At 46.0% G+C, this 260,977-nt stretch overlaps 3 protein-coding genes across 4 annotated transcripts; 1 reads left to right on the top strand and 2 right to left on the bottom strand.

The window, feature by feature from the left end:
• Nucleotides 1–41,473: 41,473 nt before the first annotated feature.
• Nucleotides 41,474–140,735, bottom strand: clu (clustered mitochondria protein homolog). Of its 2 annotated transcripts, none has more exons than XM_075686604.1 (34): nucleotides 140,562–140,735; nucleotides 121,200–121,438; nucleotides 116,718–116,889; nucleotides 112,260–112,403; nucleotides 111,347–111,459; nucleotides 108,966–109,035; nucleotides 108,700–108,784; nucleotides 105,309–105,387; nucleotides 104,140–104,290; nucleotides 101,570–101,798; nucleotides 100,868–100,985; nucleotides 97,848–98,045; nucleotides 97,686–97,726; nucleotides 97,511–97,565; nucleotides 96,536–96,614; nucleotides 92,999–93,104; nucleotides 91,490–91,583; nucleotides 89,991–90,135; nucleotides 84,616–84,678; nucleotides 82,300–82,358; nucleotides 79,459–79,536; nucleotides 76,571–76,641; nucleotides 75,084–75,156; nucleotides 71,208–71,372; nucleotides 70,346–70,406; nucleotides 68,473–68,735; nucleotides 67,697–67,921; nucleotides 63,240–63,320; nucleotides 58,552–58,677; nucleotides 57,541–57,626; nucleotides 54,733–54,862; nucleotides 53,963–54,097; nucleotides 52,754–52,827; nucleotides 41,474–47,308 (listed from the first exon to the last, which is right to left on the bottom strand). In XM_075686604.1, the coding sequence occupies exons 1-34, from the start codon at nucleotides 140,683–140,685 to the stop codon at nucleotides 47,053–47,055; spliced, it is 4,188 nt and encodes a 1,395-aa protein (XP_075542719.1). In that variant the 5' UTR covers nucleotides 140,686–140,735; the 3' UTR covers nucleotides 41,474–47,052. The 2 variants fall into 2 exon arrangements, with proteins under 2 accessions (XP_075542719.1, XP_075542720.1); XM_075686605.1 differs by lacking the exon at nucleotides 140,562–140,735 and adding an exon at nucleotides 126,371–126,610.
• Nucleotides 140,736–141,099: 364 nt separating this feature from the next.
• LOC142576467 (uncharacterized) lies at nucleotides 141,100–142,613 on the bottom strand. The gene has a single exon (XM_075686608.1). The coding sequence runs from the start codon at nucleotides 142,468–142,470 to the stop codon at nucleotides 141,823–141,825; it is 648 nt and encodes a 215-aa protein (XP_075542723.1). The 5' UTR covers nucleotides 142,471–142,613; the 3' UTR covers nucleotides 141,100–141,822.
• A 239-nt stretch (nucleotides 142,614–142,852) lies between these two features.
• Nucleotides 142,853–224,863, top strand: LOC142576466 (uncharacterized). The gene is made up of 17 exons (XM_075686607.1): nucleotides 142,853–142,989; nucleotides 152,623–152,914; nucleotides 158,708–158,883; nucleotides 162,367–162,556; nucleotides 163,821–164,812; nucleotides 165,801–166,097; nucleotides 172,135–172,572; nucleotides 173,053–173,301; nucleotides 177,268–177,506; nucleotides 181,004–181,320; nucleotides 186,814–187,028; nucleotides 193,976–194,254; nucleotides 196,379–196,495; nucleotides 200,665–200,790; nucleotides 201,830–201,957; nucleotides 209,240–209,337; nucleotides 213,691–224,863. Exons 2-17 carry the CDS (start codon nucleotides 152,755–152,757, stop codon nucleotides 213,702–213,704), a joined length of 4,035 nt encoding a protein of 1,344 aa, XP_075542722.1. The 5' UTR covers nucleotides 142,853–142,989; nucleotides 152,623–152,754; the 3' UTR covers nucleotides 213,705–224,863.
• The last annotated feature ends 36,114 nt before the right edge of the window (nucleotides 224,864–260,977 follow it).

Raw genomic sequence — 260,977 nt, 5'->3', positions numbered from 1 at the left:
AAGCCCTGGATGGATGGATGTTATGACGGGGCGGGGGTTGCGCTACCAAGCTCTTGCTATTATACTGCTTAATTTCCTACCAAGGTTAAACAAGGAAAAAAGAAAACCAAACACTATGAACTCCCACAACCAAATTTCTGATCCCCTATTGCGAAATTTGCTTTTGTACGTCTCCGTTTTTTGTCCTTTCCCTACTCTTCTTCCACCAATCTTCTAAGTTCGCCTCTTACTAATCTCTATTGCGGAAATGTTTACTTTTCCAATGCCCTCGCTGAACCCAAGGGCTTCAAGGAGGCCAGTGGTGCCTAAATCGACCGCTGGGCAGAAGTTGTCACATTCTAATAAAACATGCTCCATTGTTTCCCTAGCTTTACCGCAGCAAGCACATGCTTCTTCTTCCTTCTTATGTCTCGCTTTATAGGTGCGTCTTCTAAGGCATCCCGAACTCGCTTCGAAAAGTAATGAGCTTCCCTTTGAGTTATCATAAATTGTTTCTTTCCTGATTTCGTTTTTTCCTCTTAAAGGGACATTAAAGAAAAACAATAAATCAGTTTAGACTGATAAAGCATTCTATGTGAACTCCTCAGGCGGTCATTTCAGAATAATAGTTAGAATATTATATGAGAAAATGAAGGTCAAAGTATCAGTATTTGAATTTGGCGCCGAAACCCCGACGCCGGTACGTCAGTGTGACGTCAGGAATTCTAAAGTATGTTTTCGTATTTGGGCCGCGTTGGCTCAGTAAAGATTCCCCAAACTTCCCATGTTTAATATTTGATTCCTTTAGAACACAACACAGCCAATATGTACCGCTAAATAAGTAAATAGGCCCTATCGCTATCAACATCCATGACGTCACAGCGACCTGGTGCGGGAACTTCAAGGAGGCGTCGCCACGTGTATTTCGCTTTTGCGCTTTCTCATGCTTACAAAGTGTATTATCGCGGTAAGAGCGGTGTTTTTGGTGTTGTAAAAGGGTAATTTAAGGATGCAGAAGAAATCATTTCCCCCTTTAGTGTCCGTTTAAGTAGATACTCATGGCATGTTTCTTTTCCATTGCCGCCACCCATGAGATTATTTCAGCCTCTCTGACATTTCGCTTGACGTTCTTTGTTGCTGTGTTGTCCACCCTACAGGCTGCATACTTGTTGGTAAGCTTCCTAGTTCTTTTCCTCCACTGTGAATCAATGTTTTTCCTGTACAGATGCCTCAACACTCTCCCAGCCCATTTACTTTCTTCCATATTCCTCAGTCGTCCTTCATAATCAATTTTACTGCGAGCTTCCCTCAGTACAAAACTAGTCCCGCCCATATCACACTGCACAGCTCCATTTGTAGTGTTCTCGTGAACGCTCAATGCGAGGCGTCCAACTGACCTTTGGTTGCTATCGAGTCCTGATTGTGCCCCTGATTTCAATCAAACAACCGCATTTTCATATTAAGTCCTGGAACCATTACACCTTTCCACATACTCCGGGCACCTCGTATTCCCATTGCGCTCTGTGCTTCATTATGGCTGCATTTCTCTTCTCCTTCACTGTTATTGGTTCTTTTTCCTGCGTTTCGACGTGTGTCGCCGCCTGCCGGCAGCAGCAGGAAGGAGCTGCTTAGCAGACGAAACGGCATCTTGAAATCGGCCGCTTACGCGGCAGCAGTTCCTTTCTGCTGCGGCCGGCAGGCGGCGACACAAGTCTGTGCCAGGGCCGGCTTTTCAGACGCCATTTTTCCCATAGGCGAAAGCAGTTTCTCATTTTTGTTGTAAAAAAGCAGGCGACTAATCGTGCCAAGTGTTACACTAAACGAAGTCGACAACAAGATACGAGCTTTCTGCAAGATGCGAGCAAGAACAGTGTAGCGGCGAGTGCAAAATCTTTTTTTTTTTGAACACGCGCAGCCAAATATTCGGGACCCTGTATGTGACCGCATATGTGACCAACATGCGGTTCGTTCCCAAAATTCCTCGCAAAGGTAAAGGTGCGGGAATATTCCTGTAGCGCGCTAAAGCTAAAGCGACGAACGACAGTGCCGCCGAATCGAGAAAAAAAATAACCCAACCCATTATTCGATGGACGGATGTAGGCACGGATAATTAAGGCTGAAACCTTACATCAGGCGGCGGCACAGGCCACTTAGCCGTGGCTAGTAATATATTTTGTAATTAGTGGACGGTAAAATTGCACTCTTGCCTAGATGTTAACTACCAACAGATAACCTCCGTCTGGTTATTTCTACGTGCCCGCTTAAGCCTCTTTTGCTTTCACTGTCCCTAAACCCCAATGCTTTGAAAAAATAATCCTCGTTGCTTTGAAGTGTAGGACGACGCCTTTCACAGAAATATATCAGATGTTCAGCCGTTTCCTCCTCCTTTCCACAGGCACTGCATACGTGTCTACCTCTTGGCATAGATTTACTCTAGTCCGCAATGGTCCGCAGTTAGCGGATGATGATGATGATGATGATGATGATGATGATGATGATGACATGCTTTTTTTTTTGCATGGGGCGGACGAACAATTTATATCCTAGCAATAAAGAGAATGAAAAAAAGGAGGGGTAGAACAGCAGAAAAGAAGGGCACAAAAAGAGGACAGTAAGGAACATGAAATATCAAGGCGTGCGGGGGGAGAGAGAGAGAGAGATGGACCACTGTAAGTCTGTCATAGCATGTCACAGTAAAGAATCCGACGTACGCCTGTGGCGTCTGCTGACTGGTGGTTGTTTCTTGTCGTTTCGTTGCCACCGCTTTCCAGTGTTCGAGAGGTCGCTTCGTCCCTGCGATTGTTGTTGACTGTACCTGTCCTGAGGCCCCATCAAAGCTGAGTACTACCCGCAAGGAAGTCCCAGGAAGGTTCGTGGCGACGTGATCACATTTCAGAACTATGTTTTCAATTGTTTCTTGTGCGTTCCCGCACGCTCGGCACAACACATTACACCAGTGGCGTAGCAACAGGGGTGGCCGGGGGGCCGTGGGCCCCGGGTGCAAGGGGCCAGTGGGAGGGGGTGGGGGTGTCATATGCCTGAAGAGACCTCTTTTTCCGCCGACTTGACTGGGCGCAAATGGCAAAGAATGCTCCGGTATCCAGTAGCCCGAGCTCATGTACCCGATGCGTTGCGCCGCAGAATTGTCGGCTGCAGCTCTATCAACACCCCATGAAATAATTGCACGAATGTGCGGGCTAAGAAATTTAATTCCCAAACTATTCGCCTTAGCGGAATGTTTCATGTGGGGTGTGCCGTGCGTTCATGCTTGGGAGCAGGAGTCGCTAAACATACAGTAAGGCGTTGAGGCTCTTGGGTCCCTCTTCCGTCCACAACGCACAGCGAAGACGGACAAAGACAGCAATAAGAGGGCGTTCAACGAGCGCGCCCGGCGCTCTCGTTTACGGCGAAGCGTTCGTTGAGAGCGACGTTGAATAAGTGCGGCCGTCAAAAGTCGCGAACGCACTTCCTCCGTGCGCGAATGGGATTCTCTGGATCGTCTTCAGACTCGGTGCGGCCGAAGAGTTTGGCGGCGTATGACTCCACAGGCTGTATATAGTCGCGGGCGCCGCGACGTTCAGCTCGCTTTTACTTCCCCTTTCCCGCTCGCTCCGAGAAGCCGCTGCGAAACCTGCCGTTATGTTTCACGCTTTCCTTCTTACCCTCGAAAGTTTCAGAAAACTGTTGTTATTGTGTGACTTCATGTCAAGTACAGTGTCTGTGCCAGCTGCACAGAATTAAAAAAAAAACGTGAATTTTGTAAGGATATTTCCTGATATTCCATGAAGTTATGTGTCTGTGATTACTAGGAACTCGGTAGCGTGAGAAATATGGCAGGTAAATAATAACCATATCCTTAATATTCCCCTAATTAGTACTTATAGAGGAAGTACTTCAATTCCAGAATTGAGGATTCAAAGTCATATTATTAACTCAACAAAAATTTCTCAAACAAAATCGTTTTGGGTGCTACAACCTACAGTACTTTGGCACTGCGGGCGGCGCCTAGTATGGCAGTAGCGAAAGAAATATGAAATAGTGGACCAGTGAGGTTGAACACTCAACCCTCTCCATCGCGAGTGCAGACCAACAGGTTTCGCAGGCACGGGCTTCATCAAGGTCCTTTTTTTTTATGGTGACGCCAAGAATCGACGCGAAGCGTGCTCTATTCTGTTCCCAAACTTTTGGAGGTACCGCAGCTAGGATAATCACGTTTGTCCGTATAGCAGTAAATAAAAACAAGGCTTTATAGATCACAATAAAGAGAAGTCGTAATTGTCATAACATTGGCGCCCGCGCAGCAAGGAGGCAGGTGACGTTTTCCGTTTTTCTAATATGGTGGGGAGATCAGCGCCACTGAGACACAACTTAATTTTCGTTTTCGTTCAGGGCTGCCCACAGGCAAAATGCTGCGGGCCATAGAACCTACGACGATTTTCGTGAAGTTGTTATTGGGCAAGATATGAATGTTGGCCTTCAATTTTGCAAATGCAATGTTGCGGCTAAAATTGGTAATTAAAATTTTATAAATTTTTTGTTACTTGTGACGTGAGCCGTATTTGCCACGATCCCGCATTTGTATTGGTTGTCAAGCCTTACAGGCTGACAGAAGATGTGCACATGCGCTTATCACAAGTTATCAGTGCAACAAACTGTGTTATTTGGCGCAGAAAAAAACAGCGTGTATTAGCCTCGAGCTCCACTGTGGTATAGCTCCACCACTGGAAAAGCTAGCGCCACCATCGGCGTGACGTGCTATTAGGGATCACGTGGACATAGCGGGCGCGTCAGCAGCTTCGGGAGCGCCGAAGCGAGCTGAAAAGGAAAGTTTAAGTTCCCTCGTACGCTGCGGTCCTCATTTATTGGCGGGATTTTCCCGCTTCGAGTGTCTCCTTTACAACGATTGAAAGCACTAGAATAGGTAGTGGCTGCCTTTGAAGGTGCGCAACATGGTAGGCTACTGCTCGGTGCCGCAGTGCCGGACGTACGCAACGGAGCTCGGTGTCAGCCTTATTCATACGTAGCCGCAGGACAAGAAGCTGCGGGAAGCTTGGCTCGCGAAACAAAACCGGCAGTCATCGGCTACAACTCGGGTATGCAGCATGCACAGACGCGAGGAAGATTTCTGCTTCGGCCCCCGGTCTGCAATGTTCGAAAAACGCGCACTGAGACGCTCGCCCGAGTCCGCTGCCCGACTAATGTCATGACGGTTTGGTCTATGAACTTGTCAATGCTATATATACTGGCAAGTTCACTGGAGTGGATAGGGAGCGGTAAGAAGCACAAAAAAAACAGACGCATGGCATATGGTCATGTTTGTGTTATGAATTAATGCACTGGATTACCAAAAAAGAAGCAGCGGGAAATCGCACGCTGAGAACACGGATAAACATATAGTGCGACGCAACTCGAGAAATAATATTGAAACGTCGAAGAATTTAGAAAAAAAAATATTGAATCGTCGCGACGTCCGGCACATCAGTCCCCGTAGGCGTCGAAGTCTCTAAAATGAAATTATTTTTGAACAGCTCTGATAGCGCCCACGCAACATTGGTTGCTTGTGTACTGTCATATGCTCATATTCTACAGCCTAAAGCTCATGACACTGTGCGAAAACGCGCACGCGGCGAAAGCGAAGTGGTGCGCGGACAAGCATGCAGTGTTGTGGTCGCACCGCTGGCGCGAGTTGTTGGGAACTCGGCGCTGACGCCCGTGGTTGCACCTGGGTCGCAAGCCCCAAGGGTAGCGTTGGCCTGGCGGCCTGGGGTACAACTGGAAGCATCCGAAGGTCCCGGCAAAGCATGAGTCGACTGGTAACAACAAAACAACTTGTTTATTCTAACATCTCAAAGAGTTGGCGGTCAGGTCGACCGAAGTAGAGAGACGGGAGTGCACTTTACTCAACAGAAGAAATCGGAGCCCTCCCTTTGGCGTCCGGGGGCAGCTGTTTTTATACTCTCGCAGTTGAGGGCAAGAAGGAACCCCTCTATAGACGAGCACGTGACTGTACAATGGGATAAGGTGACGCATACTGTCGTGTCGCCGCCGGTCGGGCACAATGGGGAGGAGAAGGTGGCTCACACTGTCGTGTCGCCGCCGGTCGGGCACAATGGGGAGGAGAAGGTGACTCCTACTGTCGTGTCGCCGCCGGTCGGGCACAATGGGGAGGAGAAGGTGACTCCTACTGTCGTGTCGCCGCCGGTCGGGCACAATATGCACATACACTCACACACGCACATGAAGACACGTGGCATCGGAACATGCCTGGACGCGCTTGGCGGGGAGGCATAGCGGCGACGCCGAACGGGCCAAAATGTCTGCCGCTTTGTTGCAGTCGCGCCGGCTAAACCGCGCGTCGTAGGCGAAACGTAACAGACCGCCCCGCCGGGGGAAGGAGATCCCGATGGACAGGGGACTGCATCCGCTGTCCGGAGGGATGTCGCTCGATGATGCTCATAACCGAAGTCGGGCGTCCCTCGACGTTTCTTGAGCGCAGCGCACAGAGAAGGCCTCGTTCTCTCGTTCAGGTTCGCACGGGACACTGCAAAATGACTTCGGGAGAGTTCACATTTTTGTTCTCGTTCCCGGCAAGCGTTAGAACTACGCTGAAACTCAACCGCTCAGTCAGCAAGCACGGCACAACCCTCACTAAGCCCTGCCAGGCTCTTTCCCCTTTTTATACCACTGCCTAGTTCCTTACAGTAGTCTAGTATCACTCAGAACGCGTCCACAAATTGAAAAATTGCACTAGAAAGCATATCATCACTTTGAAACACTAAACAAAAGCAATATGTTAAAGAAAAATCCTGCCTCAGGAAGAAAAACATCAGTAACAAACAATTTTGAGGCTGATTCCTACGTTAGGGGCTTCGACTTAAGCCATCGGCGTTACCGTTGAGACTCCCCTTTTTGTAACGCACCTCAAAGGAATATTGTTGTAAAGCGAGGCTCCAGCGCAGGAGGCGGCCATTTTTGGGAGAGATGGTCTGCAGCCATTGGAGAGGGCAGTGATCCGTCTCAATGATAAACCTCGAGCCGGCTAGATAGCATGACAATTTCTGAACGGCCCACACGAGACATGCACACTCTTTCTCGGTGGCGCTATACGCCTGCTCACGACTGGTCAGCTTACGACTAGCATACAGGACGGGGTGTTCTACTTCTCCATTTTCCCGTTGGCACAGTACAACGCCCATGCCTCGCTCACTAGCATCGCACTGAACAACGAACCCTTTTGTATAGTCTGGCGATCGTAGCACAGGCTGGCTTGTTAGGGCACTCTTTAGGGCGCTAAAAGCTCTTTCCTTTGTCTCGTCCCAGACGACTGTTTGAGGCTCTGTTTTTCTTAGAGCATCCGTCAGGGGAGCCGCGATATCAGAGTACCTGGGGATGTACCTCTGATAGTAGCCGGCGACACCTAAGAACGACCGAATATCGGTCTTCGTGCGCGGTTGCGGGAAGTCTCGCACAGCGGCCACCTTTATTTCAGAGGGGCGGCGACGACCCTGACCAATCACGTGACCGAGGTAGACAACCTCGGCCTGTGCTAACTGGCACTTAGGAGCCTTTACTGTCAAGCCCGCTTCGCGCAGGCGGGTTAGCACTGCCCGCAAGTGTGCCATATGCTCAGACCAGGATGCGGAGAATATCGCTACGTCGTCTAGATACGGTAAAGCGAATTCTTGCTGTCCCCGCAACACTTTATCCATGAGGCTTGAAAAACAGTATGGCGCGTTCTTCAAACCAAAACTCAACACTTTAGGACGGAATGTTCCCATTGGTGAAATGAACGCCGCATACCTACTAGCCTCTTCTGTAAGTGGAACCTGCCAATAACCCCTGACAAGATCTAGGGTGGAAATAAACTGAGCGCTACTAACTTTCTCAAGGCGCTCCTCGATGTTAGGGATCGGATAAATTTGATCCTTAGTGATGGAATTAAGCCTGCGGTAGTCGACGCAAGGACGAGGTTCCTTGCCCGGTACCTCAACTAAAATCAAAGGGGAGGTATAATCACTCTCACCTGCCTCAATAACACCGAGCTGTAGCATTTTCTTTACCTCAGCCTCCATAATATCGCTCTGGCGGGGTGACACCCGATACGCCTTGGATCGTACTGGCTCTGGGGAGGTAAGTTCCATATCATGAGTAAGGACAGAAGTCCTACCAGGCCTCTCAGAGAACAGACCTTGAAACTCTTGTAAGAGCTGGTGTAGTTCGGTTTTCTGCTCACGCGACAGCGATGCTCCACTGACTAAGTCACTAATGACTTGACCGGTGTCTTCCCTGTTCGTCACTGAGCCTAGTCCCGGAAGCTCGACCGGAAGCTCTTCAGGAACGTTTACCATCATGCACACCACTGCTTCCCTTTGTCTATAAGGTTTGAGCAGATTACAGTGGTAAACTTGCTGTGCTTTCCGCTTTCCTGGCAGACTTACCACGTAGTTAACGTCCGACAGTTTCTGAACAATTCGTGCTGGGCCCTCCCACTGCACGTCTAGTTTGTTGTTTAGCGATGTGCGCAATATCATGACCTCATCGCCCACCTCAAAACGACGGGCCCTGGCTGTCCGATCATAATAAACCTTGGCCCTCTGCTGGGCCTTTGCCATTGCTTCACCTGACAACTCCTGTGCCCTTCTTAAGCGTTCGAGGAGCTTAAGCACGTACTCCACCACGACTGGGTCGTCGCCCCTGCCTTCCCACGATTCTCGAAGCATGCGAAGCGGAGACCGAAGCGAGCGACCGTACACCAGCTCAGCTGGCGAAAACCCCGTAGCTGCATGCGGCGCGGTCCTTAATGCAAACATCACCCCAGGCAGACACAGCTCCCAGTCAGTTCGATGTTCAAAACACAATGCTCTCAACACGCGCTTCATGACGGAGTGGAGCTTCTCAACGGAATTCGACTGTGGGTGGTACACTGAGCTGTGTAGCAGCTTTACCCCACACCTTTCGAGAAAAGTTGTCGTCAAAGCGCTAGTAAACACTGTGCCCTGATCTGATTGGATTTCCGCAGGAAAACCAACTCGCGCAAATATGGACAGTAGTGCACTGACTATCTCAACTGAGCTGAGTTCTTTAAGCGGCACTGCTTCAGGGAACTTTGTCGCTGGGCAGATCACAGTCAAAATGTGTCTGTACCCCGTGGCTGTTACCGGCAGAGGTCCCACTGTATCAATAACGAGCCGTCTAAAAGGCTCCGTAATGATAGGTACCAACTTCAACGGCGCCCTCGATTTGTCCCCTGGTTTGCCCACCCGCTGACAGGTGTCACATGTCCTCACGAAATGGTCTGCGTCCCGAAAACACCCTGGCCAATAGTACTCTTGCAAGAGACGGTCCTTAGTTTTCTTAACTCCAAGGTGTCCGGACCACGAACCCCCATGCGTCAAGCGCAACAGATCCTGACGATAGCATTGAGGAACGATCAGCTGATCGAACTCCACTCCTCTGCGGTCTAGATACTTCCGGTACAGGACTCCACCTCTTTCAACAAAACGCGCATTTTTCCTGGCGATACCTTCCTTGACATTGCAGCGTATGTTTTCTAGGCTACCATCCTTCTTTTGCTCGGCTATCAAAGCCGACCGGCTGACTTTTAGCAACCTATCAAGTCCGTCTGACGTAGGCGCGATGAGCAAATCTGAAGATAGCTTTTCTAACTTTCCCGCATCGGGATTTTCCTCTCCGGTATCTGGTGCCTTTAACCTTACAGACTCAAGTTTATTCAGTTCGGGCGTGCTCTGAATATCGGCTTGCTGCGCCTCTGACCCTTTCTCATTGTTTGATAACGTCGGCCCCGCAACTACCGCCTTTGCAGCGAGCTCCCGAACCTTCGATCTGGTTAAGGCCTGAACGCTAGCCTCACCAAACAAAAGCCCCTTCTCGCGCAGGAGGTGATCGGACCTGTTTGAAAATAGGTACGGGTACTGGGGGGGCAGCATAGATGACACTGCCGCCTCCGTCTCAAGCGCTCCGAAAGGTCCTTCAATAAGCACTTTTGCTACCGGCAGACACACGCTATGAGCTTCCACGGCTTGCTTGATCCATGCGCACTCGCCCGTGAACATATGGGGTTCTACGTAAGAGGGGTGAACTACATCCATCGTAGCTGCGGAATCGCGAAGCACTCGGCACTCTTTCCCGTTCACGAGGAGGTCTCGCATGTAATGCTCGAGAAGCTTCATGTTCTCGTCAGTGCTGCATATTGACAAAAACACAACTTTTGTCTTTGTTTCCGGACACTGCGCCGAAAAGTGACCCGGCTTCCGGCACGTATAACACACGCGCGCTTGCCTCATCTCGAACCGCTTTCTGTCCGGACACTGCGCCGAAAAGTGACCCGGCTTCTGGCACGTATAACACACGCGCGCTTGCCTCATCTCGAACCGCTTTCTGCGTTCGGCTTCGGCTGCCGCCGTCTCCTTACGTTTTGTCGGACTGCTTTCACTCGCATCCGCACTACGTGTGTTCCCCTTTGCTCTCATGGGTGTGAACTTCGGCCTCTCAAACTTCGAGCCAAATTCACCCTTTTGACCGTCCTTAGCTCCGCGAGCCCGACGCGTCACAAACTCCTCGGCTAGCTCAGCGGCTTTAGCCACCGTACAAACGTCTGGCCTATCCAAGACCCAGTACCGCACGTTCTCCGGTAACCGACTATAAAACTGTTCTAGCCCGAAACACTGCAGAACTTTCTCGTGGTCACCAAACGCTTTCTCTTCTTTGAGCCACTCCTGCATGTTTGACATAAGCCTGTACGCAAACTCTGTGTATGACTCACTTCTGCCTTTCTCATTTTCCCGAAACTTCCGACGGAACGCCTCCGCTGACAGCCTGTACTTTTTTAGCAGACTCGATTTCACTTTGTCGAAATCCTCTGCCTCCTCTCTATCCAAGCGAGCGACTACGTCGGCCGCCTCGCCGGGTAACAAAGTGAGCAAGCGCTGTGGCCACGTTTCCCGAGGGAACCCCTGCTTCTCGCACGTTCGCTCAAAGTTAACCAGGAACAAACCAATGTCCTCTCCAAGCTTAAACGGCCGCATCAGGTCAGTCATTTTGAACAATACTCGTTCTCCTGCACCGTGTGCCTGACTTCCATTACGAGCGCGTTCCATCTCTATCTCGAGACGCTTCATTTCCAAAGCGTGTTGACGGTCACGCTCTTCTTTTTTCTCTTGTTGCTCTCGCTCTTTCTGTTCTTTACGTTCACGCTCTTCTTTTTCTTTCTGTTCTTTAATTTCGCGCTCCTGTCTTTTTGCCGTCTCCCTTTCCTCAATGGTCTCAAGGCATTCCGACAGCTCGTCATCCTCAGCTTCTAACTCAAGAATAGCCCTTAGCAGTTCTGGTTTTCTGAGTTTGTCCGAGACATCCAGACCCAACTCTCTTGCAAGCTCCAGCAATTTCGGTTTGCGCAACGACTTCAAATCCATGGCTGCTCTGAATGCTGCTTTCTCTACTGCTTACTATTGTGTTGCCGCAAACTAACCCGGCAGCAACGACAACCACAATTACCAGCTCTGTTTCTGACACTAACAAAAGCCTGGCAAAGCTCAGAAGAAGAAAGTCCCGCACTCACCAAACCTCGCAGCCAAGAGTTCAGCGCAGTCGTTCCGCTGCAGGCAACCAGTCATCACACAGGGCTCGTTGCACTGCTCCCGGATCGTCGTTGAGCTGCTCAGCATACAGTCAACTGCATATCTTCGCTGCTGGCCTCCGTTGTCGCGATCTCACCGCTGGCAGACAGTTGTCGTGGTCGCACCGCTGGCGCGAGTTGTTGGGAACTCGGCGCTGACGCCCGTGGTTGCACCTGGGTCGCAAGCCCCAAGGGTAGCGTTGGCCTGGCGGCCTGGGGTACAACTGGAAGCATCCGAAGGTCCCGGCAAAGCATGAGTCGACTGGTAACAACAAAACAACTTGTTTATTCTAACATCGCAAAGAGTTGGCGGTCAGGTCGACCGAAGTAGAGAGACGGGAGTGCACTTTACTCAACAGAAGAAATCGGAGCCCTCCCTTTGGCGTCCGGGGGCAGCTGTTTTTATACTCTCGCAGTTGAGGGCAAGAAGGAACCCCTCTATAGACGAGCACGTGACTGTACAATGGGATAAGGTGACGCATACTGTCGTGTCGCCGCCGGTCGGGCACAATGGGGAGGAGAAGGTGGCTCACACTGTCGTGTCGCCGCCGGTCGGGCACAATGGGGAGGAGAAGGTGACTCCTACTGTCGTGTCGCCGCCGGTCGGGCACAATATGCACATACACTCACACACGCACATGAAGACACGTGGCATCGGAACATGCCTGGACGCGCTTGGCGGGGAGGCGTAGCGGCGACGCCGAACGGGCCAAAATGTCTGCCGCTTTGTTGCAGTCGCGCCGGCTAAACCGCGCGTCGTAGGCGAAACGTAACAGCAGACACGCAGTCGGTCGCTCCATTGTGGCTTCATTCTATTACGCTCTATTTAGATATACGAACACTATAAGACCATATTTCACATAGTTTGGTCTCGGCGTTTGCCTACCTTTCACGCAAGAAGCCGGTTCGGGAGACTAAATCGCGGCGAACACGCACAGTGGCGTTTAATGTACGTATTCGGTAAAGAGATAGCGTCTGTAAACGATTCTGTGCTTTCAGTTTGCCCAAGATTATTATTTAGACAGTAAAAAACTTTCTCTCGTTTCGAAAGTACTTACAGAAATTTCCGGGAGAGCTCCCGCGTGGTGTTTTCAGTGAGCGCTGACAGCAAAACCTATGAGGAGCGCGCCGCGTGATGCCTCATACTACGCCAGCGAGGCGCTTCCTATAGATGGCGACTCCGTAACTCCTCGCCGCCAATACCTGCTGCATTCGCGACCTCTGGGAAAGAAAGCGAAGGAGAGGGGGACCTGGGGGACGTGCGCGGTGTCCAAGGCGGCTGTACTGGTGCTGAAACCCGGAAATTGTCGATATCCTCGCCTTCCTCGACTACACCTGGGGGGGGGGGGGTGACAGAAGACCTGTGGGCCCCGGGTGCCAGACGACCTAGCTACGCCACTGCATTACACACACCCCTTCGTCGAACGCTTTTTGTCGTACCAGTGTGCGAAGAGCTCCTGCTCTCGCCTCGAAAAGCAGCGAACTTCCGGCGCTGTTGTCGTAGAGGTGGACCGGGCCGATTGAGTTCTTGTTGTTGCGGTAGATCACCAGGGTGTCCTTTTCGTTGAGCGCCTGTCGCCACATGTCGTTTTCTGCCTCATGCACTAAGCCGCGCACCTCCTCTACATGTGCTCTGGACGAATCCGCCTGAATTGGGCTCCGGAAAAGACCGTACTTCCGCTCTTGGAAGTGCAGGCGCCTGACCCACTTAGTGCGGAGGCATATTGCTGACAGCTAGGTATTCAAAAACGCGCCTTGCCCATCTGTCCCCTGTTATGCAGGCGACTACGGTATGACAGCTTGCTGGCCGCTTCTCTTGCTTCAAAGCTTGACCACCCTAAGTCACTCGGTACTGCTTCTTTGGCGACAGCTCCATGTCAACCCAAAGCATTAATGCTGCCTACTTCCCGTTGTCGGCGTTCTAAATTATCCCAATATTTCGCTGACATGCATACAACTGCATTCGCGAAGGTTAATGCAGGGACATGGACAATTTTCCACAGGACCATTACATAGCGGTGGCAGCCCCACAGGCATCTGCGTTGTAGTACGTTCTGTGATCGAAGGCCGGCTGTAGCTGTCCTCGTCTACTCTATACATTCAATAATCTCTCCGCTCCTTCAATAATCTCTGTGAACAAGCTATAGCCAGTTGTTCCCTCGAGTCTGGGCCAAGATTCTTCAGCATATATATGCGCAGGAAACTGGTCGGGGTCCGATGCTGACTAAGGTCGGATACAAGAAATCGCCCGGTCGGTCATTATATGGTTGAACTCCCATTTTGGTCCGCGCAGGTTGTTCTGATAGGTAGGTGACCCTGATGCGGGGGGATCTCCGTGTTAGTAATTTGGTCCGACGGTCCCTAGAGCGCCTCTAGGTGCTTAGTCACCGTCTCTTTGACGTCAGTGACGTTATGGCCTGTTGCACAATCCTTTAACTGCGGGAAGGACTGATCGTCTCTGTCTATATGAACGCGCGTAGCGCCTGAAGTTATGTGCCGTAGATTCCCCTTCTGCTCGTAAGTTCTGGAGCTGTTGCCATGTTCGCCTCTGCAAGTTTCATCTGTACTAATGCTTGCACTCTATGCTTGAGCTCCAGGTAGCGTTTCCACGTGGCTGCACAGGCCTGCGAGTTTGCTATTCTGACCGTACGCCTCTGTTCTATGTATGCCTGTCTCCTCGCTCACCATGCCTCCGCTACTTCTTTGTTCCACCACGATTTCCTATGATGGCGCGATTTGGTGCTGCGCACCATGTTTCGATGTATTATTTGTTCCAGTGTCGACACAAAACCAGAGTATGTTGTCGCCTGGCGCCGTTATTGCTCGCTTGCTTCAAATTCTGCAGCCACCGTTGCGATTGCTCGGTGTGACAAGGTACCTTTCACAGCTGGACTTTTGTCTGTCCCACCATGTCGACCGCTGTATGCGGGGGAAGTCCACAAGGAGAAGGCAGTGGTCGCTTCCGATGCTGTGCTTGCCCTCCTCATCTATGTCGAGGCATTCGAAGAATGTGGAGAGGCCTTCTGACGCCAAAGCGTAGTCAATACAGGTTACCCGTCCCCGTGCACACCATGTAAACTGCCCTTCGCACCGTAGGCCGAGGTTAGTAATTTCCACACCCAGGCGTTCCACTAGTTGTTGGAGGAGCTTGCCGTTGGCATCTGTGTAACCATCCAGTTCTGCGAGATGACCATTGAAGCCTCCGACTATTAGCAGCCCCTTACCCCTTGCCATCCGTACTACGTACGTCCTTGCATATGCACTGCACAAGCAGCTCGTTGGCGTCGTACTGAACGTTGCGCACTGAGAAGTATACTACACATATGGCCGTAGGTACACCTAATAAAACACTTGAGATCCAAAGATGCTCGGCGCACTCTGCGCTGTCATCTTCCCACCGTCGCCACAGAATACCGACACCGCCTCCTTTGCGCTCATTGCCGTTCCTGTTGCTGCCGGCCACCATTCTGGATGTATGAGCGGTTCTTCTAAATCTCCCTGATGCATCTCAGCCACCGCATATAGACAGGAATTTTTTCTGCATCCATGGCGCGATACAACTCTTCCCATTTCCGTGCATTACGGCCAGCTTTCATATTCAAGTATCCGACCCTGAAGACGTACAGCCCCTTTACTCTTCGGGCTTCGCCGGCGTCGCCAGTGTCTCCCTCTCCCTACTGTCTGGGGCTTCGGGAAGCCTTGTGGCTCTCCTGACCTTGCTTCCCCACAATGTGTAATGTAACGGTGTGAGCTGGCCCTTGCCTGCCAGGTCTGTACCATGTTCTTGAGCTCGCGTGCTGTTATGTCAGGACTGGCGTCTTCGCCTATGGCGTCATTAAGGCCAGCATGTAATACCACCATCGCCTCGGTTGCACCCCAAACTTCCGCCACTGTGTCCGCTTCTGCAGTCACTTCCAGAAGTGTGGATTACTTCTTTGTCCGATATTGCACAAGCTTGCTCCACTTCGAGGCGCATAGGGTAGCGAAGCACATTCTATGGGCATTCGCATCTCCGAAGACAAATGCACAGCGTCCTTTTTTTCGATGGTTCCTCATGTGTTTTCTGCACTTGGCTGGAGCCCATGGGATGGGAGGATTCAGTCAGCCGGTGGCCTCTCGCGTATCTGCTTCCGCTTCTGAATTCTTGCTCGTGTTCACCTGCCAGCCATCGAAACTCTGCTGACGGCCAGCTCCTCATGCTCCGTCCCGTGCTTCTCGGGTGTCCTGGCGTGACTACCCGGTGTTGTCTGGCTATCTTTCTGGTCGTGCGTGTCCAGCTCTTTGCAGTTCTTTGTGGGCAGCTCGGGCGTCCCCGACTTCATCTTCCGTGCTGTCCCGCTCTCCGCTCCAGTAGCATAAGCGTTTTCTTCCGCAAGGGGCCTGTCTGTCGTCTCCCGCTCTCTGGGTTGCGAACTATCGCCTCCATTCGGTTCACTCGTGTCTGCAGGTTGTCGCATTTGCGGGCGAGAATAAAACCGCTGAATAAAAAAAAGTAACGACTTTTTTTTTAAATTTTGCCGCTTTCGTTCTCGCCTGCCACACCTACGAAGAGTCGACCCTCCAATTGGTCGCAGCGCCATGGTCACGTGCTAGCGCGCGCTTTTTTTTTGAGACGCTGGCGCCATTCCCGGGTATCGAAATCGCGCTTCGGTTGGTGTCTGGCGGCGTAATTTTGGCGGGCAGTGTTTCGCTAGCGCTGGCGCCGTTTACGCATTGCGGCGTTGCCTAGCCTATGTTGTGCTTGTGGGTTCAGCAACCGAGGAGGCTAGGGGAAAATACTTTTCATTATTCCATCCGCAAGGAGCAACGTGGCTCGCCGAAAGATTTGGCTGCATGAAATCGGCCGGGCAAACGTTGAAAATGCGTGGGACCCGCGCCTTTGTGAGGAAAGTGGCCGTTCATCAGAAGTCGCTGGTATTTTTTCGGACGATTTGAACAGAAGCGTGAGCGTCTGCAGCCTTTCATCGCACTAAATAATGTTCGGCATGATTGTAGCTAAAAAGGTTCACTGGCGGCTACGAAAGCCGTGCTTCACGTTGTCTGAGCCTCGCCGTTCACGCTTCTGGTTCGGCAGGCTACGCTATGAGGTTGCGCACATTGCTTATTTTGGCGCACTCGTTTCGTTGTAGTTGAAACCGTTGCTAGGCTTAGACACGAAAGTTGCGCTCCATATGTTAGTTCGAACAGCCGTTCAGTGACGCGTATTGCATACTGAAGTGACGCGCATTGCTAGATGTTTTTTAAAATATTTTTAGTTCTCTTCGAAGACGAAACGGCATCTTGAAATCGGCAGCTCAAGCAGGAGACACACGGTATGATTCGGTATGTGCGACGCTGCATGCTCCGGCATGTGGCAAACGACGATTCGGGGCACACGGTGCGTGCATCCGAAAGATCGAGCGGCGCGTAAGCTCCAGCCCGCCAGCTTGACTTCATATCTATGTCGAGAAACGCAATATAAACTCTGCACAGCACAGCTTCGCTTTACGCGAACACTGTCGATAAAATTATGCCCCTGCGAGTGACAGAACACTTCACGACGGCGCGTTGTCCACTGACGACTCCGCTAAGAGCCAGCGATAGGACCGGTAGGCCTAGCTAGGCGGACGCCGCGGCCGACGGCGCTTACGATCCAACCCAAGCTCGTCGAAGAGCGCTTATGTTTGCCAAAACAATCAACACTGTACACTTGGGACGCCCGTAATTAAATACAATTGGTTTACTGGACGCAGTCGTTGCGAAGAGCCAACGTGCAAGCGACGCGAGCAGCCTCGCTCAGACGGTCGGTGTGTGATGTCTGCCCGCGAAATGCCCTCGCGTCGCCTCCCGATGTCGCCAGTAGCTTAGCGCTAGTGTACTAGGCGCTGCTTTGCATAACAGCTCAGCTTAGGCTGCCTTGAAAATGAAAATTCAAGCACCGGTACCGGGAAGCACGCAGCTATCTAGTAGACGTCTACCTCCCAGCTTGATCTATAGCCAAGGCCTCAGCTATAGCAGCCGTTTTTTTTTTTTTCGTAAGCTGTACTATAGACCTATAATGACAGCTGATAGACTTATACAAGCCAGCTGATAGCTCAGCTAATGCTTTCTCCACTTACCGCTAGTAGCCACTCGGGAAGCACTGTTGTAGCTGCGGTGTAGACATTCCATACTCAGGCTTGTTTCAGCTTCGCAGGTGCTATAGTAAGCTCTACTTACCATGTTTACGACTGTGAAAGGTTGAATTCTAATTTTACGACACTACAAAAGCGCAAGAATGGCAACGACCACAGTAACATTTTCACTTCGACTGTGGTCAGTGTTTTTTTTTTTCTTCAGGGTGTCTACCAACAGGGAAAACTGGGGAAATCAGCAAATTCTCAGGGAAAACTAACGGAACATGTGCTTCTATCATGGAAAATCAACTGTATTTGTATTGAAAGGATACGTAAGTCGTGGGAATGCTGGCTCGCTTAACAGAGAGGGATCGTAACGAATCCTCTTTGACGCCGTGTCGTCGGGTGGAGGAGTTGCCAGTGTCAATGGCCGACTTTCCGGACGACTGATAATTCGGACGGCTTCGCGGCACCATGCACCGCGTACCCCATAGAGTCAATGTATAAGAATGTCTGAAATTTCGGACACAAGAACCCTTCGCAGTCCGATTTTCCAGGCTTTTTTGCTGGGACCGCAGGCCGGAAACGACATTAATCAAAGCCACCACTGCCGCCGTTTTGATTGTATACTTCGCCGCCGCGGCAAACGCTAGGCCTAGCTGCTTCGACGTTCCCTGTTAAGTTTCTTGGCGTTCGGTGCCGTGTCTTTCGTTGAAAGAATTCGCCGCTGTATAAGCAATGACACCGACTCTGTCTTCGTGGTCCTCGCGATTGGCTTCGAAGCTCGAAAAACACGGCGCGTTACGTAATGTTGGTTCCCGAAAGTCAGCTTCGCCTCAATACAGAAATTTTACGCGGTGAACCACACGCAAAATTCTTGCGGTGAAGCATAACAAGCGCGGGAAGGGACAATTGTCACGGGACGCAGTTTCTATTCATTAATTATACACGCGTCCACCCGCCATCTGTCACCGTACGAGCGCCGATATGCCCAGCAAGTGTACTGGTACCCCTTTTCGGATGTGCCTGTGGCGATTTGAGCCCTTAAAGGGCCCCTCACCAGGTCTGGCCATTTTGAGCTGACAAGCCCAGAGCATACAATGCGCGCCAACGATCGCGTCTGCAAAGCATTACATCGCTACGCACCGCGAAAAGGTCTGAAATTTCAATCCGAACGCCGTTTTCCTTTCTCCTCGCGGCCGTTGCGCTCCAAGCCGGATGGTGACGTACTCGCGTCCCTGCGCCTACGTACTCGGGTCCGCAGTGTGACGTCGCTCGTGGTGACACGTGACTTTGAGAATTATTCAAGGCACCGTCTGTTATTTGTGTGATCTGTTGCTTGAATTGACGAATGAAATTTAGAGAAATAATAAAACATACAAACGAAATGTCTGCGTGTTTTTTTTTTACTTCGCACCGAAGCAAGAGAGATACACTCTAAAAAAAGTTTACACCTTTTGGGGTGTATATCTGCCACACAATAATAATCGTCATCTGCCTTGCTTGCATTTCCTTTCTTGAAAACGCCGCGCCCGCTGCTTTCTTGTCGGCAATGCTATGCCATGCTGATAACGCGCATGCCGTTCGTTACTGGGAGGTACCGGGCTCGCCGCCTTAAAGAAAGGAAATGCGGACAAGGCAGATGACGTTTATTGTTGTGTGGCAAGATACGACTCAAAACGTGTCAACTTCTTTTAGAGTGTACATCTCTCTTGCTTCGGTGCGAAGAACACGCAGACATTTCGTTTGTATGTTTTATTGTTTCTCTAAACTTCATTCGTCAATTCAAGCAACGGATCACACAAATAACAGACGGTGCCTTGAATAATTCTCGAAATCACGTGTCACCACGAGCAACGTCACAATGCGGACCCGAGTATCCGTACGCGCTGGGACGCGAGGAGAAAGGAGAACGGCGTTCGGATTGAAATTTCAGACCTTTCCGCAGTGCGTAGCGACGTAATTCTTTGCAGACACGATCGTTGGCGCGCATTGTATGCTCTGCGCTTGTCAGTTTAATATGGCCAGACCTGGTGAGGGGCCCTTTAAGGGCCCCTCACCACGTGCGCAGGTAGCGAAACTGTGCCATTTTCTACCGTGTTGCAGCGCGTGATCACGTTCTGCGATACGCTTGTTCTGCCTCAGTATTCGTGTAGCTCTGAATTATACCGTTAGTCATGTGTCCTTGTGCGCAGTGCGAAAAATCGTGCGCTGCGCGAATAAGACAACAGCTCGCGCGCGACGCTGTCAACGTAAGTGCCTAGCGCCGAAAGAGAAAGCGAGGTAAAAAAATGAAGGCGGGGTCTGTGACGTATGCGTCACACGATCCTCGAGGTCCGGTATGGGAAAACGCCGGGAAGGAATTTCGCTTTCGGAGGCTAGACGGGGCGAGCGGAGAGAGCGTCTTGCTTGGCAGTGGAGCCCGCCTGCTGAAATGATGGGTTCGCGGCAGTGAAATATTTCTGCAGAACGCTCCCTAGAGGTCATGTAACAACTTCCAGCGTATGACCAACATTTGCTACGGGGCCTGGGGAGGAACCCTTTAGCGGCAGTAAAAGACATGCATTCATTTGTTCTAACTGCCCAATTTTACGGACGTTTTCGTGGTCTCTAGGGAGTCCAAAAGATCGGACGTTGACTGTACAACTGACGAAGAGGTCCGTGGGGTGAACGAGCGGTGGAAGGAGGACGAGAAATTAAAGGACCTACGCATATTGAGGAATGGACGGGAAAGGAAGCGAGCCACTGCTTCTTTCAAGGAGCTTGAGCTCAAAACAACTAAGTGTTGGCTGACTCCAAGAAGCAAGTGTCCCTCATCCAAACCAAAAGAAATCTATGGGCACTTCGCTGAGCTAAACAGCGATAGGCGAAAGCCTATCTATGAGTGCCTCTGTTGCTGTTGTCTGAACTGTTCTGCGAACAGACGCCGCCATGGCCGCGAGCATGGGATGCAATCACAGCCATATGGTTGCAAGGTTTGTCGCCGCTGTGCGCGCACCCCCCCCCCCCCCCCCCGCATGTCCGCGCTCTCCCACGCGGCCACTTGCACAGCGCTACTGGCATGGCGGCTCCTCTCCTTGCTCCACCATGCCTTGCTCCCCTCGCCGGTGATCACCGCTTTCCTGCATCCACCACGGAGTGCGCCCGGACACTCATGAGCCACTAAAGGTTTACGCCTTAATAAACTCTTTCAAGCAATGAAACGCAACACTGGGGCTCTGTGCGCGGCCTGAGCGTATGTCAGGACATCTGAGGTTGACACGCCAGCTGTTGAGAGAGAGTGACAAAGTTGGGGCCTTCTACCAATGAGCCTGCTATCAATTGATAAAAATATCCCATATTCCCTTCAGTCACGGCGTCCACATTTGTGGACGCGATCTACTTTTGCCAGTTCTTTGCAATGGTACCAAGGAATAGAACACAAACAGTAAGCTTAGGGAAAAGTGACCACTCTGATAACCCTAAATTACCTCCATTTTGCATCTGAGTGATATGTATCGTTACAGACTACCGCTTTGGTGGAGGCACTACTATGTTTTACGTGACGCTTGACGTGGGGCATGTCGTTAGCAACCTTGAAATGCATATATTTATTTCTTGAAATGCTTGCGGCAATGAATAACTTGTGCATGTAATTCGATTGCGGGATTTAATCCTTTCTATAAAGAAATGTAGCATTTCTGACTTTACAATACTCAAATATTTAGTTACTCTGTAATTATAACGACTCATCATAAAATGCAAAAAAGTCATTCTTTTGCTTTCAGTGGAGTCTCAAGAACCACCTATGTTTCACACATCTATCGACAGTCGATCGAAATTCGTGACTAAAGGGGATATTCGAAAACATTTGTTTCTGCATGCATCTCCTTTTTATTCGTATTTGAGAATGTTCGACTCGATTTGCAATGAGTTTTACCATTTTTTGATACTCGTTACTATTCAAACAGGATTAAGTATTTTTTTTAAATTTTTAGCATGCTTACTAGAGAGTGACAGCATCGGGCGACATGGTGTCAGCCTGTCTTGATGTAAAACAAAGTTCTGTATCACTCAGGGAGCTTTACAAAGGCGCTCAGGGAAAACCTGGAATAATCGGGGAAATTGGAAATGTCTGGTAGACACCCTGTTCTTGTGCCAAGACATGACATGACAAGAACTTTATTTGAGTCCTGAGGGACTGAGATCTTGGGGAGCTAAAACAAAAGGCTCCCGAAGATCAAGTCGGTGGCCCCACCCACGATGGGACCGGGAGATGAAGTTCCGCCGCAATGTCGTGGGCCCTCTGGACAGCCTGGAGTTGTATGTGGAGATTGCTGCTCTTGAGAGATTCCTGCCATTGTTCTTTGGTGATGGGTGGAGAGGCGTTAAGGGTTGGGCACAGCCAGAGCATGTGTTCAAAAGAGCATGAGTCACGACCACATTTGGGGCACGACTGTGAGTGGGCAGGATCTATCATGTTAAGAGACCGAGGAGTGGGATACGAACGGGTTTGCAGAAGTCTGAGTGTGCTAGCCTGAGGTTTGTTCAATTTAGGGTGAGGGGGTGGAAATGTCCTCCTGCCCAGTCGATAATGGGAAACAATTTTGTGGAAAGTACATAATGGATCTTTGTGGATATTTACTTCGTTACAAGCCTGGCCACCCGCGACAGTGCGGTACGTGCAATCGCGCGCTCTCCGGTGGGCCTGCTCGTTAGGATTACATCCAAGCAGGTTAATTGAGTTATCTAGATGGGCTGGGAACCACGAGATGTGGTATCCTCCTTCGCTGCTCTCCCTAGTCCTTTGAAGTGCTTTAAGCAAAATACTGTTCGCCTGTTCAGATACGAGAGCGGACGAGAAGGATCTAACCGCCGTGCGCGAGACCGAGAAAATGATAGCGGGAACTTTTGAGCTGTGAAAAGCCAGAGCGATCGCCGCTTCCTCCGCCACATGGGCAAACTTCGTATAAACAGAGGCTGCATTGACCAGGTTGCCTGCCGCGTCTACCACCGAGACAGCGAACTTATCCCCACTGTCATATCTGGCAGCATCGACAAAGAGGGCATCTGCTTTCTGTTGATTTATCTTCTTTAGGATGGACATGGCTCTGGCTAATCTCCTACCCTCGTTATGCACTGGGTGGATGTTTCGCGGAACGGGCTCAACCATGATGCGAGTTCTCGTTTCCCGGGTCAAGCTAACTTTGGTCGCCGGTTCATGTCTTGGTTGGATTCCCGCTTCTTCTAAAATCTTGATCCCTCGCTTAGTGGTTGAAAGTCTCATTATTTGGCCCACTGTGTGAGCTTCTATTAGCTCATCGATGGTGTTATGGAGTCCTAGCTCCAGCAGCTTCTCAGTGCTTGTGGACTGCAGAAGGCCGAGCACGCGCTTGAGGCCGGTTCTGATTAGGGAGTCGAGCTTGGCCTTTTCCGCTTTACCCCAATTAAGGTACGGCGCGACGTAGATAACATGACCCAGGAAGAATGCTTGATAAGCTCTGAGCAAATTGTCCTCTTTGAGACCGCCTCTTTGATTTGAGACGCGGGCTACAAGTCTTAGGACATTACTAGCCTATCCAGTGAGCCCGTTGAGGGCCGTCGAGTTACACCCCTTGGCATCAATGAGGAGACCTAGAATTTTGACCGAGTCCATCCTCGGTATGGTATGGTATCGGCAGAGTTTCCAGAGGCGCAAGGTTTCTGACCCCCTGTCTGGACTGGCGGTATAACAATAGCTCTGATTTAGCGGGGGACAGTTCAAGGCCCATGTTTGAAAGAAAGTCTTCAGTAGCCTCCAACGCGCTTTGTAACGAGTGTTCGAGCATGGCTAACGATCCGCCCGGTGCCCAGATCGTGATATCATCGGCATAAATGGCGTGATCAACGTTTGGGATTGCAGCGAGGCAAGTGGAGAGCTTGTGCATGGCTATATTAAATAATTGAAGTAGTAAAGGCAAGGCGCAGAAGACCAGAACTCAGTAAGAACACAAACGACAGGACCGGCGTTCTTCTTCCTGAGTCCTGGTCTTCTGCGCCTTGCCTTTACTTCTTCAAGCATGAACCAACTAGCCCAAGCAAGAGTTTTACTTGAGCATATTAAATAAGAGTGGGGACAGGACCGAGCCCTGCGGGGTGCCGCAGGTGCCTAGTTCGTAGGGTCCTCCCGTGACCATGCCTAATCGGAGGTGTGCCTTGCGATTCGCGAGGAAAGATCTGGTATCTGGAAAGCAAGTATCAGGTGTTCAGCCGTTTCCTCCTCCTCTCCACACGCCTCGCACACCAAATCTATCTCCTGGTATCTGGCTCGGTACGTTTTAGTCCGCAGTACACCTGTCCTGGCTTCAAACAACAATGAGCTTCCCTTAGAGTTATCGTAAATATTTTCTTTGGCTATTTCTTGCTTAAACGTCCTGTATGTCTCCATGCCGATTTGGTTTGCATCTCTGTACTCCACATACCTCTCTCTGTCTCCTTAACCTTTTTCTTGACAGATGATTCCTTACTTGTCCCCCCGCTACTGCCCAAGTATTTGCTTGTCAATTTTCTAGTTCGCTTCCTCCACCTCGTGTCAACATTACTCGTGTATAAGTAACTGAAAACCTTCCTAGCCCACCGAATTTCCCCCGTTTTTCTCAATCGCTCCTCAAATGCTATCTTGCTACTAGCCTCTCTGCCCTCGAAAGAAGACCATCCCAGATCCCCCTGCACTCCAAGATTTGGTGTCTTGCCATGTGCTCCCAGAGCGAGCCTACCCACACCACGTTGCCTAATTTCCAACTGTTGCCGGGTCTCTGTTCTAATACATAGAACTGCATTGGCAAAAGTCAGGCCTGGTACCATTACCCCCTTCCATATCCCTCGTACTACCTCGTACCTATTGTAGTTCTACAGTGCCCTACTCTTCATAATCGCTGCACTTCTGTTACCTTTAGTCGTTAGATATTTTTCGTACTCTGTCAGATACTCAATGCCATTATTTATCCACACCCCAAGGTACTTGTATTTATCGACTATCTCCAGCGTGGCCTCCTGTATCTTATGCTCGCCGCAAATGTTATCATTAAAAATCATGACTGCTGATTTTTCTTTGCTAAACTTCAAGCCTAATCTGTCTCCTTCTGTACCACATATGTCCATTAATTCCTGCAGATCTTCTGCATTGTCAGCCATTAATACAATATCATCCGCGTACATCAGTCCTGGTAATGACTGTTCAATCAATTTTCCTTGTTTGAAAAATGATAGGTTGAAGCCGAGTCCGCTTTGCTGTATTTTGGCCTCTAAACCTTGTAGGTACAGCATAAACATCAGAGGTGACAATGGGCACCCCTGCCTAAGCCCCCGCCGAATCATTACAGGCTCCGAAACCTGCTTTTCCCATTGTATAATCACCCGGTTACCTTTATAGATATCTTTTAAGAAATTGGTTACTCCATCTTGCACTCCTAAAGTTTCCAGAATGCCCCACAAGCCCTCTTGAAGTACACTGTCATAGGCTCCCTTGATGTCCAAAAAAGCCAGCCATAGGGGTCTGTGTTCCTTTTCAGCTATTTCAATGCACTGTGTTAGCGAGAACAGATTGTCTTCTAGCCTCCTATGCTTCCGGAACCCATTTTGTAGCTCTCCAAGTACCCCCTCGTTCTCTACCCATGCCTGCAGTCTGTCCTTTATAATCTGCATAACCACCCTGTAAACCACTGACGTCACTGTTATAGGCCGGTAGTTATTTATGTCAGCTTTGTCCCCCTTTCCCTTATATATCATTCTCATCCTACTTAGCCTCCATTCGTCAGGTACTTTACCATCCACTAGCATTTTGCTCACCACCTCCCTCAATGCTTTCTTAGATTTCGGGCCCAATTTCTTTATTAACGTAATTGGAATACCATCGGGGCCTGCCGATGTGCTACTTGGTACCCTCTTCTCAGCCCTTTCCCACTCTTTTTGTCCAAGCGAAAGCAGAGGGTTGACCGGGCTGTCCCTCTCCGACGTACTGCATGTACAATTTCTCTGTTTTGTAAATTTTTCCCTCATCATGGTTCCTATATGCTCCATTGCCTCCTCTCCTTCTAACCGAGTACCTTGAGCTGTTACTATATACATCTGCTTCTAGGCTTGTCCTATTACCCAAGGAGTTCAGATGTTGCCAGAATTTTCTAGCTGCCTATTTATCTTTTTTATTGCTTATTTTTGACAGCCATTGGGACCCTTTTGTCTTGATTTTCTCGTTGATCAAATAGGATGCTTCCCTTTTGCATTTTATGTAATGGTTACTGCCGAGCCCCTCCTGGAGGTTGTCCCACGTGCCTTCGATACCTCGGAGGAAGGTGAGATCGGGGGTCGTATCTCGACTGACCGAATTACCGCATCTGGTGGGAAGCCTTGGGTCTGTGACGAGTATTAAGCCGAGCTCTGCAGCGTTGCAGGCCAAGTTCGTTCATTTTGCACTTTTGCAACCGTACCCCCATTCCGTATTGGGTGCGTTAAAGTCACCCGCGACAACGAGAGGCGCGCTTCTCGCAGCCCAAGACGTGGTGCCTAGTAATGTTTTGAAGGCTCTTTTCCTGTCCGATGGTGCGCTGTACACGTTGAGAATGAAAATGTTAGAATTTATTGTCCTGTTTGGTACGATCTCTATTAACTGGGCCTCGAGGCCCGCTTTGTACGCGCGGACCTCGTGCTCAACGAACGAGATGTTCTTTCTGATTAGGGTAGCGATACCTCTGCCCTTTTCTCTCCTGTATGCTATGGTGCGGTACCCCGAGAGTGAAATTTCTGCTGTACATAGCGTTTCCTGTAACAATATAGCTTACGGCTTGTCCGCAATAGACCTGATAAGCTGTCTCAATGGGGCCTTGTGCCTCTGGAAACTTGCGCAGTTCCACTGCCAGATTTTCAGATTGTTGCTATTTGTATTCGCCATTTTGTCTACTGAGAATGATCAATTACCCTTTACCCTACTTTAGGGGTTCGGGTTCGCCTGATTCTGCGCTGTCTACACCGTAAGCGCCTGCCTTTGGCTTGGACCTCGGGTCTCTCTAGTTGAGTTAATCTCGTCTCCATCCCGGAGAGCATTTCCATTATGCGTCGTAGGGTCTTTTCTATGACAGCTAGCTTGCCTCTGCTGTTTGTTTTGGCCGGAGGACCGGCGGCGGTAGCTGTGGCTTCGCTCGGCTCGGCCATCTCATCCTCCTCTTCTGTCTCGCTCACCGGTTCTGGGTTGGGAGCTTTACGCTTGGATTTGCCAGCAAGCGGGCCTAGAGCTTTAATTTTATCCCCGTCGCGGTTCGAGATTTGCCCTCTAATGCTAATTAAGGCCTCCTTAAGTTCTGCAAGTTCGCGCCTGAGCTGTTGATTTTGCGCCTCAAGTGATTGGATTCGGGGATCATTCACTTGCTCTGACTGTACCTCACCGCTTGCTCCTTTGGCCGTCGTAGTCTTCTTTCCCATCGACGGCGCTGTGCCGGAGCCCTTGACTTTGTCGGCTCACGTGGCCCGCTTCGCGGGCTGTGAGCGAGACCGGGACCGGGATCTCGATCTGGATGCGCTGGCTTTCCCGCCTTTCCCTGAGCTGGTTCGCTTCCTGGAGCGAGAGCGCCCCCTCGATTGTGAGCGGGCTCCCAGGGTGGAGCCACCATGTGCTGCCGCAGGTGTCGCCGAGCTCTGTGCGTAGGAGATCATGACGTCTTCGCCGCTGTCCATCTGTACTCTTCGCTCCATTTGTCGTCGCCTTCGACGCCGACGCCTAACGATATATGGGATCTGGCAGCGTTGTTTGCATGTCCTATCCCCGGTGATATGGGGGCCACCGCATGCTTCACATTTGGGTCTGCATTGGTGTTCCTCCTCTAGCGACTCTGAAGACTTCATTTTCCCCACAGCCACGGCACTTCTTCTTTTCCTCTTCGCTACTGGGGCACACGTCGGCTCTGTGACCTACGTGACCACACGCGTAGCATACATCCACCTGCCGTTTGTACAGAAAGCATGGAACGAGGGGCGCCAAGTGCCAAGTGAATTCCTAACCAGATGAGCTGTTGTCCGGCCTTTGATTTCATGCCACTGTAATATTGTACAAATATCAACTGGATAATCATTCAAAGAAGTAATAAATGCTGTGCAACAAAATAATTTTTGTCAATACATAACACAAGTACCGATACAGTTATTCCAATGTTCACAAAGCAATGTGTTTGTGCTCTATGTATTGTTCTCCCCCTCCTAAACTGCAAGATAACAGTTTTCACCTAAGCTCATGCAAGTATATACAGGTGTCCTACATAACTTGAGCCAAGAATTTAAAAATGAAGGGCGCGTCGGAAGCGAATTGAACCGAACGCATACTATTCGCAATAGCCTATAGTAACTCAGATAACTTAATTTTGTTTTCTGCATAACTCAGTAATTAATTATGTTTAATTACCCAACTGTCTAATTAGTGGCTGAGTACACCAAGTGTGATACGTAGATTTGTAGAGCACCTTCAGAAACCATCGATCGAGTTGTTTCGTTTACGATACGTCTCACGTAGTCCTTTCTTTCCGGGTTGCAAAGAAAGCCCGCGAGATATGAAAAATGCCACGTGACGGAGCGCTAGTGCAGTGGTATTGTGCTGCTCTCAAGCGTGCGTTCAGTCAACAAGATCGGCTGCATCGTGAGTGGCGACGAGGAAGCGGCAGGACGTTCTTTATGTCATCGGCAGCGCTCGACCAGCAGCATGCATTTTCGCCGTCATCCGACGCGAGCCAACGTTGTTCACCGAATGCACGCTTCATTGTGCAGAGTGCATTTTAAAGAAGATGAAACAGCATACAGAAAGGCTTTTTCCTGTCTCTACACAGACACAACCTTCCATAATGGCTCATAGATGCTTAAGGGAGCAGTGAAAAGTGGAGTTAATTTCATAAATACGAATGTGATTCAGTATGGTTGCCATGAATATTACTTCTACAGTGGGTCGTTAGTAAATGCAACTTCTTTAGAGAGAACTTAAAAATCTTAATTATAAATGCAAAAAAATAAAAATGTATTAGTTAAAATGGTTATTAAAATGTTTATAATATGCATACAAGGATTAAGTAGCTTTTTTTGAGAGCATCACTAAATGTAGTACACTTGATTTGCAAATAAAACAAACAGTGCAGAAAAATAACAGGATATGACTTCGACAGAATTATAAACTTAAAAGACAGGAAAGATGCATTCACAATGCTCTTTTGAACAGATCTTTACAGTAACCAATGTTCTAAGACTTATTTTGCCTAAATCATGACTCTAAAAAATATACCATTGTCACAACAAACACACACAATATTGATTTGTGGTGGTTTCAAAAGTTACCAATTGGAATTGCAACTGAACTTCGGCTGGTCTACCACAAAGAGTTCGTCGTGGGCCCTGGAGCCATGTTTTGATTAGGAGGTCCAACATTCCTACTAACCGGAAAAGCTTGATTTTCACGCTGGAATACTTTCTTGCAATCTTCTGCGGACAACTGGGGCTCCCATACAGGAAGTTAGTCGACGAGATCACAGCTTCGGAACTCCCTTCTTCGTGCTACTTCAGGGAAAGATGCAGCTGCTTACACAGGGATTGGTGGGCTCAATGGTTTCTAGTATTCTGCACGAGTTCAAACAAGACATCAACAGTGTAAAACAAATTGTGCATCAAAATTATTACTCTCTCTCTCTTAAAATCAATTATTGCACATAGGAGAAATTCATTAAGGGACTACTGACACAAAAACATTCTGCCCCACTTTTGTGCTTTCTTAGGTAGGTGGCGACCCCGCAATTATGACATGAGCCTCAATTCCTTGAGCAGCACAAATAATTATTACATCACATATTGTATTCAACTAGTTTAAAATGTACTTGAAGTGCAGCACTATTGTATATGGGAAGCAGGAGACTATTCGCATCAGCGAAACTACGGTTGGAATTCATGCAGTATCACAAAAAACTAAAGCACGAGATAGTTGGCTCAGTGCAGTAGTTGACAGTGATATGACCTTGTCAAATGGACCCTTCCAATTGCGTGCTTCTTTTTGAAATGCAGGAGGACTCTCTCGCCTGTTATCCTGTCGAGTGTTGAATGATCTCTGTTTTCGCAGCATGGTCATAGTGTATGTGTACACGTCAGTTGTATCTGACCACCACATCCACTTTTGGGGACATTAATAGAATTCTGAAGCAATAAAACGACGGACACCGACCAAAAGAAGTACTAAAACAGGAACAAATCTAAAAGACGTGAATAGAATTCTGTTTCATGTCTGAAGTCACACTACACTTGGTGCATGTTTTGAGCTGTCACAATAAAATGTAATATATTAATTAATATTTCTGTATTATTAAAACATGTCTGAGGCTCCATAGCATAATTACTGAGTTGACAGCTATCCGTTCTTGGTATGAAAACAACACAAATATCTTGTGGTATACTCCTAAAAAGCTAAGTACGCTCTCGTCAGCACAAACAATGACAAACAACCTTACCATCGTTGTTTTGATGTCAAATTCACATTGGATATGGTAAATTTCTAAAGGGAAAGGCCATTTTCCTTACTAACAAACAACACAACATAAAACCCCCTTTTCCTGATGCTGACAGCATTTAAACATAGCAATTTGGCAAGCTAGCGGCCAGACATATGTATAACTAAATTAAAAAGCTATCGAGGTTCCCCACCAATAAATGCAAGCATAGCTAACTTTCATATACCACAAAACACAATAAGAGCTATATTTAATTAAGGTTATAAAATGCATCACATTCACGTTTCAGGCACAGATAACGCTCAAGCCACAGTGTTGTCAGCCGGTCTGCCACTGTTTTGATAGAGTGTGACGCAGTGGCGTAGCTAGGTCGTGTGGCACCCGGGGCCCATAGGTCTTCTGTCACCCCCCCCCTCCCAGGGTGTAGCCACCGGAAAGAGGGGTGTCTTCAGACGTATATGACACCCCCCCCCATGGCCCCTTGCACCCGGGGCCCACGGCCCCCCTGCCCCCCCCCCCCTGTTGCTACGCCACTGGTGTGACGGCATATTAGCTCACGTTGGGTCGTTCCTAGCGGCCTCTGAAATTCAGAAAACATTGATCAGCTGATGCACGTAACAAAACGACTACTTAAATTAGAATATCAAAGTAATAACACCTTCGCTATAACACCTTTAAGCTGCACTGGCTTATGTAAAGGAAGCATGCAGTTTCAATGTGATAGCTCACTATTCAAACAGACAAAATGGGCATTGTTTTAGCCTTGTTTCTTGTTCACATTTATTGTGATCGCTTTCTTTCTGCTGCCAAATTAACCGTAATTTACTTGAAGCTCACATTCCATGACAAGTATGATTCGATTACTCCAAGGTTTTCCTCTTGCGTTGAGAAAGGTAGAATGTCATTGTGATAGCTTACAGTGATAGCTTACACAGAATTTCAAATGCGACCACCGAGTGAAGACAGGTGCTCCAGAAGAAGAAAAAAATCATATGCTCGGAACAACATAAATGGAAAAAGATGCAGACGGCCTATTGACTGCACACTGCCCTCTGACAAAACTGCAAGCGACACAGCTGTCTTGGTCGACAGTCACATGGGATGACACAGCGAAGAAACCATTCAGTAAAAACAGAATAAAGGACAACTTACGGTTAACGTGTGTTAACCGTAACCAGATTTAACCGTATGTTAAATATTTTTTTATGAAACAAAGTATACTCATTCAACCGAAGCAATACACGCAAAAGTAATTTAAAGTTCAGCAGATTTGCAAATAGGCTTTTCCCATTTCACACAGGAACACTGAAACGAGACATTCAGTACTAAATTTCTTAATCTTGAAATTGCAAGTTTCATTTAGCTAATATGCGAAGGTGATATATTTTCTGCACTCAAAATAGCATGCAGTGTCCATCAGATATTTTAACAAAATTAAAGTTCAATTTTCATGAAATGCTGCACATGTATGCTTATGAGCTGCTGATAATTTTGTTTTACTCCCTTGTGTCTTCATAAGTATCGCAAGCCTCTGCTCAATTTACTGTCATCATTGCACAAAAAAGGCCTCAGCTGCTGGCGTTCGTCACCTTCGGCGACCGCACTTGTTCGCTGCCTGCCGTTGGTATTATTTGCGTTGCCTTCATGCGTAATAGTGGAGTGGACACACCTCTATAAGCTAAATGTGCCGCCAATAGCATGCTTCTCTCTCTCTCTCTCTCTACATATATATATATATATATATATATATATATATATATATATATATTGTTGTAGCTCAATTGGTAGAGCATCGCACGCGAAATGCGAAGGTTGTGGTTTCGGTTCCCACCTGCGGCAAGTTGTTTTTTCATCCACTTTAATTTCCATTACTTTATCGTTTCTTTATTTCACTTACTAAGCACAACTAATTTCCCCTATGTTGTCCTTGGTGTCAGTGTTTGTTGGCTTCTTATACATATATATATATATATATATATATATATATATATATATATATATATATATATATATATATATATATATATATATATATATATATAAAATAGAGCAGTTCTGGGTCCGGGTAAATATTCACAGTGAAGGAGACGTGCGTAGGAAGCGGTGCCAGTACAGTTAATATACGTGTGCATATAAACCAAATGAAGATACTAGCATCATCATCTAAGACTGACTGCTCTGATGCCATCGGAAGCCACCCTTGTCGAGAACCGCGATGTAAAGTATGCCCCTACATGGTCACATCCCAAAAGGTTACTACTAGTACGTCTTCAAACTTTTGTTTAAAAATAAAAGGCGATTTTGACTGCGACACAAACAACGTAATATACATGCTTGAATGTACGCTCTGCAAAAAACGGTACATCGGACAAACAGAAGGGCCTTTCAGGTTCCGCTTTAACAATCATAAATCCCACGCTAACACGCTGCCCAACCTGCCCATCTCAAGACACGTGCATCTTCCTGACCACTCATTTGATAAACTGAGAGTCACGTTGCTTGAATCTGGATTTCGGTTCAAATTATGATAGAGAAGCCCGCGAATCCTTCCTTATCTACAAGTGTGATACCGTCGCGTGTGGTATGAATGAATGTGCAGGAAAATTGAGTTGCCTGTCTTTGTAGCCCGTCACTTGTCCCTTCTTCTACTAGTACGTCGCTATTCCCCCTTTTCTGTGTCTGTGTTTGCTTGATAACATAACACATATTGAGCACATATTGACGTTTTGTTGTCACGTGGCGATTGGTTTTTGCAATTCATATCGGCACGTTTATTATGCTTTGTATTTTAGATGATATGTTTGCAATCGCCATCGGTCTATACACGTATCAGCTGTCCTTTGAACGATTCAGATGCATTTTGTTCGCCCATGTTATTCGTTTTTCATGTAAACACATCTTCATTTGGTTGATATGCACTTGTACATTAACTGTACTGACACCATGCAATGTATTCTGATGAAGGCCGGACCCCGGCCGAAACGTCAATAAACCGCTTCATACGCGCGTCTACTTCACTGTATATATATATATATATATATATATATATATATATATATATATATATATATATATATATATATATATATATATATATATACAGTGAAGTAGACGCGCGTATGAAGCGGTTTATTGACGTTTCGGCCGGGGTCCGGCCTATATATATATATATATATATATATATATATATATATATATATATATATATATATATATATATATATATATATATATATATATATATATGCGTCGATTGAGGTAACACACACCACAGCTTCGCTGCCCGTCCTCGAACGGTGTTGAGGCGAATTTCACGCGATATATTTGTCGTTTCCCTTATTTTTCGTGTGTAGTCGCAGCCTGCGAGTGTTATTTACGCGGTCATGTTTTAATACAGTGCATGCATAACGATTAATATAGTGTCACGTAGTAGTGACGGTGAAAAAATAAAGCAGCAGCAGAACTGTCAATACCTTAACTAAATTTTCATCGGGCGAACATGTGCCCCACGAAAGCAAATTGCACTCAAAGCACAACGATAGCGGCGATTGTCGAAATCCGATCAACGCATATAGGTCAACGGGTCAAGCGCGTCTACTTTTACACGTCACTCGCCGTAGGTTCTGGTGTCATCGCTGGTGCCCGCGTGGTTTCCGGAAACTACTACATAATTCCTGCCACGCATACAGTCTGATAATAGGAGGTTCGGCGAGGACATAGACAACAGATAAAATGAGCGATAACATTCGCGCAAGTTCCAAATCACGCAGGCGCGTTTTGCGCTGAGCGATAACGTTTGACATGTATTGTTGCCGGTGAATAGCGGTCACCGGAGAAAGATGAACAAGCACGCGTGTCAATAGTATCGCAACCGCATATCGAGTGTGTACTATATATTCAAGTTGCAAAGAGGCAAAAAAAATAATAAATATGCTGCTAACAATTTAAGCCTCGAAAAACTTACAATCTGAAAATCTCCGTCAAGATAATAACTGCATGAACGCGACAATCCGAAACGTTAACTGACGTTTATGCCGTTCAAATAGTGCAGCACGATTCCCAGCAAAGTATAGGAACCCTTCAATCATATAAAATCACTTACCGAAACGAAATAAAGCGGTGTTGTTGCTGCCATACACTCTTAAGCAAAATTACACCCTTTGGGTCGTATCGTGCCACACAACAATAATCATCATCTGCCTTGTCCACATTTCTTTAACGCTGCGAGCCCGTTAGCTCCTGGTCAAAAACGGCATGCACGTTGTCAGCGTGACAGAGCATTCTCGACAAGAAAGTAGCGAGCGCAGCGTTTTCAAGAAAGGAAACACAAGCAAGACCGATGACGATTATCGTTGTGTGGCAAATGTGCAACCCAAAGAGTGTACATTTTTCATTTTTCCCGAGGGGGGGGGGGAGGTGCGATGCAGATTAGCCTTCCGAACTCCACATACATATAGGTAGATCACCTGTCGGAGAATGTGAGAATTTACAAGACCTCACAGTAGGAGGCCGTTCAGTTTCACAGCCCGAGTCCTCTCGCATCACCAAGAATCTGGCATCTCTCGGTGGTGTAATCTTCCTTCGTGTAATTGTCGTATACTTCGGTATCACTAATACCGCTTCGCCTTTCCGGCGAAACTACAGCCCCCCTCTCTCTCTATTTTTTTTCTCTGTGAGTCCGAGTATAAGCGCTGCTGCGCATACTGCTGTTGATTCTGATTTCGAGTGAATCCGGCTATAGGCTCATTTTGTTTACTGAGTGAGTTATACAGGGTGCTCCAACTATCATGCGCCAATACACTAAAAAAAAGATAGCAGTAGCGTTACTCCAGCCGCCAGTAATTTTTTTAACGCGAAGCTTTCTTTGCCTTTTCCTTCGACTTTCCCACTGCTGTGGCTGCTGCTGTCCGGCATACCGCGTCGGGGGGGGGGGAGGGGCTGGTTCAGAGCGTGTATATATATGGAAAGAGCGTGGCAGAGAAGAAAAGAGACGCGAGAAACTCGTTTGGACAGCACCGCGTCTAATGTGCACAATGCCCTCTGGAGTTCCCGGGTCGTCGGCACTTTACCCTCTTGAAAGCTGTAATTACCCGTGACCCCCCGCAAGTGCTTACCTTTCTACCAACGTGCAAGTCCAGAGGGAAGCTATATGGAAGAGAGGACGGGGGGGGGGGGGAGGGGGCAGAAAATGGGTAGAACTGACGCAGTCGCGAAACTAGTGAATAACTTTTACGTTTTTAGCGCACGAAAAGGGACGAGAGACAGAAGAACAACGCGGACACAGCGCTAACTTCCAAGAATTATTTTTTATTCTACGAAGCGATACACATATATAGAGGAACAGACAGCAGCGCACGCATGCGCATATGTACTGGTTTTGAACAAATAAGACAGCAACGAGACATGTGTAATGAAAAGTTAAGACGATATCGAAGATGAAAAAGGCGACCATGTATAGCCAAAAAAAAAAAATTGTAACTGCAAGATTAAAATGATGTGTCCATCAAGCCACCCTCTGACGTGTCACGTTTAAAAAATCGAATTCCTTTTTGAAAGATCGATTGAAGGCGTGCTAACACAAGCGCTCCCCAAACTAGCGATCTTCGCCGCTTCAATTAATCTAATAATCTAATCTAATAATAATCTAATTTAATATAATAATCTTACGTGTTGTTTGCGTTGTGCTTCTTCCTATCACAGTGCACTGGTTATAAATGGAACTGCACCCATGCTTTCTGCAGTGAAAACCCAGATGCCTCGCTCCTCCAGTTCGCACATTATTTGCGTGTTCACGCAGCCTATCATTTACGCACCTTCCCGTTTGGCCGATGTGTTTTTTGCCGCACGACAGGGGCAGTTCATACACGATATTGTTCTCACAAAGAACATAGCCTTCCTTGTGATTTGCCCGGCAACTGGGCTTCTCAGAACCACAGTAGCTGGCCTTGCACAAGTTGGACAGTTTGATTGGCGCTGATATTGTTCTCCCATTTATAATCAGTGCACTGCTATAGGAAGAATTAAGCCCAACGCAAACAACACGTAAGATTATGCACCCCGCGAAGGTCGCGTGACGTTTCTGCTGGATGGCAGTCGCAGCGGGATCCGCGTCTCAGGAAGCGGCCAAGATCGCTAGTTTAGGGAACGCACGTGTTAGCGCACTTTCAATCGATCTTTCAAAAAAAGAATTCGATTTTTTTAAACGTGACACAGACGGTGGCTTGACGGAGATAGCATTTTAATCTTGCAGTTACAAAAAAAACTTTTTTTTGGCTATACATGGGGACGTCGCGTTTTTCATCTTCGATATCATGTCCTCCGAGACTAGTATGCGTATACACAAGCCTGCCGACGCCGGCTCGACAGCCTCCGCTGGCTGTGCTTTCCGGAGCCATTGTCGCAAAAGGGAAACGGGCTGTATAGTAGCTGGCATTCGGTGACCGCGAAACGACGCAGGTTTGAATACCGCTAAAGAATCGATATTGTGCCGGTGCTTTCATTCTTGTTACACTCTAAAGAAAGGAAATGCGGGAAAGACAGATGACGATTATCGTTTGGGGACAAAATACAACCCAACTTGTGTAAACTTTTTTTTCTTACAGTGTAATGGAGAGTTTTAGAATAGGGGCCCCAAAGAGCTTTGCGGGTGTTAGCGTTGGGGCACGCAGGAGCGAAGAGTTTTAGAATGCGTCTTGCGTTGACAGCGCAACTACGGCGTCAAAGAAAAGCTATCAGAAATAATTAAACAAAATGTACTATTTTATGATAGGAATAGTAATTTTGACTTGCGTGTATTCGCGCTTAATTACAATTTAGAGGTTATTCTGTAAGCAGCAAATAAATAGTTGTACTTAGTTCTGAGCAAACCAACTTTACGTGCCTTCACCAGCCAAGCTTAGCCGTGTGCCTACGAGCCATAATATCCACAATCGAATTCGGAATCAGCGGCGTCTAATGAATCAATCTTCATAACACACGCTAGTTGAGAGAAAGCGATAACCGCAATCACTTCTCCTAGCTTGCGAACTTCACACGTTACCACGAATCGAACCCAGTTTGGTGCTAAGTTAGTGCCGTCGCTTCGATGGGTGCCGCCATGTTTGCTGATGCAAAGCTTTTGGGGCCGCTATTTGGGCTCTCGCTAAATCGGTGAAATAGCGTTCCCAACGCAAAACCGAACGCAGTATGTGTCTCGCGCATGCGCAGCGGCTTCGACGCTATTTCTTTGGGGCCCCTATTATAAAACTCTCTATTGTAAACAAAACAGTGGACATGGTACGTGTGCATGAGCCAAGTGCATGTAAATGAGATTTATGCGTAGAGGTAGGTTTAAGAGCGAATACGCTCCTGACACTGCCCAGGCGGCGCGTCCTAGCAGCGATCGTCAGCGCCTCTTGCGGCACCTTCCGTCAAAACTGACACTGACGGACCACGCTACTCACGCTGCCCACGCGGATCTGCCAACGTGATCGCTTGTTCATGCATGTTTTGAAACGAACAAATGGCGCGAGTTTTGCTGTGTGGTTTCAGACCAATCTTAACTTTAGACGGACGGATACGCCCTGCCATTCGTCGTAAAGGGGAAAAGCTCTACGCTGCCGGGCACGTTCACAGCGTGAAAGAAACCGCCGGTGTGACTGTGCTGGCGTAGTAAACGAGAAGAAAGGGGATTAACCGAGGGGCCCGATTTTTTTATTAGTCATATCATAAGAACTGAATCAAGAGATGTGTCACTTCCACCAAGGAAAACGCAACTGCAGCGTATCTCTAGCCTGAGTACACTGAACTTATATTATGCTTTGATCAAGAAGCTCAATTGAGTGTGCATGCATGGCTGAGCTTATTAAGCGTTAGGCGTAGGTAAAGAAGGGAAAATCAGGCATCCACCTGTTCGTAGTAATTACTACGAGGGAAACCAAAACGGGTTTCTCGAAAGAAAAGCCTCAAAGTTGAAGAAAAATTCGTCCTGGTCCGGGACTCGAATCCGGGACCACCGCCTTTCTGGGGCAGCCGCTCCACCATCTGAGCTAACCAGGCGGCTAGCAGATGGCAGGGCGAAGTCGAATTTGTCGACAACACGAAGCAAAGGCAAGAGTTTGACGTAATAGTTCCGCGGAAACCCGCAAGGTGGAGAGAAGTAATTAAAGAAGGGAAAATCAGACACCCACCCGTTCATAGCAATTGCTACAAACGAAACCGTAGGTGTTCTTATCCAACCATTTGAGTTACCGTAGACCCGTTCCGTAGACAAAACGTATCCTTCCGTGGTACTGTTTTAACACGCTTGCAAAGCCTCATTGGCCAGGGATGATAGGCGCCATATCTTTTAGAGTTACTAAAAGGCACTTTTAAACAACTTACACAAAAAATTTATTAGACTGCTATGTTCTGATAGGCAACCTCAGTATACTTTGTTTACAACTGCCGAGGCACCGGCACGACCAAGCATGGGCCGCTCCGGCCGCCAAGACTCGGGTGTCCGTATCCGGCAACCTGAACCCAAGCAGAGTCACACAGCGTGAAGTGCTGAGCGACTCATGCAAGCCAGAACACCTGCGGCCACCACGCAGTACGCCTCGTATACAGCAGAATAAATAGCTCTAAAGGATATGGAGAATTTGCAAAAATATGTAAGCCGGCTGCCCGGCAAGACTCTTTCTTGACCAAAAACTTCCAGTCTACTGACTACAGTACTTTCTAGTGCGATCATCCAGGAAGGACGTTAGGATGGATAGTTGGACGTGTTGGTTAAGCATGATCTGAAGTGAAGGCGCTAAAACGACGGTGGACGAAGAACGAACACACAGGAAGGAAGCGCGAGCACAAAACCACGGCCGGCCAGGAAATCTGTAGAGTCGGAGAGCAGGCAGCCCTGCACTAGGGTGGCTTTCTAGCCACCCTACCTGCACGGCCGTTACAGCCTTTGACGCTGCAGTACCGCCGTCCCTACGCTTTTCTTCCTGGGCTGTTTTCGATGTCTTGCACATTTGCCATCGTAAAAAAGCGGTATGAGAAAGTTTATCCGCAGGACGGTGGCGCATGTGGTTCAGAAGTTTCGAATCTCGCGCGGTCATAACAACAACACGTGCGCCACTACGCCGTCGACTGAAGTTTGATCAGCACCAGAGTTGCGTTTTCGACGCTGCAGGTGGCGCGGCCGTCGCCGGGAAACTCCACTGTCAGGAGCGTATACTACCGTTCTTGAACAACCTTCTTTATTGGCATAAATATTAGTAGACGGCTGCTTAATCGATGATACCGATGGTGCTAGTGCGGCCGTTGTTGGTGATGCTGACGATTACGATATGGCTGTAGATTCCGCGGTGCCAGGTTTCGCAAAACCCATTATTGCGCGAACAGAGACCACTTTTCGGCAGTTCAGTCAAAAATCGGGAGGGTTGGCAGGTATGCTTCTATCCCGGCAGTTGCTGTGCGTGACGCAGCACCGCGAACGTTAACTTGGCGGCAGGTGCAAACGCTAGGCGAGAGGAGATGGCTGGCGGCTTCATGTGCACTGTCTGTGCATTTAGTGTTGGAGCTAACCTAACCTCGCGTTTCTGAGATGCGTTGAAGCGAGATTCCACACGAAGCTGTTCGCTTGCTGCTGCTATTATTTATCACACCAGCGAGATCTCCATGTTTGCCTGTGCGCGTGTGAAACCGTGCCTGTTAATTACTGCACAAGTGTCTGCTTCAACTGAAACTACCGATAAAACTACGACCCTTACTTCATGTAGTTGTCCAAGACTGCTATCACTATCAATGTTTTTGTCTTTCGAGCAAAACTGCAAATTTTTTTTTTGATTAGGTGCACAGGGCAATTCCAAAGTCAGTGCGATGCACACTACTGACTAGCACCTCAACGCTACTAACAATGTCATGTATAGTCGTTCCACCAGTAATGGCACCTACGATTTCGGAACAGCACAGGACGCGTGTGTGTATAAAAGTGTGTGTGGTTGCAGTTAGGGTGGCGTTCGGGGCATGGAATCCACCAAGCCCATCGACTACTACGTTAGGTTGTAGAAAATGAAGGAAAAAGGGGTTTATTTAGCTTATTTACACAGCTCCAGTTACGGAAGCCCACTTCATGCAGCAGCAAGTTAAATGTCCAAGTTCACATCGGGACCCTCTGTCCTCACTCTCGAGAAGTCTGCTTTTCATACTGTCGTCTTTCCTAGGCGAGTCGACTAAGGAATCTGAAGACAGTCTAGCAGGAAATCGCCAATGTAGACTCCGTTGTGATACCACGCCCATGCTTGCAATAACCCGCAGTAACTCCGCCTCCAAAGAAACTGGTTAGGAATCTGTGGGAAATCAACCGCTGTCAACCCCTAGTTCGTTCATCATTGCCCCCACTACTTCGCTCAGGCTGCCAGGTAAAGGGCGGGGCGAGGGCCTTTCGTGGAACCCTGCAACAGCCGGTTTACATGCTGTCTTGACGGCTGGATAAGTGTTGAGGGATGGGTGGTTTGACTCGTCGCAAATGTCTAATTAACTGCGCCTCTCAATATGTTGTCGTGGTTCCCTCCTTTTCATCCTTTGCTCAGGTTTCCAGGTGATGGTAGGGCGAGCGCCCTTCAACCGTCAAATGTCCACGCTGCAGTGTCGTCTGGATAAGAGGTGCGGTAGTTTGACATGTGGCAAACGTTCAAGTAGCACCTTTGTGGTGTTGAGACGTAACAATGTGCAGGGTTGAGTGAATAGAAACTTTCGAAACGAAGTTGAGTACGGTTCAAATCGTACCAGAAAATAGGATACCTTTTAAAATAATGAGCAGCTGTTTTCATCGAAGGATATTGACATCCTAGATATGAACAATGTTGGCATGCTTGTCATGAGACTGCGTATTGTGAAGTGCTAATTAAAAGCGCAAATGAAGCATTAGGAGCAAATCAGTTTATTCATGTACTCGGAGCTCAGTGATGAGTACATGATGGCGGTTTAGCTAGAAAAGTCTGACTCTCTGAGCGACGTGGTGTGCTACATCGCACAACTTCCCATGTTTTATGTCCGATCTTGTGGTTGACTGTACGCAGTTGGAAAAATTGAAATATTCTAAAACAATTAGAAAAACATCAGGATTTACGAACATGCAGCAATTATTCAAGTTGAAGACTGAACCAATCAAATAGGGCAGTATTCAACTTGTTATTCGAAACTTCGGAATATCTGCACACACATGTGCGTGTGTTGTGCAGAACTGCACTCTATTTGCACACTGTAAATTAAGCAGACATATACTTAATTTTAGTGTCAACTGTTGTGGAACAGACAACGATGGGTTAGCACTGATGCAACATTTTATTTTTTTTTTAACAATGGCTACCTTACAAGCTGACTCATTTGTACAACAAAGTGGCTAGGTTGTTCTCTATGAAACACATGGAATGCTAGGATCTATTCAAACAAAAAAATATAGCCCAGCTCCTATGTAACTGCTAATACTCAACTACCTGTAAATAATATTGAAGAAAGGTCATAGCAACAGGAACAAGGAAAGTGCAGCTACATGCAAACATCTAAGGCATCAACCAAAATCATCAGCCAGCGTGTTCCGTGTCTGTATTAGTCTCTAACACTCTCCTTGCCTGTAAGTTGGCAGCATGTTGGGCTATGGATTGGGATATAAAAAGAGCCAATAATAGCTAAGCCTTTCTTTCTAAGAGTAATAATTTGCTGTGTACAAATGAGCTACCAGGATCACATTTCTGTATCCGAGTTAGCCTAACACGTCCTTCTGCATCTGCTGCACAACCCACGGCTCGCTTTCAGAAAGGAGTCGCAGCTTACATTTCAGCCAACAAACTTTCAACAGAAGACGGCGCATACTATCAAACTTTGTCTGCCTTTCCTTCTGTCATTGCCCACTGCGTGGGAAAAATGAAAAAAAATTTTCTCGTCAGGTATGGTACTGGTCTTCGACCATGGCAGTCAACTGCATGTTGTACTTGAATGTGCAAGCTAGAAGCAGCAAAGCAGTCTTCTGCAATGTCGGCCACAACCAGCTGGCAAGAGGGTGTTGCAGCCTTCACGCTGTACTTCTGTCGCCACCTGGCTGGTTTAAAACTGGCATTACCAATATTTTTTTAAATTATGGAACTGATTTTCAGTTTAACTTTCTGAATAGCATGCATTTGCTGGTTTTCATTGTCCCTGGATGAGTTGTTAGGAAACTTCTGCACAACAGCAACTGCTGCAATGCCTCCATTTGCTATTCACGATTTTTAAGCATCAGTTTTACACACTGTGCTGTTAAATAAGTGAAGTATAGGAGAAGAGTTGCATTTACTACCTTCATGGAACACAATTAGTCTTTGTCTTAACTGGATGCAACTGGTTTATATAGTATATTGAGACAAAGCAGTGGGACTTTTAAAACTTTTGTGCCGGAGTCTTTATAACAGCTGCTTTTCGCACAGCAACACTGACATATGTGCACTGCACATTAAACCAACAGGAAACTGTTGCGACTTTGTGTACTACACACTTCTGAATGTGAGTACGCTCTAAAAGTTCCAGTTGTCATAGTGAGACAGAGGCAGAGCTAGAGAGGCTAACAATTTTCTGAGCCATAGTACGGTGCATCACTATGGACAACCAGCAGGCGTCGCATCTCCAGGTGAATAGAAAAAAAAAGAAAGGAAGATGAGCAACAGCCCTGCAACATCACCAACCAGTTCAAACGCAATGGCGAGCATATCCTTCCACAAATGTTGCACACAGGTGCACGATTGGCTCATGTAAGTTAAACCGTACCATGTAATTTGCAAGTCTTCTCTCATGCAAGTGCTGTGGTACCAAGAATGGTTGTCGCCATGGTGATAATCTCGATATCATGCCGATCACTATCATGAGGAGAGGGTGCCCAAACACCGAGCACACACTAAACGTTCTTGCATAAAAGAAGACTTGCAAATGTGGGCGCAGATATTTATAAAATCTACAGCAAGCAAGTAAGAGCACACATGATGCGCAAGCGGCACGCAGCATTTGTGTAAAGCTGCATTCTGCATGTTGACTCCTACGGAAGCACATGACTGCAAGGGTGACGGCATGAGACCCATAGTTGTTCACAAGATGAACAGTTCAGCAAAACGAAGCAGAAGAGTTCTGGCCACCAACATGCTGTGGGGGGAGGGGGAGGGGGGGCAAACCTGAAAGAATTGGGGTTGTCATAAAACTGTTCACAATGGTTGAAGAGCAGAAGTGCCACTGTCTGCATAACTGCGAAGTTGAGAAAACTTGCCAAGCAACAAAGGGAAAAATAAGCCCATGCATTCGCTTCATCGTGTTGCCAAAGTCGCCAAAACTGCTTGTCAGAGCAACACCTTAACTCCAAGAAAGCTGTTTGCCTGCATCTCCAGAGCATCCCAGTTTCTACATACGTCAGGCTCTAGACCAGCACTCATTGGAGCCCCACCACAGTTCCTTGCAAAAGTGTGTGCTGCTAAGCGTTCTAACAACAACATACAAGTGCACGGTCAAGACAGGTAGTGCAGAGAAAGGAAGACAGCATATGCGAGTTTACACAACATAAGCAGAAGGCCCCTCATATAGCTCGCTCATAGACACTGAAAAGGCACACCGCTCTCTTGACTACAGTCAGCCACTGGTCACAAGCATCACACAGTTAGTTGACTAGCAGTATGCACAGACTATGTCAACAGTTAAGCGAGAGCGAGAAAGTAACATGTCAGAAGGGACAAAAAAGAAATGGTCGGTAGTTCGTCGGCAGCACTGTGAAACAAGTTCATGCACAAAGCAATCGGTGTAGATGCGACACATTAAAAGGCCGAGGAAGTTCTTGCCTACGCTGTCCTTGCCATCCTTTAAGAAATGACATCACCAGGAATTGTGGCACTTTGGTACAGTGACATCATCACTAGAAAAACAATGAAATGCTTGGTATGCAAGGACAGGTTGCATCGCAACCTGTTGCTGTCCTCAATGTCACAAATGGGGGGTCCACATGTAGCACAATGTTTCGAGTAATGCAGTGGTCTGCATACCAATTCATCGCCAGCATCAGCCGGGAACAATCCATCACCCCAACTGCCAAGGCCATGCATGGGCCTTGCTTCATGTCTGTTAAAAAGCTGGCCCAGCTCTCATGCACAACCTAGCTTCACATCTGTTAACATGTTGCCCTGTGGAATGGTTACGCATTTTTCAACGTTGGTGAACCTTTCGCAAGGCGAGCGCCACAGAGGAAATTTGTTCTCCTTTGGACAACAGTCAGCGCAATTTCTTGCAGGGTAGCAAGGAGAAAGGCATTAAAATATCCTCGACCATAGCTGTAGCCACCAGCAAGTCTCATGGGCATGATGCGCACTCAATACACACCCAACAGTTGTCTGCACGTTAACACTTTCAAGGCACTGAAACTTGGTTCCTTGGGCGCTGGAGCGTCTCGGCGCAGTCTAACACCTGCAGTGGCAAGGTTCCATTTGAACACGTGTACATAGAAACTGCCCCAAGGCATTCACATGCAGCGTTCCCCAGTTGCACACACTGCAGGAGCAAATTGTACTGCGCTAATACAAAAAAACGGGGAGCCAGTCGTACGGAGAATAAGATATATCGCACCTCACCCTTGTGCTAGGCCTGAACTGTTCCCCCAGTCAGTCTTGTATCTGAGGACATGACCACTTCCTGAAATGTGTGAAGTGACTGACAAGTAAAACATCATCACTGTGGACATACTTTTTTTTCTCTTTACCAAGAAGGAGTTCACACTCTCTGTCAAGGAGTTTTGCATAGTGACTTAGGCGAAGTTCAACCAGCAGTCTTCTCTATGTGCCAACATGAAAAAAAGCAATAAAAATCGAGCTTGACGTTTCTCAACAAAAGAATAACAAACGTACTTGGCTAGGTCATCTGCATAATTCAACTTCCGAAAAGGGCAGCAACGCACATTTTGTTGACAGCTGCACTGAAGTGACTTCTTGGTCACTACAGTTAAAAAAGCAGCCTCGCAAGAGAAGACTGCAATGTTGTCCACAAGAGTACACAAAAGAATCGTACTGAGAAACTAGCGAGATCTTTGAAACATGTCGACTATCTCGCTTTCCAGCCAGTTATGTACAAGCAATATTATGGGCATGCACAGCCTTCAACAGTAGCCACGCCTTCGTACGAGCTTTCTGCTCTAACACAACAGCAGGTGTTGCCGCCAGTTATAAAAAGGTTTTTCTTATACACACTAGATATGCACTTCTGTGTTCGCTTCACATCACGAGAACAAAGTTGAATGAAGTGTTGCCAAACAAAAAAAAAAATATATGTATGAAAAAAAAACTTGGCTTGGCTTGATACACAATACCCGTTTCCAACATTCCCCGTTTATCAAGAAAAAAAAAAAAAACATCTTGTCACTGAATACAAGATTGAGCGACTGGTTGCTGCGTGTATACAGTTATAACTGCCTCGTTATGCTGCTCCTGCTTGGAAATCACAGGGTAATACGGGACGCTCATGAAACGACCCCGATCGTGCCTACACAAAAAACAAAATCCCGCAGATTGCACTGGCCCTTCACACTTATGCAGAAGAGCACACTGTACAGAGTGCCCAATGAAGCTGTTTCGCAATTCTTTTTTTCTCTCCTACATGCTATGTGTTCCAGGCCTAACGACACCACTAGCCTAAACCGGAAATGACTGCACGAGCTTGAAAACCTGCAGCTCGCAAACAATCGCACTGCTTGCCTGCAAGCAAATGAAGTGTGCAGAAAGCGCCAGGGGGGACAGAAACAATGCAAAAAATTGCTCATTAAACAAGTTAACTTAATGTGCAAAAAAAAAAAAAAGAAAAACAAGCAGGCAATATTTTACTCATGTACACCTTGTCATTTTTAGACTCGATCATCGTCACCGTTACTTTCACTGCGACGAGGCAACGGAAGGTCTGAAAAATGGCAGCTTCACAATTGCAGACAGGAAGGTTCGTTGACTGTACAGCACAACTCGCTTGCAATATGTGCACAAAAGGACATGAGCTTGGACGCTTTCCAGCAACGACGGCCGACTGTTCGCTACGGTACATTCCCACAAATCGGGCAGAGTCTACTTTCACTTGCTCAGCGGTTGCTCTAGCACAGTATTGCCAAACAGTAGCATTTCAGAAAACAGATCTCGGGAAAAAAAATCCACCAGAGCTGCTTTGATCTGTTTGCGGCATTAAAAAAAAAAAAAAAATATGCACATGCTGTTTGAGAGACCACTATGCAAGGACAGCTCCAGAGTGTGACAACTCTGGCTTTACACACTACTTGGCGATGAGAGCTCCTGCTTTCCTATGCACAGTCATTTTCTGACGCGGTGTGTGTCAAGCGTTAAGAAAGTAGCGACTCCTTCAGCCTGTAGGCGAGAGAGAAAAAAAAACACGGTACGCTACCACGGTAAGTGCAACTTCCCTCAGAAAGGATGTCGTTGAGCCCGAAGACATATGCACAGCACACTTGTCCAAAAAAAAAAAAAGACTAAGCCTGAAGAGAGAGAGAAAAAAAAAAAGAGAATGTAACTCTCCCTCTCAAGCCAGGAAGAAGTCACACTCAATTTCGTGCACTTGCTATCTAAGTAATAAAACCGCAACAGCAAGAAGAAAAAGGTAAATCGAGGTGTGCAAAGAATGAGCGGGGAAATTTACAATGCTACATTGTGCAAGAAAGAAAAGGGGGAAAGAGCCTGGCTGGCGGGAAGGAGTAAATAAATGATGCGACGGGCACGGTTTAAAGAGTCCATCCGGCAAACCATGCAGGTGCTGGTATCGTTTCACGAGTCTTCCACACAAGCAAGTTGACGGAAAGGATGCATGCCTCTCAGATGGTAATGTCGGCGACGGTGATGTGATGCCGTCGTCCTCACCGGCTCGGTACTTCGGCTGCAACAGTGGCGGCATCCCCAGAGGAAGACGTCTCCGTCGTTGTCGTCGTCGCGTCGACGGGACTACTGCCATTTGTCAACGCACTACCAGACTGTGCCACGGCACCACCGTTACAAGAGTCCGACGGCTCCTTGGCGGCTGCTCCCTCATCGGGAGTGGCAGACTTCTTTTCGGCTGCAGCCAGCTGCTGTCGGCGTTCCAGCTCGGCCTTGAAGTTTTCAATGTCCTGCGGACTGTAGGAGGCAAGGATGGTGGGAAGGAAATATAATTTCACTAATGAGACACCCAAGAAGCTGCGGCTGTGTTGGCTGGAATGGTGATCACAGCTTGACAAGCCGAGATGAAAATACTCTTGAACACAGTCGAAACAGTGCGGCGATTGCAAAGTAGTTAGATATACCCAGAATTCGATATATAAAATAGCGTAAAAAACGCATCAAAAGCTTCTGCAAATTGATCAATGAACCAAGGGCGCGATCGGAGATCGCTGTTCAGAGAGTGAGTTCGGTTGCGGCGCAGGCAATTAAACTCGGCCACGCCGACTTTGTCAGCTGCGCGAAGTCAGCGCGGCCTAGGCCAATCGTGCGCTCCGCACAACGATCTCCAATCGAGCCCCAATCGTGGTGCAGTAAATACTCACTTGAAGCTCACACAAAGTATTTATTTATTTGGCTGAAAGTACTGCAGCAGTGTAGCCTGCTTATTGGCAGCCGCATGCTTAAACACGGAAACCTCAACATAGTCTAAACGGTTCAAAAGCGATAGGCCGGTGCTTCAGTAGCAGCATAGAAAGGCCAAAGCAGCTACCGCCTCAGTTGAAGTCGGGAGCAGGGCAACATCAGCGCTTGCAGGATCAACCTCAGAAGTGTCTTCGTTTGGCCGCTACTTTTGCTGCCATCTCCACGTTCGTCAAATGAAGCATTTTCAAACACTGTCAATAACAAAGTATTAAGGGGGGACACGGGTCTTTGGGACAGAAAATCGGCCCAAAATTAGAATTTTCAGTTCTTATTTTCCACGTTCCTGACGCGTTTTCATGCCCATCTCCAAAATTTGGTTACAAAATACTGTGTAGTTCTTTTGTTATCGTGATCTAAAGATGTGAATCCGGAAGCATTAAATTATATGGGGTTTTACGTGCCGAAACCACTTTTTGATTATGAGGCATGCCGTAGTAGAGGACTCCGGAAATTTCGACCACCTGGGGTTCTTTAACGTGCACCTAAGTTCATGGGTGTTTTCGCATTTCACCCCCGGTGAAATGCGGCCACTGTGGCCGGGATTCGATCCCGCGACCTCATGCTCAGCAGCCTAACACCATAGCCACTGAGCAACTATGGCGGGTAATCCGCAAGCATTGCCCTTTCAAATAGGGTCAAATCGCGCCCGATTTTCGTCATGCATAGTTCTATAACTACGCGCTCTACCAGCGCCATTTTGGTATCAATCGAAAGTTCACGTTTTTGGCTTTCTTTTTCTACTCGTTGGTCAGCAACATTACCGGCACTGTGGTCACGAAAAAAAACAAAAAAAAAAAAACAAAAAAAAAAAAAACAAAAAACAAAAACAAAAAAGAAACAGAGAAATAAATTCGCAGCGCACACTATTATTGGCCAGTTTGAGCATATGATCAAGATGGCGAGTCATGATTGGCTCCAAGGACCTCGAGCACTGAAACGACAAAAACAGCCACCATTCCGTCTTAGTCTCGTGACTGCGACGCTGGATATGCTGGAGGTCCAACAAAGTTTCGTTCCGTGAATCGTTATGGGCAGAAACGTACGAGACATAATAAACTCCCGAAAGCGATGCGTCGTCACAGTCGGCACGAATACCCGGCAGCTTGCCGCTGAAGTCATATGGTCAGCAAACGGTGTCGCCTATCACGTATATCCACACGCCGGTTACAATCGCATAAGAATTGAACACGGCTGCTGTTACAGAAGAGGAAGTGGATAAGATAAGAGCACATAAGAAAGCTACGCTCAACACGGTTGTATCTACGATGTCCACGGAGCGAAAGATTCAGCGTTTTGTTGAAGATCCGACCGCCGATCGTGCAACAGCCTCGGTGGCGAAGCCCGCTACTCTGCATGTTGTCGTCGGACTTGTAGCACTGAAAAATCTTCTCAGCATTTTCTTGTGCAATACTTGCGGTGGTTCTGCATAGCTTGTGCAGAGCGATCAGGATTACGGCCTTGCTACTAAACTGACTGTGGCTTGCAAGATCTGACTGGTTTGCTTGCAGGGAATTGAGGGCCCAAAAACGTGTAATCCTTTTGAAGTGAATGTACTCACAGTGCAAGCTATGTCGTCGACCGGCAATGGCCAATACCTAGTGCCCACTGATGGCCTTTGGTGTCGTTTTTTCAAACTTTCTTTCAATATATCAGTTGCGAAATGTTTTTTGTTGTTTTCTCAAAACCGCAATTTTGATGATGATGATGCACTGGAGGTGCATTATCTCTGCTTCTACTTGTGCTATCACTTTAATTCCTTTTTTCCCCTAGAAAGGTAAAGCTGTGTAGAGTGCAAACAAAGTAGAGTTGTTGCATTCACTAGAAAATTAAAACAAAAATGTTTCTTTTTTTAGCAGTTAGATGGATTTCTCTCACTGAAGTTTGCAATGTTCTCATTTGATATAAAGTTGAGTTAGAACACCATACTTATTTATTTGCACTGTTTGTTAGTTCCACATTATTTTTGTATGTCAATATTTATTATGGCATGTATAGTTTGGTAGCTAGCTCACCTCGAAGCAAATTGTGCAATAAAGCTGATTTTTTTTCAATTTCTGGAAAGTTATTTACTCTGCAAGAAAACTGGATGTACATTTAAAACTAGCATATTGAAATACATAAACTCGGCAAGTTTCATCAAAATCGACAAAGAATTAAAAAAATGTTTTGAGGTGCAGGGCCCCGTGGCATCTGCCAAGGCGTCTATGAGTGAGCACGCGTGGCAGGCGCAGAGTTGCGGCACCGAGGAGGAGTCGGTGCGACAAATGCAATGCCTCGTTGACGTTGTCGAACTAGCCAAGCCGCCGTGTGCATGCGGCGCTACGCTTGAATGGCGCCCTCGGCGCGATTGATGTGTGCAGCTATAGTGCGCAGCAGTCGGGAACGCCCATCGCACCAACGCTATCTTCGAGGGTGCTGCAGGAAAGCTCGCCGCCTGTCAACAGAGCGCACGTGGTCTGGGGTGGCGATACATCCATTTCACGTCCCGACCCCGTTCAAAAAAAAAAAAAAAAGAGCATGCAATTTTCCAGGCGATATAAAAGTGTTCGATATACGCAATAATTCGATATGTCCATGTTCGATATATCGAGGTCCGACTGTATATCCGTTACACGCTGATATAGGCATGAATCATTTTAGGTTTATTTCATTATATCTGTGTTCAATATATGAAGGTTCAACTGTGTCACAAGTAGTGAATTTCAACTGAATTAATACTGATCAAAAGATTTACTGAAATAAGCAGATGTCTTGCTGCACATGAAGCTGCTGCACTGTTGCGCATAGCAAGAAGCAATATAGTCAAACCCAGATAACCGAACTCGAAGAGGATCGCAAAATAGTTCGACAATATATAAACAGTTCAACGTATAAAGTATGTCTACCTGAAGCTTATCTGAAAACTGCACTTTCCGGATAGACGTCCGAGAACATGAAAAGTGGAAATTTGTAGATCCCCATGCATGGAGCCAGTCGGTCAAAAGATTGAGTGCCCTCCATTTCTCGTGGAGCGCGTGTAGCAGAGCGGGAGGCCTTTTGCGTTTTTGAACCGGCATGGCAATCCTCTTTCCAATAATGAACGGCCGCAGGTTAGTTTGCTTCACTGCTTGATGGTTATGCATTTCTGCTATTAGTATGCTTCACTGCACTACAGGGCCTTAGCGAGGTGAAGATTACTAAAGCCAACCCGGCACTGCGGAGCGAAAATAAGACCCTTGCTGCACGAGCCCTCAGTATTTTGATGCCCACACCTGGCAAATTTTTCCTCCATGCATTTCACTTGCAATGCCTTGACAGCATCTCCCAAAACAGTGCCGTTTCGTCAACATGATTATTTCAGATAACGCGAGAGACTATCACATTCTTGTTAGGAGAAGGCACACTTTGCAGGGGAACTGCGTTCAATATACAGTTAAACCTTGATATAACGAACTTCGATATAACGAAATTCTTGATATAGCGAAGTATTTAACTTTTTATAACCTCTTGTCCACAGAACACCATCTATTTAGAACCTCAATACAATGAAATTTCGCTTCCCCCACAAAGAGATGCCGAGACAATAAACGGAAACTTCCGCGGACGCAGCAGCTGCTTGCAAACGGACCTCTCAAATCACGCAGGGTGCGACAAGAGCGACTGCCGAAGTGGAGCCGCATCATGTTCCGTATAAAGTCCAAGTGCAATAAGATCCTATCGCGGCCCAAAGCACTTTGTGCTTTGGGTGAGAGTGAAAATGTGTGAGGGTGAGACAATACGCGTGTAAGGTATATGCGCATGAGATTTACAAGAGGACGTTACAACTGCTCAATGTAGACAATAATTCAATATATCTGGGTTCGAGTGTACCTTCAGTTAGGTATACCTTCCTGTAGGTATACCTTACACTGTACCTTCAGTGTAAGGTATACGTGCATGACATTTACAAGAGGACGTTACAACTGCTCAATGTAGACAATAATTCAATATATCCGGGTTCGAGTGTACCTTCAGTTGAAGCTCATTATAACAAAGTCACATCTGACATGAAAATACCTTGACTATATGCAACATTTTTAATAATCATACATGCTGTTGGTTAAACAAATTCGCAAATTTTAGATTTACTCTGTTATATGATAGCCTGTCACGTCTATGTATGTCACATTAAGGTTACACTCTACGGTATTTCAGATACGATATCCCTAACTTGCTAGAATAAGTGCATAGATATTTCAATGGCCTCTGTCAAGCTACTGTAGCTTGAAATATGATACTGAGCCCATATAGTGCAGCTACAGTACAGACAGATCCCGTTACAATGAATTCCATTTCAAGAAAACAAATTGCTTGCATGACACCCCGCAACGACACAAAGGGTTCACAGTTTCTTTAAGAGCCAAAGCAAGATGAAACATGTACTGATAACTGCACAGGATGATAACATTCTTAAGCCTAAAAACCAAGCATCATTCTTGTGTACCTTCATTTCTGGCCACAGGCAGTAAATTCGTACCAAAAGAAATACATTATTTGAGTTTGATTACTTAATGGTTTTCTGAACTACATGCCTCAAACTTTTGCTCCAGTGTATTACTAGGCTCCCTGCACTCAGATCGGAATCTTTTGTGTGTCAAACTGAGCATGTCAAAAATGAAACATTACGCTTTGAGAAAAATGACTACTGCCCCGCAAATGAATGTGCTCAGCACACATTCAACATCGTTCTCCTCATGCAATGCTCGTGGCACTCTCTGGCCCTTGCGTCATCAAACACTGCATATTATCAATGTCAAAAAAAAGAAAAAGTTAGGCATGCAGAAACTGACAATACAAAGTTGTTTGTGTCTCTCCGCGAATCCGGATCTGCAAGGCTAACTTTTTCCAACATGAATCCCTACCAAGTAGCTAAAGTTTGTTCTAACCGCCAATGTGCTCGGCAAAGCAGATGATCCTCACCTGATCTGTACAAAAAGGATGCCGTTGATTATGTTGAGCATCTCGAGGACATTGCTCTGGGAAGGTGCCTGGATCTGAGCATGGGAAAAGAAAGGCGATGCAAAGGTTAACGCACAGTGGAATTGGGCATAGGCAAAGGCATTAGTGTGTGTGGCATACCAACAGCTGCTTTCTGCAACAATCGATACTTTGACACCAATGAGACCTGGGAGTGAAGGGTTGAATTAACATAGCCATCAGATCCTAGTGTGCCTTTGAATCTAATGCATGGCTGATTTTTATGACAAGAAAAAGAGAGAAATGTGATGATTATATATATATATATATATATATATATATATATATATATATATTGGTGTGCACTCAATTTTTCATGGTTAGAGTCTTCCAATTCCAATGTGCCCTTTCCCTTGTGCAGTGAAATAAGTTTTTCTTACTGCTTTAAGAAAACACTCATAAAACATGAACCATGCATGTCCCTAGCACAATACCATATGAAAAAGAACATGTTTGATTCAACTTGCGGTCACCTTTATAATTAAATTTTGCTTTGAAAGAAAGAAGAAAAAAAGACTGCTTAATTGCCACACGGTGAGTATTTCAAAAGGAAACAACTGCGCAAAATAGTTAAGAGTGCCTCCTTAAAGGAACACTAAACAAAAGGACTAAATCAACCAACCAGTCCCTTTGAACACACTGTTGACTAAATCAGCTTAGACTGGCACAGTATCTTTCCAGAACTATGTTTCTTAATTTCATAAAAGGATGTTGATTACTAAATGAAAAATGGAGGCCAAACTTTCATTTCTGGAACTTCATGCTGAAACAATAGCGACTTTACATCAGGGTGATGTAACGAATTTTTCTCTCGTACATTTGGGCCCTTGTGGCTCGACAAAAGTTCTTGAAACTTGCCAAGTTCAGTGTTTACCTGCTTTAGAATACAATGTAGGCAATTGTGGCTGACCAAAAGGTAACTAGAACTAAGTCAAAATCTACAATGTCACTGTTCACTGATGTTTGAAGATCAAGGCGGCATCACCACCTGTCTCGTTGTTGCATTCTTTTCTGGTTAACCAAGTTTTCTGTCACGGTAAGTGGGTTTTTTGGAATTGCAGAAGGGCAATTTACTGATACAGCTCGAATTATTTTTCCCGTAATGTCCCTTCGAGAGTACTGTGCCACAACGCACATGACAAGCCAGCGCACCTGAATAGGAGGGAGAGCAGCTGTGGTGTTCTTCTTGTAGATGTCGTTGATCTTCTTCTGGAGCACCACCGCCTGCTGCGTTAGGTGGCGCAGGCACTCCGAGCTCTCACGAGTCTTGTCGTGCTCCTCGCCAAGCTGCGCACCATGACAGACATCTTAGGAAGGACGCGAGGTTTCGTAACCAACAGCACTGGGATCAAAATTCGAATACGCTGAGCTTTGGTATGATGAACTTAAACTGAAAAAAAACCCTCAATATAACAGGCCGTCATAGCGTTCCAGTAAGTTGATGCCCAAAGAACATGCATTTTTTTAGCCCAAATACGACAAAACTATCACATGTTCAGGGCTGCGCATGGCAGCAGGCAGTGCCCTGCAGACAGCCACACATGTATGTTGCTCAAACAAGTATGCACGGGGGTGCAGCATGACAGGACAAGCCGTGGTGCACCGGGATGCGATCACAGAACAGAAAAAAATATGGTTATTCAACATGCAAACACCAGCAAATGCTCCCCCCCCTTCTTTCCTCATTCTCCAGTGCCATCTCCCCATTCGCAACAACTGCGGCGTTTCACCACTAACTCTCCCAAACTTATCACACCAGCCAAACACTGGTGCAGGCAACAACGCTACATAACTAAGAGGATAACCTTATCACTCCCAGAGTGGGAGGCATTCACAAAAAACCATGCCACAAAACAAGGTAGGGCTGTCAGTCCCTGTACCCCGTCGTAATCAAACACTTTCAACAGCAGGCACACACACACCTGCGCCTTGTAGATGGTGTAGGTCTCCTTCTCGTTCTGCAGGGCCGATCGGAATTCGCCCAGACAGGATTGAGCACGAGCCACCAAGTGGTAGCTGACTGCCACCTTCAGGCTGCGGCTACCATAGAACCTGCATACAGGACAACCACGCATGACTACGAGCCCACCGGGGGGAAATTTCCAGAGGTGAACGAAAGTAAAGCAGCAGAGAAGACTGCATACAGAAATTAGCATGAGCAAAGCTGCCCTCAATGGAGCTGTTTATAGGGCATCCCTATTGAGGGCAGCTGTCATCATGATGATGATAACAGCTGCCCTCAACAGGGGTGCCCAATAAACAGCTCCATTCGTGTCATTAGTCTTTCTGGCTAGCATTTCTCGCAGTGCACAGTCATTATCTTATGACAGCATTAGAGTCAAACCTTCAATGTAAAGAGCATGAATACAAAGAATTATCAGATATAACAACGTAGATTCAAAGTTTACCACCAGTGTCAGCATGTAAAAAATATATGCTCATAACGAGCATCGGACATAATGAAGGTGTTTTTGTGCCTGATGCAACTTCGTCATAATGAGATTTGACTGCACTGCTAAGTTGCATGCTGCCTTGTCCACCCCTGCCTAGATAATGCTCAGTGATGCATTTGCGTTACTTTGTCATTGGCATTGATGTAACATCTTATCATTTAATGTTTCAAAGAACGAGCTTTTGCATTACCTGCTCACACCAATGCGACCAGAGAGTTCTCAAAACAGTGCTGCTATCGGAGTGCACCTCAAATCGAAGCTTCCAGCTCATTTATGAACACTCACCGTGCCGTGCGGGGGTGATTGACAAAGATCTAAAGCATGTATAAATAGCGGCCAAGTGCCAGCCAGTTCAGCTCCGATTCACAAACAGCTACTGTGTCTGTCGTGAACGTCGCTGTCAAATTAGTTCTGTTCTTTGCAGTCGCAAGTTAGTGCAATAAAGTATTTATTTTTTATTCAATAGGTTTCCTTGTCATTGGTTCATTCCTATGCAGCGGGACAATATCATAGATTTCACTGCTTAAATCAGTAGTGCATACAATGTTTGAAGAAAGGCCAAGAACCGGCACAATGCGACTATCGTGCCAGCTTGGTTTGCTTCTGATGCACCACTGCCTCAGTCCTCACCAATCTCCTGAGCACAAAAGTGTCGAGTGAAAATGCAAGCACGTCGCCTTCACCACATTATCAAGCTAGAGTACAGTGCAGTCCACTGTTGAAGGGAGCCCGAGTGCAGAGAATACGCAAACGTTTCCCTCTCGAAAGTGCATGCATTGTCCGGCTTTGGAGCAGATGACCTGCGATTGGTGGCGCCGACACTTTTCTACAAAACTGCGCAGTGCGTTGGCACAGGGTCTGTTCCATTCACCTGCACTTTCTAGACTAGTTCAGAAGGTGCTTCGCCTCAAGTAGTCATTTCACCAGTTAAAAATGCCGGCATCTGCATGTCACACTGTGCAGGCTTTGTGTAGGATGAATTCACAGCATTGCTTTCAGTTGTCGAAGAGGAAGCACAGGGCTGGTGCAGGTCATGCTGTGTCGGTTCTGCACAACCGTGTACTGGCACTGAACTTTGAAGTGCCGCTGATGCATCCTAATGTAGGTGCTAGATTTCTAGCTAGAAGCCGTTTCCATCCACCACTTCTTTCAAAACGTGGTCCGACGATGTTGACAACGAAAAACATGGTAACAACATCTTTACGAGGATGAGCCCACGAGTACAGACACGAACCACCCTTTGCTAACCACCACTAGCAAAAAAATCAGTCCTCCATTTTTGCAGCCCAATGCTGCGTGTGCTTCTTCCGGCCTATCTTTCTAACTTTCTCTTAGAGTGCAGCTCTTGGGCGTCGTTCCTGCAGCGAACGTTGGCACTGCGCCTTGTAACCTAGCGAACAATGAAATCGAACGTGGAATGCAGCGGGAGATGAATGGTAATAGCAAAGAGCACGAGGAGGAAAGTGGTAGAGGAGGGTATGGCAAAAGCACGAGAAGAAAAGTGTAGTGCTGCACAACAGGGGCTTTGCGGCGACAATAGCTACAAAATGGCGCCAGAGTAGCGCGTGTCGTCTCTATGGAAACAAAGCGTTGAATGTGCGCAGGTCTGTGTGCAGTGGCGGCTGCTGTGAATCGCACCCATGCATCACTCACGCGTTGCCTCACGCATTGCCTTTCGTGAGCCAATATATCGGGCAATAAGAACACATGTAGAGCTGTGCTCAAATTTCCGATTAGGAAGTATCGTAACAATCAAGGAATTTTTTGCTTTACATTATCTATTGCGATGTAGAAACAGCAGTGGACAAACCCAAGCCATGTACTCCACCACAAGAATGCAGTGGATGACACTGATTGCAACAGTGAGGAGGAAAATACCGCTACTTCACAAAAAAGAAGCAAGAATATTCAGGCACTTTAGGTAAAACCCTCTAGCCATTAGCTGCTGCAAAGCCATGCTGCTACTGCCACTCAGTACAGAGAGTTTCTGTTACACATATGCAAGCCCAAATATGAGTGGTGAGGTTGGGAGCAGGTTGACCATTATATCTAAACGTATTAAACAATGCAGCTAGCAACGAAAGTTTGAACCTTAGAGCTATACACAAGCTTTTCTTTTTTCACTGGTCTCTGCCAGCTTCTCATTTTTGTACTACTCTTATCCAGACTTTAAGGCAACCAATGACCATTGTGACAGCTCTCCCTAACACAAGTGTTTAAAAAGATAACCTAAGAAGAGGATGCCATGAGCACTACAGAATAAGGCATGCCACTCACGCAATGTTCAGCTTGAGGGCATTCTCGAGGAATCTTAATGACAAGTCGTACTCGCCGACAGCGTGCAGAATGAGGCCAATATTGCTCTGCAACCAGAAAAACAAAAAGACATTAAGGTCAAACGAAGCTTCAATATGACTATCAGGCAGTTTCAGGCAGGTAAAGTGAATTGCAGCAACATGGCCAACTTCTGCTCATCTGACCTCTATGAATTAGTTTAATTATTCAGTGCGCTGAATTCAGGGAGAGTAAGCATATCTCAGGAATTTCCACTGATTTGCTTGTCATGGTAGTCTGTGATAGCAGACTAATTGTTTGTCATTAATCAAAGAGTGCTAGAGCATGGCCTCCTGTATTGCCAGCCCAGTAATGCCAAAACTAGATGTCACGGAGAGGGTGCCCACTTTCCTTGTAGTTGGTCACAGTTTATTGGAGCATGGTTAGAGTCACGTCAACTATCTGTCGTCGCAGTCGCACGTCATGCAGAAGGCATGGAGCTGCAGCAATGCCCAGCTCAAGTTGTCCGTGCTCTCGCAACAACAGGATTAAAATGAATGAAACGTGGTGCTGCAGCGGTTGACCAATTGTTCTCATGCATTGTGGAGGAACTGAGCAGGCATTGAAAAATACAGGAGGCCATGATTGCAGGTAGTTTGACACACGACACAACAGTGTACCCTAGGAGATGCCCCCTTGGCACTGGTCTTGAGCTAGAGTGTGTTTGTGGCATTGAGTGTACTGCACAGCTGCGTCGCAGGATATTTCATAAGAAAGTTTTACGAGGAAGGTCTTTATACAGTTTACGTAACCCGACACTAGCTTGAAAACAAACCTCGCACAGAGCAGTTGCGACATTTCAGGCCTTTGAATATGCGAGCGTTACAAGTGTCAGTCAATCAAACCTGCAATCTCAAGTTTATCAGCTGCACTACCTACCATTGCACCACCACTACAAGGTGTTCTCGTGTCAGTTAACCGCATGGGTATGCCACAACGCCAAGGCACACTCACATCGAGCACGGGCATCTCGGGATGGTTCTCCCCGCATGCGAGCAGCATGAGGTACCTCGCCCGGTATAGTAGCTTCAACGTCGTCGTCACTTGTGAATTGGCGAAGCAGTACAGAGCGAGGTGGGTCTGCAAAAAGAAATGTCAATTCACTATCGAGACACAGGTTTGCTCCTCTGTAGTTCGTTCGTTGCAATTAATAGTTGGCACCACAATCTATACAAGGAAGCTCTATGTAGAGATTGTCACTTCTCTAGATTGTGAAGAAATTTCATTTGCCAATTGAAAAAACTTAATTGTGGGGTTTTATGTGCCAAAACCCTGATTTGATTATGAGGCGCACTGTAGTGAAGGGTTCCCCAGATTAATTTTTACCATCTGGGTTTCCTTAATATGTACATAAACATTTTTGCATTTCACCTCAATCGAAATACAGTCGTTGCCACAGCCGGGATTGAACCTGCAACCTCAATCTCCGCATAACAATGCCATAGCCACTATAATACCGCCGTGAGTAACTTGCCCAACAAGATCACCATGAAGAAATAAAGTGGGTCGCAAATCCAGCATTTCAACAGCCACGACATTCTCCTCTTGGTAAGCACTTCAATGAGCTAAAATAATGAGAACCGAGGGGCTAAACTTTTAGTAACAACCATAGGATAAATGATAAGCCACAAGAAAAACAAGGAAAAAAATCAAAGCCAAGAAACTGGTCTCATCTGTTGGCTCCTTGTGATTGTTATACAGTAAAACATTTCAATGTAGTTTGCAATGCCAGCAGGCGATATAGACCTTTTCATCGGGCGAGGAGGCTAGGGCGCATAGAAAGCCTTTTCTCCTATCTGGCTTGGGCGATCCGGCGCAGCGCTGCTTGAAAGTATTACCGTCGCTTGCTGCGGAATGATTTCAAGATGTTTTAGATCGTACTTTGTGAAATTTAGGTCATGTCCGTTCATATAAGGTCGTCAGGGAAGCCTTTCAGTGCATCGGTAACTACAGTAGGTGGAAATATGTCTTGGGGGCGCAAAATGCAACGCGATTTATCAGCCGCGGTGTATGCACATTATCACTCGCGGTGTATGTGTTGTGAACTATTTTGCTTATATCGGTTTTAATTCAACAAAGAAACCCGGTGTCTCTGTATTACCAGCATTAAATGATAAATTAGCTCACTGTCTGATTGCTTGGCTTGGGGAGTATGCTCGTGCACGGCCAAGCGGCAGGCGCTATCAAATATTTGTGATCACCGGCATCGTTCTTGCACGTTTCAAGTCTATTAGCCTTGAAATTACTATACGTCTATGCTAGCCTTCCTGCATGAGGCCGATGGCGCTGCTCAACACAGTGATCACTGCAGTTGGTGAACCAGCACGATACATATGTAAGCTGTGTGCTTCGGCATTGCCTTTTTTACCCATATACAGCCATAACATATGAGAGGGGTCGCATAAAAAGAATGCGATGCCTACTTTTGAGGACAAAATTTCCGTAATACGTGTGAGTGCGTCGAAGAGAACGGAACGAACACAACCGAAAAAAAAAAAATTCGGTTGTCATCCACTTTCTCGAAAAAGCAAGATAAAACGGGCTAACTCCGCAGTAGGACCTCGCATAGTCACGCCGCACAAAGTTTATAAATATGTAACCGCTGATACCGTATGCTGGGACCATGCGGTATATAGAACAAATATATATGTAATCCAGCACTTAAATACCACTGCTTAGGACGCTCGCGCAGTTCGTAAACAGTCCCTTTGCTAGACAAGCTTAATTCACACTGTAAGGTATGCTGCTATTACTTGCCAAAACTATTTTATTCAGGGGCGGAAACCTCATCCATCGAACCAAGTAGACACGCAATGTAACCTGCAGCGAACAGTTTGAACGTTTGTCAAAGTATAACATCACAGCTCCTATCGTAGCAGAACAGTACCCACGCTGTTACGATCGTCGCGTATGTTTCATGGCTCCTAAACCGCAGCTTAGAAATAGAGGATAGTACAGCAATAAGGTCACATTAGTGAATGGAACATTCAGAAATACACAATTGATCTCCGAGGCTGATTGTAGGCTCAAATATGTGCACACACATCGCGCTGCGTGTTCCGTCCACCTCAATGCCAGCTGAAACTCCAGCCATGACACCTTAAACCACTTCAGCATGTCTCACAGAACCGTTTCCCACGTAGAAGACGCACGTCACGCTAAACAGACCGCACGACCGCGAAAAATGCCAGAACCTACCGCCGAGCGTATACCTGCCATGCAAAACACCACTTTCACCCAAGCCAGTATGGCGCAGTTCATATGTGGCGCCACTACGCTCACAATGTGGCGGCGCCTACGAAAAAACGGTCTACAGGAGCCGACCAATCTTGCAGATGGCCGATTCTTCGGACCTGCTCGATAGTATTCGACCTTCCTTGTAGAAATAGCACCAACTCCACAGAACCAATGTATAACAGGAACTAACATTTTGGATGCCACATGGTGTGCTGCTCAATTTTTCAAACTGATTAAAGCGTGTGATGTCGCAAACATGGTCGCCGCACAAACAAAGCTGCAGCCATTCACGATGCCGCCCTGCCCTCGCTTTCATTGTTGAGGAGATTTCTTCGCTTTCCAAACGCTCCAAACCAATTTTGTGCAGCACGTGCCCTGTGCCTTCCAAACTGCATTCACAGAGGCTACGGCAAATGGTACTAGTTTAGTTTTGATTCAGTGAAACAGTTGCGTGCACAATGCCACAAACACAATGAAACCTTTCAAGAATGAATAGCGCTGGCCACATCACAATGGATGGATGTTTTGTTGGTGACTGGCTCACTGGCAAAAAAAAAAAAAGTATGAAGCTGCGAATATGTTACGAGGCCTTTGCCACTGCGAGTGTTAATGTCACGAGATGAGAAGTGCAGTTTCTGCACTGCTCTTGTACACGAAAGAAACAGGATTTGCCAATTCATTCAGAAAATAAATTCAGTAAGGGCATGTTGACGTAATAAGCATTTGTTTACTGTTTTCTTGATGCCCCCAATAATTTACGTTATGGTCAATTCAATCATTTTTAGGCGCCTTGAAATGCGAATTAATAGACAGTTTTAGTTTAGTGTACGCTATACGCTATTATATAGCGTACGCGCTAAGCAGCGCACGTTTTCTACAATTTTAGTTGGCCGGCGATATCTTCGGATCTCAGAGGCCATATGCCGTCGTTGCGGCTATTTCGCGCCTGTAGTGATAGGTGGCGCTGACATCTCGAACGTTTCTTTCGTTAGGCTTCGATTTGTTCGAAACGAGAAGCGATCTCGAGAACACCACGAGGTTATCCGTAATACTGTGTCGTCAAAGCGGCCTGAGACTAAGCGAAAGCCGTTTACACAGTCATTTGTTACGAACGAAGTGCATTTTACAAAAGCAACGGCAAATTCAATTCGAAGCGGGCAGCCGGGACCGCCGCCATGTTTCCCGCAAACTCCGCAAATCCCGCAAACCCCGCAAAAACGCTAACGCTAACTCGTTTGCGTTGCGTGCGCCCGCTATACCCGCTATTTCGTTTAGCGTTCAGCGCATGCGCAGTGACGACCCGCTATTTTTTAGTGTACGCAATGGTATAGCGTACGCTATACTAAAACTGTCTGATAATGTTTAACTGTACCTATCATTTTATCGAAGCACAACATAGAGCAAATTTCAGTAAACAAATTTTCCACTGTGCTGACCTTGTAAAAAGAAACAAAATAGATTTTACTGTCGAAATGAATGTTTTGAGACTGGCCAATTATTTGAACACCTTTGCGGCTCTATCCGTGTCCAATACATTGATCAGCGACTGTATTCAAAGTACCGCAAATGAGCTACACAACACAGCATAACACTGTAGAGGTGGCATCTTGCTAGCTTTACCAAAATTGAAACCGCCTCTAAGCTGAAGGCACTATGTGTAGAAATAAAGGCTTTGTATCAGAACTTTGAATGTCACGTGTTGGCTGCCTTGACCCCTGCTTAACCAATGTCATCATCATCATCATCCTAGCACCTGATGCAGGACAAAGGACTCTCCCCGAGAATTTACTACGCGTGTGCAAACTTCCTGATCTCATCATCAAGTCTAATCCTCTGCTGCTTCCGAATGTGTTTCCCTTCAGTTGGCAACCACTCAGACAGTCCGCTGGCTATCAGCTTTGTGCAAGACCTGCCCAACTCCAGCTGTTTCACTTTAATCTCCACTAAAATATCGGCTGGACCAGCATCCCCTCTAGCCCATACTGCCATCTTCCTGTCTCTTAATGTTATGTCTGAAATTTTTTCATCACTCTTTGCACAACCCTTAGCTGCTCTTCATATTTTGCTGTTATCTTCTCAGGCTGCATGTGAATTCACCATGACTAGCACAATACAATGATTAAGGTGCCACTCGAAACTCTGAATTGCCTGCTGAAAGCGCTCGCAGCAATTTTTCATCTTGCCCACTCATACATTATGACCCGGTTGCATTGAAACTAGTTGGCCTAGATAAATGCGCCCTTTCGTTGCTTAGCGATCGATTCTCAATTCCGATGCCAATTTCCCGTTAAACGGTGTTCCGCACCGGCTTCTTACAAAAAGCCCTAGCAGAGAACAAGTGCCTTGCTGGCTGGTGAAGCCAGTCAACAATGCTAGGCAGATGAAAAACCTCGCTGTGTACTTACGTATTCAGTGATGGTGTAAGGGTGGTCGATTCCATTCACTCGTTCACTCATGAGCACAGCCTTCTGCTGGTAGGCCATGGCCTGTTGAGAATAAGATAAAATAAAAAAAAAGGAATATCAGTGCATACAAATAAAGGGGCAGTGCAACAGTGTTCAATTTAGGTTGATCGTTTTGTACAGATGAGCATGTTTGTTCTTCATTAGCTATGCAACATAAGAATTTTCTTGTCGGAAAACTGCAAAACTTTCTTTTTCTGAGGCACATTCAATTTTACGTCATTTGGTTTTTCCATTTCCAGATCTTTAATAAAAAATACCGAGGTGTTATTTATTCCCACAACTCACCCTGTACCCGTACAATGCCCCCACTGGGCCTTTAGAATACTAAGCGACTGACTGATATAAGCAAAAGCCAAATTCTTTCTCTGGCCACACCAGCCAAAGCATGGCACCCATTTCGCTGGCCACAGCGATATGACAACAACGAAAAGCAAGCATTCTGACAAGTGGGGCTAATGTCTGCATCTAAACAGCAAAACCAAGATGACTGTGCAAACGGGAACAAAGTGTGTAGATTCAAGAGAAAAGCAAGCGGATCAAACATAATTTTGGAATCAAAATGACACAAAACCAGCTTGAGTTAGTGAGGAAGCAGCGGTAGCGGATGACACAGGCGACTGTTGGCCAGTGGATTCGCCAAGACTGGGCACATACGCAGTGGCCCAAGTTGGATGGATAACAAGTTCCCGAGGCACAACTGTTGTAGCCGTTGGACAGAAAATTTGCAACTTTGTGCATTTGTTCTTGACGCCACCCTTTTTTGAGTAGGTGAAGCACGATGCTGCTTACTTTCAGACTCCCAAGGTAATAGCTTCTAAATTTGTTCGGACCAAGACCTTTTTGCTTTCTAGGTCTGGTACCAGGCATCAGAAGAAATGTGGAGCCCACTGGCGTTGCTCCCAGAACAACCCAATTCCCTATCTATGCTTCCAGGAGAACTTCAAGCACCGAGCCAGGCATGGAAGAGCACGCACTGCACCATCTCCTGCTACGGTCAGGATTGTCAGATAGCGGATCAAGCAGAAATTGAGGAGATGATTGGAGAAATGGGCAATGGAATTAAGTGACAGTGAGGGTTTGGTTAGGAACATCACAAAATGGTACGTTGGCTTGCATTCGATCATACTCCACAACACATGCTCTGGATGACCTTACGATATCAAACTGCCCTCAGACATGCTGTACACTTGAGAGTGTGCTATCATATAGTGCTCTTCATTGATGAGAAACGATCTGCTACAAGACGAGTTTCAGCAAAAAAACAGAATTCTGGGTCCATTGGCCGAAGATGCGAATGGATGTGGTCGCTACGTTCATCGGAAGGGACACCTGGCCTCTGTCATTATAGGCACCAGAACGATGTGGCGTTTGACCATCCTGTTTTACGTCTACGAGGTAATGAAAGTGAAGAGTCAAAATTATTTGAACAACATTCTGGAGAAGATGGTATGGCCCTGGGGCCAGTCTCACATCAGAGGTGGGCGTTTCAGCATGATTCTGTGCCTTCCCACAGGGGCATAGGTTTAGCAATGGTGAAGTGCCTAGTTTTCCAGCTTCATCAGTTTGCAAGAGTGGTTCATGCACATATTCGACTTAAATAAACTTGACCTTTATGTGTTGTTACTGCTTGAGAGCAAGGTCTACACTACGCCCCGAGAAAATTCAAAAAGGCTGAGTCGTGCCTTTCTGAAGGCACGAAACAAAGTCGACAACCGATGCCTACATGTCAAGGTGGATGCCAACCTCCCCCCTCTGCTACGCCACCGCCCTCTCCCTCTTGCACCTGCCTGGTGGTGTGAAAGATTAAAAGATTCGTGTATTCACTTCTACTGTCCGACATGCTGTGCAACGCAGGCAGGCATCAACTGAACGTAGCTTCCAAGATCTCCTCAGCGCAATCTCGTGGGTTGCGTACAAGCCTGCGCAAGTCACGGTGGTGCAAGAAATTAGTGCGTTCACTTCTCTCTCTATGGCAGCCACAGATGGGCCTGGCCTTTGAGATCTCTCCGGTGCAATCTCGGAGGCCACAAGCCGGCCGAGCGACGCTGGCACGGCTAAGTTTGCTTGCTTCCTTGATCGCACAGCAGAGTGCTGTGTTGTGCGACGCGCACATGCTGCACGACCGCACCGAACCAAGTGGAAAGCGAACGCAAAAGGCCATCGCAATGGAACAGAAGACAGCTTTCCGTGTTTACAATTGTGCCCGCTATTGGGCATATATTGTAGTAAATGGCAATAATAGATATAACAAAGTAATCTTGGCTCCCCTGTCAACTTCGTTACATCGAGGCTTGAGTGTATATCAGGCTCTCGAAGAAAAAATGGTGGCAGTTGCACAGGTAGTTTCAAAAAGGCAGTTGACTGGAGCCTGCTGGGCTCCAGTCACCTGCCAGTGAGTTTCGCAAGAGCTGCGATGCTACATTTAATTCTTTAGATCATGTTTGTAACAGAAACTTGCAGCTAGATCCAGGAAAAAGCTTGGAACAAAAATGAAGATAATGAAAACCCTATTTTTGGAGCAAAGTGGTGTTGAATCGTAACTGCCGATACCAGCTTCTATGTCAATAATTTTTCTGCATTTTGAAGGGCGAGTTCACATATAACAAAATAATGATACAATCAGGGGCTTAGCTAGGGGGGGGGGGGGGGGGGCGGTGTAGGCTTACGGGGGTTGCCCCGAAATCCAGCCGGAGTTCACAATGTTCGCACTGAAATGTCTTTTGTATGGACGTTGGACGATATACCGGGAGTCACATAACGCAAGGAGCCCCATCCGAGCAAAAGTTTCACGGGCGTTTTGATGGTGAGCAGGCTTGTCGCGGCATCTCGCAGAGGCCACGTAATTTACGGAGCACATGGATTTCAATTCTGGAACTTTATAGGTATAAAGTTCTCATAAACTTCTCATGCGAAAGGTGCATTGGCTTTTCCAAAGTCGCGCTTTAGATTTTGAATGCTGGAACTTTGTGGGTTTAATGTTGTTACAAACATTTGACATCATAGGTGCATCGACTTTTCTAAACTTGTACATCGGACCATACAACAAGACAAACCAAATCAACGCACTATCAGACAAGTTGACAAAGCACGCAGCGAGGTCCGATGAGATGAAGCATTGTGGTGGTTCATTTTTGCCGTCATGTCACAGAAAATAATATCAACATTTTTTTTCACCTGCGCCAAAGCATCCATGTCAAGACACTAAAGCCAGGAAAGGTAACTATGTTCTTATTTTTCTACATCGACTTATTTGCAACGACACATTGAGCCTCTTCAATTTATTTTTGTTCTCGACACCCGCAGGCTGCCGGAGCCAGCCAGAGCGCATGCGCTTTTCTCGTGTTGCCTTGACCACTGTGCTGTGCACTTTGATGCGCGTTCATTTTTCTCTTGCCAAGTGGATTTTTGCCTGGCAGAGTTCTGGACGCTTTCTGGCTAGCAGACGAGAAAAAGAAACGATGCTTAGCTGTTTTCTGTCGTGACTATAATTTCCGTGCAATTACTCACAATACACGACCGGTGACAGCTGCTCCTGTGCAATAAATTCGACCGAAGGACAGCATCATTGATATTTTTCCCTGGCCGTTACATATGTACAAAAATGTGAACAAGGTTCTTGAATGACAAAGTTTCATTAAATTATTCATCCTCAACTTGTTCCTTTCATGGCCTTTACATTTTTCATATCAGCGGCATGCACTGCATTGCTGGTTTCAAACTGATATAGTTCTAAAGTTCATGTGATATTTTCTTTACTTATTAAATAGACAAAAAACATGTAAGCATTGACATCAGTTATGTTGGGCGAAATTTTTGATACATACATGTATATTATTTTATGAAAAAAAAAAAATACTTATTTTACTTGTCTTGACAGTGCGTAGCGTTCAAGAATTTGTTTGCAGCATCTCTGGCAATGGCAATGCAGTTATTATTCATGCATTTGATCCCTCTACAAATTCTATAAGGAAGAGGTCGAGCTGCAATGTGCCCCCCCCCCCCCCCCAACGAAATTTCTGGCTATGCCACTGAATACAATGACCCCCTTTTGTGGAATAACGAAGTTCATTATATATGAGTTCACCTGTATTTGAAATCACGTATACTCTCATTTCGTTATATTGAGGTCTAAATACATGGTGTTCTATGGACAAGAATTTAAGAAAAGTCAAATACTTTGTTATAGGTAGAATTTCATCACACTGAAGTTCGTTATATCGAGGTTCAGCTGTACTAAACTGGTCATGTCTCATGCCCACATCTCGCTTTTTGTCGCTTTGATGATGAAGACACCAGGCTCAAGGACATTTTAGCCAGATGGTATGTATATCAGCCAGGAAACGACAACGTTCCCTGGGGAAGAGATAATGAAGGCTTTGCTTTAAAATGCAGCCCACCTCGAGGTGGTCTCCCATAACGTAGCACAGGCGAGCCAGTAGACGCAGACACTGGGCGATCTCCGGGTGCAGCGCTCCGTAGACGTTATTCATCAGGTTCAGGGCCTCGCTGACCAGCTCGTAGCCCTCGCGGAGCAGGCCCTGCTGGATCTTGCTCTGGCCCGTCAGGTAGAAGTGGTATGCATCCGTTGCACGAGGATGCACGTGCTTGGCCACCGGGAACACCTGCGCGACAGGTAGATCACTGGGATGGTGTCGACACAATGCAAAACAAGCACACGGCCACTTCAAAAGTGTTGCCTTAAACTTGCCCCGACATGTGCTAGTGTCCCCAAACCAGTACGATTAAAACCGTAGCCTTCTAGCAGAGGAAGCACGCCCATTTTTTTGCTGTAGCGTTTATGCAGCCCCCATAGTTGCCATCACCTGAGCCTGTTTTTCAGGATCTCGATGATACAATGCATTGATAGGACAATAGGTAAGCCGTTTTACGAAGGCACTCAGTGGTGAAGTCTCAAATGGGCCACTTGGCTTCAAAGCAGCAACTTCCAGATTTGCCGTATTCCAACGCCGAGCTCTCTTCTCGAAATGCACAGCCTGAAGCGATGCCTCCAATAAATGCAGACCAAAAAGAATGTGTGCTGCGTATCGGGCGTTCAACAGTTGCTTGCAGGGTCGTTAGCAATTACAGCACAAGCTACTGTGCTGCTGTCATTTCACTGATTTGCTCGACCAATCGACCAGTCGAATGGAAGTGCCCATCTGGAGGCACCCACCTGGAGAATGTCGTCCTCGGTGAAAGGGGCCCGTGTCCGGTTATCCAGGGTGTACTCGCGGTGCAGCAGCTGCAGGCCCGTCTTGAGGCAGATGGAACGCAGGAGGGAGCACTTGAGCAGACGCAGGCTCCCGAGGTACTCGTCCGGACACCCACCGGCCGACGCGGCTGTCGAGGGCAGCTCCCAGCCGTAGTAAGACCGCAGCTCCCCACGCAGTTGCTCCCACAGGGAGCGTGGCGTCAGGCTTGCCCACTCGCTGGAGTCTACACGCACAAGTATCCAGCAAAAAATCATGCCCTCTTTCCAAAATGATGGACACGTGTGCAGCTACTCTCGTTCATGACAAACTTTACAGTCAAGCCACTGGACGTGCAAACTTCTGGGTGCACAGCATCTTAGCTCCCATTGTTAGTGACAAATCAATAATGTAGGACTTTGGCCCTCCCAATAAAAATGTATGATGCGCCTGCCCTTTCTCCGTTCGTGCTTGAAGATGCAGTTCCGTTACGAGCAACAATTCACACGCCGTGGCCATGCATAACATGCACAAACAGCCAAAATTGTAAACTGTGGGGACAAAGACAGCTCGAAACAAAAACTGACAGTTTAGGAAGGGATTAGGAGAGGGATATGGCTGACCCAGACCAATAAAGAGATAGCCCAGCAGGGTAAGAAGTTTCATTACAAAGAAGCACCTGAGTGGGAAACATGGACGCAGAGGATATGAAATGGGACTATAGAAAAAGATATACCATATTTATTCAAATCTAGGCCGATAGTTTTTTTTTTTTTTTCAAATGGTATACCAAACTCTAGGGTCGGCTTAGATTCAAGTTTTAAAAAAAATGCACCAGTTTTTAATTGAAATTGTAAACATGGTGCATAGCTAGCACCATGTAGAAAAGTAAGTGTTGCCGGTGCTACTAGCCGCGCCAGCAACCGATTGAAGTACACGAGCGACGTTGCCATCTTGATCTGTGTCTTATCGGCGCACGGTAAGGCATTATTGTAATGGCACCAAACAGGTGATGCCACTATAGTGCCGTTTTTGAATGAAAGGTTATGCTGGCCACAGAGGCATTGTCAAACGTTCAAGCCAGGTGTAACTTCAGCATTGATGAGGAAAAACGTCTGTCATTGGAGGGGGCAACGGAAGATTCTTTTTGTGTGCGCTACAACAAGGACGGCATGTTCATATTCAGTAAATGCTGTTTTCATTTCGTGAACACTGTCTTCACTTTCTTGTTCGTCCTACATTCGAAGCAAGTTTCTTTTTTCTCTCTCCTGGTGTCGGACTTTCGGGGGTTGGCTTAGAATCGGGGTCAGTCTAAATTCGAGTAAATACGGTATTGCTTCCCAGATCGGCACGGCAAACTGTCTATGGTTTATCAAAATCCACAAAGACCCTTTACTTGCCCATCAGAGGCATACCACTTGTGTTTCACTTACATGGATCTGATAATTATTTTTTTTTTTGCTGGTATTTTTGCATATGTCAATAACGAATATCAGATCTAACAGAGGTATTTTCATGTCCGACGTAACTCCGTTAAATAAGGTTCAACTGTAATAGTGGCATCAGCGATAGTTCAAGTGAAGATGCAGTGCGAAACAGGTTCGTATGTTGCATGTGGATAGCCATACACACCGATTGCAAAACTGATAATGCAGAGACTGGCTTGGAAAACCACCTTGCGGAAAAGCACAATATGAACCGTGAGCGATACATGCTATAATGAGACCTTTTTCAACAAAAGCAACAGGAATGCAGTTGGGGACAGAACTTTAACTACTAGCGGAGGTTTACCATCGAAAAGTTTACCGAACAGGGCTTCACTGTATGACAATGCGAAAGACAGCATCATGCCCATACCTTGTACAGAGAACAGGTTGTGCCTTCCTTTCCTCTTGCCCTTCTTCCGGTTACCCTTGAGCTGCGAGATGAACAAATTGTGCTGCAAACTTTGATACAATGGCCAATGTGGCCAATGTAAGCTCCAGTGCAAGACAACGAGTCGTGATCGACAGCGCCCTTAATGTAGCACGTAAAGCTGGTAGTGTGGGGGCTATATTCTTGGCACACAGACAAGTGCATGTGGAGAGATGATGCCTTGAAATCAGAAGCACTAATGAAAATAATTATGCACGAATGCTCTGCGTGCACCGACAGTTTCAAATGGAACTGTGCTTCAACATTTGTGTGTGCCAAATGCATTTATGAAAGAAGTTGCAAGATAGGCGCATGCACATTCGCTGTGGCAACAGTAAATCAACATGCTGTGGAAGCTGTTCTTTCATTGTTTACAACAGCAATGACTTCCAGTGGTACAATATCTGACGAGGCTCGCTGTTTTTCAAGAAATTTGTCCATGAAACCGTCAATATGGTTCACGCAGCTCAACTAGTTTTGTGTTTGGGGCGTGGAATCCAGAAATGCAGGAAAATTTGAGATTCCTAATTTGTATTCTTGCTCTATATATTTATTGATGCTCAAGATGCAATAATTATGTTGCCACACGATTTTCAACAGACAAAATTAACTGGCACTTGAAGGGGCACCAATTGCACACTAATACTATACATTACTTAACATACCACTATTACTGCTACAACAAACTAGAACACCCAACATCTAATCAAACCTAACCTAACAGCAGTGAAGAGCGATAGTGTCGAGGCCGACAGCAGCAGGTAAAAAAAGTTGGGAGTGGGATATGGTGAGAACACGCACGCACCTCATCGGAGGTCACGGGTGCCTGGACGTTGGCGGTAGGCGCAGCTAGGAAGCAGTTGAGAAAGTGGCTGATGGCAGCTGCCATGTTGGTGGGGTCGACTCCCTGTAGGTGGGTGGTCAGCAGGTGCTTGGCTGCACGGGTCAGCAGCTCACCCACCACCACCGCCTGCGATTACGAGCACAAGTAATGATGGGCACTGTCGGCACTAGGGTAGGGCCAACACAAGGCCACGGCACGCCACAAACGAAATATTTAAAGAAGCTGAAAAAAAAAGCAGATCTGCAGACAAATGGACTGACCGCTAAAATGTAGAGTATATAAAGTACCTATGCTGTGCAGTGGGCTATAACGGATGTATGTATAACAGGTGCCAAATTAAAATTGACCACATACAGTTCTTTAACATGCACCCAAAGCACGATACATGAGCATTTCTGCATTCCACCCTCATGGGAATGCGGCTGCCGTAGCTGGGAGTCAAACCCCCAACCTTGTGCTTAGCATAGCAACTGAGCCACTGCTACGCTGTAAATGAACTAAGTACCGGGTCGGTGGGTGGGTAACCGCGTGACCACATGGCCCATGCCAACCTATAAAGTCTTCTTGCCACTTTCTTTGTAACTTATGAAAAGGAAGTTTTGAAAGAATGCTTTACCAGTTTAAACTGAATTCATATAGCACGACTTTTTAATGCCCCTTTAACATCGTTGCTCGTTTACAACTACCTTGCACAGTGTGGTGCAGCGCAGTAAGGGATCTTAATGTCTGGTAAAGAAGGCGAGCGGTTTTCAGTGAGGGAGTGCAAATATTTGCAAATTTTGAATGTTGTATTTTTAATAGCCGTATTCGAAAACAAGGCATGCAAAAATTTGAATATTTGGTTGTATATGGATATTTGAAAGAAATACCTTTCTGGCTGTGCAGGAGCGAACACAGTCCTTAGTGCTTGCTTCTGTCTAATCTAAGAATATGTGTCTGATTTCATGCTGAATTTTGTGGTAATTTCATGCTGCTGACGAAAATTTTGTCTAAGGCATGCTTACCTACTGGACGTGGGTAAGCCAGCTTTTAACAGCAAGGGGCACAGGTTTAAGGACAAGGGCGCACTCTTTTGCAATGCCACCCACAGCCAGCGCATTGCTTGATAACAAATGTGATGAGTGACGGCTTGCAAAGGGTCAATTGCCACCGAGCTTAAAGGCATATTATGTTGTATAATAGAGAGTTTTAGCAGTGCCAAGTTACCGTATGGTAAGTGCGGTAATACCGTACCGGTAAAGGACTGCACATGCGTGAACTTTACCGTGCGGAATGACTTTCCGTACGGTGTACTAGACGGCAAGGAGTTGGCATGGCTCGGCTGGCGCCGTGTTTCGCGAGCTGAGCTGCACCGAGCCAAAAGAATGAGAAACTGGCGGCAGCCACAGAGTCCATGCCGTGCATGTTCAAGTCTCGTTTGCATTTTTCACGATGATAGGACTAAGGCACGAGTTAGCATTAATCCAGCTGCTGTGACACGACGAAGTACGCAGCAGCAAGACAGCCCTTCTAACTGGAAGGAAACTTCGGCTGAACTGAACTTGTGGCCGTACCCTTCTAACAAGTGTTTAGTATACTCTGGCCGAATGAGAAAAAAAGAATATTAAGAAAAGCGAAAAACCATCTTAAAGAAAAACAGAAAATAAAAAGTGCCATAAAAAAAAACACTTCAGGTTGGTGGCGCCATCTAGTGACAGATGGCTTACTTAGAGGGAACGCAGAGTATTAATTGCAGTAACTAACTATATTCTACTTGTCTGCTGGTGTAAAATGCCGGCAGCGATGCAACTGACAACAGACACTCCTATTTTTATATGTTGCTTAGACAAAAACACCTACGTAACAAAAATATGTTTCTTATGTTGCAGGACTAAGTGTCACAAGAGGTCGCTAACGGCTTTGTGACTGTCGCCTACGTTAGCCATAACCCAACACTTCCGTATAGAATAATGTGTGTGTGGACAAGCTAGAGCTTTCTAGTATTTGCCAAAATGAATATTTCGCGCTCAGCACATAGTTATGTTATTCTTCATGGCCCCAATGTTAGCCACTATCATCATTATCAGATTACCGTACGCATCGAGCGGCAAATGCAGCTAAAACGTCTTCGGCCATCACGGTAGATTGGTACAGAACGGTAATACCTTACCGTATACCGCACTTACCGTGCTGTAATATGGCACTGCTAAAACTCTCTAATAAGACACAGGTTGGTGAGAACAGTGGGGATTACTCAATTATCCATGTTTACATGAGCCAAATACACAATCTTTTAGCACTGGAACCTCGTTATAACGATACGGGATATAACTAAATAATGGATATAACGAAGTAAATGAAATTCCCGTTGAAATCCGTATAAATATCCACATACTATTTAAAACCGTGTTTTAACGAAGTGAAATTCTCTGGCCAATGGATTCTACGAACTAGATTAGCCTCCGAAACCAAAAAATAATTGACCTTTGTGGGCCGAGTGCTTTCCGCGGGGCTCGGCACTCGTTTGCCGCGGTAGTTCATAACTCCTGCGCACGAGTCGCGCCACTCTGCGCGGCTACCCTGGTGAAACCTTTAGGTCACATCCAGGCCACACATGCACTTCTCCCCCTCACCCGGTGGTGCGCCGGGCAGGCTGGCAGCTGGGCGTGACCTCAGAGATCATGTTGGCATCGTTGCGATCTCGGAGGCAATGAGCCCGCAGAGCCAAGCTGGCGAGGCGAAATTTGATTACCTCCTCTATCGCATAGGGGAGCGCTAGGTTGTCTGTCACGTGCTGCTCGACCACGACGAGCCAAGTGGAAAGTGCACGCGAAAGAACATCACAATGGAACAGAAGACAGGCATCGTCTAAAGGCTGTCGCATCAGGTGCTAAGAAGTCGCGTGACACGCCAAAGATTCTTTTGTTGTTTTATTCAAATTTCACCGCATGCGTGGCGATGTAGCTAGCGGCTCTGCGCGCCGCAAGGCAGTCTTATTAACAATTAAAATTATACACCCCACTGGGCGTATTTAGCAGTAAATGGCAACAATGCATTTAACAAAGTAATTTCTGATCCACCCTCGACTTCGTTATAACGAGGTTCCAGTGCATAATGGCTTTACTAGTCAAATTTTTTTACCATTGAAAACGTAATTGCAATGTTTCAACATGTTAAAATAACCACTATTAATAATAAATGCCTATGCATATAGCTATTTGGTATTCGATTCAATATTCGAAGCTAAGTATTCTTATTCGATTCATGTTCAAAAATTTTGATATACAGTCGAACCTCGACATATTGAACAGCGCAGTGATCATAAAATAGTTTGATATAGCCAGAATACGAATACACGTTAATTAATGAATCGTGGCGCAGTAAACACTCATTTGGAGCTTCACGCTAAGTATTTATTTCTTTGGCCGGAAGTGCTGCAGCAGTGTAGCCTGCTTCTTACTGGCAGCCGTGTGCTTAACCACGGCATCCTCAACATGGTCTAAACGATCCACAAGCGATAGGCTGGTGCCTTCTACTGTGCTGCAGCAGCGGCGAAGAAGTGCCAAAGCAGCTACAGCCTCAGTTGAAGTCTGGAGCGGGACAGCATCAGCGCTTGCGCAGTGGCGGAGTTTGATACATCCATTCTACGTCCGACCCCGTTCGAAAAAGAAAATTAAGAATGCATGCGATTTTCCAGGTGATACAGAAAGTGTTCGATATAAGCAATAATTCGATATATTGAGGTTTGACTGTATTCACGCACCTCTAGTTTTCATACATGTACAGAAAAGTGACAGTACCAGTGTTGAGTGCAGCAATGACAGCTAGCTTATTGATGCGAAACTGAAGGACACTCACATGCAAATACTTCAGCTGTTCCATGGGTGCCAGCATGTCTGCGAGCCGTCCCAAGTACCTCATGTTGATGCCCCTGCAAACAACCACAGAGATATGTACAAGCACAGCAAGTGCAAGAGACCCTGCGTTGGTTGCCAACATGTAATACTGAGGGTATCACAAATGACACGTTGCTATGGAAATAAAGATTCGGCCACCTGAAACGGGTTGTGCCGTCTTAAGTTCCGAGCCTGGGTTAAAAAAAACGTCGCTCGTACAAAAGTTTGGTCTGCAGTTAAACGCCTTAATATCTTCAATACCTTGATCGAATATGATAAAGCAGATTTGACATAAAATCTGCAAGGTGCCTGAAAAAAATATGCAAAGCTTTATACATAAACTTCTTGCTGCCACATTACAGTCTGCGCTCGTTACAACGGTCCCACATACAACAGACTCGGATATAATGGACCATATTTCAACCTTAGTTTGCTCTACCTATTAATGCAACGAAGTTCACTTTTAACGGACCACGCTACAACGGACTATCGGCTACAGCGGACAAAATTAGAGGCAATTTTTGTCAAAATCGGGCATATAAAATGGACTTTTGCGGTGTCAACATGGGCTGAAAACCGACTTGTGAGGGTCAGCCAACAATTGCGACTCAATATCGTGTGCGTGCGCCTGAGGAGGAAAGGTGGGGTGGAAGTGTACCGTTTTCTTTCATGCGCGAGGCAAGGAGGGAGGTGAGGGAGAGGGGGTTCTACTCCAGCGTCTGCTGCTCATGGCACGGCTGCGTGGGCACCATATCTTCAAGGCAATCTGCGATGTGGACAAAGTGCGCCCAGTGCTGGTAGCTTTGCATACACCATGCTTTTGCCGTTTAGTTTGCGTTGAAGCGAGAGACAGCACGAAGGTCAATTCACTCGCTGCTGCTACCGCGCTTCTCCCTCCAACGTTCTGACAGCAACTTTCCGCGGTCATAGAATGAGATGTATTCATGTTTACCTGCGTTTGCGTGACACCGTGCTTGTTAATTCAGTTAGTAAACGAATGTTTACAACTTTATACGACTGATAAAACTACTATCCTTACTTTGCATAGCTGTGTACTAATTTGCTGTTTTAATCGATGCTTCGCCTCTCTGATGAAACAGACTTTTTTGTTGTTTGTTTTTTAGTTTGGACGTTCGTCACACACTCTTTGCAATAACGTTGTTACACAGCGCAACCAAAGCCTTGGAAATGAGGCGTTTCGGATATTACAGACTTCAGGTAAAACGAACATTTTTTTGTCGGACAATCAGGGTCCGTTGTAACAAGAGTCGACTGTATATAGCCAAAGCCCAATGCCGAGTGCTTGAAAGGCCCGCCCTACCACACAAATTTGTTTAATACACAATGACAGCCATTTGAGACAAATATTTATTGGGTAGTTGTACAACAAGGTTGTTGTTGACCATTCAAATGCTCATGCTTAACATGCATTCACAGTTTGTAACTTACCGACTGTGCATGGCCTCGCTGAGTGTAATTCCATCGATGGGAGAGCAGGAGTGATCCGCGCAGTCTTTCACCTGTGCCGACACGAAATAAATGAAGTCGAAGGTAGATACTACAACAGTTACATAAAGCAATTAGATGTTGACACATCTTTTCCACTATACCAACTGCAGTGCACGTACTACAGGTTACTAACACAAATGTGTTCATTGTGTCAGGTCCAGCTGGCCTAGCAAGCTAACTACCAATTGCGCACACTGTTCACTGCATTGCAAAGTCGCATTAAATTTTTCCGTATCCATTAACAAAGCCCATACAGTAGAGTCTCGACAATACAAATCTCTCGGGACTGTGCAGAAATTCTTATCACTCGAAATTCATATCAACCAAAAATGTACAACTGTGAAAATTAGGGGGGCAACGAAACACTTGCTCAAAATTTTCTATTACTAAATTTATTTTCTTCCCACAATCCTAAGACCTTCATTATCTCGTGGTGAAGTATTTGAAAAAAATACATGGCAGAATTAGGGAAAATTACTTCTCTTTTAATGTGCTCTTTTCAAAATCAGGAAGAAAGTTGGGTTTCAGGAGGTGCTATCGCACCACCATCTTCATATGACTGTAAACACGACAGACCAAAGATCCGTATGGACAGAGCCTGTATTTATCTATTCAGAAAAAAAAATAAGCGACAAAAGTGAAGACAAAAAAAGGAAACTAGCCTCGAGATTCATTATTGCAGTCATATAGTGTGCAGGGAGTGCTATTAATGACTGACGAGAATTTAAATCACTGGGACGCTTGTTTCGCACACGTTTTTGCAGCACTGAGCAGCGCACTTTGCATGTTCTGAGGCCAACATTTTAAGGTCTGCCTGGTTATGTGGAGTTCCTTTGCTGTGTCTCAGCTGGTGCCCAAGAGTCGTAAGGACCTTGTTTACTTTTCTTTATGGCGGCAAAGCTATTTCGTACAGTCTGATCTGATGGGTGCAAAGGAGGAGGAGGAATAAACTTTATTTTAGGACAGCAGATTTGAGACCTAGGCCTCTCCACTGAGATGACGGCCTCGAGCACTTGGGCCCTGGCGGCATCTTTGGCCAGCTGGATTGCCTTGAGTTGGTCTTCCGGTGCACAGCTGAGCAACGCGGTCTCGCACTGCTCCCTGGTCTAGTGTATTTTATTCTGTGTGGGTGTCCGAGGACAAGCCCAAATTATACGTTGTAGGTCCGGCCTTTCTTGGCAGAATCTAAATCTATCCAAGTAAAGGTTCGGGCAGTAGCGGTGGTAGGACACCAGGTTCAGATATGTATCTGTAAGAGGCGCCATGCCGTCTACTTAGCAAGAAGGGTGCAAAAGTTGACATTTCTTTTAATTGTCATTGGGCACCGAAGACTATGGAAGGCGTGGAATACAGAGAAAAGCCTGCCCATGGAAGTGAAAGCCCTTGACCTTGCCGATGCGGCAACACTGGGTCGCGTGTGATTGCCGACTGCTGCTGAAGTTACAAGGTGCTTGAAAACAGCCAACAAAAGTTGCATAATACCGCACAAACCAAAAGCTCTTCTTTTTACTTTTTTTGGGGAGGGGAGGGGGAGAGAGGAATTAAGCCAAAATGACAAGGTCGCCCTAGCGAAAGGATTGCGACTGGCGCAGCTGCTCTGCCAGTTAGACAACAACCAAAGTCTGGCACTAGCGATCATGGTGCCAATTGAATAGCGATGGGTTGAAGCGCTGCCACCACTCTGCTTGCCTGTTGCCCAGCAGATAACGGACACAATGCTGCAGCTTGACATGTCGTAAATCGCCAGATTTGTAGCCCACAATGCAATATGACCCTCGCAAAATTAAAGCTCGAGACCAACACTGACTGCGCATCTTGCGTCGTCAGAGAGCCTGTTGTAACACAGGCACACAACACTTGCCGTGTGCCGGAAGTGCCTGAGTGTAGGGATAAATTGTCATAGCGTATTCTCATTCTGTTAATTTGTTTCTATTAAAACAAAAAGTAACTAACATTTCGACTATTACGAACAACATTTCTTTACCATAAAGTGGGGAATATTATTGATGACGCTACGTGGGTAGCCAATTGGATAGCTCGCCCGACTGATGTCACGCCCGCCTGCTATGTAGACAGTGACTGGGCAGCACTGCTGCAATCGACAATGATGCACATTTTTAAAACCTTATATTAAAATTACACGCCTTATGCGGAGAACTTAAATTTGTCACCTAATGATCAAAAGGACCTACCCTAACGACTCAGTATGTTTTTACAAGATAGTGAAAATCATTTCAGGGTCCCTTTAAAATCAAAGTAGCAACAATCATTGTGACCGACACTGTTTAGTGCATTCTTCCTACACCAGCTTGTCATTCAACTTTTACGGCAGAGCACAAACATGCCAACAATGCTGCACATGTTTCACCATGTTCTTTGCATTATGTTTGCATGTTCTTTGCCTTGCACAAGCACTATGCAGAACAACCTCCATGACCAATAAGATGAGTCAGGCTACAGCCATTGCAGCAAACACTTGTATTTGCCCTTTGCCTCAACTTGGGGCAAGAGCCATTGGTTGGGCTATTCCAACCTCTTTTGTGCTGCATTGTTGCTCAAGCTCCCTAAACAGGTATCGTCACTTTTCATTAAAAAGTGAAACAGACAAATGCATGCCCTGTATAAGTGCTGGATCTAGTGTCCCGTCAACCAGGAGGTCTCTCAATACTGCTGTTGCTAGACAGTCGTAGACACGAGACAATGTTAGAATGCAAGATTTGCAGGACAGAAAGAATTCCATGAGCACTCGGAAGAGCTAGAAGTTGGTCAGCGAACATTTACGCAATGTACGATGCCCGATGATGCGAAACATTTTCCCTGGCACTTACAAAAGCGGGTAGTTGGTCAGCGATCAAAAAGTCTGCTGCCTCAATGACTAGACGCCGCTGCCTTTTCAGCTGCTCTTCCTGCAAAGAAAGAAAAAGACAGAGAAAAACAATTTTATGGAGCTCAGCATCCCAAAGCTGTACAACAGGGTAAGAGGAATACTGCGGTGGAAAGCTTGGGATCCAATGCCAACATCCCCAATTCAGAACACAAAAAGTACCGCATTTACTTGAATGTAACACGCGCTTTTTGCCCGATAAAACAGGTCCGAAAATTGCGTGCATGTTAGAATTGAGTACGTTCCTAAACCTGCGTTACCATATCGCCATCTGCATTTCAAAATGGCCGCTTCGTACGCACTTCAAGTCCAGTTTCCTAGCTGCTGCAGGTTTCTCCATGTGCTGAAGTACGTGTGCTTAGGCACTGCTTCCTTTGGCTTAGGTTAGTGCACCGTCTGTCTTCCCGTTTTCTGCGTTTGCTATCGAGTAAATACGGTAAATCAATACAATTACATACGAATTTTCTTTTTTACTGGTCAGTACGTTCCCGGAAAACACCACCTTTCGGCACCAATGTTCAGGACATTGCCAAACTGCGATTATATGACGTTTTCCAATCGCTAGATCTCACGTAAACAAGGAAAGGCGTGAGGCGTGTGTGATCGAGAACAGTAGCTGTCTGACGCAGCAGCTTCTCTGCCATACTCGTGCATCCCCATCTTGCGCCGCAACGATTCGTGGTGAGTGGGCACGTCAAAACTTCCAGCCAAAATGCTCTGCTCGAAGAAGCTGCTGACCCAGGCCAAATTTGAGGAGTGCAAATGTAAGCATGCTGAAGCTGCCAAAATAACAATGCGCGTTCTGGGCCCCAGTGGCTCGGCATGCATTGGTGTCTCGCAACACTTCACTATATGTAGGTCTCAACTATGTTCAGTCTGTCCAAAATTTAAGCTTCAGGTCATAAGTTTTCCCGGTTAGTATGTTTTTTTTTTTCTCGCATTTTTTTGCAATATGTAACAACTAGGTTCTACTGTAGAAGCAATCTAGAAACCTGCCTCCATCAGCATGTCACCACTACAAGATGGAGACCGGTAAAGGCACTACTCAAGACCACTCAACTTGTGCAAAAGCAGGTGGGCCAAGTGTGGCAATTGCTCATCGTAAGTGGCGAAGGCAAAGGCCACTAATTATGTTTCGTCAAAAAGATGGCTGCATCTGATGCAATCAGCACAATTTTCATGCAGCACTGCAGTGGTCAGAAAGTCCAATAAAATACAGTTATACCTCGATATAAATGAACCTCAATATAAGGAAATTCCTCACTAAAATTTGCCTTTCTGATGCCCGATAAATTGTAATGTTTTGTGACCCCTTAAGTGTAGGAAAAATCGATAGGCGACATTTACTTAATTGCATAAAAGGTTGAATTTCAGTGTAATAATATTGACACATGTACTTATCTTTATCGGGCGACCACGTTTCGCCGCCTAACAAATGTTATCGCACAGCACGGGACGCACCTGCATGTATCCGAAGTTTCTGGAAAGTTATCGATGCTTCTATCTGCTGTCTGTTGTCGCCGAACCTTACGTTATCCGATTTTATCACCTGATGCGAATGGTGCAGAGCTTTGAGGAAGGCACACGGGTTCCAACGATTAGTCTGGAACATTCGACGATTGATGTATAAAAGCCGATGCGCCTGACCCGTTGATCAGATTTTCGACGATCGCCGACAGTGTTCACCGCTATCATTGTGCTATAAGTGTAGCCTGTCTTGTGGGCACAGGTTCGCCCAATAAAAGTTAGTTTTGTCGTTCACAGTATTGCTACTGTGTTCTTCAACATCACCACCACGTGACAATATTTAGATACAATAACGAAGCAAATCTCATATTTTACCGACTTCGTTATACCGAGGTTTAACCGTATTCACAAAGAAGCACTATCAGCATTGCAAGCTGCAAAGCAATTGTAGGCACTGAGGTATGCTAACACTCTGCAATAGCATTCTGGGGGCTTTCAACACATGCACGCTTCAAGAGCACAACGCAGTCATATGACAACAAACTTTAGAGCCGCTGGCGGGCTACCTGCGCACTTTTTATTTAAGACGGACTACCTTGCATGCAACGACCTTGTAAATGAATGCTGCCGAAGTGCTGTGTTTGAGTGTACAAATACCCTTGCATGTGGCTCTGTGCAAAGGTGAGCAAAGCTTGGGTCTTTTTAAGGTAAAACAATGCATGTGAAACAAAAAAGGAAAAAAAATTCACAGACGATTACGATACTGTCTAATGTGAAATTTGAGCACTTCTCTACACGTTTTCATTTCGCGATACACGAAGTGAGATGTGTAGCAGAATCGGTGATCGTCGAAAATCTGATCTGCGGATTAAGCACGTCGGCATTTATACATGACTCGTCAAAGGTTACAGTGTATAATCGCTGGTGCCACTTGGCTTCCGGAAAGCACTACACCATTCAAGTCATGCATACAATCAGATTACAACACAAGCGCGAATGTGACAAAACCAAGCAAACCAAACAAGCGCGAGCGAGAACTGACGCGAGCAGATGATAGAATGAAATGAGCGGCCCGGCTGAGACCAGATACGAGTATGCATGAAACCAGTTTCCAGCATACATGCCACTGAAGGGTCCGCTCTCATCGGTCTCCACCGTTCGTGCCTCGCATCTTTCATCTGCCACCCCACGTTCACTCTTTCATCTTTCGCTGTTGCGCTCGTTAGCTCAGTTATGCCGCCGCCGCTCCCCGCAAGAACGAGCCATTAAGAGCTGCACTCTAAAAGAATAGATCGCCAAACTAAGCACAATTACTTACATCACCAGCGTGCTTCACTCCAGGAGAGAACACATCAGGATTGAACCGGATGTCAAACTCTGCAAGACACAGTAAGCGGCTGATCAGTCTCCAACATAAAGTGCCTAACCTGCTGGCCCCAAGAAATGACCGGTATCTTTGTTTCCGGTCATTCGTTAGTTACTAACTCAATAAAATAAAAAGCACACAATCTAACAACACATCTATTGGTACCGTATTTACCCAAATCTACACATGCACATTTTTTCTGAGAAAATGGGTCCTAGAATTACCTGTGCATTACAATTGGATATGAAATGAGAACCACGTTGGCAGCACTGGCAACAGCCTACTGTCAGACTCATCAGACACAGGACGGCGACAGCAAACGTTTTCTTGAATGTTACTGTGGGTTCACTTTGTCCTCAATTACTATCTGGAGCAGCATTTTCCATCTACCCCTTCTGCAGGAGTTCACGCGACTCGTCACCGAATACATTGACGGCCGCCAGCGTTTCTCGCACTGCATAAAGCACCAGTAATGCTGTCGGTCGTACAGTACTTCGACAAGTCCATTGTTAAGAGTCATGCAAAACCTTGTGAAACTGATAGTAATGTCTCTAAAAGAACCATTGCTTGAAAATACTGCCCGTACGTGCTTGGTATTTGTGGCCAGTGAAGTGCAAATGGCAATGACAAAGCGAAGCTTTCATTATGAAAGGCCCTTTTTTCTTGAAAAATTCTGCATGACCCGTTTTTTTTTTTTCTGATCGCGAAGGTGGAGGGGGGGGGGGGCACGCTATAGTATTTGTCTTTTTGAGGTTGCGGCACTACGTTCAGGTGCACCTTTATTTTCATATTTCAAACCCGGGAAAACTGGGTGTGCATTAGAATTGTGTAGATACGGTACCCTGCCTGTTGAATACAGTAGAACCCCGCTGTTACGTTCCTCACTGCTGCGTTTTCCCGGCTGCTACGTCGTTTTCATCCGGTCCCGGCATAGCTTCCATAGGATTCAATGTATAAGGAACCCCGCTGTTACGTCGTAGCTGTGAAAACGTTCCCGCATGATACGTCGCAACTTAGCACCCCGAACCCGCCTGGGCTGAAGTAGGCAACGCGCTCCAACCGCCATTTTGGCTTTTGACGAGTTTTGGCTGGGCTTGGCCGGGCTTGGCTATGGAACTGGCTGCAAAAAGCCGCACGCCAGTTCGAGAGGCCGCACTAAGTGGCCATTCGTGAAAAATGCTCTCACTATCATCACTGTGATTAGGGTCACCGCATGGTTGTTGGACGGGTCGACTCACGGAGGAACGAAACTCGGGAGAGGCCCTCGCGTCACTCTTTGTGAAGCAAAAGTGAAACCGGAAGTTGGCGTTGCTCGTGGCGTTGCTCCGCCTACCGGGACAGCTCTCCTCTCTTGTTTACATTTCTCCCACGCCGCGCCGCGCGCAACCGGGCTGCTCGGACGCGCGCGCTCCGCAGCAATAATAAACAGTCGTTAGCGGGTTAGCATGATTACGCCAAAGAGGGCAAAATTTCCCGCAGATATTCCTTCGTCCGTTGCCATTGCCGTGGCGCGGTGACGACGAGGAGCACGAGCCGCATGATGCCGGGCAGTGGCCAAATCCTATCTTTGGAGAAGCCGTCGCGGCTCTGGACCTCCTCTGCAGATACGTCGCACCTCACAGCGACGCTGACAGCAATTCGGCCTTCCAGGCTATTGAGAAACGTGTGGCGATTTCTACCGAGCGAAAGAAACGGCAAGCCATCATTCTAGGCTTTTTTAAGTCCTAAGCGCACTCTGTGGAAATAAATTGTCTATAGTTGAAGCTGCCCTTTTTTTCATTCATTTTCGGAGCTTTCCTCACTGTTGCGTTTTCCCGGCTGTTACGTTTTTTTCCCCCCGGTCCGGTGAAAAACGTATGAACGGGGTTCCACTGTATTTGACTGTTCAGGTTTTTATCTTGCGCTCCAAAATAGAAAGCTCTCTCGCAAGCCTTGAATTGTAGGAACTCAACTCCTCCTGCACATTCAAGCATGTGTACGTACCCTACCCTAATCCAGCATTTGCAACCAAATCCGCAAACAAAATTCAAGCAGAATCGGCACAACGTTCAGCGGCTACAGTAAAGAAGGAGAAGGCATCAAGAGTCAAATGAGAAGTTTTGGTTCATTTATGACCACCTGGGGTTTATTAAGCAGCCACTATAATGCATCCGCTGTAGCCTGCAATAAAACCCCTGATCTTGTGCTCTGCAACAGAATGACACAGCCACCGAGTCACTGTGCCAGGTACGCATGTTTTGCGAAGAGATATCAATGCGAGGATCTCACCTGTATCCTTCAGGGACCCGACACCCCGAGCTGCCTTGATGATCACATCTTTCTGACTTTCCGCTGCAAAGGCAGAGAGAAACATGCAGCCGAGAATGAGTAAACAAAATTGACCGCACCAAACTAAGCAACATTTCAGGCTTCATTCCGAAGTGCCACAAAATACTAAATACGTTTCCTGAATTCATGGTACGTATAAACTTTTGACTACCTGGGTTTCCTTAACATGCGGTTAAGAGGAAGCTTTAGCTCGGGCGCTCCTATCTAAATACATGTACAAAAGGAGAATTTGTTTTTTCTCGACAACCACTGCACCAAATTTGATGAGGTTTGTTGCATTTAAAGGAAAAACTTAAAATTTAGTGACTGTTGGTTTCTAATTTTTAATTTAGATCGTCAATCTTTTATTAAAAATTGACAAATATAGAAAATTTTCAGAAAACAAAGCTATCAAATTTACAGCTCTGTAACTCGGCAAGGAAAAGTGATATCACAATTCTATGAATTGCATTTGATAGTACATCTAAAGCAGACAAAATTGTAAGTTGCACATGAATCTAAAAAAAAATGAGTAATATGCAAGTACAGCTTTTGCTGAGCCCTTGTACACAACTTAACAAATTCCCGTAAGATATAAATTGATATATCGAATTTGTCTGCTTTGAATGATCTAAGGGATGCCGTTTACAGAACCGCAATATCTGTTTTTGATGCAGAGCTATTTATAATATCTGTGCGCCTATATTTTTCGAACTTTCATGTTTTTGAAAATACTTCTCATAAAATTCAAGCACTAAATCGAAATTATGCATCCAACAGTCGCTAGAATTTAACTTTCTATCTCTTTTTTTTTTTTGGGGGGGGGGGGGATTTACGTGCCAAAACCACTTTCTGATTATGAGGCACTCCGTAGTGGAGGACTCCGGAAATTTTGACCACCTGGGGTTCTTTAACGTGCACCTAAATCTAAGTACGCGGGTGTTTTCGCATTTCGCCCCCATCGAAATGCGGCCGCCGTGGCTGCGATTCGATCCCGCGACCTTGTGCTCAGCAGCCTAACACCATAGCCACTGAGCAACCACGGCGGGTGTTCCAGGGGTTATCTTAGAAAAGAGTTTTTGTGTTTTACATGTATCTGAATAGGCCGCATTGAAGTTGGGCCTGAGCTGAAGCTTCCTCTTGGGGGGGGGGGGGACCATGGGTCTTGAAGAAAGAAAATAAAAACCATTTCTGTTACTTTAACAAATCCTCATATCAGGCTGCATGTCTTGTCAAAAAACTGAGTTGAGGAAGAAAACACTGCACCTGCCCTATAAAATGCTCAGTTCTGTCCACGAAAGTGCTGAAATGACCCATTTTGTGCCGTTCGCCATTCTAAAGCACTCCACCATAGCCAAGCCGTCTTGATCTTGTTCGAAAGAACATCTTTCCAGCTTGCTTTCCTGCCACAAATGGGCCTTCAATGCCACTTCAGAAGAACGCTACCTGGTTTTGCAGCACGAGATGGGTATTTTTGCGCTTTTTAAAATTCTTTGGATTTTTCTTTTCAAATTATAATTTTTGCAAGTCTAAGATTTTGGGAGGAGCACTGCGCGCCTGACCCATTCAATTATCTTGATTCCTTTTTTTTTCCCTCAATGCTAGAGAGCCAGAGAGTGCACAAAAACTGTAATATAGTGTTTTAGGACGCAGCAACATACTGAAATCTAGTAGAAATTGACAATACAGATTCACATGTGCAAAGTTGCAACTTTAGAATTTTATAACTTCAGTGAAAGTACGATACATAGATCAAATCTACAAACTTGCACTCGTTGAACACTTGGGAATATACCTGCTTTTAATTTGAGCTTTTTTGGTTCAATCAAGGTGTCTACCAAGTACCGTATTTACACGATTGTAAGTCGACCCCTTTTTTAAAATTTGAAAGTCTGAAGTTGGGGGGTCGACTTACAATCGAAACCAAAACATGGCCCCGCCAAAAAAAAAAAGCGATACCAACGAGAGCTACAACGTAGTTACAATTTTATGTTTGCTCTATGGCCCTACCCGTATCTTTTCGCTATCCCGCATGTTTGTTCGCTTTTCAGAAGGGTTTTTCAACATTTTTGAGAGTCTTACAGTGCATGCCACACTCATGGGGGGGGGGGGGTGTCGATAGTTGATGGAAGCGCCGCTGTTCCCATTTGCGGCGGCACCCTCAGAACGGCGGCGCTTGCGGGGAGTATCGGTAGTTCATGGAAGAGCAGACACCGCTCGCGGGTTTCTCTTTCTCTGTTTAAAGGCATTGGTATTGGTTTGACAAACTTTTTGACGCGCTCCACTTGACTGCCGGCTACGTGCTACTTCTATGCTTCCCCAGTCGTCATAAGTGCTGCAGGCCCACTAATCTTTCGGCACTCGTTCACAGCAGCGTTCAAGAGAGCTGCCATCCTTTACGCCGAAGAAACAAATCACTGCGCAGCGGGCCGCAATTTCGATGTTTCTAAACGGGTGGTGCGAGAGTGGCGACTGCAGCGAAGCGAAATTTTCACCCTGTGGCGGCAAGTGAGAAATTTCCCACGTGAAGTCTGGACGCTTTCCGGAGCTGTAGGCTAAGCTTGCGGCGTACGTCGCTGAAATGCGTGATCGGTCCCTGCCATTGAAGTGCGACGTGGTCATGAAACAAGCCCGGACCTTCGCCTTAATTTTAAGGTTCTGCTCCGCCGTGAGTACAACGAGTGGCTGGCGGCAGAAGACTGCGAAATTACGCCAACCGGACCTGTCAAAAGAGCCTCCCTGACGGCTGCGTGTGGTTGGGTGCATTTGGCGTGGGCTGCTGTTCTGCAAGATGTCCTGGTGCGGTCGTTTGCCAAATTTGAAATTTCGTTGGACCACGACGCGCTGTGGCACCGCAGCAACGATGACGATGGCAGCACTAGTGAAGACGAGTAGTCCAGTGACCATGTCGGCTACTAATAAATTTTCGTTATCGAATACGCCCTCGGGTTTGCTTTTTTTTTTTCCCGGTGAAGCGATATGGGGGGGTCGACTTACATTCGAGTCGACTTACAATCGTGTAAATACGGTAGACATTTCCAATTTCCCTGAGTTTTCCAGGTTTTCCCTAAGAACATTTGCAAAATTCCCTGAATGAGCCGGAACTTTGTTTTATGTCAAGACAGGCTGACACTATGCTGTCCGATGCCGTCACTCTCTAGTAAGCATGTTGAAACAAAAAGAAAGACTTAGTCCAGTTTGAATAGTACGGAGTAAAGTCTATTTTCTTTGAAAAGAAAACAGAAGGAAGGAAAATTCACAGCAAAAAATATGGCAGAACCCATTCCAAATTGAGTCGAACATCTTCAAATACGAATGAAAACGAGATGCATACATAAGTAAATATTTTCGAGTAAGAGCTATTTCTATCAATTGATAGTAAGCTCATCGGTATGAGGCCTGAACTTTGTCACATCTAAGATTCTCTCTCAGCAGCTGGAAAATCAACCTCAACTGTCCTGACACTCTTAGCCCATACACAACATATCAGTGTTAGGTTTCACTGCTTTAAAGAGCTTATTTCTGTTTGGATGAGGGACAGCTGCATCTCAGTGTGAGCCAACACATTGTTTTTTGAGCCGAACCTCCTTCAACAAAAGAGGTGGAGGCATGCTTCCTTTCCCGTTCATTCCAAAATGTGTCGGTCCTTTCTGTTCTCGTCCTTCTTATGCCACGCTTTCACCCCATGGATCATTTGAAGCATCCTCTTGGTCAGTTGTACAGTCAACGTCTGATTTTTTGGACTCCCTAGGGCCGCAAAAACATCCGAAAAGTCGGACAGTCCGAAAAAAAATGAATTTATGTCTTTAACTGCCCTTAAGGGCTAAAGTTGCCACAGATACGTCCGAAAAAGCTCTTAATGCCTGCCAGTACACTTATTAGCCATATCGGTGCTTGTAATGAGACAGGGGTGCACGGGTGTATAATTAAGGAATACAAACTGTGTCCCATGACAACTGCTTCTTCCCACGCTTATGCTTCACCGCGTAACACTGCTGTACTGAGGCGAAGCGAACTTTCGGCGACTGGCATTATGCAACGCGCTGTGCTCTGCGAGCTTCGAAGCCAATCGCAAGGATTACAAAGGCAGAGTCGGTGCCATTGCTGACAGCGGCGAATTCTTTAAATGAAAAACACAGCACCGCACGGCAAGAAGCTTAATAGCGAACGTAGAAGTAGCTAGGCCTAACGTTGCCGCGGTGGTGGCTACGGTGGCCTGCGGATATACGTGCGAGAGTGCCGGTTCGAGGCGGCGGTGGTGGCTTTGATTAATGCCATTTCAGAGCTGCAGTCAGGGCATTATACACTGACTATAGGGAGTACGTGGTGGTGCCAAAAACCATGCGAATTATCGAGCATGGCCGAAAAATCGGGCATCTGGAAAATCGATCGTTAACTACTTTGGCAATATGCATCGTACCGATGACACGGCGTCAATGACGCTTCGTTGCGATTCCCCTGTTACAGGAGCCAGCATTAACATAACTTTCGTTCCCTTTTAATGAAGTTACAGCTGATTTTCTCTGATAGAAGCACAAATTCCCTGAGTTTTCACTGAGTATTTCCTGACTATTCACATTCCCTGAGAATTCCCGGTTTTCCCGGTTGGTAGACACCCTGTCAATACATTTTCTGCGGGTTGTACATCCCAAATTTATAACACACTAATAATTGTTAACTTTTTTGTGGATTGACTTGGAAAGTGATTCTATATTTGTAATCAGCACACAATGTTAAATATTTCTTGAAAATTTCAAGATTCCAGAGTCACTAACAAAAATGTTTTTTTTTTCTTCCCGAAACCCATGTTCCCGCCCCCGTATTAAATAAAGTAGTACACAAGTGTTCCTGCCATTCACCCACGTCGAAATGCGCCCACTATGGATGAGAAACGAACCCTCAAACTTGCACTCAGCTGCAGAATGCCACGGATCCAGTGCAGCACATATTAATCACTGTAGACAGTCGCACGACAACTAATGTCTCTCTCCCTCTTATTTCACTTCACAGTGTCAACATTAGGCTGAACCTGACAGACTTCTGAACACATTAACAGCTTGCAAACAAAAGAAGTCCGGACCTAAAGCTTTCACACAGAATCTGTGCTCCGGCTTCTACAGTCCATCAATTTCAGTTGCCATATTTCAGCGACCCACTTTGTCTTGCGTATCTGAACATTCTCAAAGACAATGCATGATAACGAGTTAAAAATATATATATTACTCGCTTGCATATTAAATTGGCGCTGACACAAAGCACAAGAAGAGTTAAAACACAAGGCATGTAGACTTCAACGCATCGTAAGTGGCTGGAACGAGCCAACGGTAGGTGTGTACCATCGGGCAATGCGCCGTTGGTGCCAGGACTGTCTCCCTTTGTCAACCGCTCTGCTGACTTCCTGATCTCCCCGGGCATCAGAGGTGGCTCTGACTTTTCCTTGTTTTCGGTGTCCTTCTCTGGTGACCCTTCCTTGGAGTCCTCCTAAAACACATGAAGTTATTGAGAGAGTGATTATTAAATAATTAAATGCCAAGGGAACAAACAAAAAGGACAAAAATAAAAGTATATGCAAATAAGTTTGCACGTGGTCTCAGGGTCACGTGTAAACATATCATAGCATGCACATATCAGCATGGTCACATGCTGATATGTGCATGCCGTTCGTGACCTGAAAGCACTGGGAGTGTAGCTTTAACCCTTTAACCCCCAAATTAATTCTGGAAAAACCACAAATTTCTTCAATTTTTTTTATGCAGTCCATTTCTTTATGCATTCCGATTCTGAAGATATATCATTTGATTGGTTACTGGCTAGAAATAACACAAACATTTTTGTAAAAAGAAAAAAAAGCTGCTCTTGAGGACAGCTTTCCCTCAATGCTGACTGTAACTCGAACTCGTCTTTGGCAGTGGGAGCAGCACATCTGGCTGACGAGTGCAACTCGTTATTGACGATGCAGTAAAACCTCGTTACCATGTACCTGCTTAATAAGTAATTTCAGTATAAATATAGATGCAATGAATCCATCACCCCGTCACCATTGAACCTAATGTATTGGCTGACTGCTGAAGTCAAAGTTGCCTAACGCATGCAAAACGGTTAGTGTGTAGTAGTATTCACTTCATTGTTCGGAACGTACAAACGTGGAATTGGCGAATTGTTGTGCCTGCAGCCCATAAATAGGGAAATTGCAAAACACGGACGCCTCCCACATTGCAGTCGCCACCAACAGCGATGTCAAAACATGGTAGCCATGACTTGTTTCCTGCTCCCATAGCTTCTAGTGCTTACCCGTCGTCGTGAAGGATGACAACAAGGTTTTGCAGTATTTGTACAACCTCCCATGATGAATACAGCTTGGGATTGGGGGCTAAAGGGTTAAAGAAGATGCATGCAACATTGATGACAATTATTCTTGACGAACAAGGTAAACTTCAAACAGCACAAATTTTGCTAAGCATGTAATCTCAACACTGCGAGGAGAAGGTTAGGACAAATTACAGTAAGCACCTAGGAACAAGTTTTCATTGAAGTAGAGCGTCTGAAAAAAAGGCTAGCAACAGGAACGTCAAAACCGCGACAGTGGTACAGCAAACAGCATGCAAATTATGCCGTACCTAGCAGCCCAGACTACAAGACCAGCAGTGTGAACTACAAGGCTCCCACAGCTGGAATAAGTGTCACCGATTCTTCTGGCACCTCACGCACAATGTTCCAACAGTTGTTCCAGATCGTGGTGCTTCACACTATACCAGGCTGTTTTCTTTCCCTCAAGCAGCAACAATCTATTCATACGGCACCGAAGCAAGACGAGCTCACAGGCTGGCCAACTCACCTTCTTCGCCTCCTCGCCGTCCTTGGCCAGCTGCTTTTTCTCTAGGCTTCGCAGGTGGAAGGCGGCAAGCTTCATGAACAGCACGTACCGAGCCCTGCGGAAAACATCGCCACACGGAATAAACACCAACACAGTTTGACGATTCGGGTGCCAATCTTCTGCCCCGATCTCAAGAAACGAGCATGAATGAAAGGAGTGAAATCATGCTGGCAAGGTGAACAACATGAACAATTCAAGACGAATGGCCAGAGGGCGTCCAGAAATAAACGGAAGAGACGAGACTCTGTGTACTCAAAAAGAGTGACAATGAATATGTGCAGAACTTGCACTGCGCACAGGCTCTTTTGTGTGTAGTGCCGACGGTGCTGGCTAAGCTAAAATGCCTCACTACAACACGAACTGCGGTAATTGATTAACCCTTTGGGGGTCAATGAAGTAAATATACGGCGCCGCGAACGAATCCCAAAATGGTCGATGCCGTATATTTACGGCACCGTCTGTACGTTTGAAAAGAGCGCCAATTTTCTAACTTTTTCTTTTCTGTCATGTGCTGCCACTATGTGGGAATACAGGGAATTTTTTTTCGTGCGCCTCCCTCTCTCGGTTTTTGTTGCATGGTTTGTTTTAGCGCTAGCTCACTCCCGCGAGTCTATATAGCACCGCTCGCGCATTGGCGTGCGTGCGGGCGGGTGGCGGTTTGGGTTTTGTTCCGTGGGCGGTTTCGGCTTCTTGCGCTTGCAAAACTGATGGCTATCTCGTTACTAATCACTCAAAGGGTGACCGCTTGTTTCTCGCTCGTTTAGTGCTCAAGGGGGTGTGCATGCATTTCCTTTTATTTTTAGGGGGGAGACTCGCAATATCTAATTGCATCTGGTTGGCGATAAGATGAAGATCAGCGGAAGTTTGTCACATGTTTTGCTTTTTTGACGGGCACACAACCACACAGTTTTCTTGAGTGTGCGCACCTACACAGTTCGATTACGCCATGGACGTACGTATTAGTGTAAGAGCAGGAACATTTGAATCTTGCGAAATATTCTCGTGTGTGCATCTTCAAAGCCTTGAACTATAACAATGCATCAAATTTTCAATTCTTATAAGTTTATTTCCTTTTTTTATTGTTATTCATGAATGAAGAGTACATATATACCAACGCAAAATACTTTTCTTCTCACTTTACGGTCACCCTAGAAAAATTACGGTGAATTTTTTTCGAAATAAGCCCCTAAGAATTGGAATCTGCAATAAAAAAAATCGACCCTGGGCGGTCGCATATGGCAAAAAAAATTGACCCTCAAAGGGTTAATATTTTCAACATCGGGCAGCACAATGCTGTGCTATGTAATGAGTGGGCAAAGCGTTGTTAGGCCGTGCACAAGCACACAGCCAGCTGAATATGAAGAGCACTGTTCCTGCTCAATATTTTTGCGCTAACACGCTTAGTTTGCGAGAGCAGCTTGCGTTATACTCAGACTGTGCTCTGAAGGAGATGCCCGCTGAGACACTCACTCAACAAAGGCGTCAATCAGCTCCTGTCGGAGGCAACACAGCTTGTGCTTGTGTTCCCGTGGGAAGCCTGCAGCTCGGGACTCCTTGCATAATTCAACACCATCCACTGCAACGAAAGAAACGGAGGTAAATCTTGACATGTCAAGAATGCTTTATTTCCAAATGGAGATGCCATCGAACCTGCACTTCCAACAATCAGAGCTGTAATTTCCTTAACTGTGAAACCTGATGCATTTCCCTCCAAGATTATGTGTACTAAGCAGAGCTCTCTGATCAGCTGAATAGTTCAGAGACCATTTGTTAACCTTTCATAACTTCAATATACTTCTGTTATCATCATTATCATCATCATGATTTTGACCTGTGACAAGTGGCTATGGTGAACAATGTAAAGCCAAGACCACACGTGCGCTTGTGGACGTGCGCAAGCTCGCGTCTGCGCCTAGAGCCTGTCGTGCCTTGCGAGTAATGGCGGTTTGCATCCACAAAGACGCATGACAGCACGCGCTTACTGGGCTCGCTCACAGACGCCTTAGCAGGCGCCGCTTTGTACTTTGTTATCGACAGTGTTTCAATATGCTTCGATATCTATAAACGCAACTGTTATATTTTTATAGCTGCTAGATTAATGCAAAAAAGAAAGAAGAGGCACTTTCTTGCATGGTATAAATCTGCTTTAATAAGAGTTGAATGTTCCATGCCGCAGCTGCGTAGCCAGGCGCGCCAATGCAAGGCAACCCAAGCACACGATAACAGAGAGGAGCTGTTCCCCTAGATTATGCCGTGTTTCGATGCATACGAGCCATGCCGCACCGTCTGCGCATGCGTGGGCGCGTGAACACGAGCTTGTGCGCGTCCGCAAGCGTACATGTGGTTGGGGCTTAATACAGTCATTGTACAGTGTAATATGTCGTTGTAACCACTGGCATGTGCAATCGTACAATTATGAATAGGGAACCTTGTGCAAAAGCTGCCGTGCTGCAATTTGCTCTAGCAAAAAAGCTACCGCCGCTGCTAGGGCTTCTCTGTGCCTCTGCCAGAATACATTTTTTCCACACTTCAGTAGACCAATTCCATATGCAGCGAGAGTGATTATGCAGGTGTAGCCCTGAGAAGAAATCGAGTGACAATCCTAAACCAGTTGTCACTCTCTAGAAGCAACCGCCATATGGTGCTGAGTATAGGTTGACCCGTCTTTCTTCTAAAGTTAGTGTCCCAAATTTGAGGTGCTGACACATTGTGGAGCCAATTTACAAGTCGACTCGATTTGTTCATGCTACGCATGGCGCCCCACATGTGGAACTGGCTTCACATCTGTGCTCAGTTTCAGCTACAGCTTTGGCTTAAACTTGACTCTTGAGTCTATTAGTGAGCTGCATGGTTGCATGGTGTAGCCACCCTGTCGACCGTGATTCGTGAGGTGTTTATGAAGTGCTCCATTTAGACACTGTTGGCACTGGCTAGCATTCAAGAGGTCACTGGCAATGGCATTAACAGCTGGCCACTTTGTCACAAGGAGCGACAACAGGCTAATGAGGCGCAGTATTTAGCAGCACGAAGCGATGAGCGGCAGCTTGAACTAGGTCACGGCAGATAAATTTGTCAACTTTTCTTTGGAGGCACCTCTTCTTTCAGGAAAGCGGTAGTCACATTCAGAGTTGACTTATATGTGGTAATATACGATAGCTCCCTGTTGATTTGATATACTGATACTAGGATGCCAAAGAAGGGCTAGAAAAACAAGCAGGCACACATTAACTTTCAGCTGTCAATGTTTGTCAAAGGTTCCTGTCAAAAGGAAAGAACAGAGACACAAACAGAGACACAAACGTTGCCAGGTATGCAGCAACTGGCCCAACTATGTACTTTACTAAAATACAATAAATTTCTCGCTATGTGCAATCAAAACAAAAGGGCAGAGAAAGGACTTGCATGAATTGCAAGAAAAGGCGGGGTGTGATGCAGTGACTTATGCAACAGGTAGTGTGTTCCTGTTTTAAAAATTAGTTTTCAATACGCCCTGTCATTTTCTTTTTTCTCTTCAAGGGGGCACGACACCTAATTTTTGATCATAATCTGTATTGTGCGAGGTAATTTTTTTGCATTCAAGAACACATTGGCAAAATTTTAGCACATTTGAGGCAGCAGGTAATTTGTAATCGAATTTTTTATATTACACTTGAACAGTATAACAGTCGAGCAACACTGGCATGCTCACGAGCCTTGACGTCACAAGCTGCATGCTTGCCAAGCGAGCATGTATATTCCGGCAAAGATCAGATGTTTCAGCGGTTCCTCCATGCAGGAAACTTTTGCTTTGTTCAGCTTGCCATCGGAATTATTCAACTTGCTGCGGCTGTATCAATGGCACCACAACGCCTATGTAGCACGCTGCGGGGTGCCATAGCGAACGGAGCAAGGAGTGCTCCGTATTGCACTTCAGGTTCCCCAAGGAGCCCGTCAAGCGTAAGGCTTGGGAGATGAATGCAGGCAGGAAGCACTGGCGCTCATCTGACGCTTTTCTTTTGTTCTCGGAACACTTCGCGCCAGACAGCTACAACGATGATTTGCGATTGCTCGCCAAGCTTGGGATATTCGTCAAAATGCTGAAGCTGCAGCCAAACGCAATGCCGACCGTGTTCGCACATGTCAGGCAGTGCCCTGGCCAAACGCTAGCCTTGCTATATTGTTTACTGATATCGGGTGCAATAAAGTAAGTTTAAGTAAAGGGTCAGCCACAGGGTACATTGCGCAATCCTTGCCCTGCAGACGCATGTATGCGGGCGTTTGTTTACATATGCTGCTCGCAACTACAGAGGGAATCCAAGAGACATGCATACATGGAATGTGTGCCGGCAAACAATATATGTGCGTAACAATTTGCATTGTGTGAAGTAGCACCAGGCTTTATTTTTCGTGAACGATTGGCTAAGCAGTGCTGTGCGCACGAAACGTCAACAGTGCGGAGAGGCATCAGCAGCATTTCGCGCAACACCAATGTTGCCATCTTACGTTGCCCACGTTTACTACACTGTCTTCGTCCATGGCCTCCATGATATGGGCGCGGCAACTTGTTTCATCATTGAGCTGGTGGCGATAAGGTTGAAGTCGAAATGCGTAGCGACATCACTGCTTCTGGTGCTCAAAGATTCGTCGCTTGCTTCATTGTGCAAAGTTAGCTTTGTAGAAGATATGGCATGCGATATCAGGAGCAAATCTGGCAACAAATGGCAGCTACACTCCGACCTCACGTGTTGCGGTAGCCGATCTTGTAGCAGATGATGGTTCGGTTGCGTGCAGCTCATGACGTCACACATGGCTTGGCAATATGGCGGTGGGCGCTGGAGTGCGGGGCTTAGAGCCGGCAAGTTCTAGCTCCTATTTTGGACAGAAATGTGATTTTACTGCCCAGTTTTTACACGTGTATAGTCATAATAGGCCCTCTACTACAATTTCTTGCAGAAAATCGCAAATTGTTGGGTGACCGTGTCATGCGTAAAATGTCATGCGTAAATGGCGTAAAACAGGGCCACTCACGAATGAGGTAGTTGACATCAGGAGGGAATGTCCGCAACAGGTCTAAAATGTAGTGCCTGTTGTCATTGCCTGTAATGCCCTGCAACGAGGAAAAAAGATGGCACTCCATGCAGAAAGCTGAGCTAGCTGAAACCTGAACGTTCGAAACTGAGACATTTTCAGTGTATTTAAAAAAGGAATTTTCCCCTCTCAAGTGCTTACAGCATACGCTGGAATAATCAGACTAATAAAAGAGGCGGCGGTGTCCTTTTTGGTATAAAAATAACATTTTTGAAAATGATTGTGCCCTATCCTTTTAGATCTTGAACTGAACTCGATGAAAAGTCAACAGAACAGCAAGGGTACTGGTCTCAGCTAATTTTACTAACAAAAAACATCCACAATGTCACGGTGCCACAGACAAAAGGGCTCCGATAGTGGCCATGGTGTGAGCCATTCTGTCTGTTGCTACGAAATCGCAGATATTTCATTCGCAAATTGAATAGTTAGACTATTCATTATTCATTCATATACGTATGTTAGGATACTTGCGCACCCCTTATTAAAAAACATCATCCTTGCAAGATGCGTCTGCCTCATTTGCCTTCGACTGCCCTACAGCAGGACGCACAGAAGGTCCACCTCTCCACAGGAAACGGCAACAAGAAGGCTAGGCTGGAAATAATCATAAAAGCTAGCTACATGAAGCTAAGCTCTTGAACCTTTCAAGTTGCACCAGTACAGATAGTAAGAAGGTTGGCACATCAAGGATTACAGCACATTTCACAGAAAAGCAAAGAGAAGCTGGACTTGTTTCTTCACGTCCACTTATGCAATTATTAGCACCAGATCACACCAAAATTCAAAACAGAATTCAAAACGCCAGTTTTTCGTTGTACTTCATTCACCATTGTAAAAGTGGCTGAGGGAAGAGAGCTTGTAATGTTGGTAGAAGGTCACATTTAGCAGCGTCCAAAGTTAAATGGGGCCACTCACCTTGCACTCAACAGACGAGCACAGCTCTACTTCTTCGCTCTTATCGTTGATCACACTGCACACAAGAGAGATGGCAAACAATGGTCAGCAGATCATTTTTCACCCGTAATACCACGCAGTGTACAACCAAGCACACCAGAGAAAGACCTTGTTTACGAAGTACGACTGAGCTCACCTGTGAGGTAGTATTTTCAATGCATTTCCAGCCTTCTTCAACTGCAATAAGAGCACACACATTTCACGCTTGGAAACTCACAAAATCATTCAAATAACCACGAAGGTGAGGAGATTACTGAATGCAGCAAACAGTTTACGCAGAATGGGAAGAGAAACAGACCAGCTCGAGGTAGTCGGGATGCGTGACGACCGTCTTGCCGAAGTCGACCGAACCATAGACGACCGACTGGTCCTGCTCGCGCTCGAGGATGCCAGGGATGATGGACTGCGCCGTGACCCGGTAGCCCCGGTAGTCCACCACCACTGTGCCCAGCGTGCACAGGCCGTCTACGTCCACGGCCGCATACGCTCGCACGCCCTACACCGGTGGCCAAGTAATTGGAAGGGCACAGGACGTCAACGCCAGAACAAAGCTGCTTGATGGGAAGCTAACGGTGAACACATTAAAGGGACACTGGAGAAATGCATTAAATCAGTTTAGACCAACAAAGTATTCTCCCAGAACTCTATTTCCATTGATTTCGCTGCTGTAATAAGTTGTTCATAAGCAAAGTAAACACTGGTCAAATTTCCATTTTCGTGAATGTCACGCCAGAACCCTTGGGTATTTACGTTATTGTGACGATATCAAAGTTATTTTTCTCCTGTTTGGGCTGTTGTTGCGCTGAAAAATTTATTGAAACTTGCCGAGTTCAATCTTTCACTGCTTTAGAAGACAATGCAGTACACCTTTGCAGATAAAAGTTTTATCAGGCAGACGCCGTCAAAATTGTGATGTCATGGCAGGCTGGTGCAGGAACATTAAGTTGGCGGTGCTATGCCATCTTTTGTTTGTGCATCTTTTATTGTTTGTAAAGACTCCTCATCAGTTTTTTTCTATTGTAGAAACATAATTTACTAATACAGCTGCATTTGTTTTCCTCTTTAGTGTTGCTTCACAGTGACATGAAACAACTTTTGCAGATGCAACAGCAACACAAAGTCATCCATGGTTGACAGACCTACTACAGAGTAGACTTATGTGGGAACACTTGTTTCCAAGCCACGTCACGGTACAGACCCTCAGTAGTTTGGCGAGCCATCAAAATTCATTTAAAGAAGAGAGAGCATTCCTGCTGGCCCTACTAACGTTAAATTTCATTACTTAGACAGGACACAAGAACATAGGACAGCGCTCGTCCTGTATTTTTGCGTTTTTATACCATGGTTGCATACCAACGAGCTTGCTTTTAGACCCTTTCAAGTTTCATTACTAAATTATATACACTTGCGTGCAGTATCTTCAAATTTAAGCATACAACAATGAATACAAGTACAATAGAATCTCGGTGATACGATTACGCCTGATGCAAATTTTGGGACAATGAGAATTTTCCAAAAGTTCTGGCCAAATTCTATTAGCTCACAACGTGCCTAATTTCTAATGTTACAAACAGCTTTTCTTGCAGGTGCGAAAGATATAAACAAGCTGCCACGCAATCCCTGGCGTTGCCAGTGAGGAGGCCATGGCGCATTGACATGGCACTGGCACACATTGTCAGGCCAGGAGAGTGGCCGTGTCGATGCACCGGGCACGTTCCTATTGCCAGGGCAACCTTGCGGGGAGGCTTGACTGTCGTATATCCCCTGATGTTTTCCCTGCATGGCTCTCATGTCTCCTGTGATCTGGCTTCTCCCCGTAGCTAAGTGCCAGCCGCGATCAGTGTGGTTGCAACATATTACAAAAGATGGCACGAGTGTTGCATTACTAGCGCCACCTGACGGTGGGGTGGGGTTAGCCGGGTGCACCAGGGAGGAGGCTGGTCCTCTTGGGCTTGGGGTCGGCGAGTGGCACGGACGTTTTGAGTGTACACCGACCCGTTTTGTGGGACACCGGAATGGACGAACACGATCGTTCAAACACATGATCGTTCAAACAAATGACCGTTCGCGTGACTGTACACGTGAATAAGTGTTGGGGGCGAACATATTCGCCCGCAATCCGTTTTCTGCGAGTGGGACTTCCTCGGTTTGTTGCGCACCCATCGGAATCGCACCCATCTGTTGCGAGTCAGCTAGCAGGCATTAGCGCATGAAAGGTGCAATAAATGACCTCATGATTGTTTGCACTACTTTTTATCGTTATTTTGCCTGAAGAGTCCGTGCGAGACCCCGCAACCTACATAACTCCGCCATGATTCCACTCCTGCGCATACATTCTCATTCTTCTCTTTTGCTTTGTGCATTACATGCAACTGGACGGCTGTTTTCAAACACCTTGTAACCATTATCAGGAGCCACCAATATTTCCAGTCTTGCCACGTCAGCAAGATCGGCGGCATGTGCTTTCATGGCTGGCCATATCTCTATTCCATGCCTTTAGTTATCTTCGGCAGTTGATGACAGCTCACAACTTTGCTTCCTTTTCACCTTTCGCATCGCACGATAGGAAGCAGCTTGCAGCTTTGCCACCGCAAATAAAAGTAAGCAGATTTTGTTATCTTGCACACATCATGTCCTTATCACCCTTAAGCAGCAGCTAGGACGCATTGATGAAAGTAACTCAGGATAATCAGGCAGATCACGAAATGTCGACCTTGAAACAAGCGAAGTGCGCAGCTCGCTGCTGCCAAAATGTGTGCGAAACAAGCACGCCGACTCAAATTTGCGTCCGCCAATAGGAGCGCTCCTTGTGCATCACGTGACTGCAGTTAACGAATCATGACTATTTTTCCCTTTTCGCACTCACTTTTGTTGATTTTATTTCTGTATGGAGAAATACAGCGCAGCAGCTGTCTGAATGTCCATTTTCTCGTGTTTACGGTGATACGAAGACGATGCCGCACCAACGGAAAGCTGTGAGCGCTACTCGCAATCAGCAGTGCAATAGCACTTCCTGAAACTAGTTTTTCTCCCAGATTTCGAACAAAACACCCTAAAGCAAGTGCAATTTTCTCAAATTCTGCTGCATACTGCTTACAAATATTTTGTGACGAGATAAAGGAAGAATTGCGGAACCAAAAAATTTGGAACTCGCAAAGAGTGAGCAAGTGGACCACTTCACTGCCACGTCCACCTTAATTTCCAGATGTTTTAAAACGTCTTCAGGCGATATGAATTATTGCGCCATCCCGAGAAACTTGTAACATCGAGATCCTACAGCACAAATTGCTGCAAACCTAGCAGATTTCCACAACTTACTTGCAAATCATTGCAGGGTGCCACAAAAGCTGCTGCATCGCCACCCAATTCCTTGTAGTGGTCTCGCACATCAAAGCCCAAGCTAAAGAAGATATTATTCCAGATGAACATCTGCATCCTGCAAGGAAAGAAGTTTGGGAATGTCATTCTTTGTATGCACCGCATTGGCACGGTACAGAAATAGCTCAATGCATGCCACCGCTGACTAGGTGTGCATGTGGGAATTCAGACAGCTAAACCTATCAGTGCGACTTTCCTCACCACTGTGTTGCTCATCTGAACAGCGAGCTACTTTAGTGGCCTTAAATATGCTACATAACCTGGTTGATATGATTCTGTTATGTACAATTTCCCAGCACCAACGTTCATGATCGAGAACACAAAAAAATGACCCCATACAGCTACGCTTATTTTTTTCCGGTTCATACATTTCTCGGAAACAATATCTTCCGACACCAATGTGCAGTAGATCACCAATCTGCAATTGTATGATATGTTTTCGGGCTGATAGATCCCATGTAAACAAGAAAAGGTGCGAGGTGCATGCAATTAAGAACAGTAGCCAGAGAAAACACCAAGTAAACAATGCAAATGATGTACTTTTCATATTGGAATGACACATCCAAAGTCCTGACCAGCCAAATTAGTAGAACTGCAAATTTTTCGCTTTGTACTGTACACTGAACTGTGAAGCACACTCACTTGGTCTCCTCTCCCGGATTGATGGCCATGACATTGCCGTCAACCACGGCGACGGCACCCCGCGTAGCCGCAGCCACGAAGTCGCTGTGCACCTTGAAGACAGCACGCTCGCGCAGCAGCCGCTCGGGCAGGGTCTTGCGGGGCAGCTCGCGCGTCGTCTGCAGCTCATCGTTCCAGTCGCGCGTCTGGCCCGGGATGTGCTCCTCATAGCCCAGCTTGAACGAGAACGCTGAGGGGGGCAAGCCACGTGCGATGGTGAGAGGGCAAGCCACAAATGTCATTAGCATGAATGGAAATGTGTAAGTAAGACTAAATAGACTAGAACACAGTCTCATTTTTGTCCTAGACGTCTGCATAGTGCTCTGCCCCAATGTCTACAACGGATGCTTGCAATCTGTCCAGGAACAAAGGCAACACGAGAGAAAGTGCTCAGAGATGCCGGGATATGGCTGAACCTGCCCACAGGTTACAAGCGGTTAAGTTTCACAAGCAACTAATGCAGGTCCTTTGTGAAGGCCTGCATGCATTTATTCAACTACAATATGCCAAGTGGCAACCCGGGCGAACAACAAGAAAAATAAGGTCCAAAGGTTGTGCGTGCGCTATGGACCGATTATCAACTGTACCTGGCCACTTGTACTGGCAGTGATGCGTGCACCTAGCGAGACTGTTCTACAGACCATAAGAAATATGGCCACTTAGCGCAAATTGACAAAATTAAGGCGAGGATGAGCGAGAGTCTGTACCGAAGGGGCTTAATCACTAGTACAGCAGACTTTCACTAATTCGACTCCAGTTCATTCAATTTTTTGGCTAATACAATCCCAACCGAACATTCCGGCTGGCACCCATGCATCTCTATGGGCCCAAACTATCATTATTTCTATCCTAAAATTGGCCCTCGCTAGATAATTCAAACTTTACCAGCCAGCAGGCTCAAGCCTGACCTTTATGGTTGACCCGACTCCAATAGCAACTGCCTTAGTGGCAGCATCAGTCTCAGCGGAGCTTGGAAAACTGAATGTGTTGAACACACGTCACCTGCCGTCGAAAACACTTATTTTCGACCTGCCTGAGGAATATTTTCGAGCAATACACACAGCTCACAATGTCCGATTGCAGCATTTACTGAATTCGAATGCGCATTTTCTTTTTTCTTTTCTTTTTTACAGGAAATTGGCTGAAAATTGCTTGTGCGATGCAATCAGATACGAAACCAAAACCACCTTTATAGTGTGTGTGTATGCCGCATAACACGGATGTATTGCGGCAAAGCCGACTTTGAAAAACCGCGCGGTGAAGTTTCCTTTAGAAAACTGGCCACCTTGTGCAACACGTGTATTTTTCTAGCTAAAAACTCAGATGCATGTCATAATTATATTTTGCTCAGGAGCTTTAATGTCATTTCTATGTTGGTTTTCTATTTCGGACAAAGAGAAAGTGGGAGCGCAATTTGGAGGGAATGTTAGAATCAGGAAAACAGTGGCAAATGAATCTGGGGCGCGTTTTGGGGTTTTTTTTTCTTGCACCTACTTTAATTCAAGCCGCCGGATAATTTGATCAATTTTGTCAGTCCCATCAGGGCCGAATCAACACAAGTCGACTGTACCAAATACCAATGTACAAACGTAAACCACCTTGCCCAACTTTCATCCTTGTTAGTGGTGTAATACATACAGACCAAAGTTATCTCGCTCTCTCTCTGCACACCACTGAATGTCTAATGTCTTGTCTATACCAAACAGTTACACAATACTGCCCTTGCATGTAATCTCTCAAAGGATATGCTCTAGACCATGTGCTTTGTTTGCACTTCAATTTATGCTACTGATACCCGCATCAGAAATCAGGAAAATTGGTCTGACCAGTGGCCACTATCGTAAAACATGCCACGGCCTAAAACTGGAACATTATAATGCCACCAATAAAGTGGGTCAAAATTAATGCGCACCAGAAGTGCCAAACTTCTTGAGCCGGCTAATATTCTCACTTACTTACAGCTATTACTTGAAGCGGCACTGACAATGCAATGCAAGCGCAACATTGCTTTTACTTTACATTCTGTCATAGGTTTGCTTTTCGGCTACAACCACATGTAAAGCATAACCGTAGCGCCCAACTCGAAATGTCACCCTTCCAGCATATACCAACACTCTTAAACAAATGTACACCCTTCAGGGTGTATATTTGCCATACATCAATAATCGTCATCTGTCTTGCTTGCATTTCTTTGCTTTAAAACTCGGCGCTCGCTACTTTCCTGGCGAGAATGTTCTGTCATGCTGTTCGTGACCTGCACAACACATGCCGTTCATGACCTGGAAGTACCGGGCTCGCAGAGTTAAAGAAAGGAAATGTGGACAAGATAGATGACGATTATTGTTGTGTGGCAAGATATAACCCAAAGGGTGTAATTTTGTTTAAGAGTGAATTACAGCAAGCATGAAGCTCTTTAGAACCCCATGCAAATTATTGAAGGCCCTGTTCTAAAACGCCCCATTAGGTATACTTTCCGAACTAAACTGAGCAGCCTTCACACATCTGCCAACAGACAGAAGCTGCAGTCTCACCGTCCTCTGCACGAATGGCGTCAATGCTGTGCTCCGACGTGGGTGCCAGCCACGAGTAGACCTGGTAGGGCGTGGCCACCCGCTCGAAGGGGTGCCGCTGGGTCCGCTTCTTTTGGATGAGTGCAAAGTTGCGCTTGAAGGAGCTGCTCACCTGCAAGGTTCAAAGGTGGCGCCGTGATTCCTGTGGCCCTGAACTTCTTTTACTGTAACCGCAGGCCGTTGTTACCCGTCTTTCACTTTTGTGTCCATTCTGGCTTATCTGTGCAGTAAGGCTGACCCACATACAGCTCAAACCATTTCGCAATGTCACAACCAGTAGTGCAGGGTCTGACACAAGGAGGTTTACAGCGAGACGAAAGACCAGTCATTACACGGCTGCCAGAAAATCCTGCATCATCACTGAGCAGAGTGTGTCGGCATTGGAGGGGAGAGAGTGACAAGTGGAATACAGGGGAGGGGGATATGCAGAGTGAACAAAAATCTGCAAACACACGCATGTACATGCGCACGTACATGCGCATAACTTCTGTCATGGTGGCAGCATGCTGGATAAGTCACGTGCTACAAGGCACTCTGCGAAAGGTTAGCAGGAGTTTCAGACCCATGGGGGTTCTTTAGGCCATTGAGAAACCACTGCGCCTCTGCTCATGGCCTCCAAAATTTGCCTGCACGTGCCGTCCCGTTTCGAGGGGCAACGCTCTGCTGCGGCTGCTTGTCAGCAGCACGCACCGTGCGCCAAACTCCGCACTGAACGCATGCACAGTGCGATTCTTCGGCATTTAAAAAAGTAAGCGCTTTTTCTCTTTTGAAATTTTTTCACTGTTATTTTGTACGTCTCATGTGAGCATCATCTGTAAAGGGCAGTCCCCACAGATTAAGCTTTCGAAATTCGGAAATTTTAGGGAAAACACCTAAAAGAATCCAATTGTAAAAATATACATTATGCTTGATCTAAATGCTCTGCAAGTGTGCGGACTTTGAAAAGTGTTTTGGTTATAGTTAGAGTTCTGTTTCAAGTGCAGATATTTGCACCTCCAGTGACTCATGCTATACGTAATCTTTGCTGTACAGTACACAGAAGGCATTTTCTTTTAATCTAATCTAACTTAATTAACTCCTTCAAGGCCAATTTACCAAGACAGAGCTGAACCATGTGACCTGTCCCTTACCTGACTAAGCAGGTCAACGAGGGAGTGGTAAACATGCTTGGGTGAACACGGCCGCGGGTTGAACTCTTCCTCTGTGGACCTGAAGAAGAAAGAAGCGTGGTTTGTCACACGGCTTGTAAAGTTTCAGCAACAAATAAAACTCTGTACAGAAAGCACATGCTAAAATGAAGGCACCGACTCGCTAATAATCAGACCCACATAACTGTAATCAGGCTGTTGAGCGTCGCTTCCTTTCAGGCTACCTGTGAAGGTCCGGCATGTGGAGGCTTGGCCTGCTCAAGCACACGGAGACAACTACGGCACTACCACACTGACTGCTGGAAATCAAACATCTCCCTTTACTCTCCAACAAGACATGCAGTTAAACCTTGATATACAGAACAGAATGGGGCGGAAGTGTGTTGCAAGTTGGCGCACATCTCGGCTGTGACAGTGCATGGCTGTAAGCGCGGCCGAGCACCTTGCTTCAGAGGTAATCTGCCGCGTGTGCAAAGAGTCGGCGTGCCGAGATGGTGTGGCACCATGCAAGCTGTCTTATCGCACGTTTAGTATTAAAAGGTTACGTAACCTCGTGTATCGGAGACCCGTTGGAGCAAGAGTCAAACGAAGAATTTGCTACCGGCTGCCGGCGCTTTTCTCGATAGCACTGTCCCAGTGCGAGCGATGCTATTAGCCGCGGGGGTGAAGCGCACGCGAAAGCGTGGCTGGCTTCGCTTAATTCATACCGCAGAGAACACATTGTCGACGTACGTGGCATGAAACCGTATCCTTTGTCGCCAACTACCAAATTCATCAAAATGAATCGGTTTCTCATTCAAACTTGCATTTTTCGATTGCCCGATAATTCAGCAACTTCTACAGCACCGTTCAGCGCAAGAAAAATCTATCAGCGACTGTACTTTTTTGCATAAAAGGTTGAATTCAAAACAACGAAATTTCGATATAACAAAGCAAATTGCCGATTTTACCGACCCCATTATATCGAGCTTTAACTGTACACAGTAAAGAACAGAACACAGATAAACCTCTATATAACAAGATTCTCGATCTAACGAAGTATTTAACTTTCTATAACATCTTTCCCATAGAACACCATGTATTTAGAACCTCTATACTGTATAACGAAATTTCAATGCCGTCGCGAAGGCATACCGAGACAATAAATGGACAGTTCCACGGTCACAGGTGGTCAAATAGTTGAATTACAAGTGGCTGCTTGCAAACATACCTCTCAGATTGCATGCGCGTGGGCCGAGAACAAGTGGGCCGAGAGCAACCGTCTAAGTGGAGCAACCTTGAGTTTCGTATAGAGCCCAAGTGCAACGAGATCCTATTGCAACCCACACCCTGTATGCTTTGGGTGCGAGTGAAATCATGGAAATCACGCGAGAATGAGCCAAGAAGGATGGTGGCTTGATGAGCACGGTATTCCTGTGCGAGCGAAGGAAGAGGGGGGAAAGGGGGAAGGAAACTTGCTCGTAGTAGCGCGATCAAGTGTGAACAAGGGGGGGGGGGGGGCAGGTTGGCGCGCGTCTCCTTTTCTAGTGCAGCCATATGGCTGTCAGAGCAGCTAAGCCCATATGCAGCCCGCACGCCCCGTTTTAGAGGTAATCTGCTGCTTGTGCAATAAGTGGGTGTGCCGAGATGGCATTGCATCATGCGCGCTGTCCTCTCACACGTTTAGTACTAGAGGTTGCATAACCTCTTGTTTCAGAAAAGGGTTGAGGCAAGAGACAGACGAAGCATTCGCTTCCCGCTGCTGGCACTTTCCGTGATAGTGTCATCCCACCGCAGCGACACTATGAGCTGTGGAGGCGGAGTGCATGGGAAAGTGGGGCTGGCTTTTTTCGCACCACTGATGTGAAGATACCGTCCACACATCATGAAACAGTTTCTTTCGTTCCTGGCTCTCAAATTTAACAACATGAATTTTTGCTTATTCAAAATTGCTTTTTCCATTTGCTTAATAGGTGCGAAAATTTTGCGGCCTCTTTCATCTAAGAAAAATACATCGGTGTCTGTATTTATTTGCAGGAAGGTCAAATTTCAATATAATGAATTTTGTTATATAACAGCCAATCGCAGATTTTATCGGCTTTGTTATATGATCGCTTAACTGTATAAGCAGAGATATCTTTTTTAGAAAAAGCAGGCTAAATGTTGCCCATCATCCTGCTTGAGGACACAAATGCGGTGTAGGAGCTTTGTGCATGCTCACTACCGGTGACAAACGCGTTTTTGCAATTTCATTGTTGTTTTGTTTCTCTTTTTTGCAAGAGGTGTGTTTGCAATGATAGCGAACACACCTCTTGTCATATGCAAATTATATTCTGTAAAGTGAGACTATAAACTTTAAAGCACAGTGAAAACTGCTAATTGCCTGGATAGTGCCGATACACAAACACTAGCACTAACCGTTAACACTTCAACAAGAAAAGAATGTGCATGATAGATAGGCTTACCACGATTGGACGCTGTATGTAAAATTAAATTATGAGGTTTTACGTGCCAAAACCACTTTGTGATTATGAGGCACGCCGTAGTGGAGGACTCCGGAAATTTCGACCACCTGGGGTTCTTTAACGTGCACTTAAATCTAAGTACACGGGTGTTTTCGCATTTCGCCCCCATCGAAATGCAGCCACCGTGGCCGGGATTCGATCCCGCGACCTCGTGCTCAGCAGCCGAACACCATAGCCACTGAGCAACCACGGCAGGTATGGACGCTGTATGACTCAACCACTGACAGAAACCTAGTGTATTTTTGTCAGCAGTGACAAGTTGAAATTTTTTTTTTTAAATATGGGGTCTGACGTGCCAAAACTACGATCTGATTGTGAGGCACGCTGTAGAGGAGGACTAGAATAATTTGCACCACCTGGGGTTCTTTAATGCACACCTCAATCTAAGCACACGTGTGCTTTTGCATTTTGCCCCAGTCGAAATCAGTGACAAATTTATGTGCAGAATAATTAAAACTGGTTAAAATAAGTGAAAAAGGTTCTCATAATATTACGAGAGCATTCTCTATGCATATTTATGAATAAAAAAAAAAGCTTTCACAAGGAGGAGAGTTATGGAAGTCTTGCAGTGATAATTGCACTGTATAAACACATTTGACTAACTGATTACATTACTTGTGAACAGTCGTCGTCATCAGTATTTTGTGCCTCTACATCAGTGTACTACGGTTTTCTACAACACAGTAAAATCTGTAAACTGAGTAAGTGAAGTAAGTGCACAGTCAACAATATGTAAGAGCACACTTTTGTTAAACAGCTGTCTCAACCTGCAGCCACTTGAGTAACAGCCTAAAAAGGAAACTGCATTGTCTTGCAAAGTACAGTAAATATAGTACAATGCATAACTATACCGGCGCACATCAACTTACTCGTTGATATAGAAGCCTCTTGTAGATGCTGTGATGTGGTACCTCTTATCTTCCAGTGTCACGACATACAAGTACATCAGGTCCCCTGCACAAGGCAAGAACAAGCATTGTTGTTCATCAGGTGGCAGAGCAGCACGCAATTCAAAAAAGAAGGCAACACTCGCTTTGCCTCGTGCAAAAGTGTAGAGTGACATAAAATCCCACAGTTTTAAAGTGCACCACAGCTACACCTCAAATTGAGATGTACACCTCAAGTAATAATTTACCGTGCAGTTTTCTCGGCCCAGGTGGGGGGTTCCAACCACTGGTGGTCAACACTTTCAGGGCTTGATAACTCTGCAAACAGCAGCAAGGGGCAGATTTTAGAGACGCCTCTAAGACACAAGCAGTTTTGCATTTTGCCCCCACCATTGGGAGTCGCACACAAAACCTCATGCTTTGTGATAGAATTACCGGTGCAAAAGTATCAATAGTGTAAAAAAAAGACCATCAGTTGCATTACTACAGAAAGCACTATCAGTAGTATTTTGACATTTCACTATCAAACTAGTTAAAAAAGCACTATAGAAAGATAGTGCTATTGGTAGCATTGCAATAGTTAGCTATTGAGAGTGCGATTAATAGCTTTGCTATTCTTGGCTAGCAATATTACCAGAAATGTTGCAATAACTGACCATCAGTAACACCCAGTTCATGCAACCGGGAACAAGGAAGTTTCGCTAGTGTTTACGTGGGGTGCATCAAGCGATTTCACATTATCAATTGCGCACTATCGATAGTACTATTGATAGCGCGCTATCGATGGTACTACAGTTGAATCCCGCCACAACGAATACCGCCACAACGAAATTTCCGCGACAACGAATAATTTTTTATTCCCCGCGAGTATCCTATAAGAATTAATGGCCTAAATTTCTCTGCACAACGAACCATTTTTGCAGAGCGTTTCCGCTTCAACGAAATTTTCGCGTTCAAAATCGAAACCGAAACTAGTTTTATTGGCGAGAAGTCCAAGTCAAATCCAAAGCCACATTAAGCATGAAATCACGTGATTGCAGTTCCGCCATTTTGGCTTTGTGTCGTGGTCGCGTTGTTCACTCGCTGCCTTTCTCTTCGACAACGACGAGTTTTCATCCGCAGGACACGATGGCAACGCAAGTGAAAAAACGCAAAACTCTTTCCCTTGAGCAAAAAGCTCAAATAATCGCCCAAGCAGAAAGCGGAAGGAAGAAAGCGGCAATTGCTGAGTAACATGGCCGAGTAATGAGTAACATGGCCGGAATTTTAAGCAACTTCGCGCCTGCAGACATTTACAACGCCGACGAGACCGGGCTATTCTACGAGATGTTGCCGGCTAGGACGCTCGACTTCAAGGGGCAGCGCTGTCACGGCGGCAAACACAGCAAAAAACGCATCACAGTGCTGCTTTGCACAAACATGGATGGCTCGGACAAGCGTCCGCCGTTAGTCATAGGCAAAAGTGCCAAGCCGCGCTGTTTTAAGGGAACTCGTAGCCTACCTGTGCAGTACAAGGCGAACAACAAGTCATGGATGACCCGCGCTATTTTCACCGAGTGGATGATGGCATTCGACCGCGACATGAAGCGGCAGGGCCGTAAAGTTTGCTTGCTTTTGGACAATTGTTCAGCGCATCACTCCGACGAAGTCAAGCTCACTAACACGGAGCTGAGGTTTTTCCCTCCCAATTGCACGTCTGTCTTACAGCCTCTCGATCAGGGCGTGATTCTTAGCCTGAAGCGCGCTTACCGCGGGAGGTTAATTCAGCGGCTGCTTTTTAACACTGAAACCGGCCGAGACACGAAGGTGGACTTGTACGTGGCACTGCAGATTATGTCTGCTGCCTGGAGCACACTGGGGCGCTCAGTAATTGTGAACTGTTTCAGGCACGCCGGATTTGCCGAAGGTCGACCCGTACACTCTGCTGGCCTAACACCAGGCGTTACAGACGACGACGAAGAGGCGTCACCGGCTCCGGGGATCGCGGCCGCCTGGAAAACGCTGGGAGAAATAGGAACCGTGCCGCCTAATCTCGAGCTCGACGAATACATCGGCGCTGACGCTTGTGTTGTTGTTCACGAAGATGTGAGTGATGAGCAGATCATAAAAGCTGCCCGGAATGATAAGGACTCTTCCGATGAAGAAGACGACGACGTACAGGAAGCGCCGGCTGCGGCAACCGCCGTACAGGTGATGGACGCTTTTGATGTCATCAGGAATTTCGTTGCTGTCCGAGACGACGATGTTGCAATGGGTTTGCTGACCGAGTGCGAAAATCGCGTGACGGCGTTGCTCGCCGTGAAGCGTAAGCAAACCAAGCTTACAGATTTTTGGCATTAAACGCCTTTGCTGCTGCTTGGGCAATTCTTTCTGCGTTTCACGTCAAATTTTTGCGATAACGAAGTTCCGCGAGAACGAATTTTTTTTCGTGCACCGTGAATTTCGTTATAGCGGGATTCAACTGTACCAATATTTCTTGTACTACCGATAGTTCGGTTATGACTAAGATATATATATTATTCATAGTACTATCGATAGTTTTGCAGCACTAAGTAGAATGCTGCAGCCACTGGCGAGTAACTCTCTGCCCGTGTTCAAACGCCATGCTCTCTCACTTAATCCCCCTCACCTTCTGGTCCTTGGCCTGCGGCAGCAGAGGCACGAGCGGTGGGTTCTCTTTGCAGCCCGGGATGATGTAGTCTGGTGGCGTGCAGTCGACAGACTCCCCTCGGCTCTTCTTCTCTGCAGAGCACGGAACATGTTGCAGCATGACACGAACAGCACACAGAAAAAAAAAGATAATTGAAAGAAAAGGTATCAAAAGGTTGCAACCTTAACACAGCTTCCCAGCGTGACACTGAAAATTGAATTAAATTATAGGGTGTAACATGCCAAAACCATACCCGGGCTCCGAGAGGCATAGTGGGCATCCCCGATTAACGCCAATTACCTCGCGTTTTTTAAAAAGCATGTAAACTGAAGTATGCAAGCGTTTTTTACATACTGCCATCATAGGAATATGGACACTGAAGCCGGGAATCAAACTAGCAGCCTCGGGCACTACAGCAACATGCCATAGTCGCTAAGCCACGGCAGCAAATCGAAGTGGGAAAAGATCATTTTGAAGAAGCAGTTCTCTCTCTGTCCAAGTTAAATACTATACATAGCTTCCTATTTCACAGATTTTGAAATACTAAATACATAATAAAGAATGAAAGAAAGAAAAGAGAAGGAAGTTGCAGTACATATACGTATATTGTGACGGCCGTAGACCATCCAACACGCTACGCAAAGACAGCCTCTCCACCATCGGGGACTGCTGCCGAAGTCGCCGATTTCTTTCTCTGCAACATTTTATTACGCCATGGGGCTCCACATGTTTTCCTCAGCAACCACGGCAAAGTCTTAGTCTCTTCTATCTAAGGAACTGCTTTATCCCAGCCGAGCTTGTACTGGCACACCACGAGGATCAAACTATGCAGCTGGTGATGATATATATATATATATATATATATATATAAAAATGAAAGGTTTGTCCTTACCAAGGATGTCCCCCTGTGTGACAACATTGAGGAAGGCCAGGGAGCTGCAGTCCAGGCCATTGTAGGCATCACCGGGATCCAGAGACTTGAGCAGATCTCGCACATGGCGCACGTGGATGCGAGCCTCCCGCACCGTGTACGGCTCTGCACGGGACCAATCCAGATTCCACTTCATCGTACGGTGCCAACTCCAGCTCCAGCAAAGCAACTACACTCCATCTTCCGTGCACACTTTCACACCGCTCCCCTACATTTTCGCCCCTCTTGCCTATAAAAAAATTTAATGCAACGATGCCTACAGCAGGTAGCCTGCATTCACCGAGGTCCTTTAGAAGGCAATAAAAAATTCACCAGCAAGCATTCTTTTTTTTTTTACGCCGTTGCTTCAGTTGTTCTTGGATGAATGCCCAACGACGTGCAACATAAAATGCCCTTCTGCAGACCTGCTGCTGGATTAACCCTTTTGTGAGTGGCACAAAGGGAGATAAGACACTCCTGACAAGGCTGACGGCCTTTGAAAGGAAGGCAAAGTGTAAGCTTTTACCTTCCTTTGCAAGGCAGTCATGCGGAAAGGCGGAGAAATAGCGCAACGGCGTGGCTTGGAAGTTGGGGAATGTAGAACACTGGAAAGTTGCACTAGCTTGCACTGTGTGCAGACAATGGTTCCGGCTATACCCACGGCTAAAGCCAACAGAAATAGGTCTATAACAGAGGTGAAAGATAAGTAGGCAACCATACTAAATCATACTAGCAACCATACAAAAAGAACGATGAACATGTGACTTTATGAAGAAACCTGCGAACATGGCTCATCATACGCAACTGGCTCCTGTTAGCCCAAATTTCCAGTAGTCCTACATTTTGGTTTGACAATCATCTTAAGGGGTTGAAGGAAATGTCAGACAGAGATGCACAATTTATACACCCACAAATGAGCTTCGAACAGATTATACAGGAACAGATTATAAACATGATCTTGTTGCCTATGCGACAAACATGTTGGCAGGGCCGCATCTTAGTCACATTTTTCAAGATACACAAGGGGATGCTAAGACAATCTCCATTTCATGAATCTTCTAATCAGTCCCTTTCACCGTGTGCCCCTGCTTCCCAGTACACACACACACAAGAAAAGAAGAAAAGATGTTTGAATTGACTAAGATCTTTGTCTAGGTCATTTGAATTACCTGGCTTTAATATGCTTTGAAAAAATACGAGTATTGAATTTTTTTAGATGTATTATAATTAACGCTTTAATAATTGGAAGGCATGAAAAAAAAACCTTTAAAAGTGAATGAGCACTTCACACTTAGCTGTTAAAACATAAATACAGCTCATTTTTACTACACCTCTTTCATGCGCACACGCGCACACACACACGCACACACACACTGAATTTGCATCTTTGCAGTCCATCTCTAACAAGTGCACATGCCTGCTGCTATGTAATATTGTTGCACAGAACAAAATTTATTTGGCAATTGCCCTTGTACCCTTTTACCTTCTCTCCCTGCCTTTGTGCACGTGAGTCTTTTTGTGCTTCGTCAGTATGGCTCCCAAAACACAAACCCTCATCTACTTTTGCTGGCACATTTCGAAAATATGAACAGATATCCTGCTGGCAGTTAAAGTGGGTGGCAACTATGCAAATGATGTGCGATAGCTGAGAAATTCTAACAACAAACTAGCTTACAACACTGATGGTTTCAAAATCCTGAATCCCTGCACAGATCACCGCTGCAAGGTTGCCGGGTGTAAGGGTGCTTCATTATGCACAGAATAAATGTTCTGAAACATCTTAAAACAAAACCTGAAGCTTGGCCATTCTGTTTATGCTAGACATTTTAGAAAACCAGTGGAATCCTAGAATGGTGGTGCCCATTATCGTCAATGCGATTAAGTCCACTGCAGGACGAAAGATCTCCAATTGCTCTTGTCCCTGTGTCAACAAAGCCCCCCTCATATGTACCTGCAAATTACACATCTCGTCTCGTACACTCGTCAGCAATATCAGGGCAAACGCCAAATTTGTTTTCAAACAAGGAGTATTCCCGATTTGTGAACTCAAACCTGACAACTAAGTAGCATAACAACTAGCTTTCACAGTTTTTATGTAACTGCACTAAAGACGAAGACGAAAGAAACACATACTACAGGACTGGCGCTTGTAACTAGCGTTCCCGTTGAACATTAAGTCTTGCTGAGCACCACAGCCTCTCAAACCTTATTTGGGTGTTTTGATTTCATACAGTCGACTCCCGTTAATACGAAGTTCACGGGGACCGCAAAAAACTTCGAATTAAACGAACTTCCAATTAAGCACAAAACACAAAAAACAGCACTTTATTTGTGGCGAAATCGAGTTTTTCTCTAAGAAAAATAGTCGGTCATCTTGCTTTGCTTCTTCTTGCCGAATCGTGCTGATGAAAGCAAGTTCTGCAGGCTGTAGATGTGGCGGAACGCTTCTTCCGCGTTACCTTTAGCGGCAAAGAAGCGCTCCGCGAGAGCAAGGCCCACAGCTACATCGGCAGCCTTAGGTTGCGGCTCGCCTTCAACGTCATCGTCGCTTTCCTGGGTCGCTTCCTGGGGCCGAATAATCTACAATTTCGCTATCCGTCAGCGCACCGCACGTTTCGACCACCTTGTCTACGGCGACGTAATCTTCAAAATTGACGTCCCCGAGAGCACCACCAAAATCAGTGCCGTCAAGCTCACTTGTTGACGCTTCCTCCGCTGAAATTTCAGAGGCATCCTCCGAAGAAGCTGCCACAAAACCGCAAGCCCTGAAGCAGTTTGCAATTGTTTCTTGCTTCACACGATCCCATGCTCGCGCCAACATGTGGATGGCACTAAGCAGGCTCACCTCGTACTTTGTGGAGCTATCCATACACAAAATCATGCGCTTGAGGAGGTGCCGCCTGTACAGAACTTTAACATTCTTGATGATGCCTTGGTCCATTGGCTGCGAAACAGACGTTGTGTTTGCAGGCAAAAATGCGAGGCGTATTGCACTCAAGGCTGGCACATTCACGTGAGCACTGCAGTGATCGACAAGGAACAACACCTTGCGGTCCAATTTGCTTATCCAGCTCTTGAAGATTTCGGCCATCATCCACGCCTTTTTGTTCGCCTCATAGTCCACAGGCAGCGTCTTCACGCCTTTAAAACATCTCGGCTTCGCGGCTTTCCCGATCACAAGTAACTGACATCGTTCCGTGCCAATCATGTTTGCCGCGATCAGCACCGACACTCTCTCCTTGCTGCGTTTGCCCCCAGCACAGTCGTCGTCCTTGAATGTCAGGGTCTTCTCTGGTAGAAGCCGATAGAAGAGTGCAGTCTCATCTGCATTGAAAATGTCTTCCTGTCTGTATTCGGAGAGATATTCACGCAGCTTTCCGTCCTTCAACGTGGCGCATGTTTCCTGGTTAACGGACGCCTTTTCACCACACACGCTCTTGAAAACCAGGTCATGGCGATCTTTAAAGCGCATCAGCCATCTATCTGACGAAATGAAGTCATCGATCCCCAACATTGCTGCAAGCGTTCGGGCTTTCATCGCAACGATGTCTCCGCTGAGAGGAAGTTTGTTGCTCCTGGCCTCCCTGATCCAAACCAGCAGAGCCTTCTCCAACTCTGGGTAAGCGCCGGTGCGCATTCGCTTCCGAGAAGTCTTGAACTTGTCGTTCTCAAATGCATTCATTATTGTGCGCTTGTTCTTGATGTAGTTTGAGAGCGTGTTTGGCTTGTCCCGTACTTCCGCGCTATGTCTTGTTTGTCGGCACCTCCCTTCTCAACTTCCTTCAAAACCTCGACTTTCGTTGCAAGGTCGAGCGTGCGATAAGAGCCACGGTTTGCCATGGCTATAAACTGCGCGACTAGGTACCCCGTGGAACAACCTAGCCTACGAGCTTCCCGCACAAAGGCGCTTGACCAACAAACGCCTTGACATACGCTGCGCACACTGCAAGACTAATCTCGCACAATCTCGCCACTGCCAGTATGCAGCGCTGCGTGCACCTATGGCACCTGCATGGCCTCCGCGATCAGCTCCGGCCACGGCAGCCGTAGCAATGAATAATCGCGCCGCTCCAAGAAGGATGGCGTTGCGGGCGGCTGCGGTGGCGATGACACCAACTCGGAGCACGGAACTGTTGCAACACTTGAAAAATTGCACATTCTACCAAAGAATGATGGTCACCTCGAGGATCCCGGCTGAAAATTAACTTCCAATTAAACAATATTACTGGATGAGGACTTCAAATTATCGAGTGATTTCTTCTATAGGATTACATGCAAAACTGACGGGACGAGCACTTCACTTCTATTTAACCGAAAATTCCAATTAAGCGGCTTCGAATTATCGGGAGTTGACTGTATTGCTCTAATTGGTGCATTCCACATGTCCCTGCGATAAACAATAAGTGCAAGACACCTCACAAACAGGATGCAGACACCCACCTTCAACGACCTTGATGAGGGATCCCTCCGTGAGGCCCTGGATGTTCTTCAGCTCAGCAAAGTTGTCTAGCGTGGTGCCATCCAGCTGGAGGCTGAAGCACGTCCGATGGCATGTGTCTTCCCGGTCCATCAGCAGCTGGTGGATCTCCTGGACAAGCTCCATGGAGCTCACCTGTGAACAGACACCAACCAGTTGCCACCCCAATTCGTACACACCAATACAGGAGAGCCGAGTGAAAAGGTTCCCTGTACTGCCAGAAGCAGCCACCATACCCACTATTTGCTAAATGATGATGCATTGATGATAAAATGCAGTGCTTGTAGCAAGCAGCATTTCCGAAAGAAGTTAGAGATATTAAAAATCAAATTTGCAAGGCCCTCACAAATACCTTTCAAGGATTAAACCAACATGATGAAAGAAAACGAAATGCATAAGAAATGCAAACAAGCATTTCTTATAGCACACACACACACACACGCACAGAAAGAGAGAGAGAGAGAGAGAAGTGCTCACTAAGCCTTTTCCACATGTACCATTACTGGCTGCTGCAACCAATGTGTCTCCCTACAACGAAAACACTAATCAGACTCAATTGGCTCAACTCTTTGCCTGCATAACTCTTGTAGTCGCATACACAAATAAGATCTACTAAATTTGGCCGAAAGCAAAATTCAAGCATTTTTAAGCACTCTGTGAAACTTTAGGGCCAATGGCAGCAAAATTGTGAGTGGCACAAAAAGCCTAGTTTCAGATACTGTAGAAAAAAAAAGAAGAAAAAAGATACAGATGAACCTCCAGTGCAAAATTTTCTGTATGAAGTACAAGTTAATGCACCACAAGATGCTTGCAAAAGTAGACGGTTTTGATATTGAAACCGGAAAAGAAAAGAAGAAAAAAGAAAAAAGCCATTACTGCTCGCTGGAAGTGATGCATGATGCTCGATGGAAGTGATGGAAGAGATGAAGTGCCCCTTGCTGTGCACTAAGACATGTTGGAGGCAATGAGCTGGGATACATGAACACCACGTCTGCTAAACACTAGGTGCACGTGTCATCTGTTTAGGTTGTATTCAAAGGCTGCTAACAAGAAAATTAGACAATCACCAGCTCTGCAGCTTTGTCCCAAGAGTGTTTCGACAGTAATACATACTGCTCCTTTATAACCAAACTAGCCAAAATGAAATTTCATTGCAATTCGCCTTTAAAGGGGCTCTGAACCACATCTTATTGAAGCCAGTAAATGCTTTTGGAAGACTTCTGGAAACTGGGAGAATGCAAACATTATACTAATCCACGAAAAGACGTTAAAGAATTGGAAAATTATAGGCCCATTACCTTACTCCCAGTATTATGCAAAGTATTCACCAAGATAATCTCCAATCGAATAACAGCAACGCTGGACTTTATTCAACCAATGAAACAGGCAGGTTTCAGGAACGGATACTCTACAATGGATCACATCCATGTCATCAATCAGGTAATTAAGAAATTTGCAGAGTACAGTCAGCCTCTCTATATGGCTTTCATAGATTACGAAAAGGCATTTGATTCAGTAGAGATACCAGCAGTCACAGATACATTGCGTAGTCAAGGGGTACAGATGGCTTATGTAAATACTTTGGAAAATATCTACAGAGATTCCACAGCTATCTTAATTCTAAAAACTAGGAAGACACCTGTAAAGAAAGGGGTCAGACAAGGAGACAGAATCTATCCAATGCTATTCACTGCCTGCTCGGAAGAAGTATTCAGGCTATTAAACTGGGAAGGCTCAAGAGTAAGGATCAACGGTGAATACCTCAGTAACCTTTGGTTTGCTGATGACATTGTTCTATTCAGCAATACTGCAGACGAGTAATGACAAATGATTGAGCGCCTTAACAGACAGATTGTAAGAGCGGTGTTCAAGAATAATATGCAGAAGAAAAAGATAATGATGAATAACCGGGCAAAGGAACAAGGGTTCAGGATCGCCAGTCAGCCTCTAGAGAATGTGAAGGAGTACGTTCACCTAGGTCAATTAATCACAGGGAACCCTGATCATGAGGAGGAAATTCATCGAAGAATAAAAACTGGGTCGGATCGCATACGACAGACATTGTCAGCTCCTGACTGGAAGCTTACCATTATCATTGAAAAGGAAAGTATACAACCAGTGCATTTCACCGGTGCTGACATATGGCGCAGAGACTTGGAGACTGACAAAGAAGCTTGAGAACAAGTTAAGGACCGCGCAAAGAGCGATGGAACGAAGAATGCTCGGCAAAAATTTAAGAGACAGAAAGAGAGCGGTTTGGATTAGAGAGTAAATGGGTATAGATGATATTCTAATTGACATAAAGAGAAAAAAAATGGTGCTGGGCAGGTCATGTAATGTGCAGATAAGATAACCGTTGGACCATTAGGGTGACAGAATGGGTACCAAGAAAAGGGAAGCGCAGTAGAGAACGGCAGAAGACTAGGTGCTGCGACAAAATTAGGAAATTTGCGGGCACTAGTTCGAATTGGTTGGCGCAGGACAGGGGTAATGGAGACCGCAGGGAGAGAGGCCTTCGTCCTGCAGTGGACATAAAGTAGGATGACGATGATGATGAAATGCTTTTGAAATTAAAGTGGACTATTTCAGAAATACTTTGCCGCAAAAAGTACTTCAATGCATTCACCACAGGCGGTGCTTCCACTCCTTCAATGGCTAGCACTGTGAAGGCTATGGCAGAGTGGGACGTGCCCACAACTGTTGAACATCCATGGCGTGCAGTTCAAATTTGCTTTTGGATGTTCACGTAGATGCCACTACTTCCGATTTTCTACTTCCAACTTCCAACACAGTTGTCCTCAGCGAGCCGCAGTGCGCTGAGTCAGTGGACTCGTCGTGGCGGCCAAGGTATCTACACTATGTGGCAGACTGTAGCTACATGCAACTGCAGTGCGTATGCACAGCGTTTGCTTCGTGCACGACAGGGCTTGAGTGCGCACTCACGCTCCTATGGGTAGCCAAAGTTTAACTCCTACACTGGCGGTCTTGGCCATGTGTGAGCAGACGATACCAGTCGGTTTCCTCCGGAAGCGCGTAATTCTTATCAAAATTTGATAGATTTTAGCTTACTTCAGCGTAATTATCAAACTGTGGCAAGAAATATACACAGTAAATGTAGGAACAAGCAAACCAGTGCAAACACCCTTCTTGATTGGCCAATTGCAGCTGCATGTGGCAATCTGCTATATTACGAAACAAAGCGTCCAGAAAAGAGTGAGGAGCAGGCTTCTGTTGAAAACGGCCTCTGAGGAAAAAAGGTGACTTCATGCTTCGCTTGCAAGCTCCATGAGCTGCACATGACTGCGAAATTTGGCTGAGATGTTCACAGCAGAGTGTGCTATCTGCGGACTGTGCTTTTTCACGAAGTCCTAGAGCTGGTTCAAGGCCGTTTTAAGGGCTTTCATGGGCTTGGAAATGGTGGTTTCATGCTGAAGAGTATTCAAGGGTTTCAAGGACCGCTATGAGCCTCGAAATATAAGGCATATTTACAGGCACTGCACAATACAAACTTGACATGCTACGCTTGAAAGCACCGTCTACCTGCTGCTTTAACCAGTGGTGGTTTCTGCTACTGATCTACAGGATCCTTCCCTTAGTTACATCTGCATACTTCATTGTCTGTAAACTGGCTTAATGAAATTCAACTTGGATTGCTTTACATAATGGAGTGATCTGATGCATGCAAGAATTCTTGAAATCCTAAAATCACAAACTAATATATGGCGCAGACCTGTTTAGTCGTGAAAAACATTCGTGAAACCCCACAAGGTGACTGGGTTAAGCTTGTTGCATGTTTATATTAAGTGTTTCAGCCATGTGCCCAGCAAAAATGGTCGGCAACCTGAAAACTACAAACTGTGAAAGCAGGATGCCTGTTTTTAGGCAAACTCATGTAGTACAAAAGCAGTCACCGATATCAATCTATAAAAACGTCAGTGTTAATCTTGTAGCACGTAAGTGTACAAACATGGCATAACCATGTTTCTAAATCAAATACTGAAGCCACAGAGTGGTACACTTGACTGGTTTTGACTGCGCTCCAACACAGTTTGCAGTGATGCAGAGCTCTCTTGAGATTAGAAACAAAGTTAGCTTGCCCCAGCCGAATGTGCTGGCTGCTCCTAGAGCATTCGGAGTAGCCACGTGGTCAGGTTTCTGTTGGATCTTAGTAGAGCTTCCAGGTTGAAGGTGGGAGCATCTCTGAGCTGGAGTGTCATGCTCTGAACGAACAAGGCAAATGTGTTCCAAGCTCTTGATTTCAACCAGCCAACTGTAAACGGCACAGCAAGAGTGCAGTCGAGTGTACCATTAAGTAAAACTATCATTAAAAAAAAAATGAGTATCAAATGAGTTTCGAGTGGTGCAGGAAAGAAAGAGAGAGGGAAATTACAGGCGTACCCTACAGTAAAGAGCTGGAACAGAGTCTGCACACGAGCATCCCTCACCTGAATGTCAAATGTCTCTATGCCTGGTGCCTGAATTCGCACGTTGAAGCCAGTGTCCTGAATGAAGACCAGCTCCTGCCCACCAGTTTCTGGTGCTGCTTCACCCACAGCTGCAGCTGGCTTGGCCACATTGCCATCTTCTTCCTCGGAGGTCGAGGAACCCTTGCCACTGTCCTCAGCTGAGCCGAGGCTGGAGGCATCTGCCTCTGCTGCAGCAGTCATGGCTTCTGGCTTCGATTCTGCACAACCAGGCAAAGAAAAAAAAAAAGGAGAAGCTCAAAAACATTTCCCGAGAACGGTGGTTGCACCTGTTGCATTACGATTCACAGTAGACTCCACACAAACAAAACTGAAAACCAAAACATTCAGGCAATGCAATTGTGCGCGTGACTGATTATCCTGTTCCTACAGTGATAATGTTCCCAAGATAATCAGATAAAGCACAGTGTTTACACCATGAGGTGAGCCATTTCACGTAGTGTACGTAGAGCTTGTGAAGTATTACGTATTCATGAAAAAGTAGGGATTCGCAATGTGAATTTCAATGTGGACTCGCCTAGGTGTACCCACTTTGATGAGCGTATGGTGAGTAGTTATCCCAGAAGCAGCAAGCGTCAGTGTGCAAGTTGCAGATTTCTGCACTAAAACAATGCTGCACGTCAATGGAAAAAAAAGAGAATTATTCATGTTTTGTTGCACTGCTCTCACTTCATCAAACCTGCTGTGCACATCTGTGATTGTAAGATTTTCTGTAGATGGGCTAACATGGTGTCAACTACAACTGCTACTAGTGCCCCAGGCTGCCCTTTCTTGTTCCAGCCACAAGGACAGTGTGACAAGAAGTCAGATGAAAAACTTGCTCATGAAAAGTAACCCAAACAATAACTGCAGGAGGCTCTTGGAGACCCTGATATCATAGGAGTGAACAGCAGAGGCAAAACAAGAGACGATACTTAACTTGAACCACCCCTCGTCAAAATGCAAGCCCCACATGAAACCACTATCACATATAATGTACTTGCCGTCCGTAGTTATCAAACAATAGCACAGTCGAAAAGTTCAGAAGTGGACATGGCATTATACGACTTGGCTGCATTGGAAACAATGAATTGTCAAGTCTCTCTCGCACATGCACGCACACACTTGGTGATCGTAAATTTGTATTTCCCAATTTCCAGCCTTCAAATACTTTTACGAAAACAGTTCTAAGCATGAGAGACCTTTCATTAATTGCTCAAAGATCACATAGTGCATATCAAAACCCACTTGCCTCAGCGAATTAAACAGATCTGCAACCTTTTCTACATGAATGGCTAATGGGCTAGCGACTACCTAATGTGTCATGCTGCTACAGCTGTCTGTCCTTTGGCACAGAAAGGAGACGGTTCTAAGTTCAAGAAGTTTACAGTCAGCAAATCTATAAGGCTGTTGGCATTGTATAATCTTGGCCTTCACTGTGTAATTCAGTCATCTCTCTATTACCTGTGCAATAGGAATGACACAGCTCGGCTACTGTGCATTTAGCAGAGTGTCTGAAAGCACAGCGCTTCAAACTTATGCACAATGCAAACAAGGTCAAGGTAGCAGCCCTGGATTTTTGACACAGCGAACATGCTCCAAACAGAAGTGAGCACAGCAAAGCCGGCACACGAAACAGGAACAGTGTAGCAAACTGTGTCCCTTTTCAACGATAGCCTTTAAGGCTATCTCTCATTCTAACTGAAGTGCAGTGTTATGCATTAGCAATATTATCAACGGACACCAGATAAAAAACAAAAAGAACTTGACCATCGAAACCACTAACTCAACCTCAGGGTTCAGTCTTCAATGCATGCCAGCCAAGTTTGCTACCCGTCACTGTGCTTCGAGCCACAAACACAAGGCCTTTGCATGGCCTACCATAAATTTAATGACAATGGCTTGTCAAATTTAGCTTCTTACAATAAAGCATTGCTTCGCAAATGAATATAACAAACTAACTGTATATCGGGCTATGTGGTAAGGTTACCTTTAGACACCAAAGAACAATTAGGCTGCAGTGGAGAAAAATCTACAAAGAAAAAGGGTTGGACACGAGCATGATAAGCATTGTTGGATCCAGTGCTGGCTTATTCTATGGATTGTCGACACTTTCTGCATACCTGGCCCAGCAAATTCTTCCAAAGATGAAGATGAGGTTTCCCACATGAGGCTGCATTGTCGTATATTAGCATGAAGTTTCCAAGCAAAGCTTGTATTGCCTCACTCGTGTTGGCATCAGTGTTGGTGTTGGCGTACGAAAGAACTCAAGCCACGTGAAAATGAAAATTGCTTGTCGGGCTGCGGATACGAACCACTGACCTCCGAGTTGTGAGACCACTATGCTAACCATTTCAACCCCGGTCAGTTCATCATATGTGCCCGTTAAAGCGAGGTTTTATATGCATGAAGTAGACGCGGCACAAGGCGTGAGCTAGTCACAGGCATCTCCTCCCTCCAGAGGAGGGAAAGGGTGTGATAGTGTGTTCCCTCGCCTCATGCATGCAGTTTCCTGCCAGTTCAGGCCCAGCAGTCTGATGGGGAGGCCACGTTTGGCTCGTTCTGGCAAAGAGCAGGCTGCATCGAAAGAACAGCAGCCGGAGCCGGCCGTGTGTCGCGAGTCGTACGTTCGGCCATGGAACAGGCAGCGTTGGATGAACGCTGCCAAGAACTCAATCGAGAAAGGGCTTGCCGTCATCGTGCTGACCTCACCGTGAGGGAGCACAATGCTGAGGCGTTACGATAACGAACAGCCGTGCATCCCAAGCTTGACTTGCTCCCCTCTTCACAGGAAGGGTGGTCACTTTTTATTTACATATGTTGTCTTGACTGATTCCCTCTCCATTATGCTCATACCAATAAAAAATAACAACAGACCATTTCTTTTTCTCCTGTCGAGATTTCTGTGTGATAAGAAAATGAGTATCGCAGGCTAGGCTGTGCAATCTATCTTAGTCTGGATTTATCTGTTCCCTGTAGTACAGACAGACTTTTGCAGTCTCTATTTTTGGGTTTGGCCACAGAAATGTTCGCTCCCTAGTCTGGAAATAGCTTACTGAAACCAAGTTACTACCTTGCTAAACTGTTTCCTCTTATTTTCCATTTTCAAAATTCTGCATTTTGTTAGCATTGTTAAGTTTTTTTCTTCTGCAGCTTAAATTTATGTGTATGTGACAATGTTCAAGCAATCCTTATCTCTGTCCGTTTCTCTTAACCACGCAGTGCTTAGCCTATTATGTGCTACTGACATTTGGGATGACAACAATGAGAACTACAACAGCAGCTTCAGGCAGAATGAGCAATGGAAGAAAAGGAAGAGGATAAATTGTGAACAACGGTGCTCCATAGTTGCACTGGCCATCAATGCAGAGTCTTTGCACACAGGGCAGGACACCTCCCAATTTTTTTGTTTGCATTCCCAATTTAAAAAGGAATGCACTCTGCTAATAATATGTGCATGCATTTGATGGCTTGCAAATGTTACAGAAAATATCCCTAATTACAAGAATTTTGTCAGCTACAAATATAACAATCAGGATGGCACACATCTGCTCGTGTCTCTTGAGCAAAAACCTTAGGCTAACATTCTGTGCAAGCATTTGCGCAAAAATGAACATGGGTGAACTAACATGCCGAAAGTTTGAGACATAAATGTAAGAGTGAACCAACAAAAAGTGGTCAAACTTTAGTCTATGAAGGACTGCTACCACACAACGTTTTCTTTTTTTTTTTTGTCATACAAGTGTGGAGACGAGACCTGCAGACAACTGCTCAAAAATACAGCTCTCATGCTTGTACTGAAAGTGATGCATATCCTGGAAGACATTAGCACATTCCCACAATTCATATGGCCTTTTCAATTCACGGCTGTCAGCTGCATGCCCAGTGTACACCATAAGGCAGCATGAATTCGGAGACTGCTTTTCATTCGAAGGCTCCAGATGTTTGCGTCTGTTTTTTTGCAGCAGGACAGGAAGGCAACCAGACACATGGTTTTAACAAAGCTAGAAAAAGAAAAAAAAAAGAACTACTGCCGACAGTAACAAGATCGATAAGCTTCCACTCCTGGCAACTAACGATGTTGCAAGGCAAGGACATACTTGTCCATTTTAAATATGGCCGCTCGAGAGACGATGGGGCCCAATGAGCCGTCTACACAAACAGGTAAATAATAATATAAGCTACTCCAAGGAGAACCACTAATGTTTGGAAAAATAACCGATGGCTGTCTCTTGGCAAGGGCTCCTCAGACACAAAAGTGAGGAATGCTTACAAAAAAAAAAAGTACTAAAGAAAGAGCTAAATCTCTAGTCACGCTGGACTTCTTACACCAGTACAAGAGCAGCAGCACGAGATAGGATAAGGATGAGTACACTGGCTATTGTGTTGCAAGATTAAACCAGATGCATAGAGACGCATAATCTAGCCTCCTTTTTTCTCCTTTCTCCTGCCATTTCAGGAGTCTATTGCAGTTCAGTGCAAGCTCTGTTTTGCCCTCAATAGCATGCAGGCAAGCCAAGCCAGCACGCAAAGTTCGAGTCAAAAGCCACAGATTCACCAACCAGGACAGATATGCAATGTGCAGAGCCATTTATCTTCCGTCAACTTTGGCTTGCAGAGGGGATGAATGAACCATTTCCTTGTGCTCGATATGGCACGTGCAGGAATCAAAGCAATAAAAATGGCAACCCAATGCAAGGACATTCAGTGACATTGTGTTTCTATCTACAGCACTTGAATGTCCCACTTGTTTTCCTGTAATGTAGTCGCACGTATAGTGCAAATGTGTTCTTTCTACTATCCCATTCCCCATCCCTATACAGAGTAGCATGCCAGCGGTTGTATACGTGCCAGCAAAATTCTCTGTTTTTATAATATAGAGCCTCTCTCTTCTATCAGCTGCGTTCTGCTCTTTACAGCGATCTACAGCCAATCATATGCTCATTTCATTTTGCCCCAACATTTACCAAATAATTTCATAGCTGCCCAGCTCGTAAACAGGCGACTATCAACATCAATTGCTTCAAAAATGGCACAGGTGCACCTATGACCGTCAACATTTCCCCAATACATATAAGCAGCCAAAATAATAATAATAATAATGAACAAATAAAGCAAGGCTCCGCAACTTCAGTCACCGAGAGACTCCTCACCAGTCGCAGTGCTGTTACCACCTGCCAACGACTCTCCCGTGGCCAGCTTCAAAAGGCAGCCCTGACTCAGGTACACGACCCTCCTTGTTCCGTCTTCCAGAGGCACAAGCAGGAGCATTTTGGGCTCCCTCCGGAGCATAGAAAACACACTATTCCACAGCACAATCACCACCACCACTACCAGTGTGCCACAGACAGCCAGAGCCAGCCACTGCCCATTCACTGCGTACTACTTGGTGGGAGCCTCTTGCTCAGCACGGACAGAGCCACGAGAGCCAGATAACGTATTCAAGGGATCTGACAAGAACAAAAAAAAAAAAAAAAAAGGAGTGGGAGTGGGAAAGACGGGAGGTGATGCCAGACAGCCCAGCCCCGTGTTGTCCAAGATAAGATGGGTAGGCAGAGACAGAAAGAGCATGGTGGGGATGGGAACAGATCCGGGCCGTTTGCTCAGTGCTTATCTCGGAGCTTGTGTTGACGCATGTGCCCTCTGCTATGCTCCCTCTACGACGTATAAAAACACCAGCCATTAACGTTCCCTTTCCCTTTTACTACAGCTAGCTTGTGCCTTCATTTCTTGATAAAAAAAGAACAAGGAGAGAAAGAAGCAAGCAGGTTTACAACTTTAAGAGATTATGTTCTGCTGAGCTGTCGAGTGGCCCGTATGTGCATGAAATAACGTACAGCTGTGCTGCTTGCAAAGAAGCGTGGTTATCGTAACGAGCATGCAAAGTTTTTTTTATCACTTGGTGCAGAACAATTTCAGGTGAACCAACAATAAGCAGCATATCTTTTCTCACTTCTCTCCAGCACACCCATCTCTATGCCACATGTAGGAGAGCACGAGAAGTCATTAAACATTTGTGAAATTGCACTATAAAAGCAAGCATTAACAGCACAGTAAATTATTTCTACTCAAGCTTAAGCTCAGCGTAGTGCTTATGTCAATCGTTTTTCATAGCTCAACAAACAATAAATTACTGTATGTAGAGATATTCCATGTCTAATTATGTGACCATTAGGAGAACTGGGTGGGAGGGAGTTATTCTGTAAGAGTTTACCTAGTAGACATGTCCATTTCGTCTGCTGCTGAAGTGCTGATTGGCTGGAGTGCAGGCCTCCTTCTGACGCCTACCCCAGCCCAGCAAATCAGCACTTCAGCAGTAGATGAAATGGACATGTCCACTTGGCATACCCCCCCTTGTTAAAACTCAAAATTTTTAATTTTCAATTGACGCAAAGGTCGACAAATAATTGTATTACTAATAGGCAATGACAACTGTCGAAATCCACACAGATACCATCAACATTGCAGCCACAGCTCTCTGTACATTACAACACCACAACCCTGCACTGGACAATAACTGCACTGAAATGTTTGTCATGAAAAATTTATTATTAAGTTTATTATATTAAGTGTGCATGCCACCTTTAGCATGCCATGTAGCAATACTGATCGCAGCACCTTTTACGCACATATACTGCCCAGAACAGCGGAAATAATACACAGCCCAAGCTAACTGCCTCCCCCCCTCCTCCCCACCACGCACAGGCGTGTGCGCAGCTGAGCACACATTCCACCAACAGACACACACAGGAAATAGAAAGTGCCGTCCTGTCTGGACCCGACAGAGCGATCGGCATTTGTGACGGCATGACGGCTGAATGAACTCCAGCCTGCAGCTGGCCCAAAAACGTACGTATTCATGCCCACTGTCGAGACCTGACATGTGGCAGGAGAAAACACAAATAGCATCGCAATGTGAAGTAACGAGTGTTGGACACTCTCCTAGGAGAGTACAGAGAATACAGTTCTACATTTGAATTCTATGAACAGGGTTAATGCACATTTAATGAGTGAAATACTCGAAGGAAGAGCTGTAGTCAGGCAAATTAAAACAGTTAGCTATATAAAGTAGGAATAGCGTGCAATAGCTCAGACAGCTTTTGCAATGCCACTGATCCAGAGCTTAAAACCAAGCCACTTTTAGCTACTTGACGACAAGCTTTAAGATTCAAATTAAGCTCTTTATATTGGTAAGTCACAGTATTTGCCATATGTTACAATTATAATTACAGTTGCATATTTTCAATCAAAACCATGAGGCACTGAAGAGTATGTTGATATTATTTTTGGAAATCTGGTTAGACAATGAAGAAAGGGGCTGGGGAGAGAATAGTATACTAGGTCAGTAACCGCCTGCCTTATGTCACTCAAACCTGTCCAATGACCATCACTTTCCTTATCTGATTATTAGATAAAATTTTTAGCTGCCCTCCACTGCATTTCCCTTTCCTTGACAACCACTATTTCTCTAACAGATTGCCAGTTATCTGCTACACAAGTTACTTGACCTGCCCAAACAGATGTTTGCTCCGTCTCAACATGACCGTCATAAATCCACATTTCCTATCTAAATCATACTACCACTGTTTCATCTAATAAGGGAAGACTAATGGTAAATAAAAGCGGTCGACTAGTGTTTCAAGCTACTCAAAGCACCACTCTTGTCGATAACAGAGCTTTTGGGAACGAGAAAATAGTGCAAACCTAAGACAAGAGTGGTGCTGCCATTGCAAAAATACAGTGCCAACACTCTCGAGGCAACACATCCTAAGTGGCAAGCCACAGGTAATAAGAGAAAGGTTAATTACGTCATAATTGAACATGAAAATCGGAACACAGTTTGGCCAACTTCGTTCCACTTTCCAGCAGAGCATTTAACTTTCGCAATGCGCTGTCGGCATTTCTTCAAGGAAGTGTGGTGCCCTCTATCTGTGCAGCCATCCGACTCAAAGCATGAGGCAGCACCTACCGGTCACATTTTTCTTTGCAACTGAGCTTTCTCTTGGCATACAACAAATGTTGTAAGGTTTAGAGAAGGGTAATTTAAATATCTAGACTAATTCAGCATTTGCTTGCCGTGTTCTTTTGCCACTGGTTTATCATTTTCCTTTCAGAAATCAATGACTCCCCCTGAGCGGTTTCTAGGCGATGGCCATCAAACTGTGCATAAATGTCATGGTCCGTGCTTGCATAGTTTACAAGTTCCATTTTTCCTCATCTTGTGAAACAGAAGACTGAAAGGACACTTTAACAGCAACAATGTGTTGACAATTAATCATGCTGACCAGCCTTCCCCCTCCTCCCCCCTCCCCCCAAAAAAGGAGAAATAATAATAAAAAAAGAAGCCAGAATAGGTCTGGTAGTAGCAGCACTCATGAGATAAAAGCAATAAACTACACTGCCTTGAAGCCAAGTCACAGGTAATATCTCTCCAAACAGGAGAATGCATGTACGCTTATGGTCACAGTCACAATGTCACTGTCACAACTTTTAATCCTTATATGACTGACAGCTGATTGCACGGTAATCCTGACACATGGAATGTGCCAAGTCCTTGCCCCTGGATAGTGGCACACACGACCCCACTCGAACAAAGATCAAATGGAGGCATATCAGAGGGAGAGTTCAAGAGGCGCGAGATAATCACCGAGTAAAGTGACTCTTCACAGCAAGACGATGAGCAAAACGAGAACAGCAAAGGAAAACAGTAATGAAACACAAAGCAGACAAGGGATCAGACCAAGCTGCCGTGGAGTGTGACAACCACATATTGCAGTAAAAGACGTATGTTAAGGCCCACTGTTAAAAAGAATACCAAATTGGTTTTTCACGACTGACCACAGCTCAGTGCTGACTGTTACGGGTACAACTAATGCAGCACATCAAGTACTTGTTTTCCCTACAAAATCATAAGTTAAATTTATGTTGGCTTGATTGCTAATTAGATGTTTCTTTTAAAAGGGCACTAAAGGAAAACCTGAATCAGTTTACACTAATGAAGTATTGTTTCAATACTCCATTTTCCTTAGTGTTGCGGTAAGAACTTACTACTAGATGGGAATATTAAGGCCAAGCTTCCACTTAAGGTTTACGCCAGAAATACAGCATGCAATTGTGACGTCATGAATGTCGAAGAATTTTCTTGTATTTGGGTTATTGCGGTTCACTAAATGTTCGCAAGTCTTCAAGTTCATTATTTGCCCATTTTAGAACGACATGCATGTACGTAGTCCATTGTTATAAAAAGAAATTAGGTCACTAGAGACGCTATCAAAATTTATGATGTTATAGCAAGCTGGCATGGGAACTTCAAGGCAGTATCGCCACCCATTGTTAGTTTATGAATCCTTCCTGGCTTAACAACAGGCCTCTTCTCATGCACACCTGCCAACCTTAGAATCGAGAAAAAGAAAGACAAGATCACTACACCGAAAGCTAAAAGAAAAAAAGCTAGGATTGTTTGAATATTTAATATACTGACTGTTTATAGAAGGTCTGCAGACTTACCTGTAGGGCTGCAGATACCTTAGATACCGGTACCTTAGATGCCAGTAGGGTGCAGATACCACTAGGTATCTGCTCGTAATCGTGATGCCCTTGTGGTCATTGCACCATCGTCACTCCAACTTTGTCATCTTACTTTCATCCTGCTGTCACGCCATTGTCGACAAACACTTGCCAGGCATTCGTTGTCATACCATCGCCTAGATGCCGCTGCAGTTGTTCTATCGCTGTCACTCCAGCTTTGTTATCCACCTCTCTTCATGCCGTCGTCTCCACACCATCGTCTTAATACACACGCCATCACTGCGTCGTCATCATGTATTCATTGTCATAGTGTCATTGTGATGTAGTAGTGGTCGTTCCATCATCGTCAAACTTCATGCCACTTTCGCCGTGCTGTCATTTTACCATTGTCATCACTTCAGAAATGTCATCTCATTGTCGTCGTACTGCCACCATGGTTCTATGCCATCATACTTAAACAGTTTTCATGAAACAGTGGTCAGCGCGCAATCTTCGTAATGCACTTGTCATTCCATTATCCTCATACCGTTGCCATGCCACTGTCATGCGTATGCATTATGTCGTACTGATGCAATTGTGGTCGTTCCTTCGTCTTCGTTCTAATGTCATTGTCCAACTATCGCCACACCGTCATCACCACACAGTCGTGATAACATTTTCTCTAGACGTGATCGTCACGCTGCACTTTTGTCATCGTCATCACTTTAGAAACATTGTCTCATTGTTGCCATACTGCATTTGGCGTTCCATCAACATAATTCCTTCTTTGCCATTCTGGTTTAATCATGCTGTCATGCCATCTTGGCATCACCATCGTTGACTCCAGCTTCGTCATCTGGTTGTCCTCACATACTTGTCACCATCCCATTGTCCTCACAATGTCGTCATCACACTGTTGCCGTTATAACATCGTCATTCTTTCAGAACTGTCATCTCAATGTAGTCGTTCCACCTTCGCCATCCTGCCATGCTTATGAGTGACCTTGGTAAGCGATTGCCATACCAAGGTATGGCCAGTGCCAGAGATGGGGAATGTCGCATACAGCCGGAGGAACAGGAGTCTCACAATGGCCACTACAGAATTGAAATAAAACTTCACTTCAGCAATATGCCGTGTCTCTACGTTGAATGAATGCTAATTGCATTGCCGTTGCCAGTTGTTGCCAGATCGGCTGTGCCAAAGTTTTTTGATTATATTTTGTTTTTTAATTGAAAAAATTCCTGTGCACAGTTTGAAGCAGTGAGTGACAAGTGAAATGAAGTTTTGTTGAGCAGCATGAAGTCGCATTTAGCTTCATAGGGTTGTCAGGACCATCTGTACTAAGCACCAGTTGCATTCATCTTAAACTGTACCTTTAAAGGTGTACTAAAGAGAACCATATATATTTAAATCAGTCCAGACTGACAAAGTATTGTTTAATAAGCATGTTCTCATTATTGTGGTAACTGAAGGAGAAAACGAAGGCTACAGTTGCTTTTCTTTATTTCAATTCAAAACACTGGCGCTGGTATGTCAGTGTAACACTACGGCTCTCAATGTATTTTCTTGCATTTGGGTACTTGTGGCTAGGTAAAACGTCTCAAAACTTGCCAGGTTGTCTTTGGCTCCTGTAGAATACAACGTGGGCCATCTTTAACAATAAATTATTAACTAGGCGTGAGCACACACTCAAAACCCACGACATCATGATGAGTCGATGTGGGAATTTCAAGCCAGCATTGCCACCCAACATTGGTATTTGCATCTCTTCCGGCTTACCAAACTTCTCACAGTAAGAAAGGCAACTTACTTTCAGACGAGCACGGCACAATGAAGCCAACGTCAACCGACCATCTTCCTTTTGTAATCTGGGCATCCCTTCTTCACGATGCACTTGCCAGTTCTACTGGCCTGCCGCTGCCCCTTCCTTGTCCCGCCAGCCTTCCCAGGCCCGCCAGTCTGGAACTGTGTGGCAGTGATCGGTGACATCACAGCCGCCTGAAACTCCTGGCCCAGTGGGCATGGCAAAATGAAGTCGACATCAACACTCACTGACCGTTTTCCTTTTGTAATCCTGGTTAGCTACTCATATTCCTCTGTAAAGTCTAGTAATTGATTTGTTGTCAATGTGCCGTGTTTTCTTGCGTGCAAGGTCCTCCTTTGCAGAGACTGTAGATTCAACCCAAGCCCTGATGCGAAAAGCATGTCAACTGACATCGCTGCAGGTGGTGTCCCAGCTGGCGCCATCACGCACTGCTTTATCAACGTCAGTGCCGGGGTAGCAGAACTTGACAAGCTTGTGCAGGATGGCAAACTGTCCGCAGGTAAAATTAATTACCTTCGTAGCACTGTAGGGCCGCTTCGATGTTGTTTAACTCAGCAATACGAGAAGTTGGTTGACCTTGAAGATTGCAGCTGTCGCTCTAAGTTGGTTGTTTACAGCATATCTGAAGTGCCCAATGAAACTTCCATTTAACTATTTGAACTATGAAATAAAATAGCACACAAAGTGTTCGAACAAAGGGTTGTGGTAAAATGTACATCACTTGGTAGAATTCACAGGCTTGGGTGTAAGCCAGTGAATACAGATTACAATGAAAAACAGTCCACTCTAAAAAAAAAAAAAAAGATAAACTCCAAGGGAAATGTATTTTCATACAAAACGATTATTCTCAGTGCACACTGCATAGGCGGAAGCTGCTCTATGAGAGTGCACGTGGTGATAAAGAAAATGGGAAAGAAAAGCCTGCCATATCAATTTGAACTGTGCATTGACAATGACATGTTTGTGTGGGACAATGATTCAACAGATGCAACAATGCAGACACAGCAGCTGACAACTACATGTTCTGTCACCCCAGCATCTGCACCCATTAAACATGGACACAGGAAGTGTAGTTAGCACAGCATTGCATAACTAGAAACCCTACTCCTTTGTCGTGGCTCCCACAGATGAACCAAAACATGGCTTCATGAAGAAATGAAAGATGGGGACTTGATTCCTGGTTCCTACAATACATATTAGAAGGGAGAGACATTTTTGCAGTGGTGTAGGCATTATCATGAGCAAGAAATTGTCCATTTTGCTATTAGAATAAATTGAAAATCATGAACGGTTGTTTCTGCCGCTCAACTTAAATGGATTGCTTAACCTTGCAGCAGTATCTTGCACACAATGTGCCACCTTGAACTGCCTACCCACACTTTATGAACATATAGTTAAATATTTGAAAGCGATCATAACAGTAGCTGGTGACTTTAACCTTCCGAAAGTTAATTGGAGAAAACTCATCTTCCCTCACGAACCAAATAATGTTTGACACAATGTTAGCATCCAACCTCGAGCAAGTGGTTGATCTTCCAACACGGGTGCAGAAATCTTCTTCCTCTATTCTAGTCGTCTACAGCAGTGCCATATGCAACGTGGATGTAACTGTTGAAGAGGGCATACCTGATCATAAGCTTATGTGTTTTAAATGTTAAATGGACTGTTCAAACCATAGTGCAATTAAAGAATTCAAATCTGCCAAACTTTTCTAAAGCCAAGCCCGTTCTTATATCTCGAACTAGCACTGGAGGACTTCTCTGACGATATTCATGGTGATGATGGCAACCCTCTCTACTCAAAGTTCAAATCTATTTGGCACTTTTGCACTGATAATTTCACTCCAGACAAAATAAAAATGGTTCACCGAAAAAACACTTGGATTAATTAATTGGGACATAATCCACCTTGTCGGGAAAGTAAAAAGACAGCAAGAATGCAAAGAAAGTTGCTCCAACATTTGAAGAGCACAAACAATCTGTCACCAAAAAACATTTGACTGGGCGGGCAATTTTATGATTTCAAAACATTTATGTAGTTCCTCAAGACTGAGCCTGCAAAATTTTGGTCTCCTTGAGCTCAAATGAGCTCCAAACAATTGTCTACTTAAAGATTACTGAATGGGTAATTCATTCAGTAATCATTCATTCATTGGAGAGTTATGATCTCTCCAATGCTATTCACAGCGTGTTTACAGGACGTATTCAGAAACCTGGATTGGGAAGGATTGGGGATAAAAGTTAATGGAGAATACCTCAGTAACTTGCGATTCGCTGATGATATTGCCTTGCTTAGTTAATCAGGGGACCAATTGCAATGTATGCTCACTGACCTGGAGAGGCAAAGCAGAAGAGTGGGTCTAAAAATTAATCTGCAGAAAACTAAAGTAATGTTTAACAGTCTCGAAAGAACAGCAATTTACAATAGGTAGCGAGGCACTGGAAGTGGTAAGGGAATACATCTACTTAAGGCAAGCAGTGACGGCGGATCCGGATCATGAGACGGAAATAATCAGAAGAATGAGAATGGGCTGGGCTGCGTTTGGCAGGCATTCTCAGATCATGAACAGCAGGTTGCCATTATCCCTCAAGAGAAAAATGTATAACTAGCTGTGTCTTACCAGTACTCACGTACGAGGCAGAAACCTGGAGGCTTACGAAAAGGGTTCTACTCAAACTGAGGACGACGCAACGAGCTATGGAAAGAAGAATGATAGGTGTAACGTTAAGGGATAAGAAAAGAGCAGATTGTGTGAGGGAACAAACGCGAGTTAATGACATCTTAGTTGAAATCAAGAAAAAGAAATGGGCATGGGCAGGACATGTAATGAGGAGGGAAGATAACCGATGGTCATTAAGGGTTACGGACTGGACTCCAAGGGAAAGGAAGCGTAGCAGGGGGCGGCAGAAAGTTAGGTGGGCGGATGAGATTAAGAAGTTTGCAGGGACGACATGGCCACAATTAGTACATGACCGGGGTTGTTGGAGAAGTATGGGAGAGGCCTTTGCCCTGCAGTGGGCGTTGATGATGATGAATTCATAATAAGCAACCAACGAGCTTCTGAATTTGATCATTAGCTTTACTCTGCCTTCTCCAGATCACATTGGTGCTCTCCAATTGTTGCCGACACAGAAAATGTTATGGAGGCGCATGCCCAACCCGTTGGTGACGTGCACATGGGACTCTCCAGGTGATCATTGTCAAATAAAAAACAGAGTTCATAACACCACTCGGCCACACATTGTGCAAGGAGGACTTCGCAATGCAGCATTTAATACATTTGGTCTTCCTTGGAATGTTTTTGCATAGAGCTCATTGTACATGCCTTTCATACCCTGCAATCAAATGACTTGCTTGTGAATTCCTACAAGCCATTATGTACACACAGTACGATTGTACAGAACTAATTTCATAGCACACGGGTGCACGTTTTATAAGCTTTGAAATCTGAAATCAAAAGCATGCAGTCCTCATAATATTCCAAATGCTCTGCTTTGTTGCTATGCCAAGTGGCTTTGCCATTTTCACCCATTATTTTGCATAAGTCTATTTCTCATGGCATCATTCCATCAGGCTGGCCTGCTGCTCGTGTCGTGCCCATCTTTAAGATTAAAGTCGACCCAACTTTACTGTCAAGCTATCGCCCCACAACACTGATGCGTACACTGTGCAAGCTCCTAAAGCATATCTCAAATTTTATGGTGAAATTTCATGAAAAATGCAACATTGGCCTCATTCCAACATGGCTTTCACAAAGGACTGTCTACTACAACAGCTCAGCATCTCTCTACTGTTCCTACCTTTGCTACAGTTCTTAATAAAGCTGGCCAGATCAATGTTATAAAGTTTTCAATAGGGCCTCTCATTTTTGTTTGATAATTGAACTTAGCAGCTACGGCTTTCCACCCAACCTGGTAAACTGGACATCTACATATCTGAGCATGCGCAGGCAATTTGTTGACGTCAAAGACTATCGCTCTGGATGCTTCCCCGTACGCCCCAAATTGCAACAAAGCAGCATGCTCAGACCTTTACTTTTTATAGTGTATATTAATGATTTAACAGCTTGCATTGATGACAGTGTTAGTAATAGGTTGTTTGTGGATGAGTGCTTACGTTACAAAGTGATTAACAATAAAGACAACCAAGTAATTCTCAATAAATACCTCAGCAAGATTTCAGACTGGTGTGAAACTTGGGAAATGAAACTCAATGAATAAAAAAACTGTGCTTATGTGCATTACTAACAAGAAATGCCCTCTAGCATATCAATACACTATTAAGCAATGTGCAATTATCAAAATATACTTTTTTAAACATTTACGCATTGCGATCAACAATTGCTTGAACTGGTTGCAACACACTGACAATGCCTGCATCTGGTTAGCATAAACTAGGCCTGCTAAAACAAGCTTAAACACATGCCTTCATCAGTGAAATTTCTACCGTTCAACAGCCTGATAAGGCCAAGATTGGAATATACCAGTGTCGTCTGGGACCTGTTCATGAAAATGGGCATAAACAAACTGGAGCACATCAACAGACTAGTCATCCACTCCATATTTTATTGTTATGGATGGAATGACTTTGCATGTCCTTTAATGAATGAAATATTTTTGTCACCCTTGAAGCTCAGAAATGGTAGCACGTCTTAAGCTTTTTTCTGCCTCAGGATAGCTGACTTCTAGTTTTATCCTTCACCTTATGTCCAGTCACTATCAGACCAACTAGGCATTATCACCCCCAACAAGATCAACTCTTATTTCCATGCACACTAATTAGGTCCCCCCCCAGAGAAATTACAGTATGAAATGCTGTGTCTGCCGATATATTCATGTCCGATAATGTACCACGTGCTACAGAAAAATTGTGTTTGTAACAAGCATTTTTTTTTGTGTGTGTACCTGTGTGTAAAACGAGCTGTGCCTGTGCTGCAAATATGGTATGGTCTGATTATTTCCTAGGGTCCTCATGCCGCAAATGGTTGCTGGCTGACATGTTGTTCTTTCTATGGAAAAGTTATCTTTGCTTTTACTGCAATGTACGCAGTCCCTTGCATTGTATGCTGAACTTCTCTTTTTCTTCTCTTCAGAGTGTCATTGCATTAGGCGTCACAACTGTTTAAACAATAATCCACTCCTGCCTGGTCCCCAGATTGGCCTGCAGTATTCTTCAAATAAAATAATAACATAGCTAACTCAATTTTCTCTTTAGTGTCCCTTTAAATCCGTCTACTGAAATATGAACGTTTTTACTATTATAAAGTACAGTTGCTATTTAACACACACACACACACACACACACACACACACACACACACACACACACACACACACACACACACACACACACACACACACACACACACACACACACACACACACACACAAATCTTGGTGGCCTCTGAATTAATGCAAATATCAAATTTTCACACCTACAAACATATGGGATATGCTCTGTGACTGAAGCCCTTTCGCCATAATCAGTGAAAAATAAATACTCTTAGCTTACTCAAGGCAAGGCAATGACATGGTTCACTTCTATTCAAAAAATGCAAAATATTTCAGCAATGAAATGCCCATATGCATGCATAGCAAACTGCAAGCACGAACCTGCTACTGCGACGGAGAATGGAAAGTCACGTCTCAATAATTTAAATTGACCGAAAGCTGAAGATATATTAACCTAGAGGCATGTGAGGTGCAATCAGAAAATGCCTGAGCTTTTGCAACTCTACGATTGAATCACACACAACAGCACAGATATTGAACAGAGCTGTTCTCAGCACTTGTCCAAAGCCACCATCCCCCACCCATGGAGGTTTTCTGTTCGTGTGCAACTTCCACAAGTATCATAACTAGTATAGTAGGGGTGCGTGGATATCTGAACTGGCAAACATGAACTGACTGCCCCTGTTTCAAGCCAACACATTTTCTTTGAAAATTTGACGTTCAATCGTGGCCAAAGATGTGTGATTACCATGATTACTGGGTCTGGCTGCCATAAACTGGAAAGGGGACGAATATGCTGCACCAGCCAGCTGTGAGTCAACAAGAAACTGAAGTGATCTTGCATGCTGCCTAGTTGGAATTTCATTTTTTTTTTTTATGAAAGTGACACGGTTTATTTTTCTTTAGTATCAGTGCTTCCCTTGTTTTTGTTTTTTTCCTTCTCTCAAAAGGGCAAAGCAATATTGCAAACCTGCATTTTTTTTCGAGCATTCGTTAATGAACACAAACGGCAAAAGCAATCGGCAAAAGGCGCCTCATTATGGCCTCTCGGTAACGATGGGCCACCGGCTGATGCGAGAGAGAGAGAGAAGCAAAAACGAAGGAGAGAGAGAAGGCCCGCCCGCCCGCCACGGAACATTTGGGTGGACGCAAGAGACCACGTCGATCATCGAATTAATGTTTTCGCGACCGCGCCACCAAGCCGTCCATTACCGCGAAGTGCGAGCAGCGCCAAACGCTCGATCGACTCGAAACACGAACATCTGATCGGCGATTCCTACTACCCCATCACATCCTCTACGCGCGGCACTGTTGGAATATTTTTGCCACACCGCAATGAAATCCGTCGGAATCGGATTACGAAGTCACGCGCTCGCACGTAATTCCGGGCGCGCCGCCTTTAAGATCACGCGCGCGAGGCGCTACAGCGTGCGTCAAAGCGGTCGTCGGTGCGCAGAAGGATCCGTCGCGGCCTTCGGACATCATCACGTAATCGTCTGCAAGTCGCGCTCGCTCGCGGCCCGGAGGGCATTTCTTTCTCCTTCGTATTTTTTTTCGTTGTTTCATTCTGCGACGTAGTGTAGTAGCACTTTACTTCACAATTGCGGGCAACACGGCCCAAGTCGAGCGGAAGTATTTAGAAGTTGCTTGCTAGCGGGCTAAGCTAAAGTCCGGAGGGCACCGTTCACTTCCCAAGAGGCTTCTTCGTCAGACAGCCTTTCTTTTTTTTTGTTCCTCATTCTACCACGCGTGACGGGAGATAACGACGCGGCGACAATCGCTGCGGGTGAACAGAGATAAAAAAGAACGGTGCACGCCGGTGAGAGCGCGCGCTAAAGCGGCTAAAGCACCTAATTCCTCTTCCGCAAGTAGAGCCATGCGTCGGGTCCCCCGAAGTACGGCGGGGAAACCGATCACACAGGACGGAAATTATCGCTTCCGTTTCGCAATTTCTTCGGCACGTGCCAACAACATGCGAAACCGCGCCAGCAGGGCTGGAAGAGATACAACTCCCAGCGTTTACCCTCGAGAAACTCTCGATATTTGAGCGCGTTTGTGAAAGGAAGAAAAAATAAATAAATAAACAATGGGGGGGGGGGTAGAATTCCTCGCGCGAACTATCTCCGGTCCCATTCTGGAAGCCGGCAGCTGCAATCACGCCGACTGCTACTCAAGCACGCCGAACCATCCGGGCCGAACGGAGTGGAAAGAGCGACAAAAAACAGCTGAGAGAAGAAACGTACATATATATTGATGAGCAGGAGAAAAGCCCCGAAAACTTCGCTCCTCCTTGCCCCTTGAGAAAAAAAAACTGCGCTTTTAACATCGCATTACCGATACCCTCCCATTTTTCAGGAAGGTGAACACGACAGAGAGGGGCGCGGTAACCCGCTACACCAAGAGATGGGCGCACTTTCGCCGACTACGATCAAGCGAAACCCAAAGCACGCAATATCACGAGGTTCAAACGAAAGCCGCAGGTCTCGGCATGCCTAGGCCTAACCTCCAGAGGAAAAGGTCAAATAAAGGTAGCCCAACGAAGTCGCTCCCTGGCTGCACCTAGAAGACGATACCGAACGCGTAATCGCGGCCGACATTCGGCGGAAGACCTTGCCGACTCTGTTTCTCGGTCATCGACGCACTTTCTTGGCTTTCCGCAGGAAAGCGGAGAAAATCTGCGCGGGTAGAAGCGCCGACGGATCACATGTGAGCAGCGTTGGCTGATAGCTCGGCTCTACCTCGACGAAGAAAAAAAATGGACGAGGGAAAAAAAGACTTACCCGAGCCGTTATCGCATCCGGCAGAGACGCACAAGTCTACTCCGTTCACTGCCGCCTCCTGCAGCGCAGGGCCGGACAGTAATTTGGCCGAATGCTCATTTTCAAGGGTCCCAACGAGAGTCATATCGTCTGCACTGCACCGCTCGCACGTGGAAAGCCTCACAGACGGAGCCGCTGGGCATGTCGACGGCAGCGCCACTCGTAAACGCAGCGTTTCTATTTTTTCGTTAAAATAAAGGAAGGAGGCGAAAAATAAAAGTTTGGGCGCCCTCATGAAATTTGGCTCTCATTGCCTGTTTGAATAAGTGTCCGAATATTTATTTTCTCGAAAGGACATGTTTGTGTGGGAAGCAGTTGCGTATCGCCTTCTGTTTGGCGATAGCAGACGACCGGCGATGCGCTCGAGACTAGCCGTTCCGATCGGTTAATTGTACGTGTTGCATTTCACATAATGATCGGGATATACTTCAAGTTTTCAAAAAGGTTTTGTGAGTGCATGCGAAATTCAATCAAATGGAAACGTTCCACTTACGCGCACTTTGCTGCTCCATTTTGTTTTATTACAATGCGTTCAAGGCATGGTTAGCATTGACTGCATCGCTTATATACATAGCGGTGCAGAGATCACATTTATTCCACACTGCTTCATAAATATATTAAAATCACCGGGCATCTACTGACTATGTACGAGACCAGAGGAAGGGCAAAAACATTCTCATTATTCTACGATCAGCAGCGGCAGGCTAAAAGTACTGCAGATAAAAGTCGCAAAAGCGCGCAGCACACAAAATCTAAAGAAGAGCGTTAACTAGCCACAAGAACGTCCCCTAAACGATTAGCTGCCGCTAACGATGATAAGTGAAATAAAACCGCGAAGTTGTAGAAAGTGTTTCACTCCACCCTTGCATTATTTACACTTTAGATTCGCACACGCAATATTTGACACGACCAGAAACAAGCGGTGTTTTTTTTTTTTTTTTTTCGCGCTTTGGAATGTCTAGGGCATGGTCTACAGTGACGCACACATGTCCAGGTACACTCAGTTCATCGAAGAAAATTCAGGCGCTTCCGCTAGAAACTCGCACAATACGCGAGTGTACAAACACTGCGAGCGTGCCGGCGGGGCGCCTCCGTAAACACAAGCGTAAAGACGCGCGCGTCACCATCGAATCTGTCCCACCCCTGGATGAGGTGCGGAGTAGTCTCGCAGTGAGAACTACAATAAATAAAGGAGCTTTAGTCCATCGCGGGCGAGCATCGGCTATCCAGCCATTTCAGAGGGCGGCGTCGTGCTGCTGCCGTCCGTCTGAGTAGCGAGGCTGAGTCTTTGCGGCGGCGGCGGGTCGAGACCGACCACTTCCTCATGCCGCTCGGCCGGGTGGTGGGGGTCGCCGCCGTTCTCAAAGCTCCTTTTAAAGGCGCTCTGATGGTTCGCGAAGCAAGTGGGGTCGGAAAGCTGACGCAACGGAAGCAGCGGCAAGGGGCCGTTCGCCGCCGACGGGTCGGTGGCTTCGCAGCCGCTAGTCGCGGCAGCGACGCTGGCAGCAGCCGCAAACGACGGGGGTTGGTGGTGGTGGTGGTGCGCCGAGAGCCGCTCGTCCGGCCGCTCTAGCTTGACCTGAACGGCAGGCTTGGGCGGCGCTCCCCCGGGGCCGTAGAAGGCCGTGTACGTGTTCACGGTGGTTTCATCGTCACCCGAAGTGGTGCGCGGCCGGCCCGAGCGGGGCCGTACGTTCAGGTGGCCCTCGCTCTCCCAGCGTTGCACCCAAAGGTTGACGGCCGTCCACGACAGGTGGAGTCGGCGCGCGATCTCGCTCTTGTTCTTGACACCCGCCTCCCAGAGCTCGATGATTTGCCATTTCACAACGTCGCCGGTCTCACGGCGACCCCTGGGTTTGCCCCGAGGCATGCCTCCACGCGGTGCGTTTCACTCAGCTCCGTCGCGTAGCTTTTCGCATCGCGGTGCCGGGTGAAAGTTTGGTTAGGCTTAGCCAGCGCCCCGACAGGGAAGCCGACGACGCGCGGCGGCTCGCTTGCGGCGCTCTCGCGGGCGGCACAGCCAAGAGCCAGAGATGCAGCCATGTCTGGCCAACAAGAGGCGTAGCAAGCCGGAGCAACAAACACAAAAAAAGAATCGTCAAAAATATATCTTATAAATTGTCAACGCTTTTTAAAGGCCTCATATGTTTGTTTGTAATACAGCAATTAAATGAAATTCGATTTGCCAGCTTAGCTCACGCCCAGCTTCGCCCGCAGGGGGCGATACCGTGCGCCGTTCTTCATGATGTCGTCTGTCATGTCCCGTGTTGTGGAACGACGCGTTGTGATTCTTTCGCAGCGAAACTCGTCCGTTCGTCACTGAACAGCGATATTGTGGATGCGCGGCAGCCCGTCGCAGTGCTTCACACGTTGCACATCCGACTTAAAGGTACGAGGCCAGCCTCCAGAAGCGCTTGCCAAACCCTGCCACGGTCCACGTCGCTCACCGTGATGAGGTGCGGCTGTGGCCGCGAGCGAGGCGAATCTGTGGAATGGAGCGTCTGGTTGCGGTTCCTATTCGGGGAAATACGTGATCGCGGCGGTTAGAGCTGGGCCCGAGTTCCGCTATGGAAAGACGTGGCCGGTTCTATTTTCGCAGCATAAGGCGCGCTCTTTCACGATGGCAGCTTGCTGCTATTTTCGAGGACACTTTCGCATTCCCGAAATGACGAAAAAAAAGCAAACAAGAAAATAACCGTACACGATCCGAACGTTATTTACGCGCGACTCGGCCCGGCACCGAGCAGATGGGGTCGTTTTGTGGTACCTTCGTGCGCGTTGCGATCATTTTAGTGCGAGCTTAGATGTTCCGTTGCGTTCTCTGTCCCTGCCTTGCCTATACATAGAGGAAACCGAGGTCCCCAGTGTAATTAGCGAACCGTCACCGCTGAACATACGCTGCACGCGGCATTTGTCTTTTTGGAAAAGTCTCCTATTATCGCGTGCTCTCTGCGATTGAGCAATGCATTTGCTTGCCATTTGGAACGTGTGGATGTCACGCTCACTTTCATAGACGGTGCGCGCGCACTGGACGAAAGGGGTTTAGCCTGACGTTTGTAATATGATCGGCATTAAAGCTTGAAACGTCGCCCGTGAGAACGTTTTCAGAGCCTAACCTAGTGTCACACCGATATGGCAAGGCGCTAATTGATCACGCCGTGCCTCATTAATTTATTTACAATTAATCAATATGAATATACATAGTTTAGCTAGGTTCTGAAACAAACGAGTATTTTGTTGATTTATTCTACGACTTTTGGATACACTTGCGCAAGCATTCAGCTATAACAATCTAGCAATAACTTTCGTAAGGAGTTACGTATTCGGAGTGAATTATGGTGCGACGTTGACACCTAGCTGGCACACATTCTTTTTTCCCTTTCACCCAACCTGGTGTTCTTGAACACCTTCAACTTGAACACTGTCCTATAGTTTCCTGTCAGCATTAATAATCCGAATGATGAAAGTGCGGCGACTGCAGATAGTTTTAAGTTCGATCGCGGCCTTTATGATTAATCCACTGACTGGTGAGTTAGGCTGCACGCAACAGTGCAGCCTAACTATTTATTATTCTTAGTACGTGTTCCTGAAAGCTGATTTGCGTGTGTAATTTTCACCTACTAACCAAGCTGCCTTTATTAACCGTGCAAACAATTAGTACATCGCAAATACGTCAACTGTATCTGTTAGAACAGCCGAATGCACGAGAAAGGAGAAATCGTTTTTCCCGGCAACCACTGCACTAATTTTGATGACGTTTGTTGCATTTAAAAGGGAAAATTAAAATTTAGCGGCAGTAGCGAGTAGATGTTTATTCAGGCCGTCGTTTTCTGAGACAAAATTTGTTGAAAATTGGAAAATAGAAAATAAAACTCGAGTACCGAGCCTTCAACTCAATAATAAAAGTTGCATTGCATTTCTGTAAGCGGCATCTATTAAAACATGTGAAGTGGACTAAATTGATGTATTTTGCACTGCTCTGAAATATGCCACTAAATTGTGAATGGGACTTTTGCAAAGCTCATGTCAACCATGTAATGAATTCATGAAAGCTGTAAATTCATACATCAAATTTGGTTGCTTTAGGTGTTCTAATAGATGCAGTCTACAGGACTGCAATATCTGCTTTTGTGCAATGTTACAAATTTGTAAACTTTGTGCTTCAATGTTTTTAATGTTACCACTTTGTAGAAACTTTTGCAAAGAAATGCCAGGCCATAAATAAAAATTTCTTCCTGCAGTCACTAGAATGTAACTTTCTCAAATGCATCAAACTTCATTCAAATCAGGCCAGCGGGTGTCTCACGAGGACATTCCTGCATTTTTACATGTGGGTGAACACGAAAATCTGAGTTGGCCCCAAGCTAAAGTCTCATCTTAAATAATGACATTTAGGCATCACACTTAGCAAAAAAATTGTACATTGCACTTGCAGCGCTGTGATATTTGTGTTTTTCTAATAGAATAGCATGATTGTACATTTGATGGCACGATCTAAAAAAAAAATTTTTTTTGTTTTTGAACATTTCGTTAGAAGTATAAGCCTGCTGTAAGTCAGAAAAGGAAGGAACATGAAGCATCAGTCTACAGCCAACTGAAGTGGCCAACAGTGATTGTACATTGCTCCAGAATTTACCACTAATTTATGAGCAGGGCATTTTGCAAAACACATGTGGACAGTAATGTAACAAATTCTCATCAGCTGTAAACTATGCTTTCATATATTTATGGCAGATTAATTCAAAAGAAGTCGGTTGCAGAATAAGTTGGCATCAAAAGTAGCCAAGCATGCAGAGAGAAGCAAAGAGATCAAAATGGGACCAAGGCACTCACTGAACGACGAGCGTTGAGCTAGTTCACAAAAGTGAAGAAGTGAAGGCATTTCAGTAGCCATCAAAGGTCTCCGATAGCCATCAAAGGTCTCCGATTCCCACATATGTGTGGGATCTGCCATCTTTCTTTTCTTATTCTTTTTTCTATTATTGGATAAGAACAATTAAAATTAAAGCATAAGCCCTAGGAGGTCCTGTTTTGTTGAACGTGATCAGCACTGGTGGGCTTTTGAGTTGGAGGAAAACCCGCTGCGTTGTCTTTGGTGTACTGTTGCCAAGCACGAGGTCGTGGGTTCGATTACCAGCCGTTGGGGCCGCATTCTGATGGTGGCGCAAAGCAAAAAAATGCTTATCTGTAACGCTTTTGGTGTGCAATAAAGAACCTGAGGTGATCGTAATTAAGCTCGAAGCTTGAGCAAATTGGTATGACTGCATATTAAAGTACAGCCTTAATGCTTGCCTCAATAATGTTAGTGGTCATGCTCGTGGTCAATAATAATATGTAGTCATAGTTAACCCAAAGCTCCACACCATGACATCTCTTGTAGCCCACAGGTTACATTGTCCTATTAAACCCCATAACTTGATTTAAAGTTAGAGAAGAGATTAGACAGTCAGCATTCAATGCACATCAATTTCTATCATGGGTTTCATTTTTCATGAATTTTTTTAGTAAATATGTTTGCAATGTGTACTGTGGGAAAATCAAGGCATTTTATGAAGATTTTTTGTTCCTGCATTCTTGCTCATGTTTTGTACCTAGATATGGTCAACACCTTTCGAACCTTTAATATCCCATCATTCCCATAGTGTTATAGCTCACATAGACGGTGCTGCAACATTTTTTTTTTACTGTGGGTAGTATTCTATAAAACTCCGACCAAGGCTGCTACAATACTTGAGATGCAAGAGTGACCTTATATAACAATTACATCCTTGTCTAAGATTGAGATCGGGACAACTTGGACAGCTTGGCTAAAGCAAAAGGTCGCAAGTGCAAATAAAACTAATGCTCACATGGCACTTACACATATGTCGCTGTGCAAGTGTACTGCTTGCCATCTGTATGTCCTGTTGCCGACAATATGATTGCCCAGCATTGCTGCCCAAGTGATTAATCATTGCTTATGGTTTCCTTAAAAATAAAAGGAGGCATTTCACTATGAGCACCCAAAAAGGGTACAACTCAACTAACTGTCCATGGCTAAAATCAAGATGGATGTCTGAAACATATCAAAGCATCTGATATGTACAGGCGCCGACAAAAGTGGTATACTCCACGCAGCGGGAGCTGGAGCAGCGGCACACTGCATCGCGACTCCATCTACATTCACACGAGTCAAGCGACATGCTTGCAGATAATAAAGGGCACCCACTGGCTGTCTCGATCCCAGATGCTGCCTGTAGATGGCGTTGCGATGCAGTTTGCCATTGCTCTGGCTCCCGCTGCGTGGAGTATACCACTTTTGTCAGCGCCTGTACCTATTATCTATTACTATTATCTGTTACTATTTGCAAGCTTTACTGAATCTTATTTTGAAGGCTGCCTTCTCAGTTTTTAAGATGTAATGTGAAACCCTTTGTTTTCCAGGATTGATTATGTGCAGAATAATTTACTTGAAATGTGCTTAGCATACATAAAACAAATGTATACATGACAAGTTTGTTTTAAAAAAAATTCAGAGGGCATTTAGTGGATTAATTCGAAAGCATTGTGGCTACGTCAGCAGAAGCATGGCGACATCCGGTGGTGCCACTGGCGGAGTGGCGTGACTCAAGCGGCCATGGCAGCAGAAGCGCTGCGCCAGGACTAACAGTGTTTGTCACAAGGTGTGCACAATACAAGGCCATGGGTTCGACTTCCACCAAAGGTCGTGGGTTCATGTGCCTCGATTAACTCTACCTTAATTAACTGTGCCTTAACTAACCTCTCCTTCACTAACACACCAAAGGTCATGGGTTTGAGTGCCTTAATCAACTCTACCTTAATTAATGGTGCCTTAGTTAACACTAAAGGTCGTGGGTTCGACTCCCTTGAAAGGTCGAGGATTCGTAGCCTTTTTGTATCATGTTTTGGTCACACGGCCAACACTGGATTTTCTGCTCCATGGTGCACTTAATGCTTTCAGATTAATAACTTGAAATGTGGTAAGCACATACACTAAACAGATATGGATGGCAAGTAGTAGTAGTATAAGCTTTATTTATGTCAGTGGTTTGGAATGGTGGGTGGGCCCCTCAGTTTAGAGCTCCGCTGGTCTCTGCGGTTCACTGGGCTTGGTGGAAAAGAGCTGTCTGGCACTCTAGATCTTCGCTAGCAAGCCAAACTGCCTGTTACTCGGCATTTGCACTGTAAAGGGCGAATTGGAATTCGGAGGCCGTAGTTGACACGTCCACATGACATGTGCAAGAGTTGGCTGCTCGCTGCACCAAGGGCAGGTATCAGCATAGAGTGCAGGGTGTATTACTAAGTATTTGGAGGCATGGATATGTGTTTGTCTGTATGCAGCACCAGTCCCTGGTCTGTACCCCCGTAAGGTCGGGTTGTGGGCAGCTGTATTTTTGTCTCTCTTTTATTTGGTTTTCAACGATGTCGTGGGGGTGGATTGGGGTTCCTCGACAGGCGCAACTGGTGCTCGAATGCTTATTTCTCGAGCAATTCGGTGTGCCCTTTTGTTTCCCTCGAATCCGGAGTGCGCTGGGCACCAGATTACTGCATGGTGCCATGACAACCTTGCGTTAAGTAATCATGTGACGCATATAAGCAGCTGCTAAACTTAATGGATTTTCTGGCCTGGGGTGTCATATTCTTTGTTAAAAAATTGTGTGTTCTTACATTTTTAGAAAGGTTTGCAGAAGTAACAAATATAACCCATCTTCCTCTTTTTATTGTTTTTTATTTGAAGTGATTTGAGCTGTACTGATTTTGATGAAATTTATTCTACATCAAGGAAAGAAGTTAAAATTTACTGACATTAGGGAGGAAACATTTTATTTAGGCCATGTATTTTTTTTTTTTGAAGAAATTGTCGGAAATTGGTTTAAAAGAATGCAGCATAAAGGTTACCATGCTTCAGCTCAGCAGTGAAAAAGCATTATCACTATTCTGTAAGCTGCTTCTATTGGGACCTCCAGAGTGCACAAAATTGGTATGGAGTAGGAGTCTTGGGAAATCTTTACAAACAGTGTAATAATATTATGTAAGCTGAAAGGTAATTTATCCTATTTGTCTGCTTTAGACAATTCAATAGGCACACTTTATAGAACTCTGGAACCTGTTGCTGATGTGGAGTTACTTGGTTGTAAGCTTTGTGATTCAATTTTCTGAAATTTGTAGATTTATTGCATAAAATAATTTTATATAATTACTGAAGTAAATGAAGTTTTGTGATTTATCACCTCTGAGCTACAAGGTTGCATTCGAGAGTTTACTTACATTTACTGGCAGAATGGTCACTACTGTCATGTGACTTGCATGTCACTATACCAAATGTATTTGAGAGCATTAATTAGCGAAACTTGAAAGAGGTATTATAAATGGGTGGGTGGTGGTAACAACTTCATTGAGACTCTGCTCAGTTATGACCTGGCAGGCCCGAGTCCTAGAATGGCCCCTCACGAGGAGCGACCCTTTCGGCCCAGGCAACGAGGGCTTTTTGTACTTTTTCTTCCGGCGTTCTGAGCAGCTCTTCCCACGTCTGTTGTGAGGGAGCTGGCAGGAGCGACCTGGGAGGGGGTAAGCCCTCGCACTCCCAAAGAATGTGATTTTGGGTAGCCAATGTTTGATTTGTGCAAATTTGACATATTGGGTTCCATTGCCCGTTGGTAATTATGGCTAGCCAATGTGGGTTGGGGAACGATTTAGTTTGGATTCGACGCAGGATCGAGGCTTGCGCGCGCGTGAGGCTGTTTACAGCAGTTTACAATAGGTAGCGAGGCACTGGAAGTGGTAAGGGTGGTGCATAGTTTCCCAATAAATTCCAATAAAGAAGGGCGTCAGGCAGGGAGATACGATCTCTCCAATGCTATTCACAGCGTGTTTACAGGCGGTATTCAGAGACCTGGATTGGGAAGAATTGGGGATAAGAGTTAATGGAGAATACCTTAGTAAATTGTGATTTGCTGATGATATTGCCCTGCTTAGTAACTCAGGGGACCAATTGCAATGCATGCTCACTGCCCTGGACAGGCAAAGCAGAAGGGTGGGTCTAAAAATTAATCTGCAGAAAACTAATGTAATGTTGTAACAGTCTCTGAAGACAACAGCAGTTTACAATAGGTAGCGAGGCACTGGAAGTGGTAAGGGAGTACATCTACATGGGACAGGTAGTGACCGCGGATCCGGATCATGAGACTGAAATAATCAGAAGAATAAGCATGGGCTGGGGTGTGTTTTGCAGGCATTCTGAGATCATGAACAGCAGGTTGCCATTATCCTTAAGAGAAAAGTGTATAACAGCTGTATCTTACCAGTACTCACCTACGGAGCAGAAACCTGGAGGCTTACGAAAAGGGTTCTACTTGAATTGAGGACGACGCAACAAGCTATGAAAAGAAGAATGTCGGGTGTAACGTTATGGGATAAGAAAAGAGCGAATTGGTTTAGGGAACAAACGCGAGTAAATTACATCTTAGTTGAAATCAAGAAAAAGAAATGGGGGGGGGGGGGAGCATTGGCAGGACATGTAATGAGGAGGGAAGATAACCGACAGTCATTAAAGGTTACGGACTGGATTCCGGGAAGGGAAGCGTAGCTGGGGGGGACGACAGAAAGTTAGGTGGGTGGATGAGATTAAGAAGTTTGCAGGGACAACATGGCCACAATCAGCACATGACTTGGGTAGTTGGAGAAATATGGGAGAGGCCTTTGCCCTGCAGTGGGCGTAGCCAGGCTTATGATGCTGCTGATCATGATGACGGTGCATAGTTACTACTTGTCTTTATTGCAGTTTCATATTTAACTTTATAGACTGAGGGAGGGGAGAGGAAGAATGTTCCTGTTCCAAGAGATCTGAGACATCAGCACAAGCTTCCAAATATATTTGGCTCATATTAACCTCCTAATGATTATTACTACAACGCATTTGTTAAGATTCAACTCATGACTTTAGTGAGGACTGAAATGTGGGCATGAGACCGGCCATTTGATGCAAGAATGAATTTGACTGGGGAAACATTCACCTCTGTCAACCAGCGTGACTTTTCTGTACGTTTAGTAGGTCACGTCGTAACGCTACCCGATCTTTGCCATTCAAAATTTGATGGCAGAGGTTGCAGTGATCTGCAAAGAGACAGATCGATCGAAGGTTGTGCTTGAAGACAAATCGATGGGGACATTCTCGGTAGTAGGTCACTTATAAATGCTACCAAGACAAAGCAGGCCAAGAACAGTCTTGAGAAATTTTGAATGTTGATGTATTAGCAACAGAACAAGGAGTGGTTGCAGTGGTAAACTGAAAGCATTCTGTTATAAGGACATGTAATTTCTGACAAGATTATGCAGTCAAGGCAGACACATGAAAGTTTAGACATCAGCCATTTTTGAGCAACACGACTGGAAGCGTTAGAGAAGTTGATGTATGTAACTTGACTTCGGAACAAGCAGTCAAGGTTTAAATGAATGTTAATCATGAATTAAAAAAAGAAAGAACTTGAATTGATTGAGACAGTTTGTTGACAAATGACTTTTCATGCGTAGGTGGTGAGCGATGTGGGAGCATATTATGGTAAATCAGTTCTGTGAGGTCCATGAAAGGAAAGTTGTTATCCACCCAGATGCAGCATGAAGCTGTAGCTTCTGTTACCTTTAGGTGATGACAATTTTTCACTTCATGGGAGTATATAATGTGCCTAGCTTAAAGCAGTATTGTTGTGTTGTCCTTTTCCTTTTCACATAGTCTTTTCTTATCGACTGTTGTTTTCAATTCAGCGGCACATAATGCTTTCCTTTAAGCTCTACGGCTTGGAACTGTGTTTGGTGTGTGTGCCTGTTCATCCATCCTTTCTGTTGCATTGAAAATGACTACCATTGTCATCAAAGCATCAGTCTTGTACGTACGTGCGCATAACGAAAAGACAAGCGCGGTCACCAATTGTCAGTGCGTGCGCGGAACACAGAGAGAAGCGTGTGACGCGGTATCTCAATGACAACTAACTTTATTTTCTTTCTGCTGGCGCCTTCTCGGGATGCTGGTTTCCCTTTCCCTCGATCGTCGCACTGGCAGCGCCATGGCTGAATCACGGTGCATTCCGAGTTAACCACAGGCTATCCCCCCCCTCCTTGGCTTCACTGTCAACACAGTGAAAAAAAAAAAAAAAACTTTGCTCTGGGATTCAAATTCATCCCTCTGTGGCAATACACAATTCGTTGCTGGATACGCTGACCCAGCAGCTTTGGCAACTGAAAATTTATACTAAATTTTGCGAGTCACTCGGGATCTGAAATTGGTGACATCTGTGCATGTACTTCAGAAGCCACAACGGGCATAGTTTCCTACTAGAATTACCAGAGAAAACTCTGGTACTGCGAACATTCGGCTATAGTGAGAATAATGGTTGGTTCATGGATTTGTCTGACATTTGTGCTTGTGGCTTCAGCCAGTTCTTGCAACTTTATTTACAGCTGTCCTTTGTCTGCCTTTATCGGCCTAAACTTCGAAGCAACCATCACTTTCTCAAGGCATGAGGCAATAGGAATCCACGCACATAGAGAATTATTGCAAGTTGTTGCACTTGTAGGGTAGTCTTTTGTTGAAAATTATCTGTTTGCAAACCTGCAAAGCCGTTTGAGGCAAATGGATGAACTTTAGGCGAATTCATTTGTGAACCATCATTCCCATGCTGGCTTAACTGCCTTGCTTGCAGCTTCCATAGACACTAGCACCCTCGAGTAATTTTTGTAGGAAACTCTATGACAATAGGCAATATTATAGCAAATGAGGACGGCATTGCGTGCATCGTAAAGAACTAGCTATGTTTGAGAAGATGGCTGTGTTTGCTTTGAGTGTCTGCTGCTTTCACAGTAAAATGAGTTCAGAGAGAGAAGAATAGCTGAATTCTGCTTATATTTCTTTATTCTGCTGCTGCCTGCACCTTCCCACAGGAATAAGAATGTTGCCTTACCTACGCATGCCGCACACCACCTTATTGGTTTTGTTGCAGCACCCCTTTTGTAATTTATTCCCATGCAGATTTCGGCCTTCCTCTTTCGATTCAAGCAGCAGAGTATCACGTAATGGGCCACTCGGTGAGCGAGTGAACTGTCTCTTCAAGTGTGGGGTGTTGGTCGTGGTGCCGGCGTTGGCTTGGCTTGACCCGAGGCCATGGCCTACCTCGAGCTGAACGTTGAGCAGGTGAACCAGGCGGCCGAGCTGCTGCCTTATGATGCCCAGGATATCGACCCCTTGGCCAGCGTTGTCGATCCGCGACTCGACATCCGCTCCTCCAAGCCTGCCACGGCTGGTTCCATTGTACCTTTCCTAGGTATGTCATGCCAAGCACTTTTTTTTTTTGGAGCACAGCTCTTAGGCACCCATTCCTGCATTGAGTGTCGGCGTCATACCTCGGTGGCATTACTGAGCGAACGAGCACAGCAGAAGATGAAAGTGAATGCAGAGGGTGTGAGAAGGAAAGTGGAGGAGGATGCTACAGTGAAAGAATGAGGCAGAGAAGGAGTGGAGGGGAGACAGCCTGCGCATGCGCGGAGTTGCCAGCGATGGCGTGCGGCTACGAATAAGGCTTGATGTGACACTCCCTTGGGTGTTGTCACCGCTGGCACCAGTGGCACGATTTCCCCGCGACAAAAGGCCACTTGTTGGTGGAACGAAAGCATAAGAAGAAGAGCGTAGTGCTGTACAAGGCAGGAGATGATGGCTACGATATGGCACCAGAGTATTGTGCGTAGTCTGTAAGGAAACAAAGCATGCTACTCACAGCGTTCTCTTCCCAATATCAACTGTGTACCTACATAATCATAGTACAAAATATTGACATCCAAATGAAAACGTGTATAGAGCTGCGCTCAAATTTTGCATAAAGGAGTATGATAATCATCAGTGAATTTTTTTTCTATTTGCTTTTCTGTGCTGCTGCCCCCTCATGGAAGGAGAAACACACTTGATACATACCATGGCTATGTAGACACCTCGGCATTGATGGAAACAGGAGGCACAGACAATGCACATGTTAAAGATATTTTTTAATAAAGGCAAAATGGAGACATCCACCCAGATGTAGCTAAGTGCTACAAAGGAAACTCATATGGGTTCCTCGAAAGAAAAGCCTCTCAGTAAAAAAAAAAGTTCACTTTGTAGCACTTAGCTACGTTTAGGGGGATGTCTAACTTTCCCTTTATTAATTACTTCTGTCCACCTTGTGGGTTTCCGCAGAACTATTACGTCAAACTCTTGCTTTTACTTCGAGTTGTTGATGAATTCGACTTCGCCCTGCCATCTGCTAGCTGCCTGGTTAACTCAGATGGTAGAGCGGCTGCTTCAAAAAGGAGGTGGTCCCGCGTTCGAGTCCCAGACAAGGACTAATTTTTCTTCAACTGCAAGGCTTTTCTTTCGAGGAACCCGCATGGGTTTCCTTTGTAGCACTTAGCTACATTTGCATAGATGTCTCATTTTTCCTTTATTTATTACTTCTTTCCACATTGTCTGTTTCCGCAGAACTATTACGTCAAACTCTTGTCTTTGCTTCAAGTTGTGGATAAATTCGCCTTCGCCCTGCCATCTGTTAGCCGCCTGGTTAGCTTAGATGGTAGAGTGGCTGCCCCAGAAAGGCGATGGCCCCGGGTTCGAGTCCTGGACCAGGATGAATTTTTCTTCAACTGCGAGGCTTTTCTTTCGAGGAAACGATGTTGGTTACCTTTGTACCACTAAGCTACGTTTGGGTGGATGTCTCATTTTCCTTTCATTAATTACTTGTCTCCACCTTGCGGGTTGCTGCAGAACTATTACATCTAAATACTTTTTGTGGAAAGAACACTTACATTTATACATTTAAATGGCAAGTGAAACTGAAAAATAAAATAGAGAAAAGAAAGCACCATTCAGAAATGCCAAAAGCACGAGCCAGTGCACAAAGCACATTATACATTATTGGGAATCTGTGCAATTGCACGCATAGTATAACTACAACAACTTATGGAAACTAAAAATAAAAGCAGCAACCAGGAACTAAAACAAACACTGACAAACATTACACTGGTTTATAGAATGTGGTATAGTAATATAATGCAAGGCATAGTGAGGCTGTAGATGCTCATTGAGTGTATTTACTTTTTATATTTTTATGAATAGCTCACAGGCCTCCAGTAAGACATTAATGGGGTACTACAAGTACCTTGAAATCAAAACAGGCAACTCAAGCAAAAAAGAAAAGAAGAGAGAGAGAGAGAGAGGAAAAAGCATTAACATAACAAAAGCACTATTTGCACAATGCGGCAGCATGCAACATCAAAATGGTCAGTACGAAGAAGTCAAATCTATAATAATGAAAACTAAAAAAAATTCGACAAGACCTATCCCACAATGACTGTCGATGGTAATGCATTGAGCATTGTATCGATATAGGGACACGACATATTGCCACCGTTAAAATGTGTTATGCGTGAAGCGTGCACTGCACGGGCCGCTCCTTTGTCGTGCTTCCCTAAACTTGGCGCCATTTAGCGGTGCCGCCGCAAAGCCTTAGCGTGGCCTCCGAAATGCATGGCATGCTGGTGTATGTGAACATTGAGGAACATTTCATGCGGCAACAGGACTCCTCTCTCGCACTTCTTTCTGGACATGCTGCCCCCTCTAGTGGTGCTGCCTAGAAGTCCATGTGTTGCCTCCAAGACCATGTCGTGCCGGCACCTGCAAAAGCTGAGAATTATTTCGGGGCTTGCTGCACATCCAGTGGCACACAGTCGGTGACCCAAGCTGGCGAGGAGTTCATTGAAGAGCGGCACATGTCCAGTGCACTCATGGTGCACTCTGCACCATGAGTGGGGCGCTCAGGGTGCGTGCAGTGCTACAGAGTGCAGTGACTCAGGCCGAGATTGTGGCACGCACAGCAGCGGAACATGAGGCCTCACAGCACTGCTACCCATGCGCGTGCCATCTCTCTCATGCTCATGCCATCTCTCCCATGAAGGAGGAGCCAGTCGGACTCCAAAAAGTCGGGTGTCCAAATAAATTTTGGTTCGAGTTTTCTTTCTCTTTAATTCAGATAGAGACGTACACATCTAGATACTTGGTCCCTGGAAAGTGCATGAAGTACCCGAAGAATTCTAGCGCAATAAAATGGGAAAATGCTCGCGAAAGGAGAATAGTAAATATTACTTGAAAAACATTGCACTACAGAGTGGGCGTACCCTATAGCATTACGGCTGGACATGTCTGCAATCATGGTGGGAAGATCATTCCACAATGCATGCCCTACTATAGGTATGCCTGAAACTGCACTGATTACATAGGCATGCGGACGTGCGTTGGAGCATGTACAAAGGAAAAGGGCTTGATTGTGTGTAGCAGCTGTACTTATGAAACACGACAAGGAGAGCTATCTTGCGACTGGAATCTAATGACTGTAAGTCCACGTAATGTTCAATTTCTGTAAAAGGGTTGTTGCATTTTTGCACACAAGAGCTCGGTGGCTGCTGCTTTCGCATCATTCTTTCTGTGCAACTTGCGACAGTGTAGGGCCTCCTCTGGTGTGGAACTCAAAGTAAGTGGTTGCGCCCGACAGAGCATGACTTCCGAGGTTGCCGGTGCAGCGTAAGCTTCCTACATAACAGACCTCATTTGTCTACGGTGGCATGAATAGTGGCATAAATATGGAGCCCATTCAGTCATTCATAATTTTATCTGCTGCTAATACCAAATTGTAATCCTAATACCTAATCCTAATACCTAATCCTAATACCTAATCCTAATACCTAATCAGACTGGAAAAATCAGCATCACTTTGGGCATGTGCACTTTGCTTTACTGAAGGCCATTTAAGTGGTTCACTGCTATGCAGCAAGACAAAATATTCAGAATTAATGGCGCTGGTGATTGAATGCTATTAGATGCACAATATTATAAGCATTTAGAAAGAGTTAAGTAAGTAGTAGTGGTGTCATTTTACAAAAAGACAGAATTTAAAACAAAGAATAATTGTTCGCATTTTATTGGACTACATCATCATCGCACACATGGACTATTTCCTAATGCACTGCGGTATCCCCCCCCCCTCCAGGGGAGTATTTTGCTGATTGAAACAAATGCCTTTAGAATAGTATGTCTGCAAAAATACCAAAATCTCCACTTTCTTTCGTTACTTTCGTTGGTTCTGACGAGTGCTGTTTGTGTGGCTACATGCTTTGATAGATTAGATGAAGCAAATAAATACATTTGCTATTCACTGCACTTCGTAGCAAGTGTCACAACATATTTCGCTAATGTGAGAGCTTCCAAATGACACTAACACTGAGTGGCACTTTCTCAAAGTAAAGCGAAAGTTGTCCATCTTACACAGGTGTTATTTAATCATGTTTTGATGTAACAGACGTCCTGAGGCTAGCAGCTGCATTTGTCATTAGTGTGGCAATAAACCAGCAAGTTCTGTGGAGGTCTGGAAGGTGCAGAAAGTTTTAATCAAAGGAGAACCATTTTGCACAAATGAATGATAGCTTCTCATTTCTTAGTGTGGCAGTTATTTTCAGTGTTGTTACGGCCAGACAACCATACTTTTAATGTTCATGGCATGTGTTACCAAATTCTTAGGTGGAGTTTTTCTATTTATCAGGCATATTCTCGGAACTTTCCAATCTTCAGAGCTCTGTAGACTGAACAAGTTTGGCAGAACCCCAGTGTCTTGGCCTGTGAGGTGCTCAGATGGTAAATGCTGCAGACCTGAAGCCCTTCGACAAACATTCACACTCACTCTGATAATTACTAAAGGCTGACTACGCATAAATTAAAATGAAAGCAGTGTGCATATCTGTCCAGTAGGTTTGCACACCTTACGTTGAGGAAGTGGCCAGTTTACAGCATCAGGGATGCTTAGAGACAACTAAACTTGGCTGCTGCTTCAAGCGAGTTCTTAAAAAAAAATATGTTCTATTTGTGGTCAAGGGCAGGAAACAGCTGCTGACAGCTCTGTGTAAGGGGAAAAAAAATGGTTCTATTAAGAAATGACGGAACTGCAGTGATTAGTAACATTGTAAATGGGCAACATTGGTGGAACATGCATGGATTGTGATGGGATTCTTGTGGCTCCTAAGAGAGCCCCCTGCCATACTGCCAGCATATTGAAACGATTCTGCTACAGTTTTGTTCCTTTTCATAGTTACACAACAGCAGAAAGATGCGACACAGCTTGACACAGATGTAGGGATTCCTGAGCAGAGGGCACAAAATTATGTTTCTTTCATCTGTGCTGCATGATGTCGTGTGTTCACATAGTTGCGTCACCATGATATATAAGTCACCAATGGACCCCCATTTTCATGTTGCTGCAGTTTACTTCTTGATATGTTGTCACTTGGCCAAATAACGCTGCGCCTAGGTAACCACTGGGATATGCTGATTGGAAAATGTGGATAACAAGAATGGAGCTTAAGCAAGCGAAAGGGATTGCTACATTATATTAGCCCGTCATCAAATGGAAACCAGCATGTAGCGTCTTTTGTTAAAGACGCTCTTTTATTCAAAGTGGTTAGCTAAAAGTATTCCACTGTATAAATAGAGCCATAAGCATTTAGCATTCAGAGTCGGTCTCGGTGTCAGTGGTGTGTGTGCCGTGTAGCACTGTGCGTCGTCTGCTGATTTCTCTGTGTCATCTGCCTGGTCTGTCACCTGGGGGTGTATTCTGTAAGAGTCCACCTAGCGGACTATCCATTTTGGCCGTTGCTGATTGGCTAGGGCCACTTGTCTTCTCCTTGCTCGTACAGCTGTATCCAATCAGCAGCAGCCGAAAGGGACAGTCCACTAGGTGGACTCTTACAGAATCCCCCCCCCTCCCCCTCCCCCCGGTGATCGTAGTCGGAACTGAGGCATTTAGCCATTTGGCATGATAGAGTCAGTGTTGAGCTTGGGCATTGGGTGTTAAGTGAAATTTATGTTTGGAAAAGCTGAAATATTGCATTTTTTTTTACATGCTTGCAGTAACGCTGCATGGATTGTGCTCGTCCTCAGTGACCGCCACTAACATGGGCTTTGTTGGCTTTTTCTCTCTCCTCACCCTCTCTCCTCACCCTCTCTGTCCCTGCGATTTTGTCCCCATTTGTTTCGTCCGTCCCAGCCGAGTCTGAGCAGAGCCGACGATCCAGTGTGGCTAGCTTGGCAGGAAGCACGACGGGCAAGGCCCAGGCGCCACCTGGGCCGCCCGCAGACGCTGTCGGTCTACCCACCAACGGAACCGAGCAGCCGCCGGCAGTTCTACCTGATGACCCGGTCTATCCAAACATCTCTCCTCGGGTGGGCACTCTTGCTACTAACAGCCTGCCCTAGCACAACACGATAAGGAAGGAAAAAAAGACTGGGAAGGAGCATCACATGACTGTTTTGCAGCCTAGTCATAAAGAATAAAGAGGCTCATGGAAAATAGTCCCACGCCATGTGATACACAATCAGTAATTTCTACCTGCTGAGTGCATGGAGAGTATGGGGTAATATAGAGCAGAAAGGGGGCGTCGAGGGCGTATATTGACGAGGACGGCCGCTAAGAGTTACCACAAACTGACCAATGCCTCCAGAGGCCTGGCAACCAGGTAGGGCCCATTTCCGAAGAGACATCATGCACGTGGGCCCTGAAGGAAGGAAAGGATGGCGGCGTCAGAGGAGGTTGCCTTGGCAGCAAGGCAACCTCCTCTGACTTCAGGCTTCCTCCTTCCTTCCTCCATGGTCCTTTGTTTAGAGAATGGGAGGCAGCCACTCTTGCCTGTCCTGGAGCTAGAGTTCCCAGACTCTAGCTCCATGCCGAGGCAGTGCCTCACATTCGCGAGCATGTGCTAATGAAATAGTGTGATGTTTGAATCACACTGCGTAAGTCTTAGGACGCTCCTTGTCAGGCTAGAGAATCTATTAAAATGTGTGAAGTGAGCTATAAAAGTGTGTTAGAGGACAGACATCTGCGTTTTCTTTACAGCACTGCTAGAATGTGCTTGCGGAGTAAGCTTATATTGCATTGCATGCATTTTTAGGCACTCGTTAATTAAACTTTGCTCCAATGTCTGTTACAAAATAGGAAGAGAATTGGAAAAGTGTGCAGAAGGATAGGTGTTCGTGTTTTATGCTGATACTGCGCCATTATGTAGCCAGACGTTTTGTTATTTTTGGTAGCAATGTTTAATATTGAGAAAATTTCTGAAACAGCTCCGTGTTTTCTAGTACACTGCATTTATTAAGAACGCGGCTAGCTCCGATACTTGAAATAATCAGAGTTCAGGTGAGGTGTTCTGTTTCATAGTGCCTGCAAGTGAGATTCTTCATGCAACCCTTAAGGTGCATAAGAAGAGTTTTGCAGTTTTAAATGTCTCTTGCTTCTCTGTTTCTAATGTTGCTGAATGTACAAGATATGCATTATAACAAAATATTTGATGAAAGGAATTGTTTGGCACCTATTCAAATGGGATACTTGTGCTGGCTTTCTTAAGGTGACACAGAATCTCTCTCCCCTTAGTTTATTCTGTACATTCCTCTACCACAAATGTATGGAATAAACAGAGAGAATGCAAATAAACAGCTGCTCAGTGAATGCTCACACTCGACTAGTCAGTGGATTACACAGGATGCACAAACTAGAATAAAAATGGAGATGGCACACACACACGCAAGCACACACACACAGCAGAAAAACGGGCAGTCACAAGGCACCTCGTTGTCTTCTAGTGATTGTCCGTCTTCCTAATGCCACCATTTGTGTAGTTCTGTTGCTGCCCGAGTGAAGTTTCATCAATCTCACAAAACAAAACCATTGATGTTTCAGAATCTGCACAGATCCCTTGCTCACAACCAAAACACCTCTATGGCCAGTGGCTTTTTCTCCGTACATGTTCCAACAAACTCTTGACTACATCAGAAAGAAATTAATATGAAATCGACCAAATTTCTGCAGTAAATCTATTAAAACAAAACACTCGGCAGGAATGTGGTTGGTGTGGCTGGAATGCATGAAAGAAGTGGAAAGGTTATGTCATGTTTGTTCCACATTGTAGGAGAACAGAGTGGCACAGTCATGACTATCCTTCTTGAGAGTGAGGGAGGGTTTGTGATGGCAATGTTAATGCACCAATGTTTGCAGTGGTGTCAAATTTGATCACGAAACTTGACTTCTAGGCATGCAGACACTTGTTATGCCAATGCGTGGATTAGTGGAGCAGCAGTGGGCAGGCTACAGGAACAGTGAACTTAATGCAGCACTTCAGCTGCATCCACTGGCATAGTGGCTGCTGAAGAAATCATGTGACGGCCTCCGAACTGTAGCACTGCTGACAGGTGGTGGCTGTCAATTCAGCTTGCCAGCTGCGTTAGTAGCAAGTAAATAAGCTTTAAGGCCTGCTTGCAACTGGCAGGGCTAGTAGCGTTAGAGGGAGGAGGAGGCAACCTGACAACCTTGAGCCAAAAAGGAGCACGATGCCGAGTGAAGCTCGTTGGAACATAGTGACTGTGGGAAAAGTTGGACAAAGAACAAGACAGAGAAATGCTTCTTTTGGCTTTTTTTTGCTTACTTTTTTTCTATTTGAATGCTAACTTTTGAGGTGCCCCGTGGTTTACCTACCATAAATGACTCAGTGGTCGCAATGTTCTGTTGCTGAGCGTGAGGTTGTACGTAGGTTTGATTCCCAGCTGTGGCTGCTGCATTCTAGTGCAAGCAGCATGCAAAAGCATTAATGAACTGAGCTTTGGGTCCATGTTATAGTGCTCACGGGCGGTTGAAATGTATCCAGACTTCTCCACTACAATGTCTCTCATGGCTCCTGAGCTGCTTTCTGGTTCAAGATCCAATCAATCAATCAATCAACCAATCAATCAACCAACCAATCAATCAATCAATCAATCAATCAACCAACCAATCAATCAATCAATCAATCAATCAATCAATCAATCAATCAATCAATCAATCTGTCGGTCGATTGGTTGGTTGGTTGGTTGGTCAAAAGAGTCAAAGAATCAAGGACCAAAGAATAGCTTGTTTGTACACATCTGACTTTTTTTCACAATTCTGTCTCTTGCACAGTTTATCCTACCAGTGTTTGAGAGCAGTTCATTGTAACACTAGGTGAGAGGCTTGTGCAAGTACACATGGGGTACTGTTCAAGTTAAGGGTTGAATGAGAGAGAAAAAAAACAGTCTCAGATCACAATGGAGATGTAATCTTTCAACACCTGTTCTATCAGATAACATGTATGCAGTGCACTTTTTGGTTATTATCAACATGGAGGTGGTGCTGTCTGATCTTGCACCCAGCAAGACCTGCAGGTAACTCCCTCCTTTCAGAAGCACTGGGATTCAAAGTGGTTTGAAGCATTAACTGGTCGGCAGTCTATGTAATCAAGAGATGTTTACAGTATTAGTGGAAAAAAAAAGCAGAGAAGAGATCGATGGAACAGGAGAAGTTACAAGCATAGGTAATTGTTCAATATGGAGATGTTTTTTTTTAATGAAGAACGAAAAGATTAAGGAAAGATAGGCAAATGCTGGGCTGTGATAGATGTGGTAAAGCCTGATTAGATCAAGCAGACTGGGTAACTATTTTCTGCCACCCTGTTTCAAAAAGGATGCCAATAAACATAATCAAATTCCAGGGTTCGTAACTGTACAAGGCATTGTTTTCACGTTACTCAGTTAATTTCAAGGTGGTCTTTCAAGGACAGGGAAATGAACGAGTGGCCATATCATGCACGATTTTGAGATTGTAACAAATTGATTGCAGTTTTACCTATGAAACGCCCTTTGCAGGTAGCGGAGTACGTGGCGACTGAGAATCCGACCCTGTGCACCCAGGTGGCTCAGTGCATCGAGAGGCACTCGCGGGTGCACTCCCCACGCAGAGAGTGCACCGCTCCGACCTCCTCCACGACTCCCCGTTCGCCACTCAAGTGCATGGCCCAGGCAGCCGACGCTCTCTCAGTCCAGCAGTCCACCATTGGTAAGAACGATGTGACAGGCCTATCACTTGATTAAAGGCCGAGTGCGATGAAATGTCACTTTGACTCGAATTTCACTTAAACTGACTATAAATGAACGGCATGCACAAATGATGCAATTTGGCAAAGTTATGTGGGGGGGGGGGGGCGGTAATTGTATGATTTTCTTATTAGCATCCTTTAAACAGCCATCAACATTTAACCATAACACATTTAGATAAACGAGTTGGGTTAGTTGGTGTGTACTTTGCTGGTGCTGGCTGTTGCTAGCTGGTGCTACTTATTTGGTGCTTTGTTAGGACAAGTTGGGTGCATACTAGCGTCATGTCCTGTGTGGTTCTTGATCTCGTCCCATGTCATTTCTTTTTTGCTAATTAAATATGTCGCAATTCTTTAACCGTTTCCAGGCCAATGATTCTTGTAATAACCGAAACGTTTTGCAGGAAATTTCAACATCGAGAAAACCAAACAACCAGACAAGTTTCAGAAATTCGAGTGTTAGCAACGCTGGTTCGTACATAATTTGTCGAATTTGTGCTGCGGTTAAGGATGGCTCTCTCTGAAATTCTGCAAATGTCCATGCATCACATCACGCTGAGGTTAGACCTCTGAAACATATTTCCACAGCCTGTTGCTTAATGCATATAAGCTGCCTTTGGTGGCACAAACGTGGTCTTCGATCAATTTGTGGCCGTGTTTCACATCGTAATAGTTGCGAATTCAGAAGTCTGAAGAACCACACTGCCTAAAGCACTTCCTGCCGGAACACGCACTTGCTTCCAGCATCCACGTTGTCCATCCAGGACTTCACAACTGTCACCAACAAAAACGTTTGAAAGAAGTGTTTCAGGGCCCCTTTACATACAAGCCATGTTATTGTAGTCAATATGAATTGACTGCGTGCTTTTTTCGTCATTTAATTACAAGGCTGCATGTCTATGTTTGCGCTCAAAATATAACATAGCATGAAGGCAGTGAGAACACAGTAGTGTTGGTTGTTGCAGTTGCATTTCTGACTGTCTTGTCGTTTTTCATTAGGCCCCTCTACACGTCTTGGTTCTCTCTTTTCACTTTGCTGCTTACATCACTTACATTGGTTAACAGGCCTTACATATTTTACAGTGTGTTTGTGAAAGCCGCACTTGATCTTGCCCATAGTACGTATTTTTCTATATGTCTTGTACTGATTAGTGCAATCAGTTCAGTTCGTGTTAGTCAATCAGTGAAGCACTGAAGCACAATGCTCTGTCTATAATGTGTTCGCAGGTGTCCCTCTGAAGCCATCTGTGCCAACTAAAGCAATCTACCAGGAGCTGGTTGAGTATCCGCCGGAGAGCATCGTGGCCTCTGTGGACGAGCGCACCTCCTGGCTTCGCACCATCTTGAGCGCTCCGGCTGCCACTGGAAATCACGTGCAGTCTTCCCAAAACGGGCCCACTAAGTCTAGCCCCCTGCTTCGCAACCAGTGCACCATCACCAGGAGAGAGCTCCCTTCTGTGCACAACTGGAGGCGGCCATCTGAGGAGCCGGGCTTCGACGCAGACAACTTCGATTCAGCCTCTGTCTGCTCCGAGACCGAGTCAAACCTGTCGTGGGTCAGCGATGTCGATGACGAGATCAGGATGCTCAAGTCCATGATGGTGCCGCGGGCATCCCAATTCGCCGTCCTCGCTGCCAGAGAGAAGACAGTGGCTGCTACACAGACTGACCTGCTGTCCTCGACCGGGAGTGTCATGGCTCACGTCGGCGTTGAAACAGACGAGACGGACCACTTCACACTGCTAAAGGAGAAAGCCCACCTCGAGGGGGAGCTGGACATGCTCCAGGGTGAGCTGGGCCGACTGGTCCAGGCCAAATCGGAGCTGAAGACGCAGGCAGCAGCTGCCGAGGCCCGCTGCCAGAAGCTCGCGGAGGAGAAGGATGCAGCCGTGCAGCGAGAGGCTGCCCTGCAGCAGGAGCTGCAGACTTTGAAGATGGAGTCAGTGCGCTACGGGCGCGTGGTGGGCGACTACGACAGCCTGATCCATTCCAAGGAATCCGAGACGGGTTTTCTCCATGACGAGGCTGCGGTCCTCTCAAACGAGAACCGTGAGCTGAAGGTCGCTGTGGAAGAGCTGAAGGTGGACCTGGAGTCGCGGTGTGGGGCCATTGAGGGACTCAAGAAGAAGATTGCCGAGCTGCATGTTGAGAGCCAGTCAGCCGTACGCGCTCGGGCCCAGCTGGAAGCCGAGAACGCTAGCCTTCGCAACCAACTGCAGGTCAGCAGATGAAACCCTTGACCCTGACTGTAGAACAAGGAAACAATATCAACTACACACAAAAAAAAAAGGTTGAGGTTTGCTGAACTTAGTGGAACTTTGTTTGCAGTGCGTATGATTGACAACCCGACTTTAGCACATCCTGAAAACTGCGAAAGATGCTTCTATTATGGCCCCAGCAAGCAGTCATTGGAAGTGAGGGGCTCCTTAAAACATAAACAGCCACCAAAGAAGTGAAGTGTAGTGAAGCACAGTGTATGCTCTGCATGTGGCTCAGGGCGCAAGGCACGCCTCAGTTTTAGCCACACTCATTCACTTCACAATACATCCTCAACCTATAGTGCAAATAATTACAACCACAGCAGGCCCAGGCAAGTAGGACAGAGCAAGCAATGTACAAACAATATTTATTGCAAGAGCAGTAAAGTGACCTCTGAGTGCTTGAAGAAGGGATGTTTGCTCTCTTGCACATGGCCTGCTTGTCACACATGGTCAGATGGCAAGCTGAATTGTGGGAAGGTCATGTAATTCAGGTCGTAGATTAGTTGCAGCTAGAAAGAATGTGCCACTCTTTTACACTTCGCTGCTTTCCTTCCATGGGAGGGCTGTCCTCTATAGAGGAACAGATACCTTTTTCCTATCCCAAGAGTCTGTGGTAGCATGCATCATGGTGCCGTGGAGGCAGTTAGACAAATGGGTGTAAGGTGCATCTTCCGTGCTACTCCCAGCACTTCCTGGCATGAGTCGCAGCAGGCAATTGCGTGCTGGCATGGTATGCTGGAGAAAATGGGCCTGCTGTATCCCCACAGCAGTTGCTTGCCTGATGGCTGTTATCGCACCTTACATACAAGCCAATTTTACAGACACTGCAGATGCCAGTTCACTTTGTCTGTTCAGCGCATAATTCAGCAGCAGCATTCTTTAGTTGCAAATGCTCTTCTCACTGACTGTCTGGATTTCAGTCGCACACTTACAAAACTGACCGCAGGTCATCGAGAAATCCAAGGACTGGTTCCGCGACCAGCTCCACGAGAGTCAGCAGGGCAGGAACCAGCTGCACAAGGAGCACGTGGCCACTCAGGCCGAGAAGATCTCGCTGGAGAGCTCGGCAGAGATGCTCCGAGCCGAGAACGCACGCCTGGCCCAGGAGCTGTTGGAGGCTCGGCAGCGCTCTGTGCGCGACAAGGAGAGCCTCATGAAGAGGCTCGAGGACATCGAGGCTGACCTGCTCGAGAGGGAGGCCATGCTGTCTCGTGAGGCTGCTGCTGCTGCACAGCCTCAACAGGTAATAGACTGTTTTCAAATAGTGTTACAGGCGAACCTTGATACAGTTAAACCTCAGTATAACAAGCTTCAATGTAACAAAATTCTTGATATAGCAAAGTATTTAACTTTTTATAAGTGCTTGTCTACAGAACATCATGTATTTAGAATCACAATATAAGAAAATGTGTTTATGCACAATTTCATATAAACAGAATTTCACTGCTGCCACGAAGGAATACCGAGACAATAAATGGAAACTTCTGTGAACGCAGATGGTCAAATGGCTGAATTACAAGCAGCTGCTTGCTTGCGAATGCACCTGTCAAATTGTGCACCACGCTACCAAGAGCAACTGCCGAAGCAGAGCAACATCCTGTGCTGCATAAAGTCCAAGTGTGATTAGATCCTATCACGCCCTGCACGCTGTATGCTTCAGGTGTGAGTGAAAGCGCGCAAGGGTGAGCCAAGAAGGATGATTACTCGATGAGCCGATATGCACCGTCTTCCCACATGAGCAAAGGGGGAGGGTGAGATCTCTTGTGCAGTGACGTGATCAAGTGCATGCAAGGGGGGGAGGAGGTTGGGAAGGGGAGAGACAATGTTAACTGCGCGTAGCTGTCAGTGCGGCTGAGCACATACGCAACCCACACACTCTCTTTTAGAGCTAATCTGCCACATGTGCTAAGAGTGGGCATTCCGAGACAGTGTGGAATTGTGTGTTGTCTTCCCGCATGTTTAGTGCTGGAATTTGCACAATCTTGAGTTTTGAAGACATGTTGCGATGTAGCCAGTGTTCTTCATCCTCAACAGCTTCTACCATGTTTGCGATGTTACGTGTGCAGCCATTGCACTGAGTAGAAACAAAACTACTTTTTGCCGCAACTGCTGCCGAGAAAACCGCGACCGATATCAACGTGATCGTGGACTGTAACGATGCAGTTCTGAAGACCTGTAATCTACTTGCTGCTGACACTTGCACCAAGTCAAAACGAAACTAGTGCTTGCTGCAACTGCTGTGAACAAAACCGTAGTCGCTATTGACAGAGTTGTTGATGGCAACTTCTCGATTATGAAGGCACGTGGCCAACGCTGCATGAGGTGCGATGGTAAATGCAAGAATAAAGGCTATAAAGACAAAGATAGGCACGAAACGTTTTGGCGTTCATGTACAAGTTTTTCTGATGACTATGATGAAGCAGATTCCGCTGCTTTGTTTTGATTTAACACTGGTGCCATTGTTTCTGTTTAGCGTCACACATTTGCAGCGCTCTGCGCTCGCCAAGCTCCGAGAGTTGTCCGAATGAACCCTCAAATACGTGCGAATGAACGAGAGTTTAATTCAATTGTGTAATGCATACACCAGCCGGGGCCAGAGGGCGAGTCCAAATTGTTCGCTTTCCGAGATAACGAAGGTCGAATTAACGACGTGTTGCTGTGTTATATTTAATAGTTCGTTACATCTGGTAACTCTTATATGTGTCTTCAATAGGGTTCAGCTGCGTGACAAAGTTAATAGGAATTTTAGTTGGCTGTGGTTTATTTCAATGAGTATTCTACTGCTTATAATCTACTGTGCTTTGTAATACAATGAGTATCTACTGCTTCCACCGGAGCGATTGTTCGCAGTCATCATCAGTCTTAAGAAGAAGCTTCAGCTCGGGTGCTCTTGTCTCAGTACATGTAAAAGGAGAGTTCGCTTTTCTCGGCAACCACTGCGTCAAATTTGACGAGATTTGTTGCATTTAAAAGAAAAACTTGTGATCTGGTGACTGTTGGTTTCAAATGTTCTATTTAAATCTTCAATTTTTTATATAGATTGGCGAAAATCGAACATTTTGAGAAAACGAAACTATGAAGTTTACACCTATTTAACTCAGCAATGAAAAATTATATGACAGTTTCATGAATTGCATCTAATAGTACATCTAAAGCGAACAAAATTGATATGTTACACATGAATCTAAAGAAATATAATGTAATATGAAAATACAGCTTTTGCAGACCCCTTGTACACAATGTAATGAATTCACGTAAGCTATAAATCGACATATTGCATTTGTCCGCTTTGAATGATCTAACAGATGCTGTTTACAGAACCATGATATCTGTTCTTGACACAGAGCTATTAATTTGTAAACTTTGTGCTTCTATGTTTTTTCAAAATTTTGAGTTTTTGAAAACCTTTTAGAAAGAAGTTCAGGCCCTAAATCGAAATTCCGCTTCCAACAGTCACTAGAATTTAGGTTTCTCTCTCAAAGGCAACAAACTTCATTAAAATCTGTCCAGGGGCTATCTCAGAAAAACATTTTTGCGTTTTACATGTATTCGAATAGGCTGTGTCGGGGTTGGGCCCAAGATAAAGCTTCCTCTTAATTGTGTTGCCAGCCAGTTTCTTTGTTGCTTTTCATTTTTCAGATGCGCAGTACATTCACTCTGCAGATTTAGCATGACTCATCCCCACCTCTTGCCTCCACCACTCCTATTTTGCTGCTTTTCTTATTTCCTGCGACAAAGATGGTAGCCCTAGTGAGTCACTAATGACAGTTAAAAGAAAAAAGTTTCCTTCGCACCCGGAGTTGTGTGAATTGAAAACCATGTATCTGTGAAGCCGCGGTGCAGCGGCGACGTAGAGGTAGAGTATCCGCCTCACGTGCAAGAGGACCGTGATTCGAATCACGGTGCCGTGCAATTTTCCACCGGATTAAACAAAAAAATGCGTGTTGATAAAATTGCATAAACAGGCCTGGAGTGCGGCCTGATCCCGGTGACCAGAACCGGTAACGCACTCCCTCACCAGAGCAGGATTGGCCACCCTGGTGCAGTACTTGGCCACAACCTCCTATATGAATACAACAATGACCGGGGTAGTTGGAGAAGTATGGGAGAGGCCTTTGCCCTGCAGTGGGCATAGCCAGGCTGATGATGATGATGATGATCTGTGAAGTCCAGTTTTGCATAAGCAGACTGAGATTACTGGTGTGTGTGTGCTTGCACACGAATGCACTTTATAGACCAAACACACCATGTAGTCCAGAGACATAAGTCGTGCAGGTCAGTAGCCAAAAAATAAGGTTGGACTAAGGAGGACCGGACAGGGCATGCGCTTGGAGCTTTTCCTGTACGAGAGCCTGAGTCAACATATGGAAGTCTGTATCTGAGGAAGGACATGTTTCACAGATGTTTGACTGTAAACAGATGGCCTGCACGGTGTCCAAATGTTTGCTAGTCACAGTAACATTGTTGACACTAGTAGGATATCTGATTGCGAGTGTGTTAAACATGATGTGTCCAATGCCCTTTAGGATGTGACGAAAACTATCGCATTCTTTCATGATGAGGTCAATGACAAGCAACAACAGCGACAAAGGGCAAGGGCATCTTCGATATAAGCGTATGTCTCACTAGTAAGTTGCATGTGTCCTCTTGGTTAGTTCGGAGCGGACAGTTGGGATGCTGACAGTGGCATAGCTAGGCCGTCTGCAGGTCTTCTGTCACCACCCCCCCCTCCGGGTGTAGTCAGGAAGGTGAGGATATAGAAAATTTCCGGAGAGGGAGATGATGTTTCAGCCCCAGCCTTGGACTCCGCGCATGTCCCCTCCCCCCACGCATTTGCTTTCGTTCCTAGAGATCGCGAGTGTAGGAGGGGTACATGCTGTTTTATTTTCTGCAACAAATAACACAGGGTGCTGCAGTGGTAACTTGTGATAAGCGCATTTTGCACATATGCTGTCGGACTGTAAGGCTTGGCAGCAAATACACATGCAGCATCATGAAAAATATGGTTCGCAAGTAATAAAAATACTTTAATAAAGTTTTAATTAGTGATATTAGAGGCAATATCGCAGTTGCGAAATTGAAGCCCGACAGTCATATGTTGCCCAACAACAACTTCACAAAAATGGTTGTACGTACTACCGTGTGCAGTATTTTGGCTGTCGCCAGCCCTGTACCCAAATGAAAATTAGATAGCATGTCAGTGACACTGATCTCCCCACCCTATTAGAAAACGCCACCTGCTTCCCTGTTGCGTGGGCGCCAGTGCTATAACAATTAAGAGTTTTCTTCATTCTGATCCATAAAGCCTTTCTTTATTTGCTGCTGTTGGCAAATGTGATTATCTGAGCTGCAGTACCGCCACGAGGTTGGCAATGGAATGGAGCACGCTTTGCATCGATTTTTGGCATCACCTTGCAAAAAAAAAGAAACAAAGAGAAGGCCGTGATGAAGCCCATGCCAGCGAAAGCTTGCGCTACTGTTGGTCTGCACTTGCAATGGGGATGTCACTCATGCACTACTTCATATTTCTTTCAGTACTGCCATACTGGCCCCTGCAGTGCCAAAGTACTGCAGGCTCTAGCACCCAAGATGATTTTGTTTAGAGAATAAGTTCTTGTTCTGTTAATAATATGGCTTTGGGCTCTCCATTCCTGAATTGCAACGTTTCCTCTATAATTGCAATTTAAGCAGTTATTTAAAATATCCTATTTTAAGATAGCGTAGACTGAATGGAAGCGGGACCCAAGCGCCACATCACCAGACGGTATGTTAAGAAACGCCCGCTCAGAGCATGAGCGCACCGCACATGAAACATTCCGATAAGGCGAGTAGTTTAGCGACCACTTTGCAAATTAAATTTTTTAGCCCGCTGTAAGAGTTTGGATTGGGCATGTAGAAAGGGGTAGCTGGCCCATGCATTCATCTGATTAATCCATGCTAAGGAGGTTGTTGAAGGGAGGAGCTTGTTCTCATTGTGAACGAGCTCGAGTACTGGGTTTACTTACAATATCTACATGAAGAGCGGAGAACGTTACATCTCATCAGTAGCATGAGTGAAGTGAAGCAGACTGAGGAGCCAAAAAGGTTTGCTTTAACCCCCTCTGCCCTCCCTACATCCCTAGGCCAGGGGAAACAACCGCCCCGCTTCGTCCAGTTGGAGCGTCCAAATTTGTCGAAGGACCCGCATTGAGGGCAAGGATTCGCACAATTACTCCTGCAATTTTTTTCACTGAACACACACAAAGGAGGGGAGCTTCGTAGATGGATATTGCCACACTTGGCTCAAGGTTGCGTGTCTTGGTTCCTGGGATGATCTCACAGTTAACTGCAGCATCTGTAAAATGACCGTGGTGGTTACCAGAGTCCGTGAGGGAATGCCTTAGAACACCCTTTTACAGGAGTTTTCATGCTCCCATTGGTCTATGAAGGCGACAGTGAACCAACAAACAATACTCCGTCCACCAAACTAGTCTCGCCTTGCTGGCATTGCTGGCTTGTCTACAGGGGACGCATGGTTAGCTTCACAAACCATGGAGGGGGGGGGGAGGTTAGCCCCCCTGCCCCCCCCTGTTACTATGCTACTGGGGACCGAAAATCTGTTGAAGCTGCTGTTGGAACACCATCCAGTCCAGCAAGGTGCTCTCATGGTTACGAAACCCAATTCTCAGCAACGTTCATACGTTGTGAAGCTTATGGGAATCATCCCACTGGTTAAGCTCACTCGGTCATAATTTCCCAGCCAGTCTTCAACATCTTCACCACGGAGACCACTGAACATGCTTGGGTTGCACTGCTGGGCGTTGACAATCTATGAGGGAGCCATTGGGTGGGCAAGTATGGTGAGGCCAGAGGGTCCTGATAGCTCCTATTAGAGCATGGCACTGGAAAGGCGAAGCAAGTGATGATCATAATGAAGATCCAGAGGGGCTCGTAGTCGTAGAGGACTAAGGAAGCAAAAGCAACCTGCACCACTTCTGAGACAGCTGTTAGCTCAACACTTTTATCGGCAGGACTGCTTGCTGAATAGGATGACGCTGGCAGTGATGATTAGCATATACTGATGATGAAGATGAGGGAGAATATAATGCTGACAATATAATTTCTTAAGTGTGTGTGCATTCATGCATGTGTATCAGCAGTGCAGTAGATATTGGTAGCTTACAGGTACTCCAGTTTCCGGTGTTTAGGCATTGTTTCCAAGTTTTCCAGTGCTTATGCAACACACAGACGTGCAATTTTGTTTAAATTCAGCATGTGTTCTGCTCTTGGCTCGTTGACAGCCCATTTCTGAAGCTGGCGACCTCTCCAGCAAGTTCCGCGTGGCCGAGTTGGAGGAACAGCTGCGTTCGACCGAGTCGAGCCTGGCCGAGCGGTCTGCAGCCCTGTCAGCTCTGGAGCGGGAGCGCACGGAGCTGGTGACGGAAGTTCAGCGACTACGGCTGCGGCTGAGCGACAGCGAGCTTGGTCGGCGTAACCAGGACGAGCTGTTGCGGGAAGGGGTGCAGAAGGTCCGGCGGCTGCAGACGGAACTGGCAGCCAGCGAGGAGCGAGCCACGGAACTGCGCAGCCAGAAGGCGGCCCTGGAGGTGGCCCTGGCTGCAGCCAACGAGGACAAGCGTGTTGTTGGGGAGTCGCTGGGCACCCTGACTGAGAACTTGGCACGGCTAGAAGGCAACTTCAAGCTCATCCGTACTGAGCAGGTCGCTAAAACGGCACAGGTGAGCCAGACTTCCAGGTGACCTTCATCCTCTTCGTGCTGGCTAAACCACATCTGAAATCTGTTAGGAACTTGGCAGACATGAATACTTGAAGCAATAGCTTCGAAGGTCAATGTAAGCAAGGGCAAAAGGAAAAATGGCAGCACCTACTGCAACTAAAATGCCTTGCCACTCTGAATGCATATTCATTGGTGAAACACGTCATCTAGAGCCTAGTGATTGAATGATAGTTTAATAATGTACCGTTTGGTTGTGGGTCCAGTAACAGTATCTGGTGACCATAGAAGTGGAATAGAAAAGTGCTCATGTGCCATGCTTTAGATGCTCGTTAAAGAATCCAAGGGGGTAAAAATTAATGTGGAGCCCACCATTGCAGTGTTTCTCATAGCATCTGCATTACTGTGGGACATTATAAACTCCAATCGCCCATCAAAAACCTGCCCTTTTGCGCTGTTTCACTTTTCTTTAATAATGTTACAGATTGATCAGCTGCAACGAGAGAAGGCCTCGCTTGGTGAGCGCCTCTCAGAGGCCGAGACCGCATTATCATTGGCCAGGAAGGAACTCGAGTCCCGGTCAAATGCAAGGTCCCAGGCACAGGCCATGGAGGCAAGCCAGCTGCGAAAGCAGTACAGTGACCTGCAGAATGTGTTGCGTCTCCTGGAGGCTGAGCTCAAGAAGGCTGCAGCCGAAGCCAGGGAGGCCGCCACACAGCACGGTGTGGACAAGGCGAGTTCACTGCTTGTCACTTCTGGCTATTCCACATTGCTATGGGTGTTGGATGATTGTTTAGACAGGTGCTGTGGCTGAGCCATGCAAGTGTTTGTTCTTGAAGGCTGGGGGTGCGCAAAAAGGTCGACGTCATCTTGACCCTCACCCCTTTTAGTGCATCCATTAATAATTTTCTGTGAAAGGAAAAAAAATCATTGTAATTCACTTGGCAGTTGCGCGAAGCAACAAAGAAAACCCATATGGGTTTCTCTGAAAGAAAGCTTTAAGTTGAAAAAAGCATCCTTCTTCTGGGGATATGGCTTGGGACCAATGCATTTTTGAGGTGGTTGCTGTGCCCTCCCAACTAACCAGGAGGCTAGCAGAGCTAACACTTTCATGAATGTTCATCTGCCGTGCAGGTTTCTACAGAACCGGTTTGCCATGTTCAGCGTCCTCTTGCTTCTAGTTGTCGATTAACTTGGCCACGTTCTGTGGTCGTCTGCCCTCCTGGTCAGCTGAGATGGTGGAGCCTTTAAAGGATGTTGATCCCGGATTTGATCCCTAGACCAAGGCAAATTTGGCTTCAACTGTGAAGCTTTCTTTCTGAGAGATTTGTATGGGCTTCTTTCCATAGCTTCGTGCTACGGTTAGATAGATGCCAATTTCCCATTAGAAACTTCTTCCATGTTGCAGGCTTCTGGCAGAACTGATTTGACATAATTGTCTGTAGTAGCCATGAGGGAAGGCCAGAAGGCTGAAAGGAATGCAGAAACTCCACTGGAGTTGTCTAAATATCCATAATCATACTCCCTAATTTCAGTTGGCCAACCCCCAAATTTATGTTGGCCAACCCCCAAATTTCATGTTGGCCAGCCCCCAAATTTCATGTTGGCCAGCCCCCAAATTTCATGTTGGCCAGCCCCCAAATTTCAAGTTGACCCATGCCCACGGCCTACCACCAAATTTAAGTTGGCCCACTCCTGCATTTCAAGTTGGCCCACCCACATATTCCAAGTTGGCCTCCCCCGAATTTAAGTTGGCCCACCCTCAAATTTTAGTTGGCCCACTCCTACTATAAGCTTTCATATGCATGTTCTAAGGAGCCCTATGTGTCTCTATAGGTATTCTGTTTTCATTTATATTTTAAAATTGTTCCTTATCACTTATAAAGCTACCAATCATCTACATTTACACTATTATAATGATTAAGTTTAACTTTGCAAATTATGCATTTTTGTGCAGAAACAGGGCATTACTCTTTTCGCATAATGGGGCTGGGGTACTTGCCAAAGAATGCTTACACATTAATAATGCAGTCCAGCTCTGATAATTGACCCTTTCCATGTTTTTGGAGGAAGTCGGCTCATCCATTGTAATGCGGGGTCTCCAAACAGGTTCTTGGGACAGACGAACGAGCACACAGTAGTGCAAACAATCAAAATGACATTTATTGCACCTTACGTACACCAATGCCCGAATGCCAGCTAGCCAAATTATTACCAATAGATCATGCCGATGGGTGCAGACAAATCGAGGGAGTTCAACTTACCGTGACAGCATGGTGCGAGCAAGTATATTCGCCTCTATGCTGGACACCAAGCCTCTCTCATGGACTCACCAGACTCCCCTCTCACATTTCTTGGACACGCCGCACCGTCTATGGCACTGCCGAGAAGTCTGTGCGTGGCCTCCAAGACGAGAAGTGTGGCGCCCCGGTGCCTGCAAACGCCGAGGATTGTTCCCTCACTTGCTGCGAACTCAGTGGTACATACTCGGTGACGCAAGTTGGTGAGAGGTTCACTGAAGAGCAGCACATGCCCAGTGCCTTCGTGGCACAGCTGTTGGCGTGAAAAGCATTCATTGAAAAGTGGCCGTACCCAGTGCAATTGTTCTGCAGCCTGCTAATGTGTCTGCTTGCGCACCTTAAGGAACCTTTGCGATGTGGGTTTGACTCCACTCAGCATCTGAGAAATTTAAGGGGCATTTTTCGTCACTGTGCCAGTAAGACATATGTCAGGAGATGTGTGAGAGTCAAGCATTTCTCTTAAGGCGCAGTATAACAGACAGTTTCACCTCTGTGTACTTCACATCGTATGTTGTGGGGTCTCACCCGGGCTCTTGGGACAAAGGAAAGACAACACAGTAGTGCAGACAATCACAAGGGCATTTATTGCACCTTTTATACACCAATCTATAGCCAGCCGAATTATTATGGATAGAACATGCTGGTGGGCGTGCGACAAATCGAGGAAGTCCGACTCGCCGCGACCAGATAGCGAGCGAATATGTTCGCCTCGTGCTGGACACTAATGCCTGGTCGTTCGCATGTACGGTCACGCGAACGGTGGCACATTCGAACGATCGTGTTCGTTCATTCCGGTCACGGAGCAAGAAATATTTAGGAGTGGAAACTCCGCTGTTTGCGGCGACCAGTAAAGGTCACAAGCTCGCGGATATGTTTTCATGCTGGCGGCACCTGGCGGCATGAAAAGAAATTACCGCCGTTTCGGTTGCCAGGGCAACCGGTTGAGCGTGTTGCTCCCGTTTGGCCGCGCGTGCCTGACTTCTACCACGGAGTGGCCGGAGCTGCCGGAGCCACCGAGCCGCCTGCCGGGCGCTGCTTTTTTTTTTTTTTCCGCTGCGGCTTCTACGACGCGCCGCATGGTGCCGCCACTGTATACGGTAGCGTCAGCGCATGCAACAATTGTGGCTTTATCTGGTCGCGCGCGCTCGTTTGCGCTGACGGGAGTTTCACCTTGATTCCGGTGTAGGCCTTGTGAGACCGTCTCGCAGAAGCATGGATCGGCGCGCGTGCAGAACGTCCGTGCCGCTTGCCGACCCCAAGCCAAAAAGGAAGCGCCTATTCCCTGCCACTCCCGACTAACCCCGCCGTTAGGTGGCGCTAGCAGCGCAACACTCGCGCCCATCTCATACTGCTGTGCAACCATATCGCCCACTCCCATAAAGCCATGTAGCAAAGCCAGATTACAGGAAACAGGAGACGTGCAGGGAAAACAACATATCAGGGGACGTGCGAGAGTCGCACATTCCCACAAACTGCGCATCTTAACAAGTTGCACATGGCTGCTTAGTAGAAACGCTTGTGTGCATATGCACAATGCTTGGTGATATTCAGGCTGGCAGCAGAAAGTCAGATGCAGACCTAGCTTAGCTTCAGTGTAGATAGAGCAAATAACGACATGTCTGCTTGCTTCTTTGTAATTCTTCTTTGTAATTTCAGCCAAGTTGGCTGCACATTGTTTGTGTCTCTGAAGGGTGCACTCATCAAAAATGCAAAATCAGTACAGTTTTTTGCATTGCCTGTGCTACGTGCGAAATGTGAGCAGAGTGCATGTTAAGCAACGCTGTGCTGAAGCAGCTTAAAGGGGCCCTGAACCTCTTTTGATCGAAGTGGAGAAAGACATTTGAAGTGAAGATAGGCTATTTCAGAACCACTTTGCCGCAAAAAGTACTTTAATGCGTTCAGCAGAAGTGGAGTTATCGGCAATCAAACACGGCCTCAGCTGTGCTTCCCTTCCTCCTCCAATACCTTGCACTGCAAAGGCTACGGCGGAGATGTCACCATAGCGCGCAGTTCAATGCCGCGTTAAACGTAAGCCAAACGCGGCTGTCCTCAGAGAGCCGCAGTGCGCTTAGCCACTGGACTCGTGGCGGCACCTCGTGGTGGCCGCGGTGTAGTCAAGCGCAGCGACCACTAGCAGCCACATATTGGAGTGTGCTTTATGACGAAATAAAGCACACAGAAAACGGCGAGGATCATGGGGTTTTTGAAACGAGAGTGTTTGAGAGAAAGGTGACTTCGCGCTCCGCTTGCAAGCTCCACGGACCGCGTACGACAGCAGAACTTGGCTGAGATGTTCACAACAGTGCATGCTACCCACGGACTATGTTATTTTACCAAGCCAGAAGCATGATTCGGGGCCCCTTTAATTCTGCATGGCCTGTCACGTCGACGCCTTGCAGGAGAAACTTCAGCAGTCGGAGGAGCGGCGGGAACATGCCGAGGCTCAGCTGGAGACCATGGCACAGCGCAACGCCGTCCTGCAGAGCCAGCTGCAGGAGTCAGCCCAGCGGTTGGTCCGTGAAGAGGCCCGCCGGGTGGCCGGCCTCCAGGAGCAGGCACAGCTGCACGACCTGTCCACATGGGAGACACGCGTGCGGGAACTCGAGCAGACGCTCGCCACACGCGAGATGGCCAGCAGGTAAATAACTTTCTGAGTCTTCCTGCCTGGCTGGGGTTCCAGAAAGCAGCACCTATCCATTAAGAGCCGGAAATATTCAGAAGTTCTGTGCTTGGCAGTAGTTGCTTAGAAGTGTGCTTGTCTTTCCATAAAAAGCAAAATCTTGCAAGACTTGCATGCACTTTGCATGCACCGTTTACTTGAGGTACTGGCAAGGGCTTCGATGCACATCGCACACATGCTTGCATGTACTTTTGAACCTCGTTATAACGAGATGGGATATAATGAGATAACGGATATAACGAAATAAATAAATTTCTCCTTGAAATCCCCATAGAGACTTTCCATACAATTCCTCATAGAAGGGGAATTGTCCTGCCAATGGATACAGCAAACTAGATTTGTCTCCGAAACCAAAAAATACCCGACCGTTGCACGCTGATTACGTCGCTTTCTGCGGGGTTCGGCACTTGTTCGCTATGGCAGTTCAAAACTCTCGCATCTTCGCGTTGAATACATCATCGAGCAACACTGGTCTTGAGCAACACAGAAAATGACTCACTATAGCTACGCTTCTTGTGTTACCAGTCGATAATTTCCCCCAAAACACGATCCTTCAGCCCTGACATTCAGTACATCGCCAAACTGTGATCGCATGCGTTTTCCAGCCACTAGCTTCATTGTAGACAGCATAAACAGGAAACGGCGCGAAGCACGCATGATTGAGAGCAGTAGTCGTCCGCCGCAGCAGCTTCCCTGCAGTACTCGCCAGGGCCATTGAGCTCTTCCTCCCATGTCATGTGAAAATGCCAGCGCGCACATCCTATTCCGATACCAGCACGTCTCCTCGCGGGTCATTGCATACAGCATTCGCAGCTGTCGCCACCACCCCTGTCACAATAAGCTTCTTCATACATATGTTGGAGAGTGTGTGTGGTGTAGTGCTGTTGGAAGCCTACTGCACGCTTTTAATAGGTGAAAACCCAAACCTGCCACCATTCCCTGCCGCCTCTTTGTGTGGGACCGGTCCAAGTGTGCATCGCTTGTAGAAATGAAGGCAGGTCACAGTCGCTGCATTGGTGGAACAAGCTATGCGCTGTCCTCTTGCCCTGCTTGTGCAGCTAGGGATAGAGCTGGCACAATGACAGCTCACTCATGCAACATTTGCATTGGTCTGTTCAGTAGCTGTGACAATAGCATCGAGTAAGCACAAATCTTTTCCGTTGAAGGAAAAGCTGGACAAACTCTTGTTCAAACCACAATTTGAAGAGAAAGTGCATAGACATCAACCGTGAGCTTGGACTGCCAGCATTGACTGCCAGCATGTGCGGCCTGTGTGACATGTTGGCAACCATGTGATATTCTGTGGGTACAAGGCCAACAGTCAGCCGATAGGCCTTGATGCACATAATCTTTCCACGTGGCAAATGTTGGAGGTCACATGAACAAGCGCATGTGGCCAAGCACGTCTGTGGCTCGCACCGTGTCTTGGAGATCGTGTGCGAGTGGGGCGAGGTGAGAGAGCTGGTGGCTTCAGTGCGCAGTGATGGATGTCACGTGATCTGCTGAGTCTTGGAGACATGCAACATGTTTAGTTGAAATGTTGAAGCACGGGATGGCACAGAATGTTTGCTTTGGGACAAGCACGCACGCTTCCAGCTCGCGGCACTCCTCATCACACTGGCATTGTGATGACAAGTACTTGGAAGTCATCAAGTGGACTCTGTAAATGTGTCTTTAAGCACATTACACAGCGCTTTAGTTGGCAAGATGTTTAGTGCAATTTACAACTGCCCATAATACTGTGAACCTTATTAGTGCTTAATAGTCAAATACATTGCTAGCTCTATGTTCCGCCTTTCTAGCGAAGTGGAAATTTTTATTGCCTTCAGCTTGCACGTTTTCAATTTCATCTTTTCCCTGGAACATATGAACAAGCCTCCACTCCAAAGTAAGGGCCACTGTTAAAGGGAGCACAAGCATTCTGCCTTCAGAAATGGCTGAAATATGAGATAACAGTCCGCAGATTCGACAATGCCTTATGTTGTATAACATATGTCCAATGGATTATATTAGCTACTTTCTTCCGATAAAAGGTAAAGAAATGTTCCAATTTTATTGGCTTTATTACTGGTTAGATGTTCTCTTTAACCATGGATCTTGCTGTATATGCTCTTGAATGTGCTTCAATCCCCTGGCAAGATTGACACATTAATACCATATATACTTGCATAATGAATGCACACACATAATAAACACACCTCCAACTTTGCTCATGTGCAGTCCCACGATCGAATAGCCGTGCTGTAGTTTTTTCGGAGAGACTAGAATTGTTTACTGTGACACGTGTTTAGAGCAAGTGCACTTAACGCTTAATGCATGTTTGCGACCAGTGCCGGTGCAAAGGAACCTCGCAGACTCAAGAGAGAGAGAAAAAAAACGGAACTGGCTGTCTGCAACAGTAACTTTCCACTGTTTAGGGACTTTACTCATACGCAATGGGAGAGCATGCACAATGCGTGGACAGGTGGCCGAGCGTGGCGCACGGGAGAGTCCAAGTGAAGAATGGGCGGCCCGCACTTGGGCGCAATAGTGGGCATAGTCGAGTGTACTGTCGAATTCGCTTGTCTGTTGCTCGCTTCTCTGCCGGTCTTTGGTTTCACTGTGTGCGATGGGCCCTAATTTGAGTTATACGCCTACTGTGGAACAGAGAGTTTGTCTGCTCATAAAACAGAAACGTTGATCAGACACTGTTAAACTTTGGCATGCAGATGAGCAGGAAAGTCAAGGAAGAGGCGTACATAGCGTGCTGTCAAAATAACAGGTGCCAAAAAGCAGCGCTTCAATGTGATGCTTGCGATAACGGCAGACGGCCGGAAGTGGCTGCAGAGATGAGCTGTTATGGAACGACAGTGTGGATGAAGCAGCCAGTGACCTGGACAACAGGTCTGGTGGCTCCTATGCAGAGTGAAGTGCAATAAGAATGCCATTACGGTTCGCAAATAGTATACATCTTTTTTTTATTACAAAGATAAGTTATCTAATGCATTTTTTAAAGCCATTACCGTCTTACTTTTCAAACTTTTCTGTTTCGAAAGAGTTCACATAAAATTTATCCCGCGTGATAAATCCACACTACAACATTGCTTCGGTCTTTTGTGAAAAAAAGTGCGTTCATTATGCGAGTAAATACGGTACTCTTCAGCATGCTGTAATCTTTTGGCAGTATTAACATGCCAAGGGCTTGGGGACACTCTCGGAGATCACTTTTGGCAATGTTGCTTTTAGCGCACACTTATTGGCTGGTAGAGCAAAACCGGATGAGCGGATTGGCCGGTCGAGCATTATGTCACGTGAAGGCAATAGTATCGCCGAAAGCTATAGTCCAGAAATACGACCCCTGGTGTAGGGAGTAGCATTATAGAAGGATGTGTTGATTCTTTGGAAGGATGTGTTCACTCTGTGTGATTCGTCGGCACTGTCACGCGTCTATACTTTGCACTTACGTGTCGGTGCAGGGAGCAGGAACGCATGCACAAGTCCAACATTCGTCTGCTGACGCGCAAGCTCCGCGAGAAGATGAAGGAGCTCAAGCTGGCCCAGGTGCAGCTGGCCAATGCGGCCGATGCCGAGTCGCAACAGCGGGACGACCAGTTGCAGCGGCAGGGCCAGAAACCGGTCAACCAGGAAGTCCAAACTCTGGAACAACCACAGAAAGCAAGTGCCGAGGCTCAGACCGATGAGGCGGCAAAGACTCAGGAGGAGCAGACGGAGCTCGCCGAAAAGAACCAAGAACTGCTGCTGCAGCTGGAAAGGGAACAAGGACGGCTCACAGGTAAGGGATCTTGCCTCTTTTTCGTGTTTGCTCAGTTCGTGGCTAATTTTGTGGAATGTGCGATAAAAAATGCGTACGCTAATAGGGGAAGGACAAGGATGCAGTGCTCTCATGACTAAATAGCATCTCTTTTACCGCAGCTGCCAGCATTTTTAACGAAACAATGCCAAAGCACAAACACGCACAAAGAGAGAAGATACGGAAATATAAATACCAAAATAAAATTTTTGCATTTTCCAGCTGGAATGTTCTATTAGTTTGATGCATTGCAAATGAATATTTCGGTAAGTGCGAAAGCACGTGCAAAGATCGGGCAGACTAGCCGCTGGAAGGCATGCAGATCACATCGGATACATGGAAACAAAATAAACGCTACTCCAACAGCTGTAAATCTAACCCATATGCTTCATCGTTGCTGAGTCACCTGTACTAAGATGTTTGCAGCAAGGATTGCGCAATGGCTTGTTGCCCGTTACCAAATCGGCCAGTGGCGAATTTTTGTCGTGGCCATACTACCTTGGTCATTAGGCCTAACTGGCGCTGCTTCGTCAGGTCTCAGTAACTAAGTTACGATTAGGTGCCGGATTGACACAGATTCATTCGCAGCAGCAGCATGACACTCGGAAAGCCAACAACCACCTCGCAAACGAAAGAGAGTGTACGAGATGACAACAAGGTTGTTCACGACAACCATCTTTGTGACAAACTGCATAGCGGCCTCTCGTTCCTGACGCTGTTCGTCAGGAATGAGATGTGGGGTTTGACAGGCGGCAAATGACGCTGAACCCAACAACGAAAAGGTACCGGATCTTAAAGTGGTCCTGAACCACCTGTCGAGCTTGGTGAAATATGTCGCTCAACCAAATTTCGAAGTCGTGCGCCACGCATGGAGCTCACAAGTGGAGTGGGAAGTCACACTCTTTTCATACGAGGCCATCTCCTCACCTTTTTTGAAGCTGCCAGCTGCTTGCATATGTCATCTTGTGCAAGATTCCCATAGATGGCTGCCATTGGCTGATTGTTGGCATCAATTAAGAAGAGTGTTTGAACCAGTGCACTTCTTCCTACTGTTACTGTGTACATTTAGTGAAGCGGTTTAATAAACAGGCTTAAGTAAGCAAACACCTTTGTTTTCAATTCCAAGAATTATATACTTCCATTTTAATTTAATTTAATGTAAAAGTTTAATTCGCACATAGGAATTAAACTTTTGCCCCACTGCTTATCAGTGTCGTAATCGTTGGATCTCACTAATTTCAATTAGTTTTGAGCACTCAACTAGCCTCGACCCACACAAAATTTAAGGTCCAACCACACGTACGCTTGCCAGTGGGCGCTCAATCCTGGCTGCTCCTGGCTAGACATGTTAGCAGGCATCGCTTTGTATTGAGCTTGAATGGCAGATTGAAATGTGCAAGTTAGATGTAGCTACTATCTGTCGGTCAAGCTGGTGCAGGACAAAGCTGGTCTGCACCACCCACCATGGTCAGAGCGACATATGTGAGTGCTAGCGCACACGCTAGCTCTGTCGGGCAAAAGGCAAACACTGCACATATGCACTACAGTTGCATGTAGCTGCGGTCTGCTACGTAGCATAGCTGTCATGGTCGCAGTGGGGCGCCGTGCCTGCTCGCTGCGCTCACTGTGGCTCTCTGAGGACAACAGCGTTTGGTGTTTGGTGAGTCATGGGTACCGAAATCGGAAATAGTGGCGTCTACGTGAACATCCAAAATCAAATTTAAGCTGCACGCCACGGTTCAGTAGGCAGATCGTTGTGCACACACCCAGCTCTGCCGTAGCCTTTACAGTGCAAGGCATGAAGGAGCAGAGCACCGCGGTGGGAATCAAAAGTGATCTTTGATTGCCAATAACTTCGGTTCTGCTGAACGTATCGGAAGTACTTTATTGCTGCTAAGTATTTCTGAAATAGTCTATTTTAATGTCAAATGGATTTCTTAAGTTCAATAAAAAAATGTTTCTGGGCCCTTTTAATGGGCAGTGCTGACTGTAGTCCACCAGCACAGCACCAATGATGGCCACGCACGTAGCAGTGCTTGAGTCACATGATGCGCGATCCGTGCTTTCATCTGTTGCACAGACTGGTCATAGTATGATAACTCCCCTGCCGTAAAGCTGGGGAACTCCTTTATATTTCGGAGGAAAACTGAAAAAGCAAAACTTTCTATGCATTAAGGGATTGCCAAAACAAAAAAAAAAAAAAAGAGACAGGCCCACTATTAAACTGAGATCTTTTTCAGTGAAAAACATATCATCCGTAGGACATTCGAATTATGTCTCAATGCCCGTGCACCATTTCATAAACAAATAGGACATTCACCGGACGCCCAGTTTCAGATATCCTACTGCAGATGTGTCCAGGATATCACACATAGACCTTTTTCAGCACATACCTCAGTATTTGTCCTACATGAGGCTTTGTGTGAGTTTCCTCGTAACAGAATTATGTTATCTCTTATGTTCAGATTACAAGTTGAAGCTATCATGTCGGTAGCTCGTGTGCGTTGTACCTTGCAAATTTTCTGATGCAATTTACTTTGAAAAGTTGAGTTAGTTGGGTGATCCTCCTGCAGGTGGCAGAAGGCTTTGAAGCATGAGGAGTATGCTTCACTTCCACTCGTGCATGTCTGTGCACATAATGTGCGCACACAATGTATCTGTTGCATTTATGATACAGCGTACACTACGAACATAATAAACATTATAACAACCACTATGCAAACTATGCAAACACCACTTGTGCTCTTTTCACCTCCGTTGCCTTTCCTGTGGTTGTCTTTTTTGAATGCGCAACTTGGTTCTTCAAAGCACTGTGCGAAAGGCCCACCCGTGTGTCTGTCAAATGTATGCCGCATGCTTCCACGATGTCCATTACGGACTTGCAAAGGATGTCCGCAGGATGTGGAAAGTGGGGCCAAACGATCATGTGAGGGACGTCCGTAGGACGTATTCCACACATCCCCTAGATATCCCTGGTCCTGGCAGTGGATGTCCGTAAGATGTCCATAGGATGTCATTGTCGTCACTTGTTCGTTGGTACCATTCAGTACAATGTAACGTCACTAATCCTCTAGCTTCAGATGGAAAATTACACTCGACTCTATTTTAAATTCTATTGATAAAAACATATTTTTACGACCTTCATATGCTAGAACTGAGCTGTAATCAGTGCTGGCACACTAATTTGGTGCTCCGTTTATTAAGAGCAGACCGTACTGCACATATCTTTTGATTTTTATGTACCTAAATTACTGATAACTTGCTACATTATTGTTGTGCAACGCTTGGAGACTCCTGAGCATGTACAGCACATTTTCTTACCCAAGAGATGCATGTATACAAATTCACAGAGTTGTGGCATCTCTAAAGCTGTGCGTCCAGCCCAGTGGCTTGGAGAAAAGCTATAGCGGCACTTGTTACCAGGGCTGCACTTTTTACATTAGGCCGAGGACCTAAAAGAAACTCATCTGGTAGCGGTCTCTTATAGATCTTTGCAATGGAAGAGACAAGTTGCTGTAGTTGTTGCGCGTACGCGGGACACTTGCTAAATATATGTTCAAGTGATGATTATACCATCATCATTCATCAGCCCTTTCCCTCCCCGTCCCTTTTCCCCAGTGTAGAGTAGCAGGCCAGACAAGTTATAGCTCAGGCCGATCTCTCTGCCTTTCTGTAAATAAATTTCTCTCTCTCTCTTCTTACCCAAAATTCTAAGCTATAAATTTTGTGATTTTTTTTAATATTCAATATTCGATTCGATATTTGGCTGTTTTTTTCTTGATTTAATTCAATATGCGATTGGAAATCTACACCCACCGTAGTTGCTCAGTGGCTATGGTGTTAGGCTGCTAAGCACGAGGTCGCGGGATCAAATCCTGGCAATGGCGGCCGCATTTCGATGGGGGTGAAATGCAAATACACCTGTGTACTTAGATTTAGATGGACATTAAAGAACCCCAGGTGGTCCAAATTTCCAGAGTCCCCCACTACGGCTTGCCTTATAATCACATACTGTAGTAGTTTTGGCATGCTGAAACACCATAATTTAATTTTGATTGGAAATCTACTTATTTGGTATTCACATACCCCAGGTTTTTTGTACTCTTTCCAAGACGCATCATAATACAAAATGGCAAACATTGAAATTGTGTCTTTGAGTAAATGCTGATACCAGTGAGGACGATCATGGCCTCTCCTTGTATCAATATGGTGAAGCAGCTCTCCATGGTGAATCACCAGATCTCCTAGTAAAGTTTAGTTGACCCTGTCGCAGCAGCGGGTATTTAACCTGGAGCGTGCTCTGAACATTTATAATTGCCAACTGTCAGCTGTGAGCTCAGCTAGTACTTTTCTTATCAGATATTTCTAGCACTTTTTAGAAAATTGAAGAAGAGAACAGGATAGGAGGAACGCTGGTCCTAAACTCCTTTCACTTAGAAACATTACAGACTATGTCGCAACAGAAGAATGTGCTCCATGAGCACATGCTGGTCGCTACTCATTGTGTTTGCATAGCAATTAGCTGATGAGAGGGATAGCCAAATTCTTTGACTGTGTGACTGAAGGGGCTCACACACATATATCAGCTGCTTATTTCAGTTGCAATGTCTCTTACCTTTATTTTTTCCAGCTATAATCAGTTGAAGACCAAAGTTCTCCCCATCCTGTTTTCTTCTTTTAATAGTGCCAGAAATGCCCCACGATGTTGAGTTTGCTACTAATCAAACTTTCTGCATTAATATTTTTCTTACTTGGGCAAGCTTTGCTGTGACTAGGCTTACCACACTCCCACAAGGGCACCGAGTTGAACTGCAGTTCGGTTACAATAAGTGCGTAGGTAGTCGCATAAGTGTGGTGAAATCTCAAATAAGCTCGGGAAAAAAGAAAGTGAATTGGCAATCTTCAGGTGATTTCTACAGTTTTGAACTCTTATTGTGCCAACAGCAGGCTCTTGCTGTGGGCACAACCATTCTTCCAAGAACGACACCTTGGGGTGGTGAAAACAATGTTGTCCTCATCCACTGCAGTAATATATTGCCTGCTGTGGATGCCAAGATGCATGCACATCCACTGCCACTCCCAGAGTCTGCATCTCTCGCAAAACCTTGCACATATTGCTAAGCTCCAAAGGTGCACGATAGTATGGTGGCTAGCACATCTGGCTCACCACTGCGCATCGGCACAGGAGCATGCTTTCAATCCCCACTGGTGGTGGTCGGCAAAGTTTCGTTTTTATTTGTCACATGGCGCGAGAATGAATCTGAGCAAGAGGAGGTTGCCCGAGGATGCAGCATGATAATGACAATGACGACGAGGGTGTAATGGAAAGGACAGATGAACAGACGCATCAAAACCAGCTTCGTGCCATTAACTGCTGGCGCAGTAACAAGAAACGGTTCAAAACGTAGATGTAAAGGTATGTGTGCTTTGTACGTCCTTCTCAACTTGTGCCCCGTGCCACTTCTACATTTGCAGGTTCCTTGAAGGCACAGGAGGAGCTGCGTGCCTGCGTGGAGCAGCTGGAGCGGCAGCTGTCGGCGCAGGGTGGCCACATGGCCGAGCTGCAGTGCCAGCTGGAGCAGGTGCAGGGGCGTGCCGACCAGGCGCAGGCCCTTCACCAGACATCGGTGGCTGACCTCCAGCGGGAGCTGGAGAAAGAGCGCACACTCAGCAAGGAGCTGCGGCAGAGGGTGAGTGGGGTGCACTTTCTGTGGTCAGTGGAAGCTCTGTGGGGGACTTTCTCACTTCGCCTGACGTTTTCCTTCCCCGCACGACTCTTGTGTCTCCTTCACATTGTCACGTGGCGTTAGAATTGGAGCACCTGTGCCACCTCTTGTTGTAGGTGTGTAACTACGACACCAACTCCCGTCGTTGCTCACGTGTCGTGTGGGCAAGGCGAGTGCCAGTAGTTGCAAGAGTTATTCAGGAAAGACGAATGTCGGGTGACACAAGAGAATCTAGCATCCCCATAGCTTCTGGCATATTCGCTAAGATGTGGCACACTCGATGCAGCGAGAAGTGCTCCAAGAGGAAACTCCCAATTGGCACCAGCGTGAGCGGGACCATCCAGGCATTGTATTCTCAGTTGATCACTGCCAGCAGTAGCTTTGCATTGCAGAATTCCTGCGCTGTGACTGCAAGAGTCATTGCAGATTCCTGCAGATGTCGTCGAATGGTTAAGCGTTGTTGAGAACATAAGATGAGGACGTAGTCATGCTATGTACAGTAATCAGTGATTGAAACGCAATACAGTTAAACCTTGATATAATGAATAAAGTCGGTAAAATCGCCAATTTGCTTCATCATATACAGCAAAACCTCTTTACAACGAAGTTGGAGGCGGAGCCAGAATTACTCTATTATATCCATTACTTCCTTATATCAATTATAGTATATGTACTGCACTGTGGGCCTCTATGGGGATTTCAATGGCAATTTAACTTACTTCGTTATATCCATTATTTCGTTATATATCGTTTCATTGTAATGAGATCTGACTGTAAATTTTGTTATACAGTAAAACCTCGTTAAACCATACCCACTTAAACAGTAGTTTCATTTTAATAGTAGTAAAGTCAAATCCCCGACTCAGCAGCCACTGAACATAATGTGCTTGCTATCCGCATAAACCGTACCAGCTTATTGCGTACGTATCGGTTAACACGTAGTGTTTGCACTTTTTGTCACGCAAACACGGCGGTGCGTTGTCTCTGTTGGGTCGCCCGGCAGAACAACAAGCCTCAGAGATCGGAACCATGGATCAGAACAACGGCCTCCAAGCGCTCTGTGCGTTTGCGCGTGAAGCCACATCAACATCAACATCATTTCGGTGCCATGCCAGGGGGAGTTGTGGCGTCGTGCAAACACTTGCGTCATGCCGAAGTTTGGATAAAAATGACGCCAGGTGCTCAGCATAGAAGAAAAATTAGGCATCGTTCGTGCTATCGAACGTGACACGAAGTTGGTGCTGGCACACGATCAGGATCTACTGTTGACTACGGTGTGTGGCATTTGGAATGCGAAGTTGCTCGGCAGCGCTGCTGTGGCCGTGTAGAGATGTCGGCTACGAGGTTTGACTTTTCGCCATCGTTGCCTCTGTTCTTGCCGAAGTGTCGCCTATCGACACTTCGAACAGACATCACACAACACGGAAAGCAACAGCATGGGCGATTCAGGTCTGACAGTGACAGAAGCTGCGCGTTACGTCAACCTCATGAATGCAATCGTCGCAATGAGAACAGCACCCCGCAGTGAGAAAGGCACCCCGCAACACATGCAGCAGTAGCGCGCCCGTGCATGGAGAATGTGCAACGCCATCGAGGAATCTGCCATGCAAGCATTTGCAGAGAAGAGGGGGCTGGCTGAAAAGCTGGCTCGCAGCTTCAGTAAGTTTGAGACTGTGGTCATCACTGTTAGGCGACCGCGGCATCAAAGGAAAATAACACTTTTGTTGCGCGAAGTGAATAAATATTGCACGTTTTTTTCCCATTTCATCGCACACCCTCTGAGTTCTGTTTTTGACAGGTAAGTGGGCGATCTCATGCTATTTCGGTTAAGCAGTACTACCGTTTAGTACATATTTTTTCCGAGCTCCGGCCAACTACGGTTTAACGAAGTTTCACTGTATTGAAATTCAACCTTGTATACAGATGAGTACAGTTGCCAGCGGATTATTTTTTTTTTAACATGAAAAGGCCCACAAAATTTTCTGAATTATCAGGCAATCAGAAAAACCAAGTTTGAATTACAAACAAATGCATTTTGTTCAATTTGAGAGTCGACGATGGAAGATAGTTTCGTGCCCTGTTGACCTTCGTATCAGTGGTATGAAGCGAAGTTTCATACCACTGATACGAAGTATGAAGCGAAGCGATTCTTTCACATCCACCCTGCCCCTGCGCATGATAGTGCCAGTGTGTGTTTCCCGCAGTGGGACTATGCTGTCAGGAAAAGCGTCAGCAGCAGATAGTGAAAGCTTCGTCCGCCTCTCGCTTCAACACGTCTCCAAACCTCTCCAGTAGTAAACGCACAGGAAGACATCACACATGATATGGCACGCCATCTTGATTTGGCCACTCATTGCACAAGTGGCAGATTATCTCCAAGACAGGGCGTGCGGGCTGCATATGTGCTCAGCCGCACTGACAGCCATGCAAAGCCATGGCTGCACTAGAAAAGAATATGCGTGGCAACCTGTGCCCCTGGCCCCATCTTACCGTGCTTGATTGCATTACTGCAAGCTCTCTCCTCTTTCCCCTTGCCTGTGCTGGAAGACAGCATTCATCAAGCTGTCATCCTTCTCGGATCACTTTCTCACCCATACTCGCATCCGAAGCATGCAGCACACGGCGCACGATACAATCTTATTGCACATGGACTTTATACGGAACATGATGCTGCTCTACTTTGCCAGTCTGTCTTGGTTGTGCAGCGTGCAATTTGAGACGTGCGCATGCAAGCAGCCGCTTGTAATTTAGCCATTTGGCCATCTGCATCCGCAGAAGTTCTCATTTATTGTCTTGGCATTTCTCCCTAGTGGCAGTGAAATTTCGTTATGTTGAAATCGTGTATCAATACAATTCATTCTATTGAGGTTGTAAATACATGATGTTCTATGGACAAGAAGTTGTGAAAACCTAAATACTTTGTTATACTGAGAATTTCATTATATTGAAGTCTGTTATGTCAAGGGTTGACTGTACTTGGACGGCATGGTGGCTGGCACTTCTTGCGTCACCAAAGTGCACTGAGTGATTGCTGGTGAATCAACCGCAGTCACAATGCGTTGTGAGGGCTCTCACTTTCCCTGTGTGCCACAATGCACCAGTTTGATGTCCCCAACACTCAGTGGTGGTGCAAAAAGTGCTGGCAGCCATGTGCTCCGAGTATTGCGTTTCAGTCGTTGAGCACATAAGATGTGACGTTGAGGAAAGCCAGAAATTGCGTAACATTTATTCCATAGTGCTGAAATTTTTAGGGGTATGTGAATGTCGAACGCCACCAAGTCGAATGGAATAGTGAACATTCAAATAATTCGATCCACGAATCGAAAATCTACTATTTGATTTTTTGAATATTCGATATATTCAAGGTAGAGTTACCTGCAAACTGCCACATCGCATGCGCCGTGGAGCCCTTCATGCGCGATGCCGCCCAAGTGAGTGATTCACTTTGTTTTTGGCGGAAAAGGAGCATCGGACGCATCACGGACGGGCCGCCCCGTCTGATGTGGTACCAGACTTCATCACTGCGAGCGCTCTCTGATGTCAGCCCGAGGCGGGGACCGCACACACAGCGTATGAATGCTGCAATTTGTAGAATGGTGTGGCGCTGGCCGGGACTGCCTCTGTTGCTAAAGGGTTCGTCTGGACCGACCAAAATGATAACATGACGTGGACACAGGAAAAGACAACAAAAGTAGCACATATTTTGTAAAGTGTGAAAGCATGTGTGCAAAGATTGGCTGATTTGCCGCTGATAGGTATGCAAAACCTGTTTGATACACAGCAACAATCTTCGCACTGCTTCAACAGCCATTAATCAAACCCGCACGCGTGGCCTCGGGACTGACCACATGATGAGCCACCCACAGCGGCAGGCATTCTGTGGCGGCAAATTTTCGTCATGGCCATACTGCCTAGGTCATTAGGCCTAATTAGCGTCATTGGGTGTCGCCGACTTAAGTTGCAGTTTGGTGCCGAATCGACACAGATCTATTTGAAGCGGCTGCACGACGCTCGGAAAGCCAACAAACTGGACTGCAAATGAAAGCAAGTGCAAGGGTGTGCATTAAAGTTGTTCACGGCCGCCATTGTTGTGACACACGGTACTGCAGTACACACACATCGGTCTTTATACATATAAGCTTTCAGCTACCTGTTACAAGACTACCTTTGGGCCCACCTTTGGGCAAGTGTCATGGCCGGTCACCCCTCCTCCTTCATCCATGCATGGCGGATAAAAGAGGAGGGGCGAGGGGGAAGTGGAGCATCACGTGAACTTACCATGGCCCTGTAGATTTCAGAATCTTTACAGGTGACAAATGTCAAACCTGACAACGAAACGGCGCGGACAACGCCTACATTTTACTGTCGGCGAAGGCTACGCACGGAGCGGTGATCGAGTAACTAGATGTGCGGTCCTTTCGTCTGTTGCGCAGATTCGCCTTACGATAACCCACATTCCATAAAGCTGGGATAGCCTGTCTGTATTTTATAGAAACACTGGACAGCAAAAATATCTATGCAGTAAATAAAACATTGCCACAAAACACAGGTCCACTATTAAACTGAGAACCTCATTGGCATTCAGTACAACAGAAAGTGACTAACTCATTAGTTTCAGAGGGGGAAAATATTCTATTCCACAGAAATTCTATTGATAAAAAAATGTTTTCGAGACCTTCATATACATACTAGAAAGAAGCTGTAATCAGTGCTGGTATACTAATTTGGTGCTTCCTGTAATAAGAGTAGACTGTGCTGTATATCTTGATTTATGATGTAAATCTCGATCTTAATCTTATGATTAATCTTGATTTATATGTACCTATGTTACTGATAGCTTGAGTTGTGCAATGCTAGGAGACTTTCAAGTATGTACGGCACCATGTCTTTTTTTTTTTCCAGAATTTGTAAGCATTATATTGTGTAAATAAGTTTTTGTTATTCAATTCGATATTCAACTTGCTTTGCTTGATTCGATTTGATATTCGATTCGAAATCTACTTTTTGGTATTCGCACACCCCTAGCAATTTTATTTCGGACGAATCTGGATCATTGTACTTGAAAAAAAGAAAAAAAAGGACAAAAGTTCTTACCTTTGTGAAGGGGCTAACGCAAAGACATTTGAACTCACTACTGTAGCAAGAAAATGCATGAAACACTCCAGGTACCCTGCGTTTCTCCTCTTTCTTGTTGTGACCATTTTGTCGTCTTGTATTTCCTTGGGGGTATTCAAAAAAAAAAAAAATTGCTTCCGCAGGCATGGCAGGTATCACGGGATGAGAATGCCCCAATTTTGTGGCATAGCACGGTGATGTAAAACACCGAGCTGGAGGATGGAGACTTAGCTTTTGCAAGCATGTTGTTTCTTGCTGGCATGCCTTGGCGTTCTGTGGCGTTGAGAGTGGACGCCTTCCAAGTCAGTCTGATTATTGCAGACGCTCGTTGCAGCTCTGCATCTCCTACGTGAACAAATGAGCCACAGAGGGGATTTCAGTCACCGTTTGTTTATTTGTTCATCATACCTTACATGCTCCTATATGGGGCATTGAGAAGGGAGGTAACATTACACGAGAAAGAGAGCGAACAGTTACGAAAACGAAATAACATGAAAAAAATATATGTGAAACAGTGTTAACACTGGTGAAGAAAGATACAGCACTACAACCATAACACGCTATCAACAGCACGCAAAAATAAAATGGAGCAAGATGGGGGGCATATATGTAAATGGAAACAAGCTCACACAAGAAAAAAAAATGCAACACTGTACATCAACAAGAAGCATAACATTCATATAAACATTAACGCAAACAAGTGTGATCTTCTGTAATGGGTACTGTGGCGTCAGGAAGGTTATTCCAGAGTGAAATTATACGAGGCAATTCAAACATGTTAAAGGTGTGCACTGCTCCATAGAAACTTTGAAAGCTTAAGTGATTACGAAGTCTTCGTGACATGCGCTGTGGCCGTTTGAAAGGCAGGAGGGTGCTTCTGCAACGTTACACTTCTGCAAATGCAGAGGCATCCCTCGTGTGAATAGCACTGCTTCAACCCTGAATCGTCATTCAGCCTGACTTGCAGCTCTGTTGAACTTCCACTGGCAGCGAGTCTTTGTTTGCAGCTTAAGGGCACGGTAAGGTGGTTGTTTATTCACTTAGGTCAGCAGCAACACTGTCTCCCACATAGCGGGACGTTGTTTGTGGTGTGACTGCACCCCTTTGCCCAAGAATTCATCGGACATTGTAAAGCACAATAACCAGACCATGCAAGAAGTCAAATAGCTGTGTTCCACACCAGCGTCGACCATTCCTCCATCTCGCTATATGTACAAGAGTAAATTATTGTACCAGTAGATAGCGTTCCTTTTTCTTTTCTTTATTTGTTGCATCGTTTTAGTGGGTTTTTACCAAAATAAGAATCAAATCAGCTGTACTTTTTGTTGAAAATACAAGCAAAGGGGCGTTGCAGAAGTGCTCGGTTGAACAGCAGCTTGGCTGTACAATTGCCCCTATAGTAGTGATCCAAATTCACTGTCCCCTAGGCTTCGCCGAGACAGATGCTGCAACCAAAGGGGTCACTGTTGGGGTCACCAAAAGTGTCAGACGCATGCGTGCTGGCTGGTCAAGTTCGAGTTATCTGATGAAGGCCAATTTTAGAATCAGAATAATGAAAGTTTTGACCATAGAAATGCAAGGGCACCAGCCACGACCTTTGATTGGGGTCAAATCAACCAAAAAATCGAGTTAACCGGACTCGAATTAATGGAAATGTGCCGTATTTTGATTGTGCATACGTTCAAACCACAGTTATGAATTGGCACATTTGCTTGTGTTTTTTCCCTCCGTCGGTGCTGTTTTTACTTTGTGCACATGACTGCGGCCCGCTGACTGTTGCTCTTTCTCCCTTGCAGATCTTTGAGGAGAAGCGCCGTGGGGGCCAGCTGCAGCGGCAGCTGTCGAGCCTGAAGCAGGGTCTGTCGGAGGCGAGCCAGTCGGCAGATGCAGGCCGCCTGAAGGCCCAGACCCAGGCCGAGCGGGCGCAGAGTCTTGAGTTGCAGCTGCGGGAGGCACAGGGGCGGCTCGAAGCCCTCCGGGGGGACCTGGCCGCTTCACAGGCGGCCAGGCAGGAGCTGGAGGCTAAGCTGCGCAATGCTCACGAAAGGGACCCCGCCCTCGAGCAACAGATGAAGGTGAGTGGTGCCTGGGATTCGGGACATGCATGTTTTAGAAGGACCAGAGAGGCTGTACTACCAATACGTCCTAAGTTTTATTTTGGAACAATAACAAGTATTCAAAAACAAAACAATGTGCCCCTCGGCAGCCCCTTCTCCTTTCGTTGTCTACATGCAGTTTCTTTCTGCCTGTTTTCTGTAGTGCAGTTGATGAGCTGCTGCAGTTCCATTGAAGCACTAAGCCTTCCTTACAGCCTGCTTTGGACAGCACTAAGTACTCTGATGATGCATTTGAGCAACTGCTTTCGATTGCTTCAGAGCACTTTTGGCGGTGCACTTTTTATTCGGCTGATCGAAGTCGAGCTCACGAAGACACTCACTTGGTTCGTTTAGAGCACTGTGCTCCAGACTGGAAAGCTCAGAGGTGCTCGCAGCTTCGTACCAGAATCGCGACTGTGACCTGAAATAATTTTGGTGACTGGTGATGATGATGAAAATTTATCTGGCTCCAACATCGAGAGGGTTCCTCCTCCTCACAAACCGAGTCGGCGTGTGGTAGGAACCAGTGGAATATACCATGAGAAGACATTGAACGGGATTGGTTGCTTCACTGTCCAGATCGGGTGGATGTTGTTACAGCCTGCGATTCAGGTTATGCATTCAGGTGTGCTGCTGCACAGCCATGGAAGCAACAAATCTTGCCGGTGATTTAGTATAGGATTTAGTATTTAGGATTTAGAATTCAGGATTTAGTATAGGTAGCATCTCTGTTCTTTTATAAACAGACCCCAGACAGACTTTTTCACCAATAGTAGGAACTAGTCATTATTCACATACATTTGTGAACACCAATGAGAACTTTGGCCGAAAGTAGGCAGCGCCATAGAAACGATTTCATTTAGTGACATTCTAAAGATTGTCTCAAAGAAGTAGTGGTGCATCAATTTCATGGAGTTGTAGTGCAGGCTAGTGAGCAAGAGTTGTGTAAAAGAAGAAACTTAACTCTTTGGCACTGTTTCTTGGAATGCTGCTATCTGGCGTAGCCGTATAGTGCTACAAACACTCCAGGCCAAGCATGTCGCATTATCTGGGGTCTGAAATACAGTGAGTGGCCTTACACTTGGGGAAAAAAAAGGAGCATTAGTCACCCCAGAATCATTAGCGTGCGTAGCAGTATGCTATACATGTTCTTTAGTCAAGCAACATTGTTTATGACTCATGTTCTAGGTTGTGCGCTGGGTACCACTAAATCGCAAAGGGAGGATAATGATGATGATGACACCCTTCATAACAATGACTAAGCATTAATTAAAGCTGAAGGAATCTCAATGTCAATACATAGGGGGGCGCTTGGCTGTTGCTGTCCATGTTGTGTGAAGTGCTCAGGACGCATGTTTTGTAATGTGAAGCATTCATTGCCTCTTTCCGGGCATTTTGTGGCGGCTCGTTTGGGCCTTTTCAATAAAAAAAAAATGTGCTCAGTGGCGTGATTCAAATCAGGGTCCCCCTTGGCATTATTCAAATGCTGTATTCATTAAGCAACAGACACAGGTGTAAAACGAGCGAATAATTGCCAACCTTCGCCCTCTATTTATTCAGTGGGAGCTGGCAATTTGAGACGATTGGCGCGTGCGTCACATCGCATAGCAGCACTCCGCTTTTAAAAACGAAAGCAGCTGCATTCGTGCCAGTTTCTCCCATGGCTCTAACACAAAAACGTTCTTAGATTTAGGTGCACGTTAAAGAAACCCAGTTAGTCAAAATTAAGCCTTAGACCCCCCACTACAGCGTGCCTCATAATGAGATGGTGGTTCTGGCACGTAATACCTCATTATTAAATTAATCAAATTAGTTCATCACAAGGCTGCTAAGAAAGTACCGTAGAAGCAGCGGCACTTCGAGCAGCAAGGCGTAGGTATGCACTGTAAAGCAAGGAGCGGAGCACCAGTGCACCGTGACACGGAAATGTGAAGCCGAATGCATAACCTGGTTGCAACGCGAGTTTGACCCGAGTGAAATAAAAAAGCTGATATTTTACCTGCGTTTCTTTTTGTTGCTTACCACATTTGAATGCAACGAGATGCTGTGTGTGGGTGTGAGGCTTTGAACAGTGCTGCACTCTTGTTTTCTCGTTGGCTGCAGTTGCTGAGCTGGAATGTGAAGGAGAAGACCCAGGAAGTGGCGGCGCTCCAGGAGCGCGTACGCCTGGCCGAGACTGCCCACCAGGCTGAGGTGACGGGGCTACGCAGGCAGCTTGAGGTACGTGACAACACTGCAAGCCGAAATATTGCACCATTTTCCAGAATGCACACACTCTTTGTCGCCGTGATGGCAACAGTGTTGGCTGTTGTCGGCCCCCTTTAGAAACCTCGCAGCATTTACTTCATGTGAAAACCGCCGTGGTTGCTCAGTGGCTATGGTGTTGGGCTGCCGAGCACGAGGTCATGGGATCAAATCCCGGCCATGGCGGCTGCATTTCGGTGGGGGCGAAATGCGAAAACACCTCTGTACTTCGATTTAGGTGCACGCTAAAGAACCCCAGGTGGTTGAAATTTTAGGAGTCCTCCACTACGGCGTGCCTCGTAATCAGAAAGTGGTTTTGGCACGTAAAACCCCATAATTTAATTTTTTTTTTTACTTCATGTGAAGCCATGATTTATCTGCAAAGAAAATCGTGAATGAAGAGACCATACCAATCTCCAGGCATTCAAATTGTCTGCGACAAATGGGCTCTGCTGCACCTAGGATCGCAGAGGTCATGCTGTGCTGGCTGCTAGTGCACGAGTTCGATGCTTTGCACATACCCTCAGAGATGTGCATAGTTTTAAGCGAGATAAGTTCATTGTTTACCACTTACGGCTTTCTTCATGTAGTCAGCGGTGTTCTTGTCATATCTTTAAGCCTGTGTGAATATTCAAAAGTTTCACATGTATAATCGAACGTTGTTTGGTATTCGTTTCAGTATTCAGAATTGTCAAATCAATTGGAACGAGTCATGCATCAATAAAGAGAGGGCACGATACTCTGCAAATAGTTAAACCTCGATATAATGAAGTCGGTAAAACCGGAAATTTGCTTTGTTAAATCAAAATATTGTTGGATTGAAATTCGACCTCTTATGCAAATAAGTACAGTTGCCAATCAATATTTTTTTTACATGGAAAGGGGCCACAGAATTTTCTGAATTATTGTGCAGTAGAACAAAAGCAAATTTAAATGCGAAATTTGTGAAAGGTGTGGAATGTGCCTGGTATAATCTCTATATGAATGTTCTTTTTTTCTGTTGTTTCTACATATTTATTTATTTACTTATAAAATACTGCAGGCTTGCTGAATGTCCTTGCAGGACTAGTAATACAGTTAAACCCCGATATAACAAAGTCGGCAAAATCGGCAATTTGCTTCGTTATATCAAAATTTCGTTCTATTGAAATGTGAACTTTCGTGGAAATAAGTAGTCGCCGATTACACGGGAAAGGGCCGCGGAATTTTCTGTGTTATCAAGCAATCGAAAAAGGCAAATTTGAATGAGAAAACAATTCATTTTGATAAATTTGGCAGTCGGCGACGAATGATATGGTTTCATGCCAGGTACGTCGAGCTTCTCGGCGGTACAAATTAAGCGAAACCAGTCATGCTTTTGCGTGCACTCCACCTGCGCACCTGCTAGTATTGCCCGCACTGGGACGACGTCATCCAGAAAAGCGCCGGCAGCAGGGAGCGAATGCTTCCTCTGCCTCTCGCTCCAATGGGTCACCGAAATTCAAGATTACGCAACCTCCAACAATAAACGCGTGGTAAGACAGCTTACATGGTGCCACGCTGTCTTGGCATGCCCACTCCTTGCACAGGTGGCAGATTAACTCTAAGGCAGGGTGCGCGGCTGCGTATGCGCTCAGTCGCACTTACAGCCATGCGCCGCCACGGCCGAGATGCGCGCCAGAAATCACAACGCTTGCCAACTTACCCCCTCCCCCCTGCCCCTCATAAGCGCTTAGTTGTATTACCGTGAGTGAGCTCTCTTCCCCCTCTTTCTCCCTTTCCTCACGCGGGAAGGCGGCACTTGTAAAGCCACCATCTTTCTTGTCTCACCCTTGCGCACTTTCACTCGCACCTAAAGCACACAGTGTGCGGGGCGTGATAGGACTTTATCGCACTTGTGCTTTATACGGAACATGATGTGATTCCGCTTTGGTGGTTGTTCTTGTCACGTCCGCATGCGATTTAAGAGGTGCGTTTGTAAGCAGCCGCTTGTAATTTAATCATTTCACCATCTGCGTCCATGGGACTTTGCATTTATTTTCTTGGTATTCCTTTGCGGTGGCAGTGAAATTTCGTTATATTGAAATCGCATACAAACATAATTCGTTATATTAAAGTTCTAAATACATGTTCTGTGGACAAGAGACTATGAAAAGTTAAATACTTTGTTATATCAAAAATTTCGTTATATTGAAGTTCGTTATATCGAGGCTTAACTGTAGTACTGCAAAGGCGGTGTGAAGAGGTGGTACCAGGGAGTTCTTCCGCAGAAAAATCCAATAAAATTGACGAAACTGTTTCCTTTCATGTAGTGCAATAATTCTTATTGCAATAGACTTCCGTTAATTCCAACTCCAGTTAATGTGATTTTTCGGTTAATTTTATCCCAACTGAAGGCCTCGGCCGGTGCCCATACATTTCTATGGAATCAAATTTTCATTATTTCAGACCAGAAATTAGCCTTCGCTGAATAATTCGAACTTGGCTGGTCACCACGCACGCGCCTGACCCAAATGGTCATTGTTGTGGCGACTGCCGTGCTGACTCCAATAGCAGCCGTATCTGTATTGGTGGCATTTCGAGTACAGTGAATGTAGTGAACACACGTTACCTCCTGTCGAGAATGCCTATTTTCTAGGGGTGCGAATACCAAATGGTAGATTTCGAGTTAAATGTTGAATCGAATCAAGAAAAAAATGGGGAATATTGAATTGAATATCAAACATCAGAAAATTTAACACTAGGTTTTTTGTGCAAAGGACACGGTGTTGCACATGCTCTACATCTTGTTTAATTCAACCAGCCAGATAATTAGATGAATTTCGTCGGCCTCGTCCGGGTCGAATTAACAGAAGTCGACTGTATTATAAATGCTTGTATACTCATTACTGGGACATGTAGTATCATGGGAGCGGGTACCTTTTTTTTTTTTTTACAGTAGCAGTGGCAATCTTTTCTACATTGGCATCATTTCCTCACCTATGAAGGCTCTGCATTTGGGAAAGTGGCACCCTAGATGACAGCTTAAAGCAATGATTGATCGCTTTAGCATGATCTAACACTCTTTTTAGTACTATATTTTTATAGAAGTACTGACACATAACTTTTCTGTCATTCTTTCCTCTCTTTAATAGACTGTCATTGTCCGATCAATTACACCATGAAGCCTTCTCCTCATATGCAACAAATAAATAAATGCATGACATTTCAATGCAACCAATTCAATATGCATGACAAGTGCAGCGTGGCTTCAGCCTTGAAGCAAGTCTTGTTTTGTCAAAGGCATCTGAGGTTGGTGGTCACATGGTATATATGAGAAATCACAAAGTCTAGTTAGTCATTCTGGTGCAGTGGTTTGTAGACCGCACCATGACCATGTTGATAAAAGCCAAACGTGTTTGACGCTAACTCTGTGGTATGACGGTGACAGAAAAATAAAGGTTAGAGCAGGGCTCTGCGCTCGTAAAGGTGCGGCAGCAGAAGACAAGGCCCATGCCATGTTGAGTGCAGAGAAGTGCTGAGTGAATTGCATGTACCTTCAGAAATATGCGAAGCCTGATGTTAGCAAGGGTCTTCATTTACCACACTTTGGGTAGTCATCTGTTCTTTTTGTCATATTTTGTATGGTACAATTGCATTTTCCTTGCATATCTGTTTTGTATCTTTCGTCATTGTTAATGTTTAATTAATTCTATTGCCATTTTCTTCTTGTAAAAGTAATGTTCCTGCTATAATGCCCTTTGGATTACTGTATATATATGAATAAATAAGCAAATAAATAAATAAATAAAAATATTGGCTGATGTCGTGGTGTCTGTCCAGCTTTCGGTGACATCGTCACGGTGTAGTGTGATAACCAGTGCACTGGGCTGACCGATGCAGCTTGCAGTAGGCAGCTTGCGCGGTCATGTGAGCACAGCCTCCAGTTTCCGTCACATGACGGGTATACTACCTGCTTCAAGGCCAAAGTTGCATCGCACAGTATGTGCATTTCAAACCAGTTGCTTTAACAGATGACATAATTAATGATTTGTTGCGCAATCGGAGAATAGATGCCTTATAGAGTTGGCAGCTGCCCATTTTTAAAAAATAAGAGAGACAAAATTTTTGCCACTTTGTCTTCCCTCTTCTGTGACTCGCTGTGACGTGTATGCATCATCCCTCAGGAGGCTCAGCAGCATCACTCCAACCTGTCGGCCGAGCTGATGTCGGTGCGCAAGGAGAAGTTCACCTTCCAGGCCAGGCTGCAGGAGCTCAAGAATGTGCTGCGCTCGCGCATGGAGCAGTGCAAGGTCAGCATGCGGACGCGCGTTACCTGCGACCATTTTCTTTCCTCGTCCCGAAAGCAGGAGGAAAATTCTCTAGGTGGCATGGATCGGGCGTCAGCCGAGCTCGTACATTTGTTACACCCCCGCTGTCTTCACTGATCTTGTACCGTCTCACTGATGTCGCACGCTCTTGTACCTAATAACGCTCCATTGCTGGTCATTGTGCAGCAAGCCACCGCAAATTTGTAGCCTGTTGGCACACCTGGAAACTGAACTGTCAAGCTCTGTTAGTTGTTAGGTAATGAGTACCTGCCAAAGTGGCTCAGTGGCTGATTGCGTTCTGCTGCTGAGCTTGAAATTACAGGCTTGATTCCCAGCTGCAATGGCTGTGTCCTGATGGGGCAGAATGCAAAAAACGCTTGTGCGCCTAGACTGACGTGTGCAAGTGCCACATATACACGTTTGGCTGTCACTACGTGCCCCTGACCATGCCCGAGACAATTCGTGAACGTAAAACATCCAGTAGGGAGCCTTCATGTACGTGCCTGTGACCTGTTTTAGGGTGGTGTGAGCCTTTGAAAGGGTACATGCCACTGGCTGTTAAATGCTGGGATAAACTTTCCGTTAAATGTAGTGATTTTCGAGACTCAAAACGGTGGTCCACCAAAAAGGCCAGCCAGACCTTGACCATAACATGGTCATAGTCATAATGCGGTTAATAATGTGGTGAGAACACAGGAATATCTCTGCAACTATTGTGAGAAATTTAGCTCAATAAAAGCGGTGATGGTAGAATGTATATCGCCATCTACGTTGTGAGGAGGGCCTGTCATAACCCAAAAAGTGACTGTCGCTCATAACAACCTCAGGTCATCAAGATGCCTGAAGGGGTTAAATATGGCACCGAGTTCCTGCTTCAGTGGCTCTCGTAATTTTTTTCTGCCACAAACCTGAGTAAAACTCAAGACCCTGCTGGTCCAGTTGAGTAAATTTACCATTATCAAGTGCGTAAAGCATCCTTAGAATCCCTGTCCTCAGTATTACCATGTTTGTTTTCTCCCAGGAGCTTCAGAGGCAGCTGACGGAACTGGCGGAGACCACTGAGTTTGCCCTGCCCAACGTCACACCAGACTATGACGATTCATACATCACGGAATTGCTCCAGCAGTGTTCTTCACAGCCGACCAGCAGGTGAGATGCAGTGTGTTTCTACGCAGTGCATTCTTGGTATTGTCTTTAAAGACAAAGTCTTTTAGCCTCAAAGTCTGTCGCTGTACATTGCTGCACAGTCATGTCTTGTGGCCACATTGTCCGAACAGGTATCCGCTGTGGTCGCCCAGTGGCTATGACTTTGCGCTGCTGAGCTCGACCTCGCGGGTTTGGTCCCAACCCCGGCGGCTGCATTTCGATAGGGACAAAATGAAAGAATGCTCGCGTGCTTAGATGTAGGTACACGTTAAAGAACTCCAGGCAGAGAAATCCAATTTACATGTACACGTTAAAGAACTCCAATTTGTTCGCTCTCGACTTTAGTTCGCCGCTCCAGTTTGGTCTCCCCACCAAAATTACTTAATTAACATGCTGGAATCAATCCAAAATCCATTTCCCGGAATTATGACTACCGTTGTAGCGTAATTCAAATAAAGATTCACCTTTCGCTTCAGCTGCTAAGTAATCATAGCGACATAGCCCTTTTGTCATTATTGCATAAATATGCCCACCACACTAACAAACGCTCCCTACATCTAGAAACGTCATTGCACGTCACACAGATCACACAATCATCATAGCTTCATGCGTATCTATGGTAAAACAGAAGCATTTAACTCGTCTGCGATCCCACGAGCCATTCGGCTCTGGAACAGCCTCCCCGATAACATAGTTGCGGAAACTGACCGTGAAAAATTCAGGCACTCACTCAACTCGCTTAACCCTTGTTGACCGTTGATATCACACTCGCTGTTTTGTGTTATTCTTCCTACCCTTTTCTTGCACTGTAATACGTTTGTTACAAACTTATAGGGTTCCTTTTTATTGTACTCATATACAGCTGTATGTAGCTAATATGTTTCTCTATTCTTTAGGCTGTGCACTTGGCTGGTGTTTTTTTTTCTTCTTCTTTACCTTCATATTGTTACTAGATTGTATGGGCTTACTTGATTTTATGCCCCCCCCTTACTCAATCCCCATGTAGGGGCCTTGTAAGGTATTTTACAAATAAATAAATAATAGTTGAAATTGTTCCAGAGTCCCCCACTACGGCCTGCCTCATAATCAGATTAGGGGTATTAGATTAGAAACAAACCAGCCGCTGGATTGTCTTGACATGTCTTACTAAGCTGAAACCGGAAGTGCTGTAGCCACTCTATCAAACCAGGCAGAAACAATGATGAGCGGGGATTTGCAGTAGCGCCACTTCGTGGGGCAGCAAGGAGGCTCCGTTCAAAACAAAAATGGCGTTCAGCAAGTCGAACCATGCACCAGTCAGAGTCGGTGCATGGTGCTCTCGATCGAGTTGGCTCAAGGAGTGTCCGAAAAATCAGACGAGAGGTTGCAAGGTGTCCAAATTTTCGACAGTTGTTATACATTATGGTCTATGGGGAGAATGGCGGTGCTGCGAAGCAGACCGAATAATCGAGCATGTACGAATTTTTGGAGTCCGAAAAATCAGTTGGCGACTGTACTTCTTCAAGAACTTCAGCTGGTAGAAATTAATCCAGAGCTTCCCCCCTCTACAATGTCTCTCACAGCCCTATTGTTGCTTTGGGACATCAAAACCTATAAATGGATCGAATCAACTGGAATCACACTGGCTCAATGGATGCATACTTATCATGTGCATATTGATTTAAATACAGTTGAACCCGCTTACAATGATTCCGGATACAATCAACGGTTATTTTTCGCATGCCCAATTTTGCAGACATGCTTGATGGTTCGGATGCCTTCACGGCAACAAGTACCCCATAGAGCCAATATAAAGGATGTCTGAAATTTCGGACGCTGATATCTTTTGCGATTCGGGACTTTTTTGCTGTGACCGTGGGTTCGAAATTGCAATAATTGAACCAGTGCTCTTGCATGCCAATCGGGTAGCAGCTGTAGCCACCATGACAACCCTAGGCCTGGCTGCTTTGACATTGGCTACCAAGCTTTCCGCTGTTCAGTGTTGTCTTTTTCATTGAAAGACTTTGCCGCTGCCAGCAATGGTGGCTCTGCCTTTGCCATTCTCGCCGATGGCTTCAAAATGAGGAAAGTACCGTATTTATTCGCGTATAACCCGCACCAAAATGTGAAAAAACGCGTTTAAAAAGTGGGGGTGCGGGTTATCTGCGAATTTTTTCCTTGGGAGGGGGGGGGTCGGCTTCACCGCAATGTGCGGCGGCCTCCCCGTGTAGTCCGCCATCCCCATCGTCATCGACGCTTGTCAAGCCGATGAAGGGCCAACGAAAGGCCAGCATTGTTGAGCCTCGCGTTAGGCGCTGTTTAGTGTACTTACCCCAGTTTGCACTGTTTGCCTGCTTTGTTTTGGCATCATGAGTGCGACTCGACGGCAGTGTTTCACAGCGAAAGAGAAGCTAAAGATTATAGCCGCTGCCGAAGAAATCGGCAACAGAGCTGCTGCAAGACAGCATGACGTCGACGAGTCGTGCATTCGCGACTGGAGGAAGAAAAAAAGAGAGTCTCGAAGCAACGAACCGGAACAGGCGAGCGTTTCGGGGTCCGAAGACTGGCGCGTACCCCCACCTCGAGATGCAGCTTGCGAAGTTCATTGAGGAGCAGAGAAGTCGTGGCCACGCTGTTTCGACTGAGATGGCGCAAATGGAAGCCCTGAAGTTGGCCCGGGAATTGAACATTCCACGTGAGTTTCGTGCAAGCCGTGGATGGCTTGAGCGCTTCATGCGAAGACATGGATTTTCTATGCGGCGGCGAACAACCATGTGCCAGCGGCTTCCTGAAGCCTACGAGGAAAAGTTGTTGAACTTTCAACGATATGTGATCGCACTTCGGAAGGAGCACAGCTATTTGCTGTCTCAGGTGGGAAATGCTGATCAAACACCTGTGTACTTTGAGATGCCGATGGACACGACCATGGAAAAAAAGGGCTCCAAATCAGTCAGCGTGCTGACCGGCGGAAATGCCAAGCTGCGCTGCACAGTCATGCTATGCGCTTTGGCTGACGGCACGAAACTGCGCCCGTATGTGATTTTCAAACGCAAGACGCTACCTAGCATTCCACTGCCCCCAGGAATCGTTGTGCGTGCGGAAGAAAATTCGTGGATGAACAGTGGCCTAGTCGGTGACTGGCTTCGAGTAATCTGGGAGCGAAGACCAGGTGCCTTGCTGGCACGCCGGTCGATGCTCGTACTAGATTCCTTCAGAGGCCACTGCACTGATGCGGTGAAGGCTCGCCTTGCCGAGACGGTAACACTGAACTTAGTGTCACACATTACTTCCCCCTCTCCTTTGGCTTCTGGATTGGATTGGCGCGGCTCGCTACGTGCTTACGCGCGCTTTTCTGAGCGCAGATTGATGTGCGCCTGGTTTCTGCACTAGGCTTTTATACAGTCGCTTTTTCGAGCGCAGATTGGTGTGCGTCTGGTTTGTGCACTGCGCTTTTATACGATCGCTTGTCGCTGCTTTCCTTTTCTCTGGCTTGATTCGGTGCGGCTAGGTGCAGGCGCGCATATTTGGTGTGCGCCTGCTTTCTTGCGCTGGTCTTTGAACACATCGCTCGCTGCTCGCGCTTATATATAAGAAAACGCTGCGCCGCTGGCGTACCGTGTACGTAAGCGCGCAGCAATGCCGGGAAACATTCATACAAAAGCAAAGGGTCAGAACACTGCGCTTTGTTTTTCATTACTTTCTCATGTACCTTCACACTGGGTAGCGCCGAGCGATCGCTTCTAACAAACGCAGAAATGAGTCTTTGCAGCGCGTGTGGCCATTAATTGACTACCCAACACAGCCATGTGAGGTGCGACTCCAGGCGGAGAGGAGGTGGCGCTTCACTTTCTGCATGCCAATAATTTTCCATTTTTTGCGTGTGAACGCCCGTGATCGGGTCCACTTCATGCCCAATTTCATGCTGTCTGGTTTAGTTTCCCATTGCAGATTGAGGCTCACTCCGTTAGCATCCGCTAAGTTCGGGATGCCGTTGTATGCGGCCCATTCATCACTGTGGATGGTGGCCCCCGGTTCAACGTTGGCTGCAATAATGGGGCCTAGCGTCGCCGCGTCTCGTCTGTCGACCTTGAATAGTCGGAACTGCCCGGTGGTCACGCAGGTCATGCCGAATACCCATGGTCCAAGGTCTGCAATGCCGCCGTGATTCTGCCGGCTCGGCGGAACCTTGTCGCCCTTCATCAGGCGGCCTCGATTGTGTTTTCGCTTGCCGCGAAGGAGGCACATCAATTTGCACAATCCTTCGGGGCCACCGAGTGGGTGTCACGCCAGCAGCTCGTCCCGCACGACCTCAAGAGCTATCACGGGCGTTCACACGCAAAAACTAGCAAGTTAATAAACTGAAGCGCCACCTCCTCTCCGCCGGCTGCAGGGTAACGGCACCGCTGCTGGAGTCGCACCTCACATGGCTGTGGTGGGAGTCAATTAATGGCCACACGCGCTGCAAAGACTCATTTCTGCGTTTGTTAGAAGCGACCGCTCGGTGCTACCCAGTGGTAAGGTACATGACAAAGTAATTGAAAACAAGGCGCAGTTTTCTGGCGCGCTTACATACACGGTACGCCCGCGGCGCAGCACTTCCTTATATATAAGCGTTAGCAGCGAGCGATGTGTTCGAAGACCAGCGCAAAAAAAAAAGCAGGCGCACACCAAGTATGCGCGCCTGCACCAAGCCGCACCGAATCAAGCCAGAGAAAAGGAAAACAGCGACAAGCGATCGTATAAAAGCGCAGTGCACAAACCAGACGCACACCAATCTGCGCTCGAAAAAGCGACTGTATAAAAGCCTAGTGTAAAAATCAGGCGCACATCAATCTGCGCTCAGAAAAGCGCGCGTAAGCACGTAGTGAGCCGCGCCAATCCAATCCAGAAGCCAAAGGAGAGGGGGGAAGTAATGTGTGACACTAAGTTCAGTGTTACCGCCGAGACCAGCACCGACCTCGTCATAATACCTGGCGGCATGACGTCCATGCTACAGCCACTCGACGTGTGCCTGAACAAGCCGTTCAAGGCACACGTGAAGCGGCTGTATGCCCAGTGGATGGCCGACGGCATGTACGCCCTCACACCGACGGGACGCGTGCGAAGGCCTGATATTCCATTGCTGTGCCAGTGGATCGTGGATGCGTGGAAAGCGATACCGGCCGATTTGGTGCGCAAAAGCTTTAAAAAATGTGCGATCAGTAATAGTCTGGATGGTTCCGAGGACGACTACGTCTTTGAGAGTGGCGATGAAGCCTCGGATGGCAGTAGTGAGAGCGGCGTCGATTAAGAATCGGATAACCAGTGACGTGGTGGCGGTCGTTTGAATAAATGTTCTGAAAACGAAATGATCACTGAGTGTGAGTTGCATCTTTCTAGCGCTCATTTTTTTTTTTCGGGTAAACGTGCGGGTTATACGCGAGTTTTTTTTTTTTTTTTCCGCCGAGTTCAAAGTTAGGGGTGCGGGTTATACGCAGGGGCGGGTTATACGCGGGTAAATACGGTATGTGGAGCATCAAGCATTGTACAGCTGAAACTCGATTTAACGAACTGATGACCACGCTTGAATTATTTAGTTATATCAGGGGAAACAAGGGGAAGGCGGGAGATGGAAATTCAATACGATGAGCAAAACGAGAACAAGGTGAAAGCAGGAGCCAACGTTTTGATAAGTGTATTTATCTTCTTCAAGGCGTCTTGTCTTTCAACCAACCAGGTCATAATGTTGATGAACTTAAACTCTACATCTTACAGTCAAATTTCTGTTCTGAACGAGAAACAAAATACAGAGAATCGTACCTTATCCATAAGTTGAAGACATTGCAACCAACAGGCATAAATGTTTCAAAGGGAGCTTTAGAATCTATTCGCTATGCTAAATTTCAAGCTATAGACAACAACACTTAGTTGGTTTCTTAGCTTTATTTTTCTTTTTTTTTTCTCTTTCTTTTCTTCCGGCCGGCGTGTCAGACACCGTTAACACGCTGGCTACCATGCGGGTGTTGACACGTGCTTGACAGACGGCCGGGTCACTTGCCTTGTGCACAGCACTCCTTTATTCTCAATTCGACACGCTGACACACCTTCGCTCGTTGCCACACTCACCCGCCTTACACCCTCTCCCCTTTAGAAGAACCCCACCTATATATACTGTGGCGAGGAAAGCATATGTCACCTTGAAGAAGACAAGTCCGCTTGTCTAAATGTTGGCTCCTGCTTTCACCTTGTTCTCGTTTTGCTCATCGTCTTAGTTAAATCAGGAAGTTTGTAAAATCGAGCAAGGAACTTTTTGGTCCTTCGAAATCTAAAATTCTAACTTAGCTACCACAGCATCGTATTTGCCACTAATCCAGCCATCTGTTGCATGAACCATGAAATAATGAAAGCAACCGTCACCGCCCCTACCGAGGCGGTGTTGAGTTTGCAGTTCCATGCATGGGCAGTAGCCTCATCAAAATAAAGCTAGGGGTGCTACTAGGGCACCTAGATGTTTTAACGTGTTAGCTTTAGAGCGCACGCTCAAAGAAAAACCCATCTGTGTCAAAATTAGAAAGAAATCACTGCTTTTTTTACTCATTCGTTGCAGGAAAAACCTCGTTAAATAGAGTTTGGTCAAGTTAGTTTCATTAATTCAGGTTGACAACAACATTGAACTCTATGGGTACCTGCCTGGGAATGGAAATTTCTTCGCTGGATCGGGAACTCGGGTTTCGTTAGATCGAGTTTTAACTGTATAATGCCAGTTTCTGAAAATAACCTTCGCCGCAATATAGCAGTGTTACACGGTCAAGTATATGCAATGTATGGCAGTGAAGCATACAACAAGCACAAAGGGGCCTCTGTCATGGGACACAGTATGCAGTATTCTTCATTATACATGCGTGCACTCACCATCTTGTGTCGCAGTATGAGCAGCGATATACCTAAAAAGTATACTGGTTGGATTTCAGAGCTATCTTAGATGTGTCTGTGGCAACTGGAGCCCTTGGAGGCAGTAAAAGGCATGCATTCATTTTTTTCAGACTGCCCGATTTTTCAGATGTTTTCACGGCCTCTAAAGAGACAAAAAAATCAGACGATGGCTTATAAAGCTCTATCAGTTATTACATCAATCATATTTCAATTTACACTTTTCTGATCCTATGTTGTATTGAAACTGTGGCCATATATGAGCACTTTTTAGCAGAACTGTCACCTTCTATATAAGTGGGTTCAACTGTGCTTGCCACATAGATTAACCACCTGTCTTTTAGACTTGCTTCTTGTCTATTTGACTTGCAAACCGAATATTCACAATTGCCTGCAGGCCACTGGGGAGCCTTCAGGTGTGCCTCGACTCACTCAAGCAGGACTTGAACACTCTTCACAGCCAGATCCGGCAGAATGTGGAACTTCCTAAGAAAGGTGTGTATGTACAAATGGCACTGCTGGGATGAAAGTTCAGTGAAGAGGCTGAGGAAACTGGTGACATATGCAGCGAATTTTTGCTGCACGTACTTCCTGTGCTAGCGCTACCTGCTCTAGCATGGGCATCTGCATAGCAAGCATCACGAAAGTTTGAGAATGCTACAGAACGACACACAGTGCAGCAAGTGGATGCTCTGTCAGTTATGGCCGAAACACAGGCATGAAAGAAGTGAATAATCGCATACCTGCCAACCCTCCCAAATGTTTCTTAAAAAGTTTACGAATTTGGGACCTTTGTATGATGTTATTAATGTTGAGTCAAGTTTTACGAAAAACAGATTCTGTTCGTGAAGAAGTTTCAAAGGTGTTGAAAGATAGGGTGGCACAAGATTGCGAAAAACACTTACTAGGGAAAAATTGTGATAGTGCCTAAGCTATCCTGCAGTGGCAATGAAAGATGCCATATGCAGCTACCAACTTGAAGAAAGTTTAATCGGCCAAGTTCCAGGAGCAGATGAAATTGGCAGTAACAAAGTTGTTGAAAAGGGGACTGCAATCTAAGAACAATGTACAGTCGAACCTCGATATATCTAACAGCGCGGTGATTGCGAAATAGTTTGATATAGCCAGAATTCAATATATAGATCACCTAAAAAATGTGTCAAAAAGTTCTGCAAATCAATCAATGAACCAAGGGTGCTATCAGGGATTGTTGTTCGGAGTGCGCATTTCGTTGCGCCACGCACAATTGGCCTAGGCTGCACCGACGTCGTCAGCCGGGAGAGCGCGGTCGATTCAACTTCGTCAGTCACACGAAGTCTGCGTCACAACTGGGGCAGGAGCCCTAATCGTGATGCAGTAAATGCTCATTTGAAGCTTCTCACAAGGTATTTATTTATTTGGCTGAAAGTACTGCAGCAGTGTAGCCTGCTTCTTATTGGCAGCCATGTGCTTAAACACAGAGTCTTCAACATGGTCAAGCGATCCATAAGTGATAGGCTGGTGGCCCTATATTGCACTGCAGTAGCGGTGTAAAAGTGCCAAAGCAGCTACAGCCTCAGTTTAAGTCGGGAGCGGGGCAACACCAGCGCTTGCGGAATCAGCCTCGGCAGCGTCTTCGTTTGGCCGCTACTTCTGCTGCGATCTCCACATCCGTCAATCGAAGCATATTGAAACACTGCCAATAATGAAGTATTAAGTGGCGTCTGCCAAGACATCTGTGAGTGAGCCCAGTGAACAATGCAACTGCCAGTTCTCGCGAGGTGCAGCAGGCACCAAGCGCGGCACCGACGAAGAGTCAGGGCAGCAAACCCAGGCGTAAATCTTCGCATGGCTGCCATTGGCTGTTTTAATGCAGACGCTCTTTCGATGCTAGCGCCAAGGTCCCCTTCAGTTAGGCCCTAGCAGGAGGGCGGTACTTTGGCAAAATGGCGGCGCACACGATTGTTTACGTTGTCATGGCAACAGGAACAGCAGCCGCGTGGTGCCTCCTCACCCTAGCGCTCTTTCTTTCTTTTTTCTTATGACGACCCGCTTTGCTCTCTTTCCACCCTTCCACATGCCCCACGCACCTTTACTTTTGCTTTCTTTTTGCCTCTCCGCTGTGCGTAAGTTTTTTTTTTTTATTGTGTGTGCATGCTACACCAGGCATTGGAATTGTTTGTGAACTAGTGCGTGGTGCGCCATGGGTTCTTTATGTGTTTGCACACACGCAGTCTTGTCTATACTTTGAGTATGCCAGCATGTGCCAGAACATAGATGAATTCCACTTCCAAGACAACAGATCTTTGGCCTCGTTTTATTGACTTCAGTTTCCGAAAACAAAGATTTTCGTAGAAGTTGGTATGGTACACGCTCGGAAAATGAACAAAAGTGAAAAAGGCATGACATGTACATGGCTACTAAACAACACAAAAGTTCAGAGATAGCGAAATAACAAAAAAATAAAAATGAAATAAAACTCAAGAAAATGCGAAGGCCGTTTCATGTACACACATATAAAAAAATATTTTTATATAAGGTCCTCAAACCAAAGTGTAGGAGATACACGTACTGGGAGCTTCTGATATACTCACTGAGATATTGCATAAAACTGGACTTGTATGACTTAGTGATGACAACTAAATAAAGGGAAAATTCACTGGTAATTGCAAAAACAATGACATGCAAAATACCTAAACAACAGAATAAAATGCTAAGATTGTTTTATTGACAGCCACACCAATAAAAAGAACAAGAACTTACTATATGCCTGCACAAAAGTATATGAAATGCGTGACGTGTTCATTACTACTGAAGAAAATGAAAAAGACATGGCAAAACAAAAATACCATTGTACTAAAAACAGAAATACACATTATCACATTAGTTTGCACTTGGCCACAACTTGAATAACAGTCGCAAGGGGAGCAGAAGGTGGTCAGCTTTTGCAGCAGCACATACAAAACATTCGCAGAAAGCCATATTCCTCAACCAAAGACCAGGTGAAATAAGCCAACACGACTTTTCTTTCACCACGGACGCAATGCTTAGCAGTAAAATTATGTCACCGAACGCACTAAGTCATACCTACTGGGCACTCCTTTGTGTAATAAACACGAACTGCAAAAGTCTGCATGTTGGACACTTTCAATGCTCATGCTTTCCAGAAAAAAAAAAGAAGCATATCTGCCTACACACAAAGGTTGTTCGTGTGGTTTTCCCATCGGTAAAATAGTGCATAAACAGGAACCGTAATTTTTCAGCTGTTAGTACGTTTGTAGAACGGTGACATACAGAAAGAGCACTGAGGGCAGAAAAGAAAGCTGGGCAAGTTACTGAAGTTGCAGTGTGAGACTTGGCACAGAAAAACACAAGCCATAGACCAGGTGACAATGAGCCGGAACATCTACTTGTCAGCTTTCTCTACCGGCAAGAGGCAAGTGTAGCACAATCAAGGCGCAACGATGTCCGGAGCCTCATGGAGCACACATATGGACAGGGCCGTGTTCGTGTACGTGCGCCTTCTGATGTCCTTGAGTCTGTGCGCTCGCCTGTTGTCTTTAGGTACCCGGAGCAACCTTGCAGGGCTTGTTCTTGAGGTATTTGTGCACCACTGCTTCATGCACGAGCGGTGCGAGTCGTGAAACGAGGGAAACATTGCGGAGCACGAGCACACAGCTACTGAAGACCACGAAACTTATGAAACTGCCCATGCCGGTCAACGCAAAGCAGCGTACGCTTCCCGATAACAGCAGATAATGAAGCATGGACCTTCATGGAGCGGGCTAAGCTGGGCACGCGGAGGCAATTGAAGGTGAGGGGGTTGCGAGGGAGGGCAAGAGGAGAGGATTTGGGTGAAATGGGGGGGGGGGCACGGCCTCCTGGAGCGGCGCACGTAGAAGGCCGTGCAAGGGAAGCGGATTTGCTTTTCCGCCGTCCTGATGGATGGCACCAATTACGTCTGCCACCAAAGCGGTGGAGGCTTTGAGGCTGATGGCAAATGCAATGTGTCGTTGACGTTGTCGAACTAGCCGAGCCGGCTCGTGTGTACGCCGCTATGTTCAAATGGCACCCTTGGCGCGATCTATGTCTGCAGCCATACTGCGCAGTAATTGGGAACACCCATCGCGCCACCGCTATCTTCAAAGGTGTTGCGGGAAAGCTGACCACCTGCCAACAGCGCACATGGTCTGGGATGGCGGAGTTCAATATATCGATTTTACGTCCTGCCCCATTCAAAATAAGAAATTAAAATGCATGCGATTTTCTAGGTTATATAGAAAGTGTTCAATATACGCAATAATTCAATATATACATGTTTGATATATCGAGGTTTGATTGTATTGCTTTTCAGTCGCTGCTGTTTCTAGTTTGCTACTGCTGCTTGTTTGCTGCATCTAAAGTAAATCATTGTAAAGGTGTACGAGTCCTAAAAAGGTGTGTGATAAAAACAAAATGAAAAAATATTTGTGCTATCCATCCCCCTTCTTCATGTCCACGAGTTTTTTCTTTTTTTTTTCCTTAAAGAATTTTAAGCTTCATGGTTTGGCAGGTATGTAATTGTTGCCTTTACGACTCTTCTTCCCTGGTGGCAGCTAGCACTGCGAGATTACTAGTGCGCTCATAAATTTAAAAAGCAATTATTTGCTTGCGAAAACAAAAAAAGCCATCGGTGTACCACTTCCAACATTGCTCCAAGGCAAAAACTTAGCTCTTCTAAGAAGGAGGCATGGTGTTCAAACAGGTGGCTTAATGTATTGCTCAACCTGGTTGCTGCAACACGAATTTTATCAGAGCGTGCTTTTTTTTTTTCCTGTGCCTTTCAAACACTCACATCGTCATGAACATGAGGCCAACATCGTCTTTCAGAACTCGTGACCTGAAGACTGCTGCAACCGCCTGGAGCGCACATCATGGTCTTCCATCGCAGTGACTGATGCCAAAGAATGAATGCCTTTCAAGGAGGAGGAGTGTGCTTGAAGAACCAGGGATATAAAACTTTCTAGTGTGTCGTGACCGTATAATCATTCTGGTGTTGGGTGTCTTTTCAGTAAGCTGCCTCCTTTATGTAGTACATTTTTTTTGTTATGTGTGTTTATGTATGTCCCCCTTTTTGTGTTACATATTATACTGTCAAAGTATTGTTAACATCCTTTTTTTCCCCCCACTTTTCGAGAGCAGTTAATAGAAATGGAACAGGGTGTTAAGAGTAAACTAGGCTTTTAGTGAGAAGGCTGTGTTGTTTGTTTGGTGTGTGGAGTATGCTAACTGTGCTGGAGAGTGATAAGCTTAAGTGAGTGAGTGTGTCACGTGTGTGTGTAGACCTGGGGCCATTTTCTGAGTCATTCAATATTTAATATCTATGGTATGATTTTTGCAGAGCGCTTTGACCGGTGGAGCGAATACTCGGCGAAGAGTATTCAAAGGATTTTTCTTGATATATCATATCATGTGCAATATGCCGAGTATATTCACCAATATTTTGATTGGCCATCGGTTAGTATTTTCCAAGATGTCGTTGCGGTCCTATTGAAAACAGCCATTGGAAAGCAGTGATTAGTGGAGGCAAGTTTATCCTTGGCTGAGTGAATCTGTGCATATTTGCAGTACACAAAAAACAGTCAACTGCCTGACCACTAGAAGAAAAGAAATACAAGTCACTTCTGTTTGTTAGCTGTTTTAATCAGCTTGTTAACACATTCTGTTCATCAGACGACAACTGTATTGACAGATGTATTGGCAAATTTATTGATAACTGGTGTAGGTGAGGAGGGCACCTACCAAAGATTGTTTCGTCAGGGCCAGTTTTCGATGACGGTCGACCCACCTTGGATTGCGAACGCTGATATCTCGGCAGATTTTCTCTCTCAAAGCTGGCAGGCATGTTATTCACTCTTTTCACTTTATTGTTATTTTTTTATTGTTATCTTCCATTTCATTCTAGACATTCTGATTTCAAGTCCTGTAAATCTGGTGCCTTGTGTGTTTGTCTTGAATGAAGTGATAACTGAATGCTCGGGAGTTAAAATTATGAACCAGTGCTGCAAGTTTATGCAAGTTCTGCCTCGTGCTGCACATTAATGAGTGGTTCCTGCCTGCAATGTTTGTGCCTCTTGCGCACATACGGGAACTTGCATTTTTGTTCTAACAAATCTGGAGCAAGAGCCTGCTCTTACTGCTCCTTCGTTTTCCAACATAAGACGCGTGTGGTTTTCACTTGCCCAGTTCATCTAGAAAAAGAAACAAAAATGAAAACTGTCCTTTTGTGTGCATTCCGCTATCAGAACAGCGAGTTGCTATAAAGCGTGGAGTGGTTCTTGCTGTGTCTCAGCAACTCAGGGTCTGGGAAACCCAGGCAAGTGCATTTGGTTGAATGACACAGGCAAAAGAAAAAAAAAAGGTCTTGTTATAAAATTTCACCAAGAACAGTTGGCAAGCACAAGATCATCTTTTTTAATGTTCCTGGTTGGCAGCAGCTAAAAGTATGGAATAGAGATGAAAAAAAGCTTTAAAATTGTTAGAATAAGAATACAAGTCACTGTATGTGTAAGCGACATGCCGTAATAGTTTACTGAGCGCAGCTGTTGGTGGGGGAGGGCTTTTGTGCCTAGCTTGTGTGATGTGCTTTTCCATCTTCAGCCATAAGTTTAGACAAGCCTAAAAAATACCTTTGCTCAGCACAGTTAATCGAGAAATGTGTAACTGTGCAGTGATTTCCGGTGCTCTATCACTGAAACTGAATCGTCTCCGAGTGATTATAGCTGGAGGCGACGTTGAGGTGTAAATGTCAAGACTGCAAATGCTGGCCACTCAAGGCTGCCTTGATGTTTCCAGTGAAGGACAGGAACCGCTAAAGATGCTCTTGCAGTTGAACCCCGCTATAACGAATACAAATACAGTTGAACCTCGATATGATGAACTTCAATATAGTGAAATTCTTTATGTAGTGAAGTATTGAACTCTCTATAAATTCTTGTCCAGGGAACACCATGTATTTAGAACCTCAGTATAACGAAATGCGTTTGTACACAACTTCAATATAACGAAATGTCACTGCCGCCGCGAAGGGATAGCGAGACAATAAATGGAAGCTTCCGTGATTGCAGATCGTCGAATGGCTGATTTACAAGCAGCTGCTTGCGAACACACCTCTCAAATCGTGCGACGCGCGACGGAGAGCGACTGCCGAAGCGGAGCAGCGTTGAGTTTCTTATAAAGCCCAAGTGCGTTGAGGTCCTATCACACCACACGCCCTGTATACTTTGGGTGTGGGTGAAATCGTGCGAGGATAAGCCGAAAACGATGGTGGCTTGATGAGTGCCACATTCCCATGCGAGCAAGGGAAAAGGGAGAAGGGAGCTCGCTCATGGCAATGCGATCAAGCGCGCGCATGGGGGCAAGGCATTAAGTGGGGGGCAGGGTTGTGCGCATCTCATTTTCTAGTGTGGCCGTGGCTGTGCAGGGCTGTCAGCGCGGCTGAGTGCGTACCCAGCCCGTGCATCCTGTTTTAGAGATAATCTGCCGTGTGCACTGTCTTCCCACGGGTTTAGCACTGGAGGCTGCGTAATCTCAAGTTTTGGAGATGCGTTAAAGTGAGAGGCAAGCGAACGTTTCGCTCCCCACTGTTGCCATTCTTCATGATAGCGCGGTCCCACTGCGGACGACAATATCGGCCACGGAGGCGAAGTGGATGCAAAAGCGTGGCTAGGTTCGCTTTGTACCGTTGATGTGGAGATTTCGTCGACACTGCATGAAAACCATATCTTTGTCAAGCCGATTCAAATTCAACAAATGGAAATTTTTTCTCATTCAAGCTTGCCTTTTCCGATTGCTCAATAATTCATGCAGTCTTTCTGGCCTCTTTCACGCAAGAAAAATCCATTGGTGACTACTTATCTGGACATGTCAAATTTCAATATAGCAAAATTTTGATACTATAATGAAGCAAATTGGCAATGTTACTGGCTTCGGCATGTCGAGGTTTAACTGCATAGTGAAATAAATGTAAAATTTGGTTCGCCATGCTTTATTTTAGTGAGTATTCTACTGCTATAGCAAAAGAGAAAATGCATAACCTGAAGCGATATTGCTTACAGTGAAGCAGATGTTCAATACTCGGCAGGAGCAGCTTGAAACGACACTTTCTTGACATGCACATGCGTTTTTGCGAGCGGCTTGGATTGGCTGGGCCACATCCGAGAAGCCAAAGTGCCAATTAGGTGTGATCACACTGATCGCACGTGGTTGCACATTAAAGCCGGTGCAAATTGCTTTCATAATTTAGCATTGTACACATGCCACATATTGGCACAGAAAGCCAATGATGATTAAAACACGTTGGTGGGCTAGTTGGTTAGAATCCATGATAGTGTATAAGTGCGACTGAACGAAGACGTATAAAGAAACAGATACACAGAGACAGTGCTTTGACAGCCCACTGATGGGCTGTCAAAATCACGAGACCCCTTGCTGGTGCATCGGAGGGATGACGTTTGCATTTTTCTTTTATAGAGCTGACTGCGAGATTATTATTATTTTCTTGTTTTCTTTTAGCTGATATAAGCATCTGTGCCTATAACAATGTTGGATATAATGAAGGTATTTTCATATCGGATGTGACTTAGCTATAACAAAATTTGACTGTAAATGAGAAACCACACACAATCATATTATGAACATTGTTGATGCAGTTGAGGGAAGTGTGCAATCTTACTTAGCGTAGTGTTGGATGAAGCCAGAATTGTACGCCTTAATAGTACCACAAATTTTATGCAGTGAAAAAGAAAAAGGCTCAAGTGGGAGCTTCTGTAAAGGCACACGTGTGGATGCCTTTACTGTCTAGAAAATGCCATTGTGTACCTTATATTACTCATATTACATTGCAACAGTGTTTTAAGCTATTGTGAAAAGAAAGCAAGAAAGTTATCTGTGGCATTCTGAGTAATATTTATTGGCATTGTAAAGGACGTTTATTAGATTCAGAGTTGACTATGAAGATATGTGCAATCATCTTTGTAGTATCGGTACAATGCAAAAATTAGTTTTTTTCTGTTGTGCCTACACTAACCTTCTCTTTTCAACATGGTTAACCTTTGCTGGAAGGAGTGTTTGGTCAGATCTATTTTCTCTGGTCACTTTTGTTATGTATTTAAGTATATACCTGCCCATCTTTTCTTTACTTTTTGTTTTGAGGTAAAAGATGTCAAATTTCCTATGCTTACTACACTCCTATATGCTGAGAGGTTGTCTTCGTCTTGGTGTGTCCCGCTTGGAGTAGAATCCTTAGCATTAGTGACTGTATAAGAACCCTGTGAAGATTTTGCTGGCAAATCTGCCCGTGATCTCATAAGCAGCTCTACACGTTAAATATCAGAGTGTGCCAAATAATGAGTCGAGCTAAAATGAAGTGCCTTTGTTAAATCGTGTTGAAGCTGCACAAAGGTTCCCTGGTGGCAACCACTATTTGTGTTGTGATGCAGTTGTCTGCAGCTGCATTATGCTGAAACTACTGGCAGATGTGGATTGTACAAAAGAAATAATGCTGTAGTGTAGATTAGAGATGTAGTGTGCACTCAAAGAAAAAAAAAAAGCAAACTATCAGGCACTTGCACTTAGCAATCTTAAAGGGACATTAAAGGCAAATGTGAATTCAGAAGGCCCCCCTCGCCAGATTTTGGCGCTCCAGACAGACTTGGATCATGCATTAGCAGTTGTGTCTGCAAAATATTGCAGTAATCTGTGATCTGTGTCACTAAAATAGCTGAATGCTTCAATGAAAACCTGTGTGGCCTCATTGCTCAACAAAGCTTTCAGTGTCTTTTACTTGATTGGTTCATTAAGCTGGAAGAAAGAGCAAAAATCTGCAGTCTGGCACGTTGCGGCACAAGAAAAGTGGGTTGCCGCAAAGCATGGATTGGTTTCGTCGTCTCTCAGCAAATCAAATTCTGGACAACCCAGGCAAACAGCAAGATGAGCAGAAAATTTAAATGAAAGCCCCCTGCAGTCTCATTCACAGAGTAGCTAGTCTTTTTGCTAGCAGAGTCTCATCTATTACTTCGTGGCTCCTGACTGCATGCTCGAAAACAGGCAGTGGCAACAGAAACAATGTGAGGGTGCCCGTGAACTTCCTACCAGTGGCACAAAACTACCACACCAGTAATGCATCACGGAATAAGAAAGGAAGAGGGGGCAAAAAAAAAAAAAAAAAAAAGGAGGTGGGGCTCCGTTGGCTTCGCAACTTTGAAAGAACACAGGGGAAGGACATTAGTTTCAGACACTGACTAAAGCAATGAGAGGAAGCCTCACTGCACCATTGTTTCACTGCACTTGATTTGTTTCTATGTCTGCTACCACTAAACCTTTTGAAAAATACTTGCTGTAGAAGGCTCCGTTGATAACGCTTCACAACTTGCAGTGCATAATCGAAATTTTTAATGTGGCCTGATGAGGGGACAGTGTCACGTCTCTCTGCACAAAATAAACGTGAAGTTCCTAAAAGAGCACACCAGTATTTTAGACTGGTTCACCACTTGCCTTTTGTGTCCCCAAAATGTTGTGCATCTCGCATAGGCGACGCCGTTGTGGTTGAACATTGTGTCCTGCTCTTCCTTGCTGTCTCTTAGTTTGTCAATTTGTAATGCAAATAGTGCTGCTAGTGCGGCTGTTGACATCTGAAGGTTTTGTTCATTTGTCTGTCGATCTTTAGCCAGAATGACGAGCGATTCTTGAACAGTTTACTTACTACGACAAATCTAGCAATGATAGAAAGTTCCACACGTATAGTTAAGTGTAGTATGCTGATACCAAAAGTAAATTTGGGACAGTTATTAGTCGCATGTGCATCGACCTGTGATCTTTTGGAGTCTAGGAGGCATGCAACAATCATACTAGAACACATTGGCCTTGCAGTTGTATATGGGCCTTAGGCTTTCCGATCCTTACCATGTCACATACCAACACAATTAGATCACCTTGCAGTTAATGGAGCACTTACATTGGATTGAAATTTTACAGTCTGCTTTAGCTCAGTAGCAGATAGCAGTAGAAAAAAAGGGTATTATATATCACACACATGCACAACAGTGATGTATCATGCACATGCACAAATTGTCTTAAAGGAACCCTGCAGCGCATTTTGAACCTGGATAATGCAGTCACGAACACCTGAAACATGTGTTATGCCCGCACATGCACCTGGGAGCCCACAACCTCACTCAAATGGCTGTCTGCCCTTCAAATTTTCGAAGCCATTGCCAGCTTTCTTCTACACAGCAGCAAACATTGCTGCTGGGTCAATGTTCTTAGATATCAAAACTAAGCTACACCCTTGGCAGAAGCAAAAGCAATCTCATCCTTGATGGTGCAGTGGCACCACCTGGTTGCAAAGAACATCAATGTGCTGATGCAGTCAAACTAAGGTATAGCAAACGCGCATTATTGCATATAATAAATTATTTGCGATTTTTTAAAATGTATATGCTTCCAACAAATATTGCATACAACAAAGGTATTTTCATGTGATGCTGCTTCGTTGAGCCGAGGTTATATTGTACTGCAGCCTCTGAGATGGGTAGGACAACAGAGAGCCACGTCATGTGATCTTGAGGTTATGCTGATACTAAAGCTCAGCACAATGATGGGCAGAGCATGGTGGGCAGTGTTCCATTTGTGCATGGCACCCAGCTTTCCTGTATTTGGGGTACTTTGTACTTTGGCCTATGTTGTATTGTTTGTCTCACTTTTTGAATGTAGCTACAGTTAAGACTCGATATAACGAACTTCAGCATAACAAAATACTCGATATAAAGAAACATTTAACTTTTCATGACCTCTTGTCCACAGAAAACCATGTATTTAGAACCTCAATATAACGAAGTGTGTTTGGATGCGATTTCAGTATAACGAAATTTCACTGCCGTCGCAAAAGAATCCCGAGACAGTAAATGGAAACTTCCGCCGACGCAGGTGCCCAAATGAGCGAATTACAAGCGGCGCTGCTTGCAAGCGTACCTCAAGTCGCGCGGCGCGCGACAAGAGCGACCGTCGAAGTGGAGCCGCATCATGTTCCGCATAAAGTCCCAAGTGCGATAAGATCCTGTCGCGCCTCGTATACTGTGTGCTTTAGGTGTGAGTCAAAGTGTGCGAGGGTGAGACAAGAAAAACGGTGGCTTACTGCGTTCACGCGCGAACAAAGGGAAAGAAGGGGAGGGGAGCGAGCTCGCGGATAACGGGATGAGGCGCGCGCAAAGGGGCGGTGTAAAGTTGGGTGCGCGTCTCGGCCGTGGCTGCGCATGGCTGTAAGCGCGACTGAGCGCATGCGCAGCCGCGCACCCTGCTTTAGAGGTAATCTGCCGTTTGTGCGAATAGTGGCCGTGCCGAGACGGCATGGCACCACGTAAGGTGTCTTGCCATGCGTTTAGTATTGGATACTGCGTAACCTCGAATTTAGGTGTCGCGTTGCAGCGAGAAGCATTCGCTCCCTTCTGCCGGCGCTTTTCCCGACAGCATCGTCGCAGTGCAGGCGATGCTGTATTGGCTGGGGAGCGGAGTGCACGCGGAAGCGTCGCTGGCTTCGCGTACCGCCGAGGAGATGTCGACCCATGTGGCATGAAACCGTTATCATTCGTCGCCAACTCCCGAATTTATCAAAATGAATTGGTTTCTCATTCAAATTTGCTTTTTTCGATTGCTTGATAATTCGGAAAATTCTGCGGCCCCTTCCCGTGTAATCGGCGACTACTTATTTCCACGAAAGTTCGCATTTCAATAGAACGAAATTTTGATATACCGAAGCAAACTGCCGATTTTACTGACTTTGTTATATCGGGGTTTAACTGTATTACTACTCCTGCTAGGACATTCAGCAAGCCTGCAGTATTTTATAAGTAAATAAATAAACATGTAGAAACAACAGAAAAAAAAAACATTCATATAGAGATTACTGCCAGGCAAATTCCACACCTTTCACAAAAGATATTGTAGGGCCTCTTTATATCTGAAGCACACTTGAATTGTACAGGTAATATCAGTCCTCCAGTAGTATGTAGGTATTGGCAAGCTCAATGCAGTGTTTACCTCACTTTTTCACATGAAGGTGATGAATAACTGTTAAAACTGGCAACATGCTTGATTTCAATTTTGCCAAATGCTGTCTAATAGACAAGTGCTAAGTGATTGGCTAATGCTTGCGAAAAATGGTGGTTGCCATGTGCGTAATCTTCACTTTGTGTTCACTTAATTGGCAGACTGGCCAAGTTTCATTGAACTGCGTGCAATTTATGCTGCCTCAGGAATGATATAGGAGTGCTGTAGGTGTTCTGTGCTTATTGCAGACCATGCCAATCGATAAGCTACTAATGAGAACTTACATTGGTGTTCCTTTTATGTAAACATATTTTGCCAGGAGTTCTTGACCCACCTTGAATTTCATTTGCACAGTGCACCATTTTGCACAGTTAGGTACACTTCTGCTATGAAGTGCTTTTCAGCCACCAAAAACTCTCATCCCCAGACACACATTTGCACTTATAATCAAGAAGTCAAAAGGGAATGCTATCCATTAAGCCATGTCCTAATTTTGGTGCTTTGAGCTCTTAGCTGTCGCTGGCTGCCTTGTTAAAAAGATGTGGCGGGGGACTTTCAGAAAGGTACAGTCGCTGCAGTGTCATAATAATGAACAGAGCATGACAGGACCTAATTACAAATCATCATCAGCCTAATTTATGTCCTTTCCAGAATGATGGTCTCTCCCAGCAATCTCCAATTACCCTTTTCTTCCACCACCTGACTTCATCATTTGTTCCCTTTCCCTTGGCACTCATTGTGTAGCTATAATAGATCACCGGCTACCTTCTCTATGGATTACTTAGCCTATACAGCTAATATAAATGGAGAAAATTAAAGAAAAAAGATGTTGCACACTATACAGATGCACCATGATTCCTTTCCCCTAAGTTCTTTGCACATCAGGTAGGAATGTAATCTGTAGATGAGAGTTTTTGTTGCTTGTGGAGCTTTTCATGGCAGCCAACTTCAGTAACTGCGGGAAGATCTCCAGGCAACAAAGCAAGCCCACTCTGGTCTTCAGTAGTGGTCACTTAAGAATTCCTGTTAAATTCCTATATTGGGACACTGGTCCCATTGTAGGCTTAAGAAGGATGCAGTAATGTCCCATTGTCAAGAATCCTGCAGCAGAGGCTAGTGAGATGAAATTGTCTGAACGTTCTTGGCAGACCCTAGAAAAGACAGTGTGTCACTGCCACTTTGCTTTACTAACACATCTCACTGGTGTGCCCGACTTTCTCTAGCTGATTTATCTTCTTTAAATCAGTAAGACCTTGCTGTGGTAAGGTGATACCGTGACACTTACCAGAAAAAGTTGCAGAAGGCTGCAGACATGGAACCTCAGTGCCTGTTTATCAGCGGTGGCCGTTCTGTTGCTTGGCTGTTGGCATGGCCTATCTTTATGTTTTGTTACTATAGCAATAAGCCGGAACACTGTTTGTCTTGAAGCTAGGTAAGGAAACAGCTGCTGCTGTTAATGGTGGGACCAAAGTTGTGTTCTAAGGTTCTTTTCACCAATTTCTTTTTTCAAGCTGGTTTTGAGCAGTTTATGTATGTAAGTGTGCCCTTCTAGTTCACTGTATAATAGTTGCACTGTTTAAACAACATACCTGTATGTTTGCTTTCATTAATGTTATTTTTGGGTCCTACCATTACTTTGGAGCTGTACTTGGGGTTACCTTTATCATGATGATATACTACTGCTTACAGTAATGAATGTACATCCCACTCTTACAATGACAATGTTGGGATAAAACAAACACTTTTGCATTAGAATTCATTTTCACTACTATTAGGTGCTTTAGCACTGTTTCATGTGTTGAAGAAAGATCTAGAAAACATCCATGTCGATACCTGAAGTAACTATGAATGTTGTGTGGAGTAACTAGTCTTATGACATGGCCTTCAAACAGGCATATGGACAAATCAAGAGCTAAAGGAACCCCTTACAGCTACCACACTAGTACTGCATTAAATGAAAGCAATGTAGCTATGGGCATACCCAAAAGCGCTTTCACTGATGAAATTATCGTGCTGCTGAACTTTCTATTAAATGGCAGCAGAAGCTTGAATTTTCTTTGTATGCTTTTAGGGCAGTATGTCATACTTTGCTGCTCTAATTTCATTAGCAGGCCGAATAGCTTTGCCTAGAATTTTGGCTGCACTGGGGCTCGAACCAGTGTAATAACCATGTTCATTTGTTTTTATCAAAATAGGGTTTCACGCTTTCACAACCATGTACGTACATTCACTTTCAAACTTCTGAGAGGCTGTATTTATAACACTCATCCAGGTAAACACAGGTATGCATTTGCACAGATTTGATAGAAAAGCGATGCAACCTAGGTGTACCTTTGCAGTTTCGGTTACATACATTTACATTCAATGTACGATGATCAATGCAAGCACTGTTTGCTATGGGACAACACTGCAGCCTTGTGGAAATGTTGTGGCTTTTTGGAATAGGGTGTGTATGGGCTGGTGCTTTGGGGATAATGATATTGGTCACGCTTTGATACCTGTGCATTGTTTATGGAATCTCTGTCGAAAGCAGTTCTTGATATCCGCGTGCAATGCAGTGCCTTTGCGTTTTCTGCATGTGTCAGTGACAGTGCAACATTTGATTCTTGCTGCTAGTTATGTCAGAATTGTTTCATTGTTTTTTTTTTAAGAATGACATTGTGGAATGTGAACATCTGGGCTAAAGCTGATGTCACGTGTGTTGTTAAAGTGTCACACAGTGGCAAACAGCCTCGCTGCGGGCGATTGCTTGTGAAATGTTGGAAGGATCAGAGCGTAATGTTTTCAACTAATGCTGTTAGCGGCCTTGTAAGTACCACTATCTCTCGCTATATTGGAATCCTTACTCCTCCACTGTGGGCTCGCTTTTGCATTGGTGGCCCTCTGCAGTGACCATGCAAGTGTTGTATGTGTGCAATGTGCGACGTATAAAAGCAAGCACAAATGTTTTATTCTCTCATGTTTCGTCAACGTTTATTCTACTGGCCAGCACTCTTTGGGAGGTGCTGTAGAGTGAACAGTCATGTAGAGATAGTGTTCCTCATAATTACGTAATGACGAGGGCAAGAACACAGAGTCCTCCTCAATTTGCGTCACCTGTTATCCTTTGACATGAGTTACCTACTAACTCAAACCAAAATACTGCTTAAAAAATGAAGGCATTCCTTTGCATTTCACAAATGGTGTTCGGATCATATAACAGAATGTGTTGCTGGGTTAGTTGGTTCATTCGTGCAGGTCTAGACAGGGCAGAATAATAATAGCGCTTTTCCTGCGTGTGCCTTTTTCTTTTGTACCATTTAGGGTGTGCACTTGTTAAAGCTCCAAATTTGAGTTGTTTACAGCTTTTATTAAAAGTAAATGGACACATTCAGACCAGCATTCATGAAATTAGGCGAGTGCGTCTTCTCCTCTAGCCCGGCTGTGGTTGAGCATGACGTGGCTGAGCACCTACATGACCCATGCGCTTATACAAGAGGTAACCTGCGGTGGGTATTCCAATGTTTATAGCGCATGCACTGTTCAAGGGACTGAACACCGATTTTTAAGGACCCAGTTTTTTATGGCACAATAAAAAGCTAACCTTTGGTAGTGTTTGCATCTACAGGGGTAATTTCCAAAAGCGCTTGCATATTTTGTAAGCGGAATCTTTCGATCTGAGTAGCCTCTAAAAAAAGTCGCTGTTTTGCCCGGAAGGCGATGCATCGATTGCAATAGCAATTCAGTAGACAGCTGCACGGAGTAAAGACAGTAGTTTTATCGGCGGCGTAAACTTTGAAACATTTCAAAAATAACTATATTAACAAGCATGGTGTCAGCGCACACAAGCAAACATGAACACATCCCGTTCAATGAGCATGGACGCCCGCTATGAAAACGCTTGTGTTAGCAAGCCCGGCAGCAGCAGCGAGCGAAATTACCTTTGTGTGGTATATCGCTTCAATGCAAGAGCGGCGAGAACACAGTGCGCACAAGGATATGAGCCATCTGCAGATCCCTTTCAAGATACGATGCGTGCGACTGTGCGAAGTACGCACTTGTTGCTGGAGTCAAAGCTGCCCCACCCCCTCCCGCGCTGCCTCCTCGCTTTCCTCCATATATCGCGCCCGAGATTGAGCCGCAATCGTCAGTTCCCCTTGTGCCCGGTCGTGAAATGCGCAGTTGCTGCCTGTGAAAAACGTCGCACCCCATCCCCCATGGTCTTTCGCACGATGGAAGACGGCGCGTTTGCTCCCCGCTTTCTTCGTTCACGCGTGCCAGATTGAGCCGCAATCGTTGGCTTCCCTCGCATGCTTTCACTCGCACATACAGCATACAATGTGGGGCGACGGTGTTATCGCCCTTGGACTTTATACGGAACATCACGGCGATGGCGACGTCAAAAATGTGCCAAGAGCGTCGATATAATTGCTATTGCAATAAAAGACTCAAAATCCTTCCTCCAGCAATGCTTCCACTTGTCAGACTAGTCCACTTGTTAGAAACGTTGGCTCCTGCTTTCACCTTGTTCTCGTATTGCTCATCATATTTAAGTATGTGTTATATGCTAACTGATTGATATTGAGGCCAGTTGGTATAGCAAAACCCTGCCTCTTTACCACTAAAGGCTTTGCCGGCTGTTTTAGCAGTAACCAACCATGTAGTTAAGATAAAACATGCTAAGTGCAAACTCACAGCAATCGCTTCACTTATTTCATCCTCCTGCCTTTGTTAATGGCTAGCTTCTGCTCAATGCCACGTACGCCGCAGAGTCTGTGATCATCTGCTAATTTTTGCTCATTGGTTAAGTCATCTTAAAATCGGTGCACCCGCTGTGGTATCCCTGTGGCTATGGTGTTGTGCTGCTGCGCTCGAAGTTGCGGGTTCGTTCCCTGCCGTGGTGACTGCATTCCAATGGGGGTGCAATGCAGAAACACCCTCATAGCATGCGTAAGGTGCACCTTAAAGAATCCCAGATGGCCAAATAGCATTGCGCATAGCCACGCGCAATGCCATAAGGCACGTTGCGTCTTACGTGATCTTCCTACGTACAGCACCCACAATGATGACACTAAAAAAGAATATGGCTGTACATGTGCCGCATTTTTTTGTGCATCTCATCCTTGTGTGCACTGTACATGAAGATTGTGAACCACCAACTCACCTAAGCCTCCACCCATGCAAGCTAGGTCTTATGGGATAGCCTGGCATCCTGTAGTCATGATAGTACTTCTTTTTAAATTGTGCAGGGAAATGATCTTGCTCATGCTTACCTGCTTTCCCTGGATGACATGCTTGCGTGTGTTTGTTTGCCAAGAGCTGTTGTTTTCGTTTTCAACTCGGAGTTACGGCAATGCAAATGTGGGAGCAGTCACCCCATATATATATATATATATATATATATATATATATATATATATATATATATATATATATATATATATATATATATATATGGTACTTTCATACAAGCAGTAAAAGCATTTCATGTTTGAAGGAATGTTACAGATGTATTAATCACATAAGTTCCAATTAGATGCGTCGAAAACATTTCATATAGCAACGCCAACTGTGCATTGTCTTCTCTGGACAGCAGTGAGGCTATCAACATCTCCTAGAAATGATTTTAGGAGCTGTTTGCTATATATGTATAATGGGCCTGACATGCTGGAGTTTAACACATACCATGCTGCAACATGGTAGTGAGCGATGAAATTGGCTGGGTAGTACAAGTTGTTCTCTGAATTGGGTTGGGCTATTACCGGACTGTACAGCTGCTCTCGCTTGCTTTGTTTATGTGTTCAAGCTGCATTTCTTAGTCTATTTGGATGTGCAGCTACCAGGAAAAGCACCTGCATTCCCTTAGAGTAGCCTTTGTTTCATATTGTGAAGAATGTGCCCCATTCTTCACTCACCCATGCGAAAAGCTGGTGCAAAAATGTAGTCGAACCTCTAGAACTGCGGGTGTTGTTCTTATTTAAAAGCTGCCATGCACAGGAATTTCCAAGACCTAAGGGAATTTCTGATGGTAAATTGGCCCACAAAAGTAAGCGAAAGTTTATAGAGCCGTTGAAACTAATGCAGAACACGTTGCAGAAAGGAAAGGCAAAACAAAATCGATCAACTCGTGTGGTACAGGCAGCCACTTATAGCATGAAGCTAGGAAACTAGACAAAAATATTGTTTAAGCATCTATTGTTACATCATACATTGCTGCAAACAAATGATTAACAACAAATGAAATTGCTGCTGGCAAACTGTGTAACCTCTGTAAAAGCAAAATTACTGCACATGAATGCAAAGGCTGCAGGCACTCAGTCACGCTATTTACTGATAGTCATATCCGGAAACGTGTTTTTGCTGCATAATAATGTTCTTGGTGGGCACTCTCCACTGTAAACAGGTACCAGAACTGTTCAAGCTCACCCATAATGCTAATGCCGGCAGCTTATTTACTCTCTTATTTGTTCGATTAGTTCATTACGTTATTGTTCGGAGGCCATGGTTCAGAGTTTATGCCTGTTAAGTGAATAGACACACAGTGCAATGCCCTGCCGTAGCAGCTCAACATCGTGTGACTTCAGCACATATACTCGAAAGCAGCAGTGCAGCGAAAATGATTGTAACTTCTGGTACTCGGTGTACGCATCCGGCATAATACTCTGCTTTCTTGGCCAAAGAGACGTGCTATGTACAAAGCCTCCCATACACAAAATTATGCACAATCCCTGTCACAGTGTAGCTCTAACGAGCAGATATTTTCATTCACCAGCAGGGCCTCACATTTTGAACTGCCTAAAATCAATAAGCACAGCATGGAGAGCTCTGCTAGCTGGCATTTCTGCAGCATCGCCTGGGCTGTGCATCAGGCCCACAATTTGGTACTGCTCAGCTACTCCGGCACAATTTTTTTTCTTTTCAATTTCGCCTTGGTTGCCACTTGCATGCCTCCCACGTTTCCCACTTTGGGACTTGTTCAGCCATTTCTTGCAAGTCCAGCACATAATGTTCAAACAGATCTTGCTGTTAGTCCAACATCTAGACACAGAAGCTATGTGTATGCCTGTCAAAGCCCTCTTAGCACCAATGATAAACAATTTCTATATCTCTCTGGTACTTGTACTGTAGCAAGAGCATAACCTTTAGGTTTGCTGCACAGTTGTGCTCATGATTCCTTCATACTTTCAACTCACCCATTTTTTTTATTTGTACATTTGTTTAAATTTTTTTACCGGTAAATATTGGTAACGAGTTGAGCACATGTCCTGTTCTTAGTTTCATTGGTCCTTGTTCGAGTAGAACTATTGCCATACAATGAAATTTTGAGCATACAACTACCCCTCCTATCACCCCCCCCCCTCCCCTCGTAAACTTGCATCATGGCAAGTTTACGGACAATCCATTGTACGGATTCACCTTTTCGTGCAACACTGAGAAATTGTCCTGTTGATATTTTTTCTTTGCGCATGTGTGGTTCGCGCTAACCTGCGTTTCCCAAAGTTTCAATTGAATTCACTTTATTTTAACAAGACTGATGTTTAAGACCGAAGTAAGCGAAATTACACTGCCTTGTTTTTGGAATTACAACTTTGAACATTTTTCCTTTGGGTTATGTTGTGGAAGAACATGCCACAGCTGCAGCTACGAATACATAATATAGCCACACAAACACTTTTTTTTTTGGTGCGAGAAACAAACAAGGCAGAACAAGCAAATTTATTACAGCTATTGACTACACTGCCTTAAGTTTCAAGAATTCAAAATGCAAAGCATTTGAAGCAAGCACAAAAAATGTTACGGGGTTAAAAACAGTCAGACGTATATTTACAGGATATTTACAATAATCGTAGCGGCTGACAAGATGGTAGACAGCGCGCAAGTCCAGAGCGTCGTCTTCTTCCAACCAAGCTGACAACATCTTCTTCGTCAGCGTGTCTTAATATCTAAATAATGCAAAACTGGAACACTTCCCCTGCCCAGCACTCATAGGTAATACAGAAGTGCAATGTCGCATAAGAAGAGTTACTTTACCAAGTTTTCCATTGAGGGACTAGTTTAGAACCTTCATACAAGTCCAGCAGATAATGTTCGAACTTGTCATCGGGCTGGAAGATCTTTTGATCACTTGATCTCCTGACGCAATAGCAATATTTGTGACGGTCAAAGCATTCCACTAGCAAAATTCTTGTGAGGAGGTAGAGTCTTCCACATGCCACAATTAGCGACTCAATCATATGAAACTCTGGGCCTTTCCCTGTTGTTGCAACAAGAACACTACCACACCTATATAAGCATTGATTAAGTGTTGCACTCTTTACTTCACAGACTTTCATTGGCAAGACTTCCTTGGCACAGACTGGAAGTGTGTTCCGATTGACAGGCTTACCTCTTGCTGTTTGAAGCCCCTGGTAAAGTTGAAATGTATGCAGTTGGTAACACTGTCTCAACTGGTGTCGATGTGCTAGGGTATACGTCAAATTCCTGAAGTTCTTGACTGTTCCTGCCAGTTTTTTTAGGTTTTGGTGCTTTGCCTCAAACCTCATTGACCAAATATGTCTCAGAGGGCCAACTTCACGCACAAACCTTGCGTAGTGCACCATGTAGTGCAGTGTGGGGGTAACTGCAAGAGAGCCATATCTGCCAGCAAATTCAATCAAGAAGGTCTGCACAATTACATCCAAATAAGAAAGGCGTGCAGATGACATTTCAGATGCAAGTGTGATGTCCAAAATTTCACGGAACTTCAAAAAGATCTCCCAATCTTCATTTCCTTCTGGAATTTTCGATCCTAATATTAATGGCAAAAACCTCAGCAAACACCATTTGTTTGATGCACTGCCTGCCAAGACAGAGCCGTCATTTAAAAATGCCATGTTTAACGGTGGGGGCCTGTACTTTGCATCATTCGGACCATAGTCAAATGATGACACTGCTTCAAGGTCTTTCTCTGAGAGCAAGTCACTAGATATTAGAGAGTTCAAAACATGCCGCAGAACACATTCTCCTCCCCCTTCCAAGACGTCATGCATTGCACCTGGAGGCAGTTGCCGCGTCACATCAAAATATTGCAACTGCAGAAGAGGCGATACCTCATTCACGCCATACAAGCGCTTGTTAACTGCATTTACAGTAATTGCTTGAAGATGCAACCGATGCCTGTTTAACGTACGAGCCTGGCACATTGTTTCGCTAGTTTTTTCAGCTAAATGTTCTGTTGATACCATGCAGTATCTGCAAACTCGTCCTTTGCTGGAACAAGAAAATCCACCTAAGCGGTTTAGAGAATGACTGCGACCGCAAAAGGCAAGCACAACAACAGTGGCACATGTCTCCTCCCCCTTGATTCTAATTGTGAGGCCGTCCTCGTACATCTGCTTTAAGTCGTCTAGCATTGGCTGCAATACTTTGTCTAGACCATGAGTCCTCACGTGGGCACAGCGCACGAGCATGACTAAATAGATGTTATCAAGTTGTGATCTGTGCTTGGCATGGAGGTTCAACAAGGCACAGTACACAGCAAGGAGCTTGCGCTTACCTCGTTTGGCATCCAAGGGATTTGCCACTTCAATCTCATCAGTATAGAACAAAGTTATGATAGTGTGTGTGCTGCCCTCGGGGATTAAATATCGAAGGTGTTCCCTGTACACAAGACCATCACTGTAGTCCCTGTAAATACTGGGTGCATGATTCACAATGTCGGGCATCTTTAGATGGGCAGCAATGTCGGGGATTTCACAAACTGTAGTGAGAAGCTTGGGCAATGGAATGTAGTGGTACTTTGCAGCCCCGCCCAAATGCTGTTCCTCAGGTGATATGAAAGGAAACGTTTTCATAGCATACTCATCTCGTTTATGTTTGCTGTCAAGTCCACGGAAGAGCTCAGGCACAAATGAGCAGTCGAGTAGGCGCTGTACATCAGAAGCTGTTGCTGATGCTTTCATGGCATGTGCAATCTCGTCACTGTAAGCCTTTAGCACTAGTTCGAACATCACCTGCAATTCGGCAAACATACTGACAGCTGCTGTACGTGGCAGACAATGTTTCTCTGTGACAGAAAAAAAGAAATTCCATATAGCTGAGTTTGCCTGCTTGAGAAAGCACTCAAAGTGATCAAGTGGAACTGTTGTCTGCTCTAACAACAAATAATCTGTGGAAGGTCGTTCACTGAAAACGTCTGCGCTGCCGTCAGCACAGTCCATTGCTTGTGGTAACTGTTCACTGTCAAGTCCACGGAAGAGCTCAGGCACAAATGAGCAGTCGAGTAGACGTTGTAAATCAGAAGCTGTTGCTGATGCTTTGACGACATGTGCAATCTCATCACTGTAAGCATTTAGCACTACTTCGAACATCACCTGCAATCCAGCAAACACATTGACAGCTGCTGTATGCGGCAGACAATGTTTCTCTGTGACACAAAAAAAGAAATTCCATATAGTTGACGTTGCCTGCCTAAGAAAGCACTCGAAGTGATCAAGTGGAGCCGTTGTATGCTCTGACGACACATCATCTGTGGAAGGTCGCTCACTGGAAACGTTAGCGCTGCCGTCAGCGCAGTCCATTGCTTGTGGCAACTGTTCACTGCCCTGCACATCTGAATTTCCTCCACCGGCAGGCTGTTCAGTGCGTCGCTGTTGCGAAGTGCTGCTATTTTCTTCAAGTAAGTTACGATGATGACGATAAAGGTGCGATCTGTATGAAGAGAACTTTGTGTACGTGCTCGCACAGCCTTCGACGCCGCAGCATACACTGAAGTTCGGCTCTGCACTGTGCACTAGGCGTATGTGCGTAACGACTCGCGTCAGTTCGCATGAGAAGAACGGGCACATCGAACACTTCACATCCATTGTCACAAGCCACCAAATGTATCAAGAAGTAGGCCAGTGTATTAGCTACCCGTTCCGGAAACGCAGGGTTCACATTGCAGGAGTTTCGCGGACTTGCCAATGACATGCACGACAGATTGCACACGCACCAACACGACACAAACGCTGAAGGAATCGCAACACCGAAGACAGCAAGATCAACTTGCTCTTCAGGAGGCGGCAACAAAGTAGCACCAGTTTAGCACAGAACCACATTAATTATGGAGCCCAGCTGACTGAAGAAGCGCCAGGTGGTGCAGTCAGGGCGCAGTTGCCACGGGCCAGCGTGAGGTGGCACATGGTTGATAATGGACGCTGAAGCGACTGGAGCATGTAGGGAGCGATAAAAATAAAATAAAAGAAAAGCGGTAGTTAGATGAGCCGCACGACTCCTCAGGTATGAAATCATAGCCCACAGAGGCTATGATGAAATGCACGACCTAGTACTTCTGACCTGCCCAGCGAGCTAAAGGGGCTTCACGGCGAGCAGAACGACAGCGCACCCGTTGCCTCCGCGATCAGCTTCGGCGGCGCGCCGTTGCATAGCCGTTGCTCCGGCCGTCCGATTCGCACGGAGACAGCGTAATCCGAGACGGAGTGATTGCTCCTCTCGCCGCACTATGACGCGCGCACCCGTGGCTCGTTTATTTTATGCGGACGACATTGTGTCGCTAGCTAAGAAGCGGAGTTATTTGCAACGTCTGGCTAATATCTGTGGACAGGGAGGTGAGAATTTAGGTTTGAAATTTAGTGTTAGAAAATCAGGTGTTATGGTATTCAATGAAAACAGTGAACAGACAGTGGCAATACAGGGCCCGGAAATACATCGGGTAAAAGAATATAAATACCTTGGTATATGGATAAACGAAGGCAATAGATATATCGAAACACAGGAACAAACAATAACAGTAAAGGGGAAGAGAAATGCAGCCATAATGAAGCACAGAGTGCTACGGGGATAGGCAAATTTTTCTAAGAGTAAAGGAAACGCGGGCAAGACAGATGACGATTATTGTTGTGGGATAAGATACGCCCCAAAGGGTGTAAATGTTTCTAAGAGTGTACACTCTTAGAAATATTTACACCCTTTGGGGCGTATCTTGTCCCACAACAATAATCGTTATCTGTCTTGCCCGCGTTTCCTTTCTTTAACGCTGCGAGCCCGGTACTTCCCAGTCACGAACGGCATGCGCGTTATCAGTGTGACGCAGCATTCTCGACAGGAAAGTAGCGAGCGCCGAGTTTCAAGAAAGGAAACGCAAGCAAGGCAGATGACGATAATTGTTGTGGGACAAATATACACCCCAAAGGGTGCAACCGTTTTAAGAGTGTATAAGAAAAGTTTACACCCTTTGGAGTGCCCCTTCTGCCACACAACGATAATCGTCATCTGCCTTGATGCGTTTCTTTCCTATAACGCTGCGAGCCCGGTACTTTTCAGTAACGAACGGCGTGCGCGTTATCAGCATTATAGCATTCCCGACAGGAAAGTAGCGGGCGCGGCGTTTTCAAGAAAGGAAATGCATCAAGGCAGATGACGATTATCGTTGTGTGGCAGAAGGGGCACTCCAAAGGCTGTAAACTTTTATTAGAGTGTTAAGCAAAAATACACCCTTTTGCCACAACGATAATCGTCATCTGTCTTGTCAGTATTTCCTTTCTTTAACGCGGCGAGCCCGGTACTTCCCAGTAACGAACGGCATGCGCGTTATCAGCATGACATAGCATTCCCGACAGGAAAGTAGCGGGCGCGGCGTTTTCAAGAAAGGAAACGCGAGCATGGCAGATGACGATTATCTATGTGTGGCAGAGATACACCCCAAAGAGTGTAACTTTGCCTAAGGGTGTACGAGGGGCTCCGGGGTATGTGGAAAGGTGTAATGGTTTCAGGACTTACTTTTAGAAATGTGGATGTTTGCTTTAAATGAGGGGTACAATCAGGACTCGATGGGAACCAAAGGTCAGTGGGTCGCCTCGCATTGGGCGCTCACGGGAAGACTACAAATGAAGCTGTGCAGGGTGATATCGGCTGGACTACATTCTAAAAAAATTACCGACGATTACGTTACTTCCTAATGCGAAATTTGAGTGCAGCAAATAAGCTGTTTCACCTTTTCGATAGATTGAGGCAAAGAAATCGAGCAACACATGTATGCGCTATCACAGAATTTTTTTTTTATATTTCCCGTACTCCTGGATCATCTCGACGGCGGCGACGGTAAGCTTCTGCTTCGGCGGCACGCACCTCTGGATTCTGACGGCGACGGCGCTGGGCCTCTGCTCTGGCAGCTCGTTTAGCAGCAGCAGCAGCAGCAGGAGACGGAGGACTTCCATCGGTCGTCTCGCTCATGGCTCAGAAAGAACTGGCAGATAATTTCGCAGTGGCGAACGGCAGCGGCAATTTCGGCTCGGGCGGTGCACATATACAGATCCGCCGCCACCGATCTGGCTCTCTGATTGCCACCGCACAGGGGTTGCATTGGAGGAGGAGCGAAGAAAGGAATTAAGTTCGAGCCGGCGCTTTGACAACCGGAGACTCGCAGGAAGAGGGGGGAGGGGGGCGGCGTGTACACCCAGCGGCAAACGATGGGGGCAGAAGCGCGCGCAGCAAGCGGACAACACGATAAAGGGAGGAGGGAAGAGATAGCAGCGACTGACTGATGCCGCTGACGCCGATAGTGAGTCAACCCCAGCTGCGGAGTTGGTTTCAGGGACAACGCCGCCGATGCCGACACAAACAATATGATACCCTCGCTTCCGCAGCGCTAAGAACCAGGTCTAGCCGAGGGAAGGTGGTCACGTATTCGTCGACGTGCCGGGGCTTACGTGAAATAACCGGCGCGTCAGCAACTGAAGAGCACCCTATCCGCCACACAAGAACAGGGGGGGGGACCCTTTCCTCCTCTTTCTGCATGGCGGCGACGGTGTTCTATGCAGTCACGTTATCTTGACTCTCTAGCGGCGTCAGCGGCATCCAGCGGTATCAGTCGGTCGCTGCTAGCGCTGGGGGGATGAAAGGGGGGCGGAGCTGGTTACGAGGCCGACGACAACGCCGACGACGACGCGAAACCCAGGAACGGACGCCAAAGAGCTGCGCTCTAAAAAAAGTTTGCGCCCTTTGGGGTGTATCTCTGCCACACAACGATAATCGTCATCTGCCTTGCTTGCGTTTCCTTTCTTGAAAACGCCGCGCCCACTACTTTCCTGTCGGTAATGCTATGTCATGCTAATAACGCGCATCCGTTCGTTACTGGAAAGTACCGGGCTCGCCGCGTTAAAGAAAGGAAATGCGGGCAAGACAGATTACGTTTATTGTTGTGTGGCAATGATACAACTCAAAGGGTGTAAACGTTTCTTAGAGTAGTTTTGAAGTGAGGGAAGCTCACCGTAAAATTGATTATGAAGAACGACTGAGGAATATGGAAGAAAGCAAATGTGCTGGGAGAGTGTTGAGGTATCTTCTGTACAGGAAAAACATTCATTCACAGTGCACTCTAAGAACAGTTTACACCCTTTGCTGTGCCCCTTCTGCCACACAACGATAATCGTCATCTGCCTTGATGCGTTTCCTTTCTTCAACGCTGCGAGCCCGGTACTTTCCAGTAACGAACGGCATGCGCGTTATCAGCATGATAGCATTTCCTGTCGGCAATATCATGCTGATAACGCGCGTGCCGTTCGGTACTGGAAAGTACCGGGCTCGCAGCGTTAAAAAAAGGAAACGCATCAAGGCAGATGACGATTATCGTTTTGTGGCAGAAGGGGCAATCCAAAGGGTATAACTTTGCAAGAGTGTAGGGAAACGATGGAGAATGTTTTATTAGAATGTGAAGACATCTGCCCAGCGGTCGATTTAGGCACTAGTGGCTTCCTCGAAGCCCTTGGGTTCAGCGAGAGCAGGGGAATTTAAACATGTCCGGCACAGAGATTAGTACACTCTTAGGCAAAGTTACACCCTTTGGCTTGCCCCTTCTGCCACACAAGAATAATCGTTATCTGCCTTGATGCGTTTCCTTTCTTTAACGCTGCGAGCCCGGTGCTTTCCAGTAACAAACGGCACGCGCGTTATCAGCATAGAACAGTTTACACCCTTTGGAGTGCCCCTTCTGATAACGCGCGTACCGTTCGTTACTGGAAAGTTCCGGGCTCGCAGCGATAAAGAAAGGAAACGCATCAAGGCAGATAACGATTATCGTTGTGTGGCAGAAGGGGCAAGCCGAAGGGTGTAACTTTGCCTAAGAGTGTAGAGGCGATAGGAAGATTGGAGGAAGAAAAGTAGGGAAACTACAAGAAACGGATACGCACAAAAGCAAAGTTCACCCTAGGGGGTCAGAAAATTTGGTTGTGGGAGTTCGTCGTGTTTTCTTTTTCTTTTTTGTTAACCTAGGTAGAACATTAGCAAGGGCTTGGTGGCGCAACCCACCGCCCCGTTCCAAAGGGGACGCTCATGACACCCATCCATCCACCTATCCATCCATCCAGCGTAATGTTCCTGTATATTGACACGTGCACTTGTTTACTGAATGACCGCGTTTCATCGCCTAACAAATGTTATCGCTCAGCGCGGGACGTGCCTGCGTGTATCGGAAGTTTCTGGAATGTTATCGATGGTGCTATCTGCTGCATGGCTGTCGCCGAACTTTGTATAATCTGATTGCATGCATGTGCGACGCGAATTGTGCAGAACTTTCTGGAAAGCACGCGGGCGCCAGTGATAACTCCGGAACCTTCGATGGCTTATGTATAAAAGCCGGCGCGCTTGAGCGGCAGATCAGATTTTCGACGATCGCCGACTGTGTTCGCCGTTTTCGTTGAGATTTGAGTGTAGCCTGTTTCTCCTCGCACAGAATCGGCCAATAAATTTAGTTTCGCCATTCACAGTTTTGTTGCTGTGTCCTCAACCGTCACTACTACGGACATCTGGTGGAGGTGCTTGTGCGTCCATGTACCAAAGGCCCCCGCGCAAAGCCGCGGTCAAAGCGCGAAACCCGAAGACAACACCAGCGTCGCCAAGGACCAGCGAGCAAGCCGTAGGCAGCGAGGATTGCGACCGGAATACGGACCTTATCCCGAGAAGACCAGAGGGATTAAGCCAAAGTCAGAAACCCCAGTGGCTGCCCCAGCGTTCCCCATTCTGCTGCATCAACCTCGGGACCCACGAACCTTCCGTGGATCATCGTCTGAAGATCCAGAAACCTCGCTCGAGACATATGAACGGATCGCGACTTTCAACAAATGGGACTCCGACGACAAGCTGCGGCATGTATATTTGGCCTTAGAAGACGCTGCCAGAACGTGGTTCGAGGACCGGGAGTCGACCCTGGCAACATGGGACCTGTTCCGAAGCGGCTTCCTGCGGACCTTCACGAGCGTCGTGCGCAAAGAAAGGGCCAAAGCTGGGCTAGAAACAAGAGTACAACTACCCGGCGAGAACATAGCGATCTTCACCGAGGAGATGACGCTCCTGTTGCGTCACGCCGACCCGGATATGCCTGAGGATAATAAAATTCGCTTCCTCATGGATGGGGTAAAACAACAGCTCTTCGCCGGTTTGATACACAACCCGCCCGGTACTGTTGCTGAATTTGTTTCTGAAGCAACAACCATCGAGAACACACTGGAAATGCGGAACCGACATCCAGTCGTCGAAAAGCCCGAGGGCATCTCCTGTAGTATTGGTAAAGAAAAAGGACGGAACCCTACGTTTCTGCGTCGACTATAGTCGACTGAACAAGATCACGAAGGACGTACACCACCTTCCACGGATAGACGACGCATTGGATCGGCTTTGCAAGGCTAAACACTTCTCGTCCATCTATAAGTCGAGGAGATAGATCGCGAAAAAAACCGCCTTCATCATGCCGGACGGCCTCTGTAAGTTCAAGGTTATGCCATTTGGACTGTGCTCGGCGTCTGCAACGCTCCAACGCGTCATGGACACGGTGCTAGCAGGATTGGAGTGGCAGACCTGTCTTGTTTAATTGGATGACGTCGTCGTCTTCGACGGAAAATTTGATGACCACCTTAGGCGGCTTGTGACAGTACTAAGGCCATCAAGTCATCAGGACTCACTCTGAAGCCGGAAAGCCGGAAAAGTGCCGCTTCGCTTACGATAAGCTTCTGTTCCTTCGCCACGTCATCAGCAAATCTTGAGTTCCCCCCGACCCGCAGAAGACAGCTGTCATCGCAAAGTTCCCGCAGCCCATCGGGGGGAGGGGGGAGGCTCACGTTGCAGCTCGGCCTCCTCCTTATAGAATTTGTCGAGGGATCAAATGCGTGAATGATAACTGCATTGCAATTGCCAAAGATGTTACAAACGAATTTTTTAACGCTACGCACCGTCAAGACAATCAAAATATGTATTTTTTTCATGAATGAATATTCTGGTATGTCCCAACAATTGTGCCCGAAATAACTAATATCAATGCTTCCATGTGTTTTGTTTATTTAATAAGTCAAGAAAATATCATACGAACTTCAGAACTTTATCAATTCGAACACAGCAAAGCAGTGCATGCCGCTGATATGAAAAATGTAAAGGCCGTGAATTTAACAAGTTGAGCACAAATATTTTAATAAAACTTTGTCATGCAAGAAACTTGTTAACATTTTTGTACATATGCAACGGCCAGGGAAAAATCTCAATGGCGCTGTCCTTCGTTTCAATGTATTGCGCAGGAGGAGCTCGCTGTCATCGGTCGTGTATTGTAATTGCACCGAAATTACAGTCGCAACAGAGAACACATATAAAAAGCAGTTCTGCAAAATATGCGAGGGCGAGCCAAATGAAAGTGAGCCAATCCGAATATATTACAAATGCGGCACTTAAAAGTGGTCTCCATGAGCATTGAGACATTTGTCCAACTGACTAACGAGTCGCGTGATCCCAGCTCATAAAGCTCCTTGGGTTGCTGCTTCAAATAGTCTGTTACCGACCCATTCACGTCATCGTCGGACCCGAATATAGTTCCCTTGAGACGTTTTTTCAGTTGCCCCAAATTGTATAAGTCGCAAGGCGACAGGTCTTGCCTGTCAATTTTCCACGTCGTTTCTTCTTGATTGCGACCCGCAGCCGATCCACCGTTTCGCTATATCGGAAACGATTATAGTCTCTCCAAGTTTAGCAAATTTGATCAGTAATGGCCCCTGGCGATCGAAAAAAAAAGTCAACAACACTTTCCCGGCGGAAATGACGGCCTTTGCTTTCTTTGGGAGAGGTGAATTCGAATGTTTCCACTGCAAGCCTTGCCATCGTGTTTCAGGCTCGCAATAGTGGCACCATGATTCGTCCCCGGTTACAATTGCAGACAAGAAGTCGTCACCCTCGTTGTGATACCGGATCACATGAGTCAAGGCAGCGTTGAACATCTTAGTCTTCTGGCGGCGATTCAAAATCTGGGGCATCCATTGCGCACACAAGAGCCGATAACCGAGATGTTCATGAATGATGGTGTGAACCGAACCGTGAGTAATGTTCACAAGCTCTGCCAGTTCATCGATGCTTATCCTCCGTTCTTGTCTAATCAGCTCATCAACCTTTGCAATTACGTTGGGGGTGATTGCACGGTGGTTTTGGTCCGGTCTTGGATCGTCTTAGCAACTTTTACGTTCTTCTTTGAACAATTTGCTCCAACGCTTCACGGCGACCAATGAAATGCAATGTTCAACGCATACGGCAGCCATACGGCGACTAATTTCTTTTTGGGAAACACCTTCAGCTGTCGAAAACTTCACGACACCACGCTGTTCAGCTTTTGAAGCGTCCATTATGTCACGCAACCATGTTCAACCCAGTGTATGAGAGCATTAAAGAACATTACCTTCTTGTTGCTTCCTCAGCGCTGCGTCCAGAATTATGCCCTACCCGACCGCTGGGCACCTCGGATTCTCCTGGACGCTATCGAGGATACAGGAAAAGTATTACTGGCCGCGCCTGACCGCCGACGTCGCCCGTTACGCCAAGACATGCCGAGACTGTCAGCGACAGAAGACACCACCGACAAGGCCAGAGGGATTACTACAGCCGATCGAGCCACCTCGCCGACCATTTCAGTAGATCGGGATGGACTTGTTGGGACCTTTTCCGACATCAGCATTCGGAAATAAGGGGATCGTCATGGCGACGGACTACCCAACCCGCTTCGCTGAAACGAAAGCTCTGCCGAAAGGTAGCGCAGCCGAAGTGGCAAAATTCTCCGCCGAGAACATCCTGCTGCGACATGGTGCCCCAGAAGTCCTCATCACCGACAGAGGAACGGCCTTTACAGCGGAGCTCACCCAAGCCATTCTGCAATACAGCCAGGCAAGCCACAGGAGGACAACTGCCTACCGCCCGCAGACGAATGGTCTTAGGAGCGCCTGAATAAGACCATCGCCGACATGTCTAGCAATGTGCGTCGACGTCGAGCACAAGACGTGGGATGCCGTCCTGCCGTACGTCAACTTCGCTTACAACACGGCGGTGCAAGAAACAGGACAAATCACGCCGTTTAAGCTGGATTACGGCAGGAACCCGACGACGAAGCTCGATGCCATGCTGCCGCACGTCACTGACGAAGAGAATATTGACGTCACTATCTCCAGCGCGCGGAAGCCCGACAGCTCACCCGCCTACAGATCAAGAACCAGCAGCGTACCGACAGCCGACACTAAAACCTCCGACGACGTTTCGTCGAGTACCAGCCCGGCGACCGTGCTTGGGTTTGGACCCCGATCCGCCGACGAGGACTCAACGAGAAGCTTTTACGCCACTATTTCGGTCCTTACAAGATCGTCCGACGCATTGGGGCACTCGACTATGAAGTCGTGCCAGACGGCCTCTTAGTAAGTGTGCTTTTGTTTTTCCCTCTCGTTTTAGTTTACAGCATCCATGCTTTTTAAGAGGGGGGTATTGACACGTGTCGTTTATTGAATGACCGCGTTTCATCGCCTAACAAATGTTATCGCTCAGCGCGGGACGCGTCTGCGTATATCGAAAGTTTCTGGAATGTTATCAATGGTTCTATCTGCTGCCTGGCTGTCGCCGAACTTTGTATAATCTGATTGCAAGCATGTGCGACGCGAATTGTGCAGAACTTTCTGGAAGAAACACGGGCACCAGCGAGAACTCTGGAACCTTCTATGGATGTATAAAAGCCGACGCGCTAGACTGGCAGATCAGATTTGCGACGATCGCCGACTGTGGTCGCAGCTTTCGTTGAGCTTTGAGTGTAGCCTGTTTTTCTCGGCCCAAATTCGCCCAATAAAGTTGGTTTTGCCATTCGCAATTTTATTGCTGTGTCCTCAACTGTCACTACCACGTGACAATATGCTCCCACAAGGACCAGAGGCGCGCATAACTTTTCCGGCGCCGCTCGCACAGCTATTCGCCGAGCGCTCTCACGTGGTACAAGATGACGTCAAATGTGCAACTACACCGCTGCGAAGCCAGCTTTACGGGCGCGACGCCGACTCGTCGTTTCCGTCAGTGCCATCGACATTGCAATCAGTGGACCGTCGAGGGTGCGTCGCATTCGTCGGCTGCGGGTTGCAGGTACGGTATTCGACGATATTAGGTCAAGAACCTTGGATGAAGTGATACGAAACACATCATATTGACACTTGTATTCCAGTATGACGACGCACACTAAACAGCACAAACCGCACGGAATGTGGCAAAGCTTTTTACGCGGTGTCGTGCGGATGGACAGATGTGCGCCCGCGACTGGTATGGCCACTGGGCCGCGACTGGCCGGCTGCGAAAGGGACCAGGATGTGCGAGGTGCGTTCGCCTTATTTAAACTAAAGCAACATTTACCTCGAGTAACACCCCTGTTAGCGCTGGGATGAGTTCGCCTGGCATGAGAGGTGTTACGGTTGGCGTCTGGCACCACGTGCAGAAAGGAAATTCACCCGACCTTCTCTCACCATGCCTCGTCGAAATGAGGCGTGACTTCTCCTGCTACGGTTGGCGTCCAGCACCTCTTGCAGAAATGACTTTCTCTCACCCGACCTTCACCCACCATGCCTCGTCGGAATGAAGCGTGACTTCCTAATTCGCCATGACCATTTCGAGTGTCTACCGGTCTGGCGGAAGCCCCGCAGTTTTTACAGGCCTCTTTTGTGTGCGTGTGTGCGACTTTAGAGGGACCCTTTCTTCGAACGGTAAAAGAGAAGGACAAGCGTCTGCAATTCCCGGACCTGGGGCTTGGTGTGGCCGGAGGCGGGACGCCCTCCTCCTTGCAGCAGGCTCGGTGTAACCAAAGGCTCGGTATGACTAGAGGAGGAGGGGCCCTCTTTCCGCGGGTCAGGCTCTGTGCCGGTCACGTGACGTCGACGGAAGCAAGATCCCTCCCACGATTGTAGAGAGCCTATTTAAGGGGCTTTGAAAGGTACTTTTGATCACTTCATTCTCTTCTCATCATCTTTCATCAACCATACAATAAACCGTGCAAGTTTCGCACTTGAGATCGTCTCGTCCTTGCCCGGTCGCCATGGTCTACCGGATGCCTGCAGCCCGCCGACAACGCCATGTTACCCAATAGTAACGTCGGTCGAGCTTCGATAGGCAGGCGGCGCTACAACTCGGCAGCAGTACGATACGCTACCCTGGAGTACGCAACAGAGGTTGTCACATGTACGATTTTAGGCGTATATGTGCAGCGACACAGACGCGGGACAAAGAATGAACGACACGTCTGTGTCGCGCTGCAAGTATACGCCAAGAATGTTACCAACACGCCCTATACTATGTTGCTTGTACGATTGTTCTGACTATGCGGGTCTAGACAGTGTGTTCACAACAGAGTAAATACTAGCAGATACAATTTGCCCGTTGCACTCTGGTTTTAAAGCGGAGCTTTATTTGCCTGTTCCTTCGATTTTTCCACTGCTGCTGCTGCTGTGGGCTGCTGCTGTTGCGCATACGGCCTCGGGGGGTGGTTCAGAGCGTGTATATATACCGTTTCTCATGGGCTACGCAATGGCGCCGTCTATGGGCAGTCGGCATGCTGGCTTGAGCGAGCGCTCGGTTTGGCATGACAGGTATACGCCCGGCGGCAGTTTCTGGCGTTTGTTTTCGCGCTCGTGCGGTCTATTTAGTATGACGTGGCCGCTTCTACGTGGTAAACGGTTCTGTGAGAGGTGCTTAAGTGATTTATGTCGGTATGGCCGAAGTTTCCGCTGGCGTTGAGCCGGACGGAGCACGCAGCGGGATGTATGCGCGAATGTTTGAGCGTACAATCAGCCTCGGGGATCATTTGTGTATTTCTGGAAGTTGCATTCACTCATCATCATGATCAGCCTAGTTACGCCCACTGCAGGGCAAAGGCCTCTCCCATACTTCTCCAACTACCTCGGTAATGTACTAATTGTGGCCATGTTGTCCCTGCAAACGTCTTAATGTCATCCGCCCACCTAACTTTCTGCCGCCCCCTGCTACGCATCCCTTCCCTTGGAATCCAGTCCGTAACCCTTAGTGACCATCGGTTATCTTCCCTCCTCATTACATGTCCGGCCCATGCCCATTTCTTTTTCTTGATTTCAACTAAGATGTCGTTTACCCGCGTTTGTTGCCTCACCCAATCTGCTCTTTTCTTATCCCTTAATGTCACACCCATCATTCTTCTTTCCATAGCTCGTTGCGTCGTCCTCAATTTCAGCAGAACCCTTTTCGTAAGTCTCCAGGTTTCTGCCCCATATGTGAGTACTGGTAACACACAGCTGTTATACACTTTCCTTTTGAGGGATAGTGGCATCCTGCTGTTCATGATTTGAGAATGCCTGCCAAACGCACCCCAGCCCATTCTTATTCTTCTGGTTATTTCAGTCTCATGATCCGGATCCGTGGTCACTACCTGCCGTAAGTAGATGTAGTCCCTTACCCCTTCCAGTGCTTCGCTACCTATCGTAAACTGCTGTTCTCTTCCGAGCCTGTTAAACATTACTTTAGTTTTCTGCAGATTAATTTTCAGACCCACCCTTCTGCTTTGCCTCTCCAGGTCAGTGAGCATGCATTGCAATTGGTCTCCTGAGTTACTAAGCAAGGCAATATCATCAGCGAATCGCAAGTTGCTAAGGTATTCTCCATCAACTTTTAACCCCAATTCTTCCCACTCCAGGCCTCTGAATACCTCCTGTAAACATGCTGTGAATAGCATTGGAGATATCGTATCTCCCTGTCTGACGCCTTTCTTTATAGGGATTTTGTTGCTTTCTTTGTGGAGGACTACGGTGGCTGTGGAGCCGCTATAGATATCTTCCAGTATCTTTACATATGGCTCATCTACACCCTGATTCCGTAATGCCTCCATGACTGCTGAGGTTTCGACTGAATCAAACGCTTTCTCGTAATCAATGAAAGCTATATATAACGGTTGGTTATATTCTGCACATTTCTCTATCACTTGATTGGTAGTGTGAATATGGTCTATTGTTGAGTAGCCTTTACGGAATCCTGCCTGGTCCTTTGGTTGACAGAAGTCTAAGGTGTTCCTGATTCTATTCGCGATTACCTTAGTAAATACTTTGTAGGCAACGGACAGTAAGCTGATCGGTCTATAATTTTTCAAGTCTTTGGCGTCCCCTTTCTTATGGATTAGGATTATGTTAGCGTTCTTCCAAGATTCCGGTACGCTCGAGGTTATGAGGCATTGCGTATACAGGGTGGCCAGTTTCTCTAGAACAATCTGACCACCATCCTTCAACAAATCTGCTGTTACCTGATCCTCCCCAGCTGCCTTCCCCCTTTGCATAGCTCCTAAGGTTTTCTTTACTTCTTCTGGCGTTACCTGTGGGATTTCGAATTCCTCTAGGCTATTCTCTCTTCCACTATCGTCGTGGGTGCCACTGGTACTGTATAAATCTCTATAGAACTCCTCAGCCACTTGAACTATCTCATCCATATTAGTAACGATATTGCCGGCTTTGTCTCTTAACGCACACATCTGATTCTTGCCTATTCCTAGTTTCTTCTTCACTGTTTTTAGGCTTCCTCCGTTCCTGAGAGCCTGTTCAATTCTATCCATATTATAGTTCCTGATGTCCGCTGTCTTACGCTTGTTGATTAACTTAGAAAGTTCTGCCAGTTCTATTCTAGCTGTAGGGTTAGAGGCTTTCATACATTGGCGTTTCTTGATCAGATCTTTCGTCTCCTGCGATAGCTTACTGGTTTCCTGTCTAACGGAGTTACCACCGACTTCTATTGCGCACTCCTTAATGGTTCCCATGAGATAGTCGTTCATTGCTTCAACACTAAGGTCCTCTTCCTGAGTTAAAGCCGAATACCTGTTCTGTAGCTTGATCCGGAATTCCTCTAGTTTCCCTCTTACCGCTAACTCATTGATTGGCTTCTTGTGTACCAGTTTCTTCCGTTCCCTCCTCAAGTCTAGGCTAATTCGAGTTCTTACCATCCTATGGTCACTGCAGCGTACCTTGCCGAGTACGTCTACATCTTGTATGATGCCAGGGTTCGCGCAGAGTATGAAGTCGATTTCATTTCTAGTCTCACCATTCGGGCTCCTCCACGTCCACTTTCGACTAACCCGCTTGCGGAAAAAGGTGTTCATTATCCGCATATTATTCTGTTCTGCAAACTCTACTAATAATTCTCCTCTGCTATTCCTAGAGCCTATGCCATATTCCCCCACTGACTTGTCTCCAGCCTGCTTCTTGCCTACCCTGGCATTGAAGTCGCCCATCAGTATAGTGTATTTTGTTTTGACTTTACCCATCGCCGATTCCACGTCTTCATAAAAGCTTTCGACTTCCTGGTCATCATGACTGCATGTAGGGGCATAGACTTGTACCACCTTCAATTTGTACCTCTTATTAAGTTTCACAACAAGACCTGCCACCCTCTCGTTAATGCTATAGAATTCCTGTATGTTACCAGCTATTTCCTTATTAATCAGGAATCCGACTCCTAGTTCTCGTCTCTCCGCTAAGCCCCGGTAACACAGTACATGCCCGCTTTTTAGCACTGTATATGCTTCTTTTGTCCTCCTAACCTCACTGAGCCCTATTATATCCCATTTACTACCCTCTAATTCCTCCAATAACACTGCTAGACTCGCCTCACTAGATAGCGTTCTAACGTTAAACGTTGCCAGGTTCAGATTCCAATGGCGGCCTGTCCGGAGCCAGGTATTCTTAGCACCCTCTGCAGCGTTACAGATCTGACCGCCGCCGTGGTCAGTTGCTTCGCGGCTGCTGGGGACTGAGGGCCGGGGTTTGATTGTTGTATTCATATAGGAGGTTGTGGCCAAGTACTGCACCAGGGTGGCCAATCCTGCTCTGGTGAGAGAGTGCGTTACCGGTTCTGGTCACCGGGATCAGGCCGCACTCCAGGCCTGTTTGTGCAATTTTCTCAACACACGGTTTTTTTTTTTGTATTTCCCGGTGGAGAATTGCGCGGCACCGGGATTTGAATCACGGTCCTCTTGCACTGGAGACGGATACTCTACCGTCCCCGCAGGAGTTAAATTAAAAATTGAATTATGGTGTTTTGCGTGACAAAACCACTTTCTGATTATGCACGCCGTAGTGGAGGACTCCGAAAATTTCGACCACCTGGGGTTCTTTAACGTGCACCTAACTCTAAGTACACGGGTGTTTTCGCATTTCGCCCCCATCGAAATGCGGCCGCCGTGGCCGGGGTCCGATCCCGCGACCTCGTGCTCAGCAGTCTAACACCATGACCACTGAGCAACCACGGCGGGTCCCGCAGGAGTTGTACGCCTCATTTAACCTACAGTGGTGCCCTATTTGATCAGTCAAGGTGGACCAATCTGAGCTCGGTTATACCGCATGGATGGCACTCGGCTAGAGAACCTGGTATTTATGACCTGCACATGTGTGGCCACACATAATTGAGGATATATATATATTTTTTTAGGAGGGTTTCCGTACAGTGATAAAAGGAAGGAAAATACATTAAAAGAAAAAAAAAGGAAAAAAAAGGAACATAACATGTGATTTGAACTCGTGATCCTTTGCATTCACTAACGTGACCTTATTGAAGCATTATGCTCTAGTTCTAAGCTGCGATTTAGGAGCAATGAAACATACGCGACGATCGTAACAGCGTGGGTACCGTCCTGCTACGATAGGAGCTGTGCTGTTATACTTTTACTAGCGTTCAAACGGTTAGCTGCAGATTGCACTCCGTGACTGCTTGGTTCGGATGAACTATACTTTTCCTGCAAAGCAACCGTTTACGAACTGCGCGAGCATCCTAAGCAGTGGTATATAGGTGCTGGATTACAGATATCTTTGTTCTACAACTATATAGCGCATGGTCCATGCATGCGGCATCAACGTTTATAAATCTATAAACGTTGTGCGGCATGACTATGCGAGGTCGTATTGCGGCGTTAGCCCGTTTTCTCATTCTTTTTCGAGTAAGAGGATGATAACCGAATTTCTTTTTCGGCTTAGTTCGTTCCGTTCTTTATGACGCACTCACACGTATTGCGGAAATTTTGTCCTCAAAAATAACCATTGCATTCTTTTTATGCAATTCATCTCGGATATTATGGCTTTGCAGGGCAAAAAGGGCAGCGCCATCGGCCTAATGCGGGAGGCTAGCCTTATTAGGTTAGCTAATGCAGGAGACTAGACTTGAAATGCGTGAGAACGATGGCGGTGTATCATAAATATTTGATAGCGCCTGCCGCTTAGATGTTTCGTGGTTGCCTTAGGTTGGCGGAACATGAGCATGCGCTCTTATGTTTCAGCCCCTACGCCAAGCGATCACACAGTGAGCAGATTTTCCATTTCATATATGCTTGTAATGCAGGGACATCGGTTCCCTTAGTTGAATTAAATCCGATATGCGCAGAATAGTTCACAACACACACAAACCGCGGCTGATAATGCGCGTTGCATGTTTGCGCCCCCAAGAGATATTTCCGCGCACTGTAGTTACCGATGCACCGAAAGGCTTCCCTGACAACCTTCTATGAACGGACATTGCGTAAATTTCGCAAAGTACGATCTGGAACATCTCGAAATCGTTCCGTAGCAGCAGCGCCGTGCCGAATCGCACAAGCCAGAGAGGAGGAAAAGCTCACCGCGCACCCTTTCCTCCTCGCCAGATGAAAAGGTCTATAGATGCGAGGCGCGAGTCAGAGAGAAAAGGCGACAGGACAAACTCGTTTTCACCCCACCGCGTCGAATGTGCACAGTGCCCTCTTTAGCTCCCTGGCCGTCGCCATTTAGCCGCTTGACAGCTGTAATTATCCGTCGTTCTCCCCAGAAGCATTGTAGAAACTGCAGCGCTTCCCTTTCTGCTAACGTGCGGGGCCAGAGGGGACGCAGATAGAACTGTATAGAGGAGAGCGAGGATAAGAAGCAGTTTCCATAGAAGAGAGGGGGGAGGTGACCTGTGAAGGCAATTGCGGAAACAGCGGTTGCGGGGACCAGGATAAACTTAAGTTCAAGGTACGGTACAGTATGTTGCTGCTATTTTTGAAAAATAAACGCCCTGCAACTATGTCAAGCGGACAACTTACGCAGGGCGTGCAGAAGCAGAGCCACACTAATTAAATCGCACCGCAGGGTCCAGGACAAACTAAGGAAGCGGTCGACCGTCAAATCAACACTTCTGTGGCCGCCGTGTTAGCTTTGCGGCTATGGCATTGCCAGAGGTCGTGGATTTGATCCCAATCGAGGCAGCCGCATTTCGACGGGGGCACAATAGAAAAAAGCACGTGCACTTAGATTTGAGACACTTTAAAGAACATCAACGTCTCAAAATTAATCCCGAGTCAGCCACTACGGCGTGCCTCATAATCCGACTGTGGTTTTGGCACGTACTGCCCCATAATCCAATTCCAGTTTAATTCTTCTGCCACAATGCGATGTGCCATGTGAGGAAATGACAACGCTCAACCCTCTCAGAAGTTATAGAATACGGTGCACAACAACGCCTCAAGCAAACGCATCTCCCGGTGTGTTCTGCGTTCTATGCAGACAAAGAGCAGTGGTGCAGGCAAGGTAACGTTTAACATCAGCTCACTACTCTCGTGTTAGCCTAGACGTTAAAGAAATTATGCCTTAGCCGCCAACATCACCGCTAATTATCGTCAATCAAAGCATCCAGCACGGAAAGCTTCGCTTACATCGATTCCCACAGTGCGTGGGATCTGCATAATTTTTTCTCTTCTCTGTTATTTATTTAATTTTTTTGTCTGTGTTATAATAACTTTCATATAACTTTGACGTGCTAGTGTCTTCTCTCTCTCTCTCTCTCTCTCTCTCTCTCTCTCTCTCTCTCTCTCTCTCTCTCTCTTTTTTTTAGTAAGCGGGAACCTCGTGCGTTTCCGCTTATGAGACAGCTGTGATAGCTTCAGCATTTACCGCCCGCAATGTCTTGCTTGCTAGACCGGCCTTAGTCGTCATGAGGAATGTAAAATTCTGGCTGTATGCTTAATAAGCACTGTGTTACAGTAAAGCGACCTGAGTTGTAGGAAGAGATCAAGACAAATGTGTTCTCATATTACAGTCTAGCTGCAATGTGTGAATAATTACTTTGCAAGTTTGCCATCTTGTTGTGATTAGTGCAATAAGAATGACCTCTTGTTACTGTAACAGAATGGTTAACTGGACAAGTTGGTTTACTTGTATCTTGAAACTCTAAAAGCGCACAAAGACGAGAACGAAGAGAGTGGACAGGACAAGGCGCTTTTGTCACTGTTAATAGCCTGTTGCCTTTCCAGTTGCTTTGAATTCTGTCCAATAACCAGCAATCTTTCCCTGCTCCCAGCAGCCATTGGTCATCCATTCCCTTGTACGAAATAAATTTGATCTAGAAGCTCTTGTATCTTGAATCTTTTTAAAACCACTTGCAGATTTGCTGCTACGAAGCAGCTGCTTAGTCTGCGGTATGAATGAATCACAAAAATAAGCTTTACATAAAGTGTGTGCATGTGAACATTTGAAATGCATCTAAATCTACGTGTCTGCACCGCATATATCGAAAACGTGAAGCTGCTGAGAAAGATGGCTAGTGAGAAATTACGCTCTGTTAACGGTCACTGACATAACTGCAGGCAGGACAGTTCGCTTGGCGACGATCTTTAATCGGCTGGTTTCCGCAACCAAAATGCGCTCACATAATTGTCCACCTTACGTGTGTGAAGTTTCCTTTAAACATTCTTTCAAACATTTCTTGCCTTCCAGCCTCGGCGAAAAAATAAATAAATTATGGGGTTTTACGTTCCGAAACCACGATCTGATTGTGAGGCATGCTGTAGTGGGGGACTCCGGAAATTTTGACCACCTGGGGTTCTTTAACGTGCACCTAAATCTAAGTATACGGGTGTTTTCGCCTCCATCGAAATGCGGCCACCGTGGCCGGGATTCGATCCCGCGACCTCGTGCCTAGCAGCCCGACACCATCGCCAGTAAGCAACTGCGGCGGGTCAGCCTCGGCGAGAAAACGTCATATGCATGCTGAAAAATATCACACCACTTTTTGTTGCAAGGTACTGCGTGTCTGCACACGAACTTTTGAGCTGTTCGAGCCACGGGCGTAGTCAGGATTTTAGTTCGGGGGAACGAAGGGGGTCCTACCACCTATATGCACGTTGTGCGTGTGTTTGTATATGTGCATGTATATATGTACATTTCGTGGTGTTAAAACCCTGCCCATTTCCTGCTACGGCAATGGTTCGAGCGTAGCCTTCATTAAAAAGTGTCATCGCGACCAGCAGACAAAAAATTGGAGGACGCTTAAGCTTCGCCTTCAAGAGTGGAACGCGACAGCGTTCCCATCGACCCGCGAAGGGGTGTAAGACAAAGCGCTACGGCGCAGGGATCACTTAGAGGCGCCCCGCATCCGACTTTGCGCCCACCTATCACACGGAGAGCGTCGACCAACGCAGCGTTCTGCGCGGGAACGAAACGTGCGCCTGAGCAAACGGAACGAACCAAAGAACTCGGTGTCTCGGAGGGGGAAACGATGTACGCCAGCCAAACGTCGTGATCGGCACGGGCAGAGAGATAGACAGATAGTAATCAAAAGAAAGGAACGGCGCTTGATTCTGCAACCCGCGTGGGAGCACGGCGAAGCGTCGCCAGGGGAGAGTGAGTCGGGGCCGCAACGCGCCTGGCACCGGTCCGCGCACAGCCCAGCCCCAATGCGCGCATGGCGCTGCCACCTGTCGGGGCAGCGCCGTACATTGAGAGGAGGGGTCTTCTGTGTTTGCCGCAAGATGGCTCTGCGTGTGCGGTAAGCGCAGAAGAAATGTAGCGGAAACGTACTTCGCTATTCGTGTAAATGCGACTTCTGTAAGTTACGTGCTCATAATTACCGATATACACCGCAGTATAACATTCTACGGCACGTTTTTAAGGCAACACCGCGTTCACTAAAAGCGCGTTTGTACCGATTTCAAGCATCGAACTCGTGGCTGAGTGGTAGCGTCTCCGTCTCACACTCCGGAGACCCTGGTTCGATTCCCACCCAGCCAATCTTGGAAGTTGCTTTTTATTTGTGAAGTGCCTGCCATGATTTATCGCTCACGGCCAACGCCGCGGACGCCGACGCCGACACCGACGCCGACGACACCGGCTTTTCTGCGACACGAGCTCCTTAACGCTATCGCGTTAAAAATCAAATGGAGCACCGCGCGGCATTTGACTTCTGCGTGCGCGACGAGTGGCTTCACTGCATAGCTGGGACATTATGGCGAACCTATGCGCAATTCTGCTCCCTCGTAAAATACCACGAGACGTTCATCTGAGGGATCGCCAGCCGTTTGTGCGCAGGCGCGAGTAAGAGCGGGCGCGAGAGAGGAAATCTGGGGGCTTTTGCTCCTTGACTCTGCCCAGGCACTACGGAGGAGGTTTCTTAGCGCGTGTTGTATTCGTTTGTCCCCAGGCCTGCATGCGGTCGAGTTTGTTTACGCTCACCCGCTGGCTGCCCGCGCGGTGAGGCAGTGGGCGCGGACGCCCCATTTGGTGATCGATGTGCCTGAAGGGGCAATATTCTGACTGGTGTTGTATAAGTCGCGGGTCGGTTTCTTTCGTCGCGACGATATGTTTTTTTTTTTACGAGTACTGATCAAGGAGGGCACATGTAACCGGCAAACGGAGGCCTCCGGAGAGCACCTGAGGTTATAATAAAGCAGGCAGCGCAGGATCTCCAGGGCACCCAAGTGGTAGCGGGGACACCAAAGTTGGAAGCAGGAGCCCGTGGCTTGGGGTCGCGGAGGCCGAAGCATGCTTACTTTAGAACTTAAGTTGTGCTTGAAAAGTTATAGAGAGTGCTCAGAAACACTAAATGAAGTTGTTGCTGTGACAATATATTATGTGGTCCTTCTTTTTTTCCAAGCTGTGAAAGAAACCTAGGAAATGTTTAGAAAGTATCATTCCTATCTCTTAAGACTGCAGATTTCAGTATCCATATAAAAGGTGCTGGCGCACTATGGATTCTGTGGTCGAGTGCTTCTTTTATTTGGCAATAAGCATGCAGAATTTCTTCTCTTGAAGCACGCTAGAGTACGGCGACAATTTCGGTTTCGCATATCGTGGGCTTTTATAAGAGTCCAGAAAAGATAGCCACAAAAAGATAAAGTCATAGAAAGAACTTCATTTGGTGCTTCTGAGCATGCTCTGAGAATTTTCAAATACGACTTATGCCTTAAAACAAAGTACTTGAAATTTTGCATACGCGAGAGCGAATCAGAAATTCTTTGCCCCTATTTGGTATTAGCCAAAATACGGTACGTACAGGTGATCACGAATGTACGTACAATCTACGTACCTTACACTATCTTTCCACACAGTCTCCACAATGGTTCAGACATTTGTCCCGTCGCAGCACTAAAGTATAGATGCCCCTGTTGTTAGGATTCGTCCGGCTGACTGTGGAACCACCGTAGGACTTCACGGCCTTTTGCGAACTCACAACACCAACACCTTACACTTCTCAAAGCGAGTCACCTTTCCCCATACGTGGGCTGAATTTCCCTGGGGATTTACATAGGCGTCCGTCCCTTGCTCCATAGAAAATGAAACACACTTCGTTGCTCGTACGCCGTGGGCGTGTGAAGTACTACCACCATCTTCAACAACCGACAACAGCGCAATGCCACGGAGCTACCAGCAGATAAGGCCGGGCCGGTCCAAGAAAGATCCACCGCTGGGTATGGATATGTTGACTTCGCATATACAGTCGTAATTTGGCTGAAGAAATAGGGGCGAAGACTTTCTTATTCGCTCTCGCATAAACGCAGCTAATTACCTAACTCATCCAAACTTAAGAAATCTGAGTAATTAGACAACCTTGAACTAATAGTGTCATTAGTCTTAAGAGTACCACTCTATTTTGAGACTTTGGTTCAAGCTATGAAAACAGGGGCTGTAGGGTGCTCCAGTTAAATTTAGCCACAATGTTAAACATATGCTGATGCAATATATGAGTACAAGGATGAAACTTGATGTTAACTGCTCAATGGAGCATGTTGCACTTATTATTATATTCCTCCAATCGCATAATTTGACAAGATAATCCTCTATGCAGGTTTCAGAGGAATGCATTTAATGCACAGTTATAGCGCGGCATTAAAAAAGCCCCATTTGTCAACTGTCACACAAAAGTATTTTCCATGTCTTAAAGCCTACAGAATACGAAGACTCACCTGACTATCCGCTAGCATAGTGTGTTTGCAGTGCTCTAAGATTATGCTATGTTTTGATGAATAAATGATATTGGTAGAGCGACAGTAGACGCAATTTCATATTGTTCCATCTGTTTACTGCTATAACAAACTCACATGCTTGTTCTTTTTGGCTGTGCAAGTAAAACCAATGGCTGCATTAATTTTGCAGCTGACTGCGTCAAGGCTGTATCACTATATTTTAGTGACAGCACACTGTACTCTGTTTCACGCTTAACAGGCATCGCTATGAAAACAACGCAAGTTATGCACTTATAGATGTCTTACTTTATGCATTTTGCAGTGTAGAAAATGATTTGTGATTTGACTGGATTAACCACTTCATAGTGTACATCTATGGCATGTGGTCGTGAGGTAAAGAAGAGCTATGGGTTCCATGAAAAATATTTTTGCCATTGGCTATAGACGCATGGAATTTTCAACAAGTTCATCCTTGTGTACTGATTGCCTACATACAATTAGGGTTTTCTAAGTAAAAAAAATTTTTTTCGTGTTTAAAATTGGGTCTTAAGATTTAAAAATGTACTTTGGCGAGGCAGCTAAAATTAACCCAGTATGTTATTGTACGTCCAAAGAGAAACTTGGCTTTGTAATGTTTATATCCACACTTCAGGCAAACTTGTGAACTTCCAAATTTGCAACTTTGCCAGTGTAAACTTTTTCTTCGTGATTTCTACGTTTCAAAATGTTGCGATGTCCTGAAGCATTTTATCACAGTGGTTCTGCACTGTATGTATCCCTAGCACATAGGCAAAAGAGGGAATTGATAGTGTAGCAGAGATACAGTATTACTCCCAAAATTTGTGACACAAAATTTATTTAAGAAAAACGCGAAAAACTAAGAGTGCGAAAAATTTACATCTGCCCTTTAGAATTTCATAGAAGACTCGCTTTGGCAGAAAAGCATGCGGAAAGGCGCTCCTTCAAACACGACCTAGATGACCTGGTTATTAAGCGGCTTATGACGAAGCCACAAAATGGGACATTTTGAGCACTCGTATGGGCACACTGAGCATTTCGTAGCACAAATAATGTTTTTTTTTTCTTTTTCAGCTACATGTTGTTTTTGTTTTGAGCTAGTTTTTTTCCAGCAGGTGTAGCATGATATACAGATTTGAAAAACTGACAGACATGAAAAATTTATATTTTAGTATATTCTTTTTGTCCACGAGACTTATAGCACTTTAAGCCAATTCACGTATTTGTACATCTTTTGTGCTTTCCGTATGCGACATTGTTTTGGTCGGGAGCACAAGAAGTTGGCTGCAGTTGCTGGTTGCCGGAAACGTTCCACTCGACTGGTTCAGATCAGTACCCTCCATGTACAGCATTTACAATGTGAAAGTATGAGACAAAGTTACATCGAATTACGTGATGCATGCCTATATCTTTCATATGGGGTGCGCTATTTTTTGGTTGTAAATGAGAGCAGCAAGAGAAGTCTCTCAAACCTTCCTCGCGTTGGAGTGTAGATCTAAAGCATTCATAAATGGCATATTTGAGAGCACTGTGGTCAGGTAGCTTTCCTATCACCTCCCCCCCCCCCCCCCATATTTTAAGGGGCTTTCTTCTTAATGCAAACTATAATATTGCTACACCAGAAGAAGTAAAAAAAAATCACCGACGACTACGATACTCCTTAATGTGAAATTTGAGCACAGATCCATGCGTGCTGTCATTTGGCGTGTCAATATTTTGTTTTATGATTATATAGGTACACGGTTTATATTAGGGAGAAAGATGTGAGTAGCATAGCTGGAGCGGACAATCTGTCTCGTGCGGCACATTGCAAACGGAGCGAAGTGTGGTGCGAAGTGTGGTGCCCCGCTAATCGGGAGATCGTGAGAAGCAGCGCGAGGGTGACGCGTAAGCGCGCTTCACAGCAGGCGCCACAGACAGTGCTCCACTCATGCAGCGCTTTGTTTCCACACAGACGACGCGTGCTACTCTGGCGCCAAACCACAGCCGTCGTCACCGAACAGCCCGTCTTTCGCGGCACTACTCCTTTATTCTCACGCTTTCGTTCCACCAACGACGAGAGCGGCCGTTCGTCGCGGGGAAATCATGCCACCAGTGTCAGCGGTGACCACACCCAAAGGAGCGTCACATCGAGCCTTACACGTAGCCGCTCGCCATCGCCCCTTGTAGGGGCAGTGATCCCCGTCACACATGCTGGTACCGCGGACTGACCTCGGCAGGTAATGCCATGGACGAGCGTAGCCCTCCTCACTTCACGCCCCCACGGCTCCCCCCCCCCTAGGAAGCGCAGATGATATCGCCCACGCGGCTGCGGATGCTGTGGTAGCCGGCAGCTCAACGCATGCGCAGACCGTCTCCCCTCCACTCCTCCTCCGCTTTCTACATTATGCTTTTACTGTAGCTTCCTCCCCTTTCCTCCTTGCGCTTTCTTCGCTCTCGCCCCCGCGATGCTCGTTCGCTCGGTTACGCCGACGCCGACGCTCAACGCAGGAACGGGCTATTAAGAGTTGCGCTCTAAAAGTGATGATATTGAAGCTTCCAAGCACATTCTACAGCTTTCTCATTCGAAATTTCTCACAAAGTGTGTTTTACAATTGCAGAATAAGGATTTTGGAGTTGAATTAGCAAACTTTGCTAATTATACAATAACTTTTAAGACGTTGGTTGGCTCTGCATAGCGGTCAGAGATGGCTTTAGTTGTATCCTGTGGCATATCTGTAAAGCCTTAGCTAAAAGCTACATGGGAACACATTGGCTTCGTACACCGAGAGAAGATAATATAATGCTAAATGATGGTGACCTCATTTACTCTGATGATGACAGCCTCATTTGCAGCATTGGCAGCCACTTGACACCCAACTTCTGTTCACCTTTTATCCTTAGTGAACTGCACTGCGCGGTACTTTCGTCTGTTAACGCTTAAAAAGTTACGCGTTAAAATTGCTTAGCTATAGCCAGTTTATACATATTGCGACGATGTCGAAGACCACAGGTTAACAAAACAACGATATTTATTAAGGGCGAACCTATGCAACTAAAAAAAAAAACACTGCAGTCGTGAAGAAATCCCCGGCAGTCGCGCTCTAAAGCTGTCCGCGAGCTGTTTTCATTCTTCCCGCGTGTTGCCTCGTGCGCGCGGCGCATGCGAGCCGGGTCCAACTGGCTACCAGTGCCACGAAGATCGCTGCCTGTTGTTGCTGAACAACACCACGGTACGGCGGGCACAGTGTCCAATACGAAGGGCGCAACTTGAATTTGACCAAGTTGCCGCGGTAATATACATAAAACCATAATCATTGAGACCGGTGAGCACTTGGTGAGCATAAGCATTGGGTGGTGTGCGGAACACTCCTGCCATTCGGCGTCCTCCTCGAGTGTGATAGTTATTGCGTTTGCTGGCAGAGGGACACCTTCCTCTCCCAATAAGCACTGATCAGCCAATTTATCTTGCTGAAGGAGCTCCAAAAAGGCACTGGCGGTTACTACAGATCGAATGCTAACTAAAACAGACAATGTAGCAAACAACGCTCGGAGAAGTTAATTGATATATGATGCAGTAAATGCATAAGTGTCGTAAAAGCTTAAGTTTGCACGTATGAAGGACTGATAAGGTTGCTATATTTATTGACCATGCAAGTATATGTGGCCTATGACAGCATCAGGCTTTTGTGCCAGGAGACATAGTATCGAAACCCACCATTAGATACAATTAAAAAATATGGAGGCTGCATTCGAAGCTGTCCAAATGGAGAAAACTTGGGGATCAATGATAACGTATTGCAATAAAAATAGAATCTGCCAGAGGCTACTCATAATATAGTTTTACTGAACAGGGTATTTGAGTCTAAGATAGCTATGCTAGTAATATAGACCAGCGCTAGTAGCATTGTATAGATTTCTGTGAGCTTTGAGCTTGCTGCTTATTGCCATCAGCTGTATCAGGCATGGGACACAGTTTATTTTTATTTGCCAGTGTGTATGGGTTTGCTTCGCCTAGTAATAGTTCGTGATGCTTTTTTTCTAGGACTCATGGCGAGAAGCTTTGAAGTTTAAAACTAAATATGAGCGAAAGAAGCTCAGACTTCAAGAAAACCCACATGATGGCCCGCCACCTAAACGATTCACGGACGTCAACAATGACAGCTCTGACGCCAAGAAGATCACAAGACCATTTTCACTATGTGTAATAATTTTAGTGTAAGTGTACAGTTGGCCAGCCTGCTAGCGTAAAAAAATTAACATGATTTTACGCTGCTGCCATCGAAGATGGAGAGGACAAATAAATTATTGATTCATCTTGCGGTCATGGCAAAAGAAGTGTAAAAAGCCCGGCCTGATGTAAATTATGTTACCGATTGCATGGCGAGAACATTTAATAGCAGATGGAAATGGATAAGAGAAAACCCATCAGTGGGAGACATTGTGAAGCAGTACTATTTCCACGAGCACCAAGTTCATGAAGAAAAATTCACGAAGGAAAAGTATTTGGTTATGAATGAACACAGGAAAAGGCATGGGTGAACTTTTTGTTGTAATATGCCAGAAAGCTCCCCTGAGTGTTTGCTTGTTTTCACTCATAGCATTCCTTCATTCCTTGCAGTTGTCATTCAAAGGAAGCAATCAAGCTCAATCCTATTTTTATGAACTTTATTCCTGATGCCAAAATCGGGAATTTCAGGCTTTACCTTGTAAACCAGCGACCTGCGTTCACGTGGATGAGTGCGTGTAGTGTGCACACATTCATACATTCTAAATGTGCTTTTCTCAAGCATCTAAAAAACTTCGCTTAGCCATATCACAAACGGTTTCAGAAAGCTTTACCTTGGGGTAGTGCCTGTCTTCGTCAGTTTTCACACTGTCCTTGTCTTGTGTTGTGCGCTAGATGCAGTCTCTGGGCCAACTCTGATTTCCACATTCAAACGCATGTGAAACACAAAGCTTCTCTAATTAGACAACCACTGAAACGACTTGTGTGAACATTTTGCACTTAAGAGACCTGAACTCTACAATCTGTAGGAAGCAAAGTTTTCAATGAAGGCCTCAAATTCGTTAATAAATCTTCTGAAAATTGGTAAATGAAAAGGAAGTCAAGCCCGAAGGTTACAAATCCATAACATTGTACCAAATATCGATATCATAGTTTTGCAAACTGCATTTGTTAGTTCATCTGAAATGAACAAATGTGATACATATACATCTTCAGGTTACATGTAATTGTTAAAACACCTATGAGGCTTTTTGCTGAATTCCTGTATTCAACTTAGTTTGCCTACTTCAGTTTCTCTTTCTGTCACGAGTATTCATCTCAGGCTCATTTGGAAGACACGCAAAATGCGAGAAAGGAAAAAGAAAGCAAGGAAAACGAGGGATTAAAGGTGCTTATCTTCACCTGACTAGGTCGTTGTCATCAATATTTTTTACACTCAAGCACCAATGGCAACATATTGAGTTGCACATTGAGACAAAAAAAAAACTAGATAAGGAATAATAATTTTGATTCCCCAAGCAAAATTAACCTAAATTAACCTAAAAGAAGTAACCACACAAATGGAAAATGTTTTTACCAAGAGGTAAAAGGAACTTTCAGGAGACATCCCACAACTCAACAGAATTCTACAAGCAATTAGGCAAAGAACACCCACTACCTATTTTAGGTGAACCCAATGCACAGGTAAAATAGAGCTTTACATTAAAATAAAACAAATATAGGAAGCCACTGTGCCAAGTGTTGGATTACCTAAGCATTCAGAAAAGAAATTAACAGGGGGAGGCTTGGTTCACTAAGATTCCTGTAAAGTAGCTTTCTGTAGTGTCTTGGAGACTTCGCTTTGTGAATTTCAGCTTGAATACATTTGTGTATAACATATCAATGTTCTCTGCTTTAGATGTTTCAATAGGTGCGGTTTATGAAATTGTGATATCTTTTTTAAATGCGCGGTTGCCTGAGCCTTCAGTATTTTCCTAATGTTCTGATTTCATAAATTTTTCTTTCAAAACTCAACTCAATTAAAGGGCACTTCTCCACGTCACATGGCGAATTTGAATTATATGCTGGAAGCTGTTATGTGGTTTTAAGGGGCGTCGTACTGAAAGAATAGAAATATTTCAGTGCCGTGCACCTGTGATTTCAGGAGGCGAACTTCACCGTCAACATACCCGCTCTCTCCTCTTGCCCCTGTCTAACCTCCGCCTGCGAAATACCTTCCCTGCTTTCCCCATACCAGAGCTGAAGGATCACGTGAGGTATGTGTCACGGACCCTGCCCTTTTTTATGCTTGCTTTCTTGCTCCGCGGCGCACTTCCGCTGACGGTCTCGCGCGCGAGCTGTTGCGTTTTTCTTGTTTTTCACAGCACATGATTTTGCGCGCTACGCACGAGAACACCTGACCAGCTCATAAAAATTAATTGTGAGGCTAGCTTGTACATGTTTATACTAAGAGAATACCTGCAAACTTGAAGGTAGCTGGAATTTGGGGATGGACTAAGTAAAAAATTGGAGGACGCTTAAGCTTCGCCTTCAAGAGTGGAACGCGATAGCGTTATCGCACCCCGTTCGCACCGCCCACTTATTCGCTCGGCATGCTCTTGAGT

Source organism: Dermacentor variabilis, chromosome 3, assembly GCF_050947875.1.
Source record: "Dermacentor variabilis isolate Ectoservices chromosome 3, ASM5094787v1, whole genome shotgun sequence".
In the NCBI taxonomy this organism is placed as follows: Eukaryota; Metazoa; Arthropoda; class Arachnida; order Ixodida; family Ixodidae; genus Dermacentor; species Dermacentor variabilis.
Note: the sequence above shows the minus strand (reverse complement) of the source record. Positions and strands in the feature narration are given on the sequence as shown.

Excerpts from the sequence above, each read along its gene's own strand:
- clu (XM_075686605.1), bottom strand. The coding sequence starts at position 126,509 with ATGCTCCGGAGGGAGCCCAAAATGCTCCTGCTTGTGCCTCTGGAAGAC. Across the intron at positions 97,566-97,685 it reads TTGAAAATACTACCTCACAG|TGTGATCAACGATAAGAGCG; the intron begins GTGAGCTCAGTC and ends TCTTGTGTGCAG. Across the intron at positions 82,359-84,615 it reads CGGGTCCCTGAAGGATACAG|AGTTTGACATCCGGTTCAAT; the intron begins GTGAGATCCTCG and ends TGTGTCTTGCAG.
- LOC142576467 (XM_075686608.1), bottom strand. The coding sequence starts at position 142,470 with ATGCCTCGGGGCAAACCCAGGGGTCGCCGTGAGACCGGCGACGTTGTG.
- LOC142576466 (XM_075686607.1), top strand. The coding sequence starts at position 152,755 with ATGGCCTACCTCGAGCTGAACGTTGAGCAGGTGAACCAGGCGGCCGAG. Across the intron at positions 164,813-165,800 it reads GCCTTCGCAACCAACTGCAG|GTCATCGAGAAATCCAAGGA; the intron begins GTCAGCAGATGA and ends AACTGACCGCAG. Across the intron at positions 196,496-200,664 it reads GGCTACGCAGGCAGCTTGAG|GAGGCTCAGCAGCATCACTC; the intron begins GTACGTGACAAC and ends ATCATCCCTCAG.